Raw genomic sequence first — 249181 nt, forward strand, 5'->3', positions numbered from 1 at the left:
AGGAATGAGCTACTTGCAACACAGATTTTGTATGGGTCCTGATCACCAATGAGGCCTCTAGACACTTCTTCTTGGCAGTCACTCAGTAACAAGTAGGATGTCTTCATGTCACCCGGCTATTTATGAGTTTGCTGACGGCTGATCAGCCTGATTCTGGAGGCCCCGATCTTTTCACAGAAGGGGGCAGGTGTTGGTAGCTGTTGGAGGGACATGGGGCAGTTTTTACCACTTTTTTCTTCTTCTCTGCCTCTTCTCACCTGTGCTGCAGCAGGACCTCTCCAATTGAGCCACCATCTTGCAGCTTAGCACTCTCCACTGGAGATGGTCCTGAACAAGGTTCTCCAAAGTGTCGACACCAATGCCACACTTTTTCATGTGCGCCTTCAGCACGTCCATATAGCATTTCCTCTGGCTCCCTCTGTTCTTCCTCCAACTCCAAAAACAGAATGTGTTTTGGGAGGTGATGATCAGACATCTGAACCACGTGACCAGTCCAACGAAGTTGTTGATGAATGATAATGGCTTCATTGTTGATCATGTTCAACTCTTTCATGATGCTAGTGTTCATGCGCCTATCCTCCCAAGATATATACCACAAATAACAATAACCTGAACTTCTTTGATACTTTTAAAATTAAATTTATTTAGATAAGTAACAGTGGCTCCAGTTTCATTAATTGTAAAAGTTAAAAGACAAAACAAAGTTTTGTTTTGTTTTTTTACCGACTGTACCACAGAGAAAGTTTACGGAATCAGCAAATCATTTTTTAAAAAAATGGATCATACGCTATCAGATGTTCTGTTCTACTTCAAAAATACTAGAGATTCTGAAATATTTAGTCACTTTTCAGATTTTGCAAAGAGGAATATTGCTTTTGATTCAGAGCAAACACTGAGAATAAATGAGAACAGAGCCACAAAACTGTCTAACTTAAGAACATAAAAAAGACATTGTTAAATGGGATCAAGACAGATTTTCCTTCACAAAAGCAATAGGTAATACATATTTTTTAAACTTTTCATACAATCCTTTGAAAAAGCTTAATGGTACACAGGAGAATTATGGGCATAGTCCTTTGAAGTGTCAGGTATCAGATGGATAGGCCAAAGCCAGAACAGGCTGGAGGAGTCAATGCCAGACTGAGTTTGTATGGTATCTGCTGCCCTTCAGGGCTCTATTTGCTTTTCAAATGCAGATAATACCAATGCCTGCAAAACATGGTAAGCTTATCGTCACTGCCAGCAGATCAGAACTAGGATAAATGCTTCCTTTGGATAATGTAGATTCACAGGTTAGGACACAGGGGCACCATTTAATTCAAATTATAGTGATTAATGCCATGAATTTTTGGGTGGAAGGGCAAAATCTATATTAGTGCTAAAAATATCAGCACTAATCACTTCTTAAAACAAAGAAGTAAGATTTTTTCCTTACTAGATGGAGTTTTTCAGATCATACTTGAGAATTAGTTTCTCCTTGTGGAGACAGTTCTGGAATACAACACTAAATGGAATTTTTCTGTCCTAATAGAATCCAGAAGGGAATGAACAAAACATTCACCAAATTTTGCTATAATCAGTCACCTTTAGATTTGCACAAGATGCAGCCTATCAAGTAAATGATAAAGAAACTGAAGATCAGTTATAATTAATGCAGTATTTAAATTAAGCAAAGAAGAACAAAACTTCAGTTCCACTAATGCAGCTAAGTTGCACAGAGATTTACCACAGCGCAAAGGAGAATTAGGTGAAAGCCAACAGGTGACCTGTGCCCCTTTGTGCATTTGGAAATCTTTCCCTAATGCTTTTAATAGTGACGTTCTCTCCCAGTGCCTGATCCTGGAAATTGCTGAGCAACGTCAACTCCCACAGGAGCTGCAGAAGCGCAGTACCTTTGAAGATTAAGCCACAGATTTAAGTATTGACTGTGGATTTAAAAGCCTGGCTTTACACACCTAGGCTGGGCCTAGACTGCAGGAACAGTCTGCATAAGATATACAAAGTGCGCAACGCAATTTGCGTATCTTTTGCCAACAGTTCTGTCAGGAGAGGCTTTCCAGACATTTGGCCTGTCCAGACGGGGCCAAATGTTGTGAAAAGTTCCCCTACAGGACATCCCTTATGCCTCATGGCACAAGGTATACAGGGATGATGGCAGAATGCATCTGCTTTTCCAAGAGTGGTCTCTAGGTTGAAAATTCTGCCATTAAAACTAACGGTAGGTCTACGCAACAAAGTTATTTTGAAATAACAGCTCCTATTTCAAAATAACTGTCCTAGTGTCCACACAACACAACCACTATTTTGAAATAATTTCAAAATAACGGTTGGCTTATTTCAAAATTGGTAAACCTCATTCCATGAGTAATAATGCCTATTTCAAAAGAGGTATTTCGAATTAGGTGCTGTTAAGACAGGGAATACAGCCTATTTCAAAACAAGCCATAATGCCTCCAATGGCTGTATTTCAAAATAGGCTCTATTTGTGTAGATAATATACTTTGAAATAGCTGAGTGCTATTTTGAAATGCATTTTTGTGTGTAGCTGTGTTATTTCAAAATAAGCTATTCAGAACAGCTCTTTCGGAATATCTTATTTCAAATTAAGGCTGCTGTGTAGACATACCCTCACATTTCCAAGAGTAAATTCTTCATAACCCTTATCCTTGGGTTACCATTTCTACCTGGGCATACTCTGCTACTACTGTTAGCATTTTGCACTGACTTTGCAGAGGTGCAAGTGATCACACAATTGTGCAAGGCAGATGTGAGAGCTGTATGAAATAATCTCTGTAAAAGGAGAGCTCACCCTATCCTATAAATACAACTTTTGGGTTTTTTTCTGTAATGTCCAGTTAATTTGTCATAATGTCTTTGTAATGCTACAGTGTACTGCACATTCAGTCTCCTACACGAAAACTAGCATCAGAGAACTGACAAAACATTGTTGCAACAGGATAGTCCCCTGGCCAGAGACAGTCACATAAATGAGAACAATGTAAACCGAGAAGAGGTACAGTGTTTAGGGAAATGTTTGTTTTCTTTCAGTCATCAGCACCAACAATACTCCAAAATATATATCGTACACTTCTCTGAAAGAAATACAGTGTAACCAAAGTTTCTTACTCCACAGGTATCACACTACATTTACTAGAGTCCGATCATGTATAGACATGAGAATCTTTCACTTGTCCTGCAGTCAAATGGGAGTGGAGGGTATGCAGACCTCACAGCATCAGGTCCTTGGTAGGGAACAGAAGGAGAAAAATGAGCTACGCAGCTTGCACATGGGGTAACATATGAGGTACATATCTCTTGCGAATGCTGCTCTCTCTTTCCCGGTCCAGTGAATGACTTCTTTAAAATTAAAGTAACCTTTAATGCCGGACCCACACTTTTAACAGACAAAAGTAAACCTATATTTTAGAACTCATGAACAATGAATAGATATTAGAAATCAAGTTTTTGCTAGGAAAATACTAGCAATGTGCGTGTGACTTCCAAAAATAAAGCTAGATTTTATTATTCTATATTTATAGTCATATAACTACGGGTCTTGCGCTATGATTTAAAGGTGTAACACAACATTGGTATAGAAATGATTCTGTCGCTCGCTTGATGTGTCCCCAGATTCCATAATGATGTCACAGCTTTGTGATATATTGGGAGAGGCCCGTCATGTCATTTGTACTACAACAATGAGCTATGCATGGTAAAACTCCTATTTCCCTAAAATCAAACAAACAAGCAGTTATGTAGCACTTTAAAGACTAACAACATAATTTATTAGGCCATGAGCTTTCATGGGACAGATCCACTTCCTCAGATCTGGAGATATGCTTGTTTGCTTTGTAAGAATACAGACTAACTTGGCTATCTCTCTGATATTATTCCCTAAAATAGGTGCAGGTTTTCTATGACACAGCTTCTTGTGACCGAAGGGCTTGATACACGTCCTATTTCAGTCAAAAGGGGTCTTGAATTGGCAAGATTTTACAAAAGTGACAAGTGATTTTGAATGCCCAGCGTGAGCTATTGTAAAGGGACGTGACTTTCAGACAATGCTGAGCAACTGTCCCTCTGAAATCAGGTCCCTTTAGGATGTCTCAAAAGTAGGACACCCAAAATCACTAGTTGGCATTTTTTTAAAATTTGGAGTTAACTTTGATAAATGAACGTCTTAAAAAGCTGCCCTCTGAGGATGCTGTAACCATGTTCATTATTTGGTAAATCCAGGAATCACCTCTAGGCATTTCTACAGATCCAGTGTAAATTTCTGTATGTTGGGAAAAATATCTACATTCATGGCATACTGCCCAGATGTGAGAAAAAAAAAATCTAAGAACGGCTCACAAGAAAGTAACCTTTGTATGCTACACATGAAAGAAAACATAGGCACTTCTGCTTCAAGAGTTACCAGTCTTTGATAATAGCTCTCTTAATCCTACTTGGAGAAAAATCCACAATAGCACAGGTGTATGAAATATAATTCTCAAAAGCTTGTTTGTAAATGAATCTGGCTTCATAAAATTGCCCCAGTGGACAATGGAGAGCAGGTGGCAACCACTGCAGAGAGCTGTCAAATGCAGGGTCTTCCCTGAAGTCATGCTGCTCGCTTTTCAGAACTGGGTTATATCCATCAACCAAACAAAAAAAAATTCCCTGGGAAATATTTAATGTATCTGCCTCTCTCTCTTTGCACTTTTTTTAGACTATAATTTAATAGCAACTTACTTTCTTCACAAGGTACTAAAGCTACTAACCTACTGGGGATTTTATTTCTGGCCCAGTTTAATGTGGTACTTGTTGAAAAAAACCTGTGCTAAAAGGCACTGTAATTAACAGATTTCCTCACTCTTGTAGCATTCTGGTAGATGCCGCAGTATATTGTCTCCATAATAGAATATCTACGAACACTTTTGGGAAAAGAGCTCAAATTTTCTCAGTAGCAGCTGCTCCAATTAGGATCAAAATGAGTCATCAGCAGGCCATCATCTTTCTGATTGTCTATAAAGGTCTGGCTACTGAAATAAGCTCCTTTAGTTCAATGCCCCCTTTTTGTACCATGGACTGACCATGCGGAGGTCATTAGAACATGGATGTCAGACTTACTGATAGGAGTTAAGAGACCCAAACTTTCTGGAAGCCTGAGTAAATGAAACAAAAGTGAAGTTTTCACAGTGGTCAAGTTTGACTTTTTTAGCCAGTTTTGGGACAACTCCTCTCAGGGAGCGCAGCCCCATCCTTTGCTCCTCGTACCACACGTTCCCCAGGCCACTAATCTCCTTCCGTGCAGTCAGATAGAAAGGAGACTTTGCTTCCATCTGGGTTGGGGGCCGATGGATATACATGTACTTGTAGAGGAGGCAGTAGGGACACAGCTTGTGTCCTTTGGAGTGCTCGTGGTATATCTGGCCATAACACACCTTGTTTGAGCTCACCCTGTGTTCTCGTTTTACACTGTCTGTTCGAGCAAAAAAGGGCCTGTTTTGTGAATCTTTGAGTAATTCAATGTCCCCGTACATTAAGTCTGCATGCTCCTGCAAAGTCCTCATGTTGAGGTACTGGCTGTTATATTTCACCACAGTGGACAGTAGGGCTACTGGACTCTCATCCCCCAAGCACCCCGTTCTCCACATCTCTTCTTCATCGGACAGGGAAAAGTAGACAATGTTGCGAGAACGAGCACCGGACATCCCAGCCTTGCTGAGCACCCGGAGTTTCTCCTTCAGCTTCTTGGTGGAGGAAGTGAAGGTGCTGCTGGTGATGGAAAATCCCACCCCGGCATTCTTCAGAATCCGGTCCAGGCCTCGGCGGATGGCATGCAGGGATGTGGCTAAGAAGTCTGAGCCATCTGTTTTCTTCACTGTAATGTAAAAGTCCTCAAGGAGTTCATTCAGCTTCGCAGCTGGAATCTGGAACAAGAAAAATACAAATGTCAGTTACAGCCACCACAGGCCCTGGGACAAAGTGGGAGAAGGGACCTAGCTCCATGCCCTGGAAGGGGCATGACCAGGCCGGAAGGGGCAGGGCCTATACCAGTCAGCCCTTAGCACTCCTTGGATTTTTCCTCCTGCCCATTCACGGGCCTGGCAAGTGTTATTATATACATGGGATAAAATCCTTTACTAGTAACAGGCCTGAACTGATAAGCTTGGATCTAGATCCAAATTCTCCCAAACAGCAACAATAGTCCCATCTAGAGTTTAGCTTTTTCCCACTGACCAGCAGTGAACTTCAATTCTGGAGCTAGATCTGGATTCAAACTTCTCCAAAGCATGATGGTCTTCAGATCCAGGATTGTGGTTCAGACCCCGTTCTATTCTATAGCTGGCAAAACACCCCGACTAGGTCAGTAAAATGTGCTACTAAGCGGGAAGACCCAAGTTCAAGATCTTTTTCGCCCTCTGCACAGAGGAAAGGCGCAAGATGCAACACGCTCTTGGCATCCCAAGAAGAATGTAGTGACCTGGCAGTTTTTGAAGAGCAAGGGTGCGTATTTGTGTAACTACAAAGAGAATGCAAGGCTAAAGCAGCTGATAGGAAAGGGAAATGAAGTTGTAGGGAGGAAAAAAAGGCAGCCTGGAATATCAAAGCTGAGTTCTTCAGCACTCTCCTTTGCAGAGATGAGGACCCCATTGGTATTAGGGCACCAGGATTAATGTAGAGCAAGAGAGCTGACAGGTTCTGATGTTTAGGGCCTAGGGTGACGAGACAGCAAGTGTGCAAATAGGAACAGGCCTGGGAGGTAATAGGTGCCCATGTAAGACAAAGTCCCAAATATTGGGACTGTCCGTGTAAAATCAGGACAACTGGTCAGCCTACTGGGGCCCCATCCACTACAGCACCAGAACACCAACTCCCACCTTCTAAGAAACAGAGATCAAATCTTGGCCCTGCTGAAGTCAGTGGATCAGGATTTCACCTGGTATGAATACATTGTGTTGCTTGAAGTACAATGCTTGCCTTATACTCTGTACTTTCACCTTTTAAGCTCCAGCTACAGAAATTTTCCATTCCTTCTTTCCACTGAGATACCCTTACAGCCTCTATAAATCTCATAATTAAAGGAAAGCATTAAGCTGGTTATAATGAGATGCTTGCAATAACAGGAGGGATGGATGTATAATATTGCCTTTGATTCCTAGAGTCAAAGAATTAAGCAGCATTCAGGGACTCTGTCCGTGCTCACCAGCACTTACCTGGACCATTGTCTGCCATGCGTGGAATCAGACTTTGTTAACCCGCCTGCACAGGGCTTTTTCAGTGCTCCCATTTCTACTTCTGGATTACAAACACATTTGTACATTGTGCAAACAGATGCACATCCAAAGGGCGACTGCCTCCTTAAAGCAGACCCCTTCGGAAGTGAAAACAAAAGTACTTCCTGACGTTACAGGTGGACGAGGAACAAACTGTCCTTGGCGTTCTAAGGTTCTACCACATCCTTGGGACTCAACTGACATGCCTCAAGTGCCCAGCGCGCACGCTCACGCATCTCAGCCACACAAGAAACCCTTCCCTTAAGCAGCAGGCTGCCTGACACACACATCTTCTAAGAGCTCCTCTGTATCAGAGGAAGGATCATAGAATCATAGAAGAGTAGGACTGGAAGGGACCTCGAGAGGCCATCGAGTCCAGCCCCCTGCCCTCATGGCAGGACCCAGTACTGTTTAAACCATCCCTGAAAGCCATCTATCTAACCTCTTCTTAAATATCTCCAGTGATGGAGAGTCTACCACCTCCCTTGGCAATTCGTTCCAGTGTTTGATCACCCTGACAGTTAGGAACTTTTTCCTAATGTCCAACCTGAACCTCCCCTGCTGCAATTTAAGTCCATTGCCTCTTGTTCTATCCTCAGAGGCAAGGAAGAACAAGCTCCCTCCCTCTGCCTTATGACACCCTTTTAGATACCTGAAAACTGCTATCATGTCCCCCCTCAATCTTCTCTTTTCCAAACTAAAGAAGCCCAATTCTTTCAGCCTTTCTTCATAGGTCATGTTCTCTAGACCTTTGATCATTCTCGTTGCTCTCCTCTGGACCCTCTCCAATTTCTCCACATCCTTCCTGAACTGCGGTGCCCAGAACTGGACACAATACTCCAGCTGAGGCCTAACCAGCGCAGAGTAGAGCGGAAGAATGACTTCTCGTGTTTTGTTCACAACACACCTGTTAATGCATCCCAGAATCACGTTTGCTTTTTTTGCAACAGCATCACACTGTTGACTCATATTTAGCTTGTGGTCCACCATAACCCCTAGATCCCTTTCTGCTGTACTCATTCCTAGGCAGTCCTTTCCCATTCTGTATGTGTGACACTGATTGTTCCTTCCTAAGTGGAGCACTTTGCATTTGTCCTTATTAAACTTCATCCTGTTTACCTCAGCCCATTTCTCCAGTTTATCCAGATCCTTTTGAATTATGACCCTATCCTCCAAAGAAGTTGCAACCCCTCCCAGCTTGGTATCATCTGCAAACTTAATAAGTGTACTTTCTACGTCAATATCTAAATCGTTAATGAAGATATTGAACAGAACTGGTCCTAAAACAGACCCCTGCGGAACCCCACTAGTTATATTTTTCCAGCAGGATTGAAAACCATTAATAACTACTCTCTGGGTACGGTTATCCAGCCAGTTGTTCACCGACCTTATAGTAGCCCCATCTAAGTTGTATTTGTGTAGTTTATTGATAAGTATATTATGTGAGACCGTGTCAAATGCTTTACTGAAGTCTAGGTATACCACCTCCACCGCTTCTCCCTTATCCACAAGGCTCGTTATTCTATCAAAGAAAGCTATTAGATTGGTTTGACATGATCTGTTTTTAACAAAACCATGCTGGCTGTTCCCTATCACCTTACCACCTTCCAAATGCTTGCAGATGATTTCTTTAATTACCTGCTCCATTATCTTTCCTGGCACAGAAGTTAAGCTGACTGGCCTGTAGTTTCCCGGGTTATTCTTGTTCCCCTTTTTATAAATGGGCACTATATTTGCCCTTTTCCAGTCTTCTGGAATTTCTCCCGTCTCCCACGATTTTCCAAAAATGATTGCTAAAGGCTCAGATACCTCTTCTATCAGCTCCTTGAGGATTCTAGGATGCATTTCATCAGGCCCTGGTGACTTGCAGACATCTAATTTTTCTAAGTACATTTTAATTTGTTCTTTTCTTATTTCAACGTCTAAATCTACCCCTTTTTCACTAGCATTCTCTATGTCAGGCACTCCTTCAGATTTCTCAGTGAAGACCGAAACAAAGAAATCATTAAACCTCTCTGCCATTTCCAAATTCCCTGTTACTGTTTCTCCCTCCTCACTGACCAATGGCCCTACCCTCTCCTTGGTCTTCCTCTTGTTACCAATGTATTTGTAAAAAGCCTTCTTGTTCCCCTTTATGCTTGTAGCTAGTTTGAACTCATTTTGTGCCATAGCCTTTCTAATCTTGCTGCTGCACGCTCGTGTTGTTTGCCTATATTCGTCCTTTGTAATTTGTCCTAGTTTCCATTTCTTATACAATTCCTTTTTTATTTTGAGATCATGCAAGATCTCCTGGTTAAGCCAAGGCGGTCTTTTTCCATATTTTCTATCTTTCCTACGCAGCGGGATAGCTTGCTTTTGGGCCCTTAATAATGTCCCTTTGAAAAACTGCCAACTCTCCTCAGCTGTTTTTCCCCTCAGTTTAGCTTCCCATGGGACCTTACCTACCAGCTGTCTGAGTTTACCAAAATCTGCCTTCCTGAAATCCATTATCTCTATTGTACTGTTTTCCTTTCTACCCTTCCTTAGAATTGTGAACTCTATGATTTCATGATCACTTTCACCCAAGCATCCTTCCACTTTCATATTCTCAATAATTTCCTCCCTATTTGTTAAAATTAAATCTGGAACAGCTTCCCCCCGGTAGCTTTTTCAACCTTTTGGAATAAAAAAGTTGTCTGCAATGCAATCCAAGAATTTATTGGACAGTCTGTCTCAGCTCTGCACCCTTGTGTGCTGAGTAGTGGTGTTCAATGTCCCTGGTTACTGCTTTGGCCTCAAAGTGGATTTTTAACACTGTTTCGGTGTTATTTTAATTTTATTTTATTTTATTTTTATTGTTTTCTGCATCACTTCAGACAAGTCAACTTCTTAGGCCTTATTTTAACAGAGCACATGCTTAACTTGAAACACTGAACTATGGGCTTAAAGCTAAGACCATGCTTAAATCAAGTACTTGCAGGACGGGAACGTTAATGCTTGACCCACAGAGAAAAATAAGGCCCCTAAGATAATAAACGTGGTTTTTGGCCAAGAACATGCATATACTGCTTCTCCTGCCAGAGCTCCCCTGTACCCAGCTTGTCGCAGGCTGCTTGAACTGCACCAAGGGGCAACAAGGTACAAATTAAATACGACCATAGGCTTATTCTGGTGACTGTGTTGGCCCCGGCTAATACTGGGAGCATAAAGAAGCTTTAAATCCTCATTTTACTTAGCCCTGTTTCTCCCGTTGATCTGCCACTCTGACCTGACCAGAGGAGCTCTCTCTAACAGTGCTTACCTTAGTGATGTCCATGTGGTCCTTAAGTCCTTTTGTCATACACCAGTATCTCCACACGTTCAGAGCATACAGAGTGGCCTTCGTAGTGTTTGGGCTCACTGCACTGATGCACAGATACTTCAGGTCGTCGTCAAAATTGAAGACAGGAAATTTGTTGAGTTTAGTTGAGTATGCTGGAAAGCAAAAAAAAAAAAAAAAAATAGGGGGAAAAAACAATTTAATCTTCTTGAACTCTTGAGTTAATCAGGTTTTCAGCAACTGGGAACTGTTTACATAAGTAGAAACAATGAGAAATGAAGTCACAGAAACAGCAACCTGGCATGAAGCTATTTGTGCACTTTGATTGGAACACTAGAATGTGGAATGGTTATTTCTTATACAGGTCATCAATATGGGGGTGCCCCAGCACATGGTGCTAAACAAAGTAAATGACACAGACAGAGCAATTCAAGACCTTTTACTTGGGGTAGAGGGATGGGAAGAGGACCGGTGTGATGAGGGAGAAAAGGGGGTGCCTTAATGAACTCTCTCAGCAATTGAAGCAAAATGCTCCATCACATATGGATCCTGATTCTCCACGGCCCAGAACTGTAGGTAATGAGGCGTAAGTGGGCATTTAACATCACTCAGCTGGAATGCTCCACCCTGTCCCATTGCAGGGCTTTCTACCCTCTTTGCACTCAGTGCCAAGCAGTGCAGAGAAGCAGGGCAGCCAACAGAGACGGTCTGAGACAGTGCGAGGCCAGGATTAAAGTGCAGATACTCAGTGCTCATTTCTCAAATTCTCCTCAGCCTCACAGGAGGGATCCAAATGGAGTCGATTGATGACTGACCCTACTCTGGTTCTTCAGGCCCTTACTATCTCTTATGACAAAGTAATATGTTTTTACGACACCACTATAATTTTATTCCATCCACTACATTTAAGAGTAATCTATATGGGCCTGAAGCCTGTTTATGTGGCAGCCCAGGCCATGTGAAGTCCTAACAGGTGCTTAAGTTGTCTATACAGTGTGCGCCCAGTTGGCTGCTCAGTGGGACTGCCAGCCAGCGTGACAAATGAAATCTCAGCAACAAGCAGTAAGAGATGGAGAACTCATGGAAAGGAGCTCCCCTCCAAAGCAGCTCTATATCCTTCCCCAAGAGATCTACCTCCATCAACCCTGCAGCCACAGAGGGTGCAGCGGTTACTACAGCCCAAGGGGTCTGCTAATCACCAGCTGTGTCGGAGGAGAGAGGAAGGTCCCAGCCTCTTTAAGTGACAATGAGATTGTTTCATGATGAGAAGGAAGGGGCTTTCCCCCTCCAGTTCTCATGGGACAACCCAAGGGGCCTCATCTCTGCTTCCACAATGCCCCCTGCATTTTCTCCCCCATCATTCAGCCAGCCAGGAAAAAGTCTGGCCCTATAGGATGCTGGATACTCATTGCCTCCCCACCATCATCATTTCCCAGAGCTGACACCTGTAAATGGCATCTGCACTGTGACACCACTCCTGGGAACAGCGTGTCGATCCCAGGGAGTCCACCTATGTTTTAAGTGGGTAGATAAAAGTGCCGCGTTAGCCTAGAGATCCAGTCACTCGAACGTTCTCTCCCAGTGCAGGGGGATCCTTGAGTAGCATCTGTAACCACAGTAGCCGCTCCTACGCCGCCCCAGCTTGTAGTGCAGAGAGCATGACTGGGGCACCTCTTGTGGCCACTGTGCAGTCACTGCAAATTAGAACGGCTGCCAGAGCAGCTTCAGCCCCACTTGCGGCCCCTCTTCTCAGCTGCATTGGTCACATTCCAGCTTAAGTACAGAAGGGAAACGTAGGCGCAACCCCAGAGGCACTGAGACCACTGACAAGGGAGAGTGAAGTCTCTGCTACGCATCCTTGGCTGGAAGCCAAATGGCCTTTAGGTCATGTGGTAGAGCACAGGGCTTTTGCCCCAAAGGTTGCAGGTTCACACCCTCCTGTTAATGACCTGGATGCACTGGCCTTTCACAGGCATCTCAGAGCCACTCTTCTGGTGGGTCCTGTTAGATGAATCCCTGTGGCTTTAGTTCACCTTTCAGTGACTACAGCAGGTGAAGAAGTTCCCCCGGGACCTTGTTGCCCCAGCTTCTGGCAACCCTCCAGAAACTCACCAGGAAGCCTGTAACCTGTATTTGGTGCCTTCTACATGCCACAGGTAATTGCTGAGCACCTAATCAATGGAATTGACTTCAGGCCAAATTTCTGCAGAAGGCCCCTGCCCCTTCGCTTTCCCACACTGGCTTCTGTGAAGCCATCCTGTGGCTGGACTTGATAACCGCTGGGAGGTGCCTTGCAGCCCTACATTTCTATGATTCTGCCTCACCGCCAGCTGGCCTGAGAGCTACCAGCGCGAGTAGCAACAGCTCAGCCCTTTCGAAAACCGGGCATCTTCTGGCTGTGAGCCTAAGTAGGGGATTTAGGGGGAAGAGGTTCAAAAGTGCCCAAGGGATTTAGGAGCATCAGTTTCACTTAAAAAATCTGTTGGATTTGTGATCTTAGTGACCTTTGGTGCTTTTAAAAAAATTATGCTTCACTTTAGGCATGCAGACTTGAAAATTGCAGACTAAATTTTTAGGCATAGCATCACAGGTGCAGCTTCCTGGAGTCCCAGGGACTGGACTGTGAGACCGGATGTACTCTGCCAGGTGCTTATGTACAGGACCCAAAATTGCACAGACTTCAAGATACGGAGTTTTTGTTCCAGCTTGTATCTTATATGTTATTAGCTTTAATTATTTATGTTGTGGTTGCAACTAAGAGCCCCAGTCAGCCCTAGAATTGCCAGGTGTGGAACAAACTCAGAACGGAAAGACAGTGGTTTTGCAATATGAGTATACTGAGTGTTTCATCTGAAGTAGGATGTTATTAATATCAAATACATCCTCAGAACTCTTCATTTTTTCTGTACACCACTCCCCTGCCTCCCCCGGCTTTTTCTTTTGATTGAAAATACCCTATAACTCCGCTTTAAGTTGTTGCTAAAGCTTGAGGACCAAACTAGCTGATTCAGAGATAGTTACCCTGGTCATCATGGGAACCACAGACAGACCTAGAGGAAAAAAATAGAGGAGTAATAAGAAGGCAATCTGCCAGTCTTGTTGCCATCCAGGTGCACGTGTCAGATAAGAGGGGTAACAGGAGCCACAAAACAGCTGATTCACTGGGAAACGGATATTTTTCATTATCAATAGATTTGCATTCTAATCTCTTTTGCTCTAGGAGAAAGCAGTTTAATCCACTACTTAGTAATCAGTATTAAATAACACAGTAAGGCAGCACTGGACAGGACTGGAACCGATTCAACAACACATGAAAACCCACACTTCATTTTAAGCACATGAGTATTCCTACTCGTTTTCATCAAGAGCCTATCCAGAGCCAATCCAAAGATTTCCATGGTTTTGGCTCAAGCCCCAAGACACTTGAGCATGTTTTTTAACTTTAGACACATTCTTAACTCCCATTGATGAAATTACCAGTAAGCACGTGCTTAAGTGCCTTTTAGAATTGGACCTAAATCAGAAGATGTTCCAGGGCGACATTAAGTCATTTGCTTTTTTTTTCCTCTGTGAAGCATGTGCCAAATCCTCCTCACTTTAATCATTCCCAAATCCCATCAGCTTCATGGTATTTATGCACTTGCAAGACTACATCAGGCCGATTTATCAATCAGCAGCTGAGTCAAGCTCCAAGTGTTTAAAGTTATACAAGAACACACTGTCATGCACAGACAGGAGTCACTGACAGTAACCACGCATGACTCATTGGGTAGATGTCAGCTCTAATTTAGACTTTTGGGGTTAAATTTTCAACTTGCTTAGATGTTTGCCTAAGTTCTATTTTCAAAAGCACCATGGAGTGCGAGCTGCAATGGAACAGGCTACAAACCAAGGCTCCTTTGAAAGCATCCCCTTTTGTGTTTTTCTTTGATCCTCTCTAAGGTTCTCTTGCAGCGTCAATATCTTTTACAGCATGGTTGCAACATCCTATCAGAAATTTACCGAGTGGAAAAATCTGCTCACCAGCCTTCCTCAATTACGATGATAAGTCATTGTTGTCATTTCTTCCCTTTCACAAAGATGTGCACGCTCCAAATCTGTCCAACAAGCACTGTAGTATGTAGGGACCATATCCCAGAACTTTACATTTCCATACGGGTCCCATAGCACTATGCTCTTAGTACCATTTTTCAGGCTGGAGTTGTATCTTCTGTGTTTAAGGTGAGGATGTACATAGACATTTTCAAGGTGGGTTAGTGAGACACCACTGGAGTCCAGAGACTCAAAATGTGATTAATTTTAAAATCTCTGCATCATTTCTACCACCTAAAACTGTAGTTTTCCTCCAAAAAAGAGGCCTGCAGAGGCACTCACTGATCAGCAGGCACACTGCTCTCTGATGCAAAATGCCATTCCATGCACAGAACAAGAGAAGCAGTTGATCCTTGTGATCAGAAATTACTTTCCAGGCCAACCCTACCCGCAGAAAGTAAGGACGCACTTTCCGATATCCTCTCCTGGGGTAAGTCTACACAGCACAGTTATTTCAAAGTAACTGTCCTACTGTCTACATGACACAACTGCTATTTCAAAATAAATGTGAAAGAGCAGTTGAGTTACTTTGAAATAGATAAACCTCATGGATACGTCTACACTAGCCCCTTCCTTTTGGAAGGGGCATGGTAGTGAGCGAGTTCAGAAGATGCTAATGAGGCACTTCCATGAACATGCAGCACCTCATTAGCATAATGACTGCTGCACATAATTCAAAAGTGCCGCTTTCAAATTGCACACTGCCCGTGTAGAGGGGGGCCCTTCGAAAGGACACCCCAGACTTCGAAAGCCCCTTCTTCCTTTCAGATGGGGTAAGAAATGCCGTGGATCAAAAATGCTAATGAGGCACTGATATGAATATTCAGCATCTCATTTGCATAATGACAGCCACCCATAGCTTCGAAATTGCTGCTTTCTAACTGAAAACTAGTCATGTAGATGAGGTTCCTTTGAAAGGAAACCCCAGTTTTGAAAGCATCCTTCTTCCCAATAACTATTCCTGAATACCTTATTTCAGAATAAGGGTGCTGTGTAGACATATCCTTGGGCTACAGCTACACTGTAGCCGTAACGTAAATTAGTTCAAGTTGACTTTGGAAGTTTCTGCTACCCTTTACCGAAAAAGGAGGTAACTTCATAGCTCTGTCTCATTCTTTTTTCAAAGTATTCTTACAAACTGCTGCAAGAGGACTTACATGGCCAAAACCTACTGTTATAATGCATATAAATTTTGGTTTATTCTAAAGAGACCTCTCACACGTCTTTCCAGGGACAGCTGCCAAGTTCCACTTGTTTTGGAATAAATTATAAACTAATTTCAAGCCCTAGATTACTAATGTGTAAGCTCTTGTCTCAGATACATCTGAGTAGGCATTGTGCCATAACAGCCCTGAGCTATTTCTACATCGATTAAAATGTCATTGGTAAACAACGTCTGGATTATGAAATTGCAATAAAAGCATGACAGAAATATTTGTTAGTTGCACAGCTGAGAGATACCGCAAAGTTTATAAGATTGGTTGAAGGAAGAAATATTGGCCTAAGCTTATCATTGTTTACACAGCTGCATGGCATGTCGATGTTTCAGAAAGCCACTTATAATGGCAGCAGATCACGCTGAGCCATCCCAGGGATGGATAGCCAAGCGTGTAATGGGGGAGAAGTGAACCTGCCCACTCCATTGTTAGCAGAAGCAGAGGTGTTCTGAGTATGGAGATCTGACGTAAATGGCCCCGACCCCTCTTTCTGCCTGCTGTTGGAATCACCACACAGATGAAGTTTTAAAACTATCTTCAGAAGAAGTGGGCCTGTCCCATGAGAGCTCATCACTGAATAAATTATTTTGTTAGTCTTTAAAGTGCCACAGAACTGATTTTTTGTTTTGTGAAGCTACAGCCTAACGTGGCTACCTCTCTGTAACTTCAAATCAGTTTTTCAAAGCATCCCAAGATGACCAGTCATTCAGAAAAGATTTCATGGCCCTGGACAAAGGAGCATCACCATGACCCCACAAACTGCCACTGCTCAGCAACAAAGGCCCCACTTAAAAGTGTTTGCAGTTTATGAGGCTACAAAGCTGAGACAAATGGAAAAAACAATCCCCTCTCCTGTCTATCCCTCCCCCGCCCGCCCTATTTAGTCATCTCACACGCATTTGCTTGCCCCATTTTCCCCAAGCAAACATGAAATGTGCCACGGTTGGTTAGTTCACAGCTATCGTTTGTTACTTTATTTCAATCTTTTTGCCATGCCTCTTGCAAGCACTTGAGATTATTTGATGATCTCGTCCTTCAACACTGTCATCATACCAGCAGCTGCTTTGGAGGCTTCTCTTGCAGCTTTCAGATTTTTAATTTGGGATACTGTGCTTTATTGGTAGTGTTAAAATAATGGAGTTTGTGACTCAGATTTGTACATTTTAATACCGTATTCTAGAACACTGCAAGTTCTGACTTGGGAAAGGACTGTCATGCCAAATTTACAGTCTTGGATCTGGGTCTCTGTCTGGGGTAGTTTTAAATCAAAACCCTCCCTTAAGTAAGTTCTTTTGCCAACCCTAAAAACTTTTTCAATAGCGCACACGCACGCACGCACACATGCACAAATTAACCATTAGCCACGCTGGGTCGTTGGACAAAACACAGGGATTGGCTTGGGCTTGGAAAACCCCGTTTCAGTTGAAAATGTTGCTGTCTTGTGAGAGGGGCAGTCCTAGCTCTGGAAAGTCTAAAAGCAAAATGGAACACTCGGAGTCAAAATATACCCTGAGCTTCACTAAATCCAATCTCAGGCTCAGATTCAAGGAAGCATCCTTATTCAGGAAGGGCACTAGAAGCATGGGTTTCAATCCCATTGAAATCACTGTGACTAAAGAACGTGTTTAAAGGCGAACACATTCTTAAGGGCTTTGCTGAATAAGGATGGACATAAGCATGTTCCTGAAATTCTGCCTGAATCAGGGCCTCAGTGAACTCAACGAATAGCTGACAGAAGAAGGAGCAACACTTTCAAGTGGTAGTTGGGGGAGAGATATAGGTTGGATATTAGGAAAAACTATTTCACTAGGAGGGTGGTGAAGCTCTGGAGTAAGTTACGTAGGGAGGTGGTAGAATCTTCTTCCCTAGAGGTCTTTAAATTGTGGCTTGACAAAGCCCTGGCTGGAATAATTTAGTGGGGACTAGTCCTGCTTTGAGCAGGGGGTTGGATTTAATGACCTCTTGAGGTCTCTTCTAACCCCATGATTCTATAATTCTAAGTGATGCAGGAAAGGACAAGCTTTGGTGAGCTTGTTTGCAAGCCACTTCTCAGAATGTTTTACCAGCTCACAAGAATTTCACAGCAGTGTGGATTCCTAAGGCTTGTAAGTGCTTTGGATTCTTTTCTACCACGGGCTTCCAATTTCTACGTGTTTTGTTTTTACAGGATTAAAGAGAGTAGCCACCTTTGCAGAAACAGTTTATTACATAAATGAGAATTGGTCACCATACCCAATTACAGACAAAATACTGTGAATAAAGCATGCACGTATCACAGACATCAATGACGTTACCAGTTGCTTACTTTTGAAATGATCTTCTTAGTTCTGTAAGTTTAAGGCTGTACCAAAACCAAATATTTCAAAACAAGAAAGTCACACTACAATAGTAGCTAACATTGTAAATATCGTGACATCCATCTGTTGTTGAGCAAAACTAAACATTTGAAACGTACTTATGGGGAGAACTAAACAAAATGAGCTGAGATGCTAAAGCATCAGACTCACCTAGCAATCTGAAGCTCAGGCAATGATAAGATAAGTTAGTGGCCTGCTCCAATTAATAAGCAACTAAAGTTATTCTTTTGAAATACTTAAAATGAACTGAGAGGTGAGAAAATGCAGGAACACAGCCACCCTATCATTCTTCCTTCAATTTCTTCTCCTTGCCTAGTCGGTGTTTCCTGGTCTCTTTTGTGTAACAGCAGCACTTTTGTGGGACCGCTCTGAAACAAATGTCTCGGGAGCAGATATATGACCTAAAGTGTTTATTCCATTCTAGTTAAAGTCTGAGGACCACTTATTTGTGGAATGGTAAATAGACCCTATAGAAAAGCAGGCTTTTAATTTCACTTCATGTGCATAAGAGCCAAGCCCTCAGCTGGTACAAATGGCAGTAATTTCACTGATTCCTGTAGTTGGCACCAGCCAAAGATTTGGTACTTCATGCAAAGCTACTTTGTAAAAGTGACGTTGTGGGGTGCCACAATTCTTGCTCCTTGCAAATCAAATATGCCAATCTTAGTGGCAGTCTTAGCCTAGGATCTGAGTCTCAGGACAGTTCTTTATGGCTCACCTACCACAAAAAAATCAAGTGACATGATAACACCCTCAGTGACAACTGCTCAGCCTCATTTTTGTCATATCCCCCACTCTGTTACACTGTTGCAATCCTAGTGTACATATGTACTTCCAGGAAGATCAACCAAGTCAGGGTCGATCTTCCAGAGTTCAATTTTGCATGTCTGATAGAGACATGCAAAATCAATCTGTCTGGAATCAGCAGTCAAGCTCTGTACTCCTTGCTATTGTGAGGAGTAAGGGAGATGAATGGGAGAAATGCTCCCAGCAACCTCCCTCAGTGAGGACAGTCAGGAAAGTCTATTTCAGATACGTCAGTTCTAGCTATGCAATTGCCCTATCTACAGTTGTGTATCTGAAATTGACTTACCTGCCTAGTATAGACCAAACCTTATTTCCTCCACAGAGAGTACTGCTTGAAGGCAATGGGGATGAATGGATGACTGCAAATGGATCTTAGTTAACTATTTTGGTGAGGATGCACAAACAAGAAAGCATTCAAATACACTTCCCAGAGACGCACCGGTTCTGAAAGGTTAGAATACATCAAAACTGTACATTTTCCCCACTAAAACAAGCAACTATGACTCAAAATGCCCAGAGGGAGCAGATATGCTGAGGAATAGGGTCCCATTTTCACACAGAGACGTATTTTAATACTAAATTCATGTTTTAAAATAATTGGCTGCATTTAGGAATGAGATTTTCAAAGGCACCTAAGTGAATTAAATATAACTCCCTTAGGGTCTATCAGAATTCCAGCCGAGAACATTAAAATATTTTTCTAAAAATACCTTGTCCTGTAATATAATTAAACTGATACAAGATTTCCCCAGGTACCTCAGTGACTGAAAAAGATGCAAGCCAGAAAGTGAAAAGCACACAGGCTGAGCCTATCTAGTCCAGCACCCTCAGGATCTGACCAGAGGAGAAAATTTACCACACCACAGAAGGTCAATATTGTCTAGCACATTACCAACATTTCCACTGCTTACTGGGCTCTTAGAAGATATTTAAGGGTAAATTAGAGCTAAATAACAGCACAGAACACTGAAAACCAGGACTGGTGACTGTAAACAAACTTTATGGGATCACGGGAAACTTGGCCATACCCACGGTAAGTGGTCATCTGGCTAACTTGAATCATGCTGGATTACAGATGTTGCTGGATGAGAGAGGGTCAGACTAGAGAAGTTCAACCTGTATTCTGTTCACAAAAGCATTAGACCCACCAATTTAATAGCATTTCCAGAGCTGGGGACTCCATAAGCAGTGGTAGGAGATGTACCAGCAGAGCTGTTTATGCTCAGAAGGGAGCAGTCCATTTCCCATTACCAACATATACACCCATGGAAGTACAATCATATTTTCAGATTATTGTGCACTAAATGAATCATATCATTTACTATGGTGATGTATTTTGGCAAAACCATATCCTGCTTCTGCAACGAGCTACAAAGGCCTGGAAGCCATGGGGGGGAATGTTTTTGCAGCATGGGAGGCCAAGCCAGGTGTCATTTTTGGCAAACTGGGCCATGGGAAAGTAGAATGTAGACTAGCTATTCTGCTGAAGCAGTGACTAACAAGAGCAGGACACACCAGTGACAAGCACAGGTGTGCAAGAAGCAGCACAGATTCAGGATCTGGTTCTCTACAGCTTCACACCTCAGAAGAGCAACTGTAACTCCCTGTCCCAAATACGGGCCAAGGAGATTGGCGGGGTGGGGCAGCTTGTCCCAGCTCCACCAACCCCCAGAAAACCAGGAAGGAAGCAGCAGCTGCTGGGCCTCCCTGGGAGCCCTAGGGAAGTGGCAGGGACACAGAAGCTGCCCACGCTCCCCGCTTTTCCTCAAGGTTCGGGGAAGTGACCTACCTGCTCTCTGGCCAGCAGCTGTACCTGTGCAGCTGCTGGCGGAAAAGGTCAGCAGGGGAGGACTCAGATATGGGACAATTAGTCCCTTTTAAAAAATAAGTAGGGACACCTTTTTGGCATATGGGACCGTCCCACCTAATACAGGACGTATGGTTACCCTCCACCTCAGGTGAACATTTAACATGTGTACCAAGTGGAGTAAACTCTCCCAAATCAGAATTCTGCACTCACACCAGCAGAGGCATTTTACCTGAGTTTTTGTTCAGGTCACAGTGGCCACCAAGTACAGAAACAACAAGCTGACTTTAAAATAGCAAATATTAAATGGAGCCATATTGGCAACAAAGGGCTAAACTGAAGCCAATACAGCTCTAATGATCTATACCACATGAGAATTGGGCCCAAGATCTCTGAAGATGAAATTAGACTAGGGCATAGGAGAGACAAATGCTATTCCCTACTCTGCCAAAGACTCCATCTATGACCTCGGGAAGGTCTCTTAGCTGGTCTGACCCTCAGTTTCCAATCTGTAAAATGGGGATAATAGTACTGCCTACTCTCAGGAGTGTTGTAAGGAGTAATATTTTAAAAAGCTCGTAAAGTGCTTTAAGGTCTACTGCTGAACACTATACAGGAGGTTCAGACACACCCAAGAGTTTTAAGTAGGAGTTATACATTTAAATGGGGATAAAATTTTCAAAAGGGACTTGTGATTTTGCTTGCCTTGATTTTTGGGACACATAGCGGCATGATTTTCAGAACATGCTGAGCACCCACTTTCAGAAACAGGGTCTTTTAAGGGATCACAGGTTGGACAGCCAAAAAGTGATGCTCCCAAAACCACTAGTCATGTTTGAAAATCTTGGCTTACAATTCTTTTTGGATGAAGGCAGAAATTGCAAGTGCTTTTAAGATATTTTTAGGCCAAACTTTTCTGGCAAGGTTTGAAAAGTCATCTCAAGTTTTTCAGTAGCGCATCCCTTTCCACCCTAAAGCTGTCCAGCAAACTCACTTCAAAAAGGAATCGACCCTTTTCAGCCTGTGAAAACTCCCATCAAAATCGAGATCAATTTATCTGCTTTGTTCTTTTACATTCACATTTTCAGCATCTACAGTGAGATTAGAAAAGTAACTTTTTGAAAATGAAATGGCAGAGCTGAGACAAAGGGTCTGGCATGAAGAGACCCTGAAAAGAGTGAGTCCCAAAACATTGGGCTCTACTCTGCTGTCACACTAGCTTTGCAGCAGCTTAAGTTCATTGATTTCAATCGAGCTGAAAAACGGAAGGGAACTCTGTTGACTTTGGTGGAGTTATTATTCCTTATTTACTTTGAAATTAGAATCAGGACCACTATGAAAGTTAATATAGAAGAGTATCACTACTGTGCCACTTCAGCTTAAGGGCAATGAACACTTTCAGACTGTTCCGCTACTAATTTAAAATGCTTTCCTCATTATTTGATTTGACGCTAAAATGAACATTTCAGATGTCAAACTCTTCTCCCATTATTCTGCAACAAATGCAAACCAAACATCGAAACAATGCTCTTCAGCAACACATCCTATCTTAGCAATTGCTCTGTTTTCACATGTATCTGATTTAGTAAATAACTTTCATTAACTTTATCAAGGTTTTTTCCAAAGTAAATTGAAAAATAAGAATAACCCATGTCATTTTTCAGTCACTTTTAGAATACTTTTTAAAAGCAAGAGATGGGTTTCTTAACCGGGTATATGGTAACTCGTGTGGTACAGGATATTGTAAATTTGGCACCTCCTGTCTACCACAACATATTGTTTCCTTCTACAGAAGGCACGAAATACTGGCTTACAACATTAAACAAACAGCGGAGTACACACTTTATAATGTCATACATAAAACTGTTAACTGGCACAGCCTCTTAGTATAGATTTTTCAGTTAACTACAGTAAGTGGTTATAGCAGCAATATGTAAGAACATAGGAACAGCCATACTGGGTCAGTGGTCCATCTAGCCCAGTATCCTATCTTCTGGCAGTGGCCAATGCCAACTTGAGAGCATGGGGTTTTGCATCCCTGCCCTCCCTGACTAATCGCCACTGATTAACATGGCTAACATTTCTACAAATATCACAAATGTATGTACATAAGAGCACCTACAAGACATGCAAAATCTCAACACCACTGAATCAAACAATGCATAGAAATCATCTTTTTTTGGCAAGACAGTAATTTTTTTAAAACAAACAGTGTTTATAAAACAAAAGAAAAAACAAAATCTACTTTTTAAAAAAAATGTTAAGAGTTGACTTTTAACTACGAGGGCACAGTTAGAAAAATCAGTGTAAGATAAAATTGGTCTCAGAGTAAAATGCATTGATGATCACTTAACAGAATTTAGGTGAAAATTGTATGTCTGTGAAACCACATATGTTCCCTTAACTTATGCCAAACAGTGTTTGATGATGTTTTGCAAAAAGGAAGAAAACACAGATCATTAACAGATTAAAGAGATTAAGCATAGTGGGCGAAATAAATTAAAAGATTTATGTTTGCTGGTATTTTCCTAGCACTGCTCACCATGAGACCAACCGTTGTTATAGCAAAATGCTTTAAAAGGTCAAAGTTAAAGTGAGCAGATAATTAAAACTAATGGAAAATATTTTTTAATTCTAGCATACAAAAAACAGGACATAAAAAGGCTGGTTCAAGACCAAGATTGTTTGCATTCTTTAGAAAGACGACAAAGACTTCTATGGTGTTTGCAAACCTCTCTCTTTCTCTGTGCCCTAAGTTATCTTCCTCAACAATATAAGTGCATTTTTCTTTACAATCCAATCTCTTTCTCTTCCACCTTGCTTGTGACCTGGTAGATTGTGACAGCTGAAGAATACTATATTGCATGCATGTGGGGCACCAAGATAAGAAATAATATAGACACAAAGATACTGATCCAGCAAGCACTTATGCATGGGTTTAGCTTTAAATGTATGAGTCATCTCAGTATCTATTCGTATGTTTAACATACATGTTTAGCAGCTTTGTTGGATTAGAAATTAAGACACTGCTTATGTTTCAGTGGTTTGCTGAACTGGGTCCGATCAAAAAAGCCAAATAGTGCTGTAGGCTACCATGGTACAATGGCACTAAAGTTGTCCCACGAGGCTTGCATTTCAGTAAGTGAGAGTAGAATTACGCCCCAATATAGAAAAACTACTTCCTGCTGTTCCAAGTATCTGAATTGCTGCCGGATATTTCAGATCATCTGTTAGTCTCTGTTGCTGTTTTTATTATTAAACTTAAGGATTCTCAGATTTCAGCAGTGCATGGGATGGAGACTGAAAATGACCTGAAATATCAAGAAGGGGAAAATGCTGTATTTAGTTAATTTTTTAACCCTATACTAAAAGGCTATATGGATTGTATTCCTAAAAGCTATATTAGCACATTTTTCCCTGCTGGTTTCACTATGAATTCTGTACCAAGACTCAGCAGACAAAGACTCAGGAAACAAATTGTCATTATCTTTGGAAACAGAGGGCTCATATCATACATGTGGAGCCCAAGTGAGGGAAGCTACTTCCACACCTAAGATGTCAAATTAGCACATCAGAAACCCAGAGATTATATGCATGTGCCTGCCCATTGGAGAACCAAAATGAGTGCTGGTTGCCAAGGTGGAAAATTGTGTACTTTATATTTCAGCTGAGTGTACACCCACAGGCATGAGTGGTGGTGAAAAGGATGACCCCATGGCACTGGTAGTTAAGTAACAAATTGAAAGGAAAAGCGTATGCTGCAGGTCTTTGTCTCTGCCTGATGCGTGGTTCTGAAATGGTTTGCTCTACGTGGACGGAAGAAAAGAAGAAACAGGTAGTAGAAAGCAGCATCCTGAGGAGAATGGCTGGCAAGAAAAAAGCAGAATGCACATGGAAGAGATTGGAGGGGAAGAGGAGCTTGGAGATCTCAATAACAGATAGGCAAGAGACCGCACATTTGAGGTGGGTTGGAGAAGAAATGGAGAACAATGGGTAAAGAAAGTAAACAAGGAAGAGGACAGTAAGACAGGCAGTGCAAGAGCCTGGTTAGGACAGGAAGTCTCTGGTCAAGCAAATTTTGAAGAGAAAAGGACTGGAACTCCAGGAGCTATGAACACGTGTCACAGCCTGGAAGGAGTTGAAGAACTATGGGCACCTCCATCCCAATGTTTTGCCAAAAGGAGTTCAGAAGTGAAATGTGTGTGTCTATACAGCACAGTTTTTTTTTCTGTAGTAGTTTACATCATCTGGAAGTTACAAGTCCCCTACCTATTGAAATACTGACTTTCTATTCTGCAGAGAACAGCTGGGGTTTGGCTAAATTCTACCCATTTAGGACCAAGCTCTGCCCTCACTTAAACCCCATACAACCCTTAGAAAGTCTAGTAAATCAAGCCTCTAAAACTCCTCCTCTGGCATGCAGAAGTTGTGAGTATGAATCAAAGGGTGGGAAGCATGTGTATTTAGAAAGCATTTTCTTTTTTTCCTTCATTTACGGCTACAAAATTAGCAAGGAGCATTATGGTATGATTTTCTGATCTGTTAAGATGTTATTTTTCAGATAAAACGTTCCATAAAATTAGCCTGGTTCTTCCTGTGCAAAGGTGGCAGAACAAGGCCCAAGAATATTTTATGTAACTCACAGGCAGAGCAGATATTCAGAAAAAAATTCTGAAATACAACTAATGAACAAATGAGTATGATTTTTTCTGTCTATGCTCTAATACTTTCTGTATATCTACATAAATGCACTATATATACTACGTATAGAGATGTTTTATTAGTCACACACAAACATATCTGAGTTATGTGTAGAATCCAGTCTTACAAGTCTTCATGCATAGCATTCCCTTTTAAGTCAGAGCTTGCAAGATTTGGACCTATGACCAGAACTCAGGGGAAAAAATTAACTCAAAAGAAAATTACTATCACAATCATCACTGCTTGCTTTGCTTCCTCTTTGCTACCGGCCTATTTGTCTTCCTGAATAAAGCTGTTCAAAATCATATAGAAGCCCAGTATATATCCTTTTTTAATTTTCCCTTCTAAACTTTGCTTTTACTTCTCACGCCTTAAATCCTGGGAAATGATTTCTTTAACTGATCTGTTCTCAAGCCCAGTGTTCCTTAGGTGGCGACTAAAACCATTAAATATTTTTAACCACGGACGGGGAATCCATGCACCAGCGATGCAGAGCAGACTGGGAATTAGCCAAGTGAAAGTTGCATAGTCATTTCACAGTCTAATTTGCCCAGTAAAATTCTAGAAGCCATATACACTACAGCCTCCTGTTACCAAACACTAAGATGAGGGAAACTAATAGATCCTATGTTAACATATTAAATAAAAACAACTCAACCCCTTCTAGCTCCTGTAAAAGCTTTCTGTTGTCACACAAGGCTGGATGGCTGCCATGAGAGTGGAATGCACAGTATGTTGGAATTAAAGCGCCTGAGTTCTACGCCTGCTGCAGAACATGAAAGGAAGCTGTGGAATCTCCATCATTGGGACTAGATTAGATGACCTGTCCAGGTCCCTTCCAGTCCTACACGTCTATGATTTTGCGTAGTCTGCAGCAGTTGCAATGCAAGTTTCCCCATACAGCCCTCTAAAACTTCTTGCCTCTGACCAGGAGGGATCACCTACAGGAAAAAGATTCTACTGCTCAGTCTCCACAGCCCATTCAACACTTGGTGTGTACTGGCATGTACTGAGACTACACCAACTATTCTGGCTGCTGTAAACAACATTGATGTTTATAGTGATATGGACACAATCAATCATCTCTACCTGGCATCATCTCAAGACCACCAAGTCATCTCACATATGGTAACCAGCCAAATACCGAATAGACGGAATGAACTGTAGCCACTGTTAGAATGGACCTGTTTTAAACCAGTGACTTGCAAGGGAAAGTTTTCCTCTCTGATGACCCTTCAAACCTTCTAGTCTCCTGTGAAGAATTTCTGCTAGTTAAAATAACATTCAATATCACTTTTTTGGGCAAGTACATCTCAGAGGCTATAAATGAACCTCTAAAATTAATTAAGATTTTAGAAGTTGTGGGGTTTTTTGTGCTCTCTCTGATGTAGCTCCATAAGCTAAGCACAAAACTTTTAAAAGAATTCTAGGCCTTATGAAAGCCATGCTTAGTGCCGAGGCATTTTAAATTCTTGACAGAGAGGTGGATTTCAAGAAAAATAACTGCATCCAATAAATACGCTGGGTTGGATGGATTCTCCACTGGTCTAACTACATGAAAGGCAATGGTACTACATGCCAATTTTCACAGGCTGAGATAACTGCCCGGGGCATCTGAAGGACATTTTCCACACAATTATGGCTATTCTACAGCCAGGTCAAATTCCAGGCATAGGAAGTGTCAGACCATCTTTTTTATAGCAAGCAGACTATTGCAAAATAGGAATGGTAATATTGCTAAAATTGAATTAAAAAGTCTATTTTCTTTCAGCATCAAATAATCAGAATTATTGTGCCAAATAAGGATTTCTGTTTTGTTAATTTTTCACCTCAATAACATACATGACATTTATAGACAGACAAAAATAATGGCCATGTCTACACTAGCCCCACACTTCGAAATGGCCATTTGCATTTGCATCCTATGAACAGATGGGAATAAGGGGACTTCAAAGTAGGCAGGGTCCTTTGGAAAAGGAGCCCCGTCTGAACGAGCTACTCGGCAGCGAGCCACGTCAATTTCGAAGTGCCGCGGCCACCCACATGCTAATGAGGCGCTGAATATGTATTTCAGCGCTTCATTAGTAAACTTCGAAATTTTGAAGTTTGGGGCTAGTGTAGACATAGCCAATGTTGGAAAAACACCATAAACCATTAATGCACTGGATACAAACTGGGATTTTTCAAAGGCACGTATCGACTTTGGGCACCCAAATCCCATTGCATTTCATTGAGACTGAGCACCTAACTCCCTTAGGCTACTGAAAATCCCAACCATAATGGATTCAGTGTCCATTGAATGGTGACAATCCAAATTAAATCTGCAAAACAGATGGTTATTAAAGATACATCACACTGCCCTGTAAAAAATTAACCTGCTAACCTCTTTGCAACAGTGGGTCGATTACTGATACCCAGAGGGCTCATTTAGAGGCAAATACGTCATTTGTACAATCAAACCAATAGAATTTTGTACCTATGACCTACTAATACTAACCGATTCAGCGAAAAACCAGAAGATGGGGGGAAATTCCTCATACCAGCAGGGGAACTATACAGATAATTGTGCAAAAAATTGTTACTTCCAGGGGAGCCAACAGCTTCTGTGGGCCCCTGGGCAAGGTGGTGGGGGGCAGCTCTGCAGTAGCAGGAGGGGTCGTGGCCTCCGGAAGAAGGGGTGGGGCTGGGGAAGCCAGCCTTCAGCCCCTCCCAGAGCACAGAGCCCTCCCTCCAGCCCTCAGAACCGCAAGGAGTTTATGGCATGGCACTTTGGTGGCAATTTAAAGGGCCCATGGCTCTGCCTGCTGCTGCTGCTGCTGCTGCTGTCTCCCGCCTTCCCCCACCGGTTGGTGGGACTGGTTACTTCCATGCTGCACAATTTTCTGCTAAACTGACGTTTCCTCATCAGGAGGAAGTAGGACTCCACCTGCCACTATTTATTTCTCCAACATGAAGGTTTATCATCAAGCATCGCTAGCTACCTCCTTCCTGAGATTGCAAAGCTACAAATGCATAACTATTGGCCTGGGTTTATGCCAGCTGTTTGCTTTAAATCTCCCAGGGTTGCATGAACACGGGTCCAGCTTTGCTGGTATCTGGAATGGCTGGCGCGTGGGTGTAATACTTTTGCCAGTGCTTCACCTAACCCCGCTTCGATTGCATCTTGGTAAAGGGTGACAGAAGGCCTGACACGGCAGACGGTCTATGCTAGCATGCTATCACTGCTAGCATGAGCAGAGGAGTGCTAGAGATACGGCACTGCTGAGAGATTTAAAAAAAAAAAATAGTGCAGAGACAACTACAGTTCTCACAAGATTGAACTTCTGACACCCTTCTCCGTACACTCAGTAGAAAAGCCACTCCCTACAGACAAACACCCAGGGCACACTAGGACTAAGCTGAGTTTATAGGGGCTGGCATATTGGCCTTGCAGTCCCTTTCATCTCCACTCAGTTCCTGGTATAACTCTATTGGCTACAGTGGAGGTACAAGAGGTAAAGGAAAGATTTTCCTGGTGCAGGGAAAGTGAGCTGACCTCTCACAAACCCTGGGACAAGGGTCATGTCATGATCAGCATACAAGGAGGGGGACTGATGATGGCAGGTGGGCAGGAGCCCCTCACAAACTCCTACAAATCTTCCATGGGTAGGGGATGAGAGAAGGAAAGAACCACATGAAAGATGATCGTCAAGTCATCTAAGGCAAGCATGGAAGGTGCTCAGGTAGAATCATAGAACACTAGGACTAGAAGGGACCTCGAGAGGCCATCGAGTCCAGCCCACTGCCCCAATAGATACACATCTCTTAGAACTGGAAGGGACCTTGGGAGGTCATCTAGTCCAGTCCCCTGCCCTCTTGTCAGGGCCAAGCACCATCCCTGACCTCTATTTGCCCCAGTCCCTAAATGGGCCCCTCAAGGATTGAAGTCACAACCCTGGGTTTAGCAGGCCAATGCTCAAACCACCAAGCTATCCCTCCCCCAATCTACATACTATGGCAGTCAGGGCCATGGAAGAATCAGAATAGAACAGAAATAGTACATGGCGCTAGGGGAGTTTCAATGTATATTGTAACCATTTTGGCCCCTTGTCCGGTCCAGAGTCCAGGCAATATGAATGTACAAAGCCACATCCTATTAGGCTATACAGGTTTGTGCTGCACCTCAGCTCTACTAGCAGAGTCATAAAATGTGATTTTCCTTCTAATCAAACACTTCAGCAAAATGCATCACCTGTACACATACATCATATGCAGAAACAAAGGGGTAAGTACCTTAGAGGTGAAATATCAATGCTCTGCAGCTTCTGAAAAATACATATTACTATGAAACAGTTTCACAATGCTGGTATCCTTCAAGAAACAGACCTATGTGAACACAACAAGATGTCCTGTGGCACCTTATAGACTAAACAGATTTTTTTGGATTTTCATGGGGAAAGACCCGCTTCGTCAGATGCCTCTGTTAGTTTACAAGGTGCCACAGGACACCTCGTTGTTTTTTGCAGATCCAGATTAGCACGGCTACCCCCTGACACTTGAGACCTATGTGACACGTACAGCCGTTCTGAAACTGTCCAAAATTACACTGCTTTTACACTTTTATTGTAGAAATATTACACAGTGTAACTTAAGAAGGTTTTAAATACACATTGCAACGTAATGACAGTTAACCTCTAGGCTTTTTATGCTAACTGTATGTATTAAAAAGTATAGCCCAGTTGAAGTTTGTGCAACCCAAGTAAGGTTCACACACACGAGCTAGTTGTGAAAGCCTTTTCAGACACAAATAATAGTGAGGTTCACAAAACTCCAGAATTCACTCGTCCCTGTTCAGGATTACCACATAGTAAAATGTGTGTGTCATGCAAACACGGAATAATCCCAGGGGGACACTCCGATTAGTAAAACAAGGCAGAAGCATTCAGTTCTAGTATCCATAGGTGCATATATCTCTTTGTCCACTCATTCAAACAGACTCATATGCATGTATTTGAAGGATTATTTTCAGATGAACTCACCCACTTCTGTTTTAACGGGTGATCATATCATGCTTCCATGTTTGTTGGCTTTTTAAACACAGCATTCACCATTTGTTACATTGTTTGTGCTGTGCTGTGCTTTTCACCGTGAGATATTTTTCAGGAACAATGTGCGCATGCAGCAACCTCAGTGAAACCTAGTTTACACAACACACTGGTAAAAATGGTGGGTCTGAAATATCTTTTACCTGCTGATATAAGTGTTCAAAAAATTAGAGGGCCAAATTTTGCACTAAGTTACTCTGAGGCTACCCCATCCAAGCCAGTGGGCTGGCCCAGGCACAAATGAAGGCCATCACTTTGATGTGAACCATGTTAAACACATGTAAAGTGTGCTATTTTTCTAAACTTAAAGTTCAGAGAGCCCATGCCAGCATTAATATCAGGACAGAAGCCAGCCAGTAGCACAGACAAAAGCTCTCTGTTCACTTTTACAAGTTGCCCAGATCCTTTATCATTTTACATGGCCCTAGCTGCTGCCTATAAGTAGTATCTTCTTTCATGAGGTGTCTTCTAAGATCCCAGTAAACAGTGGAAGTGTTGGTAATGCTGTTAAACCATTTAAGCTACAAGACTTAAGCTACGTGACTAACACAGCTGAAGTCAATATACTGAGAAATGCTTATTGCGGTGTCTTCACTGTGGTAGCCAAAAATTGATGCTCTCCCATCAACTCTGCTTTGCATTCTGGTGGAGTACTGCTGTCAACGGGAGAGCTCTTGGTGGTCAACATATTACATCTTAACTAGACACGATAAATGTAGATTGATCACTGCCCATTGTTTTGGCAGGTAGCGAAGATGTGATTTTGAGTAGCATCAACTCCACCAGAAGACCCATTGACTTCAAAGGGGACTTGAAGAAAAATTCTATTCAGTCTGAATAATGGTCCAGTTTGAAACTGTCTAATCTGACACTCTTGTTTGGCAACATCTGTGGTCTGGCATGATTTTAGTTACTCAGATGTCTACTTATCATGGGTGTGACCAAAGTTCCAGAGGTCCCATAAAGTTTATTTATGGCCACCAGTCCTGGCTCTCAGTGTTCTGTGCTGTTGCTTAGCTGCAATTTACCCCTAAATGTCCTGTGAGATCCCAGTAAGCAGTGGAAATGTTGGTAATTCTGTTAAATAATTTTGACCTCTGTGGTTCAGCAATTTCTCTGGTTCAGCACTGGTCAGGTCCAGAGGGTGACGGACTAGAGAGGTTCAACCTGTATTGGAACAAGGCTGACAGAATCTGTCCCCTGGCTTCTGTAGAAGGATTGGGGCAATCTGCTGAACTATGTCCTGGCTACACCAGGGTGCTTTATTAACAGGCAAGTTTCACCCCAAAGAATCACAGAATCATAGACTACTAGGACTGGAAGGGACCTCGAGCGGCCATCAAGGCCAGCCCCCTGCCCCAATAGCAGGACCAAGTACTCTCTAAACCATCCCTGATAGACATCTATCTAACCTGTTCTTAAATATCACCAGTGATGGAGATTCCACAACCTCCCTTGGCAATTTATTCCACTGACTGACCACCCTGACAGCTAGGAACTTTTTCCTAATGTCCAACCTAAACCTCCCTTGTTGCAGTTTAAGTCCATTGCCTCTTGTTCTGTCTTCAGAGGCCAAAAAGAACAAGTTTTCTCCCATCTTCTTATGAGCAATAACATTCTCACTTCCAGTTAATTCAACAAGCAAATATAGCAGCGGAAGCATCATTACACTCCTTTTCTCAAAGTTAAAGGACATCAGCACTTGGACTCTCTTTTGACAGGTTAAATTGAAACACACAGCAGACATATTCATAAAGAAGTACAAAGCAATTCCTTCAGAACCAGATTCCAATACAGGTGGAACCTCTCTAGTCCAGCACCCTCGGAACCTGACGAGCACCAAACCAGAGAATTTACTGAACCACAGGAGGTCAAAATTGTTTAACAGCATTACCAACATTTCCACTGCTTACTGGGATCTCAGAAAACATTTTGGGGTAAATTAGAGCTAATAGCTGCACAGAACATTTGAGAGCCAGGACTGGTGGCCATAAACAAACTTTATGGGACCTCTGGAAATGTGGCCACACCCATGATAAGTAGGCATCTGAATAACTAAAATCATGCCAGACCACGGGTGTCGCCAGACAAGAGTTTTGGATTAGAAAGGTTCAAACTTGACCATTATTCAGAATGAACAGTACTTTTCTCCAAGTCCCCTTTGAAGTCAGTGGATCTACTGGTGGCATTGATGCTACTCAAAGCACGTCTTTGCTACCTGCCAAGTCAACAGGCAGTGATCAATCCAGCAGTGATTGATCATGTCTAGATTTATCGTGGCTCGGTTAGATGTAATAAATACACCACCGAGAGCTCTCCCATCAACAGTAGTACTCCTCCAGAATCAGAAGCAGAGTTAATGGGACAGCATCATTTTTGGCTTACCACAGTGAAGACACCATGATAAGTATTTCTCAGTATATTGACTTCAGCTGTGTTATTTACATAGCTTAAATCGTGTAATTTAAATCAACAGCTCAGGGTAGTGTAGATGAGGCCTCAGTCAAATTTTGAGTGGCCTGGCCGCCTTTTCTGCTGCCCTGCGCTCCTGATCAGAAGATTCAGCGCACCAGTGTTTTTTGCTGCTGAGAATGTGGATTTCAGCAGTCTTACGTCCTGTTCTGTGCACATGCGACATCCCAGCAGGTTCTGGGGTTGGGATGGGCGTGGGGGCTTGTGGGCAGGATCAGGCTGGCAATGGGGGCACAGCCAGCGGCCAATTTTTCTGTATTGCACTGACCAGCCCCACCAAAGCTTGCCGGAGTTCTGCCACTTGCATGGCAAGTTCAATCTATTGTACACCTGCATTACACATGTAGGGCTCTCAAAGTAAGAAAGAAAAGGCTAAACATTTCTAGATCAATAAAATAAATATAATCAACATGCCCCTTCCTCCCAAGCCCCAAAATACACCAGGATTCCAAAGCATGGGGATGAGCAGAGGTGCTATCATTCACGGTCACATCAAGATAAACCCCTGCCTAGCACGTGAAACCAAATTCAGACTAGCGCCTGCCAAACAGGCAAACACTGTGGGAGGGGAGCTGGCATGCAGCCAAAGGATCCCTTGTGCAGACCATTAAGGCAGTAGTTGACTCTGAAAGAGCCCTTATACCATAGATCACAACAGCAGCAGCAACAAAAAATCCCTCATTGGTCAACAACAGTTTTGTGGAGCTACGGGAGAGGTTGTGGGGGCGCAAAAGGCCCCAGAGTTCTGGCTCCTGCCACTACTACTTTGGCAGCACTGGTGACTGTAGTGCCAGGCCCCTTTGAAGTGCCACAGCAATGCTGCTCTGCCACTCGGCACACCCTTGAGGCAGAGGGAACCAGTGTCACGGTTCGGGCAGCTGTAACGGCTGACTGCCTCAGGCCCCGCCCTGTCTCCCTTTGATCCCGCCCCTTCCAGCAGTACAGAGCCAGGCCCCTCCCCGACCTTGCCGCAGGGTCCATGGCAGCTTTCGGTCCCATTCTGAAGCTGTTAGGGCAACACGATGGGAGCAGTTGCACTGAAAGACCAGATGACATTAATACCAGAAGACATCATTGGCACATTAATTTGCAGGCAGCATCTAGAAACCCTGATGCAGTATTTCTCATCTCCATCACTAAGGCAAGGTCTATACTGCAGCCAGAAGACTGACAGCAAACCCAAGTTATCTCAGCATAAGCTGTCCTAGCACATCAGCCACCCTGGTATGTACTCGCATTGCTAGCTCTTATCACCACCAGTTTTAGGTGTGCCAGGTAGGTTAGAGCTAGTCAATCTGTGCTCCAATCTTGCCTCCCACTGCATTGTAGACACACCCCCAAACCACCAAATACCCTGATCCACTGAACTCATGCTAATATTCATGGGAGTAAGTTTTGGCCTCAAATGCAATGTTCAAATTGAAATCAATGCCTCCTGTACAGCCAGTAATAACTTACAGTGTGAACTATCAGCTACCTTCACCTGATTCCAGCCAAACCGACATCTATCCCACAGTCCTCAAAAACAGGGAGGAAAGAGTACTGTGTCTGTAAGTAATGCGGGGGCCGGAAAGATGGACAGAGAAGTAGGTGTAGGTGATTTTCCCCTCTTGTGCAAAACTCTGGCTTAGCAAGCACACAAGAAATCAAAACCCTGCAGTGCCACAGGTGCACTGAGATGTAGGTATCACTTGGAGTGGAAAAGCAGATCGTGCCATATGCAAGTTGCATTACAGCTGATATGTCTTACAAGGTCAGTTAGAGAGAGACTGGGTGGGGTGAAATTCATGCTTGTGAAGAGGGCCACCACAAGGCCAATGTGCTACTCCAGTTCCACTGAAGACCTCAAAATAGGGCAGAAGTGATGCACCTAACTGTGCTAACCCTCTGCAGAGGAGACAATTTAATCTTAGTATCAATTAAAATATACTTGAATGCAGTGCTGGGCTACTCAGTTTCTACTTCTTTTTGCTGTCTTTATTCTCACCCTCCCTTTATTCTCCGCTCTTAAATTTAACTCCCTACAGAGTTGCAGATCTAAAGAATGTAAACAAAGAGCCAGCTTGCTCACCTGTGGCATGACCCGGCACTTGCTGAAGTCAATGGATAGACTGCCATTAACTTCAGTGGCCCTCACATCCAGGTGCAAAAGCCAGTTTATCTTAAGTCTCATCTTTGCAGTGCTAGAGTACCTCCACAATGCATTTTCATCTGTAATGCAGCTTAAACTCAGTTCAGTTACCACAGAAATGAAGCTACTTAATTTTAAAGGTTAGAGATTATATTGTACTGGTTCCAACTGAAATGCTTAACTCGTTAGTGTCTCTCCTGCACTTAATGAATGATTATATTGCAGAGCAAATCAGTTGGAAAGATAACAGTCATTATTTAGTCTTTAAGAGCCAAATTCTGCTTTCATATTCACACATGCTGCCTTCAAAGTGACAGCTGTGTGTGTGTGAGCTGAATTAGGCACAGTGTTTTCTAGTATTTTAAGGGTTTTGTTTTTCCTCCCTCACATATTAAATATAAAAGGTTAAAATAGTCTATTGTATCTGGATTTTGAATGACAATTTATGACCCACTTGATTATCTGTATTCCACTCTTCTGTCTTGGGAAAAGATTTCTGAATTTTTAGCACTTGTACATTCCCTGGAAAATTCAAAGAGTAGCTGAAATTCTAATTTAGTATAAGATCAAATTACACTTCCATGGATGACAAAAAACAAAGTACTAATGACCAATGCTTAGTTTGAAACAGTAACAAGTATTTGTATAACAGTCTTTTTGCCATTACACCTTTGCATATTGTTCAAAACAATATTTCATAGTATAAAGACCAGCAACATTTTTATCACAGAAAATCAACAACAAAAATAGTTTAAAATAGTCTTCGGTGGACTTTGTTTAGGAATATTATATATATTTGCCAGCTGGCATAAATGTTCCTCAGGAACCAAAACAATAAGGAAACAGAAATTGCTCAGTGATTTCACAAGCTTATGTTGATACCTCTCTTATTTCCTGGTCTGTCTGAAGAACAAGAAGTCTGCAGGTAAGAAGCAGCAGCCAGGCATAAGTTTATCTCCCTCTACCATGGAGATTATGTTAAAATAAGAGGCGTTACAAAATGATTTAACACAGAATTGAGAGGTAAGCCTCCATGGGGATGTACACCCAGTGACTGTACATATGTTAAAAACTGTATCTCCACTCTCTCTCACGTTGCCTGAGAACCACTTTGCCCTTGTAAAATCTGCAATTATATTATAACCCATAGTAGCTTTCATTTTTGTATTAAACACTATAAATACTATGTTAGTCATACTAAACTATTTCTATTGACTTATTTGTAAAAAGAAAAATATATTATATATTTATATTTTTTATAAAGTGAATTAACACTGGGAAGGTGTAAGGAAGTAGTAGACAATCACAGCTGATGTGTACCGGGGAGCAGGGGGCATAAATTCAAAGCTTAACTAAAAAACGTTCCTTTGAAATCCACCTTTCAAGCTGTGTCAGAGGAAGAGTCATAGGACGCTGACACTATGAAGTTGCCAGAACTGGAGTGGCTTGCCATGGACTGGGCTGCTTGTTGGCTTAAATTGTTACAAATAAGCACCAGCTGGTTACTCTGGGCTTCGGACAGGGTGCTGCAGCTCTGGTAGACGCTGAAGTTGGTCTTCCTGCCAGGAATGTTGCCCTTCTCACACATTGTCTTTACCATCTTAGCGAGCTTGTTTTTTCCCAGGGCTTGACAGTTGTACCAGTGAAGTGCAGCCAGGTTGACAACCGGCTTGATGGACAGGTAGAAAGGCGCATCTTCGTACCGCATGGCAGGAGGCCGTCTTTGAGCGTACTCCTTGTAGTCTTGTACTGGGCAGGTCTGAGGAGCATGCTGTGTGGCATAGACTCTGGAGTCAGTCCCTCCTCTCTTGGTTTTGGCATTCATATCCCCTGTCTCTTGCCCCATCCACTCCAAGTATTCCAACCCCGTCTCTGTCACCCGGAGCCTGATATCCCCCCATTTGAGGGTGGACCCATGGAAACCTGTGCAATGTCCAAACGCCTTAGTATTATTTAGCCAGACAAGGTTCAGCAACCCCTCTGGATTATACCGACTCAACAAGCCTCTTTTGCGCAGGATAAGCTCATCAGCAAATGTCAGCTTCATGGATTTGTGTGGCTTGTTTCCTTTCCCTTTACACCTCAGCTCGATCTGCTTTTGCTTCAAAGCCTCTTGAGATCTCTTGAACTCCTTATCCCTTGTAATACTGTAGCCATACCTGTGTTCTTTGAGATAGCGCTCCAGCCCACATTGATAATTGGCCAAGCTGTTTGGCTCATATTCAGAGCCGTCCTTCTGTCTGGCATCCACAAAGAAGGAAGCCAGGTATGCATCAAGTTCTGTGCAAGGAATGACGTAGATTTCCCGGGTTTCGGAAGGATATTTGGAGATGAGAAACTCTCGGAAATTACGTAGAGCCGTCTGAGTGCTGCGAATGGTCTTCTCATTCTGCTCCCTGCTGAGTTCTGCTGCTCTCTCATCCTGGTCTGAAAAAGGCAAAAGAACAGACAAGGGAACAATGAATTTGTGCAACATTTTCCCCCCAGAATAATTTCCTTAAGAAAGGAAAAAAAAAATCAATTTCACAAAGATCGTTGGAAAACATTATTACATACCTGTCTCATGTTTGCAAAGCCAACTTCAGTTTCACAAATGATGTTACTAGAGTATGGCAAAAACAAACAAACAAACAAAAAAAAACAAATCGAAATGAGCTCCTCCTGTCACGGGCGCACACATTGGCGCCTGTAGATTTGTGGAAAAGTCTGGGACTAGAGGCAAGTCTGCTTTTAAGAACAAATGTGAGATAGAAAAGTTGTAGCAGGCCCCTTGCACACAGCAATGGAGTCAAATTCGAGTAGTTAAACCCATTCTGAATTGCTTCATTTGTGAAACCAGAGGTTGTACTGGTTCCAATTTGTTTTTTAAATAACTAAAAGCATCATATTTATTCCATTCAAACGTATCTTTAATGCGTGGCATTTTCATGTACTAAATATCAAGAGAAATATACAGAACATAGTAGCACAACACACGCAAAACACAAAAAAGTTTGCAAATACAGTGCAATGCATAGTTTACAAGCCTTAGACAAAACGGTGCCCAGGCAAGGACCATCTTTGGTGCCCCCCCATTCATTAAATTTTTGAATACCTCATATTTTCTTGTATTTGTATCCCATTTTACGACTTGGATGCACAATTTGCATGCATGATTTATCTCTGTCATATAAGATGATAAATCTGCATGCTAGGACCTATAAATCTGTATTTTTCATGCATAGCATCCTCCCAAACCCGGCACCCCAGACAGTCTCCTGGTCACCTGCCCCTAACTCAAGGCCTATTTACAAGCGTACAAATATGAAAGATACAGAATACTTCATCATTAGGAAACAGAGAAGAAAAACATCAGTAGCTACCAAGAGAGCACTCCACAAATTCACTGAGACTTAAGATCACCTACACAGTCAGGTTTCTTCTTGAGAGTGGAACCAAGTCTCTTGGAGGAACTGACCTTTCTTTCACGCAGGAAACCTTGAAGGAAGATCAAAATCTGGAAAAAATTTTATGCTGGTCTACAATGATATTTTAGAGATCTTATTGTGCTCAGTGACATATCAAACCACAGTTGTTAATCAGAGTTCAAGCATCACTAAGATAGCTTTTGTTGGGCTTCTATTTTCTTGCTGATAGTGGCATGAAAAGCATAAAAAAGAAAGTGATCCTTACATTTAAATTACACACGATATTGAAAGACTATTTTCTTTACATGTGCAAATGATCCAGCTATAGGAGGATGCAATTTAGAAGCACAAAAGTGGAATGGTCTTTTCAGGTATGTGACAATGCTTAATGGTGTTAGAAAATGATAACCAACAAACACAAAAAGGCAAAATTTCAGTGACAATCACAAAGAATTCACTATGTTCTGTTGTAGTTAAAGGGACTTGGTTCTGACATTCTTCCAATCAACAAGCAGAAAAGATTTGAGCCATTTTTGTGTATCATTTTAGAACTATATATTTTGTTTTGTTTTGACATTTGCAAGCCACTTTGAAGAGTCTCTTTACATACATGTTGAACCTCCCTTGTCCAGTGCCCTTGGGACCTGACCAGTGCTGAACGAGAGAATTTGTTGGACCATGGGAGATCAATATTGTCTGGCAGCATTACCAACGCTTCCCCTCTTTACTTGGTTCTCAGAAACATTTACGAGTAATCTAGAGCTAAACAACAGCACAGAACCCTGAAAGCCAGGACTAGTAACTGCAAACAAACTTTATGGGACCACAGGAAACCTGGCCACACCTACATAAGAAGTCATCTGCCTGAAACCATGCTGGATTCGTGATGTTGCCGGACAAGAGAGTGCTGAGGTAGAGAGGTTCAACCAGTATAATTGCAAATAGGTACTGGCATTTGCATTTCAGTGAAAACACAGTGACACCCTGGTGACCAGCTGGATTTATCCGACTTAATATCACTGACAGATGTTGTACAAGGTAATGTGTATCACACACTCTTCCTGTTGAAACCAGCCAAAATAACATCAGGCCAGTTAATTCGACAGTGTTTGCTGCCTTCTAAAGCACTGTGGAGAACAGGTGGGATTTTTCAGATCACCTGAAGGTAAACATCCCCTGGACCTCAATTCTGGACACTCAGAGGAGAGGGAATTGGTCGCTTTCACATTTGGGGAGATTAGAAGAGCCTGTTCTCTCACAAATACTCCAGGCATCTCTAGCCCCTATTCCGTTAGACAGGGGAATGGTTTTCACTCTTGTCCCTGCCTACAGAAGGGAAAGCAGCACTGTATGGAGCCCAGGTGCTGCAGAGCTTTCACTTCCCTTCTGGCGCCGTGCTATCCCAGAACAATGGTATTGAGGGTTGCGCTCCAGTCACTCCCATTACCCTGCTCAGTGCAGTGAATGGCAGGAAAAGGAGGAAATTTGTGAAATGGAAAGAGGAGCCAGGACCATAGGCAGGACAATGTACAAATGACTGTTCTCCTTGATTGCTATTTATCATTTTCGTTTTCTTCCCAAACTGCTGACAGGTATGCAATTTGGATGTTGGATCTTTACGTTTGACATGGTATCAAACTCGCATTTTTCCTTTGATCATTGTGACAAAGACGAAATGTTTTCTACTGTACACCTAATTCAAGAGAACTAGAGAGTCTGCAGGGACTCAGTATGGAAGCATCTGGAGATAGCTTTTCAATTTCAGTATTTCATCTATTGTTCAGATAAACATAGCAGTTATATTGTCCTATATTCACTTATCAAGACAAAAAAGCATAATACAGACACCATACTGTATATGATACGATTCCTGTTTCTGAGAGTATAATTAGGATCAAAACAAAGTGCTGTAAAAATGTTGCTCCATATTTATTTTCCATTAATTACTTCCATATTGCTTAGTTCATAACTAACTGGTTTTTTTTTTTCTACTAGCCAGCAAAACATAATGACTTTGGCATCTGAAAATCCCAGTCTCCTTTACACCTCATCATTGCCAACAGTAAGGATCTGGAATGAGAAACCAGCTGGCACTTCTGCTGATGATGAATAAAAATGAACAGGAGTACGGCTTGTTTTTGAAGAGCTGCATTAGGTCTGCACTGCCGGCATTAGCGAAACTTTTTTGGAGGGACGGAAGAGGGAGGTGAGGGAACTAAACAAACCTGGTTTAGAAGCGACAAATCTAACTCTTGCCCCTGCTGTCACAGAAAGGGGTTGGGCGATCATATCCTTCTGTTTCTGTGTATGTACCGTATGGCTTTAGGACAACAAAGCCTTGATCCAACAGGTGCACACAGGCACTTGAAGCACGTGAGTAATCTGACTGACTCCTGTGCTTTCCTGAATCAGGGCCTAAGAGCAGAATGGTCCTTTCTCCATGTGTAACTGCCATAGGTAATCTGTACAGCCTGGGTGACAACTGACAAAATGTTTAGAACCTCAGCACATGACTAAACCAGCTTCTGGCTATGTCTGAAGATCATCTCCCTTGAGCATCTCCTGTGAGTCACAGTGAATGTTCTCAACTTCAGGGGGAGAGAGCTCAGCACCACATCTGAAGTTCAGTCCCTAATCCGTTTGAGCGCTGCTGCTTACCTCTGTCCTGGAATAAGAGCCTCACTCCTGCTCTGGGCCAATGCAGTTTAAAGGGGCCCTAAAAGCTGTGGGAAGATGTCCCAGGCCAGACACAGCAGAACACAGACATAAGGCTACCCTCCAGGGAACTCTCATCAAAATCTGGGGAGTCGGGGTCATGCCAGGATGCATCTGGGAACAAAAGGGCATGTCAAGGATAGATGGGGCTGCAGAGATTTCAGGCAGGGTCGGCTAAGATACTTTGACAAACTTCCCAGCCCCAGAACAAACCAATACTGGGAATGCGCACTCCACTGGGGCAGACAACTATTGTTAGCAACCCCATTTTGTGGATAATGAAACTGAGGCACAGAGAGATTAAGTGATTTGCCCAAAGTCATGCAAGAGGGTTAGGAACCCAGAATGGATTACGTGGTCCCAGTCTGACTTCTTAACTATAGGCCATTCATTCCGTGGAACCCTCCATAGGACGGATTGATCCCCCTGCGGAATAAGTGGAATTTTAATATTCTAGAACTGTACACGTCCCCTTTCAAGTACATGCCAGCTGGCAAAAGAACACTGCTAAATCCATTTCCTGCCACAAAACCCTAGTAACAAGTACAGCTCTGTTTAGAAGACTAATCACGATACTGATACAAAAGAACCCCAAGTGTGCCACAATGGAGGCAGTTCACTTGGTCATAGCGTAGTTAGGGGACAGTGCTGAAGTAAAGAGCTGGTGCCGTTCAAAGCGTGCGAACAAACGCTGACTTCCTAGAGTCAACTACCGTCGATTTTAGTACTTTGTAAGTCATCAGTATTTTGACTGGCAGCCCACATTCCCCTCCCCATGCTGGCGTTTTAAATGCTGCTTCTGTACACACAGCACACACAAAGCCTTTGTGTTAAATATGCCATAAATCATCACATGTTAGAGGATGGCTTGTCGCAACGCAGGAGCAACACACAGTCACTCATCTTTTCCCAGCGCGTGAAGATAAATTTCATACCCGCCAGTCAGCTGTTCTAAATCCGCTGGGCATTAAAGACGCAGCACCTGTGGCAACCACCTCCGATACAAGCTCTCCACAGGCACCATCTTCTGAGGCGTTATTTCAGTGGTCTGGCACTTCACTTGGAAACACAACAGGGCAGGCGCTCCACTGGTGCGAGTCAGCAGAGCTTCACGGTGGAGCCAGGATTGGGCAGGTGGATGGGCCCTGACTTTGGGAGCACAGGCAATGACCAGGCCTAACGGCGGGGTGGTGAGGGGACGGGAAAGGGAGCAATTGCCCCAGGGCCTGGCATTTCAAAGGGGCCCAGAGCTCTGGCCACCAGAGCTGCCACTGCAGCAGCAGCAACAGCCAGAGCTGGCCCCTTAGAAATCCCACAACAGCTCTGCTCGGCCACTCCATACAGATGAAGGACAAGCAGCGTCAGAGTCTGAGTAGCACTAAGGGCTGTCTGCTCTTGGCCCAACCCCTTCCTCCCTTGGCCCTGCCCCTTTCAGGGGTACAGGGATGTACTCCCCGCCACCACCAACTTCCTCTGAGCCAGCAGTGGCTGTCAGCGCCACTGGCAGTGACAGTGACGTGGCAGCTAGGGGTGTTACTGGTTAACCAGTAAGCCTCATTCTCAATGGCTTACTGGTTATGGTCACCAGTAGGGGCTGAAGCAGCTCCCCGTGCCACGGAAAGGGGCTGCTCTGGCCGGGCTGGAGCACCCTACCTAACACACGCCGGCGTCTGGCCATGCTGAAGTGACTGTTCCTCACCCACAGCAGCACCGCAGGAAGGGAAGCTCCAACCCTCCCAGAGCAGCCCTGGTCCCCCAGTTGGAGCAGCCCCCCGCTTTAATTGATTAGCCCATTAAACCTACCGTTTAACAGGTTAACCCATTAAATGGGATTTTCATCTCTAGTAGCAGTGACAGGGGCCATCTCTCCCCACCTCCAGCCAGCCTTGGGGAGGAAGGGTCGTAGATGCTCTTGCCAGAGGCCCCCCAAAAATTAGGGACTCTGTTAAGCTGTACATCCCGCAGCCCCAACTGCTCCGCCCCCCCCAAGCCCCACCCAGCACTCAGGGCTACCTCACTCCATCCAGGGCTCCAGGGTTTGCCCTGTCTGCCTGCCCTGTACCCCTGCCAAGGAGTGAGGTTAGGGGCTTACAAGCCTCTGCTCCCAGCTCCAGCTCCCTGGCAGGAGGCCGGAAGGGGGCAAGCCCCCAACCCCACTCTGTGGCTGGAGGATGTCAAGCCGCTCTGTGTCAACTGAGCTCCCCAGGTGGAGCACCGCGTGGGCAGCATGAGGTACCCATTGGGGTGGGAGCAGAGCTGGTGTGGGCCTGGATGCTAGGTGGATGAGCTGAAGTCCATCCAGGCCCACCAATAGCTACACCCCAAGGTAGTCAGCAGGTAGTCAGCCACTGACACTAGCTGAGATTCTGGCCCAATGGGTCTGATTTGCAACTCTGTTAATCTGCTCTCCTTTGACTCATTAAAATCTTAACTCCCCCCCGTCTTACCTATAGCAAATGAGGAGGAAGAAAAGATTTTTTTGAAAAAGCTAACACAGTCTCAAAGAAGCACGCCGACTCTATAGGCAGATCTTGGCAGGAATACAAAATTAGTTGTGATGTTTTCTTTTAAGCCACAGGTGTGATCAGTCAAAGGGTACACCTGCCCTCCAAGGGGAGGTGTGCTTGCAGCGAGGTGATCAGATGCCCCGATTTTATAGGGACAGTCTCAATATTCGTGGCTTTGTCTTATGTAAATAACTATTAACACCCACACGCCCCAGATTTTCATTCTTGATATCTGGGCACCCTAGATTGCAGCACAAGCAGGCATCCCTGTGACAGCTTTAATTTACAGTAGCAAAGGTGTGATTGGACAGACTTCAACACAGACTAGCAAACAAACTACAAGCCCACCAGGCAGCCTGGGTACACGCTCAAGTTGTTACCCAGTGCCACTGCATCTACACTATGGGCATGTCTACACCACCAGGTTTTGCTGACAAAACTGTCGACCCCCAAAAGTCAACAAAACTTTTGGACATTGACACTTGCTCTTTGTGTTGACAGATCATGGACACACTGGGGGCACTATCATCGACAGTGTGAGCAGTGGGTATGTATCCCACGGTGCAGCGTTATGGGAAGGCAGAGCTGATCTCTGTACACGTAGGGACTCCCTCCAAGTTCCCCCATAGCTTCCTCACCTGCTGGGAGCAACATCATGAGTGGCTCTGTGATATTTCCATACTTAGGACCATCAAAGCAATCTGTTTCCTCTTCCTGCAGGAGCAGCCTGCTTGGGCAGAGGAGCATTCCAATGATTTGTTGTTTGTTCCCCAAACGAAGCAGAGCTAACAAAGCAGAAGCAGCTCGCTAGCCATCAGATAATTCCCAGAGCTTTGAAAGGGGAGGGGCACACGTTTGCAAGGCAGCAGACATCAAACACTGAGAGAGTCATGAGGGCAGGCATTGTGGGATACCGGCAGGACCCAGTTCTGCGCACAAAATAAACAGCAGAGTCTGTGCTAGCTCAGTAAAGGGAGGAGGAAGAAAAAAGTCTCTCTCAAGCATGGAAGTTTTTTGTCACCAAAAATGGGTGTTTCTCCTGACAAAGCTTCATTGAACTGTGAACTCTCTCACTGTTTGGTCACCAACAGGCAGTGCCTGGCAACAGAACTTGGTAGCGCAAACATAATGTACTAGTGTTACTTTGGCTAGCTAGGTAAAAACTAGCACGGGTATTTACCCACACGTTTACCTTGCAGCATACATATAGCCATAGTTTGTCCCTTGCCCAACTGTCTCACTGCATTCAGAACATTTTAATACAAGGGTACAGAAACATGCCCTGGTGTCAAAAACATGCCAGGTGCCTCTTACCCAGCATGCTAAGTGCTCTCAACTCTGTCCTGAAAATACAACTTGCAGCGTTTTGCAGGCTTAGCACCTAACACCACAACACCGTTATTCCTAAAGACTTGCTCACGTTAAATGCTAATTTCACGTTTACAGGCAAAGCCACCCCCAGAACTCAAGCAACCTTTATGCTCCTGGATGCCAGAAGCAATCTGACTCTTCTTTCTGTCATCGAAACACGATTGGAAAGTCACTCTCTCTCCTCAGTGTGGTAAAGATGGGAAACAACCTCTGCCCAGACTACAAGTTCTCATTATAAAGTGTGGCAGAGCCTATGCAGAACCACTCCAAGATAAAGATCGCCTTTAACAGACAGTACAGCACTTGTAGAATATTATAGGCATTATTATTCCCTCGCTCTCTGTTGAGAATTGACTTTGCTTGGCAATTCCTCCTCCTCCCACCGACACACGCACACACAGAGTGCAGAAGGGCTTTGGTCACAAAATATATCCTTTTAAAATCTATTTATTTTATATCTCTCTCTCAGAATTTGTTTGGAAATCTTTAATAAGTAAAGTTCTCTGTTTTGAGATGTAACAGCTGCTGCACTCTGCAGGAGAGGGAATCATGCAGTGGCTAAGAATTGCTTTCAAGGAAAAGAATCCACCCTCGACATTTTGCTTGAATTTGTAGTGTAGTCATTTACACTGCCACCAAGTTCTGCTTGTCAGTTAATGCACCTTCCTCTGAACACCACAATGCATAGGCCAGAGGCTCTATATTTTAATGTTTTCCTCAAATGCAGTCAATTGGTTTACAGCTGACCCTATTTATCATCTTATGAAATGGGCTACAAATGCAAAAAAAGTATTCAAAAGTTTGCTAAGATTGCTAAGATTTCTCAATTAAAACCCATTTACACATGCGCTTAAGGCTTGTGAGTCAACACGTATTATATTTATGACAAATTAACACCCCCAAAATTACAAATTAAATATTTTATGAGTCTCAATTTATTCAGATTTCCTTTTAAGAAAAGTGAATGTGGACACCAAATGAAGGAGCGCAGGAATATTTCTAATGTGATGTCCCTATAAAGTAAGAGTTGCTAATATAAGTAAAACTTGCCCATCTTTTTTTTTTTTTTTAGCATGTACCTCTGAACAGATGTTAACGTTCGATCTACTCTTAGCTCTGTTTTTCAGCATGTATTCTTTCCTCCTACCTTTAGCACAATCAGGGCCAGCTCTAAAACAAATGGTGCTCAAGACAAGGAGTATCTTCAGAGCACCTCCATCCACTCTAGTAACCTTTCAGTATCATATTTGTATTTTTCACAACTCTGATGCACAATTTGTATTTATATAAGATGATCAATGTGCCTGCTAGTGTAACCCACAACCTACATGTGGTTCATTGACCCATGTAGTGTTATCCACAGCCCTTCACTTAGAAAGAATAAGTGTCCTCTACAGCCTAAACTGAGACGCTGCTGGCTTTCAGCTCCAGCTGTAGTGGTACCCACACTAAGCTCCAGAATCCCAGGTTTGAGTCTGCCCGTGGGCAGTTATATTAGGACCTGTACATCTATATTTATTCATGCACAGTATACCCTAGCCTGGCACCTCCCATGCCTAGCATCCCCAGCAGTTGCCTGGACAACCTGCTCCTAAGTAAGGACCTGAGCACAATAGCCTTTAAAGAGAGGGATAAAATATTGTCTTCACTGAAATTCCAACCCAACAGGTTTTAATGGGGCCAGGATTTCACCCATAATGTTACAAAATTTGAAGCCCAATTCTGTAAGTTTTCTGAAGACCCTTAGAACCTGACAGAATCAGGCCCATAGCCAGTAGGTGTAACCAATATGGAATTAGTCACAAAACTTTATCAGCAATCTCAGAATGACAGGCCTGAAATTTACTTAAACTTTTTGCTTGTTTTCATTTTATTTTAAGTGTAACCTTAACATTCACTCTTCTCGCTGTCTGACTTGGAGTCTCTTTGTGTTTGGGTTTTTTGTTTTGTTTAACTATAACATTATTTTATCTTGGGTACAGTTACACGACAGAGATCTGTTGACGAAAATCACTGTCAGAAGAGATTTCCCCCCAAAACACTTCTGTCACCAGAGTGCAAGCACACACAAAAGCCAATCAGAAGAGTGCTCGGCTCTGTCGACAGAGCAGCTGGACTGCCCAGCCACTTTCCCCACGCAACAGGCACCTGGAAGCATGGCAGATAGGGCTACCCACTGTCCTGGAAGCCCCCAACCCCGAGCGTCCACACAGTCTTTCAGTCAACAGAACCTGTTGACAAAAGGCACTCTTCCTCACCTACGAGAGGCAGGAGGTTGTCGGTGGAAGTCCCAACTTTTGTCGACATGCTGTTGACAAAAACACATTTTGTGTGGACTTTCCATCAGTTTTGTCAACAAAACCAGGGGTTTGCTGGCAAAACCCGCTAGTGTAGCCGTATCTATAGTTTCCCACCTAAGCTACCAAAACCTATTTACACTCTTAGTTCTGTGTCATGAAGCTTTCATCTGGAAACACCCAATTTTTTTCACTAAACATCAGCTGCTGTTTGACGTATGAGTGTGCACGGTGGGCTGGGAAGAGGCATGAGTGCCAAGAGAGTCTCAGCACGTTAGCGATAACTCCTGCAGCATTCTTGGTTGTAACTCACAGAAATACATGGATCCCTTTATGATCTTTGAGAATCTTTGCACCATTTAAGATCTGTGGACATGAATCTGTGTTTCACAGCAAACAGAGATTTAAATACAACACATAAAATGTCTGGAAGGTTGCAATGCAGCACTACAGGTTGCACCTCCCTTATCCAGCATGTTCAGGACCCGACAGGTTCCAAACAAGACAATTTGCTAGACCAGGGGAGGTCCAGGGTTTTTGCACCCTGACAGCCCTGCACTCGGGGCTGCTGCAGCCCCAACCTCCAGCCCCCCCGGCCCATGACACTGGCTCCAGCCCAAGCTCCTGGGGCTGCCAAAAGGCAGGGGAGGCTCTGGCCTCAGCCCTCATGTTGCCATGGGGCAGAGGGGCCTCCGGTTCCTGGCCCCTACACTGTCACAGGGGAGGCAGGGGCTCTGCTCCCAGCTCCACTGAGCTCCCTGCACTGGCCTGGTACTCCCTCGTTCTGGAGCATCCATAGTTCTGCCAGACCTCGACTGTTGCTGGACAAGAGAGAACTGGATTTGAGATGTGCAACTTGTACTTTTATTCTTAGCAACCAGCTTGATAACATACAGTAGCCAAAATCAGAATGAGACAAAGCACTTTGGTCCTTAAGGTAGATAAGGACAACATACCTCCTCCCTGTTCCAGGCTGTCTATTTCCATACTGCCCTCTTTCTCTGAGACCCAGATCCCTTCCCTCACTACAGAGCCACTTTAGCCTATGATGAGGATCAGGAATCCCCTACCTCACCCTCTCACACACTCAACGTAACAGTTTGCAATTCTAACTCTGTCATCAGTACTGTACATCATAAGGACCCAATCCTGCAAAAACTATGAACATGTTTAATTTTAAGCACATGAAGTTAAGGTCAAAGTATGTACATGTGTCTTTGCAGGATCAGGGCCTTAGTTACATATATTTGGCCAGATTCAAAAAACAAGATTATAATGCCTGCAGCCTGTGACAAAGGAGATTTAAAACCTCATTTTTCTGGCTCAGCAAAATTTCCTTCTCATTGGTTTGGATCTAAAAACTTTCCTACTTAACTCATCAAACTACAGTACAATCCTTCCATAATTTCTGAAAACAAATAGTTAAATTAAGATAATATAAGGTAGACAATTTTAGCAAATTAAATTTTGCAGGTATTAATATTAAGCTTACAAAACACAGTCCCTTTTTACCCACAACTTTGTATTAATTTGTATTAATTAATTTCTGACTTTGTGTTGATTTTGTATAGGCGACCTTTCAAGTTATCCACTAGATAGTAATGTATTCGTGTTGTATATTTGGTTGAAGAAAATCAGAACAATGTCAGTAACCATGGAATTTATCCTCAGAATCAGAGGTCACTGATACGTCATACATCTATTCATTTTCAAAGAAAACATGGCTAGTTGGTACCAACCCAGGAAAGGTATTATACACATCCCCTCCCCTCACTCTAGAATTTCCATCTCTCTCTCTCCAGCAAAGCACAGCACCTGATTCAGGAAACACTTAAGCACATGCTTAAAATGCATTGAAATCAATGGCACTTAAGTGTGGCCTCATGTTTCACTTAACATAGCTTGAATTGCTGAGTCAGGACCACAGTCAATATCATCCATGTACGGTATTGACTGCATTCCGGGCTAGGAGATAAAGATGATCATGGAAAATAAGTTTTAAATAAATTGCAACATTACAATCTATTTTTAAATTAACTATCTTCCTGCAATGTCACTAACTGCTGTCTGAAAATCTATGTTGTGGTTTACTTTTTCATTTAACGATGTGTACCTAGGGGCTAAAAATGGCTTTGATGGGGATCTGCGAAAGGTTTGGTGGGGTGATTGGGGTTCTGCACTAGTGAAAAGGTCAGGAACCACTAACTGTTTCATGCGTGCACAAAATAAAACCCCAAAAGACTGACCCTGAGCAGGTCCATCTTACGCACAGGTACAAAACTAGTCTTAGGCTGAAGAGCACACTCATTCTGTCTCTGTGAATGGTCTAAGTGCCACTACATGGGACAGTGAACCGCATCCGTAGGTGTGTGGGTTACACTTGCAACCCCTCCCAGGTCAGGGTCTCCTGCAAATGTTATAAGCAGATTCTCCACCCCATTATCCAAGTCATTAATGAAAATATTGAATAGTATTGGACCGAAAACAAGAGAGTCGGGACCCGACCAGATATGTGCTGCCACTTCGACAGCAAAACCATGGACAGCCATTGATAAGTATGGTCTTTCCACCAGTTGTACACTCACCCTGCAGCAACACCATCTAGCCCCAGTGTGGGCAAAATACAGCCTGCTCACATTTCTATGCAGCATGCCCCCTGCAGGGAGATTCACGTGCCACCCAGCTAACCAACCCAGCACACAGAGCCAATGTTCAGCTGCACCTCCTGCCAGCTTGCTGCATCCTGCAGACGCTCTGAGGACCCTCCTGCTGGCCGTGCAAAGCGAGGGGGAAGGGGAGGACTGATGTCAGGGTGTCCTGTCCCTCTGCAGAGCAGGGGTCAGGGAGAGGGGATACAGCCCAGCTCAGGAGGGTTCTGAGCTGCTTTGAGCCGAAGTCGATTCTGAGGCGCGTGCCTTTCTTAAAGGGGCACTGCACTGTTTCTGAGCTTTCTCCTGCAGTCAGCTCACACAGTCTCTCCTGCTCTCGTTTTCTCTCACCCATGTAACTGACCTCTGTGCATGGTAGAGGGGAGACAAGAGGGCTCAGGAACAGAGCAGGAGAGCTTTCAGTTGAGTGTCTTAAAGAAATAGTGCATGGCATGTTGGAAACCAAGCAGACACACACTCTGTCAAGCACCCAAAGACAGTGTCGCACACTCCGTTCTCCGTGTGACATACCCATACAACCTGTCTGTGTCACACAGTGTGCCACATGCAGTGTCTGGCCACACACAGTCACACAAACACAATCTGTGTCAGAGATCTGAAGAAGTTGGTCTGTCCCACGAAAGCTCATCACCTAATGAATCATTTCGTTAGTCTTTAAATGCCACAGAACTGCTGTTTCGTTGTGTCACAGTCACACACACACACAAAGATCCGTGTCTCAAAATCTCTGTGTCTCACCCACACATACAGTCTCTACCTCTCACACACACTTGCCCTAGCCCCACCTCTTCCAGGGGCCCAGGGTCACACCATGACAAATTTGACAAAATTCATGGTGTTCCCCCCACCCAGCATAAATTATTGCTGCCCTCCCAATCTAGACCACATTTTCCTACTCTGCTAACGAGACTGTCACGCTGGACTGTATCCAAATCCTTACTAAACTAAGCATATCACATCTTCCGCTGCCCCACCTCATCTACTCGGCCAGTAACCCTTTCAAAGAAAGTAGGTTGGTTGGGCAAGGTTTATCTTAGGCAAATTCAGGTTAACTATTACTTATCACACTATTACTCTTGATTGTTTAATAATTTGTTCCAGTAGTTTTCCAGGACTCAAAAGTTAGGCTCACTGGTCTGTAGTTCCCACTCAGTACTCCTGGATGATTAACACAGTCCCACACATGCTCCCCACTGTTATTTTTGAGCACAGCTGCCCCACAGAAAGCATAGTTAGATGCCTTTGTTTTACTGAGCACATTGTTGATAACAAAGCACTTCGTCTCCAAGGGAAGGATGCATTCACAGAGCATAGTTTGCCTGAACTTGATTTAAATGCACTCCAGACAGCAGATAAGAAACAGAGTTAGCAAATGAAGGGAGAAAATGAACAAAAACCGAGGGAAACAATGAAGAGGTGGATGAAAAACAGATGAGGATCCTTGTAATTTGAAATCTAATTATATGTCACAGCTTTGGAATGAGGCAATGTAGCTAGGGCAGCAAGCAGAGAAACAAAAAAGAAAAAAGTATGTAATAAATATTTTATTACATTAATAATAATATGCTGCACTTTAGTCTTGGCCAAAACATATTCTTAAATCAGCTTTAGAATATGATTGCAATTTCAGGCTTAGGAGCATGAAGCCCCACATGACTGTAATTAATTCAATAAATCATGCTGGGAACTTGCTACAAAAACCTGACAGTGCTTAGTTGATATATTGCTTATTGGAGACCCGCAGAGATTCCCCCCGCCCCAGCCCCACATGCACACCCTCCATTTTATTATACTGCCAATGGTAGTGAATCAACAGTAGGTACCCTTTTCTGATCTGTCTGAACGATCATCTGCAGGTGTAGCACATAACATTCGTAGTGAGCTATTGCCATCACCTTCTGAAAACACAAAATTTGGTGCCACTTTTTTTTCCAAAGAATCTTTTTTAAACTCTCTGTCCCCCTTTAGTTTAGTGTATTAACAGAACCTACACAGCCTTGTTAAAGTATCTATGTGTTTGTGTAGAAGATTCTAGCTGGGAAGCATGAGTGGCTTAACCAATTTGCCTTGCCTTTCCTGACTGTTTATTATTTCATATGAACAGAGCAAATTATGCAGAACAAGAATGCAATATCCCAAGGCTTCACAATGCAGTAGAACTATTTTTAATGGACACTTATCAGCTGAATTTCCTTTGTGTCTATCAGGTTACATACCAATGTGCCTTTTAATTACATCCAGTATCCAGCTGTTTACAAGATTCTTTGTAATGTAGAAAATCTTTACGGGTAAAATATTGCACTTGACTCACCAAATCATTTTCAAAGATTCATTTTTTCTTTCCATCTTTAGATTCATATTTAAACCCATTTTATTGCAGTGGCATTGGTTTACATTAAGCTGAAGTTCCCAGTTTGCCACAGAGTCTGTTTAAATATGTTTGGGATTTTCACATTTTTTTCTCTCTAGTAATATGTGCACCCTTGCACACGCATGCATGTACACACACAAAACACACACACACACACACCCCTTGGAGCTCAGGATATTGTTCTCTCTTTGCCACAACTATATAGTGGAATTTTTGCTGTTTGTTTTGCTTTGTTATTTCCATATAAGGAATTTGTTATTCCCTAATAGCATATAAGTAATCTGCACCATGGCTACTAAATGAACTGAGAGCAGACACAACACTGAGTAATTCCTGCAAGGGCTAAGATGGGCTACAGTTTTATGTACATGATTATGGATGCATAGCTTACGTAGATATTCATAGTTCTCCTCATGCTAACTTAAGTTACTCAGATTTATTTAAGAACCACATTAATGGGAGGCGTGTTGAGCATGTTATTTGTCAACATGTGGCATCCCTTCCCCTGACAGTTAGCAGAAGCCAAGGGACAGGAAGAGGAAGGCAGTAAAAAGCGATTGAGAGAAAAATCAGGGACAGACAAAACAGACGACATCATGCGGCTCAGCAACTAGAATCGGGACACCAAGAATAATTCTTCCGTCCCAGAATTTGTTTCCTGAGGTCTAGTCAGAAACACAGGATGAGTTCCAATGAATGGGCAGGATGAGAGCTGAGTGAGAAAGGAAAAGACACATAGAGAGGCACATATATGATTGAAGGCATAAGCATACTACACTTTGGGAAAGAATGCCCAGACAAGTGGCCAGGAGAGAAAACTACACCAATTCATACAAGAAAATGACCCCATGTGTGTACTTCCTCCCTCTATCTGGTCTTACCAGCTATAATACAAAGGCAGTACATAGCTCATAGAATCAAGGAAGGCTGGGATGAGATGAAAAGAATAAAACAATCTAGGACAAAGATCATCGGGACATGAGCATATCCAGATTTTTTAAAGGTTAGATCTGTTGTCAAACCCTGAGCGGAACATTCAGCACAAAACCCAATGAAAATTTGTATTACAGTTGGGTGATCTAATTCAGAACAGATGCTCATTGGCCTCCTCGAGGACCTGGGTTTTCCCTTGAGTGCTTCTGTCCAAAGAATCTTTCCAGGGACCAGTGTTCCCGGTAAGCTGAGATGCCACCCAGCTGATTAGCACAGCACTCACAGCCACACACAGCAAGCAGCGTGTGTTTCTATTGGCGGTGCACAGTAGCACAGACCTTGGGGCGCATAAAATTTATTCCACCTACGGATGTCAAAAATGAGAAGGAACGCTGCCAAGGACCTTGGTTTCACCCGAGGTCTCTTATAGATTACAGATTACAAATCAGCTGTAGAAAATACAGAAGTGTTCACGGTTTCATTACCTCGGATCCAAACAATGCTAACTTTGTAAAATGCGCAACTACCTAAACACAGAACACTGGGGTGAGACTCACAAAAGTTCCCAGCATTCGTCTAATTCTACAGCCAACAGCAAAGCTCCCACTGGAGAAGAATTAGGCCGTCACTGAGCACTTCTGAAAGTCTCACCCTCGCTTCCTCAGTGGCTGCATAATCCCATCGTCTTGCTTCCTCCCTCTTTTCTACCCCCAATTCTATGCTGTCAAGAGTCTTAATCAGTGGCAGATTAAGAACAGGTGGGGCCCTGGGACCACACAGTCACAAGCCCCACAGAGGAGCTTCCCTGCAACAAGAGCTGCCTCATCAAGGCACGGGGTGCCAGGGAACAAGGCAGCCATGCCATAGAGGGGCTCCCTGGCAGTGGGAGCTGCCTCCCTTACATGTGGGGTGTCAGGGAATGGGGCAGCTGTCTCGTGGCAGAGCTTGCTGACAGCAGGGGCTGGCACCATAGGGTGCTAGAGAACCTACGCCAGGGAGGAGTTCCCCTGCAGCAGGATCTGCTGCTCGGAGGCACTGAACACCAGGAACTAGGGCGGCCTCCCAACAGAGGAGCTCCCAGACAGTGGGGATGCTGCCCCAAGGCAGAGGGTGCCAGGGAACTGAGCAACTGTGCTGCAGCAGAGACCCTGGGTGCCAGGGAACACAGCCCCACAAATTTGCCCATTTTCTTAAAGAAGTCAGGATGCCAGTGGGACAGCTTAAATAAGGGACTGTCCCAGGAAAAACAGGATGGATGGTCTCCCCACTCCAGCAGCGCCAACAGCCATTGCAAGCTCAGAGCTCCAGGTGCTGCTGCCAAAGTAGCAGCGGGAGTGGCCAAAGTTCAGAGCCCCTTTGATACACCAGACCTGGGACAACTAGCCCCTTTGCTGCCCTACTACCACCACAGACAGGCCTGGGTGATTCTTATGTATCATGGACCGCTTCCAAACCAGGACATACAGGGCAAAAATGGTGTACATTACAGTGAAAAGGAGACATGTGCAATAAATTAGGCCCTACTTGCCAAGCTTAACATTCATTACCATCTATCGAGAAAGTAATACCCATAAGGGGCATGGAGATGCTAATTTCCGTAAGTAGGCCAAAAGACATGATAGCATCATACCTTGGAAAATTGCTACTAATTAATGTAAAGTACCAGAGTAATTTTACATATGGCACTTGAGACTCCAAGAACCATGCGAAGGAAATGCGAAAATAGTGTCTGTTCTTTTCAAGAATAGGAAAGAGATTTGAACGTGATGTTTTGGTAATAGTCGTTAGAGAAGACAGCAAATATTTCAAGATAAATATTAAAAGCAAATGAGCTGTGTCATTTAAATCCCATTTAATGTTATGAGCTATAGGCACAATCCTAGTGATTGCGCTCCTGCTATGCACAATGCAATTAGTGCTAAGTTTTGCAGGTACAACTGCATACCTGACTTCTTTAAAAAAAATCAGGTCCCGTGTGTCAGTTGTGCAGGGAAGACTCTTTTCTCCAGAACGGGACGTAGTGACTATGATCAGTGTGTCCCCCGAAATCATTTTTTAAACTATTTTTATGAACACATGGCCAATTTCATCCTAGAAAGGGAGCAGTGTTAGCTGTCCCTGAATGCCAGTTTAGCCACACTGCAGCCACGAGCCTGGGAGAAAAACTAGATAAATTCATGTAGGATAGGTCCATTAGTGGCTATTAGCCAGGATAGGCAGGGATACAGTCCCCTAGCCTGTTCGTCAGAGGCTGGGAATAAGCAACAGGGGAGGGATCACTTCACCATTACCAGTTGTGGTCCCTCCTTCTGGGGAACCTGGCATTGGCCACTGTCAGAACACAAGACAGTGGGCTGGATGGACCTTTGTTCTGACACAGTGTGGCCGTTCTTACATCTTTAACCTTTCCCCCTTGAAATAAAAGGGAGCAGCCTCTGTAACTAACAGCGTTTTCATGAGTCACCAGCTCCAAAGGTTGTTTTCTGAACAGAACACTACCAGGCCCTCCCTAGAGGGCTGGTGGTGGGGCAGAGACAATCCCCACATCCTCGCCAGGCCCCACCCTGCTTCTTCCTGGTTCTCCACACCCTGGTTCCATCCCCACACGGTCCCCGCTCCATCCCTCAAGGTCCCTCCTCTGCTCTGCCATGTCCCACCCTCCCTGCACCTGTCCCACTCCCACTCCACCCCTTCCCCGAAGTCTCACCCCTGCTCTGCCCTCACCCCTTCCTGGTCCACCACTGACTGCAATACAGAGAGGATTTTACACACTATTATCAGAAAGGTAGCCGTGTTAGTCTGTATCTTCAAAAAGAAGAAGTCCTGGGGCACCTTATAGACGAACAGATATTTTAAAGCATAAGCTTTCCTGGGCGAAGACCCGCTTCAGCATCTGGGTCTTTGCCCATGAAAACTCATGCTCCAAAATATCTGTTAGTTTATAAGGTGCCACAGGACTTCTTGACACTTAATATTAGTATTTCAAGACACCAGATCACAACACAAGAGGGTATCAATGTTTAATTGCAAGGCTTTTGCAGCTACCTATATCTCTCAACCTAATGATGAAGTGCAAACCAATAACAAAAAGAAACTGGCCTTGCCCTTTACTGCCCATGGTGATGTTTGTAACAATCTTCAGATCTATTTTCTAGGGCCAGGGCTACACTAGCCCCCCACCCCTTTCAAAAGGGGGATGCTAATGAGCCACTTCAGCACATGCTAATGAGGTGCTGTCATGCATGTGCAGTGCCTTTAAGCATAATGGCAGCTGCACAAGTTTCGAAAGCGCCACTTCCGAAACGTGCGCTGCCCAGGTAGACAGGAGCCTTTTGAAAGGACCCCCCGGATTTTGAAAGCCCCTTCTTCCCAAGGCCAAATGGGAGGAAGGGGCTTTTGAAGTCAGGGGGGCCTTTCAAAAGGTCCCCTCTATATGAGTGGTGCACATTTCAAAAGTGGCACATTCTAAATGCACACGGATGCCATTCTGCTAATGAGGTGCCGAATATTCATGGCAGCACCTCATTAGCATACCCCTTTCAAAAGGTGGGGTCTAATGTAACCCACAGCCTGAGCGTGTTCATGTTGCAGATAATAACCTCATTACTGTTCAGCAGCACAATTGATCAAGATTAACTTTTTAATCTCTTGACAGCACTACTATTCTGCATGGTTTTGTTCATTCGAGTGGCCAGGTTCTCATTCTATCATATCATAGAACTGGAAGGGATCTTCCAAGGTCACCAAGTCCAATCCCCTGCACTTACGGCAGCAACCTATCACCTGCCCTGACAGTTTTGTTTTTTTTCAATCCTCCCTGCCCCAGACCGTTGAAAGCCCCTCCCATCAAGGTTTGGGCTCAAAACCCTCAATTAAAAGGCCAATGCTTTAACTACTGAGCTATCCCTGCCCATCTCTTGGTTAGAGGGTCTCGGCCTGATCTGTTGAGGACCTGGGATGGCATAAAGCCTGAGCTGCAGCTCTCTCTTCTCACAAGGACAAAAGAGGCAGCATCTTGCAGAACAAGCAAGACAAAAGAAAACATTGGGGGTGTGGCTACATTGCCCTTTCGGAACGGACATGCAAATACCGCTAATCCGACATGCAAATGAGATATGGATTTAAATATCGTGTGCCTCATTTACATACCTATGTGGGATCTCGATTCCAGAAGAGCTGATTTCGAAAGACAAAACCCCACTTTCGAAAGCACCCTTTTTCCTGAAAAAATTAGGAGGAAGGGCGCTATTGAAAGCAGGGATTCCTTTCGATTGAACCCTGTCTACATGGCTGTTTTGTCTTTTAAAATGAGCTCTTCCAGAATTGAGATCCCGCACAAGTATGCAAATTAGGTGTGAGATATTTAAATCCACACCTCATTTGAATTTCTGACCAGCCATATCAGCATGCCCCTTCTGAAAGGGAGGGGCAGTGTAGCCACAGCCTTGGTGAAAATCGTTCACCAGGTTGATTTTATAAGGATCAATTAATGAAACAAACAGTTCAATTTGTTTCTGCCTTGCAGTTCACACGCAATGCACAGTACAAGAGTTCAGCTCTATTTAGAAATTCTCTTAAGAGTGTGTTTTACACAAAGCATGCTTTGTGGAACAGGGATGCTTCATGTCCTTCAGCTCATGCTTAAATGCTTAATCACCACCACACTGGATAGTACCAGGGTGATAAAAAAAAAATCTCCTATCAGGTTTCAAGCAAGTGATAGCTTAATGGCTTCTGCACTGGCCTGCTCAACCCAGGGTTGTGAACTCAGTCCTTGAGGGCACCATTTAGGGGGCTGGGGCAAATACGTTTAAAAAAAAAAAAAATCTGTCAGGGATAGTGATAGGTCCTGCTATGAGAGCATGGGCTGGACTCAATAACCTCTGAAGGTCCCTTCCAGCTCTATGAGACAGTTGTTATCTCCCTATTACAAAACTCCCAAACAAATTTTCAAAATGTATATTTTCTCTCTTCAGCAAATCTTTTTCTTGCTAGCCCATATTCTGGGCAACACTGAGAACTCCATTTTATTTTGTAAGTGGGTTTCAGCATCACTGCGAAGGCACGAACAGGGAGCTGAGTTACTGCAAGCTCCCTAACAAGGAAAGTAAATTAATATTAAAAGGGACAACGCAGAATGAAAGGTCACTGTGCCCCTGCATTGTACAAGAGCCCTTATAAAAGTGGCATTCTCTTGCCCCTGAGAATGGCAAAAGCTTAGTCCCCTGGCACTCCATTGCTGTTGGCAATGTTAGGATTCCACGAGACCACCTCTTGAATGCAAACATTTACCAAAGTCTGGGCCTAATCCAAAACCCACAGACTTTAGTGCAAGTCCTTCCATTGATGGCAAGGGGCTTTGGGTCCAAACCTATGTGCAGTTCCTATTAGACTGACCCAGCCTTAGTAGAGAAGACAAGCAAGTAACTGCTAAAGAGCCCACATCAGCTTGGTGCCTCTTGCCTGCCCCTCTACTTCACTGGTGGTGAACCTCACGGCTCAGTCCCTCTCATCCTGCCTACAGCTTTGGCATCACCTCTAGGAGAAGAGTAGCTCCAATATTAAGGGGAACAATAGCAAGCACCTCACAGAATCCACAAACAAATGTCCACCCTGGAAACGTTTGCTCTTGACAGTGTTTTTTCTCGTGGTTTACAATGGAGCTGGAATTCATATGAGCTTTGTTGTCTTTCTGCATGTATTAGTATCACAAGAGACTTGACCTGTTACTAGCAATAACATTCATTAGCTAACCCTTTTGCAGAACTGAACGAGAGAAAGAGAACAAATTAGTTTACGTAGGTCCTGCAAAACTGGTTGCTGTCTACTACTCCTCTGCTCCGTTCTTTATCCCTCCCCCGTTCCTCTTCATTTTGGGCAGGAGAGAGGGTATTTTTGAGTTTATATTATGTGGCACTGCTACAAAAGTTATTGAAACGGCCTATTTTTCGACGCCATGTCATTATGTGCTGTAGCTTTCATCTGAAAAACCTTTATTTAAAAATTAATTTAGAAGATTCTCGGCTGGTTTTAAAACAATTCTTCTTACAACCCAGAGAACAACCCCCAGCAGAGAGTCACCATTTTGAATTGGAACTGAAAATTTAAGAAAATGCAGAAACTGTAGAAGACAATATATAATGCAGGGAACTTTATGACGTCACAGAGAGGTAGCTGTGTTAGTCTGTCTCTTCTCAAAAGATAGAAAAAAGAAAGAAAATCTTTCAGTAAAATTCTCATGATGTCAGTTTACTTTTATCAGAATTTTCTAGATCTAAAGAACTGGGTCTGTCTCACAAAAGCTCATCACCTAATAAATTACTTTGTTGGTCTTTAAAGTGCTCCAGGACTGCTTTTTTGTTTTATGAGGGTTTTCAATTCCCTTACAGGAAGGGAACCCTCATAAGTGACCATAGTAGCTGCTGTTACTGCACTTTCTACATCAGAGTTCTTGGCCACTGGATCTGTGTAATTACATATTCCATGGTCCCAATAAATCTCTAAGTTGCTCTTTTCCTTTGCTCAGACCCCAAGTAGGCTGGCATGTAGGCAGAATGGAAAGAAACCACTATATGTTTGTCTATTGCCATCTATTATACAGCCACTAGATGTCTCTGCTCTACATAGTTCCAGACAGGGTGTGGTCCATGGTAAACAAAGACGACAAAGGCAGAACTCAAGCAGCATAGAATATGGGGGATGTATCTGTAATTTGCAATTGCTTTCTTTCACAAATGCTTCCTTTTTGAAAGGTATGCTATGACTGTATGTATCATTCATGGCAACCTTTGCATGGGAACCCCACTGCTGGTCATCAGCATTGCAGAGGATTCTCTATGAACCATCCATACCTGGGGTGAATTTTGACCAAAGAGAATACACACGGAACTTTAACATTGAAATACATACCTTTGTAGAGTAAACTAACAAATTTTATGCTTGCGAAGGGATGAGCTCCAGGTTCTCTTGCAAACATTGATTACACCATAAATACCTATAACAGGAAGCATTTAATAATAATACATAATTATGTACTATTTGATTACAGGTTGAACCTTTCCAGTCCAGCACTCTCTTGTCCAGCAACATCTATAATCCAGCATGATTTTAGTTAGCCAGATGTCCACCTACCATGGGTGTGGCCAAGTTTCTTGTGGTTCCATAAGTTTGCTTATAGCCAAGAGTCATGGCTCTCAAGTATTCTCTGCTGTTATTTAACTGTAATTTACCCCTTAATGTCTTCTAAGAACCACATAAGCAGTGTAAGTGTTGGAAATACGGCTAGACCATATTGACCTCCTGTGGTCAAGTAAATTCTCTTGTTCAGCACTGGTCAGGTCCCGAGGGTGCTGGACTAGAGGGGTTCAACCTGTACTATTACTATTAAATTTCCCTGTTATGTTGTAGATGCTGAAGACCTAAACAACATATTAATACGACTATTCAAAAGTAAATGACATCTTCTTTAATATGATCCCATTTTCTCTTCAATTGTTCCTCCCTTCACAATATCTTACAAATTCAAATAATGTCTGCCTAAGAAGCAGAGCTTCGCAAATTGCAAATGGAAAAATAAATATAAATTTATATTGTTTGTTGTAGCGAAAATTCACGTATCAAAATTTGTAAATCGAGGTATAGGTGTAAGATAGGTGATTTTCAAAGATATATCCTTGCTATGGGTAGGACTCAAGCAGTGAAACAAGTCAGCAGATCAGTTGGCAATAATGTCTGCCTAAGAAGCAGACACTCAAATAATGTCTGCCTGTGAAGCACAGCTTCCAAATTTAAAGCCCCAGAACATTAATTTATCATTTGACTGCTTTGGGACATACAGCTAAACAGAGGTGCTTATAAGGATATACAGCCTGATATTCTGCTAAGGAATACACCTGTCCCTCAATTTATAAACATAATTTGTTCCATGAAAACTGTTCGTAAGGTAATAATTCATAAATCAAAATTGAAATTCCCATTAATTTCAATGTAATGTCAATGTTCCCAACTCCCAAAATAATCATCCAATATTCTTCCCACATGCTACAATACTATACAATCATAAAAATAAGAACAGAGCTTTATTGCTTTTTTGACAACATTTATGACCACTAGTCAGTTCTTAGATGGGGTGGAAAAGGTCGTGTCAACTTGAGTTCCATAGGATCATCTGTGTTGCCATTGGAAACAGCTCTGTAGTGACTTCAGCATCCTTAATTGAGTTTATCTCTTCAGCTTTTGAGATCAAGGATCAGCTGATGGTGATGAGAGTTTAGGAGAAGCTGATGAGGTTGAGAGTTGAAAAAATGATAGAATTGAAGTTTGGACTGCAGCCCTCTTCTTCCTGTTAGACAACTTCTCGTAGTATCAAATGGCTTCACGAATTTGTCACTTGCATGCTGAACTCCATTCTAAATTGGGGTTGTTGTCATCACGAATTTGTGTAATTGCCTCCAAAGCACTGAAGAATTTTGAGTGTTTTAGAATCCAGTGGTTTTTTTGTAGTTCATCCAATTCTTTCTCCACCTTTTCTGATAACTCTTCTGCATCCAGCTGAATTAATTCTTCATTAGTCAATTTTTCATTGTTTGACAACAACAGGTCTGGAACACCACTGTGTCTACCTCACTGAACCCTGCTCGAGTTGCTAGTTGCACGACAGAATTTGAATGTCTTTCAATTCACCCTCAAAACCACAGAAATCATGAACACATTTTGGCAATAGCTTTTTCCAAATACCATTCAGGATACTTTGACTAATTTTATTCCATGCAGTTGTGATACTTTCTATAGCCATCTTGATGTTGTAATTCTTCCACAACTGCTTAATTGTGGGTTTGTCTTCTCCATCTGATGCAGATACAAAATACCTCATCACCAGCTTCAGACAGTAAGCTTTAAATGTAGCAAAGATGCCTTGATCCATTGACTGAAGGATGGAAGGGGTATTTGGGGGGCATAAAAAACACTCAGCTGTCATTGCCATAGTCTTTGACATTGATAGGCTGACCGGGAGCATTATCGAGGATCAGCAGACATTTATTATCCAGATTATTTTCAGCACAGTATTTAGATATGAGTGATGAAAGGTAGTTTGTTATGTAATCAGCAAAAACCCGCTTTGTCACCCCGCCTTTCAATTAGAATACCAGACCACAGGTAATGATGCCCTGTTAAAGCCTTTAGCGCGCTCAGATTTTCCAAATGGTAAACAAGGAGAGGCTTCAATTTCACATCTCTTTCCAAATTTCTACCAAGAATAATGTCAGTCAATCCTTGGAGGCCTTGAAACCTGTTGCTTTTGTTTTATCCTTTGAAATAAATGCACTCTTTTCCAGAAAAGCACTGTTTCGTCAACATTAAAGATTTGTTTTGGAGAATATGCACCTTCATCAATTATTTGTTGCAATGTGTCTGGGAAAATGTTAGCTGCCTGAATATCAGCATATGCTTCTTTGCCTGTAACATGCAGACTATGATAATGTGAACGCACTTGAAAGCGCTCAAACCAACCGTGATTTGCTTTGAACATTACTTTGGCAGCCCCAACTTGCTTCTCCTCCTCAGCTTTCTTCTTTAGGTCCTCAAACAAAGACAGGGCTTTCACCTTATGATGAGGAAGTTCAAAGGCATTATGGTTATCAATCCAACATATCAAAAGTCTCCAATTCTTTTAATAACTTCAAGTTTGGTAGCCACGGATGTTGCTCTTCATGGTTTCTTGGTCTTCGTGACAGCTCCTGAAGAAACTTTTTCATGTCTAGGACCCATGACAATCACAAATAACAAAGATATTTGAAGGTTAATATCACTCACAGTCAAGATGATACAAACACAATGAAGCGTATGAACCAACTGGGAAGAGCTGGGCTGCTGAGCAAAATGAGTTAGCCTCACACTGCATTCTGCTGTATTCCTCTATGTTTGTTATTAAAAAGCAGATGCTCGGATGAAGGTTGGTTCTTCTTTATAGCGAAAATATGTTTGCAAATTGAAAAATACATATACATTTATATTGTTTGTTGTAGCGAAAATTCATAAATCAAAAGTTTGTAAATTGAGGGATAGGAGATTTTCAAAGGCATATCCTTGCTATGGGTAGGACTCAAGTCATGAAACAAGTCAGCACGTTAGTTGGCAATGGTAATGAAAAAGGAACGTAATTTAACTTACTGGATTTTCTAATGATTCAAGGATAATTATTTCATATTATTCTTCCATGAAAGCAAGGTCTTTGCATCTTTTAGAAAAATAGGGGTAAATTTTTAAATGGCTTATGTCCACTCACGTTATTTCTAGTTCAGCTATGGAGCTAGAATCAAAATAAATTATGATGTATAAAGAGTTGCCAGTGGCCTCTGATCTCTTTACTCTAAGGCCAAGAGAAAAATTGTCTCACTCATCTACAACAGTGGTTTCATTATTCATTTGACCACTTTCAGCAATATATGACCCCAGAGGCAGCCTTCAGCTACTGATTCAGCCAAAAGTCATCAGTTCTGCGATGTAAAATTGTAATTACAGAGATCTATTAACTAGGGCAAGAGGGGAGGTTGCATTCAAGGAAGATTTTAAATCAGGCTTTGCAACTTTCACATGATTGATAACTCTGTAGTACATCTACTGCTGGCATTAAATTCCACTGACTTCAACTGAGTTACATATGGATGAATTTGACCCTCTGTCTCCCAAAAGGGCTATCCATATGCATGTGTGCTTACCCAAGCCTGGAGGAAGCTTCTCTGCCTATTAGGAGCATTCGTATATGGATAATATCCTGATAAAATAGTATTTTCAGTGAAAAGGGAACCTGTGAGTAATTTAATGTCAGTCTGTGGCTGAATCCTGCTCTAGCATTGCCAGCTCCTGCAATTTTATCCCAAGTCTTGTGCTTTTTGGTGTCTCTCTGAAAGTCCCAGATCCCAAAGTCATGGGATTCTGCACTTTCCTTTAGTATAAAAAGGATGTTTGTGGGCCTTCTGGTTGCAGATAAAAGATTGAAAAGCTCAAAAAAAAAAACCCACCCAACAGAAGGCAAATACAAAGAATCAAAAATATATTATATTTTTATAAACCTCATGATATTGCGGGGAGGGGGAAGAGAAGAGACTTGGCAGCATAAGGTATGTAAGGCAAAAGAATGAAATAAAAAGCCTTTACCGCAGCTAGTTATGCCGCCAGCACCCTCTGGGATGTGAAGAAAGCAGCACCCCCGCTCCCCGGGATGCCAGGATTAGCTGAATGCACAACAAAAAGCTGTACAGGATGGCACAACAGGACACCTTCCCTGGAACCCCCAGGGCTGAGGCAGGATGTGTCTAACTTCCTAAGGGTCAGTGCAATTGCGCACAGGTCCAGCACAGGCTGTCACACTATCTGACCTCCTGTTTAATGTGTAAACCATTTCCAATAGCACATGAGAAGGAAGAATGGTTGAGACTGCTGGCAGAGGGAGGGACCGTGGCTGAAGGGCTCCTATTACTTGTCCTGATTCTACCTTCTTGGAAGAGCAGCACTTAGCTCCACTATGGCCAGCTATGGCTCTATAGTCACTACCACGCTGGTGAGGGATGGATAAGATTTCCCATGGGACTGACAAGTCTTACTGTCATGCTTAACATTCAGAGGTTTTTCTCTATTGCACACATTCCATCTCCCAAAGACTGCAAGGCCAGGTGGGACCTTTGTGATCAGCTGCTAGTCTGATGTCCTGCAAGACACAGGCCAGAGAGCCTCACCCAGGAATTCTTGGTGTCCTTCACCATCAGTGGGTGTGAATGTGTAAGACGCTCGATGGAACCCTCTGCTGCTGTAGGCATGTAGCTGCCAAAGAGATACATTAGGACTCCGCACTCTTGGCTCCTAGGACACGCTCCTCCCACACATTCAGCAGCACAGTATTGAAAACTAGTGCACTCATTTTAAGTGCCTTAGCAATGCTTCCTCCTTCCAAAGCCAGCTTCACCTTCCTGTGAGCTACAGCCCTCTCAGTGCCCTCCGACAAGTAAATAAAACTCACACCTATGCCCTCCCACATGGTACCCTGCCTTTCCATGCCTTGCCAGCTGAAAGCCTGATGCTCCCTAGTCACATTTGGTGCTGTGTCTACATTACTGCACTAAGTCAAACTGAAGTACGCCACTCCAGCTATGTGAATAATGCTGCTGGAGTCAACATACCTTAGGCTGTGTCCACACCATGCTGGGTTGATGGGAGACACTCTTCTTACTGTTCTCCTCCAGGGCAGAGTACCCAGGGTGACTGGAGCGTGATCGGCAGTTGATTTGGTGGGTCTTCATGAGATCCACAAAAGTAAGACCCAGTGCATCGATCCCAGCCATAGTGGAGAGACAGCCACAATTTTAGAAGGGCAATGGACTTTTTCCCTGCTGGGTCCTGGCTTGAAGGACATGCCAGGAGCTGGCACAGAAAAGGTGACAAAGATCATTCTGGGAGGATAAACTTCTCTCACATAGCCCCCTTAGTGGTGTGGAAGTATAACATTGTATAAGTATAACGTTGTATAAGGGGACATGCTGGATACATTGTATATGAGAGGGCATGCCAAAACATGTTACGAAGTATCTGAGGGAGCACACGTAGGGACAGTTAGCTTTTGAACGGAGAAGCAATTAAGATGGAGCCAGCACGTCTAAGAAGCAGGCATCAGAATGGAAGGTGTGAACGGCAATTAGTTAAGTTAACTGGAAGCTGTTAAAGGAGATTGTTAAGGGTGGCAGGTAACTGAAGATACGTGACTGGTCTCAGGGATCTCAAAGGGTGGTGACTAAAATCTTTTTCTTCTTTTGTCTGTAACTTGTTCTCCAAAAAACTGTATAAATTAAGAGACACAAGCCCCACTGGGCGGGGGGGGGGCTCACTTCTAAATGTATTAGCAGAGCGGCTTTGCTAATAAAACAGAGTGGTCTGATAAATTGTGAGTCTGAGTCAAACTTTGACAGTGGCTCCCTAACAAAAAGCCTAGATATTATCCAATTCTTGCAAGGCTTATGATGGGGAATTCAGCAGAGTAACTTGAAAATACATAGGGGCATTCCTATGTATTATGCTCAAAAAATGAGCTACAAATGTTAAGAAATTAATTTAGCTTAAGTCACTAGGCTCACCCTGAACCCTGACCTCATCCCAAATGATCACCTAGCACTTTTAAACACCCCAGTTAAGTGTCCACCTGTGTTTTCTTGGGCGCCTAAATACCTTTGCAAGTCGCACCTCTATCTGCATACAATGATGTACCTAGATCCCCCCTACCAACACCTAGAATTCTATGTGGACTCCCACTGACGGGCATGACGACAGTCTAGATTTCTATATACTACGCTTCCACAACTATGCGCAGACTCAAATTATACGCAAACACCACCATATGAAATACAATCTCACCTGTGCCGAATGCTATGCTGTCCAGTCTCAAAAATAACTCAGACATTATAATCAAGCCAGCTGACAAAGGGGGTGCTATTGTCATCATAAATAAGTCAGACTATGAACAGGAGGCAGCTAGACAACTATCCCACACCATATTTTACAGACCTCTTTCCTCAGATCCCACCTTAGAATTCCAAAAGAAACTGCACCATCTACTTAAAGAATTGCCTGCTTCTTCTCGAGACCAAATTCACTCAGACACAGTGTAAGCCCCGACCTGGATTATTCTATTTACTGCATAAAATCCACAAGCCTGGAAACCCAGGATGCCCTATCATTTCAGGTACCCGCACCCTTACTACTGGATTGTCCAGCTACATAGACTCCCTCCTCAAACCCTTTGCCACCAGCACTCCTAACTATCACCGAGATACCACTGACTTCCACGGGAAATTACAAAACATTGGAAACATTACTGACAATTCCATCCTTGCCACCATATTCCACATGGAGATGAATGACAGGATATCAGGAACACCATCCCTGATGTTACCACAGCAAATCTGGTGGCTGACCTATGTAACTTTGTTCTCACTCACAATTATTTCCAGTTTGGGGACAATTTATACCTCCAGATTAGCAGCACTGCTATGGGCACTCGCATGGCCCCACAGTATGCTAACATTTTTATGACTGACTTAGAACAACAATCCCTTAGCTCTTGTCCCCATTTCCCCTCCTTTACTTGGGCTACATCAATGACATCATCTTTATCATTTGGACCCACAGTAAAGAGAGACTCGGGAAGAATTCCACAGAGATTTTAACAACCTGCATCCTACCATCAATCTCAGCCTTGACTATTCCTCACAAGAAACACATTTCCTGGATACCACAGGAAATACTGGATATACTGGATACCATGGACTGCTACACTTACATACATGCCTCTAGCTTCCATCCAGCACACACCACACGATCCATCGTTTATAGTCAAGCCCTTAGATACAATCACATCTGCTCTGATCCTACTGATAGAAACCGAAAACTACCAGACCTCTACCAAGCATTCGTAAAATTTAGTTACCCACTGGGAGAAGAAAAAAAAACAAATTGACAGTGCCAGACAAATACCCAGAAACCAACTACTTCAAGATAGGCCCCAGAAGATCAATAACAGAACACCACTTATCATCTACAGCCCCCAACTCAAACCCCTGCAACGCATCATCTAAAACCTATAGCCTATTCTGGATCAGGATGCTACACTCCAGAAGGCCCAAGGTGACAGGCCTGTCCTTTCCTATAAACAACCTCTTAACCCGAGAAAGATTCTCGCCAGCAATCACACGCTACACCACAGTAATACTAATCCTGGAACTCTTTCTTGCAACCAACCCCACTGCCAACTTTGTCCACATATTTACTCTGGGGATACCATCACTGGACCTAACCATGTTAGTTACAAGACCAAAGGAACATTCTCCTGCACTTTCAGCAACATTATATATGCCATTATGTGCCAACAGTGCCCTGCCACTATGTACATTGGACAGACTGAGCAAAACCTCTGCCAAAGAATAAAGGGACACAGAGCAGACCTCTAGAAACTCTATACACATAAGCTGGTCAGTGAACACTTCAATGGAGTGGGCCATTTTGTTAAAGACTTGAGAACTTGTGTCCTGGCGCAAAAAGAATTTAAAAACAGATTAAAGTGAGAAATTTGAGTTGGAGTTCATAATCAATTTTAACACATTAACACATGGTATGAACAGAGACATCAATTACCTCACGCATTACAAGGACTGCTTCTCTTTCCTCTGATGCTCATAATTATCTCAGGCAGGACAATCAACATCCCAGCACCCCTCATCCCCTCCTCCAGTTCTGTGTATTTAATTTGTCAGTTTTTATTGCCATTTTTTTTTGGTCCTCTGTACTTATAAATGTCAGTCTGTATTGGAAATGAGATTGATCTGATAAAGTGGGTCTGTCCCACGAAAGCTCATCACCGAATAAACCATTTTGTTAGTCTTTAAAGTGCTACATTTCTGCTGCTTTATTTCATTTTAACTAAAAATCACTTTAGAATTAGGATTAAGTTAAACCAGTGCAAAACCCAGTGGACCAGTAGACACTCATCTTGATTTCAACCTGGCATATATCATTGCAACTTAAACCAATTCCTCAGCAACTTAAGGTAAATTGATTTAAGCTATTTTAAAACTGATTTAAGAGTTTCCAGGCTGGGGAGTGGAGGAGGGGGACAGTGTGAACTGATTTAACTAAGTATCACAGAGGTAGCCATGTTAGTCTGTATCTTCAAGAACAACAAGAAGTTCTGTGGCACCTTTGAGACTAATAGATATTTTGGAGCACCAGCTTTCATGGGCAGAGACCCTCTTCTTCACCCATGAAAGCTTATGCTCCAAAACATCTGTTAGTGTATAAGATGCCACAGGACTTCTGATCTAACGAAATCTGTTGAACAACACAGCTGTTGTTAAAGCAGAGACAAGTCTGAAGGCCTTCAAGGCATAAGAGTTGAATCCCACTTACAAGATACAAGCTCAAATACAAAGTCTTTCACTTTTCAACTCACCCCAGTCCGTCAATGGGAGGTTCAGCAGGAGGACGATACATTGCTCCAATTCTTGGCTGGCCTCCTGCTCCGTCTAGCTAGCTATTTTATGAGCAAGCAGAGAAGAGCAGGGGACAAGAATCTCATGCCCTGCCCTCTCAAGGTGGGAAGCAGGTAGGCGGGTGTGACAGATAATGTAGATAGGTAGAACAGTATGACCCATACCTGTCAGGGCCAGGGGAGGGGTGCCTCAGCTGTTCCCACTCCCACCAGCTGCTGCTGTCCTCACTCCTCCCACCCCCAACCAGCTGCTGCAGCTCTGCCAGGCCAGGAGCACCCCACTGCCAGCTGCATTTGCTCCAAGCTGGGGCTGGAGAAAGGGGGTACCCACCATGGTACCCAACCCAAAGCTGCTGCCAGGGGACAGGCATTCCTTCCCTGTCTCCCCTGACCCCAACCTAGCTTGGAGCTGCCCTGGCTGGGGGACAGGCGCCTCTCCCTCGGCTGTGCGGTGCCTCTCACCTGGCCTGCCCCATGCTGCTGCAGTGAGAGAGGCCTGGGGGCAACTGAGTCTCCCCGGGTTAGGCTTCATACTGAACCCCTCACCCCCAGCCCTATCCTAAAGCCCACACCTCCAGAGTTCTCACCCTGCACCCAATGCTCCGCCCAGCCCCGAGTCCCATCCCACACCCACACCCTCACCACATACTGTCTGTGTGGAACAACTTTGGTGCATGATATAGGTCCATACTGGTGCACATAATGAAACTCATCCTGCATACGGACATGAAAAATTAAAGGGCATACTGATCCTTCTTTGTAACGAGCTCAAGACAGAAAAATGTCCTGTATGATGGACAAAACTCTCATTTAGAGGAATTCAAATTCCACATGAAATCATTAGCAATTTTAGCAAATCTTTGTTAAGAAACCCAGCATGGGGACCTCCTAAAAAGTTTACAATAGATGCAGAATCTCTCTCTCTTTTCAGTTCCCCCCAGTCTGTTTTAAAGTTATTTTGGCAACTCAGTCATCTTTTCAGAATTATGTACTTGCAGTACAAACACTTATTAATAAAAATGTGTTGATCAAAACAAACATTTATTAGTCCAGCTACTCCTTTCCCACATGAGAAATCCCCATTGAAATCAGTGTGTTTATTGGCATGACTCAGGACTGCAGGATCAAGCCTTATATACACAGCAACACCTTTACCCCTTGCTGAAATGCAGCCACTTCTGGCATGGAACCCGGCAGTTGTTTAACAGCACACAGCAATATTACAGAAGAATTAAAGCAAGAAATACACTGTATCTTAGTTAAAGTGACCAGAGTTCTAAGATAACATTTGTAATAAATGCTGAGATCTTTAGCAAAAGCCTCGATTTTGGATCTTATCCCAGAGAAGACCTCTATATCTTTGGGACAGTAATTCAGAATTCATTCACCTGGAAGAACTCAACCTGAAGAAGCCTCCACCACCACTCCAGTGGCAGCATCCAGATTTTCATTAGCAGTCTCCCATCCAAGTAATAACCACGCCTAAGGGTGCTTAGTTTCTAAGAGCAGATGAGAACATTGCCCAAGGCAATACTGCAGTACCTCCGCTAACTGCTAGCTACAGCCTGAAATTATTTTTACTACCCTGTAGAAAACAAAGGAATCTCAGAGAAAACACACATATCAGAGTCAAATTCTGCTCTGGGTTATACCAATGCACTCACTGAAGTTTGTGACTCAGCAAGTAAAATGAAATGCCATTGATATCACTGGCAGCAGAACCTAGCTTGTTAACATATGTGAAGCTGACAGCTAGGTGGTGTACTGAAGAACTATGTGACACGAATTTACCAGGAACCTCTGAATACTGCATCTGGTCTCTGCTCCCGAATTCATCTCCCCAGGAATTAACCTCGCAGAATCGGGTCTTCCTTTAGCTGGGATTTTACAGAAGGATCTCCATCAAATACTTCACATATGAGAGGAGGAAAGTAAGGGAAGGAATGTCTAATGGACAGATCAACACAGACATGAGATTCCAGCTGAGCAGTCTGCACGCTGAACCCTTTCATTGGCTGCAAAATGGAAAACACTAACTTCTGCATTTTCTCTCCTATGGGGTGCTTTGCTGGGTTTTAATGAACAACATTGGACCTTTACATACAGCTAACGTTTCATTTGACAACAGTAGCAATCACAGTGTAACAGGTAATATCTAATTGTTCAATAACCTGGTGCCGAGAACTAGAATTCCCCCAATGCAAAGCATTTGATTCTCCCCCAGAATTGCTGGCATGAAAAGATTAATTGACAGAAATACATTGCTTTGAGAGATGTACGTTTCTGGATTTTTTTTTTTAAATCAGACTTAGTAAGCTGCCCTTATCTTTGCATTGAGGGCAGAGGGAGGCCCAAAGAAACACCAGGATAGGTTAAAAAGAAATTTGTCACTAGAAATGGAAAAGGATCTCTTTTGCTTCATTTAAAGAATGAGCACTATTCCTTTAAGATTTACAGGTATACGTGTCTTTGTTCTCTCCAGGCTGCTGTGATTTACGCGTTGTAGAAAACATGTAATAAAGATTTCTAATAAGACAAACTTCCTCTAGCCATTCCTGATACACCACTCCCCTGCTTCTGCATTTCAAATGTCAGTTCTCTTGATAGCAATAAGGAAAGGAGAGGAAAACACAGGCTACCACTACAGGCGGTTTTTACCAGGATTTTATCTTTCTGAATTAGCAAATGAAACAAACCAGCCACCATTTCTGTCTCAAAACTCCTTATATGTACCTAGATAATTGCATACTGTCCCATACAGATATTATTTCCCAGAACTATGGACTGTCCAATCTAATCTCTTTTGAGATCTCTCTCTTTTCGAGGAAAAAAAAAAGTCTACTGGTTCCTTTATGAAGCATCCCTAGATTAACATTATCCTACCTCAAGTGCTTCTGGGCTCTATTAAATGAAAGCTTTCAAAACAGCCTTCCAACGTAGAGTGCTTAGCTACTGATTTATCTAGTAATACCTTCCTGTAGCCGATGGTGACAATGATCAATACTTCACTTTCTCAGCTGCAATTCTTGGCTTAAAAATGTGACCTTTGGAATAACACTGAATTTCCTATGTGACAGTAGGAACTTTCCAAGGTTTCATACCTGGTATTGACTGTGCTGTGGCTTCAGCAGTGAGGGCAGGAGCGCTGTTAGGTTGCTGCTGACTGGAGCTGACTTCCGGCTCTGCACTAATTGAGGGAGATAATGCTACGTCGCAGGCTGGGACCTGATTTGGCACAGGTTGGAGGAGGTCTTCTGAGGCAGCTTGTGCCTCTTGTCCAGGGAGCTGCAAGGCTGATAAAGGAATGCTGATCTGTTTGCTGGTACTGGAAGTACTGACTGGCATCTGGAGTGCTACTTGTTGGTTGGTTGTAGGGGTGCTAGCTGGTCCCCTATTTGGGGAAGCCAGAGTTACTCTGGCTGGTTTCTGAGCTGCAGGCCTCGACAGGACAGGGGGAGAAGTAGACACGTTCCGTAAGTCTAGCTCAGCACTGACAGAAGGTGCTACAGGAGGAGTGGCCTTAGAGGGGCCAACATAGGAAGGTCCAGCATGGGTTTGTGGCTTAGGTTTTGACATCTGCGTCAGCGATAGTGTGGGTCCATCAATGCCCCCGGTAAGTTCTGCGTTAGCTACTATGTAATAATCTTCCGGGATTTCTTGCTTAATTTTTTTGACTATCACATTGTTACTGCTCTCATCGATGACCTGAGACTGCGAGCCTGAAAGAGACGAGGAGGACTGACCCGCTCCTGGCCTTTTGCGGGAAATGGTTTGAGATCTTTGGGTATGAGGTTCAAAGTCACTATCCTCGTCCGTCACTGAGGACTCGCAGACCATGTCAAAGAGCGTAGCCTCATCTTCATATTCTTCCACAGCTTCATCGAGCTCGGAAGGCTCACTGCAGTAAGAGAAATCACAAGAGTCCCTGGTTCGATTACAATCCAATTTTGCTTTTACTGGTCTCCCAGGGTACCGTTCTACTGGGCTGGTTTGTGTCTCTGAGGGCACACCGATGATGCTGGGACTGTCTGAGTTGAAGCTTCTGTTGTCCTGGAAACACACTCTTTCCTGGGACCCAGCCCTGCAGGTAGCAGTCAGTGGCCAATGATACGCATGACCAGCGCTACAGCCCCACATAGCTGTCAGGTTGCCATGGGAACCCTCAGAAAGCAAGTGCTTTAGATTTGGAATGAGGCTGCAGATGGTCCCATGGCTGTGGGCCCAGCTGACCAGTTTGGAAAGGTTTTCAGAAGACGTATGAAGGCAATCCTCCATGTTACAGGATCAACAACTCTTTTCCTAAAGAAAAGGAAATTAAAGGTAATCATGAGGTTACACGCTTTCAACAGCTGTAACTGTGTACTCGTCAATAAGATCATAGCACATATTTTCTACAAATAAAGGAGCTGAGATCTACATCTATATATTCCTTGTACAGAAAACGTAAAAGGCAAATAACCATACATAAATTAGAGGTAAACCATCTTGCTATCACATAACAGGCTTTAAAAGACATTTCTCACATAGCATTAATCTCTAAGCACCTATCAATCTACCTCTAAAATGCTGTCTTCAAACCAGCGGGGCGGGGGGGGGGAGGGAAATACCTTTCTACCCACCTCAAATCTACAGTGAGACAAAACAGTATTTTAAACAGGCAAGTTTGATATTATTGACAATCTAAGTTGAAACTCTGAAGCTGAAATGTAGAACAAGTGAATATATAAAATTTTGTATCGGCAAGGTTGAACGCAATAAACCTCTCACTGTAATTTTTAGCCTGAATTTGAAACTGGTATTACAGGCACTTGGCCTAATCTTCCACACACATTGACCAGCTGCAAGTCTTGCACTATTTTTCACATGCATCTTCGTGCCAAGTATCTGGTAGCTAACAGAAATTTGTTTTCTACTAGAAGAGCGATTCTAACGAATACTGAAAATTAAAACTTCTGTTGCTTTAAGTGCACCTTCCAAATTCATAGAGCCAAATCTTAATTCCATTGGCATCAAGAGCAAAACACAGCGTTTGTCCCTCTCACAAAAGTGTCTCTCTAGAAACCCATAACAAGAGGCATTGAAATCTGGGGCCAAGTTCATACATACTCAGTGTCCTTTCTGGCACTCCACACAGAGGACTAGAAATCGTTGAGTTTTCAGCCTTTTTCTTGCACCGGACTGCACGCCCTTAGCCTACAGACAAAGCTTCATCCTGCTAGTGAGAACTTTCAACTCCCATTGACTTCAGTGGGGATTGAGCCTGCTGAGCACCTTTCAGGATTAAGCCCAACAATGACTAAGGAACGGCAGCAGAGTTCACATCTGGCTAAGCAAGCATTAAACTGTCTAATAGGTTTTATAATGGTTTCTCAGCTGCTTGCAGCCATAAAAGAGACAATTGGAGTTGGGAGAGATGCTTCATTCACTTAAGCAAACAGAAAGATTCAATGAAGTGGTGAATTCAAAACCATGCAATGTTGACACAGATATGTTAAAGACAAGCCAGGAAGTGAAGCAGGGACCAGTCTCACACACCTTGTCTCTTTAATATGCCAGGACTGCTCTGGTTACAACCTCACTGTTTTACTCATGGCAGTTACATAGCAAATCTAGCCAAACTACGGGAATGCTAAGAACATAGTCTGAAGCAAAAACTCCGAAAAGTAGGTAAAACTAAAAAATTTAAATCCTTAAAATTTAAATCCTTAAAAAAACTAACTCCACCATATATTTATTTATTTATTTTACAATGCAGTTTTAAACAAAAGATTATTTCAATCCCAAGAAAGCTTTACCAAGAGGGAAAAAAATAACTTGAAATTTCACCTTCATATGATGCAATATTGAATTTAAATGTCCTGAGTCTTAGTTGTTCTTCGATAACAGGTAGTTCATGTTTATGTTCTCTGGAGTATCTCATGATATTCTCTATCTGCTACCTCCCCACAGATCACTTAAATCAGAATATACTAGTGAAATTATTACTCTGCAGAAGAAGAGACATATAGGGCCTGATTCGCTTCTCACTTATTCCATTGACTTCCCAACCTTCCAGTGGACTCAATCTTTACAGACTCGCAGGAAGGCATTCCCTTACTTTTTTCTTCCGGTGCTTTCTGAATCTTCGCAGACTGGTTTCTATGCTGAGCACCTGCAGATCCCATCGACGTTAGCTGGAGTCAAGGCTGTTTTGCACGTTTGAAAATCAGGCCATTTTAGTTTCATAAAACCAGTTTAAACGTGGAGCTCACTGTCACTTTATGTCCCATAACTCTATCCGTCCCCACACAAATATTTTAGAGGCAAAAATAATAATATTTGTTCCAAGTCAAGAGTATTGCTACTGATCTTTTGATAACACATCAAACTGACATTTATCCTAGTATCACAAACAGGTTAATACTTGGCTACTTCGCCCGTCTCAAAGCTAAAAAAATTGCTAAAAATGATATAAACGTCAAGTACATTTGGAAAAGGCTGGCTCCAATTTAACAGCTCTAACCATACCATACAAGAGTGTTTCTCAACTTTTTTTTTTTTTAAATATAAAGTACCCCTTTAAAATATAACTATTTAAAAGAGGTATTTTATATAAGTACCCACAATTTTCAGATATATAAACAGCTATAGATATCTAATATTTAATTTATAAATTCATTTTGATATAGCTATACAATCTCTCTTTCTTACTTGCACACACACACACACACACACACACACACACACACACAAAAAATACCACATTTTGCGGATTATTGGACCTCACCACCCCCACGCTCCTCCCACTTCATAGGGTGACAAACTGTTCTGGGCGCAATGGTCCTGTATTTGGGACACCACAAAGCTGTCCCTCATTTTTTTTTAAAAGGGATGAATTGTCCCATTTTCAGTTGCTGGGGGTGGGAGTGGGAGTGGGGCCAGGAGTGCCCGTGGCTCCCACCACTTCCCTGGGGCTCTGGCGCTGGGAGTGCCCATGGCTGTCGTTTCCCCAGGGCTCGGAGCCAGATTGCCCATGGCTGCCACTTTCCCAGGGCTCAGAGCAGGAGCACCCATGGCTGTCACCCTCTGCCCCCTGCAGCCCCAGCCCACCTCAGGTTTAAGCCCTCTGCTCCCCTCCCATGGTCCCAACCCACCACCCAAGCCCCCAACTTACATGAATTTCAAGGCACATATATCTCAGGGAACTTCTGTATGCTGGACCATCAAGTTTTTCTGGATTCTCTCTTTAAATGGGACTATTTTTGCAAGATGCCAGACCATAAGGATTTCCAGATAATCAGAGGCCAGATTAAAGGAATTTTACTGTATATATAATATGTGGCTCAATGCACTCCTCCTCCAGAACCTGGCATCCCCAGACCCACTTCCCCCCACCACACTCTAACCCAATGCCTGAGGACACATCGGAGCCACCACCATGCACTTCTCCCTCCAAGCGCTGGGGTGGAGCACATGCACAGAGCAGCAATAAGCACTCCCTGCATGCGGCTCTGAGCAGGAGCCATATTTCACTGCTTCAAAGAGCCAAATGCAGCTTGAGAGCCACGTACCGCCCAGACTTCTCTCGCGTACCCCTAATGGTACGCATACCACGCATTGAGAAACACTGCAATACAGAATACCGCTTTTGCAATATAGCATCTTTTATTTTGAACAAGCTTTGCAAACTGAGGCCCTGATGCCATAACCAACTCTGTGCACATAAAGAACATAAGAACGGCCACACTAGGTCAGACCAAAGGTCCATCTAGCCCAGTATCCTGTCTTCCAACTGTGGCCAATGCCAGCTGCCCAGAGGGAGTGAACAGAACAGGTAATCGTGGAGTGATCCATCCCGTCACCCATTCCCAGATTCTGACAGAGGCGAGGGACACCATCCCCGCCCATCCTGGCTCATACCCACTGATGTCCTCAGTGAATTAATCTAGATTTTTTTTGAGCCTTGTTATTATAGTCCTAGCCTTCACAACTTCATCTGCCAAAAAGTTCCACATTGACTATGTGTTGTGTGCAGAAAAACTTCCTTTTGTATGTTTGAAGCTTGTTGCCCAGCACGTCCCCAGAGGTCACTGCAGGACTGGGACCTACAGCAGAATAATAAATACAGTTACGGTCTTGATAATGACAAACCTGCTGGGCATATTCAGTTGAACAACCTCGTTGTTTTCAATGGCATTATTCATGCCAGTAACTCCCGTGCCTGGGACTAAGTATTTGTATCACATATTCCATTTTTTTTTAAAAGGTGAAGTTATTGGTATTTCCACTGGAGCGTGGATGCATGTTCTTGACATTTCAGGCCACATAAGTTTCACTGGCACAGTAGCAGAAAATTGTCTTCTGGAGAAAGCTGATTTAAAATAAATCTAAAAAAAAAAAAAAAGGGGCAAGGACAGCCTACTAAAAGTACAGCTCTCAGGCACTCTCTCTCCTCCTTGTTTCACACTGACAACCGGGACTTGTGCACTCCTTCCTGGTTCCTGAGGTCCCCAGGTGAAGTGGAACCAGTGCTTTACCATGTAGCCAAAGAGACATAACCACACACCTGTGACTCTGCACACTGGGTAGGCCAGTTCCACAAAGGCTCCAAGCTTTTCCCTGTGCAGGAAGTCTTGAAAGTCATTTTGCCGTGCAAAGCAATTACGTAAAAGCGGCACCTCCTTACTCCAGCATTCGCAGGATTCTGTCTGCTCACTTTATTGATAGAAATAAGCAGCTGCTACCTTTGGCTCCTGTCAACACTGCAGTCACACAAGGCGGAATGAGCTGTCAATTCTACTTCCACATCATCAGAAGAACTGGTCCTTGAGGTCCAATCAGCTGTTTGTGCAAATCCTCTGATGAGCCCAGGCTTCCAGAATTATTGCAATGGGCATAACTGGAGGGCAGTGCAGTTGCACAAATGCAGTTGAAACCCCCATATGACTGGCATGGCCTTTATTGCTACTGAAAAGGCATAAGATGGAAAGAACCCAGTTTGGCCATGAGAGCTCAAGTTGAGTGTGCTGGGCTGGAAGTTTGAAGAAAACAATACCTTTTTAGGCCTAAACTGAAAGCATTTGATACCAAAGTTCTTATGGGGATAAAACATGGGACCCCCAAATGCCACTTCTGCAGAGTAGAGCCTTGCTGGAAAAGATTATGCATGAATCTGCTGAAATCACCATAGAATCACAGAACACTAGAACTGGAAGGGACCTTGAGAGGTCATTGAGTTCAGCCCCCTGCCCTCACAACAGGACCAAGCACCAACTAGATCATCCCTGATAGATGCTATCTAACGTGCCCATGTTGCCAGCCGACGTGCCACAGCCTCCTGCAAACTGAAGGCACAGAAACAAGGAGGACTAGTTGCAATTCTGAAACTGCAGTAGTGTGCAGAGAAATCGCTTTGCCTACCACCCTGTGCCGAACCTCTCTCTTCTGTCGCCGAAAAGAGAAACAATTCAACCTTATAATCTTATTCTGGAAGCTTCACAAGATGAGGGGAAAGATTATATTCAGTTGCCACAAAAATGGTAAAAGGAATTGACTTCCCAAAGGGGCAGATTTTCTCTTTGTTCTGACTGCGCTTTGCTGGCTGACAGTCCAGTCTTACTTGCTAAATCGCATTGTGAGGGTTGTTTGAGTCTTTCTATCTAACTGGCCAGATTCAATAAGATGACTCATCTGTACAGCCTACTCACATGGGTACTCGGAAATCATATAGAAGCTGGCACAAATGAGCTAAGCCTCCCCTGTGAATAACGCTGGTATTTTAACTGCGTTACAAATGGCAAGCCCTCACTACTCCAGAGGGATTTTCCACTGGTTAGAGCCCAGGAATGTCTAATCCCATGTGAATCATCTCTAGGTGCTGAAAATTCAGTACAGTAATCTGGGCCCTAAATGAAGGCTCAGACTTGATCCCAGCATAGCTTGGCACATTTATCTTTTTTAACCTCATTTACGACTGGTGGCTATGGTGATTATTGGAGATTTTCATTTTACTACACACCACAAGCCTCTGCTAGCCTGTATTAAGGTCGCAGCCCCTTTCCCTCAAGGCAAAGGAGGACATTCAATAAGTTAACGTTTGACTGTACAACTCTAGAAAGTGCAGCCAAGAATGTCTCTTTTCACAGGACACAGTTAAGGACCCAACTATTTTAAATAATAGCACAGGGATCTCTTACAATCCCTCCTTCCCATTCTCACACGGGTCAGGCGGTGCCATGCAGGAAGGATGCCTGTTGAGTTCTGGCAGTCCAAAGATGGAAGAGTGCAGCCCCAAAGTGCTGTCTCCCAGAAGGTACACCAGTGCACCCTGTCCAATGGCTTGCCTCAATATCAGTAAGCAGCCTGACTTGAGTCCCTCCTTCGCTATCCCCAGAATGCGGCGGGTAAAGGTGACAGCCGTGTATAAAGTCCCTGGGGCTGCCCGCACACAGGCAATGCCTGTCTCGGAAAGCAAGTGCTGACCCGAGGGGAAAAGAAGAGAGAGTGCTGCCTGCATTACATCATTTCCCCTTCCTCTCAGCTCTCTGTGAGCTCTTCCAAAGGTGGTTTGCCGACTTAGGAATGACGAGTGAGTCAGACAGAGGCTAGAGAGGCCCAGGATGGGGAACAGCCAAGCCTGCCCTATTTTCTGCATCTATTCATGCTGACAACGTCAGTGTTATCTTAGCCCCAGCTCCCCTTCCTTGCATTGAAATCACCCCACGAATGGGTTCTGCAGACAGCAGTGAAACCAATGGGACCCCCCTCTCCATTGGACACACACTGGCAAGGAACTGGAGACAAGGCAGAGGCCCAGAAACTAGCTATGGATATTGGAGATGAAATGAAGCTCTCATGCCCTACAGTACCACCAGCACCCTCCACACCATCTACATGCCTGAAGCATGACCTAGGGAAATGGTGCGACTCAAAGAGATAGGAAATGGCAGCTGCATGCAACACTTTGCCCTCAAAAAACCGCCTAAGATAAGAATGGATTTCCTCCGAGGGCTAACTCTGTCCAAATCAGCCTCCACTCACACTGAGCTGCCCCATGTCACAGGAGCATCCGTTTAGCACTTCTGTCATATCTTTTTTGCCCTTTTCTGCATGGATTTGTGCCAAACACAATAGTGTGTCCCATGGCTCTATCAACGCAGATCCCAAACGTTTATGATGAGACTTTCAATACTTAGGGTTTTGCTTAAGGCCCAAGTTCCTGGAGCCATGTTATTACTCAAAAGCCAAGCTTTCATTAAAATGAACAAAGTTGTTAACCTTTCTGGTTGCAGAGAATAGTGTGGAAAACATGAACCCAGAAAGCAAATGTGAAAACGCCGTCACATTTTTAAGCCAATCTCTTTATATTTATGGCCAGAATCACGATTCCACCCCCCACCCCCCCAGATTTGAGACCGGTGATTCTGTATTAACTTCTAGATCAGTGGGTCTCAAATCACTGCTAAACGCTTGCTGGTTGGTCACACGGTGCTGTCATGTCTCATCTCTGGGCACCACATTTCAGGAAGGATGTGGAGAAATAGGAGAGGGTCCAGAGAAAAGCAACAAAAATGATTAAAGGTCTAGAAAATATGACCTATGAGGGAATACTGAAAGAAGTGGGTTCTTTTAGCTTGGAAAAGAGAAGGCAGAGAGGGGACATGACTGCATTTTTCGGGTACCTAAAAGGGCGTTACAAGAAGAAGGGAGAAAAATTATTGTCCTTCACTTCTGAGGACAGGACAAGAAGCAACTGGCTTACACGGCAGCAAGGGAGGTTTAGGCTGGACATTAGGAAAAAATTCCTAACTGTCAGGGTGGTTAAACATCAGAAAAAAAATTGCCAAGGGAGGTTGTGGAATCTCCATTACTAGAGATTTTTAAGAGCAGGCAGTGTCCAATACGCTCCCCATTTGCCACATGTGGCTCCAGTAGTGAGGCTCCAGCAAGTCACTGGGGGTCGAGGGGGTAGGGTGCCCGTTTGGGGGGGTGGGGGAGGGCACCTGGCTGGGGTGGGCAGTGCCTGGCTGAGGTGGAGGGACACGTGGCAATTGAATGTCTTCCTTTTGGACACCACTGATCTAGATTGTGCTTGTGCTGCCATGAGTGCAGGGGACAGGACTCAATGACCTCTCAAGGTCCCTTCGAGTTCTAGTATTCTAGGAGTGTATGATTTCCAGCTTCTAAATGACACTAAGAAGCAGCTTGAAATACTGAAATATTTAATTTACATAAAACTCTTCTGTGTGACTAAACACTGTGGCTGTCACTAGGATGTTATTCCATTGCCAGCAAGAAAGGAAGTAGCAGTTTTTATTTGCAAGTATATTTATTTTTATACTTATAGAGAAAGAAGGCAGCTCCCAACTTTTAAACCAGTAGTTCTACTGGTGTTATACAAACTTCTTGATGATTAAAAGTTTTGACCATTGGCCAATGATGCCAGCTTGTTTACTTTCTTAAGTGAAATTTGCAAAGCCTGTAGCACTGCTGAAATTTACAAGCCCTCTTCCCTTTATCTGCAAAGAGGGCAGCAGCTGTGCAAACTTCCCCCCTAGTGTCCTGCTGCTGCTGTCTCAGCCCACATCCTGAAGCAACCACCAAGGAGTCATGAGAGATCAGTATCCAGGCCACCCCCCCGCCCCCCCTGCAACATTTGACCTCTTTGTTAAAGTTGCCACAAAGATGTCAATTGTGATATGGACCCTGACCATCGGGACCTGGTCTAACAATGATTCAGTCATTTCCCACAGGCCACCAGTCAGTCATAAGATAGTAATAGCTAGGGCTGGGGAGATTTAATTTTCTCTAATTTCAAACCTGTTCAGATATTAGGGGGTTAAAAGTTGAACTCAGACTCAAGGGTTATTTACATTCTGCTTGAGACAGACTGTGGAGAGAGTCAGAGAGAGAGAAAAACATACTTAAAAGAGTTGCACCATGTGTAAGACACCCAAATGATGCAATTTTCATCCCTAATCAATCCAAAAAACTCACTTTTTATAGGTAAACTCTCTCTTTGGGAAATAAGAGGTATGACGTACAGGAGAAAGGGATGCAGAGTCAGGCTAGTTTTGCAAATCTCCAAAATAGCTTGGCAAGTTTCTGAGCCCTTGTACTACACAGAGAGTCCTCCACCCTAGTAATAAGTCACTAATTCCTATCAGCCTGGTACGGCTTCCAACTGGTAGCCTAGAAATAGCACTTCTCCATAAACAATCCATGTTAACAGCAACACATTTTGGGATCCTGTATCATTTGTTAATGTGGTGCCTTGCATGTTCTGCTGTTTCCTTTGTTCATGTGTTTAACAGTGCCCCAAGAAGTTATTTAGAAGCAAACAGTGACTAAGGTAGGGAAAAAAAAAACCCACCCACTTATCTCCACTTCAGCATTTCCAGGTGGGCCCAATTGTTTGGGTCTATCGAATCTTTCTGGGGACCAAGCAGAGTCTAAACACACAGGATGGACAAAACAAAAAGGCAACAAAAGTGACTAGTGGTTTATAATAGGTGCCATATGTACAAAGATTAAAAAGACCAGGACTTTTCAGCTGAGAAAAAAGGAGAGTAAGGGGGTATATGATAGATGTCTCCAAAATCAAGACTGGTGTGGAAAAAGTGAATAAAGAAAAGTTATTTATTTGTTTCCATAACAAAAGAACTAGCGGTCACCATGTGAAATTAAAAAGTAGCAGGTTTAAAATTAACAAAAGGAAGTTGCCAGAGGACGATGTGAAGACCAAGACTTTAAGCGGGTTCAAAGAAGAACTAGTTAAATGCATGGAGGTTGGGTCCATCAATGGCTGTTAGCCAGAACGGGCAAGGATGGTGTCCCTACCCCGTTTGTCACAGGCTGGAAATGGATGACGGGAAAGGGATCACTTGATGGTTACCTGTTCCGTTCACTCCCTCTGGAGCATCAGGCATTGGCCACTGTTGGAAAACAGGACACTGGGCTAGGGGAACCTTCGGTCTGACCCAGTGTGGCTGTTATGTTCTAAATCCTCACCCTGCTGAAGTCAATGGGCGCTGACTCCAACGGGACCAGAATTTCACCCATCATGAGTAACAACAACAATACTAGCAAACGATGCAATAAATGATACTAACAATTCCTCTTTTCCGGAGTGCGATATAAAAGTGGTGCATTTTAATGCACAATATAGTTTCCCATTCATTAACACACCCTGGCATTCTGCCACTCCCTTTTGATTGGCCTACAGTTATTCTTCAACTGACAGAACATCTTCAGGGAAGATTCTTCCCTGCCAAGTATGGTGTGGTTTCAACAACAGCTGCCAGCACAACAAGTGCCTAACAGGCAGCACACAGTTCTGCTGAGAAGATTATTTTAGCCTGCTGAGGAATAAGATGATTTATTGTGATGTACAAAATATCATCGGGTTATTAGCTCAAAAACATTTGGTATCTCTCACAAAATGAAACACTCTATAACCCACTAACTGAGCTTCCTGGAGATTTTTTTTCCCCCACCCTAATTTAAGATGTTATGCAACAATGTTGTTGCTGCTTGTATTTATTTCTAAATGGCTATCATCACTTCTCTCTGTTTATATCAAAACACTGACTGATAATTTAGGCCTGGAACCGGTGCAGCTGCAGGACTGTAGTAGTGTGGTGTGAGTGGAAGGCAAAAACAGGGTGAGCAGTTCATGAAGTGCAACGGAACAAATCCTGCATTAATGAGAGCAATGCTGCCGAGATGATACCAGTTATATCAAAGGGTACGTCTACACTACAGAGTTATTCCTGAATGGCTTATTCTGGAGTTATTATTCCCCAATAAACTATTCCAAAAACAACACATCCACACTACAGGGAAACTCCAAACCAAGAAAACTTATCAAACAGCGTGTCCACACACAATGGACCCCGTGTTGGGTTAGAACCCCCAGAAGCACTCTTTCCAAAGAGCTCGCAGGGTGTCCACACACAAAATGCCTGCAGTGCTTACAGGGGCTCTAATCCAAAGTATATGGTCACGTCTACACTACAGTGATCTTTTAAAAGATGATCTTCCAGAAGACATTCTTTCAAAAGAGTGCGTCTGCACACAAAAAAGCAGCTCAAAAGAGCAATTTCCTCTTTTGAAAGAAAGCATCCGCACAGCCCCCCCGGCTCTTTCAAACGAATGGGCCACAGATCGAAAAATCCGGCACCATGAGGACTGCTCTTTCGAAAAAAGGCTCCACAGAGCATCTACAGGTGCTTTTTTCTGAAAGAGTCTGTTGGAAAAGGGCACTCTTGCTCATCTCAGCGAGGAAGAGGGCCTCTGAAAGAAGTGCCGTGTTTTTTCATATTTCTTTCAAAAGAACGCATTGTGTGTGTGAATGCTCTGTGGGATCTTTCCAAAAAGCCCCGGCTAGTCTGAAAGATCTTGCTAGTGCAAACGCAGACTGTGTCTTCACAGCAGTGTTATTTTGGAATAAACTGTTCTGGAATAGCTAATTTTGAAATAGCCCCTACTCCAAAATATCCATTGAGGCGCTATTCCTCATAGAATGAGGTTTACAGAATTCGAAACGACCCATCCACTACTTTGAAATAATGGTTTTGCTGCGTAGATACTTGCAAACTTATTTTGGAAAAGCTGCCGTTATTCCAAAATAACTTTGCTGTGTAGGTGTACCCTAGGAGTGCAATGAAGGCCAAAGGAGAGCATAAGCCAAACTCCTTGGTGGGTGCTGTACACTGTGTTCTCAAAAGGCTCAGTGCAAGGTGAAGGAGGACTCACGTAGCTTCAGGTCATGTTTTGCAAGGGGTCCTGGTTAGGGCAGCAAACAGCTGTCCCTCACAATGGGTGCCAGCTGAACTCTAGGGCGTGAGACTCCCTTCTTGCATGTCAAGGTTCCACCGAAGGCCATGACTCCTCAGGCATGCCCATTCTCCACCTTTGACCCACCTTCCTTTGCTTTGGTGTTCCCATCCCAAGAGTATAGGTCTGCTGCTTTCAATGTGATCCCAAAAGCAAAGATCAGATTCTGCCACCCTCGATGATACCAAGTACAGGTTGAACCTCTCTAGTCCAGCGTTGTCAGGACCTGACCGGTGCTGAACAAGAGAATTTGCCAGACCATGGGAAGACAGTATTGTCTAGCAGCACTGCCACTGCTTACAGCACTCTTACAAGATGTTTAGCAGTAAATTAGAGCTAAATAACAGCACAAAACACATAGTCAGGTCCAGTGGCTGTAAACCAACTTTATGGGACCACACAAAACTTTTAGCCAGGTGTCCAGTTATCATGGATGTGACCAACTAAACTCACGCAGGACTGACAGCCATACTAGTGAGATTCAACGTGCAGTACCTATCTCCTCAAGCAGTCCTATCAAAACAAGTAGAATTGCTCAGTTACTACTCACTGTAGGGTGGCAAAATCTAACCCGAAGGGAATGGGCATGATAGGGTCTTTCGACATTCTACTGCTCTGTTTGGGTGACTGTGATTATGGACTAATTTGCAGAGCAGCTGCACCCAGAGCTGTTATTGACTTTCATGACTGTTGACACACTGGAGGAAAGAAAAAAAAAAACAAAACAAACCCACAGTGCTTAGCTTTACTTCACCCACAAGAACCCTCACAAGAAGGCACAAAACTTTTGTGCGCCTTGCTCTGCACTAAGCAAAGACTTGCAGGATCCTGGCAGTACTATAAAAGCTAACATTACTTTCTGAATGATAGGAAGAGTTAGAGTGAAAAGGCAAGATTTGAAGATTCATTTTTTAGAACACTGAGCTCTCAAATCATTAACAAAACATAAGTATAGACTGGAAAATGGAACCACATGAGTATTAAAGCAAACCCCAAATTGCTCATTATTTAATGTTATATTGATTGAATATGCTCAGACACACTCTAGGTGCATTTATATAATGTACCGGGCTTCCTCAAGATAGGTGACCCCACTGAAGTCCTCAAAAGCAAGACAGACTCTGTACCAGGCTCTGATGGCTACTAGCTGTTTCCAGAGAGATGGGCTCTGTATTCGAGATGTTCTAACTAAGGGACTATTACCAGAAGTGCCCAGGTGACCCCCTGTGCAACTATGATGCATAGACAATGAGGAGAGGAAGAAGGAGGACCTGATATGGAAATCATTTCTTCCTCTTTTTACAATCCGCTGTCTGCAGAGTTTTGTGTTTCCACCAGAGTCGAAAACATCACTAAAATGTAAATCAACCAGGATTTGCATCTACTTATCTTACCTAGGAAATTCAGCTTCTTTTTCTAGATCCCTGTATCACACCTCCTTGTATACCGCACAGTGCTTATTACAATGCTACTGTACCCATGTGAAACCTGGGCAACATACAAGCATCATCCTGAACAATATCATCAACGCTGCCTCAGGAAAATCCTAAATATCTCTTGGGAGGATGGGCGCACAAACACTAGCATCCTGGAAGAGTCAAACACGACCAGCATAGAAGCTGTTACCATTCACCAACAACTTTGTTGGACTGGTCACGTGGTTTGGACGTCTAATCTGTGTCTCCCAAAACAGATTGTTTTCTGAGGTGCAGGAAGGACAGAGTAGCATTGGGTGCCAGAGGAAGCAATATAGAAACATGCTGAAGGGACACATGAAAGAGTACAGCCTTGGTGTTGACACTTGGGAGAACCTTGCCCAGAACCGTCCCCAGTGGAGAGTGGCAATCTGTGAGCGGGTGGCACAATTTGAGAGGTCCCACCACAGTGCAGATGAGGAGAGGCGGAGAAGAAAAGAGCGGCATAAACTGTCCCACGCCCCTCCACCAGCTACCAACACCTGCCCTTTCTGCGATAAGACCTGCAGCTCTAGAATCGGGCTGATCAGCCATCAACGGACTCACGAATAAGAAGCTGACATGAAGACGTCCTACTCATTATCAAGTGACCGCTGAGATAGATACTGCTCCTAGCATTCTAGTGCCAACCATGCTTACAGAGAAACGTATGCCTGAAGCCCATTTACAGAACAGGTATTGTTCTTATGCACCCTTGTATCATCAGTGAATGTAATTCTGGCTTAAGTGCATGTGCTCAGACCTGCCACTGGGATAGGGTAGGGAGGGCAAGGGTGGCAGTTGCACTGAGATTCAAGAGAGGGCTGGAGCCAGGGAAGCACTTCTCCATGCAGCTCTAATGGCTGGGGGTGGGGCAGAGCCAGAGCTGCACTCCAGGCAGAGTTGAGGGCTCGCTACTCCTGCCATTTCTGCCCAAGGCTTTGCCCCTGGTGCCATCCCCTCCATCTTGCCCAGAGCCTGCTGCAGCTGTCAGCCCTGCTGCATGTTTGTTTATTTCTGAGCACGAGTTAGACGGGGAGTATAGAAAATGGGGCCTTTTAAGTCTTACCAATGTCATTAACCACTTGTGTTCTTATATATGGAGAAACACATCACATCTCTCAGAACTGGGAGGGACCTTGGGAGGTCATCAAGTCCAGCCCCCTGCCCTCTTGTGATAGCTTTTCAGTTCGGCCACAGCTACACGAGCGGCTTTTCCTGGCAAAACTGGGCTTTTGTCGGAAAAACTTGAAGAGCCTCTACATGCAAAATGTGCTTTGCCGACAGTTTGTGGACAAATACCGGCACATCCGCCAGCAGCATTATACCACACTCCACTTAGGTATAACGCCTTTGTCAACAACATTCGGTAGACAGAAGAGACAGGTCGAGGCTTTGGGGCCCTTTTTTCAAACAGACAGGGCTTCCAATTCACCAGGCAGCCCTGTTTCCAGAGCTTCCAGTCAGTCATTCTGTTGAGAGAGGGCCAGGCACTCTGGCTGCTCTCTGTCAACAGAACAGATTGCTCTTTCAATCTGCTTTTATGTGGAGACGCGACCTGTCGACAGAGGCCCTACAGAGAAATCTCTTCCAACAGCGACATCGATTGACAGAGGCTTCCCGTGTGGATGTGGCATTCATGTTTAAACAAAGAATGAATTTTGGGGTGGGGAGGAAATAGTGGTAATCTTGAGCTCCACCCACACACCAGGCTGCAAAGCAGAGCTCGGTGTACTTGATATGCCAAAGCAAGAAACCACTTCCAGTAGACCCAATTGAAATGGCTATGAACACTTCATACCTCTGTAAGGTATTCCAAACCTCTATTTACACATTTCAAAGAGCTTTGCTGCCACAAAGGCTGAAGATCACTCTTGAAAGAAAGAGGAAAAAAAAACAAATTCTGCAGAAGAAGATCGTTTCCAGGAGAAAAAGTATCCACCACCAACCAACTAAATTGAACTCCTGCATTTAACAATCAAAATGATGAACACTGCATAGTTCTGAAAGGGATATTAATTCACCAGCGATTTACTTTATATTATTTTTCTCCTTCCAGCACTCCTATACAATAGAAAACCAAGCCAGAAGAAGGCCAGCCTATATGACTGGATAGTCCCCTCGAAATGGCACCACTCTCCCTGTATATTCACTAACAAATGCTGTTGTTCATCAGGCTCATACTAGTGTCTCTGGAGAAAAAAAAAAAATCCATCCCTGGTGTAAGTCCCTGGAAACTAATTTCATTACAACACAGGCTAATTTGGTCCTTTGTAACCAAGACAGAATTCCACTAAAATCATTGGAGTTTCCTGGTACCACGAGATCAGAATGAGTCCATGTGTCCCCAGCTACTTCAGTCTAATCTGTTAAAGAAGAATTTTCAGTCTGCTCTAGAAAGAGAAGCTGCCGACCTCTCTTTCATATTCAAATTTGACACATTAACACGTGGTTTGAACAGGGATGCAAATCTTCTGGGACGTTATAGTGGCTCTTTGGCATACTTGGCTTAATCTAATTCTCGACTTACCCTCGCCCCCACCCCTCTGCTCTCTGATTTGCTCACCTTGATAATTTTTTTCTGATTTGTCAACTTTGATTCCTTTCTTTGGTTCTCTGTGCCTTAAATATTGAGTCTGTTCTGGTCTGGCTATGGTCTGAAGGAGTGGGTCTGTCCCACAAAAGCTCACCTAATAAATTATTTTGTTAGTCTTTAAAAGTGCTACTTGACTGCTTTTTTGTTTTGATAGCGTATAGACTAGCACAGCTCCCTCTCTGTTATCAGTGTGGGACTGAACGCCTCCTTCAGTGTCTCAGTCTTTGTAGATAATAGTAGAGCACTTTGTATTAAACATTCACTCCACCAACTGAAAGAGTGGTAATCAGTTACAAACACCAGTTGTGACATGACCAAATTACCAGGAGTAAAGTTCATTGTCCTAATCTCTGCCCACAAACGCTTATGCTCCAAAATATCTGTTAGTCTATAAGGTGCCACAGAACTTCTTGTTGTCTTAATCTCTAAAGTCCTGGGCCCAGATGGCCAAAAAGTAGGCCCCTAATTTTTCATCTGTGCCCTGATTCCAAGCCCACTGAAGCCCACAGGAGTCTTTCCATTAACTTTTCTGGTCTTGGGGTAGGGTTTCAAATGGTTTATTCACAAATCCCAGCCTGTGGACTAGCCAGGCTTATTACTGCTCCTGTCACTTGTCTAGTGCAATAAAAAAACCCTTCAAATACCCACCCAGGCACAGTTTCCATGGAAACACAAATGACCTGTTGTGAAAAAGCCCACCACAATACAGAATATTTCTAAAGGAATTCATTCATCTCCTGTAGGTGCTGACTCCTTTCCCCACCAAGTTCTGATAAGAATGGGAGAAATACACTGAGGGTTTATCAAGATCTTTTTCTTAGAATACTTCCCTGGAGAACTTGGCACATGCAGGTAACACCACTGTGTAATATGGTGTCTGATTGCTAGAAAAGGCTGTCACCTTCTCTTCACATTTCAAACCTCTTTCAGAAATTTCTAAATGACCTGTGAAAATGCAGACTAGGCTCCATCTTAGCTTTAGGAGTGTGTCATGGTGCAAGAAAAAATGACTCTTCTGGACTGGAAATAAACCCCCTCTAAAACTAGAAGAAATACCCTGGAAAGAAACACCACTGCTCCAGGCTCTTTTCAAGATTATCTAGGTCCCACAGGGGGATTCAGAATATTGGGTTTTGTTGGCAGGAGTCCCTCATAATGTTGACAATTTGCCAGGAAATAATGACTTTCCTTAGCAAGAGGGCCTGTGAGCTCACAGCCCAGCCACCAAGCTCCTTGCAAAGATCCTAGCTCTGATAGTTGTGAGGAGTGACAATTCTATGCTTTGGATTTTCCACATTTTTGGAGGTGGTGTCTGAAAACTGCTCCTTGTAAAGAGTACAACAAAGGCATCCAACCTGGGAGAGGAGAAAGACAGCCCAGGCTTCTGTGTGTGTTAGGATTTGGGATTGATTTGTTTGTTTACTTGCTTTCTTGGTTCACATTTTGTTGTGTAGGACTCTAAAATAAATACAGAACTCCAGAAAGTGGGGTAAATTTTGTTAAAGCAGGTGGTGTCTCATTTGCAAAGGGAAACACAAAAGGGGGAGAATGGGCCCCAGCCACTTTTAAAGACAGAGCAAAACCTTGTGCAACAGAAAACAAACCAGCTGTCCCGTAGCACTTTGAAGACTAACAAAATAATTTATTAGGTGATGAGCTTTCGTGGGGCAGCCCCACTTCCTCATATGGGTTTTGCAAATACAATGGAGAAACCAACATATAGTAAATCACAAGTGACAGTCACAAGCAAGGGAGCAACAGGCCTGAAACAGCCAGGGCATCGTATGTCAAAATGGAAGCATGTTGCTAAGATGGGTAAAGAACTCCATGGTAACCTCCATTCTGACCTACTAATGTTTCATTTTCATTAACACCAAGTTCACCTATGGACATTTTGATTAAGAGAACGTCCACAGTATTGATTTATAAGATCAATATGTTGAAAATAAAATTTAATATTTTAAGCATTCTAAAAAAAGTAGCTATCAAAAAGGGGTTTTGTGGACCAACTTTAAAAAAAAAAAAAAAAGCGCTCCTGAACGTCCTCTTTTTCACACAGTTTTTCAGCTTGAGCTGAACATAAAGTTGCACATTATGTGTTTGCTGGATCAAAGTTGTCAAGTTTGCCACAGCGTGTGCTTAAGGGTCATCCATAAATGATGAAAACATGAGACACGCTTGAAAGATTTTAAAATTTTATAATTTTCTGAGTCCTCAGTTGTCAGTGTAGGTTATCTCTAGCTTCATGTGAATGTGATAAGAGGGATCAAATTCAGAGCCTGAAATTGAGATATTTTGCTTCTCTTTCTTTTTTTCCTCCCAGACAATTTGCCTCCTAAGAGAAAGTCCATATGTAGTTTGTGAAAATGGAAAAAGAATGCTATTGTCAATATACACACAAAATTCCAAACGGCAAATTCTACCTTCAGTTCCACTTACTGATATTACGAGTTTTTACTAGACTATATAAACAATACACCACCAATGCAGTTTGCTCTTATGTAAGTGAGTATCATTTCTCGCAGAGAGATTTAATTTTTCATTGTTGTTTCGTCTCTTTGACTTGCAGGATTTCTCTGACTATAATACAATTGTCTACAAACTGGAAATCTGTTCAATGGTAACCAGGATGAATTTTGTTAAAATAGACAAATTCTCAGCGGAAAGGTCATCAGTATGTTCACAGGTTTGTGTTGCCATTCAGCAGCTATTCCATTAAATATAGAGTTAAGCTTTTACAGAAAGTTAAATATAGCAGAAATGTACCACTTTTCTGCATGAGGAAACTGCTCTACACTATTACTGTATTTAACATTTTTAAATCCATAATGTTATGTTTTTATTCACAGATATTTCAAAGCTGAGCAAGTGAATTTTTAAAACAGATCTCCATCAGCGTGAAATTCTAACTAAACAGTCTTTTAAGCCTTGTAACCTTCCAGTTTCTGAATAATGGCCAGTAATATTAGACTACTACTAGCAGAAACCATGTAGGCCATACACTACAGTTTACATACGTGTCTCTCTCTTTCAAATGTCAGCCTGGAAAAAGATTTTTTTTAAATTGCAGAAGAGTACAGAATTGCAAAAAGTACTGGACATAGACGATTAATTTGTGAGCAGGCTGGTATCCAGCAGTGCATAATAGATCATATGCAGTAAGTCCCTAAAATAGTTCCCAGACAAGACTCTGAAGTTACGTGAAAAAATTAACATAAAAGCTGTCCTAGAGATGAGCCAGGATGTGAAAAGATTTACCTCCAAATTTAAAGCCAGTTAGAAAGATTGTGTAATATACCATAATCAAGGCCTAATGGATAAAAAACACTTTTAAAATATCTTTTAAATTCCATGAACAACTCTTTACTTATTTCCCTCATTGAGAAAGTACTAACCTCATCATCAGCTGTGAAAGTCCTAAGCTTTAAATTATGGGACAAATAGGAGTATGATTAAAATTATTAAATTTGGTTCTGTGGAAGTGTACAAGGGCCACAGACAAGATTGAGACATTACTGTGATCCCTGCAGTCTAATCTACAGCCAATCTTGCTTTTGGCAGAATTCATTAAGGGAGAAACTCAGAACCCTGCACCACCATGAGCAGCACACACAAGTACCAGAAGTTTTTGGAAGGGTGGAGAATGCGTTGGCCTTTGTAGAAGGATCAGCAGAACCCAACACGGGCCTGTGTTAGTAAGTACAAATTTCAGTCTGTCGCAGATTATTTTACATTGGATCAAAAAGCTGTGGGTGCTCAGTAGCTGTGAAAGATCACACCACTTCAATGAGAACCTGATCCAGTGCCCACTGAAGTCAATGGAAATGCTCCCATTGATTTTAATGGGTGTTTGGTCTGGCACCAAAGGCCAAGGTTTTTTGAAGTATTTAGGCCCAGATTCTCAAAGGGATTTAAGCGACTAACTCCCATGAAACCAAAGTCCTTCTTGAGAATCTGGGGCTTAGACATCAAAAGATGCAATTAGGCTCTTAGTAGGCTTTTCAGAAGTGCACGTTGGGCCCACAATTCCCTGTAACGCCTGGTGCTAAAAATGACTAACTACAGATTTCAATCCAGAAAACCCTGTTTGAAAGATCTGGCCCAGGGAGCCAACAGGCCTGCCAACCCACTGGGCAAGGTGGGGGAGGTGCCTCCATACTCCCAGAAAGGGTGTGGCCTCACATGGAAGGGGCTGGTCTAGAGCAGGAAGCCCTCGGAGAGGCCGCAAGTAAACCATAGCAGTCCTCTGGCAGTGATTTAAAAGACCCAGCGCTCTGTCACCGCTAGGTCCCCGGGCAATTGTCACCTTCCTCCCTGCCCCCATCCCCCCATTGGGGAGCTTGGATCTGGCCAAAGGACGGCACCTTCAAATATTTATGCCCACAGAATTCCCATTTGAGTCACTGGGACATGTGGATGCACTAGGAATGCAGGGTTGGAACACATCCAAGATCAACCAATCCAGAGCCTCACCCAACGGACCCGACAACCACTCCAGACCCCTGGGCAAGTGGGAGGGAAGCCCTGGATACACACTCCGGGAAGGGGCAGGGCTGAGAGCAGTTGTTCCTCAGCACAGCCTGCCCCACGGTACTCCTCCCCACTCCCAGCACTGCCTGGAGCATACCACATAGTGCCCTAAAAGCAGTGCAGGGCACCACAGTATCAGTCTGCAGGCAATCTGAAGGGCTTGGGGCTCTGGGTGCTGCCACTGCCACTGGCCCCAGGTCCTCTGTAAATCACTGAGCCCCCTTCCACCCCCACAAGGCCCTAGCAGTGGGCCTGGCCTCACCCTATGTGCCTTTAACACCTGCATTTAACTGTGGTTAGCCATTTTATGATGGCCTGCAGAGCATGTCTACAATAGAGACTCAGGAATAGGAACACTAGTGAATAAAGCTCTAGTGACTCTTTGAAGATTTATTCTTCTCATAGGTGAGACAAATAGGACTCAGAATAACCCACAGCTTGTGCTGTTAAACTTACCATTTATCTTTCAGCAGCTCAGGTGAGGTAATTGTGCCCGACTGGCTAATCAGGTGCATTTGCACATATATTTACCCAATTTGTGCACACAGCTGGTGTAATTCTTCATGTAAATTAAATGGACAATTGAACATGCTTTTTGTGCAGCTAACCTGTCTGAATAGCTAATTAGGAATTAAATTTGAATCTGAGTCTTAAGTATTTTCCATGGATACACTAAAGAAAAAAAAAGAATCAGCGTCGTGTAAGTATCCACAGTGGTAGCAGTGCATAAGTGGAACACAAAATAGGTCCTGGCACTCTTCTCTACATTTTCTCAAACTTCTCCCTTTTTGTTTATTGGTTTTTCACAAGAATGTATATCTCCCCTCAGATTCCAGAGGGAAGCAGAGAAATCAGCACCCATAGTTACTGTTATAAAGGGGCATCAGCTATTATATATTTTAAAAGTTTTTACTGACACAAGGATGCACTGTCTTTCAATACACTATTTACTAGACCTCTAGTAAACCACATCAGTGGGCTCCGTTTGTGGGTGGGTGGAAAATCAGGTCAGTTTTCTTACAAATGCAGTTTCTCTGCACTGGAAGCCACTAGAAAACAGCAGATGGCAAAATTTCAATAGCGGTCCTTAAATGATGTTTGCAAAATGCATGTGTGTGTAGGTAAACAACAGGCACCGCACTGGGCATGCTGGCGTTCATGATGTGTCAGAAAATGTTTATTTGGTAATTACAACTCTCCATTGTGTGCCTGATCCTGCACATTTTAAAGTACAGGTTCAACCTCTCTACTCCCGCACCCTCGGGACCTGACTGGTGCTGAATGGCGAGAATTTGCCAAACCCCAGGAGGTCAGTATCACCTAGCACACTACGAAACACTTCCACTGCTTACCAGGCTCTTCAGATAGCTATCCTAGTCTATAGCTTCACAAAACAAAGCAAGCCGTCCTGTGGCACCTTAATGACTAATTTTATTTATTAGGTAATGAGCTTTCATGGATAAGACCCAATTCTGAGGAAGTGGGTCTTACTCATGAAAGTTCATTACCTAATAAATATAATTATTAGTCTTTGAGATGCTACAGGATGGCTTGCTTTGTTTTGTGGGCTCTTAGAAGACAGCTGGGGTACATTACAGCTAAACAACAGCACAGACCACAGAGAGCCAGGACTGGTGGTTGTCGACAAAATTTATGGGACCATGGGAAGGTGGTTGTCCAGCTAACTAAATTCAAGCTGGATTACAGATGTTGCTGGATGAGAGTGCGCCAGACTAGAGAGGTTCAACCTATGCTGCTGTATGTTCATTTTCCAGACAATTCAGCAGCTTACTTTTGAGCAACTTAAGTCTAATCACTCCCAGTGCCTCGCAAAATTATGGTTAGGGAGAATCATATTGCTCAAAAAGCAATAGAGATGAGGCCACTAAAATATACAGAGCCCATTTGTAGACATATAAATTTGAATATCTGGCAGCTGACCAGAATTCTGACTGGAGTCATCTCTGACCACTGAGCTCCCCCACTGGCATAGCAGCATCTTCACTGATGCACTGCAGCTGCGTCACTGGAACTTTAAGTACAGTCCTGCCCTTAAATTGTAAGCTCTTAGGGACAGGGTCTGTCTTCTTGTCCTATCTGTACAGCACCTAGGACAACAGAACCCTTGTCCATGACCGAGGCTCCCAAGTGCTGCAGCAGTATGAATAAATAATAAACACAATTGCAATGTATTGTTTTGTCTTAGAGTGTAGGCAGAGGCTTTGAAAAGTTCTTTAGCCACGTGAGCCCTGAGCATAAAAACTGTAAGAAATACCAAGTAGGATTCCTCACTGCCTTGTTCCTGCTACAGTCACTGACACCAGTGCAAAGGGGGGACAAAATGCTACAGAATTAGAATGGCATCATTTTACATCTACTTTCCATGAGTGTCAAGAGCCACGCAAGGGGCAATGTCTGGGAGAGACAGACCCACTCCATTTGACACCTGGCCTCCTCTCACCCCCACAAATTGCGATGAAAGTATTTATGCTGGTATTAAAGAGGAACCCGATTGGGATGGGCTATTACAATTCATACACCATGGCAGATGCCTCTAGCAAGGCTTTGTTTAGTTTCAGGGCAACACTGCCTTGTCAACATGTGCTAACATTCTGACAGCACGTGTGTGTTTTCAGTAGCATGTCACAGGACTGGGGAACCATTGCATCTTCAGTGGTGATCCTGTATGTCTAGGCAGTAAATGGCAAAATATGGTGCAGAGCTCAAAGCAGTGGTTTTGTTTTAAAAAAAAGGAACCAGTGCAGCTCCTTGCCTCCCTTCACTTCCCATGGCTGGGGCTGCCAGTGGAGCGGCGGGAGGCTCCCACCCCATTTTGCCGTGGGGTGTGGGGACTCTTTTGCCCAGCCCCATGGCAGCATCCCGGCCCCCATGCTGCTGCAGGACTGGGGAGGAGGGGGCTCTAGCTCCCAGCTCCCCTCTGCCATGGAGCTCAGACTCCAGCCCCCACGCTGCTGTAGGACTGGTGGAGGGTTTCCAGCTCCCAGCTCCCGCCTGCCATGGGGCTCAGAATCCCAGCCCCCACACTGCTGTGGGACTGGCGGAGGCTCCAGCTCCCAGCCCTGCTCTGAACAGTCCACTGAATCAGTGCATACCATCACAAAAAAGAGAACTGGTTTGAAGACATCACAGTTCCACAAAGTCTCTTCTCTCACAGTGGCTTTGCTGGAGTGCAGAATTTAAGAACTAATATCATTTCACAGCTAGATGAAAGAGCAATATGCCTCCCTCCAAAAGTTATATTGGAATTAATGACAATCTTTGTCATAGCATTAAAACAAAAAAGTAGTCAAGTATCACTCTAAAGACTAACAAAATAATTTATTAGGTGAGCTTTCGTGAGACAGACCCACTTCTTCAGACAATAGCCATACGAGAACAGAGAAGGGGGTCTGTCCCACGAAAGCTCGCCTACTAAATTATTTTGTTAGTCTTTAGAGTGATATTTGACTGCTTTTTTGTTTTGATAGTATATAGACTAGCACGGCTTTCTCTCTGTTACTAGTCATAGCATAAAGAGGGCCTAAGAAATTATGCTATAGAAACAGAGTTAGTACAAAACACAGCGAGAACACGTTTTGGTTTCCAGCCTTTTTAAAGCAAATTTTATTTTAAACTGGTGCGATCGGCAACTTCCACAAATCACCCTTTCAGATTAAACCACTTTGCTATGCCCCCCCCCACCACCACACACACACTCGTGTGCTCTGAGGCATTACTTCTGACAAAGTGCAAATGCTATTGTAATTACATCAGTTTGTCACTAAACTACTGATAATTATCAATGAAAACAACCCCGTTGAAACACTGCTCTGAAATGCTTTTTAAAATGCAATCCCAGTTGCCAAGTTCTGGCATCCTGAATACTGTTTGCAAACAACTAGAGCTGGCACAGGACATACGTGGCACATTTCCATGTGCCAGTCTAGCCTACTGCATTCCAAGGAGTCCTACTAAAGGCAACATCTTAGGACCCCACTGCCTCTTTCAGGACTGCCAAAGAGGCAGAGGAGGGAGGGGACAAATTTAAGCCCTGTTGGGGGTTCCTGTGGAGCCTTACCCAAGCAGGCCAAAAGAAAATATGAGCTGTCTTGTCCCTTTCCCAGCTGATACAGCTCACATTTTGGTCAATTAACTCCAACATGTCTCTGGTATGGAGGAATAATTCCACACACCCCATTGTTTTCTCTCTCTAGAGCCCTCTGCTGGCACACACCCTCAGGTGACTCTGTCCCACAAGGGCAGTTCCTCCAAACAAAGACTCACTGTAACTTCCTGTTTCTCATGCTCTGGATTGTCCCCTTGTCATGGTGAGCCGGTTTGCCTGTTCGTATGCACAGCACAGCAGATGAAAAGGAAGAGAAAGAACTGATCAATTGCCTGCTGCGTTCAAACTATGTTCATTCCCGCGCACCCCACCCTCGAGACAATCTGGATCCTGGTTTTTGGCCCCAAAGTGGAATCCGATCTCAGAGGGGTTTCTATGGCTTCTTCTTACACTCCCAAAGAACCCATTCTTGGTCATGCTTGCTAAAATGACACATTTAGAGAGCGGCCTTTACCAACCACCAGAGAGAGCCATTTAAAAAACTGGGCCCTTTCCACAAACGGAGACCTGCTAACTCAGCCACGCAGCGTGCTGCTTTCCCAACATGCAGAAAGTGGATCTCTCTTTACTGTCACTCCCATTGGTTTTCCTGCAGTAAGACTCCATGAAGCTTCTCCTGATTTAGCTGTCTGTAAGGGAGACTGGAATCAGCTCAACAGTTTCATTGACCATGTGAACCTTTCCTCACATTTCAGAGTCCAAATGTTCTCTAAATATCCTGCAACTGACTAGACCCCTCTCTGTTGGAGGGCACCTTCACTTCACACACTCCAACAATTAATTAGCCTGTACTGACCCTTGCATAGTTGCTTAGGCGCTGGATATACTTTAAGGCTTGCTGGTCTTACATTCTACTGTTCTCTATTTTATGACCTACTTTACTTTGACCTTTTGTAAATAGAGCAAACCATGTTAAACTCAGATCTAAAGTCACACCCTCATCCATCTGAGATTGGAACCCAATCCTAAAGTTTAAAGCAAGCACGCTTCTTGTTGAATTCAAGGGAAATTCAGCCTGCTTAATATGGCAGATAGGGACACAGGCCACAGGAGAAATGGTTCTAAAATGAACACGTGCAAAAATAAAGCCATGTAGAGCATTTTGAAAGGCTCTGGGTTTAGAATAACTGTTGAGCTGAAGATTAATTCACCAAAACCAAAAAGGCAACAAATTAAAAACTCTTGCCTGTTGACTTTTAGAAGACAATAGATAGGAAGGGTCTTTCTAACTGTCGTTATCCCTATCTACAACACAGCTGTGTGAGGTAAACACTTCACAGCTGAGAACAGCATGCTCAATAAACAAAAATACAGGAAAGGCTTCTCAATGTTGGCTTTCAGTATATAAACTAAATAAATGGGGTGAAGTAAGTGGGCTGCTTAGAGCAAACATTTTCTCAAACCAGCATATTCCAAAGGCAAGGATGTGGCCGGAGCGCACGGTTTCAAATGGTGCTGCATAGACCACTCTGGCCTGCCCTCCCCTGGAATGCTTGGACTCCACTGAAGTCAATGGAGCAGCCTTCATTTGCAGCTGGAGAAAGTGTGGCACATTGTTTTGAGTCCAGACTCACTGATAGGAGTAGCAATAGGAACAGTTGCCCCCATGTGTGGCCTTTCAAGGGGGCTGCCAAAATTACAGCGGCAGCAGCTGGAGCTTTCAGCCTCTTGGAATTGCCACAGCAACCAGCCCTGTGCTGCATGCCGTGGGAGGGAATGGGGTGGGGGACCTGGCACTGCCATGCTGAGGGCCAAAAGCCATGGACCCTGCCCCTTCTACCATTGGTCCCACCCCTTCCAGGGTGTGCATCCAGGCCCCTTCCTACTTTGCCTGTGGCTCTTGCTGGGAGTCGGAGCATAATCTACTGCTGGACAAAATGTGCAGTTGTAATTGAGAACCCAAAAGTAGAAGATGAGGTGATGGGGCATACCTTTATGAACAGGACACAAATGGACTATGCTTCATGAAAGATACTTTGTGAGACAGATCATGGGAAAAAAAGACTGTAATCCACTGAATATGATTATCCCACTTGTTAGCATGTATCATCCCTGGGTTTGAAGTTAGAAATATGAAATATACTAGTGTAGTCATGCTAAGTGAGGGCCACTAGTCATACTTGGGGAACGACAGCTTTGCTGGATCTGAGGGCAAGGTATTGGGGGGTGGAAGGGAGAGACACCACTCTGCACTTCCAGACAGCCCTTAGCACCTCCCCCTCCCCGTCAGCAGGCCTGGTAGCAGTCAAGGACCTTAATGGCTCAATACTCAGGACAACGATCTGTGAATAGACTTGTTTTCTCTGTAAGCTTGGAAGGAGGGGCTATGGTGGCTCTACCAAGACATGATGATATCACCTTATGCTGGGATACATCTTGGATACTGCATTTTTTCCACGAAAGAGCAGAAGGAAGGTATAGGTTGAACACAAAGGATTCCCACCTCTTACAAAACCCATTCAGGGATGGCAGGGGGTGAGATAATCCAGCTCCCACAGGAGACCTGATGATGCCAACCAAGTTGGCTGCTGGAAACATCTAAGACTGAAGTGGGGTAAGGGCTAGGCCCAAGCTGGAAGGCTTTCCAGTCTGTAAAAGAAGCTTATTAAGACAACTTTGAAGGTGAGCTATTACATGAAACCAGTTTCTCCATGTATTAATCTTTGCTTGCATGTTCCATTTTATTTTGTTTAGTAACCTACATTGTTTGGTCTGCTATCATTTATGACCACATAAATCTTACCTTTTATAGTAAACAAAACTGATGTTATCGAGCAATGCATCCAGGATGAGTAACTGTTACTGGGCACAGGGGAGTTAAGGAGTCTATGCACATCTTGCTCTACGTTGAGAAAGAGGACAAATTTAATGAGCTTATACTGTACAGATCTCAGACAGATTGATCTAGGGTTCCACTCCCACAGGGGTTGTGTACTTGAATGCTAGGAAAAGGTCTTGCGCTGTGCTGCTTTCAATGCGTTTGCAGACTGGAGAGGCAGGGGTCCTCTCCCTCAGTTTGTTTTGCAGAATGCTAGTTTGTCAGACTCTATAAGCAAGGTATGGCTGGGAGGGGGGCAAGCTGTCAGCATAAAGAGGCTCAGTGGGGTCTCTGGCAGAACAAGAAGCTTTCACAGCATATATCCACCCCACCACACTCTGATTCTCAAGCCTTCCACCCACATCTATTCCCATGTGGACTTTTAAAATGGATTTTCTTATTTGACGCGTGCAGTGCTGTTTTAGCCCTAACAATCCCAGGATATTAGTGAGAGAAGATGAGTGGAGTGATATCTTTTATTGGACCACTGCAGAATGACCCACCTTGTCTTCCTTATGCGCATAATTCAAAACAAATACAGAACCGCATTCCTGCCAAAGGAAAACTGTGCTACCACAAATCACAGTCATATCGCAGCTGTGCGCTCTATATGCTGAGCTAAACAAGGTTGTCTGTTTTTTTTATTACTCTGTATTTACATGTTTGTTTACCAACCCGATTGCTTCCTCTGACCAAGGATTTAATCAATGCTGAAGTCACAAGTTAAGGTTGTACCATATACTGAAGGAAAGTCAGGAAAATGAAACGTAAGGAAGGAATGTCAGCAGAAAGCCCCAAAACTGAACTTATTAAAATTACATCAAGCAAGAAAACAATGCTTATAGCATAGTGCTAAGTGCCTGCCAATGAAAACAGAGGACAGGATGATGTGTCTTGGTATAGTTTGTGTGACTACATACATATATGAATCCTATGGAAAAGCTGAACTTTTCTCTAACAATGAGCATATTGAAAAAAGTTCAAGAATCCACCTGAACATTCGTTAATCAGATTTCAGTGATGCTAATCCAAACTGACAATTCCTAAGTATCTTTATCATACCCTTCATCAGAGTGTTTGAGGGCATCAAATCACTATTGAGTTGATCATTCTACCTCTGAATGGGGAACTGAGGCATGGAGAGATTACATGAGCTGCCCAAAATGGCATTAAACACCTCTGCCAAAGGCAGGATGAAACTAGATCTCTTCTGTCCCAGCCCAATGCTTTAATAAAACACATCCTTCTTTTTGTAAAACCATCGCAGAATACTTTACTCCAGCCCCTGAGTGTCAGGGGCACAAGATGTGAGGAACTATCTGCCCCAGAACGTAGTGGGACTGAAACCTCTATGCTGAGGCTGCTCTGGTCCTACCAATCCCCCAGGGATGAATGGAGGATGAAAGTTAATGGAAACTTTGGCTGCCCTCTCCACTGCTCCCAATGCCAGGTCCCCCAAAAAGTCCTGGAGATGGGAGTGCTATGGCACACAGCAAGGGCACAAGTCAAGCCCCACGCAATCACAGCAGAATCACATTTGTTTCACTGCACACCTATGGAAGGAGAAAGGAATTATCTTTAGAGAGTAACAGGCGGTCCACAGAGATCTGCAGCTCGGTTGCCTTGTTGCATCCCAAGCATGCATGGCATGACCGAGCCTCAACTCGCAGAAAGCTCTCTTGTGAGCAAATAGATGTAACATACTTGAGCAGTGTGTAATATATTTGCTGCTTGAGTCACACTTGCTTCCCGAAGAACAAGAGCCCTGGCAAAACCTAATAAACACTGGGCCAAACCTGGTGCTAGTTCATACCCTATCGTATTCAGCTCTGTCATTTGATTGATGGCAGAGGTGCAAGTGAGGATAGAATTTGGCTAAAGACACATGAACAGGATTTGTCAATACCCCTCGCTTCACCCTGCAGAAGGTTAGTGTTTCTCTCAGAGCAGTATGTGCACAGCCATACTTAGGAATACCTTGGTATTACTTGCAGAATTTATCCAAGAAATTGCGTGTATGAAGACTTAATGATTGCCCTTGATGATTGTTTCCAGCTGAGCTTCTCCATTAATTCTGGCGAATAATCTGGCACCATGACTATTTTCACTCCTAGCAGCCAGGTCCACGGCCTCAAAACCTGTTCAACGGCAACCGTCGGCAAGAGTCTCTCAGCCTACTTCATCCTCTGCTTGTTCAACAGAGTCCCTTATGCACGTGTTAGACAAGTACTGAGGGGAAAATAGGACATGTGTTCTAACTTAACCATACTCCTTCCTTAGCACAGAGCCATTAGCTAGATAAGTTAGGATATGGTCTACTTTAACATTATGCATGAGTGTGCCCCATGCATTTAAAATTAATCCCCTCCTTCTCCTTCCCTGGCAGCAAACAGAAGCCTTTTCCTTTTCTCCAGCTGTCTCAGGTGTCTTACTGACTCACATACACTTGGCTGCTGGAGGATAAATGGCCAGGCATGACCCTCAGCTCAAAGGTGCCCGAGTTTAGCTGCACTCAATAAAGCATGTTATATAGTGGCGTTTTTGCTCACCTACCTGATGTGCCATTGTTTTTTCTGGGTTTGCCCCAAATCCACTTCACATACCCCTACTTCTTAATGATGTAGTTTCCTAGGCTACGTCTACACTAGAAGATAAATTCAAATTTATTAAAAATCGATTTTATCATGCCTTTTTTAAATTCGATTTTGAGTATCCTCACTTTCCACAGGCTCCCAACAAATTTGACATATTGCTTCCACACTGTAATCACCAAACATTGACTGTTGCAGCAGTGCATTGTGGGAACCCATCCCTCAGTCCCGCATTCTGCGCAGGGAGCCAAGTGGAGTAGCACTGTCAGTTTTCCGGGTCCCCGCAGCATGCAGGACCTGGGAAACTGACAGTGCAGCAGCCCTGGTCAGTTTCCTGGCTCCCACTAGTAGCGGGGAGCTGGGAGACAGGTGCAGCATGTAGCTTTGTGGGATACATACAGGACACTTGTGGAGGCTAATAAATTCGAATCAAAGACATGGCACTTCCACACTAGCCTTTATTCAACATTTTAAACTGAAGATTGATGCTATACCCATCCATTAATATTGACAATTTGTTATTGATATTAGGGCAGACTAAAATCGACCTAATGACATTTACAGTGAAAACGATGACATTTTAATTTCGAGCTAACTCCTTTAAATTCGATTTTATCTTGTAGTGTAGACACAGCCTTACGCACCTCTTCTCCAAAGAGAGAGCTGCACTTGGCCCCCAGGAGCCTGTGAATGTTACTTCATACTCTCACCAGAACAAGCCATCACGCCCAGCCTCAGGGCAAGGCAGTTTCATTGGACAGGCCGCCTTCAGGGCCCCACACACCAATCAATTTTAGTATCTGCCACCCACTAGTGGTGTCAGCTTGCAGCCTTGGGCCCTGCACCCTGGCCCAGTCCTGCTCAACTGGCTCTATGAGTTGCTAATGAGGTATTTAAGGTTACAATCTTCTCTGTTGTATGTTCTCTGCTTCCACAATGTTCCTAGCTTCCCTAAGCACTAGGGAAGGAGTGTGGATTTACGTGTGGCAAGTTATCACGAGACAGCTGGGGCACCACCCAGTAGCTGTTCACACACAACATGTATTACATTTTTGTACCACTTGTTCCTTCGCAGATGGTTTAAGGTTTTTCCACGTTTTTCATTGTTGTTGTTGATGTTACTGGAACCGCCCTCGTGATGGAGACAGACAGACTTGACCCACAAATCTGCCTGGCCGCATCTACACAAGCAAGTTCTTTTGGAAAATCAGGCCCTTTTTTGAAAAGGTATGCGGAGCATCCACACACAAAACGCGCTCTTTCAAGTTTTTTTTCTAACTTGTTTTGCTCTGTATGGAGCTGCACAAGTTTTACCAAGGCTTCCATAAATCACGCATTTTGAATTTGAGCCTGCCTGATGGCAGTGGCTCATATGGGAGAAGTCACACATATTTTTCCTGTGTCCGTCATTGGCTCAACCTACCCCTTGTGATTAGAAGTGTCAGCCTAGCTCTGCAGAAGTCATTTTCTGGTAATTATGGAGATCAGATGCAATTTAGTCGTGCTCTCTGATTCAGGTAGAAGAGCTAAAGGAAACTCGTTTTCTCTCGCCTTCATGTTTGTCTGGCTGGCCTAGTACATTGTCCCTTCTGCAATTCCCCATTTATAGGGAACTGTCTCGTTATTAATTTATATTTTAGTTCATGTAAGAATTCTAGCCCAGTTTTACAGGGGGAAATTGGTTTCCTTAAATCAGAGTTCCGTTCCATCAGTAAATCAGAAAACCAGTGTGTCAAAGCCAGGCTTCAACAGAGAGGCTCAGTCACAGGAAAAATGTTTATTAAAATGCAAACATTTTCACCGTTCTGAAGTGTGAACTTGGACAGGTTTGCACAGCGTAAAGAAAACGCATCACAGAACCACCTCGATTCCTGCCGTTACCTGATAGTACCTATTTTCTGACAGGTAGAAAGGAAAGGTAGCTTTGTGGTTACATGGTCTTGCAAGGCAAGTACTGATCGAATCCCCTACTCTGCCACATTTGACCTTGGGCAAGTCACTTTGTCTCTCTGAGCCTCTGGTCCCCATCTATAAAATAAGGGACATAGTTCTGTGTTACAAAGGGTACTGTGAGGATAAACACATTAATATAGATGATGTATGCCCATACTCTAATGAGAGAAGACATACAAAAACCTAGCTAGATAATTACGCATTAAATAATTTAGTAGAAAATGCTAGTATTTTGGTTATGAGAATCTGATTCAATATTTTTCTTTTGCACAAGGAAGATCTAAACCCCGGTACAATAAGTCTCTCTTCAAATGTCCTCTTCTGTTTGTGCTTTTGAGGTACAATCCCTGGAATTTTAAGCCCACACCTCCACTGGATACAGCCCAGAAGCATGTGCCTATGAAGAGGTCTTTACTCACACAACCTCTAACTTCCCTGCTGTTTCATGACTTATGTCTTCTGTTTTTGTTCATCATCCCCCAATGAATATTGACATTTATCAAGTCAAAATACACAAAGTATATTTCATAACTGTTAAAATCTCCCCCTTCCCTCTTTGACAGTTGATTGCACCTTCAGAACAGCTTGAAACTGAAATCTCTTATTGCAGATAATGTCCCTGCTTTTATCATACATGATTTCTGGTTTGTTATTGCAGGGCTGATCATAATTTCTAATTTTTTAAATACCATTAACCCCTACAGGATTAAAAAACACTAATTATAGTCTTTCCCTGAGAAACAATAGCTGACCCAAATATGCGCTAATGCAGCAGTAGAAGCGATTTTAAGGCAATTTCGCCTGCATCGGCTATCATGCTGAAAGTTAAAATAGCCCCCACTCCACCATGCCACACAGACAGGGAGTATCTGATATCATGCAGATGGTGGTAGTATCAAGTATCTGCTGTACACTTATATCAGATACAATAAATAATACACAACTGATGCAAAATATCAATTTCATTCTGTTCCTAGTTACTTGAGACCGCACCACAAGCATTACCTTATCTCTAACTCAGTGGAACACATCTGCCCAGACCCATCACTGAAGACTAAATTAAATTTCCTTGGCAGCAGCATTATTATATATGCAGCACATTTATCTATGGCTGTCTTTTCTATTTTCTGTCTTAAGTGTCTTGAAAATGTCAAAGCAATTCCATTTGTGCCTACTCAAATACTTGCCACTAAACATCCGAATGGGTCAAACCCAGGTAAAAAATGGTAACATTTTCTTTTGTCAATCCCCAGAACCTTCCCAAAACAAGACATTGTCGCTCTAATAAGATGTCGTATCAGCAAAAATCTTATGCTGACATCCTTTGAAGGTCCATACAGTGTAATTATAAACACAGGGAAAACGATATGCACATATTAGCTTTCAGAATCTGCAGTATATTACTCCACTGACTGAGAGGGTAATTAAGGTCAAAATAGTGCAACACTTGAAGAAACAGAACTGTTACGGTCAAACCTGCATGTCTTGTGAAAGGAAAAGTTCTTAGCGCTGCTGGCTTTAAGAGTTCTTAGAAACAGTTAATAAAGTAGTTAAAAAGTGGCTAAAATGGAGGAAGGTGAGTCACTTGGTCTTCTAGCTTTTAATGTTACCTTATGAAGAGACTAAGAAAAAAAAACAACCAACCACAGAAAAAAATTCAACTTTTTTTTTGGACTTAATTTGTTTTAAGTAATGGGACTATGCTATAGGAAGGACCACACTCGCAAGTAATCATCTGCGCTGGTTAAGGGTGTGTGGGTTCTAACTCTTCGTTTATGTCCAGTCTGCATGTAGAAAACATGTTGAGTCATGTATTACAGAACCAGGCTTAATATAGGTTCAAATGCAGTTCCACAATCATGTTTTGCTATCATTAACAGTAGTAGATGAAAGATCAACGTACAAATGTGGGAGCCCTTAGTGCATGTTGTTAGGCCATGGTTATCAGACAGACCCAAAGGGAAAAGGTGAAGAACAGCTCCTCAGCATGAGGAGACCTGCACACGTTACCAGTGGAAGGTACATGGAGGGTACTGGGTATTTATCCCCAAGGGCTCATCTTATCAGGGAGAGTTTACTCCTCCCCCACACCTAGCACCACAAGGCTGAGCCATAATTTCCTCAAACTCTGGAGGAACAGCCTGTTTCATCCACAGGGAAGGCCTCACTTTCTGTACTGCCAGGACGTCCCCACATAGCTAGAGGCAGGGCTGCTGACAGAACTGCTAGGCCCCTAAGCAAGGTATGGGAGGGCCCAGCTTCAGGCCCTAAGAAAGGGCAAGGCGAGGGCCTAGTGCTCCCCCGGCAGCCCTTCAGGTGCTGTCCAGACTGCACCACCTGGGGCTCTGGCCGTGATTTAACAAGCTCAGACCACCACTCTTGCTGCAGGAGCAGTGGTGAGGAGCTCCAGGCTCTTCTAAATCACCAGGCCCTGGGGCAGCTGCTCTTTTCCTGCCCTCTTTCCTTCTCCCCCACCCCCACCAACCTGGTCAGCAGCCACGTCTAGAGGCCACCCCAGGCACTCTCCTCAGAGGCCATTCCCCCTCTGGGGGTAGGGAAGGGCACAGGAAGTTCATACAGCCCAGAGCTGTTCTCACTGGCTGGGGGAATCTCTACAGCACTGGAGATAGGATAATGCATATGCCACAAGCCCACTCCCCCTTCAATAGTCCCAGACGGTTTGCTGATTTCCAAACCCACACAGTGCCTTCCGTGAGCTCTGTGCAGCAGAGACCAGTGACACCCCTTTCCACACTGGAGGCAGGTGACACACTAGTAGATGAAGAAAAAGTCTGAAGGGTTAACTTGGATAGGCTCAATGAAGCCATCCACACAGCTAAACACTTTTAAATACACTATCAGCTTTAAAAAGGGCATTAAAAGATGTAGGAAATACAATATTAAATTATACCAAGGCACACCTCAGATCATGCCAATGGCAAGATTTACTTCAAAAACAGGAAACACACCCACAATATTTGCCTTAAAAAAAAAAATAGAGAGAGACTGAGGAAGCTAGACTCAATGAGCAGGAACAAAAAAAAAAAAAAAAAAAAAATGGTTAGATGAATGGCAAAACCCTATAGCTATCTAGCGAGGACATGAACTAAAGTAGCTCATCTGCTTCGCCACTCACTCTGCCCAACAATACAAGAACAAGAGACCACCACATTCAAAACAAATTAAAAAAAACCCTGCTGTAAGCCGTATACAGTGCAGTTAACCTAGAGAACTGACAAATTTTACAGGCTACTCAGAGACATAGTGCAGCTAGATTTTTCCTGTATAAGTGTTTTATTAATCTTTGCAACTTTTTTAATGCACAGATGGGCATAGCAATAACAATACTAATATAATAAAATCCATAGCCCATTCTCCATAAATGTAAATAATTAGCGTGCTTCCTGTGGGTATCTAACCAATGCCCAGTTCAGACGCATAGGGAAGGAACTAGCATCTTGATTTTCCATATGGCTGAATCCTTAGACTGAAGGGCAAAGCTTCCACTGAAGCACTGAGTGTTGGCTTCTGCTTCAGGTTGGGCATCTGAGCAGATGAATAAACAAGTTCCATTTTATACTTTTTCCAAACAACAGAAAGCAAAGAGTTCTGGTAGAATATGTAACAATCCATCAGCAGTCATACTTTTTTTATTTCTCTCATTTTAATCTGCATAGTACTACCCTATTTAAATACTTTTTCATGATTTTTACAGGCCATTTAACTCTAGAGCTAATCTAAAAAAGCAGCACAATTTAATTAGTAGTTAGGCGGACAGTAGATATGAAAAAAGGAAACTAGGTCAGTTAGCTTTATGGGGTTAACTGGCCAGCAGGAAAGTAATGGATGTTAAAACACAAAAACAAATTTCCAGCCGTTAATAATGCATATCTTTGCTATATGGCCCTAAGCTGCTATTTCTGCCCAGTTTGCAGATGCACTGAAACAATTTTTAGTTCTCATTAGGAGGCTGTACATATGCATACAGTAAGAGCAGTCTATTAAAGCAGACCAAGTGTATCTAAAAGTGTTCAATTAACATTTGGAATGTTTCTTGTAAATTAATGCCCCATTGAATAACCAGCTTCCATACAGAACTGTCTGTTTCTGTGTTCCAACAGTGCTCTATTTTCATGCATAGCAGATTCAAAATACAGATTGTACCTCCCTAAATCAGGACTCTCTCATCTGGCAACATCCATGGACAAGCAGGACCAACAATGTTTTGGACCCAAGGGCCCCAGCACTGGGAGCCCAATGGCAAGAGGACTGGCATCTGCCAACTCAGCCTGGGCCAGAGCTGGCACCAGGAAGGTCAGGGCCAGAGTCTGGCAACCCGGCTGGGGCTGGAGCCAGCAGCAGTGGGGCTGGAGCTGGCAGTAAGGAGGCTGGCATCTGGTACCCTGGCTGGGGCCAGAACCAGCAGCGGAGGGGCAGCAGGCTGGTGGGGGCTAGTGGCCAGGAACCTCCCCTGGCCCAGCAATTTCCCTCGTTCGGAACCAGTCAAGTGTTGAGGGTCCCAAACCTGGGAGGTCCAACCTGCCTCAAACTCAACTGCAAGGCTCCGTATAATGAATATTCTCTCATTCCAACAGAGCAGGGAAGTGAATTCTATTTTTTGTGTGCGAGATTGCTTTTTGTGAGTGCTCTACTACCCAGACCTGCCTTACTCCCCCAGAGCATGATCAGGGCGCTCTGCCTTTCAGAGCTGACGAAACACAGAAGTTAACAGAATAATGAAAAAAATCACTCGGCAATTGACAGGAAAAATCATTCCCCGAGGACGTCGTTCACTAATATTGTTTGAACAGTTCTACTACATACACACACTGACAACTTCACTAGAACTACTCTCATACTTAGAGTTAAGCATGTCCTTAAGTGCTTTGCTGGATGGGGGCCAGCGTACTCAGCACATTGTAGGATCGAGCCATTTACAGATAGCCAAGTGAGTGAAACTGATTTATGGGGCAGGGGTGAGAGGGAAAACAGAGAAGCTAGGAAGTACTTTTACACTGGAAATCCAGAACGTCAATATTCATACAGCTAAGGTATCCAGCCAATTCCCTACAGCCACATAATCTTTAGTCTGCCGTTATCATCCAATTAGATTTACACAACCCATTCAACAAAGTTTTAACCACCCTGTTTGGTTGTTAGAGCGATACATGGTGTGGGATATATTTTGGGGATGTGTATGTAGTTTATTAATACAAAAATAAATGTCAAAGGTAGGAAAATCAGGAAACATATCATTAGTAAAATTCTTAGGGAGTGTTACTGCATGAAGGAAGTTGTGTAGACGGGGACAGTCTGGTACAATAAAAAAAAAATCAGTAGTATTTCTACACAATTAAATAAGGTATCTGAATGAAGGAGTTTGAATCTGTGTGTGTAAACCAGAGCTGAATGTCACCAGAGCAGCAGCAGCAGCAGCTGCTATCTCAGGCCCTGAGGCCAGGTGGGATGGGGGCCCAGTTCCGCACCCTGGATGGAGCCAAGAGCAGAAGGGGAGGAGCCAAGGACAGTCAGCTCGCAGCATGGCCCAGACAGCAGTACTGCCCCCCACCCCCGACTACTTCACAGCTGTGCACAGCTGGAGCAGCACTGCCATAGCATTTCAGTGGGGTCTGGAGCTCCAGCCACTGCCAAAGGAGCAGTGGTGGCAACCAAAGCTCTGGACCCCTTTGAAATGGAAGGCCTAGGGGAAATTATCCCCTTTACCACTTCCTCCGCCCCCCGCCCCCCCCCCCCCCCCCATCAGCAGGCACGCACCAGGGCCTGTCTTAACTGAAACGGAAGACTTCACTACGCTACACACGAACTGACTGCAATCTAGGTGAATCTACATGCACTAGCTTGCTGCGCTCTGTGAGCTGCCGCGCACGGTAACGCTGTCTCCATGAAGAGTGAGGGTCTGTCTACCCTACAACCACAACAGTAGCATCGAGGAGCCATTGCAGCTATGCTGCTGTAAGGCTCTAGTACAGACACGTGGTACTGTGACAAATTGCATTTTCCATCACAGAAGTAAATTCACTCCCTTGAGAGGAAGTAGTTCAGCTGACAGAAGAATTCATCTGGCAACCCAGAGCACCGCCACTCTTAACACCTTACACACAGGGCTCTGGCAGTGCTACAGCTTGAGTAAACACTGGCTATCCCAAAAGGGAGGCACTCGCCTGTTGATGGAGGGAATTCACCTCCCAAAGAGGAGGTTGCCAAGTCAACGAAAGGATTCTTCTGGCAACAAAATGACATCTACACTGGGGTTAAGTTGGCTGAACAACCTCTCACAGATGTGGATGTGTCACACTCCTGAGCCGTAGCTATGCTCAGGTCACTTCCCAGCTTAGATCAGCCCTTAATGTTATAGCCTGTTGAGTGCAGACAGTGACCCCAGTTTATATTCTAAGTTGGTTCCTTAGTGGTTCCTGTAGTGTTGAGTTCTGGAACTACAATTCCCAGGACGCACTGAGTAGGCTAGAGGGGATGGAAAGGAAGAATTTGAGCTCTGTGAAAGGGTGAGAAGAAAATAAACTTTATCTTTGCTATTTGGGCCCCTTTTGAGGGAGACTCAGGAAGCAAGGTACAGAACAAGTTGTCCACAAGCACAAAGAAACAGAAATTTAACTTAGGAACAGGAATCACGAGGCTCCGAGTTATCTCCTCCTGTTGCTACTCCCAGGAAAACTCCACAAGCCTAAAGCTGCTGCTATCTGCAAATACTGCTTGCTGAGAAGAGAAATTTAAAGGGGCCCGTGTCTGTGTTTTCAAATTGCTCCCTTTTCCCCAGCCAGCACATTCCTCTGCAATGCGGAGTACCCCAACTTCACTTCCACACTTAGAACCACGGCCTAAGTTTGGCCTCCGCTGTTCTCCATGAGATCTTCCACTCCCACAGGAATAACAGAAGTTTTATGTCAGCAACTGCACACTTGATACAGAATCTTCAACTTTCGCTCTAGAAAAGTGAAATGCCTTACTGTTGCATTGCCTTGGTTCTGAAGGGCAGTGAGTCGTCAAACGTCTGCCACAAGATTATCTGAGAGTCAATGGTTGAGTCAAGAGAATGAACAGACAAGCGAAACCATAGAAAGCTTTATGCAAAACACTGTTTGCTGACAGGACTACTTTACTTTCAACAAGAGTATGAATGTATTAAAAAAACAAACAAGAAATACTAAACAGGATGCACATCATGTGTCGGGGCTAAACCTTATACCGTTCAAATGGAAAGTTTTGTTTGTGTGAAGCTGCCATGAGTTAAAAGATGTTCAAGACATGCGTGTCCTATGCAGATAAAAATCTGAGGAAAGTCTGCTGTATTAATAGATGGAAAGAAATGAAACACTTCAGGATTGTCCATAGTTGATGAAAATCAGCAACTATGGAAGAGAAGAGAATGCTGATTCCCACCTTGGACCAGAAAGCATTAAGGACACTGACAGTAATGATGGATAATTTAGAGTAGCAGGAATTGCCTACTGCCTAATCTTGTTTCTAATATTTACATATTAGGAGAAGGATGAGGATAAAGGAGGATACTTAAAAGACTGGAAGACTGTTACCAGACTCAAGTGAAGATCTGGAAGTGACTGTATAAAGTATTATGATAATTCAAAAGGGCAAAGGTATTTTGTATCTAGCTTGGTGCAAATCAAAACACAAACTGGAATAGCTGTTTGTTTCTACAGCTTGGAGTCCAGGAACTACTGTTCCCAGCATGCAGCAGGAAAGGAAAAGGGAAGTGAGAATAGGAAATTAAGAATATGAGCTCTGTGGAAAAGTTGAATAAAACTTTTCTTTGCTGTTATCAAACTTCTTGAGTCTTCCTCAAAGGAGCTCAGGTACAAAATAGCACAATCTATATCAAGGTACAGGTCAATTTAACTAGATCCTGGCATGATTTTTCACAGCCAATCAATATAGCTAGGGAAACCTATCTACCTTTCAGGTGTAGATCAGGCCTTCGTGTGCGGTAAGATGAGGTGTTTCACAGCTGATTCGCAGCTTGGCTTGCTGCATAACTCACCATGCAGACAAGCCCAGAATAATTGTGGATTGCATGCCATTGTTGGTAGATGATAAACACTCAAACATTTGAAAAACAAACATTCTTTAATAGTTCATTGATTCCTTAATTGGTCAGTTTTTGCTCTTTTTTTTTGTAGATCTGAGACGACAAAGTTAATGTTGGGAGACTGAAGGCTAAAAGCAAGACCTCCACGACTTCGACCATGGTGTTCCAGTATGCAGACAACAACATGGGAGAAGGAGTGGCAATCACAGTCCTTCAGGCCATCTAAGAGCCTTTGCTGAAGCATATGAGAATCTCAGTCTCACACTGAACATCAAAAAGACCAAAGTGCTCCACCAATCCTTGCCAGTGGGAAAATCCCATGTATCTTCTATTGAAATCAATGGAGGACTGCTGGAAAATGTGGGTACTTCCCATACCTTGGCGGTCATCTTTCTGCTAAAGTCAACATTGATGCGGAAATCCAGCATCATCAGAGCCGTGAAAGCTCTGCTTTCGCCCACCTGAGACAAAGGGTCTTTGAGAACCAGGACATCTATCCCAAGACAACTCTCCTTACATACTGTGCAGTGGTGGTTCCAACACTACTATATGCTTGTGAAACCTGGACAACATACAAGCATCATTTGAAGGCACTTGAACAATATCAGCACTGTCTCAACTGAATCTTAAATATCTCTTGGGTGGATAGGTGCATGACCGCTAGTGTCTTTGAAGAGTCAAACATGACCAGCATTGAAGCCATTATCATTCATCAATAACTTCGCTGGACTGGTCACATGGTTCAGATGTCTGATCAGCACTTCCCAAAACAGATTCTGCTTCACAAATTGGAGGAAGGACTGAGAAGTGTTGGAGGCCAGCAGAATTAACGTAAGGATGTGTTTAAAGTACACATGAAAGTGCAGCCTTGGTGTCAGCACTTGGGAGAACCTTGCCCAGGATCGTCCCCACTGGCGAATGATAATCCAGGATAGGGTGACGCAATTTGAGAGGTCCCACCACAGTGGAGATAAGATGAGGCAGAGAAGAAAAAAGCATAAAACACTGCCCCATGCTTCTCCACCAGCTACCACCATCTGCCCCTTCTGTGATAAGATCTGAAGCTCCAGAATTGGGTGGATCAGCCATCAACAGACTCACAAATAGGAGGGTGACATGAAGACATCCTACTCATTATCAAGTGACCACCAAGAAGAAGAATGCAGGAGTTCATGGCAGCAGGAGTTTGGCTGGAAACCACGATATTGCATGATGGAGGCTAAATCTCTGCAAACCTGGTGCTGCAGGGTTGTTTGGGGGAGGGGTGTGGTCCAGTGGCAGATTAGGCCCAGGCACCCTAGATAATATGGGGCCCCCAGAAAAATCCCAGAGGGGGATGGCATGAAGGTGGGGCCACAGGAGAAGGGGCAGAATGAGTTGGAGCCACAGGCAAGGCTGTGGTCAGGAGGGGCAGAATAGGGAAGAGGCTCTAGCCTGGGTCCAGCAGGAGGAAGGGAGATCTGAGAGCAGCAAGTTGGGGGCATAGCCTTAGCCAGAAGAGGAAGGGCCTTGGTCAGCCAGACAAGAGCAGAGGCTTGCCTTCCCAAGGGGAGTCATCACCCACCACCCAGGCCTGACATGTCCACTGATAATTTCTATATTTTATTTTGCTTGGAGTTTGAAAATATTTTCAAAATTGTGGTGTGTTTTGGAAATAGAGCTTAATTTGCCATTAGCTCAACTAGGTCAGTTCACATCTTTGACCTTAATTCTTTTATAATTAATGTTTTTCTGTATGCAGCCTCTCTCTCCCACTCCCGCCTCTTGCCCCCATCTCAGGGTGGGAATGTCCACATGATAAGTTACACTACCAGACACACCTCCCTAAATACGTCTGAACCTCTAGGCCAGACTCTGGGCCACAGTGACTCGCAAAGCAGACAAATTAAGAAACATTACTGATGGCATAGACCAAGTCTGACTCTTCTTCCGACAGGCCTGAATTCAGGAAACCAGAGACATGTAGGCTGGAAGTGGTCTTCAGAGGTAATCTAGTCCGGCCCCCACCTTTGCTGAGGCAAAACAAAGTAAAACTAGTCCATCCCCGACAGGGATTTTACTAACCTGTTTATAAAAACATGCAGGGACAGGAATTCCACAACGTCCCTTGGAAGTGCTCTGTGGATATTCACCTTCAGTGTAGAAGGATAGCAACTAGGCCCATGCCAGCTGGCTCAAGCTAAGGGGTTGTTTAATTGTGATGCAGAGAATCACGCATGGTTAAAGACTAGGCTCTAGGACCCTGCAATGTGGGAAAGCCCCAGAGCCCAGGCTGTAGTCTGAGCAGCTACTCTGCAGATCAACAGCTCATTAGCCTCAGTCCCATGAGCCCAAGTCAGCTGACACCGGCCAACTGCAGGTGCCTAATTGCAGTGTAAATATACTCATAGTAGGGAAAGCTTTCCCTCATGTCTAACCTAACTCTCCTTTGCTGCTGCTTCTCATCCAACTCTGTGGGCACAGAAAACTGATAGCTACCCCCTCCATAACTAGAGCCCCAGAAATCTGCAGATATCTGCTTAATACTCACAGGTAGCCACACCCATGGATGTGGATGCAGAGATCCATGGCTCACGTTTGCAGCCACAGCTGCAGGCACAAATTTTATATCTAGAACCCTGAAAATGTGTGGCTCCTTTATAGCCACAGGTATCTGCATCTGCAGATGTCACTGGCGATATATGTAGCTCATTTTTGTGGATATTGACACAGATTTTGAATCTCTGGAGAGCTCTGTCTGTATCTGCTACTGGCATATTTGAAAACTGTTAACCAGTCCCCCCCATCATGCTTCTTTCCTTGAGCATAAGCACACTCAGGTTTGTAATATTTCCTCAGAAATCAGGTCGCTAAACCTTCTCTCATTTTTGTTGTTCTCCTCTGGACTCTCTCAAGTTTGTGCACATCCTTCTTGACTTGTGATGCCCCAGAGTGGAACATCCTGAAGCCTGAACAGAATACCCAGCTGAGGTCCGAAAAGAGCAGGAAGATTACCTCCCATATCGTACATATGATATACCTGTTAATAAACGTATGAATAATATTCACAATTGCATTTATACTGCACTCTCCAGATCCTTTTCTGCCATACAACTACCTGGCCAGTTATTCCTCATTTTGTAGTCATACTTCATAAGTGTAGTACTTTGCATTTGGCTTTATTGAACTTAATATTGTTGATTTCATACCAAATTCTCTAATTTATGAAGGTCATTTTATATTCTAATCCTGACCTCCACAGTGCTAGCAAGCCCTTCCATCCTGATGTCGCCTGCAAATTTTAGAAGTTTACTCTCTACTCCAGTATCCATGTCATTAATAAAAATATAGATTAGTATCAGAAGCAGGAGAGAATGTTGGGAAGACCCAACTAGACACATCCTTCCAATTTAAATGGCAAAACTACTGGTAACTACTCTCTAAAGTATGGTCTTTCAACCAGTTATGCACCTACCTTATAAACATTTCAACAAAAGCTCCCTGTTCCACAGAGGTGCTTAAGCACATGCACAATAGACATCACTAGAGCCTGTTTATGTTACACACGTACTTGGTTTTAAACAACAACGTGGTGCTTTCTGATAACTTTTACAGCCACTTTTGGCTTTGCAACCCAGTACCTCTGTTTCCATTTATTATTTGATTAATAGTAGTTACATTATAAAAATTAATTTCCTCTGCACTTCTACAGCAACACTCTTCCACAGAGCTCCAAATACCTTAGAGGCATTAATGAATTACTCCTCACAACATCCTTGGAAAAAGATAAGAACTATTTCTGTTTTATAGCCAGGAAAAATAATGAGGGTCAGATACTTGGGGCTTGTAACCCCTGCAAAGTTAATTAATTAGTGTCCTGGCCTATGCAAAAGGTCTTGACTCAAGTGCACTGGTGCTTTTAATTCGAGTTGGCTGACCTGTCAAAACATATAGCAGGGCAGTTAATAGATGAACTGTGGCCTAATCTGGACCACCACTGTCTTTTGAACAGACTGTGAAATTGACTTCTTATCCTTGCTGTTGTTGTTGGTTTTAGTTAAGGTTCAGCTTTCTCGATCAAGGTAGAGTCTAAGTCCAGATGCCAGAGGAAATCAATACAAAAAATAACTGATTACCACAATACAGGCTAAAACTGGAGTTAACACATCTTCTAAGCTCTTAGCAGCTCTGCAGTGTGGACTTGGGGCCACCAGCACATGCGTGGAGCTGGCCTCCAGTGCTTTCCCCCAATTCCCTCCACATGCCCAGGAAGAGGAAAAATTCATAGAGCAGTTTATTGCAATGCAACCCCAGGGCTGTGTCTACACTATCCCAAAACTTCAAAATGGCCACGCAAATGGCCATTTTGAAGTTTACTAACGAAGCGCTGAAATACACATTCAGCGCCTCATTAGAATGCCGGTAGCCGCAGCACTTCAAAGTTGATGTGGCTTGCAGCCGCGCGGCTTATCCAGACGGGGCTCCTTTTCAAAAGGACCCCACCAACTTCCAAATCCCCTTATTCCTATCAGCAGATTTCGAAGTTGCTGTATTTTAGTGCTTCATTAGTAAACTTCGAAATGGCCACTTCGAAGTTTTGAGCTCGTGTAGACACAGCCCAGAAGTCTTAGAGCACACCTACACTTTGAGCTGGAGACAGAATTTCCAGCTTGGGGAGACACGTGCTAAATTTGATGGAGATAACGCAATAAAAATAGAGGTGTGGCAACAAAGGCATGAGCACGAGGAGGTGTTAAGTCCCCCAAGGAGGTTTCCTTCCTAGACAGTGGGTGCATAGTTGGACAGCTAGCCCCTTCTACCATCCGCTCCACCATGGGCACTCCTCTCTTTTTAGAGTGCTCGCGTGATCTCAGTCACCTGGGTATATCTCCTCCATCTGGCAGGCACACCTGAACTCAAAATGTAGAGGTTACCAGTGCCACCACTGCATATAATACAAGTGTAGACACAGCAACTTGAATGTTATTTTGCTGCGTAGCCATGCTCATGTGATAGGCTAACGAACAGCTTGAGTGTAAAGCGGAGAGCAACGAAAAATGATAAAGGGGCTGGAGCACATGACCTATGCAGGAGAGGCTGAGGGATTTGGGCTTATTTAGTTCGCAGAAGAGAAGACTGACAGGTGATTTAATAGCAGCCTTCAACTTCCTGAAAGGGATGGGGAAAAACTGTTCTCAGTGGTGACAGACAGCACAACTAGGGGTAATGGTCTAAAGTTACAGGAGAGGAGAAGGTTGGATATTATGAAAAACTACTTCACCAGGAGGGTGGCGAAGCACTGGAATGCACTGCCTAGGGAGGTGGTGGAATCTCCATCACTAGAGGTTTTTAAGTCCCAGCTTGACATAGTTGTGGCTGGGATAACTTAGTTCCGGTTGATCCTGCTTGGGGCAGGGGGCTGGACTCAATGACCTCTTGAGGTCCCTTCCAGCTCTGTGATTCTATAATTCTATGAGTGTTAAGTTTACTCTACACAGCGGATATACACTAAGCATCTTGTCCAATGTTATATGCAAATCAGGGCAGAATCACCAGTTCGCTTTGGACAAAACAGACTAATCAGTTTGTTTTTTCCCCATGGCGTACCTAGTCAGTTTCAGTGGCTGTTTCTCATGTTCAGGTTGAGCTTCTCTTGTCCCATCCCCTTAGGGCATGACCTGTGCTGAACAAGAGAATTTGTTGGACCACAGGAAATCAGTATTGTGTAGCAGCATTACCAACACTGCTTATTGGGCTCTCAGAAGACATTTAGTGGGTAAATTAGAGATCAGCAACAGGACAGAACACTGAGACCCTGGAGTGGTGGCTGTAAACAAACTTGCTGGGACCACAGGAAACATGGCCACACCCATGGTATGTGGTCACCCGGCTAACTTAAATCATGCCAGATTACAGCTATTGCTGGATGAGAGTGCGCCAGATTAGAGCGGTTGAACCTGTACTAGCAACAGAACAAGATACAGTAAACTCTTTCATATCCAGCATTCTATCACCTGGAACTGTCAAAAAGCCCAGCATTTTATATCCAATATCAGAAAGTCAGTCACATCAGCTATAATTCAAAACTGCTTCTGGAAGTGGTGCTATACAGCACCAGAGAAAGATTTCAGTTTAATTGACTAAAATACTTTCTGGATCTACTTCTCCTTGGTATTACAATAGAATAACAGTCAAGTAAAATAAAAATCAACAAAAATTGCTGCAAAAATTCTATAGGTTTCGAATCAAGCCACCATAAGTCAGATTTTTGCAGTTTTTTTTTTTTTTTTTTGGGACCAAACTTTTGTTAAAAAGTCACTGGTTAAAGTTTGACCTGGAAAGTGGGAAACTAGAAAATAATTAAGGCTTTTGACATATGGTCTTGATCACAAGGACTATCTCATCAGCTTGAAATCCTGTCAATTTTAAAACAGTTTTAAAACGGTTACTACTCTTGCCCGTTTGTGGCTTCACATTTGATCTTATTTTTAAAAGAGGTTTTTCTCTCACCTAGTGCTGTATGAAAATCTCTCACAGACCTCCAGCGAAACTTCCTGATTTACTAATTCTATAGGAAAAATGATGGAATTGAACACAAAGACCTGCTGTCAAACGCAGAAAGTAAACAAACTTGTGGGAGAACAGCGCGCGCGCGCACACACACACACAGTTCTTTCAGTTACTGTAGGTGTTATGAATAAACAGGAGATTTTTTAAAAAAATCAGACTAATTTTAAAAATATCATCCTCTCTTCAGATCATATCAAAGCCCTGGCTGGGATGATTTAGTTAGGGTTGATCCTGCTTTAGGCAGGGGGTTGGACTAGATGACCTCCTGAGGTCCCTTCCAGCCCAAGGATTCTATGATCATAGGAAAGAAAAAGCAAAAAAAAGCAAGTATTTGCTATTGGGAACGATCACAGAATTAAACCTAAAATATTGTTTGGTCCAATCCTGTCAATTCCTGAAAGGTGCCAGATAACAGACAGAGAAAAGTAAGAGGACAGGGGACTGGATGAAGGAAGGAACTGTTCATCAGTGCCAACATGGAATTTTGATAATAAACGGACAGAAATGAGAGACCATACACTATTGAAAATGAGAACAACGTAGCAAGGATACAAAATAACTTATGCTTGCAAATGTAATGTCAGATGTGAGAGAGGCACCCAAGCTTGAGCAAGACAGTGAATTTTTAGGTTTATTCTTTTTACTAAAGACATTTTATATAGGACCAGCGTATAACTGTGTAACATTATTTATATAGAAACTCTCCTTTAGAGCTACATGTTACTTTAGATAGAACACAATCACTTCCCACAATGCAGAAGGTTTCCATTTTTCATTTCCATTTTGCTTTTGACAGTTTGTGTTTGGAGCAATCATATAAACATGACTTTATTTCAGGACTCGGATTTACTAAACAAGAAAATGTACACAGTAACTAGCCAACCAAGGGCCTCATTATGGAATCTGTGCAGTATACTTGTTACCTAGGAAACGAACTAGAGCACTGGTACACTGTAATTTCTGTCTTGCGACAGAATTCTTCAGTCCTGCGGGTAAATAAAGTTCATAAATCGACAAATCAGCATCAAGGTCAAATAATTTAATATGAAGCAGTCATTCTCCACAGGTCTTTTAAAAAAATTTTGCAAGTTGCTTTGGAGTATTTGACAGAAACATTAAGATAAAACACAACAAGTTAAAATTCTGGCTTAAATATTTTTCATTACAAATGTGAACTGTAAAAAACTGTTTAGAATTCACGCTCATTTAAAATAAATATACCTCTCTTTTTTCCCCCCCACATTCACCTCCCTCTACTTTACTTTGCAAAAAACATAAGTGATAGTGTTTGAAAGCAAAGCTTTGGCTCAACTAGTTACACTTGAATTATCGGACACATAACCCTATAGAGGATTCATTTCCACATGTTTCTTTGAAATATAACAAACACTAGTTAATCCTGACAATGCCCTTGTGAATTGGGTTATTAACCCCATTTCACAGATGTGGAGAAAAGAGTGACTCACTCAAAGGGTAAAAGTAAATCAGTGCCAAAACTGTGCTAGAATCTCCCTGGTTCCCCATGACATGTTCCAAGCATCAGACCAAGGTCCATCATCTATAGTAAAGTTAAAAGGCTTGCTTCAAGGTGAAGAATATTAAAAATGCTCTCTGGTTTTCCATTAGTGAAGATTACTCACAACACTACTCGCTTAAAATGTTCAATGACAGGAACATCAAGATGGGATTTAAGAAACTTTAATAAAAGGTGCATTCCTTGACTGTGAAATGTGAATGTCCAGCAACGTAAACTGATTTTGGTACTCCTCAAAGGCAGTCACAATGAGTCATTACTTAGTAACTGTACAAAGAGGTACCCAGCATATACATACTCATCCCTTGTTAAATATGTACTTCACTTACGAGAACTCACTTAAACGAGGGACAGGTTTACTTACCTTTGCTCACTCTATGAATGAGCAGCGCCCTGCTAATATGAGCCTTACCCCCGCTCAGTGGCTCCAACCCACCGCAGCCTGACCGCCCCACTCCACCAGTCCCACAGCCCAACCTGCCACAGCCTGATTCCCACCCCACCCCACAACCCCCACCCATAGCAGCCTGCCCTCTGCCAGTCTGGCAGCAGCCTGACACCCCACTTCCCCTCCCTGCCAGCCTGGTAGACCTAACCTGCCGGAGCCTGACCAACCCTCTCCACCCCCGCCCCACCACACACCCACCTTCAGCAGCCTGAATGCCCCACGCACCCCAGGGACCCAACTGGCCACCAGGTTTTAACCCTCCCTCCCACTCATGGCCCCAAACTGCCCCCAGCCTTTAACCTTTTCCAACCCCTCAACCCACGGTTTACTTCCCTTTCAAAAGCAGTGCCGCCTGCTGCCCCTCCTACCCCGAGCTCTAGGAACCCATCAGAAACTTTTCCGTATACTTTAATGAAAATGTAGTGTCCCTCTTACGAGTTTCCACCTACGAGCACAAAGTTGGGAACCAACTGTGCTCGAAGGAGTGAGGGATGAGTCTACAATCTATCCTCCTGAGAACTTCTTAGTGTACACACATCGGAAGATAAAATACTAATCTACATAATGCATTAATTGTAAAAGCATACAAGAGAAAATTGAAAAAAAGAGAGAAAATTAAGTACATACCTGCTCAATAAAGTAAAACAAGGTGACCAAATGAAAAAGTGTTAAAGATGTTACAAAAGTTGTTTACTGGTTTTCAACAACGTTTTGTTTACTCTGCAGAAATGCAGCTATTCTAAACAGAAAACAAAGAAGTCTGTTAATGCTGTTTAGCTGAGAACTTGGGTAAATGTCACTGTTACAAGGAATAACTAAACTACATATCTCACACGGACATTAAAAAGCACAAACACAATCCATTATCCACCCAACACTTTCTGTTAATATTAAGAGTATACAATACCTCAGTGTTAAATTTTAGCTCCACTACTGACAGAGTGTAAAATATGTAAACCACCAATTTGTTAGTTTACCTTTTACTGAAGGGCTGATAAACATTAGCACAATATTGAAAGACACATTTTGCTTAAAGCCCCAAAGAGAAAGGAGGCACTCCTGCATTTTACTCCAGGATGAGTGACAGAGTCATTGTAGAGGCCTGAGTAAATTATAAGTCTAGTTGTATTTTTTTGGCTGAAGAGTAGCTGTAAAATTAGGAAAAAGAGTAGCATCTACATGATTTCTAAAAAAAGAATAGAAGGGATCTAACACTCTAATTAACACTTTCAGGATATTTTGTTTCAAATCTCAAAAAAATAAAAAAAACTATAAGAAGAAACACAAGGAATGTGAAAGGGTTGTACAGTAGTTGTTTTTGCACATTGTTGTATAGATTAGCATGTACACTCAGAGCTTGCTCCTGCTCCCATTCAAATCAATAAAAAAACCTCCAATTAAGTTTAATGAGGCAAGATCTAATCCTGATTCTCTACAGTTCTAATTTGCCAGCACAACTAAGGATGATAATAAAGCTAAGAATAGAGAACAGGAGGAAAGAAGCAAGCATCCTGTGATAAAAGAATTCTATTATTGAAGGCAAACCTATACTGAGGTTTTTATTTTTATTTTTACCTATTGAACTTCCTATTGTCACTCATAACTCAGCTTGATTTTTGAGAAAATAATATGAATTTTCATGCAGTATTATTTAATATCCAGCCAAGTACAATTGATATTTATAGCCATTAACACCACATGTGAGGAAGGTGAGTTTTAACATATCCTACTAATTCCTTTCTGATGGAAAGAGGTTCTGGTTTTAACTGTTGAAGTTAAACCACAGAAGGCTCACTACAGCTTTCCACTACAACATGGTTCATTATTTTCCTTTGCTTCCCTCCTTGTTTTCCAGCACTTTGATTCCCTCTATCTCCTGATTTGGCTTGCTAACAAGCCAGGTTCAAGCAGGGTAATGGTTTTAAATGCTTCTACTGTTTGCTCATTACCAACCATTGGGTCTTCTGCATTTCCTGCAATAAGGCTATTGCACTCATCACAGGAGATGCTTCCAGCTTTTGATGTACAAGACTTACTACAAAAAAAAAAAAACAAAAAAAAAAAAAAAACACCAACCCCCTAATATGTTACAGAAGATTTCTGCTCCTCCATAAATCAGTGGAAACAATCGAGCTATGTAAAAGTTGCACCTTCCACACAATCAGAGCCCAAAACCTATACTAAAAAGGTGCGGGGTGGGAGGAAGAAATATCACAGTCTGAATTCAAACAAATAAGTCCAGTCCAGCTTCTACTCCTTTCTGCATATGTTCCAGGTACCATGATTAGCATCCAGCTGTTTACCAAACTGCACTAGCTCTCTAGGGAGAAAAGAGGCTTGCCCTAATAAAACCACCTCCAGACTTTCCGTCTCTCTCTAAAGATGGCCAGATAACACTTCACTGAACTTTTGATGCTTACAGGAACCAAGTTTGTTAAGATGTGCCAGGGTGGAGGCAGGATGCAGGGGTGGGTGTGTTATGTTACACCCCAAATCCTAAAAGAAACTGAGGGGCAGGACTTTTGTTTGAGAAGGGAGTGTGTCAGAAAGAAGGGACTGAAAAAGATCCCAGCCTGTCCAAAGCAAAGCCACCTCCCTCTGGCATCTGAAATAACCCCGGCACAGCACAGCACGTCGCCCCGCATCCTGCCAGCCAAACCCACCCCAGGGGGTGGGATCTCCTCCTGGCTGGCTTTGGTCCCAAACACCCGGCCCTGCATGCAGCCTCCAGGCCAGAGGCAATCAAAATCGCGCTGAGTCCAGGACCAGATGGGAAAACCCCATGCAAGCTGCATGCTGCCCCAGTGCCTGCCCTCCAGCGCTGTCCTGCACCATGCACTTCCTGGAGAAGCAGAGAGCTGGCGGTAACACCCCCCCACCCCCATAGGGCTCCTCAGATTTTAGGGTCAGAGAGCCAAGGAGAGATGGGTTTTCACATGAAGAAGTAGAAATAACAAAGGAATCAGCTCAGCTCCCCCCCCCCCCCTCGGTGTGAATTCATGGCTGTCTGCCCTACACACATGCCTCTCCACACAACCAGTCCACCTGCCATGCCTCTCCACACAACCAGTCCTGCCCCCCCCAGCCCTTTCCCACACAACCCACCCTCAAACATCCCTCACCACTGCAGACAACCATTGATCCCCAACACACTCACCCTTCTCCACACAACTATCCCCTCACACACAGCCTCTTCTCACAGCCCAGGCCACCCTCAATACAATCCCCTCCACGCAACCATCTGCGCCTAACACAATCCACTCATGTCACGCTCACCAGACCCCTCTCCACACAATCAATCACCCCCCCCACACACACACACACACAATCCCTTCACCCCTCGACCCCGGCCACCCTTACCATGCACCCTCACTCCTTGCAGGCATTCCACCCCAATACACACACCCTGTGTTTCACCAACCCCCTCCCAGTACACACCTTGCCACACAAGACTACACACACACACACACACACACTACCAGCCAGATACGGCGCAGGAACCAGCAGATGGGACGAAAGGTGGGTTTAGCTAATCCTTTGTGCACCGAAAACTTTGTTTTAAAAAAAAGAAGCCACTGATCTATGAGGAACCATCTAGTAGTGACTTATCTGAACCCCTAGCTGATACTTTCCTGATCTTCCTCCACTGACCTGGCAACACACAGCCACACTCACACACTAGGGACCCCATTCCCCTACACCTCTCCACTCATCCACAGCTGCCCTATCTCCTCATCACCCTCCAGTACAAAGGGGATGTTCTGGGCATAGGCACACCCACAGATCTCCATGCCCCCCCCACAGACCTCCATCCCCCCATCCACTCCCCACCCCCAGCCCCACAGATCTCCATCCCACCCCAAAACACTCCACCCCCCACAGACCTCCATCCCCCCATCCACTCCCCACCCCCAGCCCCACAGATCTCCATCCCACCCCAAAACACTCCACCCCCCACAGACCTCCATCCCCCCATCCACTCCCCACCCACACACAGATCTCCATCTCCCCCACAAACACTCCAGCCCCTACCCCCATGCTCCCCCATCCCCTAACTGCCCCACACAAAGAGAGAGGCGCTGGGCAGAGAGCCCCGCGGGTTTCGTGAGCCCCCTCCCTCCCCTGCACACACAAAGAGAGAGACACCGCCGTGCCCCCCGGCAGCCCCTACCTGCAGGTGTCTGTCCATAGGAATGCGGGGCGGGGGCGGCGGGAGGCTGTGCGCAGGGGGTGGCTGTGGGGAGGAGAAGGTGTCTCCCATCCCCGGCCACTGGCTTCTCCGTCCGTCTGTCCGTCCGTCCCCCCGCCACTCGGTGTGCGCGCCGCCCCCGCCCGCTGAGATTAAGCGCTCCGGGAGCGAGCGCCCCAGCCGGAGCGCCTATCAGCTACCGGAAATCGCAGCGCTGGTCATAAATACACCACAGGAAGTGTGCAATCACACACACACACACACCGGCCCGGCCCTGCCCGCCCCCCGCTGCGGCCGGCCCGACTCTGCCCTCCCTGGGCGGCGGCGGCCCCCAGGAGGCGAATGGCGCGCGCACCCCCGGCGCCCAGCCCCTGCCCGCGCTGCACGCAGGCCATTGCCTAACTCTGGCCGCGGCGCCGTGCCTTGCACCCCCGGCCGGAGAGACGCGTGCTCGAGGCGGGGGGGCGTGCGCAGGCACGTGCCCGGTGCGTTTACAGGCACCCGGGTGCAGCGCGGTGTAAGGCGACGGGCGGACTCCCGCCCTCAGCGCCGAGGCGGCACGTGTGTGGGTCCTGGCAGCCGGCGTTGCAGAGGAGCTATGGGCACAGCTTTGTAGTGCCCGGGGTAGGTGGGGAGCTACACGGCTGCAGGAGCGCGCGCGTGTGTGTGTGTGTGTGTGTGTGTCGAGGGCCTGATGGAGCTTTTAAGCCACTAGCTCCGAACCTGTGAATTTCACGGAGATATAAAATTGCCCCTCCCCCGGCTCATCAGGAGACAAGCAGCGGTCCCTGGGGCCGGGTCTGACCTCCCAACCTCGCCGCCCCCCCGCACGCTGCTGTCTTCAGGCTCTTGTATATTTCTGTTACACACACACACTCGTGAGATGTGTGTCACTAATCTGGGGCTTTGAAGGGCTCCTCGAAGTGGGCCAGGGCTCTTACCCCCTCCCCCAGCCCCATAGGACGTGTTGTTCCAGAGGAGCGGGGACAAAGCTTGCATTTGACCCCGGCTGCTATTGCTTTGGGCAGAAGCTCCCGCCCCTCTGCCAGCCAAAGGTGGGGGAGATCTCCTCCAGCCGGAGAAAGATGGAGGAGCCGGCGAGCTCTTGTTCAATGGCGAGGCAACAAACAGCTCTTTTAAACACTGTCAACAGCTAGGGAAGCTGCTCCGGCTCCAAGCGGCAGAACTGCACACCCGGGGGTGGGGGCGGGGGCGGGGCACGGCTGTGCCTCCCTCTTATTCAGTTCAAGCCGTTCTGGCCCTCGTCCTGGCGGTTTTTACTGGGGAGGGAGGGAGGGAGGGAGGTAAACGGATTAATTAAAGTGCTGGGCGAGTTCTCTCTTCCCGGTTGCGTTTTACGAGGCAGTGCTGCTGCTCTGTGGAGCTGTTGGAAATTGCACAGAATCCCTTCCTAGCTTCTTTAGCCGAGGGAGACGAAGCATCGCTGTAAACTCACGGGAAGACGGGAGAAAAGGGGAAATCTCGGAGAGGAGTGTAATTGGGGGGGGGGGGGGGTGTGGAAACCAGGATTATTTGTGGCACATTGCTGCCTTGAAGTTTACCGGGACCAAATAGCATGTCAAAACCACAGCGGCTTCGGCTACTCAAGCCTGTTAAAACACACCTTTTTCCTAGTGAAGCCAAGGCTTCTGCCTCGGAGTACGCAGCTTCTACATCTACTATAGCAAGCAAAGCTGCAAACATGCATTTAAACAAAATTTTTTCAGACTTCTTTAAAATCCTCTGCTAGGTTGCTGTCCGCTAACCCCGGACACAGCATGCCTGGTGCTGAATTGTGTGTGTGCCTGCTTGACTTCAGGCAAGCAAGTAGAATCATTGAAATAGTTGGGACTGAGTAGTGCTTAAAGTTAAGCATGTGCATAAATGCTGTGCTGAATCAGAACCGGCATGAGGAAGGAAACTGTAAATGACTTTGAAAGCCTGCGCTGGAAAAGCAACACTGGCCCCTGTACAGTTCTGTATTTGAAAATCATGTACAGCTACATGAAGTGTCATTCCAACTTTGGGATTTTCTCCAACCAGTAAGTGTAGCGTTTTTTTACAGGAAATTTTAAAAGGCAGGTTTATTGCTGACATGTTGAACGTACACAAGTCAATGGCATAAATTGTTATCGTGCCAATGGAATTATGCTGATCTACAGCAGCTGAGGTCTTGGCCAGTAGTTCCCACAGCTGCTGCTACTCAGCCATTGTAGATGTATATAAATATATATTTAACATGCATTTATAGTACAAAGATGTGTGTGAGTACATGATATGTGTATGCACACATACACATATATAGAACACTATATATAGAGTAGCAAACTGGTGGGAAGTGGAATGATGGGGCTGGGGGAGCAGAGCAACCTGGAGCCACTTTGCTCCACTTTCCCCACCGTGGCCAGTGAGTGCAGGGGAAGGGGCAGAACCCTGGCCCCACTAGTCCCCCAGGCTGTATTACTCAAGGGAGGGGAGCGGAGTGGGAGAACAGGCAGGTCAGGGGCAGAGCAAGTGTAAGAAAGAGGAGAGGGTAGAGCAGAGGTGGGGAGGGGTCAAGGCCTGGGGGGTTGGTCATCTGCCCCTTGAGCATGCAGGTCTCACTTCTGCCCACAAGAAATTCACAGCAGTGTTTAGATCAGAAACCAGAACAAAGGTTCCAAGTCAGGTTACACTCAAGTTATTTAGCCAAAAGTCCCTTTCTTGGTTGCTTATCTCTGGACCAAAATATAAAAGCCACCCCAGGAAATTGGTATCCCTCGGGACATCTTAAAACCTGGGTGATTAGCTCTGGTAACCCTCCTCACATGCAGCACATAAAACCCATGGCCCACACTGATACATAAACCATTTATATACTTAATGCAGTATGGTCTCCCAAAGACAGTGCAGGAAGTCGCTTTTATTGTCACAGGGTGTAATGAAAAATATCATGGAAACATTACACTGCTAGGGTTTTTTTGCGTGTAGTTATACATAGCTGAACAGGCCCTTTGCATTGCCATCTCTCTGTGTTTGGCTTCTCTTGCAATGAACAGCACTCTTTCCAAATTGTTGACTGGTCCATTTTTGAGTTGGGATTTTCTCCAGTCTTCATTCCTCACTCCAGAGAGAGAAAGGGAGAGGTGCTGCTGGGAAAAGAACTGTCTGCTCTGTACTCAGTGGTGTGGTCTTGTCTTCCTTGTGCCAGCTTTCAGGAAATTTGAATAGGCTAACACATTGCTAGCTTTAGGGGCAATATTGCTAAAACAAAAGTGTAATAGATGCAATCTGGTAACAGATTAATGCCAAAATGTTCATTCCAGGCTTGCCTTTGATGCAGTCATGTTATTTGATTATAAACTTAATCTTATTAATATTTATTATATACAGTAACGGGTTCTTTTCCTGTTACCGCAATTCTACTGAAGTCTTTAACATTTTAAAAGTCAAAGGCACAATCCTGCAACCTTAACACATGAAAGAAGTCCTTATTCAAAGGAATAAGACTGAATAATAATGAGCAATCATGTAACAGATCAAGAAATGGGACCCAAAAAAAAAATCTTTCTTCTTCCAGAGACTCCTATTTTTCATTAATTGACCTGCCATGTCCCCTCAATATCAGAATTATCCAAGTCTTGTAGTCTGTGGACGAAATCCAAGCCTCACTGAAGTCAACAGAAGTGTTGCCATTTACTTTAAAGGAGTCATGATTTCACCTGTGCAACAGAACTTTTTAAATTACACACTTCATATATTTAATTACACACTTAGCAGGGAAATGAAAGAGAAATTCCCAAAGCTATGAGCAGCAACCTTATAGCAGCCCTGAGTTCCATTCCCTCTAACATGCAGAGCTGTGAGACATCTAAATAATTATCTTCTGGAGCAATACAATGTAGGAAGCAATATATGCCAATATTAGACTGAAAGCAAAGTTTCTCATCCCATGCTTCCAGCAGCATTACTGACCAAACTGTAGATCAGGCTCTCTCCCAGCTGTTTTCCTTTGTCTTCTTAGATGCAATTTTGATGGAGAGAGGAGCTGTCTTGGAGCATTTGCCTCTCCTTTTATATTTTTAAATTTGCTCTTTGAAAAATATTTTAGGTAAGAATGAGGAGGCAGAAGGATGGAGACCTCATGCAGTTTTTTTCTAAAATTCAGATCTCTTTGTCCCCTTTTCTTGTCAAAGAATGGCCATTTGGAAGGTAACAGACCATCAGTTTTGTTGGTACCTAGCTGGGATGCTGGCTTGCACTTTTTCTTTGACAAACTGATACAGCCACTCCCCAGACTTATCTGGGAAACACACCGCACCCATGATTTCAGCTTAGGTTTGTAATTTTACATGCAAGTTTGCTATGTGCATGTTAGGCTCAATGTTCCATTTTTTCCATCCTTGAGCAAAATAAATTTTATGTGCACTGAGGCATATCACATGCACATCACCAGGGTGCACCAAGTCATGTGCAGATGTACACCATCAACAGAAACATGCTGGTGGCTGTGAGCGCTCTGCTAATCAGCTGGGTGACACCTGAGTTTCTTCTGGACAGCTGCCCAAGCATGCAGTTTCCAGAGAACACTGGCACCTAGCCCCACCACTTATCGGGGGCCCGGAGCTAAGCCACTCCCCACATTGCCCAGGGCCCTGCAAAGTCTGTTGCCAGACCTGTGGACCAATGTAACAACTGTGCTCTGTGCCTCTCAGAGCTTTGAAGCAATGTGAAAAGTAAGGGAAAGCTACTCACCTTGTGCAGTAACAGCTGTTCTCTGAGACGTGTCCCCCTGTGGGTGCCACTAGCCTCCCTCTATTCCAGTGCTTATTGCATGGTGTCTGCAGAAATTGTGCAAGATGGGGCCTCTGTGTGTGCGATCCAACCATGCACTGCCACAACAGATTTGGGTGATGAGCACAGGGGCGCACAGACACCTCAAGCGGAACAGCATGTGAAATGTATTTTGGAATTCCCACCACTCTGTTGGTAGAAGGAAAGCAGGAGAGCGGCTGTGCTGGCCGAATGGGAGAAAAGGAGACACTTGGGAAGAATAACAGAAATGGCTTGGACCCTACTTCCCTGGACATATGGGAAGGAGCAATCACAGGAGCAGTTGGGCTGAGACCAAAAAGAGCTGAGCAGCAAAAAATTAGTCTCCCAACTATAATTAGATTTTAATCAGGATGACTGCTCTTGGCTATTTTTAGAGCAAGCAGGACCTAATTTAGCCGCACAAAATTCAGCTCTGCTGAAATTAACAGAGCTTACACACAGCCTTAATAGGGATGCTTCAATGACTTAATTGGAACTAATCTCCAAATGCCATAAAGCATCTGTGCCAGAGAGGTCATCATGAAATCAATGGAGACAGCACTGATTCAGGACCCAATTCTGATCTTAACTATAAAAGGATTACACCAGCATATCTCCTTCCTCCAACCTCAGGGGTGGATTCCTATCTGACACAGGTACAACATATTACAACCAGGCCCCCAGATTTGATATAAATATTCCATCTTTTTCTTTGGAGCATTGCTCAGGTTCTTGATCCTTGCAAAAGTGATCTAATCACCCACCACCCAGAGCTACACAGATATGAACACAAAACTGGCTCAAGTTCCTAAGCACAAAGCATTGACATACTAGGATGTCATTTGATTTGGGAAACTGGCTTTGCACAAGCTGCAATCTCTTGCAGGATACAGGCCCTGTGAATGTGAGCTGAGCCAAAAGCATTTACAAGAATCCTTCTGTGCCACATCTCGTTTTCATTGTCACACTCGGACGTGGTTACATTATCATCAGCTGGTTTCTCTCTGGTAGGAGGGATATCCTGGCATCAAAGCTATCAAACAAATGTTAGTCACAGGTAGACAAACTCGCTTGAGTCTTCATCCTGGAACCTCAGAAAATGTTGCACTCTGTCTCATGCATCATGGTGGGTACTGTTCCATTCTCAAGCACCCAAATATACCTCCATCAGACTTTTGTCTCAGGATGGGCTGGCTCTTTAAGAGGGCTGGAGCTCAGCTGCACCTGTGCCAGACTTCATGCACCTTCCCAGGTAGGGGAAGTGAGTGACAAATAGTCAGGTAAGAACAGGTCTGTGGGTCAACCTACACAGATGAACCAAGAGGAGAGGAAACAAGAGCAGACCTGGAAGTCAGAGCTCACTAAAGCATGGAACAGGGTGATCAGGGAAAGTGCTGATATTTGGGGCTTTTTCTTACATAGGGGCCTGTTATCTCCTGCCCTGTCCCAATTTTTCACATGTTCTATCTGGTCAATCCAGCATGGGAGGACAGCCAGGAGGGATGGGAGCACAGGAAGGCACCTTGAGAAGAAAACAGAGCAGCTTTCAGCTACAAAAGAAGAACAAATATTCTGGTGGTTTGGAGTTCTCAAAGCTGGGAACCCACAGTAGAAGGTGAGTGCATGTTCCCCCTATGTTGCCATCTGTTCAAGGGGTGCAGCCAACCCTACTAACAAATGGAAAATGAATAGTGTGACTGAAGCCCAGGAGAACAGTAATTCATTTTAACTCTGTGGTTCACCAAGATGGAAGAGACCCTTTGGATTTAGCTGGAGATCATCACAGAATCTGACATTGCTGGGAGCCAATGGAGGGAGCAGGTATAGGCTGGGAAGTCCATGGCACCATGAGTGGGGATATCACCCAGGGGGCCCAGAGACAATACAGAAGCACACGATGCCAGTCTCTTGTTTGGGTTCCATGGGGCACTGGGATGGATACAAACCTCATCAGCTAGTAGAAGCAGCAGAGGAAACTCCAAGGGAAACCTCCCAGAGCTCTACCATACAGAAATCTGATCCAGCCCTGTAAGAGGGACTTGAAAGATTCTGTGGCATAATTTCAGTTAATATATTTTTCTTTATTAGTAACTTATAAAGACACTTCAGACTTTAATGCTCAGGTTCTCAGAGGCATCAAGGCTCCTAATTTCCATGGAAATTTTCACTAGAAGTTAAGCACCTATGGGCTTTTCCCACCCCCATGACATATGTCAGCAACTTGAGGTGCCCACAGGCCTCTAAAACATAGGCTTTTGACCCTCAGGAATCAAGACTGCACACCCATTCTCTATGCATGGTGAGGATTGACTTCAGTGAAAGACGGGGGTGTGGTGCAGCTACAGAACATCCCAAAGGTAAAGGTTAGGTGAAGGGCCTACATGGTTCTCCAGGTTTACAATGTCATCCAAGTGTCTCAGATCAAATGCAGTATTTGATTCATTTCTGCAGCTTCGCTTATGGTATTTAAGACCTCATGAAAGTAGCTGGAAACTCACCCATGAACATACAAAAGGAATTATTATAATGGCCAAATAAACCATGCAACATGGATTAAAAGACTTCCCATACCTTTGAAGGTTTACTTTCAAGACAAAGCCCTTCTGAACTCTCCTCCCTCCAAAAAAAAAAAATTTACAAATAAATTCATTCTATTTTAAATAAAATTTCCATATGCTAGGGAAATACCGCTTGCAAGCTGGGAAACAGTGATGGAGTCCAGCAGAAGAGACCCAGGAACAGGGGATAAATGTGTCACATAATGCACGGAGTCCTTGCAATTAAAGAGCCTATCCACCACAATTGCATTGAAACTGACCGGGAGAAGGCAGGAGTACAGCTCTGTTCTAAAGCCTATAGAAGGCAATGGAGAGTCTTTCCATGGACTTCAAAATTCAGTGAGTTCTGGATCAGGCCTCCCACTGGTTTCTGTAAGTCAGCTGTGGGTTCTTCTCTCCTCTCTTAGTCACTGGCGGGGCAGGGGTTCTTACTCTTTGCCTATGGATGTCCAGTTTGCCCTTTCTCAAGCTGCGCTGTGTGAGAGAAGTCTTCATCCAGTGACAGAAGGTCTACTGTCTCCTTTCCCCTATTCCCCATGCAGCTGCCTATAGGAAGACAACATTGCCAGTGGGTAATGAGGGGTACAGAGATAATATAGGGAAGAAAGCATCAAACAGCCACAATGATGCTAAAGCAGCCATCCTCTCCCTTCAGAGCTCTGTGCCATAAATCACAGGGAGAGCATCCCTCTCTGGGACAAGCCTTCTGCTTGCTGCTGCATGAAGAAGTTCAAATCTGCCTCCAAAGTTTTCGATAGCTGATTTCCATCTTGTAGCCACAGATTTGTTTAGATGAGATTACTCACAACCCAGCTATGCCCAGGGGAGCCGCATCCACCTGCATTCCAAAATACTATTATATTTACTTAGCAATATCCCTGGATGTGAATTGCTCTTTGTAAGAGCTCTAACTTCAATCTCATGAGCATAGTTTAATAGCTTTTCTAAATACTGGAGTCTTGTAGGAGACTAACAGGGGTGCTCACAGGATACATTTATTTTTCTGTGAGCTTCCACTTTTATTGCACGCAAAACTCTCACTCACTTTGAGGTATATTTTATATAACCCAATTAAAAAGCCTCTGGTCTGGGTACTTTTTCAATGATAAATCAGAATTGCATATAAAACTTACAATCAAAACCAATAAAACCCGCTTACTTTGCTTTATGCACCACCTGCCAGCTAAAACTAAACAAACTGTCTATCCTGCCATCCCCTGCCCAGATGCCTTATAGAACAGATGGGGTTTACTCCATGCCCACATTACCCAGTCTGGGCATTTCACAGAGTTTAATGAGCACATCACAGGAGTTACACTGGCTTATGGCACAGCAAGAGGAATCCCTAAAAAGAACAGTTTGTTGTCCCAGCTGTTTAAGGGGCAGAGACAATGAATGGAAGGGAGACAGACTAAGTCTGCCCTTCTCAATTCCCTTTGGACTAAGCCACCAGGACCTCCTGCAAACATACACACAGCTACCTAGGGCAGGAGCAGCAGAGTCACAATGGCCTTGGAGGCCAGAGACAGTAAAATGCCAGTTTGGCCCACAGGGAGAGCAGCCCTTTTAATTTAAAACATAGCTGCACAGTAAAACCCCAGCTGGTCCAACAGACTGTGATGGGCACTGCACTGTTGAGTGTATTCATGAGCTGAGCTCTATGTCAACTCTACATGTACTTTCCTGCTCTGTACTCAGACATAAGACCACCACACTGGATCACACCAGAGGTCCATCGAGCCCAGTATCCTGTCTTCCAACAGTAGCCAATGGATACAGAAAGTGAACAGAACAGGTAATCACTGAATGATCCCTTCCCTGCCACCCATTTCCAGCTTCTAACAGAGGCGAAGGACACCAGCCCTGCCCATCTTGACTCAGAGACATTGACGGACCTATCCTCCACATCATACTTCCTTTTGTTGGCTTTAAACCTGCTACCAAAGGTGAGAAAAGTACCCACAAAGTTACCTGAGTAAAAGTGCAGCTGCTTTCACTTCTGAGTATTTGAATTCAATCTCGATGCAACGCGTTTTTGTGCGCACACGCATGCATGTTTTTACTCAAGTTTTTTTTTATATTGGGAGGGGGCCACCAATAATTTGTACTTAATACACACACCCCAGCACCTGCACTTTTACTCAAGTAACTTTTTGGGTACTTTTTCCCCCTATTAGTCTCAGTTGGTGGCCCCTAGTTCATTACAGGAACGAGGAAAGAACTTCTCCTTGTTCATTTTCTCTACACCAGTCATGATTTTATATTCATATCCAGATTTTACATCCTTATCCCATCCAGAGCTGTAACTAGGTATTTTTGCACTTGGGGCAAATATTATTTGGGTGCCCCTTCTCTTCCAAATTAAAACATATCTCTGGTGAATATTATTTATGCACCTCCTGATTCCTGCGAGTTCCACCAGCCTCCCTCCAGCACTCCACTGCCCCGTGGCCATCTCCCATCCCCGCTCCTGCCCCCTTCCACATACCTGTGCCCCTTCTAACTCATGGGCTGGGGAGTTGCCAGTGTCTCTCTCACCATCCCCCCTTTCCTATGCCCTCTGGCTCTCCGCTCCCCAGCCAGGCTGTGCCCCCTCTCATAGTCTCCCTCCAGCCTCTCACAGCCCCTCTTTGCTTCCTTTTATCCCCTCCCTCAGCATTTCCCCCATCCCAGAATTCTCTGCCCCCACTCCCTGATGCCTAAGTTACCCCAGCCTCCCTCCAGTACCTCAGAGCCCTCCCACCTCCCTGTCCCCAACCCCACTGCACTCCCGCTCTCCAAGACCCCTGCTGCCTTTCTGCCTCACACCTCAGCAGATGGTGCCACTGCCCAGCCCAGCCCAGCCCTCTGCCAAGGGCCTCCCCATCTCACTTGCAGGCTGTGACTCCAGAGCTGGGGCAAGAACCCAGAGCCTCCTCCAGCCCTGGCTGGGCACAATGGGGTGCTGGGGAAGGGTTCTCCTTGCCAGCACTATCTGCACACACCCTGTATGTGGCTCAGCCTGAGCTCCCAATACACTATGCACACACTGGGAAGCCTAGCCTTGGATGTGTGGAGCAGCCCAGCCCTACCCCGGAACAGGGAACAGAGCCCTGCAGCAAGGGAGAGGGGGTAATCCTTCGCTCCCAGAAGCCTCCCACCCAGGCGAGGGTAAGGGGCAGCAAAGACAAACCAGAGACAGACGGGAAGGGGCCTTGCAATTTACTAGAGCCATGCTCTGATTATGCTTCCCCTGGAACAAGTGCCCCACTTGCCCTGCACTTGTTACACTGCTGCTCAGATTCCCTCCTTAGTCTTCTCTTTCCTGAGATGAAAAGTCCCAGTTTTTTTAATTTCTACTCATGTAGCAGCCATTCCAAACCCCCCATCATTTTTGTTGCCCTGGTCTCTTCCTCTGCTCTAGTTTAGTGAGTAGAGTTGAACCTCTCTAGTCTGGCACCCTCATGACTTGACAGGTGCCAAAACAAGAGAATTTGCCAAACCACGGGAAATCCTCTTTGAAGATGTTTAGGGGCAAATTCCAGCTAAATAACAGTGCAGAACACTGAAAGCCAGGACTGATGGCTGTAAACAAACTTTATGGGACCCAAGAAAACTAGGACTCATCCATGATAAGTGGATATCCATCTAACTAAAATCCTCCTGGACCACAGATGCTGCCAGATGAGAGTGTCAGACTAGAGAGGTTCAACCTTTGCTGCACTTTGCACAGCTCCTGTAACAAGTTTACCAATAATGCTACACATTTCTAAGCCTGACAATCCACATCTACCAAGCTGTGTAAGTACTTTCATTCTAGCCAGTAATGTTGCCCAGTCATCCTTGGTACATGTTAACCTTGTCAATCAGTAACTTTAAAAGCATGGAAGGTTTGGTAGAAAAGTACGTTCTCCTCATATGTTGTAACCACCGTACAAAATGCTCCCCGGCAGTGCCATAAAACCAAGCATAAATAAGCCACTCAGGCAGTGGTAGTAATCAGCTAGCAGTGACACCTGCTGTTAATGAGCAGCAAAAGTGAGCCACTGCATGATCAAAGTACTTCAAGAATAATTATATGTAGATTTTTACAAGAAACATCACCATTCTGGGAGCACCTGCTAGAAATATAGATCAAGGTGACGTTAATGGTATTAGTTTCCACATTCCATTCTAGATTCTTATTCAGTTAAATCGTTTATTTTTGTGATGCTTGCCCTGAAAGGAAGTTATGCTGAAGAGATGAGAGATATCTGATAAGTGTCAGAGGTAGCCATGTTAGTCTGTATCCACAAAAGCAATGAGAAGTCCCATGGCATCTTACAGGCTAACAGATTTTTTGGAGCATAATTTCATGGGCAAAGATCCACTTCATCAGATGCATCTACTTTGTAATATCCCTGGAAGTGAAATGTTCATTGTAAGGGCTCTAACTTCGATCTCCTGGAGCACAGTTTAATAGTTTTTCTAAATGCATCTGATGAAGCAGGCCTTTTGCCCATTGTTTTTGAGAGATATCTGAGTGGAAAATAGCAGAGGGCAGAGTCAAAAACTGTTTAAAATTTAGCAGATTTTTAAAAATGCAATCATAAAAGATAAAGATGTTGTTGAAAATATTGACTAGATTTAATTTGGGAGGATATGCCAGGCCCCATAGAAGAGACCTACATAACCACAATTTATATATGATCTTCAATCGTTTCTGGGAAGCAGAGCTTCTTAGTTTATGCACCATACCATGCTGAAAGCCTGAATGCTTGTGACTCATGAAGAAGTGCCCATTGCCATGTGCTTTTACATGTAATAAAGAGTTAATGAGGCTTTTATCTTTCAGGAAAAGAAAACAAAGAACACAAGATGTATTTAATCCTGCATTGAGGATATCATGACATTGTCTGGACTATCTGAAATGCACATCACATTGTGAATCTGTACATGTAGTCGAGCCAGTTGTAGTACGTCTCCAAAGGTCAAAGCTATTCTGTTGGAAACAAACGTAAAAGGTTAGAACACACAAACACCACATGCATAAGAAAGTTACAAAGGCTTTCGTGAAAATCTACCACTGCTCAGAGCACAGACAGTCCCTCTGAAGAGGTTTATTTCACAGCTTATTTGAAAATAAATGTATTCGCTTTTTTTTAAAGAAAAAGGTTTACAGACTGTGATGGATCAGGACCCCCTGGGACTATTATCTGATGTGCTGATACCCCACTGAGCCTGTTTTCCCTGACAGCCTGGGCAATCTGCAACCTTGCCTGGTTGAGCCTGAAGTGTTACCCTGCTGCAACCCAGGGACAGAAACAGGGCAACACAACCCCTACCTGCTAAGCCGTGGAGATACACTGTAAGCAGCGCTTTCTGTGAGACCTTTTCCAGCACTCAAGAACAAAGTCCCTCTAAGAACTGGACCCAAGATAAATCTGTCTTAGAGGTCTGTACAGTATAAGCTCATGAAATTCACCCTCTTCTGCAGGGTAAAGAGAGATATGCACAAACACCTTGGCTCCCACCTATTAACAATTATTTACACTGGGTTTATTAAGAAACAAAAGTGATTTTACAAAAGGTTTGGTTCAAACCAGTAAAATACAGCACACAGACCAAAGTAAGCAAATAAAAACAGAATATGGAAGCTCAGATTAATACAGTAAAAACAATTACATGTAATACCTCACCTTAAAACTTGTTCTAATAATCTTCACAAAGTAGACATCCTTCCAGCTTGGATGCAGTTCCTTTCCCCAGTTCAGTCTTGGTTATTTCCATCAGTCTTCTTGGGTGGGGTAGCCAGGGAGAACTGATGACCTAGATTGCCTCACTCACAACCCATAAATAGAATCACAGAATACTAGAACTGGGAGAGAAGTTCAGTTCCCTGCACTCATGACAGTACCAAGCACCAAGATCATCCCTGACATATGTTTATCTAAACTGCTCTAAAGTAACTCCAATGATGGAGATTCCACAACCTCCCTAGGCAATTTATTCATAGAATCATAAAGCTGGAAGGGTACATCTACACTACAGAGTTATTTCAAAATAAGCTACAGTCTTCCTCCACCTTACGAGGGTAATTCATTCCTGAAAAACTTCTCTTAGGGCGAATTCTTGCAAGTCAAAAACGTAATTACCATTAATTTCAACGAGAAAAAGTTTCCTGTGTTCCTGAGCCCCAAAATTTACACCCATTTACGCTAAAACACCACCAAATCCCATTAAAATGAACACAATTACTGCAATAGTTAACGTTAGTTATCATAACACAACCTAACAAGGCATTTTCCCTTCATTAATTACTCTACAATACGTCTGTTCACCTGCAGAGACAGGGGAACGGAAATCGAAGAGCACCTGGGAGGGGGGCGCAAAGCCAGGTAGCTGCCCATGGCTGCAGAAGCGGGGACGGTGCAAGGGGGAGGGCAGGGCAAAGCAAGGCACGGGGAGGTATGGGGAGGCAGCCCGGACTGAGAGCAGCTTAAGTTAATTGGGGAGGGGGCAGTGTCGGGGACTAGCCGCGTGGGGAGCTAGGCAGGCACAGGAGGCCCCCAGTTGGCATGGGGCGATGCCTCGCTCATGCAGGGCTGCACGGCGGAGAGGCCCCGAGAGCAGCAGCCGAGGCGCTACATGCAAGGGGACGCCACAGGCGGCAAGCAGTGCCCAAGGCACAGCTGCACAGGGCAGGCAGCAGCGGCCCCCTAGCCGCCCAAGGAGCGAGTAGCAGGGGCGGGGCAGGGCTGGGATGGGCTGTGCGCCCAGCAGCCACATATCGCGGGAGCACCTGGGAGCCCGCGGCTGCCAGCTGGGCTGGGGCACGCCGCTGCTGCAGAGCTGAGGTGGAGACCCAGAGCAGCCACAGGTAAAGGCTGAGCCAGGGGCCCTGGGAAACTGCCACCAGGCGCTGCGAAGAGACGTGCCGGGCGGGATGCAGCTGCGGGCAGCCGTTGCCTGGAGCCACAGCCTTTCTCCCGCTGCAGGGCATCTGTGTCCCACTGAGGCGCGCGAAATTGAAATCGGTCCTTAGGCACATTCCAGTCCAACACTCCAAGAGAAGTCTGGCAAATAAAAGAGCTTCTGCATGCACAATTATGGCCCAGTAAGGAAGAGATGTATGTAAAGGACATGGGATGGATCACGGAAAATAAATATGATTAAATATTCTTGATCTCGTAACTTAGACTCATTAATCTGTTCAACTCTCTGAAGGGTTCTACGAAAGGGTTTAGAAACATGCTCCAGTTACATGTGCACTCATCTGAAATCTTTTGAATTATTATTTTCTGATAATAGGAAATTTCAGAGTACACTTTTACATTTTTATTTTAACTGTGTTCTTTGTTAAGAAACAAGGCAAATTCACTAAGACAAATTTTCCATTAAGATCAGAATTTATTTCTTTTAATTATAACAAGATACTCAAAATAAACAAAAAATTGTTCTTTATTCAGCTCTTACAGACATGTTTGCTCAAGTAGTCTTATAAAAATACTTCTGTTTATTTCAACTAATTTGAGTACAGCTAGGCAGGATAGCGTTTGTATCAGCAATTCAATTATTGCTAAAGTGTTCTCTGTAAAACACTGCTATTTGAATTATTTAGGCACTTACCACAGAGGCTCGTAGTCTGTTTTTTTTAATTAATATAATTTTACTAAGAGTTCCTAAGTTTATCTTAGAAGTTTTAGTACTCCTTCACAGAAATCAGGTTCCACAATAAAAGGTTTAGCACGGAAAATTTCTTAAAAATGTCAGAGACACAAACCCCAAAACATCAATTAATATTTTTACAACTGGGAGCACAAGAAAAAAAGGATATATAATTTTGAATTGTCAGCTTACTAATCAAATAACACTGCAAGAGTATTACGTCAAACTGATTCCAATCCCTCAACAGCTCTAAATTTTTCTAGCACAAGAGTCAGACAGCTTATAGCTCCTGAAGAAAAGAGAACATTTCATGGTCACTCGGTGTGACCTTCACTTTATTTTATTGCTCCTGAGTGCACCTAACAAATCTGAAGAAAATCCACTATAAGCCTTTTGCAGAAAAAGAATTATTGGGATATGGAAGCGTCAAACCCAGGAAGGGGCCAAAAGAGTAAGAAATGGAAATACTTTTCAATACGAGATGAAGTTGCAGGACCCAGTAGAGAGGGTCCTGTGATGTCATATGACGGATCTGTTCTCTAGTTAGACTATCAAGTTATTATTCCTCTAACAATTCCCTACTCGATCAGGTCAAAAACACATTTTTCATAATACATCCAAAAATATCAAAGATTAGTGCTTTAAACATTGTTACACTTTTATTAAAGGCCAATGTTCCACACAGTAAGCCTTCCCATCACAGTTTGGGGCTGAACTGAACCATCACTTTTTCCAGCTTGATTGCTAAAGACATGTTACCTTTAATTTTCAGTTTTCCTGACATGAAGGCCATGGTTGGCTTTAGTTTACCTAAAAAAAGGGAATAAAATATTATTAGGAAAAAGAAAACTAGTATAGATATGCACTGGGGACAATACATCACTAAAAGATTTCTGATTCTCAGGTGCTGTAAAGATTTCTCTTCAATATAATTTTTGATATTTTTTAATTCATGCTAAGAACGTCAAATTGCTCTGTGATTGAATACCCCACCTCCCCCACTGAAGGCTCTTGTTTAGATAAGCCCTTCAGCACACTGCTTAACTTCAGGTATATGCTGAAGTGTTCTGCTGAACACAAGTTGATTGATTGATGAATGAAGACTTAGAATAGTTGACTCAAAAGAGTGAATTATCTCTATGGTGACTTTTTGTGGAGACTTTATCACAAAGCTGTCCATCAGTCATTATGTGTGTTGAATTTATGATTTTTGTGGTTTCTCTTTTGAATATCTACAGGTGTTAATGGCTATTTCAACAAGTAATAAAACCAGAGAAAGTACTACGTAATACAGAATCCCAATACAGTAAACCCTCAAGTTACGCGGAAGGGTTGTGTTCCTGCAAACACCCCCACCCCCACGTAACTCAAATTTTTGTGCAAGTTGGAGGGGAGATGGGAACCAGGCTGCCACTTGGTTCTCCGCTCCCCTCTGCTTGTGGACCTGGGAAACTGAGCAGTCCACCAGGGCTGGTCAGTTTCCTGGCTGCTTCTCCCTGCCTTCCCCTATCAGTGCAGCTGTCAAGCTGACAGCCGCAGCACTGGGGGCAGGCAGGGGGAGGGCTTTTAGCTCACCTAGCTGCCTGCAGCTGCCGGCAGCTAGGTGAGCTAAAAGCTCCTTCCCCCGCCTTCTCCGAGCCGTGTGGCTGCCAACCTGACAGCCACACTGCTAGGGGATGGCAGGGGGGAGGCTTTCAGCTTGCCTAGAAGCCCCTTCCCCCTGCCTTCTCCAAGCCGCGTATGTTGAGGCTTTACAGCATAATTTTAAAAGACTGAAGATGTGTTTTCCTTTTCAAAAACGCCTCCAATTCCTTCTCATCAATGCACTTCCTGTTAGCACCATTCTAGACCTGCTAACAATGCCAGACTGCACCTGAATATTGTGGCTTTGACTTCGCAAGGACTAGATTGAGAATAGCAGTCTGACTTTAGAGTATTTTGAACTCATGTCTCGTAGGGTGAGAGGAATGCTTATTTTGCTACCCAGCTCTATAGTTAAAATTGTTCTCAATTATTCAGTGTTAGCAAAAGTTTAGTTTTAAATTACAAAACTTAAAAGAAACTACTTTTTAATCACTGAACCAAGCTTATAAACAAGTGCTGGAGTATGTAGTTTGTTATCAGTGCATGTGAACAAATCTAATAGTTTGTGCAATCTGCAGATGCATTATATCCTTTTTCAAACATCTTAAAAATTGGGAAGAAAAGTGAATGTCTCAACTAACTGAAGATTTCAATGATATGACAATGATACAAAAACAACTGAAGAGATGAAGAGAGATCAAGGAAATAATATTCTTTCACTAGAGTCACCAAAAGCCCAAGATTACTCTGGTTATAAGAATATATAACAGAAGAAATATCTAATTATCAATTAGTTATCTGAATAATCCTAAACATGGATAATCAGATTCAGGTTTGGTAAAAATGTTTGCTGTTCACCTGAAAACATTTTCACAAAATCACTGCTAGACATGCTCATAACCACATCTGCTTTCACAGGGGGCTCTCCAAATCCTGCACTTCCACTTTTGTTCTTAAGATCAATGTACCAAGTTCCTCCTCCATCACCTACAAACAAGAACAATGGATAGTTTATCGCACATCAAATAAGAGGTTTGTACCTAAGTCCTAACTATCTATGAGGTAACTTTTCCTGATGTCAACTGTGCAATGAGACAGTAATTATGATTAGGGCTTCTTTTCTGCTGGAATGCAGCGGAACCACGTTCCAGCATCATTTTTTCCCTGGGTTGGGGATCCCACAGCTGGTGCTGCTGGCGAAGGCTCCAAGCCCCAGCCAGGTCCTCCCTTGCTGGAGTTCCCGTGGCTGAGGCTACCAGCCAGGGCCCCACACCCCAGCTGGCCTCCAGTTGCAGGGCTGTGGGGTCCCCCTATTCCTCAGACAGTGTTGCCACAGCTAAGGCTGCTGGCCAGAGCTCTGTGCCCAGCTGTGGGGTTCCCAAGGCTGAGACTGCCAGCCAGGGCTCCGTGCCACAGCTGGTTCCCGGCTGTGGGATCCTACCCACCCCCAGACGGGGATCCCATGTCTGGTACTGCTGGAAGGGCTCCACACCCCTTCCAGCTCCCAGCCATGGGGCTGCAGGGTCCCTCAACTTCCGGGGATTCCACGGCTGAGGCTGCCGGTGGGACTTGAGTTCTGGCACCCTTTTTTCCCAGGAAAAAAAGTACAGATTATGAATAGAGTTATGTTAATTTATATGATTGAGTGTTTCATGCAAACACAGGTAAGCTGTTTTGTGTCCACATTCTTCAAGAAGGTGTCAAACAAAAATCGTCATTGTACCTTTGAATAAACTAAGAATGACGTATTTTTTTTTGGCACAAATACTGACTGTATTCACTGTTAATTTGGATCTGACGATTTAATAGAAGAAAGTTTTCCTTACCCAACAGTTCAAACATATAAACAGCTTGGGTAGTCTTCACAATATCTTCATTGATTAGTCCTTGAATTATTTTAAATGTTTCTGCAACAGGTCCCAAAGGCTTGACAGTAGCAGACTCGGCTCCATCAGGGCCTTCAGGCTTGGCTCCATCTAATTTCTTCCCCTCTTTGAATGCTGGAGTAGCACCTAGAGATGGGGTTTGTTTCACTGAATGAAGTACGTACCTTTGGACAATGGAGTGCTATAAAATTCATTTAAAAGTACACATAGTGCATTTTAAAACATCAACAGTGTTCTAGATCTTAAGGCTGAGGAAATACATCATCAAGGGCCAAACAAAAGAAAAGCCTTTATAATTTAGGGGAAGAAATAGTATTTCAGTCAATGTGAATACTAAAAAGAAAGGGAATAAAGAACTAATGACCCTTACTCCACTGAAAGACAGTGTAGTTATATTGGTCCTGCTTCAGAATAGGATGTGCATAAAGAGGAGATGGACTACATCCGGGTTTCTCAACCCATAGGATAGGACCCAAAATTGGGCTGTCAAAATGTTTCAAAGGGTGGTGGCTTCAATCCCACTGAGCTTGCTGGGCTCACTGCACTGCACTCTCTGGGTCCCTGCAGCTCTCAGGTTTGGCCCATCTATCAGGATGACGGGAGTCTGGGTTGGCCAAATGTCAGTGATTGGTATTGAAACCCCATTAAGCCAGGTCACAACTCCACTCACACAAATTTAGACCAATCCAGGGACAGGGACTAATGTGAACAATGCTGCAACCCTGGAGGTTGCAATGCCTGGAGGACAGAGCAAATCCCTGCCAGTCCCACACAGCACAGGAGCTGCCCACCAGAGCCTCTTCCTCCAGATTATTTACACAATCACAGCACTTACAAATAGATTCTGATCTCAAAAGGTTGAGAACTGCTGACCTAGATGACCTCTTAAGGACTCTGTCAGCCCTACGTTACTATGATGCTATGGTTCATATTTTGCCTCCTATACCGGCATACAGAAAATCCCACAGTAACAAATTTAATCAAATCTTAATTCTGAGTTTTTGTACAATTGATTTACACTGAACATTTTACATGGTATACAACATTATATTAAAATTATTTTTATTCTTCCTTTAAAATGGTTATGTATGTGTTAAATAAGGTCAATTATTGCAACACAGCAAAACAGTAATGTATTGTAAAAAGAATGTGGGCACGTCTTCACTGTGGGCCAAACAAGGCAACAATAGAGCCAGAAGGGATCGATTTATCATGTCTAGTATAGACACAATAAATTGACTGCTAATTGCTCTCCCGTCAACATATCACAGCAAAGACACTGCAGTAACCAGATCTGAGTATGCTGCATTCAGCTACATTATTCATGTAGCTGACACTGCGTAACTTGATCTCGTCCGGTAGCGTAGGCTAGCCCTGTGTGGGAATAGTCAGTTTCAGCTGTTAGTTATCCAAAAGGCTTGTAAGATGTAAATTGATCTACTCTCCTACCATATTTATAGTCAGAGTTTTAATTAACTGATACGTACACATTAAGCACAGTGTGTTTAAAAATGAAGATTTTATTTGTAATTTAAAATGAAGATTAGGTTGTATGTTTTTAAAATATTTTTAAAAATTTATTCCAAGTTAGGTTAACAGAGTGTTAAAATAGTTTTGAATATTCTAAATTGATTTGTTCTTGCCCATCGTTTTCTTATGTAAAGTTTGCTTTTCTTAAAAGCACATATACAACATTTTAATCATTTTTAGGTTATTCAGATAACAAAACCAACTAAAATCTAACAATAATACTGCTTCTGAAAACTGTGGCTTAAATGACTATCTGAGAGGTGTCTGTGGTAGAGTCAGGGAAAAGTAAAACAAAAAAAACAAATCACACAATTATCCTGCATTCCACTCCAGTGTCTTAACCATAAGATCATTCTGCAGAAACATCAGGTAATCATAATTTTATAGACTGAATTAGTCACCTGCATGTCTTGCATTGCTTTACACAGCTCAGACTCAAATTTTATAAACCGTATAAGCAAGCAAATAGATTTGGCCTAATTTTTCTGAGAGGCAATATAACATAAGCGGATGACACTTCATTCCACTAGAATATGGACTTGGATTCTACTCCCAGCTCTGCCCGAAGTGATCATTTTAAAGCAACTTCTCAGATATTCAATTATCTCATCTGTTAATGATGAGCAGGGAAATGATACCTGAGGTCTGAGTCCATGAAAAGGGCTGTGAAAGCCACAGAATTATGACATGTAGGAGAGAGGTTGAATGAATCATCTTCTGAGCACCTGCCCCAAACCCAAACAGTATTTCTGAGGGAAAGGAAGATCACTTCTCTCACCTTTTCCTCTTTGCACTGTTCCCCTGACCCTTTCTTGACACTGCTGCAGAAATGACATCTCCACTTTGGTGATTTTATTTTGTTTAAGCAAGTAAAATGTCAGTTTTTAAAAACGGTGAAATACTTCCCAAAAAGAGGGTTGCAGGTCCAACCCAGGTGACGTTTACATCAGTGTGAATGTGAAAGTTACATGTAATTATTGTACAGAATGTTATACAGTTAGGCAAGTAATATATCAATGACTCCCAACATTCAGACTTATGAAGAGTGTTTCCCACTTTAAAGTTTTAAAGCAAGGTACTATTTCTGACCTAAAAAATTTTCAAAATCCTGTCAAAGGCAAAACTTTTTTGACCCAACCTTACCTCAGGAGCCATTGGCAGTGCTTCCATACACACACAATGTTTTTCATCCTAATATCTTCCATTAAACCAAGTTATTGGGAGAAAATATATTTAACAACCTTTATATTTCACCTTCTTGATTGGAAATTAGGTTCAATGAATTAATTTGATGTAAGTACTTAATTTCTTACCATGTGCTTCCATTTGCATAGCTAGGGTATTAGGATCTACATCTAGAAAGAAATCTGGAAGTAAAGGGTGACCTAAAAAATAAACAACCAGAAATAAAACATGAGTAGAGTGAAGGTAAATGGCAAAAATTATAATCTATTCTGTAACAGTAGTAAACAAAGCCTAGGCTTCTAAACAGATATTGCAGTTTCTTCAAAGCAAAGGTCAGTACTGGAGAAAGCCAGTTATCTAATATTTCATTTTAGAAACAGATTTTAATTAGAGATGTAAAATAGAATCAAAAACCTTGTGAAGTCACAATGGAAAAATTTTCACTGAAAAACAGCAGTAAACAGGGTTTAACCAAGGAAGGGGGGAAGAGAAATCACAGGCCGAGAAGTAACAGTGTGTATAAGTCAGTGAGACAAAGGAAAAAACATTTTCCTTTCGTTAACGGATATTTAGTTGGTAGAAGTTTCACAAGGGGAGGCTCTGGAAGACAGGGCCAAATCTTTCTGGGAATGCAGAAGGGTACTATGGGACAGAGCATCCCAAGGTCTTTAGCAGAAGAACAGATTATAAACTTAATTGTTGCTTATTTCCTAACATCTGTTTTACCTGGTGCAACTGCATATACATCAAAATTCTTAATTCCTTCTTCTCTCAGCAGATTTTCATCAATAACAAAGTTTCCTGTGAAACTTTTTGGTTTTGTTAAAATGCAATATGCAGCATCTGCAAGAATATCAGTTCTTCTGCATTGCTTTTCCACACCAGCTCCTCCCAGCATATCCATAGCAGCCGTATGTATAGCTAAAGTTTAGGGAAAAAAATAAAATCTGGTGGTCAGCCCTGAGTTTTAATGTTCTTCTCAGTTCTTTTACTGCATACAGACACAATGTACTACTGTGACTTTACACACAAGCATATGTTTCCAACACAACTCCAGGGGCCTGATCCTATGAAATTCCATCCAATACAACAGAGTTCAATTGCTTTAACTGTTCAGGCACAGTAGTGAAAAGTGACCCTGATTTCCAACTACAGTACCGAGAAAAAAATCTGGGCTATTACAGCTACAAATGACACGTCTTTTCCAGTAAGTATATAAACCCATTCATCCCTCTTGGTGGGGAAGTCTTATCCATATGTCTGGTGAAAGTCTGATCAGTATCCCCAATTTGTTTTTAAATAGTTGAACCCCTCCAAATATACCCTAAAGAATAAACAGCAAGCAGAGGTACTGTACATAAAGTGTTAATAAGTTACTTGTTCTGTTTTTAGTGCTATAAAGTCAGGACTGGTGGCTACAACAGAGTGGGAAAAGGCAGCCCAAGCACAATAAAAAGCCCACTCCCCTATTAACTATTTACTGCAGGTCAATCATGATCAGTAAAAAAGGGGTTGTCTCAGGAAGATGAGGATCTGCTGAGATAGGACACCTTTGAACCAACTAGGATCAGCTGATTCCAAATCAGGGCTACTTGAGACCTTTCAAAAACACTCCTCTTCTGGTAAGAGAGAGACATGCATACATTCAAGCAGCTGCTAAGCTAGACAGAGCAGGGGAGTTAGCTCCATGAAGAGAGGCTGGGGTCCTCCCCACCATAAAAGAAGACGGCCAGCCTAAACCTCTACTAAGGGGAAGGCTGAATGCCCCCCGGCTTTATCTGAGGCACCTTTCACCAGGGGGGTAAGTTCAGAGGCCGGCAAGAGAAAGGAGGGTCACTGCTACCTTAGGTAACAGCGACCTGAATGTGCGTATCTATCCACTTTGAAATGCTAAACTTTTTGCAAACCTATTTACAAGCAAATTCCTTATGTGAAAGCTACCTAAATATGCCAATAATTGTGGCTTATCTAAACACCATTTGTATTATTTATATGCACTCATGGCACTGTAAAAATATTAAACATTTTGCATGCATCATTTACTTCTATGTGGTACAAAGACAAGTTGTGTTTCTCAAGTTCTAGCCATGTTGCTAGCATTAAAATGTTTTGAAATATTATTATCATTTTTCAGTCTGAGGCTGTGTCTACACTAGCCCCAAACTTCGAAATGGCCACGCAAATGGCCATTTCGAAGTTTACTAATGAAGTGCTAAAATACATATTCAGCGCCTCATTAGCATGCGGACGGCCGCAGCACTTCGAAATTGACGCGCCTCGCCGCCATGCAGCTCGTCCCGATGGGACTCCTTTTTGAAAGGCCCCGCCTACTTCGAAGTCCCCTTATTCCCATCTGCTCATGGGAATAAGGGGACTTCGAAGTAGGCAGGGTCCTTCCGAAAAGGAGCCCCATCGGGATGAGCTGCGCGGTGGCGAGGCGCGTCAATTTCAAAGTGCTGCGGCCGCCCACATGCTAATGAGCAAAGATGGAGTGAGATGAAAATGAAGGAGTGTAACCTCTCTGTCGGAAGCTGATCTTTCATTCAGCACCAGAGAAGGCAATACAGACCGCAGAATCGGGAATGAAGATTTTAACTTAGTACTCCAAGAACTGAAAGTTCCTCTATTGGAAATGGACAATTTCCCTAGTGAATTCACCAAACATAGATCTCTTGCACCCAGAACTGGAACTCAAGAGGCAGGAAAGGCTCCATCCAGAACAGACTTAAAAACATTTTTAAAAATCATTTTTTCAAATTGTCAAAAAATTTAAAAACTGGTTTGACAAACATTTTTCTTTAAAAATAAAAATACTTAAATTTGAAATTCTGGCAACACGTTAAATCCTAGACTTGCTATTTTACTTATTATATAAAAATAATTCAGATTGAAAAATATTCAAACAGTACATATTGGTTGACAAGGTTTTTATAAAAAGTCAGAGTACTTGGTTGGTAGAAGTCACTGACTAAGCACCTGGACTCAGAGTTTGCTGAAGTGCAGAGAGAATATCTTCATTTCATCTTACTCAACTAAATTTAATTCACTGACTAGTTTGTTAACTTTTAAATACTCAACCATAACATCAATTCACTTTACATTTCTAAAATTATTTCTTGTTAGCAGAGCTGGAATGGACCTCATGAAGTAATCTAACACATCCCTCCACCAATGAAGAATTATATATAATGTATAATATGTTTAAAATCTCTTCAAAATGCAAGACATACTTAGATTAAAAACTACTTTCTCTCATGTATCCTACTCATTTGAGGCAGTTTTACTTAGTCCAATAAAAGAACCTAAAAAGATCCATTTACTACAATTTCACTTTCCATCCAAGTAGAGCTTCACACAAAACAAAGACAAAAAAGAGATTAATTCTCTAATAAATAAGAAATGTCAATTTCCATTTGGTAGAAAAAGGTAAAGTTAGGCCTCTGAGCAAATAGATGTTAAACTATACAATTATTTAAATGAATATCTCAGAGGAGCAGCCGTGTTAGTCTGTACAGTAATCCCTCAATTTACACAGAGGGCAACGTCTGCGAAAATCAAATTTTGCGTAAATTGGGGGGGGGGGGAATCCCTGAAATTCCCCTGGCTGGGGGGAGTGGGCAGCTGGGGGAAGTGGATGGGGGCAACCACACAGCCCCTGGCTTCTGCCAACTGGCGGGGAATACAGCTGCTTGAGCTGCAGTTTCTCCCAGATGAGGAGCCTAGTGCGCAGACATCGGCTTGTGGCAGTTTCTCCCAGCTGGGAGAAACCACACCACAAGCAGCTGTGTGCCCACTGGGCTCTCCCAGCTGGGGGAGGTAGGAGTGGGGGCAGGAGGCAGTTTCAATTTGGAATCATGCTTCTTGAGGGTTTACCGTAACTTCAAAAACAACAAGCAGTCTTGTGGCACCTTAGAGACTAACATTCATTTGCTTTAAATCACTGACATGTAGACATCTGTTTTTACAGGGATAATTTAATTTATTGTGCAGGTGGAACAGAAAGAAAATATCCTTCAAAAGAAAAGACTAGAATAAAGCATATTGTAGCACACACCACTGATTCTCAAGATAATGTTACTTGATTTAATTACAGTGTTTTTCAGAGTGAGAGAGTAAGACCTAGTCTACATATAGTTTTTGTACCAGCGTAATTATTTCAATTGGGTGTGGGACTTCTTCAAAATCAAAACTGCAGAGCCAGTACAATCTCATCTAATCTGTAACTCCATGCTGAGGCAGGACCAAGTATAGACCATCACTGAAAGTTTTCCTAATCTTCTTTTTAAAAACTTCCAGTGAGGAGGATTCCAGAAATTCCTTGGGTTTCCTATGTTCCAGTTCCAAACATCCAACCTAAATCTTTCGTGCTGCAAAATAAGCTGATCATTTCTTGTCCTAACTTCAGTGGGCATACACACTCCTGAAATTAATCCTCCTTATAAACAACCTATTGTTTGGAGGATAAGATTAGAGTTCAGAACAACCCCGACAAATTGGAGAAGTGCTCTGAAATCAACAAGATGAAATTCTACAACAAGCACAGTACTTTGCTTAGAAAGGAAGGAAAAAAAATCAAGAGCTCACCTACATAAAGGGAAATAAATGATGAGAAGACGTTACTACTGAAAAGGATATGGGAATTACAGTGGATCATAAATTGACTATCAGTGATCAACATGATGCAGCTGCACAAAAGGCTAATATGTGGGGTGTAGTAAAATGAGCGCTGCATGCAAAACATTGGGAGGTAAATGCCCCACTCTACTTGGTTCTTAATCAGTAGTACTGCGTCCAGTTTTGGAAACTACACTAAGATGTGAACAAATTAAAGTGCAGACGAAAGCAACAAAAATCAGAGGTTTAGAAAACATGACCAATGGGAAAAGCTGAAATGACTAGGCACATTTATTCCAAAGAAGAAAAGGCTGAGAGGGATCTGGTAAGAATTTAAATTCAAGTTCAACCTCTGTAATCCAGAATTGTCTCATCCAGCAACATCTGCAATCCAGCATGATTTTAGCCACCCAGATGACCACTTGTCATAGGTGTTGCCAAGTTTCCTGTGGTCCCATAAAGCTTATAAACAGCCACCAGTCCTGGCTATCCATGTCCTGTGCTGTTACTTAGCTCTAATTTACTTCTAAATGTCTTCTCAGAGCCCAGTAAGCAGTGAAAGTGTTGGTAATGCTGCTAGACAATACTGACACCTCATAGTCTGGCAAATTCGCTCACTTGCGACCAGTCAGTTCCTGAGGGTGCTGGACCAGAGAGATTCAACCTGTATAATGGAATCATGAAAATGTAGGGCTGAAAGGGATCACAAGAAGTCCTCATGTCCAATCCCCACTGCTAAGGCAGAACAAAGTAGTCAAAAATTCCAAATACAATCAGGAATTGCTTCTTGTCAAGTATTTTCTCAGAGGCACAGATGAACAGCACATAGTAAAGATAACATAACAAATGATAATCTCTTTGTGATGTTCACATCAGAGTCCTGCGGGCACATTAAAAAGGGAACAGAGTAAATTAATTTCAGAAAAGCAATTGGCAAATGAAATCTTTAAAATATTTTTAAATAAAATGGGTCAGGGAGTCAAACAGTCAATAGGTTACTTCAGTCAAATGAATAGCATAAATAAGCTGCTAATTACATGAAACGGCTAGCAAGCAGCCACTGTTTTCAGTCCATGCAATCAGCCATTTGATTAAAGTCACAGTGGCCTATAAACTTATAACTATGAAACAACAGGGGATCTGCCAGACACCAGTTTTTGTAGGAGAAACACTGAATATGAGCAACAAAGAACAAAAAACAACCTTCATTAAACTCATTTTCAAATACCTGCTTAGAACAATGTTAAGAAAGCCTTTTCTAAGTGACATACATGAGGTTTGCAGGATGGAAGGCTGAGCAGAGGAAAAAAAAAACTACTAACATCAAAGAGAACATTACAGTAATTTAAACAAAAGTCACCTGTTTGAGGCCATAATGCATTCACTGCAACTTCTCCTCTAAATTCTTCTGCCATCCCCAGCACACACATGGACATGCCATATTTAGAAATGGTATAAGCTAAGACAAAGTAAAAATTTTATTAAGATAAAAATGTATCTGTGATTAAATTTTAAAATCCACTGATTTAATTCATTACTCCGTGATGTACTGTAATTATTTATTAAAAAGAAGAGGTTCCTTAGGGTAGAACAATCTGCATAAAAAAGAACTGGGAAGAGAACGAGTCTACACTGAAATTTTATTAACTAAATGTTTTCAACAGATTAATTTCTTTATGATGCCATTTATTACTATTTCACCTTCATTAAAATGGCAACCATTAAAACTTCTGAAAGGCAAAGAATATGATCTAATTTTATTGTAGATTTGAAAAATTAAGTTTTCACCATCCTTTGACACAAATTATTTTGAAGAGCACAGAGGCAGCAAAATTGTCATCAAGCTATTCTGCACCTATAGGGTCTCTGACTTGCCTCTGGCCCATATGACTAGAAATATTTTTTTTCATTATTCCTATAAAATAATGCCAAATCAGGGGGTGGTTTTGTCTGCATTTCATTAAAGAAATGATGTTCCACGGATTTACCTCAATAGTATTCCTTATATGGGAAAGGACTGACAAGGCCACAGAGACTGAATTACTCTGACCATTGAAATAATCATAAGGCATATTACTGGGGAACCCTAGAATTCCTCAGCCTGTACCTTATCTGTGGTCAATTAAGGGCTTCAATATTCAGGCCTGTCACTCTTGTACTGTTCATAATTAATTATTCATTTTAAAAACATTATTAAAATAAGTAAATATAATACCACCTACCACAATGATTTTTGAACCACATGGGATTCAGATTAATTGGTGGGCTAATGTTAAGGATATGAGCAATGTTACTCTTCTTTAAGTAAGGAAGGCATATTTTAGATCTGAAAACAAAACAAAAATTAGACACATTAGTAGTTGTCAAGAGCATCTCTTTTATTCAAAAAAAGTATAATTTTGGCAAAGCCACTATGTTTTAAAGATACAAGTGGGAACACGGATTCTTTTAAAAGAAAAAAAATTCAAGGTAATCTACTACAATCTCATTTCTCTGGACCTCCCACAGCTCAGTATTCTGTTCAACCTAAACAGAAAACCAACTTCATGTCATCTTATCTAACATAAAGGTCCTTCCTAATATTTATTCATGCACATTCAGCCAAATTTTCCAAAACAACTTAAAATCCTCAAATGGACACAGATTTTCAGAAGTGCTCAGCATCCAGCAGCTCCATTTGTAACACTTCTAGCTAGATTTTTTTCAGACTGTTAAATCATTTCTCCAACATAGTAAGCAGAGAGATTTTTCTTCCGCCTTAGTCATACACATCACCTTTCAAGTATTTTTTCTTTCAGAAAAGCTCACTATAGGGAAAATTCCATTCTCCATTAAAAAGAAATATGCACCCATTTTATTCAGTTCAAAAATCCAAAGACTTTTCACACTGTGTAAGGCACCTGTCACCATAAATAAGATGCAAACAATATTTTATATAACACTGGTCAACACAATTGTCATTTCTAAACCTTGTGCTGCAAATGGATATCTGCTGGTACATGATGTAATTTATGGTACTCAGTACAGAGTACCTCGCATAAGCTTTTAGAACACAATTGGCTACATGCAGTTATGTGGAGTCAATTGCAAGGGCGTGGTTTGAGATATTTACTTCTTTGAGAGAAGAGATTTTCATTTATTTTATTTCTGAAGAGTAACCACCACAATAGGACCTGAACCTGGTTAAAGATCTCTACGGTATGCTACAATAAAGTATTAAAATATTAAGTAGCATTAAACTAATTTCCAGTCTACTTTAATAAATGCTTCGTAGTCAACCAGAGTTCAAATATAAAACCAAAATGTTTAATTTTTATATTATCAGTCATTAAATTACTTCTTATCTGAAGAAAAACAGCATTTGCTTTCAATTCCATACGCTAGAGCCATGATTCTGATATTTGCTGCTTCTTCTGATCCAACAAGTACAAGTACTGTCAACTTCTGGGCACTTCAGTAAGGTACAGATGTGCAATCCATTATATTTCTCAGTTGAAGGCTAGGCAAGAATGGTTTTGCTCAGGATGGAGAGTGCCTTTCAATGCAATTTTTGACTCTGTATAACTCAAATTAACGTATGCTTTAATTTTCTCCAAGTTTATGAACCAAGAATATGTTGATAAGAGTGTGAAGAAAACAGAACATTTAAGAATCACACACAAGAATGCTACTAATCTTAAATTCAGTCTTCTGCAGAAAAGAAGAAGAAAAATGGGAGGAAATGTGTGGATAAGTTATGTCTTAGGTCTTCTGAACTGACAGTTATAGTGGTAATAACAAAGAACATTCCCCTGTTGCAGGAGGCAGAGAGAGAGAGAGAGGCCGCGTCTACACGTGCCGGCTACTTCGAAGTAGTGGCGCCAACTTCGAAATAGCGCCCGTCACGGCCACACGTGTTGGGCGCTATTTCGAAGTTGACATCGACGTTAGGCGGCAAGACGTCGAAATCGCTAACCTCATGAGGGGATGGGAATAGCGCCCTACTTCGACGTTCAACGTCGAAGTAGGGAACGTGTAGTCGTTGCGCATCCCGCAACATCGAAAAACCGGGGTCCTCCATGGCGGCCATCAGCTGAGGGGTTAAGAGACGCTCTGCCCAGCCCCTGAGCTCGATGGTCACCGCGTGCAGCAGCCCCTTAAAGCTCCCCACCCCCTGCCTTCCTGTACAGGAAGCTGAGAGAGCGTGCAGGCAGCAGCACAGCCACGCGGCCAGCCTGCACGCTTCTCTGCGCCCACACACCCCCACCCGCCGCGATGGCCGCCCCCCAGCCCTCCAAGCGCCCCCAGGGGACCCCCCCAAAGGGGAGCCAGGGCTCCCAGCCCAGCAGCCAGGCGGGGAAGCGGCAGCGGGGCCCCTCCTGGACAGAGGCCGAGCTTCAGGACCTGCTGGGGCTCTGGAATGAGGAAGAGGTGCTCCAGGTAATGGGGAGCAAGAGGCAGAACGCGGATGCGTTCGCTTGGCTGGCCGAGGGCCTGGCCGCCCGGGGTCACCCTAACCGCACTCCGGATCATGTCCGGAGTAAAGTGAAGGAGCTGCAGCAGGGTTACACCCGGCCGATCTGGGGCCGCCCCCGTCACTTGCCCCTTTTACAGGGAGCTCAGGACATCCTGCACCCCCGGCACACCTCCTCCCCTCCAGCCACGCTTGATACCTCGGCCGATGAGCCCCAGCAGGCCCCGGAGGCGGAGTCCGCCCTGGAGGCAAGCCCCGCACCCCGGGGCACCAGAGGAGGAGGAGGAGGAGGGGGAGTCCTCCTCCAGCAACACCGGCCTGCGGATCGCCATTCCCTCCCGGAGCTCCAGTAGAGCGTCCGCCAGCCGGGTGTCCCCCGACCGTGGGAGTGGACCATCAGGTATGTACCCCCCCGGTGCACACCCCCGGGGTTGAGGGGCAGGGGAAATAGATATGACCAGGGCCCTCCACATGCCCAGATGACCATGGCCCCAAGGACAGCAGTGGCATGTCTCTCAGAAGAGTGCATCAGCCCCTGCCCCCCAGCATGACAGTGCCATGCCCCATTCCCGGGGCTGGGGGGCGTGGAACCTCCAGGGTCCCCAGGGGGTAGGAGGTGGGAAACCCATCAGCAGCAGCAGCAGCATCTCCCGGGGACAGGGATGGGGAACCAGCAGCAGTGGGGTGGTGGGACAAGGGCCACGGCTCGGGGCCCACACTAACGGCCGTCTCCACTCTTCTTCCCCCCCTCCTGTGTTCCGCAGCTGCACCATCAGAAGGACCAGAGAGCGCCGGCGAGGTGTCAGTGGTCCCAGACAACCCACCGGGGCCATCACTCCAGGCCAGCCCCTCAGCGGAGGACCGACCAGCCCCACGGCAGGGACGATGGCGGACCCAGCACCACCACCCGACGGCGACGGACCCCCAGCTGCTGGCCATCCATCGTCGGCAGCTGGAGGTCGCTGAGCAGCGGCTGCAGGTGGAGGAGCGCCGCCTCCAGCTGCAGGAGCAGGCGCTGGCCTGGCACCAGGAGGCATGGGGGGCCTTCACGTGGACATTCAACCGTATCGCCAACTACCTGGCCCCCCATGCCGCGCCGGTCGCCGCTGCGCCCGCCCTGCCTGCTCCACCCACTGCACCACCCGCCGTCGCACCGCCACCCGCCACTGAGGGCCCTTCCACCAAGGGGGACCTGGGGCCAGCTGACACCCGCCAGCCATATCTACCGGTCCGCCCAGCCCCCAGCCAGCCCCGGCCAGGGCTGAGGCCGAGGCGTGGGTCACGGCCACCCACCCCCAGCGCTGGACATTAGGGGATGTGGGGCCCAGGACATGCTCCCTCCCTTTGTCTATATTCCCCCCAGTTTAATGTTCTTTTGTAAATAGTTTTTATATTAGACCCCTGTTGTTATGCTGATCCTTGCCCCCCCATATATATAGTTCTCCCCTTCCTTGTCTTCCCCTTTCATCTTATTTATAATACATATATGTAATTTTGATTTTGCCTGTAAATAGTTAGTCTTGATAATAATAATAAGAGTTCTACAGATATTTGATTTGACGAACAAATGTCTGCTTTTATTTACAAGAAAAGTGAGGGGGTGTGCTCTTGGGTGCTCTGTGGTGTGGGCGTAGGGGCAGGGAGTGTTGTGGAGGATGGGGGGGGTGCAGTGGGGGGTCTGCCAGCGTTCACCTGGCGGCCTCATCGAACTGGGCCTGCACGGCCTCCCGGACCCGGGTCCCTTCGGGGTCCACCCGGCGACTGGGGGCAGCAGGTGGCTGCACAATCGGCCCTGCCAGCCTCCACAGCCCAGCCCTGAAAGAAGGCCTCCCCCTTGCTCTCCACCAGGTTGTGGAGGGCGCTGCACGCGCCCACAATCTGGGGGATGTTGGTGGGGCCCACATCAAGGCGGGTGAGGAGACATCTCCAGCGCCCTTTGAGGCGCCCAAATGTGCGCTCTACCACCTGGCGCGTGTGGTTCAGGCGCTGGTTGAAGCGCTCCTGGCTGGCTGACAGATGGCCCGTGTAAGGGTGCATGAGCCAGGGCCGGAGTGGGTATGCCGTATCTGCGATGACACAGAGGGGCATGGTGGTGTCCCCCAAAGGGATCTCCCGCTGGGGGATGTAGGTCCCCGCCTCCAGCCAGAGGCACAGGCCCAAGTTCCGGAATACCCGGGCATCGTGGGTGCTGCCAGGCCAGCCCACATGAATGTCCAAGAAACGGCCCCAGCTGTCCACCAAGGCGTGGAGGACCACAGAATGGTAGCCCTTCCTGTTTAAGTAGCATCCTCCACTGTGCTCCAGGGCGCGGATGGGGATGTGGGTCCCATCCAGAGCCCCGAAGCAATTGGGGAAGCCCAGGGTGGCAAAGCCCACAATGGCGGCTTCCAGGTCCCCAAGCCTCACGAGCCTGTGGAGGAGCAGGGCATTGATAGCGCGGACGACCTGCAGGGGAAGCACATGGTAGAGCACCAATGAGGGGTGTGCAGGGTGTATGTGGCCCTCCCCTGCCAGGGCCCCCCTCCCCTCCCCTTCCCTCCCCTGCCAGGGCCCCCCTCCCCTGCCAGGGTCCCCCTCCCCTGCCAGGGCTGCCTCCCCCTCCCCCCGTGGATCCTCTTACCTCCATGAGGACAGCCCCGACGGTTGCCTTGCCGATGCCAAACTGCTGGCCCACGGATCGGTAGCTGTCTGGAGTGGCCAGCTTCCAGACAGCAATGCTGACCCGTTTCTCGACACTGAAGGCATGCCGCATGGCGGTGTCCTGGTGCCTGAGTGCGGGGGTGAGCCACTGGCATAGCTCCAGAAATGTCTGCCGGCTCATGCGAAAGTTCTGGAGCCAGCGGTCGTCGTCCCACTCTCCGAGCACCAGCCGCTCCCACCAGTCGGTGCTGGTGGGGTAGCCCCACAGCCGGCGGCGTATGAGGCGGTGGGGGTGGGGGGTGCTGCAGGGTTGGGGGTTGCGTCCTCCTCCCCTGCGGGCAGCTCCTCCTCAGTGGCAAGGATGTGCTCAGCTGCCTCCTGCATGGCATGGAGCAGGGCGAGCACTGCTCCTACAGGGGCGGCTGGGTGGACCTCTGGCTGCTGCTGCTGCTGCTGCTGCTGCTGCTGGGGGTCCATGACTGCGTCGCTCGAGGTGTGCGTCCCTATGGCTCTGCAGACCGCGTGGTGTGCAGGCTGCGTGTGTCTGGGAGGGGCCCTTTAACGGAGCGGCTAGCTGTTGCCCCGGAAGCACTAGTCCGCCCTGTGACCCTGTCTGCAGCTGTTCCTGGCACCCTTATTTCGATGTGTGCTACTTTGGCACGTAGACGTTCCCTCGCAGCGCCTATTTCGATGTGGTGCTGCCCAACGTCAACACTGAACGTCGACGTTGCCAGCCCTGGAGGACGTGTAGACGTTATTCATCGAAATAGCCTATTTCGATGTCGCTATATCGAAATAAGCTATTTCGATGTAGTGTGCACGTGTAGACGTAGCCAGAGAGAGATATCCCGGAGCACTAGACATGGTGTAAGATCTAAGGCATGAATCCGACATCAAAGTTAGGCCATGTATTAAAGCAGATGTTACAAGTTTACAGTCTGACACATAACTTTGGAAAGTAACAAAGAGGAAGCCGTGCTAGCCTATACACTATCAAAACAAAAAGCAGTCAAGTAGCACTTTAAAGACTAGCAAAATGGTTTATTAGGTGAGCTTTCGTGGGACAGACCCACTTCTTCAGACCATAGCCAGACCAGAACAGACTCAATATTTAAGGCACAGAGAACCAAAAACAGTAAGCAAGGAGGACAAATCAGAAAACGATAATCAAGGTGATTTGTCCTCCTTACTTACTGTTTTTGGTTCTCTGTGCCTTAAATATTGAGTCTGTTCTGGTCTGGCTATGGTCTGAAGAAGTGGGTCTGTCCCACGAAAGCTCACCTAACAAACCATTTTGCTAGTCTTTAAAGTGCTACTTGACTGCTTTTTGTTTTGATAACTTTGGAAAGTTATTGCTAGTGTTGCTAGAACACAGGCACTCTTCAGAAGCAACAGGTACTGGGTATGCATGTGGACACTCTCCAAAAGATTAGTCCAGGTGCACCCTAACATAACACCAGATAATAGGACTGACAGCATAAATGCCTGGAGCAAGATACAAAGGGAGATCATGAATCACGTAAGGTTCTGTACAGGTAGTTTTTCTGAGTCTATAAATGTTGGGGATACATCACCGTAACCATTTGTGACGCCAAGGAGACAGCAGAAATTCCTCCTGCTTATTGAGCTGTTCCTTGACGCTGGGCATTCATGTGTTAATGTACCGGTAACCACAGAGGGCTCCCATACTGTGTCTTGAGAGCAATAAACCTGGCTGAGTGCCTCTGTCACTAAACTATGCCTGTGATCTTTCTTTATGGGTAGTAGTATGATGGGGTTTGGCTGAAGTAATTATCTGTGCAGGGCTAGGTCAACATATATAAAAATAAATATATAATATGTGGCTCAATGCCCTCTCCCTCCTCCAGAGTCAGGCACTCCCAGCCTCCCTGCTCTAACCCAGTACCCTGCCCCTCCCCTGAGAGCCAGGAACCCCAGCCTCCCTGTTCTAACTCAATGATCTTCCCCTCCCACACAGTCAGGCACTCCCAGCTCTACTCCTCACTCTAACCCAATACCATTGCTACCACAGCCACCTGCCACTCACGCCTCTCTCCAGGCAGTGGGGTGCATGCACAGAGCAGCACTAAGCACCCCAAGCATGCGTCTCTGAGCAGGAGCTGCATTTCATTCATCAAATGAGAGCCATAGGTTGGCCACCCCTGTTCTACAGGATGTTTTTCCCTAAAGAACTGTGGAACTTTACCCAAAGTTAACTAATATCTAGAACTACATTAGCAAGAAACAAAAAACACCTTCTTAAGTATAGCTTCTTTAGTACAACATATGGTATGCATATCTGTCTAGCTCAGAAAAGCATTCTTGTTTACCATTTTTAAACTATTTTTGTATCAAACCCTGTCCTCCCTCTCCACCTCCACAATTTTATGCTATTAAAAAAAAATAGAATCTTTTCAAACATATATGCAACTCCTTTTCACTAGGCCAGGCTCATTACTCAAACAATATGACTTAAAAAATCATCTTCATAATGCAGCACAACAGATGTTGCTCTAGGAATAGAATTCAAAAGATCAAAAAGCACCTTGATCATTGCAAGTATTACCGAATGAAAGCCTCAAAATTAAGGTTTTAAGTCTGTTTAGTATTTTTAAAAACGATACACTAAGGGCTAATCTACACGAGCCCCCTCCTTCGAAGGGGGCATGTAAACAAGCCTGCTCAGTTTTGGGAGTAAGGGCACTTCAAAGTTGCACGGCCACTTTGAAGTGCCGGGGGCTAGCCTGCTTGCCGGCGCTTCCAAGTTAGCAACATCAAAGTTCACGTGGCAAGAATTATGCTAATGAGGTGCTGCATATACAGCTATTCTCCAAGGCTACGTCTACACGTGCCCCAAACTTCAAAATGGCCATTTGCATTTCGAAGTTTACTAATGAAGAGCTGAAATGCATATTCAACGCTTCATTAGCATGTGGGCCGCCGCGGCACTTCGAAATTGACACTCCTTGCTCCTTCCGAAATTGAGCTCATGGGAATAAGGGGACTTCGAAGTAGGCGGCGTCCTTTCGAAAAGGAGCCCCGTCTGGACGCACAGCACGGCAGCAAGGCACATCAATTTCGAAGCGCCGCGGCAGCCCGCATGCTAATGAAGCGCTGAATATGCATTTCAGCGCTACATTAGTAAACTTCGAAATGGCCATTTGCATGGCCATTTCGAAGTTTGGGGCACGTGTAGACATGGCCCAAGTGGGCTCATTTATATGCCCCCTTCAAAGGAGGGGGCTAGTACAGACGAGCCCTAAGTGTCTAAAAAATATAAGATTTCATTTTAGTGTAACATTAATTTGGAAAAATGAATAAAATATAGTAAGGGCCATAAAACTACGGAGTCAACTCTCAGAGATATTTCAGGAAGAAATGAAACCAATATTTTTATGATGGAATTGTAAACCTCATTTTCGTTCACTAACAATGGACCTTCTTCTTAATGCTTCTGATTTATTTACTGTAAATCGTGTGGCAGGCAATTTTCCTACACAGTGCTGAAAAGAAACGCTGGTAAGAAGGCAATTTCTAATTAAGATACAAAGTGTTTATGTTGTGGGGGTATGAGTTAACTTTCTACTTACCACAAAAGAACAGGAAAGTTTTAGCAAAACTTCGGTCTTATGATCTTAAACTGCATTAACTTAGCTGTTTGTTATGTGTATGGGAAACCTGAATATTTTTGTGTCACAAAGTCACCAATCACCAGCATTCAAGATCAGACACTGAAGACTAGAACCACAAATGTACATATGCGCCTTACTTTCATTGCTTTCAGAGGAAGTAGGCATCTAAACGTCTTTGCAGATATGAGAGCTAGAGCTGACTGCAAAATTAGAAGAAAACCTTTCCAAAGACACATGGCATATCCTCTAGTCTTCCAATCTACAATTTAAATCATTTATTCAGAACATCCCAATTATCCATTCATCATGTATGTATGCATGTGTTTACACAAACACATGCATGCAACTTGCACCTTGAACTTTACCCTTAAATTAAAAAGTTATCATAATAACTACAAAAGATACAGGGTGAAGTGATATTAACTAAGTTGAAAATTCTGTAATTAAATCTACAGAAGTATTTAAATAATTCAGTGTTCCTGGTACAGTACTTACGCAAGGTATGTTCCTCTTGTGTTAGCGCTCATCATAAGATCCACTTTCTTTGTAGGAGTTTCCAAGGTGCCAGCCAACGAGATAGCACTTGCGTTGTTCACCAAAATGTCTATTCCTGTTTTTTAAATAATTCATTTTGCATTAATATTTTAAACTCTACCATTTAAAACAAAAAGCGGAGTGGGGGGTGACAAATATACTACTCAAGTTTATTCAATTTCTTCAGCTAATGTTTTGATGACTCTGATTGTAAATTTAGATAGTTTTTCATTAACATAGAGAACTCCCTTTATCATCACTCTACTATACCTCCAAATTTCTGGACAGCTTTCGTCACTGCTTCAACAATTTGCTCTTCTTCTCTCACATTAACAATGCATGGCAAAGCCTTTCCTCCAGCAGCTTCAACTGCACAGTTGGGGGAAAAAGAAAAAAAAAAGACACTTCATTTTAAACTTGCACTTACATTGAGCAGCTGATATGAAGTAAAATATTTTTGGTGAGTTAATGATTACCATCAAACAGATTTCAAAGACATGATGCAATCTTTACAGGTAATGAGCACCCTCAACTGGTACTGTCTTCGATGGGAGTCGAAGCAGCTCAGCACCTCAAAGTAATAAATTAATGACTGCTACAACCAGAAAATTTACGGGCTGCAAAGGATCACAGGTCTCCGCAGTGGTATGAGGGGCCAACACATTTAGACGCATTCATTCTTAAGAAAAGACTATCTTTCCTATAAAGCAACATCTTCTATTATTTGACCATGAAAGGTCAAGGGGAATCTGCAACCATAAATTCCTTAGTGAAACTTCCTTGGAAAAAGATGATAAAAAAGCTAAAAATTGAAAAACAGTCTGTTCTTCAACCATTATATGTTTATAGTGCTCCAAATGCATCTTAAAATGAAATATTTGTTTTAAAATAACAAAAACTACTGCTTAAACTGACTGGGAAGAGGCCAGTCAGTCCAGAAGTAAATATTGCTCATCCCGAGCTTCATGCCAGACTAATCTGTGGGACTAGAGAGAGGAATTCTACACTTTGGAGCAGGAAGAATGAAAAGAAAGTGTTTCCTGAGCATTACTATCTAATTTATTTATTTAAAGACCAGGGTAAGTGCTAGTGTGCAGAGGTCTCTCTGTTCTCAGCCCTATGCAACATTCCCTATTTTTATATGCGAAAGAAATGGGAACATGGGCAGAAAATCTATTTTGTCTGTGTTCTATCCAGATACTTTTTGAGAGAATCAGGATGGGGCATCACATGTACAAAGTCTGTGGCAACATGGGGGTATGAGTGGGCAACACATTGGTAACAAATCAATAGCAAGATGTGGTGAATAAAACAGATGAGAAGTGGCTCATAAGTCTACCAAACCTACATGGATTGACACGGCTCCTGACCTCCAAACTATTCCCCTGGCAAACTGTGAAGACCTTCTGCAAAATACATTAAGTATCGCACACTTGAAAAATGGTTTGAAGAATTTTTATCATGAAAAATTCTGGCAACCTAACTACAAGGATTGCTACTGCACACTCCATCACATTGCTGTCCCAAACATATTATGGAGACTACAGCATACCACTATTTAAAACATACAGGAGTAATTCAACTCACACCTTCCTTTTTTGAAAATGCTTTAAAGCACTAACCAAACTAAATACTGTTTTAAAGGTAAAGCCTACAAATGACATGTGGAGGCAGGGGTGCACTTGGTTTGTCTGTTCTAACGCTGAAAATTAGCACACATTATCTTGACAACTAATAGCTTGGTGTGAAGAAAGCAAACACTTGAAGAGGAGATACTTCTTTAAAATAAATTGTGCATGTTTGTTATAAGGTGAGGCACATGTCAAAGTAATGGTTCAATGAAGATTTTTAATTCTAGAAAACTAGAACTTAAACTCAAAGTTATATCAAATTGACTATTGTTACATTACTACAGCAACATTATTCTAATAAGACTTTTTCAGGACAGGAATATCACACAACATTCTTTAAACACCACTTAATACACACTGAAAAGAAACTTTTAAATACTGAACAGGATGTGCCAACACTGTAATCTCTTTACCCACATCTCTCTCTATATACACATGCACACACAACACAAATCCAGTCTCCATCACCACAGTATCTTCACACCTCATACACATTAATACATTTACCTTGACAACACTCCTGTAACACAGAGCACGTATTATCCCTAGTTTACATGTGAGTGACTGGGGCTGTGACAGAAGCTACATGATGTGCCCCGGTCACAAAGGGTACATCTATCGACACTAGCAAGTACATTCAAAACTAGGATTGGAAGACCAAGTTCTTTTGAAAGAAGCCCCGGAGCTGACACAGCGCTCTTTTGAAATTAATTTCGAAAGAACTCTCCCCCGTTCTTTTGAAGTCACTCCTGCATTCCCAGGATGGGAAAAGCGCCCTCTCTTGAAAGACAATTTCGAAAAAGAGCAAGTACAGATGCTCCATGGCCTGTTCTTTCGAAAGAGCGGGTCCTCCATCGCCGTGATCAGCTGACAGGCAGCGGCGCCGCTCACAGCACAAGCGGAGCTCTATGGCGCCAGCGTCCAGCTGCGTTTCAGCACACAGGCTCAGAAGCCCTCAGGCAGGAAGCTGAGAGCGTGCAGGCAGCAGGGAGCCCACATGGCCACTCCAACCACTCCTAGATGCGACGCCCTGGGGGAAGCTGCAGCACCTCTGGCATCATGGCCAACAGCTGGGACTCCCGCCCACCCCAGGAGCCATTCAGGGACTCGGGGGAGTCCTCCAAGGAGGGGAGCCAGCCCCCCAAGTGCCGAGCCCCCTCCTGGACACAGGCCAAGCTGCAGGACCTCCTTGCCCTGTGGGAAGGCGAGGAGGTCCTGCAGCAGACGGGGATCCGGTGCCGTTCAAGAGCCTGGCCAAGGGCCCCACTGGCTGGGGTCACCCCGCCCAGATCCCGGACCTGGTGAGGTCCAAGGTCAAGGAGCTCCAGAAGGCGTACTGCTGGGCTTGGGACACGGCCGAGTGGTCAGGGGCAGCGTCCACCAGCTGCCCCTACTTTCAAGAACTCGACTGCCTCCTTGGGCCTGCCTTCGGCCATGCACTTGGACACTGCTGACCCCCGCCCCCGACCGAGCCGGAGGAGACGGCGACAGGGACCAAGGGGGAGGACTGCCCCAGACCACCAGCCACCCGGAGGCGCCCCCCACGGATCCAGGACACCAGCCATGAGGAGGGCTCGAGCGAGGGGGCCCTCGTCATCAACGTCCCCTCAGGCCCAACCAGCCTGGCCTCCTCCGACCGCACCTCACCCGAGTTCCTGGAAGGACCCACAGGTAGGTACTCTGCATGCCAGTGGCCGCAGGGCTGGGGGAGGGGGCATGCAGTCCTGCCCAGGGTGCCTGCAGCCCACCCACAGGGACATCAGCCCCAGGGCACAGGCAGGCCAGACAGCCCCACCACCCCGACCCCACAGGGCTGACATGTGGCACCCAGCACCATGCGGCCTGGACAGCACCATGGGCCGCCAGGCTGCAGAGGGACCAAGGGAGGCAGAGGAGAGCCAGTGCTCCCATAGCCCAGGTGGGGAACCCTGGATGTGATCCCTGCAGGGCCCCTGGGATGGGAGAGGGATCACAGGGTCCCTCACAGGAACTAGTGGCCCATTCCTCTTCCTTTTTGCCTCCACAGCTCCAGCTGTTGGACCAGCCCCACGATGAGCCCGGGGAACCCAACTACCGAGGGCGATGGGGAGCAGCCCAGGCCTCAGTCCGGGACAGTGCGGGGCCGCTGCTGGTCCCTCCACCGGTGCCACCAGGCTGGAAAGGATGAGGCAGAGGACACGGCCCACATGGCTGCCCTCAGGGAGCTGACAGGCGTCATGTGTGAGTGGCTTGCCATGGAGCGTTCAACCTGGATGCCCTCACCCAGGCTGCAGTCGGCCACCTGGCCCCTGCCGCCGCTCCATCGTGGGCCACTCCTGCACCCAAACCCCCCCACCATCCCCCACGCCCCCCGCATCCCCTCCCCGCCCTCCCAGCTGTTTCCCCCCCCACAATCCCCCATCCCCCTGCCTCCCCCACAACGCCCCCCCACAAGAGGCCGACCTTGAGACCCTGCTCCTTCCCCACCTCCCCCTGGCCAGCCTCATCGGCCTGGCCCACACCATGCTGGCCAGATGGAGGCTGAGCCCCCGCCCCCCGACCCCCGTGCCGAGCCTGGCACAGGCATGGGGAGCACGCCTGAGCCACACGCCTTCCTCCCTGTGCCACCAGCCTCGGTTTGGCCCCAGCGGGGCCCCTGGACACACGGAGAAAGGGGTGGGCGCAGGCCACGGGGCTCCTGGCCACGAAGCCCTGTGGCGGGGTGAGGGCCCTCCACCCCGGCTGCCCATTCACCCTCCCCGCACACATGTAAATAGTTCTCCCGCTCAACCTCACCACACGTAAATATTTCCCCCTAGAAAATGAGGGGCACAGTTTTGTCTAGTGAATAGTTTATTTTTATGGTTTAACCTGTGTCCCCCGTGCATGTGTGCTGGTGGGTGTGCATGTGTGTGCAGGGTGCAGGGATTACCATGGCCCCTGCTGAAAGGCCTGGCGCAGGGGAGCTCCCTTACAGGCACTCCGTCCTGCTGGGGCTGATGGCACTGGGCAGCAGGGCGCTGTTCATACCCGTGCCCCGCCTCAGCGGCTCACCCCGCATATAGGGCTCGTGTTTCACCTCCACCAGGTCATGAAGGGTGCAGCAGGCCCCGACCACCGCGCGGACGTTGGGGAGGCCCACCTCCAGCCTGGTGCAGAGGCATCTAAAACGACCCTTGAGGTAGCTAAACTCCCGCTCCACAATGTTCCAGGTGCAGTTCAGCTGCTCATTAAAAAGGTCCTGGCTCGGCTGGGTGAACCTGATGTATGGCCGCATCAGCCAGGCCTGCAGGGGTAGGCCGCATCGGCCACGATGCAGGGCGGCATCGTCGCATCCCTGATGGGGAGCTCCCGCCACGGGATGAAGGTCCCCTCAGCCATATGACGTCCCAGCCCTGAGTTCCAGAAGACCCTCGCATCGTGTGCGCGGCCAGACCAGCCCACGTAGATGTCCTGGAACCGGCCATTGGCGTCGACCAGGGCCTACATGACCACTGAGTGGTAGCCCTTGTGATTAACGTAGGCCCCGCGGCTGTGCTCCAGGGCCCGGATAGCGATGTGGTTGCCATCCAGGGCCCCGAAGCAGTTGGGGAAGCCCAGCTCCTGGAATCCCTGGATGGCATCATTCAGGTCCCCGACGCGAACCAGCTGCCTCAGGAGCACCTTGTTGATTGCCCAGATGACCTGCAGGGCATAGAGGGGCGCACTCATGGGCGTGGGGTTGGGTGCGCCTTGCCCACACATGCCCGTCCCCATCCCCACTCCTGTCCCCAGGGTGCCTGCCCGTGCCCGTCCCCATCTCTGCCCCTGTCCCCGGGGTGCCTGCCCGTGCCCGTCCCCATCCCTGCCCCCATCCCCAGGGTGCCCACTCTTCTCCCGACAGTGGCTGTCACCAGGCTGGCCCCCGCCCCTCGCATGCAGTCTAGGTGTGAGCTGGGCACGGCTTACCTTGATGAGGACAGCCCTGACAGTGGCTTTGCTCACCCCAAACTGGTGGCCGATGGATCAGTAACTGTCCGAGGTGGCCAGCTTCCATAGGATGATGGCCACCCTTTTGTGCAGGGGGAGCACCAGCCTCAAGTGTGTGTCCCAGTGCTGGAGGACTAGGGTGAGCCAGTAGCACAGCTCCAGGAATGTCCCCTTGGTCATCCTGAAGTTCTGTAGCCACTGGTCGTCACCCCAGTCCTCCAGCACCAGCCGATCCAAACCAGTCGCTGCTTGTGGGGAAGCTCCACAGGCAGTGCATTACCCAGGGGACAGGCTGGGGATGTTGCACCCTGAGGATGGCATCCAGGAGGGTGGCTATTGTGCTGGCCACCTGGAGCCACTGCAGCACAGTGGCCAGCAGTGCAGCCAGGACGCTGGCCACGGCTGTGATGGGGGTGGGGGCTGCTGCTCGGGGTCCATGGGAGCTCGGGATGCCACCGCCGATGTCTCTCTCACTCTCTCCCTGCCTGGGGACAGGGTTGCTGGCCCCCGGCATGTGCATGCTGAGGCACTGGGAGAGCCCTTTAAGGGGATGGCAGGCAGCGGCCCCGGAAGGGCTCATCCACCACGCAACCCTGCCTGTGGTGCTTCCTGCCCCTGCTCTTTCAAAAGAGCTCCCTGGCATGTGTGGACGCTCTCTTTCGAAATTGTGCTGGAGGCCTTCCAAAAGAACGGACTGGACCTTTGGTCCCCGCTGGTGTGTGTGGACACTCCGTTTTGAAAGACCATCTTTCGATGTTCTCTTTCGAAAGACGTTCTTTCAAAACAGAACTGTAGTGTAGATGCAGCCAGACTGTAGCAGAGCCAGGACTCAAACTCAGGGCTCCAGAGTCCCAGATAAGCATCTTTACAAGACCATCCTGTCTCTTTAAAACTTACTCTCTTCTGCAGCAGTGTAGATTGTTCCCGGGAGAGTACGATGAGGCTCTGCTGTTTTAGCAGCTATCACAATGTTTGCACCGTCCTTTGCAGCCTTCAAAGCAATTGCTTTGCCAATGCCTCGGCTGGCACCCGTGATGAAGAGAGTACATCCTGCTAATTTCCTAAAATCCGGGAACAAAAAAAAGATCTAAATTTTCCCATGTGCACAAATCCATGTGAGGTGCAACACCAATTTGCATGCGTACACATACATTCTGAAGCACATGTACTTCAGAATACATACTGTTGAAAATACGGGCTGGTCTTTACTCATAATTCTTCTCTGTGTCTCAGACAGCCCTCTGCAAACTCTGAGCATGCTATTTCAAATGCAGTCTAAAAGACAAAATCCTCAAGCCTTGAAAAGGCAAAACCGCAGCTCAGTAGTTGTTCCAGCAACTGAATCTATGAACACTGATCTGTATGCCCCTGCAGAGGTTCCACTGAAGTCAGCAGAGTGGGTCAACCAAATCCCACTATAGGCTGAGGTCAATGTGTGAACAGCCAGCTACAGGATCAAGAGAACCCAAATAAAGCTCAAAACTTACTTGACTAAATTCGAATCTCAGTCACCTGTAAAAACTCACTGTTCACAGATCATCTGAATTGATTAGTTATTTTACCCTCAGAGGAGTAGCCATGTTAGTCTGTGTCTGCGAAAACAACAAGCCCTGTTCCACCATAAATACTAACAAATTTATTTGAGCATAACCTTTTGTGGGTAAAACCCACTTCATCAGATGCATCTAATGAATTCGTTCCTCGTTGTTCTTACAGTCACTTCAACGTAGCAAGTGTTTCAAGACAGAATATTTGTAGAGGGCCACTCAGGATATTTCCCCCCCCAAAAAAAAAAAGAACATTTACAACTAAAGAACCACAGCCAGAGAATGTGTGTATTTAATTCATGTAAGTTCTACATTGTGAGGTGTGTGCCTCACCTCTTAAAAATCTCTCCTCACATCACAGACACAGAAGCTTCTCATCTACGCGGGGTCCTTGTTATAAGTCACTTTGCATATATGTCATTCAGTAATTCCGGACAGCAGATTCATTATAAGTCGCACTGATCCACTCATACGTTGTTTAGGGGCCAAAGGACCAAAAACCAGGAACATTCAGGAGCTTTGTGGTGGCTGGGCAGGAGGCACTGTAGTGCAGGGGCCCTGGAAGTGAGCCCTGAAGTTATGGGGGACCGGCAGGCAGCTCACTTCCAGAGCCCCTGCACTACACTGCCTCGTGCCCAGCCACCACAAAGCTCCTGAATTATATGTACCACACGTGTATGAATTGTATGTGTTAGAAATGCATCTCAAGCTAATTATATTATTCCTTATGGATATTAAATTCCCCTTTATAAGTCGTTTCACTGTAAGTTGCATTAATTAGGAACACAACCTGGACTTATAACAAGGACCTCTCCTCCTACCTATACCGCCAATTGCTTTCTTTGGCATCTGGCTTGGAAGATCTTCCTCATCACTCCTCCAGTTTTCTACGGTTGCCCCACAGGACCACATCTATGGGTCCCCTACTCTTCTCCTTCTATAGGTCTCTGGATAATCTCATTCATAAACACAAATTCAATGATCACCTCTATGCTGACCAATCACAGATTGCTCCACTCTGGATTTCCAACCATGAGTTTAAATCAGGTTGGCCAATCATTTTTTATGGGGAGAGAGGAAGGAGGGGGTAATCCAGGAATTTGGAAAGTGGTCAAGGGTCGCATTCTTCCATGGTATTAATGGAGGAGTTGTGGGGTCTGTGATAGAGGTTGGATGCAGAAGGGAGCTTGGAGTAATGGACTGGAGTGCAAGAGGGGTTATGAGGTGCAGGAGGGAGCCTGGGTGGAAGAGGCTGTGACCTGGGGCAGGAGACTGGGATGCAGGATCTGGGAGGGGAATGGGTGCAGGAGATGATTCTGACCAGGAGAAGAGGTGTAGGAAGGGATGCAGGGTCCGGGAGGAAATAGTGACCTGGAGGCAGGGTGGAGGAGAGGATGCAGAGATTTGGGTTGTGACCTGGGGCAGGAGATTGGGGGGCAGGATCTGGGAGATGATTGTAACCTGAGGGAGGGGTGCAAGGTCTTGGAGGTGTGGAAGAGGGGGACAGAGGGTTGGGGGAGACAGGGGCTGTGGTGCCAGAGGCAGATTCTGGCCAGGAGGCACTTATCTGGGCAGCCTTCAAGCCAGCAGCCTCACAGCTTCCTCAGCCAGGCTCCCTACCTTCCATGCCCCACCCTACAACAGGCCACGCAGAGCAGCTTGAAGGGCCACGTCCTGCTCTGAATGCTGTGAGCCCAGAGGGATGGGGATACTTTGTGTTCTGCCTATCCTGCAAACAGAAACCGGACAATGGGAGCTGCAAGATTATGCTGGGGGCAGAAGTAGCATGCAAACCCTCAATTTCCTCCCTTTTTCTTGGGTTTGCCGCATTCAGAGAGATGCTCTGAGCAGTGTGCAGGGCAGCCAAGGAGCCTTGCTGAGGCTCCCATTAGGCTGCAAGCCAGATTCTGTGGCTTGGCAGGCTGGATCCAGCCCACACTGTACTTTGCCAATTCCTAGTTTAAGATCACATTACCTAAACAGAGTTCTTAATCTTTCCGCATTCCCAATCACTACCCTTCCTCTGCTTTCTTAATCACTGTAGACACCATCATCCTACCTGGCACTTGGTCTCAGCTTAAACTCTGATCTCTCTTTAGGTCCTTATATACAGGCCATGTCTAAATTTAGCCCATTTTTTCTGCACATCACTAATACACAGCACAGTAAACCCTCAAGTTATGTGGGAGGGGGCGGGGGTTGTGTTCCTGCAACCCCTGCATAACTCAAATTTTTGCACAAGTCGCAGGGGAGATGGGAACCAGGCTGCCACTTGGTTCCCAGCTCCGCTCTGCTTGCGGACCTGGGAAACTGGCTGCTTCTCCTTGACTGTCAGCCTGACAGCCACACCACTGGGGGAAGGCAAGGAGAAGGCTTTTAGCTGCAGAGCAGCATCAAGTTGTGCTTAACTTGTGTTAAAGTGCATTATGCACAAACTGAAGTTACGTATGTAGAGGGTTTGCTGTACAGACTCTCTCTTCCAGACCTTCATCATTTGTCAAGTACTGCAACATTATCTTCTTGGCTTCGACAAATGCAATCTTGCCACATTTGTAACTGTTGCTGCAAAGACGATTTTCCTTAACATTTGGGCAGCTAATGTGCTGAGACCAAAGCCATACAAATAAACTCTTCACCTAATTTTAGATAGACCAGAACCCACAATAGTTCTATCTGCTCAATGAAACAAAACAAATGAAAATTATTTCACTCCAAAAGAAACATTTATTTCAATCAAAAAATAAAATTGTTTTTTATTTGGACCACCCATTGGTTAGAGAAGCAACACAGCATGTGGGAGAACCAGGCTCAAATCCACACTCCAAACAGGGACCTGAATATGCCCCTCTCCCCTACTTTAGAGGGCTCAGCAATAGGTCTGGGTCTCTACTTTTACAAGTGTCATCCTTTATGTTCTGAAAAGACTGTTTCATGGCACTGTGCGATTCCATTTTTGGTTTTCAATCATTTCCATACAAGATATGTTTCCAAGTAAAACAACTTTGACTAGCTGCCTGCTCTTCCAACTCAACTTGAGAGGTAGAAATAAAACTGAGGTTTTTTAACTTTTCTAGCACCACCAGACCAAATCAGTGGCCTCTTTACTATTTACTTAATATTTACCAACCCTGCTGATGATAGGGAGCAACCAAAAGATTCTAAATTCACTGCCATTTGACCCTGCACAGTCTCCAAAACCAATAAAAGGAAAAAACAGTAGTTTTCCCTAAATTCAAAAGATATACATAGATAAAGCTAACCCACTTTTTAGAGCAGAATTACACTAAATAATCGGATTATTTTCATTGCAAAAGCTTCTGTCATACGAAACTCCCCATAGCACTCTCGTTGCTGACAATTCTGTATTCACCAATGCTCTCGTGCCCTTTGCCCTACTGAAACTCCTCTCCTGGCCACTTCCTTTTGATTCCACTGACAGTGCTGTTACAATTTCAGGATGGAAGTGACAACACAGATGTGTTAGTCAGGATCAAAGTTACAACACAGATGTAACAGCATAATTTTGTAATGTGTTTTGGTCTACACAAACAAAATCAACGATAAAGGGAAAACAGTATCATGATGATCCTTTTAGGTCTATAATATAGCAAATATTGAATACATTTTAATTATGCAGTATAAAGGTTATGCATAGGACTGGTAGCACTAACTGCTATTAAATGGTACCTGACACATCCTATTATAAAATGTTGTTTTCAGTTGCTTACATCTTTGCCAAACTTTAAGTGTGTCGGGACAAAAATTCTATATTAGGTGTCTGCCTCAGGCTGTTTTTTGGAAAGCTTCCAAGTGGTTTAGCAATTTCTGAAAACAAGACTATAGAAAAGTGCAATTTTTGCTCACGTTAAAACAATTCTTCTCCTTCTTCCTCTCCTCTTCAAGATCTAGCTTTCCCAGGCTTTAGACTCTTGAGCATGGATTGAAAACTCACCAGGCACAAGGGCAAATGCTAACCACCGACTTCACACCCCACAACACAAACACTAACTCTGGAACCAGTCCCTGCAACAAACCCAGTTACCAGCTTTGTCCACGTATCTACCCTAATTAAATCATCAAAGGACCTAACCACATCAACCATACCATTTGAGGTTTGTTCACTCATACATCAACTGTGATATACGCCATTAGCTGTGTCTACACGTGCACGCTACTTCGAAGTAGCGGCACTAACTTCGAAATAGCACCCGTCGCGGCTACACGCGTCGGGCGCTATTTCGAAGTTAACTTCGACGTTAGGCAGCGAGACGTCGAAGTCGCTAACCTCATGAGGGGATCGGAATAGCGCCCTACTTCGACGTTCAACGTCGAAGTAGGGACCGTGTAGACGATCCGCGTCCCGCAACGTCAAAATTGTGGGGTCCTCCATGGCAGCCATCAGCTGGGGGGTTGAGAGACGCTGTCTCTCCAGCCCGTGCGGTGCTCTATGGTCACCGTGTGCAGCAGCCCTTAGCCCAGGGCTTCTGGCTGCTGCTGCTGCAGCGAGGGATTCATGCTGCATGCACAGGGTCTGCAACTCGTTGTCGGCTCTGTGTATCTTGTGCTGTTTAGTGCAAGTGTGTCTGGGAGGGGCCCTTTAAGGGAGCGGCTGGCTGTTGAGTCCGCCCTGTGACCCTGTCTGCAGCTGTGCCTGGCACCCTTATTTCGATGTGTGCTACTGTGGCGTGTAGACGTTCCCTCGCTGCGCCTATTTCGATGTGGTGCTGCACAACGTCGATGTTCAACATCGACGTTGCCAGCCCTGGAGGACGTGTAGACGTTATTCATCGAAATAGCCTATTTCGATGTCGCCACATCAAAATAGGCTACTTCGATGTAGGCTTCACGTGTAGACGTAGCCATTATGTGCCAGTAATGCCCCTCTGACATGTACTGGACAAACCTAATAAACCAAAAGAATAAATGAACACGTATCAGACATCAAGAATGGTAACATACAAAACCCAGTAGGCAGGCACTCTAACCTCCTTGGACACACAGTTACTGACTTCCAAGTTGTCATTCTTCAGGAAAAAACTTCAAAAACAGACTGCAACGTGAAGCTACTGAGCTGGACTGTATATACAGGCGGTCCCTGACTCACGAACATTGACTTGGAACCATTCATACTTATGACCAACCTCCAGCTCACCCCGTCACGTGCCCCAGCAGGGTGCTCCAGCTGCATGCCTGGGGCTCGCCTTCAATCCCTGGGGACCCAGCTCCACTCCTCACAGACCCAACCCCCACCAACTGTGTGTGGCCCCAGATCACCCCCCACACACAGCTGGTTCAGCTAGCATGGGACTCCAACCTGCCCCCCCCAAACACCCCGCCCCAGTGCATCCCCATTCAACCCCTCCCTCCACCAACTGGCTCAATCCACACTCCCCTGTGCTTGGGGCTCTGGCCGTCAGCCACCACCAGTGTGCGGCAGGGCTCCATCCCCTCTGCCAGCTCAACCCACCCCTGTCCTGGTTTACCCCCATTCAGTCCCCCCTCCGTCTCTAGCTGACCCAACCGCCAGCACATGCAGGGCTCCAGCTGTCAACTGCTACAGGTGCATGAGGCTCTACCCCCGCAGCTAATCCCCCAAACCCCAACAGCTCCAGCTCACACTCCCCAGCACACAGGGCTCCAGCTTCAAACTGCTCGTGGGGCACCAGCTCCAACCTCTTGGCCAGGACCAACCTCTGCCCCAACCTTGCAGCCTGGGACCAACCCCTGTAAGCCCCAGCTCAACTGCAACCTCCCACCACTCCTGCCATGCTAACCCACCCCAGCCTTAACCTCCGTCCCCCCTCCCAGGCCCCCAACCCAAACCCTCACCCACTATGCAAAATTCAAGTACCTTGAGGGATTACCATATGAGGGTATTTCCAACTTATGACCAAATCGAGTTACGACCAGGTGTTTGGAATGTAACCCATTCATACGTCAGGGACTATCTGTATACAATATTGACCCTGTCAGAAGAGGCTTAAATAGATAGATGGACTCTCTCTTTCATTACAATAAGTAATGTTGGCTTCAGTAACTCCCACCTTCGCACTTCTCTTGCAGGTAAGCCACCTCCACTCTAATTAGAACTGATGTCACACTCCCACCTCTGTACCTCTTCCTTTTGTCCTCTTCAAGTATCTGAAGGATCAAGTTGTATCTCACAAAAGCCTATGTCCTAATAAATGAGTTAGTTTAAGGTACCACCAGACTCCTTGTTATTGTCACTATAGGTTCCATCTCCCTGGTCCAGCATAGTCAGGACCTGACTGGTCGCAGACAACAGAATTTGTCAGACCAGGGAAAGTTCCTTCCCACAGCCCCACAAGCCATGACACCCCACACTACCCTCCTCCCACCAGAAGGCTGCTCTTCTACCTTCTGACCTGGGGCTGCCTGAAGAAGCTGGCTCAGGCCCACACTGGGGATGCATCTCCAGCCCTGTATACTTACAATACCTCTCTTTGTTTTTTAATACCTCTCTTCCTTTCCATCAAGACTTTTTGGGGGTTATCTAGTCACTAAGGCACTTACCTGTATGTTATATCCCTTTCTCCTTCCCTCCATCTTTCACATCTTATTTAGATTGTAAACTCTTCAAAGCAGGGACTGTCAACTATTCTATATTTGTACAGTCCCTATCATAATAAGATTCCTTTCTTGGTTGGTCCTTAGGCACTACAGTAATAAATATGAATAAAACTGAATCACTTAAACCCAACTCGCACACTCTGCACTACAGATGGTAGTAGTTAACAAGTAAGTAAGCCTCTCGCTAAATGGATGAGGCTTACTACTTAACTGGTTGGGGCTGATGCAGCCCCTCACTCACCATGGGCACAGAGATGCTCCAGCCCCACAGGGCCCGCCCTGGGCAGAGGGCGCTCCAGCCCAGACAGCAGCCCTTGTCCATAGCAGGCCCATCCAAGAGCACAGCAGAAAAGAGTGCTCCAGACCATCCAGAGCAGGCCCCAGCTCCCTCCCTGTTTAATCAGTTAACTAAACAGGATTTTAAATCTCTACTCTGCACTTTACTATTAAGTCCAATTGTGCAAAAAGGAGCCTATGTATTTCAAAAAACAAGCAGATAATAAGAATCCAGGTTACATAAATCTGTTAGTCTGTAAGGTGCTACAGGCCTGCTTGTTTTTTGTGAAGCTACAGACTAACACAGCTACCCCTTGGAGATTATATATTTCAAGTCCTTTGGACAGTGACTCACACTGTACGGTTGCAGTGAATAATGATCCAGTAAATTACTGTGAGAAACAAGAAATATTCATGTTAACGCTATCCAAAAAGTGAAACCATCAAGAATAATTTTAGGTGACTGCTTTGTCCAGAGGGAACCAGGGTTGATTAGAGCAGGGGTAAGCAAACTTTTTACTGCCAGCTCCACTTTTCGACCCTGCAATTAGCAGGGACCTCCCAACTGGCTAATATGATCCAAATTGATGGAAATTTTGGCTATGTTCATATGGAAAAAAAACAAAAAGCTTTTTACACATGTAACAAAATAAGTATGTTGAATATTAAAACCTTATTAAGCGGTATGCAAATATGAATAAACATGCATAAAACAGTAACATATATCAACATTTGTAATGAGATGGGTGAGCCTGAGGCCCAACAGCCAATCGTGCTGTGCCCTCCTTACAAAATTTCATGCTTCCCCGAGGCCCCCCTTTGGGCTCCCCTGGAACAGAGCACCCACAAAGCGGAGTCCGGAAAGCACAAAGTACGCCACGAAAAAACAGATCTCACTTCCCAGCTGCGCCCGCACCCCCGGCTCACAGCTCGAGAAAACTGGGTGCATTTGGGGGGGGAGCATAAACTGGCGTGCGGGAAGGGGGTCCCCAAAGGGAGAAATCCAAAAAGGTCACAAAGGGGGCAAAAAAAAATACAAGGGGCGAGTGTCTTTACTTTCTCTCCTCACCAAAGCTGCTACCCCCGATTGTAATGCACCCCCGCTTCAGACCCGTTTAAGCACCCTGGAGAGAGGGCGGGAGAGCTGCAGTCACACTGGCGGGGGCGGGGGGCGCATATACACAAGGAAACACGGCCGGGCAAAGGCCAGAGAGGGGGACTGGCGCAGACAGACCGACGGACATTGGCGGGTTGGGCAGCGCAGACAGGCCGGGCGGACACGCTGAGGCGCGGAGGTCCCGCTTACCCGGTGTTGGGCAGCATGGTCGACAGCCGCGTGCTCCGGCAGGTGACCGAGCCCGCGGGCGTTGAGAGTGGCTGCGCGGGGGCGATGGAAGGGGGAGCCCCGAGGCCGACGCGCGGCGCTTGTTTCGCAGGCTCGGGCAGAGCGCGCCGGATTCCAACGGTCTAGCGCCACTAGGTGAAAGGGCATAACAATGGAGGCGCTCGTCACCGCTAGCCCCGCCCCCTGCCCCTCACTAAACCCGCCCCCCTTCTAGTTACTTAGTCCCGCCCCACAGCAACCTGGACTCGAGCTGTAGCCTCGTCAGATTCCGGCCACGTGATGGGCGGAGCCGAGATCGTGAGGGGGCGGGGCCAAGCCTGGGCTGTTCCTCTGAAGCCAAGCTGGTGGGGGGGTTTGCCATTCGTCCCGGTTTAGCACGTGACGTGGGGGCTGCCTGGCCAAAGTTGGTGCCGCGGCCGCCCGCCCGCCCTGGTCCGAGCCCAGACCCCTTCCCCAGCAGACTGGGAGGCGCTGGGGGACAACTCTGTGCCCCTGGCACGACGGGGTCGAGGGCTGTCAGCCCTTAGCACTGACTGATGCATGGCGCTGCTTTGCCTGGACTCCTTAGAAGCCCCTCAGAGTGACGCTCCGGAAGCATTTGAAACACTGAGCCCTTATGCACTTGTCCTTGGGGCCCCCCCCCATCTGCAGCCCTGCCCTTTCCAGAGCCTGCACCCATATGCTCTCCTGCACTGTGAGTCTCTCTGCAAGAGACTTCACCCCAGAAACTCACCTTTGCCTGTACCAGAGCCCCCTCTCAGAGCCAGTACTCTGGACACTCACCCCCTCCTGCAACAGACACCCCTGCTCCAAGCCTGAGCCACCTCCGAGAGTCCAGGCTGCAACCCCTAATCCCCCCTCCACACTAGGCCCTAGCCACTCACCCCTTCCTACACACAAACTCTGTCCCACAGTCTACACCCCACATGCCCTCCTGTACCCTAACTGTCTCAGATTTCAGCAGTTAAATTTCTGAAATTTCTTTCCACAGTAAGTATGCTCCCAACTTGGGGCTGAGCAGGACTTTCAGTGCAGTTGCAGGTAGTAAACAGGAGACTTTTGAGACAATCTAGAGGAGAAGTTTGAAGGGGGCTAGATACACTTAAAAGTCCTTTAAACTAAACTAAAACCAATCCACCCCCCAAAAAAACAGAAGAAAAAAAAACCCTTTTATCAAGAAGGGACTAAGCTCCAGAAGTAAAAAGAGAATGCAGGCAGAAGCCGAGCAACAGAGTGCGGGCTATCCAGTTTATTGTGCCAACGTTCTTGCCCTGTAGAAAGGTGGCATGTTTGTACATTTGGCACAAGGAGCGCCTGACCCTCAGAAACTGCATACAGGTTTTAGAGATCAGGGTGGCTGAACTGGAGGAGCTAAGGAAGACAAAGAGGTACCTAGATGAGACTTTCTGGGACATGGTAGAATGGTCTCATGCCTGGTCAGACAGCCTCTGTGCTGTTGAGGAGGGTGAAAGTCTCAAGTAAAGAGAACATACAACTAGGTCAAAGGGGAATGATCTCATAATCGAGACAGGTATTAGTAATGGAGCACTGGAAACATAGCTCGGTTTGTGATGGCTTGGAGACTCCTATATTGATTTGCCTGCCTGGTGCAAAGGTTGTGGCTCTCTCAAGACATCTAAATAGACTTGTGGGAAGTGCTGGATTGGAGCTTGTGGTTATGGTACATGTATGTACATATAGAAGAGAAGCCCTGGAGACAAAATTTAGACTGTTAGGTAAAATATTGGAATCAAAGACCTCAATGTAATCATTCTCTGAAATGCTTCCTGTTCCACATAACGGGCCATGTAAACAGATAGAACTGTAGGGTCTCAATGTGTGGAAGAGGTGATGGGGTGGGGGTTAAATTTATTAGGAACCAAGGAAACTTGGAAAAGGGATGGGCTCTACCTGAACAACAACAAAATTGCATGCCCTTAAAATTAAGAAGGTCATAGAACAGTTTTTAAACTAAGAGCTAGGAGAAAGCAGACAGGTGCGAAGGAGCACATGGATCAGACAGAGACATCCCTTAAGGGAGGGTCTATTAATAGAGATTCTCTGTTTCCTAATAGAAGAGAGGGTGGAAGAAGATAAAATATGGGTAGGATCTAATGAGAAACAGTCAAGTGAAAAGAGAATCCCATTTGGTTGCATCATGTTATGGCAGACGGTTAAATAGTGATGTGTTCAAAGGGTTTATATACACACACTAAAAATCTAATTAATAAGATGGGTGAACTAGAATAGCTTGTACTGAATGAGGACATTGAGAAAGAAGCATCACAGAATCTTGGTGGAATGTGGATAATCAATGGGACACAGGAATATGAAAACAGGCCCTTCCAGAGAGGCCTGGGCCACTTCCAACTTTTGAGGCCCCTAGCCATAATAAAAATTAAAAAATAAAGAGACATGAAAACAAAAGAATGCACAAAAAAGTGAGACATAATTTGATTTTTAACAAATGTTTTTCTAGTTTTTTCTGTGCAAATATACTGATTATTGAGGAATGCCCATAAAAACGTGCTAAATTTATCAGGTGCCAAAAAGTTAGCAAGCGTCTAAAATTTGAGGCCCCCTTTGATCTTGCTGCCTCCTGCCCTGCTCTCCCCCCAGCTCTGAACAAAATATATCAGACGGACAGAATAGGTGGTGCTGTTTGGTGAGTGGGACTACATGTGAAAGAAAATACAGAATCAAATGAAGTAAAAATCTTAAATGAACCAAACTGTTCCATAGAATCTCTGTGGACAGTAATTCCATGCTCTAATAATATGAATATAACAGTAGAGATGTGTTACTGACCAACTGACCATGATGGTTATAGTGACTGTGAAATGCTAAGGGAGATAAGAGACTATAAAAATAAAAATCCCAATAATAATAGGGGATTTCAACAATCCCCATATTAAATGGATACACATCATCTTAGGACTGGATGTAGAGAGAAAGATTCTGGATACCTTAAATGACTACTTTTTGGAGCAGCTGGTTCTGGAACCTATAAGAGATGCAGTTCCTGATTTAGTCCTAAGTGGAGCATAACATCTCATACAGGAGGTGAATATAGCTGGACTGCTTGGAAATAGTGACCATATAAAATATAACACCCCTGCGGTGGAAACACATGTCAGCCTGGCATTATTACATTTAATTTCATACAGGGGAACTACATAAAAATTAGAATAAACAGAAATGAAATGATATACTATCAAAAGTGATATCCCTGCAACTTGCATGGAAACTTTTCAAAGACACCATATTAGAGACTCAACATAAATATATACCTCAAATTAAAAAACACAGTAAGGCTGCATCTACACTAGCCCCCTCCTTTTGGAAGGGGCATGTTAATGAGGGATTTCAGCAGATGCTAATGAGGCACTACCATGAATACGCAGCACCTCATAGGCATCATGGAGGCCACGTGATTTGAAAGTGTCGCTTTCTAAATGAATGCCACTCATGTACACAGGAGCCTTTCAAAAGGACCCCCTGATTTTAAAAGTTCTTCCTTCCCAAAACCAAATGATTCTGACTAACCCTGGAAACATTCTGACCTATATGGGCTAGTTCACCGCAGGAGCCATTCACGTTCTGAATGCCTAGCTTTTACCTTTGTCTGTGATCAAAGTATCAAAGAGAACTAGCTTTCTCAGCCACAGTATGACAGCCATGATAGGCATAGTGAAAAAGTTTGAAGAATTTGTGGAGCATTTGATGATTTTGGCCTCTGGAAAAAAATATCCTGTACAAATGCTCTTAACCAGAGACACCTTGGAAAAAATTAACTGCAAATGTGTGATTCAAAGGACACTCTTACTTGGTCATAGTGTGCTGTTTTTCCGGGTATATGGAAATAATGTATTTGAAAGACACATAAAAAGTTGTGGCATTATCAATACACTGAAGTGCACCTTGACTCTTTTTGATATTCCAGAACACCTAGTGATGTGCAATGAACTACAATTCAGTGCAACAAAATTTATGTAATTCCAAATGAAATACGATTATTTTCATATTAGTAGTAGCCCACATTACCCACATGTGAATGGAGAACCTGAGAGGGTTGTACAGACAGCTAAGAAATCAAGCATCGGGAAGATTCATTCCTTGTTCTTTTGAGTTACAGGTCAATACCAATAGCAGCTACTGGATATAATCCAGCTCAATTCCTGACGGGCAGACCACTGAGAGCTGTTCCACCTTTGGAAAAGAATCTATCTCCAAAGTGGCTAGCCATGAAGTGTAGCTAAATTGATTTAAAAGAAAAAAAAGAGCTTAGAAACACTATTAAAACAGACATCACTCAGTTAAAAGAACACTGGGTCTATAACCTGGTGACCATGTTCATGTCAAAATGGCTTGAGGAAATAAAGATGGACAATCCCAGTTGTAAAGAAGAAATTCAGCACCATGGCCATGTGTGATCAACACCGGCAGCAGAGAGTTTAGCAAAAACCATTGACAGCTACCATTTGTTCCTTCGGAAGAACTATAAGCAGAGCACAGATACAGAACAAGACCACTCCAAACAGACCAAACTAAGTCTTTGCAACTAACAGGCAACCAGAGGACCAAGCTGGTAAGCATTCAGGTCACGCTATTGTAAAAACAATACAATTCAGAGATTCTTAACAGACTGATATGTACTAAACAGCAAAGACAGCATAAGCATGTAAATGGCAAGAATGTAGAACTTAAAATGGGAGATGTAATGGAGCCACTTGGTGATAATGTGTGTAAAATACCTTATTTATATGAGGCTATTTATGACAGAGCAGTAAACGATCCTATGATGAACATATCTGATATGTTTTAAACAAGCTCTGTAATCAGTCCATGTTTGTTTACCATAGAGGATTCAAACCCATGGTCTGGAGGCCATCTATGGCCTGAGCAGTTCCACAGTCTGGTCTGTGTGCAGCTGCCAGCACGAGTGTCCCTGCAGCCCTGGAAGGAGGGGTGTCCCTGCCCTGTCCCTTCCCCCTTCTAAATGCAACTCGTCTGCCCACCCCTGCCCCCATTGCATCTTTACTCCCTTTTGGACAGTGTCTGTGATGGAGAAGACTGTCCAGTGTGCATTAGCAGTGAGGCTTCACCTCTAACAGCTGAAATCACTGAAACTTGTGTTAAGTGGTAAGAACTGAAGACATCCTCTGGAGAGGAGCCACAAGGAGGGACCTGGATAACAGAGCAAGCAAAGTACTTTCTTGCCCCTATCCCCAGCTAGGGTAGGAGATGTTCTTGGTCAGTGAGGACCACAGAGGTGCATGTGCAGAGTTCAAAAACTGTGCCTGGAGTGTGGAGAAGGAAGAGTCATGTTAAAAGAACTTTTGGGTGCTGGATTTCAGAACCTTTGGTAAGATACGTTGCTATACAAATTTTGGGATGGGTCTTTTGCTCAAGATGGTTTCATGTTTATGAATCCTGCTTGTGGTGATTTCCCAAATCAATGCCAGATTACTTACCTCCTTTTATCAAAAGCTTCTTTTCTACACTCAGACTCTGTAATTGTGAAAGAGGAAGTACTGCCTCTCAGAGGCATCTGGGGGAGGTATGTAACTGTTCCAGGTTACTGGATTGGAGCTTGAGTCGGTTTTGTGTTGTATCGTTGAAAAGGAGGCCCCAGATATTGAACGTGGTCCTGGTACAAACTCCACCTAGCAGAGGGGGTTACATGAGTGGTTTGATATTTTATGGGTGAGGAAATTAAGTTTGGATATGGAAGGTGGACACTCAGTTGTCAGGCTGTATAAGAGAAGTAACTTTTAGTCAAGTTTTACATTAGTCTCTGTAGTCTTTCTATAGCTTTCTAGTTTTTCTTAAATTCTTCATTTTCCACTCCCAAATTAAGGAATTTGGACTATTAGATACTTTTGACATCCATTTGCTTAAAACACTTGGGCTACGTCTACACGTGAACGCTACATCAAAATAGCTTATTTCGATGTAGTGACATCGAAATAGGCTATTTCGATGAATAACGTCTACACGTCCTCCAGGGCTGGCAACGTTGACGTTCAACATCGACGTTGCACAGCACCACATCGAAATAGGCGCTGCGAGGGAACATCTGCACGCCACAGTAGCACACATTGAAATAAGGGTGCCAGGCACAGCTGCAGACAGGGTCACAGGGCCGACTCAACAGCAAGCCGCTCCCTTAAAGGGCCCCTCCCAGACACAGTTGCACTAAACAACACAAGATCCACAGAGCCGACAACTGGTTGCAGACCCTGTGCCTGCAGCATGGATCCCCAGCTGCAGCAGCAGCAGCCAGAAGCCCTGGGCTAAGAGCTGCTGCACACGGTGACCATGGAGCCCTGCAGGGGCTGGAGAGAGAGCGTCTCTCAACCCCTCAGCTGATGGCCGCCATGGAGGACCCCGCAATTTTGATGTTGCGGGACGCGCAACGACTACACGGTCCCTACTTCAACGTTGAACGTCGAAGTAGGGCGCTATTCCTATCCCCTCATGGGGTTAGCGGCTTCGACGTCTCGCCGCTTAATGTCGATGTTAACATCGAAATAGCGCCCAACACGTGTAGCCGTGACGGGCGCTATTTCGAAGTTAGTGCCGCTACTTCGAAGTAGCGTGCACGTGTAGACACGGCTTTGGAGTGGGAGAGACATATACCCCATGCTCATTTTAATAATCTTTCCATCTCTCTTCTAACCTTTCCTCAAGGCTTCCACAGCAGTCCATTGCAGCTTGCAAACTGGTTATTCTTCCCAGCTAGGTGGATCTGTAAATTTAAAAGCGCAAAGCCTTCAGCTTGCCAGACCTACTAGTATAAAACTAAACTTGTGCAAGAGCCATTAAGTGGTAACAAAACTGTTTAACAGGCATGTGCCAACCCCATTTACTGACAAAAACAGTTTTGCATTACTGTGTCTTCAGTAGCTTAGTTTAAAATTTGCTTTAAGTATTTCATTATTTTGCTGCTGAAGTTGATAAAGTCACATTTCTAAAAAAAACACGTATAGATATTTAGATAATCTGAGTATTCAGCTTTAGTTTTAAATACTTGGATTTTCAGATGTATAGTTTTTTAAATAAATTCTTCAAAAAAAACAAACCACCCTTATGTAAAATGCACAATTTTAATTAGTACAATACAAAAACCTGCTTCTAAAGTCTTCCTGTCCTTTCTTTCCATCCCTACTCTCCTTTCATTCCCCCATTGAAGAGAGACCTTATAGGGATAATATGCCTTTTTCTTCCAAATAGCTGGGCAAACGAGTTTCCCTTTTACTTCTGACTATTTGATGAAGTAGTTTTAAGAGACCTCTCCATCAAATTTAGCAGCTTACTAAGACGTTAAATCCTTTGAGATGCTTAAAATCTTTGGAAACATTTTTTAATATAAACACAGTGGACTTTCGTAAACATACCTAGTTATGAAAATCACACAATAAATTAGTGTTCCCTTTTTCTAAAAGCAATAAAAAGCAATAACACACTAAATTTTTCTGATTAATTTGAAGTAATGTCTTTGTTTCAGTGAGTTTAAGTGAGTAGCAATCAAATGATTCTGAAGGCCTAAGAGGACATTTAAAATATAAAATTAGCTTAGAACTACTGATGAAGAAAATGTAAAGCAGAAGAGCCGCATTATATATTCCATAACATTTAATGTCATATTCAGCAGGACAGATGACTTGCCCTTACTAAATTTTTGCAAACTCATCTCTGACAAATGTCAGGGTATATAAAAAATGAACCTGCGGCTGACATTTTTTATTCCCAAATTTAGTGCTTTTAATTAAGCACCTTCTGCACATCCACTGCACGATCTGGAATGCTCCATTAGAAAGAAAGATGAGTGTTATTTTTTTCCAAGTGTCATTTGCTACATTTGGATCCAGAAATTTGGTCGCTGAGCAGAGAGAAAAGGGAAACAGTGTGGGGAGGGTGAGCCGGGGCAGAGTATGGGTGGGGCCACAGGTTGCGGAGTTTGCTTCCCCAAGCAGCAGTTTCACCCAGTGTCCATGAACAATAGTATTGATCTCATAATAATCAAACAATAACCCCAATATACAGCAATCGCCACTTCCTGTCCAGGTCACACATAGGAGTCATCAAATTGTTACCTTTCAATATTCTTAACATTATTACAGAGCATTATGTAACCGATCTACTTCTGTTCTAGATGGGACAAAGTCTCTTTTCAAGAGCTGTCCACTTACATTCATTGTTGCTGTAGTCCTGTGAGCCTGCGATTAGACAATTATGTTAAAGCTCAAATGAGTAGAGCAGCTACCTTTTGTCAGCTGCAAGGTTGTTTTGTTTATAGTTAGGTATGCTCTAGTCCAGCAGTTCCCAACCTTTTCCAGACGGCAAACCATTTTGACAATTCAGGAAGACTTGGTGACCCAAGGCAATTTGAAAGCCGGAGGCAGGCAGTGCCGTAACTAGCTAATTTTGCACCTCAGGCAAGAATAGAAAATTGTGCCCATTCATGTTTATATATTCATAATAGTTATTTCATAGAAAAGGGAAAATATATTGATAAAATCACACTAAATTTACTATAATCAGAGTTGTGGTAGTAGAAAGACACTCATCCCCAAACTGCTCCCCCGAGCTTAAACCCCCCAATCAAGGGCTTGGGGAGTCATGCTCAGGGCCTAGAGGCGATTAGGCGAGTCACACTGAGGGGCTAGGAGAGTCACACTCAGAGTCTGGAGTGGGCTGGGGGGAGTCACATTCAGGGGCTAGGAGTCACTCAGGGTCTTCAGGTGGCTAGAAGAGTCACACTCGGGCTGGGGAGTCACACTCAGGCTAGGAGTGACTTGGGCTGCAGGGGGCTAGGGGAGTCACACTCAGTAGCTAGGAGTCACTCAGGGGCTGGAGAGTGCTAGGGAAGTCACACTCAGGGGCTAGGAGTCACCCAGGATCTGAAGAGTGCTAAGGGTGTCTCACTCACGGGCTAGGGGGAGTCACACTCGGGCTGCAGGGGGCTAGGGCAGTCACACTCAGGGGTTAGAGGAGTCACACTCGGGCTGGAGCAGGCTAGAGGAGTCACACTCAGGGGCTGGAGGGGGCTAAGGGAGGTGCAGGGACCCCCGTGGCTAGAAGCCAGCTTAGGCTTGGAACTCCAGCCAACAGCACCAGCCTCCTGGATGCAGGGGGAACCCCGACCCCAACCAGCAGCATCAACCATGGGAACCCTGCTGGGAATTGAGGGGACTCCACCTCCTACAGAGGCTGGAAGCCAGGGAGCTGATCAGCTCTGCCCTCCCTCCCAGACTCAGCCCTAGGCCCCTACCTTACCTAAGCTGGGTGCTGCTTCTCAGGTATGCAGTTCTCTGCCCTGCAGCTGAAATGGTTCTCAATTTAATTGATTGCCTTAACTGTCTGATGGCAGTAAATACAATTAAGAGTTGAGAACCACTTCAGGCATGTGAATGGCTTCTTAAGAGCCACCTGTGGAACTGCCCAGCCCAGCCAGTGACCTTTTGAAATGTAATCGCAACCCATGTTTTGGTCCTGATCCATAGGTTGGGAAACCCTGTTCTAGTCTCAGTATGAAGCATTACTAAGAGGGGATTCCACTTCAGTCCCTCTATTCTATAATAGAATCAAATCTGTGCATCTTTAGGATATCTCTTACCTTAATTGCCCATGTTTGGTGTTTTCTAGGGATGTAAAAGTCCATTTAATTGGTTAACCCAGCATTTCCCAAAGTGTGGTCCATGGCCCTGTACCAGTCCTTGGAAAAAAATACAGGTCCTTAGAAAATACACAAATTATCGTCCACAAGCCTATTAATTTAAATATTTTATATCAAGAATTATTCGTTTACCTCGGGTCCACCATCACTGACACCCTGTTGTTGGACACTGAGCTAAATAGGAGGATCGGAAAAGCGGCCACAACTCTGTCCAGACTCAGCAAGAGAGTGTGGAATAACAACAAGCTGTACACTCACACCAAAATGCAAGTCTACAGAGCCTGCATCCTCAGCACCCTCCTTTATGGCAGCGACACTTGGACCCTGTATGCCCGCCAGGAAAAGAGGCTGAACGTCTTCCACTTGCGCTGCCTCAGGCGCATCCTTGGAATATCATGGAAGGACAGAGTGACCAACACCGCCATCCTCGAGCAAGCTGGAATCCCAACCATGCACACCGTCCTCAGGCAGCATCAGCTCCGCTGGCTTGGCCACATCCACAGGATGAATGATGGAAGGATTCCAAAAGACATCCTGTATGGTGAGCTAGCCTCTGGCAAAAGACCTCCCGGACACCCCCAGTTGCGCTACAAAGATGTCTGCAAGAGAGACCTCAGAGAGGTAGACATCAAGCTGGACAACTGGGAAGAACTAGCAGACGACCGCAGCAGATGGAGGCAGGGGTTACACAAGGGCCTTCAGAAGGGCGAGTTGAAGATCAGACAGCTAGCAGAGGAGAAGCGAGCGCACAGAAAGCACACTAAGGACTTGCCAGACACCCACCACATCTGCAAGAGATGCAGCAAGGACTGTCACTCTCGTGTGGGTCTTCATAGTCACAGTAGACACTGTAAATGAAGTCCTCAGTTGAAACTATACAGGGCGCGATCCATAGTCTATGCAGACTGAAGGATGCCTACTACTACTACTGTTATATCAAGAATTATATTATTATTATGTACTACTATTACTGTGAATAAATAATAAACAGTGAAAATTTATTAATTTTTCATTCCTTTTTTTTAATATGCATTTATATTTCTGGGCCGCAAAAACAGGTACTGAAAAAAACTGGGTCCCAATTATATAAAGTTTGGGAAACCCTGGTTAACCGGTTAAATGTAGGTTTAACCAGTTAACCAATTAACAGGGGGCAGCTGAAGAAATATCAATCCTGAGTGTGCCATGGGCAGCGATGTTCCAGCTGAGCAGTACAGCCCTGCTCCCTGGAGGGCCCACCCTGTCCAGCCGCCACTTTCTTGCCCCAACCAACCACTGTGATCAGGTGCTGCTCTGGTTGGGCTGAAACACCCCCACCTACCGCCGCACCACAGTGCTGGAGCAACCCTCTACCTGCGGTGGGCTGCTCCGGCCCCAGCTAGTTAGCAATAACTGGCAAGCATCATCCCTGGATGAGGTTTACTGGTTAACCATTAACTACCCTTATGTTTTCATCTACAAAAGCCATCTTAGAAGTGGCTGGTGCACCACACCACAATAAAACAGCCAAAAGCCTCTCTGTTTGGATCTGGAGATGGTTTTGTGGTTTTTGGTAACAATGTACTCTCAATTCTATTTAGGCTCTCCCTCGAGCTACTTATTCTCCCAGAGTGAACATTGATCTCTTCAGAGAAGGAAAACCTTTTTCTCTGAAGAAAGGAATCTCACTGAACTACTTATCCCTCCAGTTAAAGGTCACATTCTTGAGCTGCATTACTCACCTGTCTTTCTTGCATTCCTCAGGGAATTAAGAAAGAAAGTGATGAAAAGACATAGGACAGCTGATAGAAAAGTGCTTGTTATCTGAAGCTCTGGACTCACATGGCTCTCCCTCCGAGAAAAGTGCTAGTTCATCTGGGCTCATAGTATCTTGTGGCTGGGGTGTTTTTTTCTTCTCACTCTTGAGAAGAACTGACTGGAGTACTCCAAAGCCCCTGACGGATGTATGTTCTTGAATGGTCAGTATGCAGAGACCTCCAGAAGGCCTACAGTTGGCTTGGATCTTCAAAGTTAAGGGAGTTCTTGCCCTGACAGATGAAAGTACGTTTCTCTTGGGTTGCATGATCCATCCCTATTTCTTAGTGTTTGTGGCATGAATGTGCCTTACAGTTTCTTCTTTAGTGTTTCCACCAGTCGACCGTTAAAAGTACCAGGTAATAGATCTCCTACCTATTCTGCAGGGGAGGTGATTCCAAAGCCTGAAAATTGACTTCTTACCCTCTGACCCCCTTGGGAATTGTTATTCTGCTCTTTTTTGCTTTGTTTCTCTGTTTGTCTTTCTCTTCCAGCCTCCCCTCTGTTGCAATAAAGTCTGGATACTGTATGTGAAGCAACAAAGGTTTATTACAACCAGCTGGAGGAGTGATTCTGAACTTGGATGAGTTTCAGAATGCACTGACAGGCACCAAGTTGTGATTGGTTATATAGAGAGCTGATAGAGGAAAGAATAGAAGCAGACAATAAGGAAATGAGTGTAATCAATGAGCAGTCCAGATGAATGAACAAACAATCTGGGAGTTACAAAGAGTATCCATGTGCAGTTTACGGAACATTTTATCTATAAACAACAAGTCCTTTGAAGAGTGCAGTCCTCAGCACCTGTTACCAATCTATAAAGTGGTGATATCTCGCCTGTAATACACTGATGTGTAAAGCAGTGATGTCCTGTCTGGCATCCTGATGTAATCTTTGCAGGGACATGATCATTCTTGTTATCTCTACAGAATCAAGGCAAGTGGGGAATGCAGAATCAAAGCAGAAGTTAGTGAAAGAATCACGTCAGTCACCCTTAACTATAGTCCAATTCCCCTCCCCGCAGGGTCCCTTCCTGGAACGCGGCTGCCTAGGGACTCATTTACATCGGCTTGGATGCCCTCCCCAGATGGCTGGCATGGGGAGGCTTTCAGACTCCATTTTGGAACAGTGGTTCTTAGCACATATCATGGCCTACTTCAGAATTTTATCCTATACCTCCAATCTCCTCCACACAATTCTTCAGTCCTTTGAGGCTCATGCTCCTAGATGTGTCAGACTACAATAAAAGTGTAGTTAACTACCTGTCTCTGGAACCTCCCTTAAATAATTGAAGGGAGTGAGCTCCTCATGAGTGGATGCTGGCGCCTTTCTAATGTTCCACTGACTTCAAGAATGCAAGGCCTCGATCCTGCGATGAGATGCCATTTGAAGAAGGGATTTTTAGATGTTAACAGCGTAAGCCTTCCACCCAGCAGCGGGTGGATATGCTAAAGTTCCGTGTAGGATATTAATCTATGGGATGGGGCCCATAGCTGCTTTTTTTGGCCGGGGGAAGGGCTGAGGGGGGCAAGTGCTTATATGCCACTTAATATGGGTAAGAAGCAGTCCTTTCATGTGGAGACAAAAAAGGTATACAAATTAATTATGTGCATGTGGTGCACTGTAAGGACCCAGTATACAATTTGAGCTGATCGCTGTACCATGTTCTCTAATGCTTCCCTTGAAAAATGGCAGCGTAGAACAGAAACAATACAGTAATGAGCTGCTTCTGCTAGTTATGGTTTTTTATGCCAGCTTTTCACAAAAAGATCAAAACACCTCTCTTTTTAAAGCTGCTTATTTCTCTTTGCAGTTGTCAAATCCTCTTGCAGAGGAGATCTCTAATATACAGACTGGATGCCTCTATTTACACAAGATGTTTCCAGAGAAAATTTTCTTTGTTTGTGATTAAACTTTCTGTCCCAAGGGTGCATATGTTTGTAGAGAAGGGATCTAACTGAAATCACTGCATTTCTTTTCCATGTAAGAAAAAATGCTTTCTCACATCCAAGGAGAGAAGCAACACTGCTTAGCAAATAGCACTAAGTACCTTTTAATTAAATATTTTAGTCTGATTCTGAGAATTCTACTGACTATATTCTTGGTATTGTTCAGATTGTGTACTATTTAGAGAGGAGTGAATGTGGGTGAAGTTCTTACCTACAATTTTTAAGAGTAATTTGATGCAGTCTGCTCCATTTGGAAGACAACAGCAGTGCTCTTCAGAGACTTTTGCAAGTCCTTAAAATAGGTCAGTGCTGACAGAAGTGATTCAACAGTTCATGCTGGGACAGAAGGGAGGGGACATGACTGCCGCAGAGGCAGGGAACTCACTTACAACTTTCTCATTAGCTTCATGGCATGATTTTTAATACGCTGGGCTAAAGCACTGCAGATTTTTAAAACGAGCATGGGGGATATGTTTTTCCCACTCCAAAGCTACATCTACATTAGAAGCATCTGTTGACAGTAACATCTGTCAACAGGTTTGTGTCAACGGAAACAACAAGAAGTCTTGTGGCACCTTACAGACCAACAGATATTTTGGAGCATAAGCTTTCATGGGCAAAGACCCGCTTCATCAGATGCACGAGCGCGGGGGGGTTTCAGAGGAGGACTTAAAGAGGCAGTGTCAGTAAAGGGGAGGGCCAGAGCTGACAAGGTCTATTCAGTCAGGGTGGATGTGGCCCATTATTGGCAGTTAACGTGGAGGTATGAACATCAAGAGAGGAGAAATCAAGTCAGTTCAGTCTGTCAACAGAATGCATCCATTCACAAAAGTTATTTAGTTATAGGAATAAGGGGGTTTCAAAGTGTGCAGGGTCCTTTCAAAAAGGACCCCATGTAGATGAGCCATGCGCAATCAAAAGTGGCACTTTCAAAGTGCCGCTGCCGTTATGCTAATGAGGGACTGCATATTCATTGAAGTGCCTCATTAGCATATTCCGAAGTGTCTCATGAGCATCCCCCTTTTGAAAGGGTGGTGATAGTGTAGACATAGCCCCAATTTTCCAGGGATAACACTGTTAAGACACATGTAGAGTTCTGTTGAGACTTGGTTGACAGAATGCTTTATGTGTGTAGATGCTCTCTGAGTTCTGGTAACAGAAGGCCCCTTCTGTCGACAAAACACTCTAGCATAGACACAGCCCAAGTGTTTTAAGCTAACAGATGTGAAGTTGTTTTGAATGCATCCTGTGTCTGCTATTTTATTTTGTAGTGTGACTCCGCTATTACCGTGTGTTTCATATTACAGCGTACAGGAGATCTTCAAACTATCTTTTATCAATTGTCAACTCATCATAGATGAAGTGTTATCAAAGATTGGGCTGTGTAAAGATTTCTGTGGTGTTTACTGTCACTTAAATTAAAACATTAGCTTTCCTGTTCCTGGGTAAATTGTACTTGGATTGTAAGCTCTTTGGGGTACAGACTGTCTTTTTTTACTCGCTCTGTACAGCACCTAGCACAATGGAGTCCTGGTCCATCATTCGGGCTCCTATGTCTATAATACAAATATTATATTGCCTAGCAAGAAAATGTGTTACCGAAGAACTGATCAGTACTTACCTGTCAAGATTTATTTAGGCAAAGATATGTAGATGTGAGCATGAGATTAAAGACTGTTGTGACTGATATGGCTAACACAGGCATATCTTTGAGACTACTGTATGAACTTAAAAAATGTTATCTTCATCTTTTTGAGCCATTAATGTAGAGATTGTATTCTAACTCCAGTGGCTGAGTTTACCAAGCTTTCTCTCAGTAACTACAATCAGTGGAAAGTGATTGCTGCAAATCACTGGACAGGAACTCCAGTTGACTAGTAATCAGTGCAGCAGAAAAATTACTTCTCGTGTCTTGCTTACAACACTTCTGTTAATACAACTCAGATTGTCATGGTTGCAAAAAAAGCAAACCCACTGTTGACTCATGTTTAGGTTGTGGTTCTTTATGACCCATAGATCCATTTCTGCCGTACTCCTTCCTAGATAGCCATTTCCCATTTTGTATGCATGCAACTGATTGGTCTTTGCTAAGTGCAGTACTTTGCATTTGTTGAATTTCATCCCACTTACTTCAGATAGTTTCTCCTGTTTGTCCAAATCACTCTTAATCATCTCCTCCAAAGCACTTTCAACCCTTCCAACACTGATATCATCCACAAACTTAAGAAGGGTACTCTCTATGCAAAATCAGTGACTGGGATGATGTGTGGGAAGGACAAAGGAGGCACGTGACACCCCAAAAGCCATAGACAGGAGGGGCAAGGGACCAGGGACTCTGGGCAGCCTGAAGGACTCGTGGGGGAACCTGAGACCTGCAGCAGGGGTCAGCACCTCCCCACATACACACACACTCACAAGCAGCAGCAGGAGGGAAACGGAGCAATGTGGCTCTGCTCCCTGACTCCTGGCCACATCACTTGGCTGAGAGGCAGGACGCCCCTCCCAGCACTCACCCAGGGGGGAAGCATGGTGAGGCAGTGGGAGCTGGAGGAGCAGAGTGAGGTAGGGCTGCATTACTCCCATTTCCTGCCATCAGTGAGTGCATGGGGCCTGACCCACCTCCAGCCGCCTGAGAGTCTCCAGGGCCATGTCACTTGAGAGTGAGGAGAGAGCAGGAAGTGGGGAAGAGGTGAGATGGAGCAGGGATGGAGTCTGGGATGGAAGGGCTCAGTCCTAGCCCTTCTCTGGGCAAGGGGGGTGGGGGAGGAGTCAGATTGGGGGGGGTAGTCATGTGACTGGCATCCCTCCCCCCCGTCCTTCTTCACCAGCTGCCCTTGTCAGTGACGAAGACACTGAAGAGAAATGGAACCAGAACTGGTCCCTTGGGGCCCCATTTGTTGTGCCCTGTCCATCTGGACTGTGAACCATTGATAGCTACTCTCTGGGACTGATACAGGGAGCTGCTGGTCAAGAAAGATAGAAATAAAATCAAAGGGGGCAGAGTAGAGTTATATGGTAATATGAGAGTTTGAACAGGTAAGGCAGTCTGTTGGGCCCAAAGTCACTTTGGGAAAGACAGTTGCTAGAGATTCACCAGATATAACCCTTGCCATGTGCTACAGACCACAAGGATCTGATTTCAATATGAATAGATACCTCTCTACTGTTTTTAATTAAATAAATAGGATAGCGTGATTAATGGAGACTTTCCAGACACAGATTAGAGGACAAGTGCTCCTAATAAGGCCCACATTTTTCTGGAGGTGGTACCTGACAGATTTCTTCATCAACTAGTTGCTGAACCAAAAAAAGGTGATGACATTTTAAAGCTGGTATTTGTAAGTAGTGAGATCCTCCTGGAATAACTGGTTTTAGAGGATAACCTTGGCTTGAGTCATCATGAGCTAATTCAATGTAAGCTAGACGAAAGGAGGAACAAAAACAGATCTGTAACAAAATTCCTCAGTTTCAAAAGAGCTAATTTTAAAAAATTAAGGGTATTAGGGAAGTGGACTGTACTGAAGAACTCAAGAAGCTGAGTGTAGAAGAGGCTTGGAATTACTTTAAGAGAAAGTTGCAGAATTTGTCTGAAGCCTGCACCTCTAGCAATGGGGTAAATATAAGGAAGGGTCGCAGACCAAGCTGGATGAGTAAGCATCTCGAAAAGATGATTAAGAGAAAGCAGAAGCCCTGCAAGGAATGGAAGATAGGAACAGATCAGCAAAGAAAACTATTTTTTGGAGGTCAGAAGATGTAGGGTTTGAAGAAAGAACTGCCAAAATCCAAGTAGAGCTGGACCCTGCAAAGGGAATTAAACCAATAGTGTAAGGTTCTACAGCCATACGAATAAGAAGTAACTGTCAGCAACAGTTCTAATTAAGGTTAATTCCGTTTCCATCCTGAAGCCATGGTTTTTTGTCACTCATAATTCTCTGATACTTACATAAATGAGAATGAAACTTAACAGGACTTTTTCTGCCTTATGGTGAGTATTTTTTGAAAGGGTAGTATGCTTTTAGTGTAGAAAAATCCTCTTCTGAGGTGATTTATATGTCCCTGTCCATGAGCTGTGGTGTCTGTATGGTTGCCCTGCATCCTGACCAAATAGCTCTTAAGCTAAGCATTTTAAACTTATAACCTGCTTTACCAGCAGTGGTGACATATTTCCCTCACAAACCACATCAAAATTAGATAAATTAAAAAACCATATTCACTGTTAAAATGGAGTTTTAGAAATCCAAAATGGCCACCAGAGAATGACAGTTAGAAAATGACAGTTGTAATTAATATTCGGCGAGCTATGAATATGTATGAAGTTATGGTTTGAAAAGTTTCAAACTGATTGGTTACTTTAGGATCCTCATACATATGTAATAGTCAAATGCCCCTTTGATACATTGTGGCACTGAGGAGGACCTAGCAGGCAGAGGTTGTCAAACAGGTCCACCCAGGCTGCATATATTCAGGAGAGCAGCCCTGCTTGGGGCATTCCGGACCAGACCTCGGAGGAGAGCAAAAGAAGAAAGAAGACTACAGAAGGACTGAGCTAAGAGCTGGACTGAGCCTGTAGCTGAACATCGCTGGCAGAAGAGCCGAAGCTGACCTGCGTGTCAGTCATCGCTCTCTAGCCGCCGTGGGCCGTCAAAGAACAGAAGAGCTCCAGCCTGAAGACCAGAAGAGCTCCAGTCTCCATAGAGCTAAATCACTAGTAAGGCTCCGGTTCTTTTATCCGGAGGGTTTGCCCGGCAGACCGCACCGCCCAAACAACGGTGCCCTGCATGGGAAAACCGCAGCAGCGACCCTGCCCTTCCAGTCACCGACCTTAGCTCGGGCCGGTGTCTGAAATATCACAGTCGTTCCTAAAAACACAGGAGGTTTTTGTTAACCAAGCTGGTTCTTCCTCCTGGCTCTCTTTTTCTCCCTCCTTTACTATCTGACCTGACGCGGCTGCCGTACAAGCGCGCCGTGAGGGTCATAACTTCCTAGCTCGAAGAGAACTACAGGCCCAGCGCCTGAATCACAGAGCAGGAATAAGGAGGTATTTATGGTCTGGGTTTAGAGTTAAATAATTAGGTGAGCAGTTAATGTTTTTATATAGCTTTGTAATAGAGGGTGGATTGGGACTTCCCCAAGTCCATGATCTGCGCCTTATATTTTGTATTCCTTGTCCTTCTGTAAAGGCACAGGAGGCCAATGCTATTGGTCTAGCTTAAAACTATTGCATGCACACAGGAGGGTAGTTAGGTAAACTGCTTGGTTATTATAATCCAGAGCTATAAGCTCCCCCCTATTTAGGAGGGTAGAGCGGTCAGGAATAACCCAATAAAGGGAAAACCCTGGTATTCTTAGTAACCCTTTAAGGGTAATGAAGGTCTGCAATAAAGGGCTACCATAACAAGGTGGTCGAAATAGGCAGTACCATTTTTTGAGGGGATAACCTTTAACTAGGAAAACCCCTCCACTTAACTAAGGGGAAAACCTCTCAGTAGGAAACCCCGCATATACTGGGCTCTCCCCTGCTTGGCCAGCAGGGCAACCCATTTAACTAGATAATTGACCTAGCTTAGTGCAGGCAAATTCTTATAAGATCTGCTCCCCGCGGTAGTCGGCCAAGGGTTGAGCGACCTGGTGAACCTCAGGAAGATCCAGGAATAAATAAATAAATATAACTCAGCTCTGAAGTTAATCTTTCCATTTTACAGCACGCATCAAAGGCTGCACGGTCCGTCCCGGAAGCACAGTAAGTAGCTGAGGAATTAGATAGTAGTGCTGTTACAGCAGTTACCTATTGTTTAAGGCTACAAGCCATAGTATTCAAATCCTGTGCCTATTCCACAAAAACAAGGGCTTACATATTTTGTGCAACTTAGCTTACCAAAATTCATACTTTTGAGTTATAAAATAAACCCTGTCTCCCTGTTTGAACCTGACATCTTGTTTGTATCTTCTTCCTTGGGTAAACACACCGCAGCAGCGCAGTTCACACACCCTGAAACCCCGTTGTAATTAGACCCACCGTAGACGGCGAGCAGGGTCGCGGGGTAAAATCCTGGGAGCATTGGTAAGGACTCAGTTTTAGTCCAGTCCATTGCTCTGGTGTAATTGACTTGACCTAATCAATATTCAAATTTATTCATACGTCACCGCATCCTCAATATGGCGTCACGGACAGGATGTGTGATGTTAGACGCTGCGTGTTGCCCCTGGAAGAACGGTCAGGTTCAGGGCAGAGAGCTGAGCCACTTAGTATTTCATGCCCAAGAAAAGGGAGAAAAAAATGAATATACTTTTGCTTTCGAGGGTAGTGAGACCATAAGGAACACCATAGAGAAGGTCACGTGGTCTGGGTTGGCTTGCCTGATTAGCTGCCACCAGAACCTAACGTTCTACCCAGTAGATAAAGACCCACAAAAAGTGGAATATGATAAAAAGCCCCAAGCAGGGACTCCTGAAGAGACCCTGCAACAAATCAAAGAAATGATAAAGAAAAGTGGGATAGATTATTCTATCCTAAAAACTCCAACTTTACTTAGGCCTGGAGCTAGGGGGACCACGATTTTAAATGAATGGAAGGGGACCTTAGCAGGTGCAGGAACAAGGGGTCTGTTTGGCCGGATTAATTATGACACAAAAGTCATGGCCGGGACCCTCCTTAATTGTCTAGTGGAGACTCTCAACAAGTTTACTAGGTTGGAGTCCACACTAGACAAAACTCTGTGTATGGCTGGGAGTGAAACATCCTCCCTCAGCACAGTGAAACCAGCCCAAGATATCCAGGATGTTAGTGAACAAGCTGAAGCTTGCCCTGCTGACGCTTGCCCTGTCACTGTGACAAAACGTGTCACAGACGTGGCAGGCAATGTTCACAGCACTGTAACAGACAGGAGTAAAACACAAGCGGAGATGAAGTCCTTAATGGACGACACCCGCAAAAAAGACAAAGAGCCAATTATGGTATGGTTAGGGAGGCTAATACTAGAATATGGTCAGGAATGGGTGGATCAGAGAGAAGCCTATTTTCTGGCCAGAAACGCTAGCTGGCGTGGTGGCGCGGGATCCACCACGGAGTTGGATCGCAACACGCATTGGCCCATCCTGGTTCCAAGCCTTGCCTTATTGATAGTTAGATCCACTTGGCAGGCATATTCGCTCCCTCAGGGAGCGATTACTACTACCAAGGATCTAATTAGAGCCATAGCTGGTGTAGCAGTGGCCAGCTGGAGGGCAGAGCAGGGAGGACCGGTAGGGCTCACTACAGACCAGGCAAGGCGACCTAACTTTTTCTGTTATATATATGATTACTCTGCCATCCCAGTTTCCAACCTAGCCATAGAGGCAGGAGCATCAGGGCTTCCTTATAAATCCCCAACCATAAAAATCTGGCTACGGTCAGTAGAAGGGAGGCCGGTAGGAGCCCTCTACGATGTAGAGGGAGAACTGCCAGCGACCTTCCAGCAAGGAGACCAATATGACGGGTTTGACCACGACAAACCCAGTAAGAACCCCAACCATAAAAATGCCAAAAAACAGGCATACCCGGTGGACACTAAGCCCAGGTACCAAAAACAAGAGAAAAATAGACAACAAAAGCCTTGGTTTAGGTTTAAGCCCAAATTTCCCCAACAGGAAAGGGAGAAGGAGAAAAGGTCTGGGAATGATGAAGAGGCATCAGTTGTAACAAAATACAGGCAGGCTATTACTAGATACCTGTTCAATAAGGGGACGGATCTTACCGACATGCAGGGCAAATCTGATGCCCAACTTGAAAAGCAGGCAATAAAGTTAGGGTGGCGTCCGAAATGGTGGTCGTATAGCTCCAATGGACCTAGGCGACCAGCCCCCCCCTCGCCAAAAAACGCCTAACTGTCCCCGGGTGGTGCCGCTCCCGGGGGCGTAAGAAAAAGCGGCAAGACGCAACCAATGCCCTGGTCGAGCAAAACAATATTCAAGAGACAGATACCAGACCTTATATTACTCTGTTAGATGAAACAAATCAGTCCCACCAATTTCTAATAGACACGGGAGCCCAAATAAATGTTATCTCCCCTAACGTTGCCCATAAAACAACAAACGCAAAGTTGTGGGTACAAGGGGTAAATAAATTAAAAGAAGCCCCGGTAGTAAAAGTCACTTTAAAGCTACCAGACGGGGAAAGAAAAAAAACAAGGGCTATATTGGGCGCCCGGAACTTGATTGGAGTGGACTCCATCCGGGAATTTCAGTTGCAGCACATCTTGTCAACACTCCCGGTGGAGATTACTGCTCCAAAAATATTAAATGTACACACACCTCAATTAACAAATCCCCAAAATTGGAAATCTAATGTAATCCCAACCAAAGGGAAAGATGGCATAGAAGCTATAAATACCCTCCTAAAAGACCTAACAAAGGAGGATAAAATAGCTAGAATTCATAAAACCAAATACATCAGTAGCGCCTGGGGGATTCTAAAACCCGGTTCAGACCCTAGTAATAAGAAATATAGAATGGTCATAGATTACCGTAAGGCCAATAACCATATTGCTGAAACACCCTACGTTGTAAAGTGGAACAGACCACATATAGAGGAAGTTATCAGCAATAAAAACTATCTTTGGGGGTGCACGTTGGACCTCAAAGATATGTTTTATCAGGTACCCATGCATGACCCGCAGGGTGTCCTGAATTTTCAATTCAATGGGCAAATGTTCCGGTGGAAGGTTCTTCCCCAGGGATATAAAAACTCACCAGCAGTCGCTACACAACACCTAGCTAAAATGCTACAAAAGGTGGTTGTCCCTCAAACTTGTGAGGTGATGTATTATGTGGATGACGTTGCCATAGTGGGGAAAGAGGAACACGCTGTCAAAAAGCTTACCCAAGAGGTAATTACCCAGCTAAAAACAGACGGCTGGAAAATAAATGAGGAAAAGTCTCAGTTAGCCCCCAAAACTGAGTTTAGTTTCCTAGGGATTAAAACAAATCCTACCAACTGGTGTACAGAAATTGAAAAAGAAAAATTAAATAAATGGATTGCACGTCCTCCAGAAACCAAAAAACAGTTACAGAAGGTGCTAGGGTATTTAAATTACCACCGTTTTTTAATACCCATAAAAATGGCTCCAAACTTAGCCGTTCTACAAAGAAAATTAAAGAAAGGGGACAAAATAAAATGGACTCCAGGTCAAAAAATAGCATATGAAATGCTCCTGGAGGCTCTAAAAAATCCCCAGCCATTGGCGCGGATAGATCCGCAAAAACCTATAACTATTACTATAAATTATACACCTGACCAGATAACAATAGAAGCTGCCCAACAAAATCAGCCTGTTGGCTGTATAGTTAAAAAACTGCAGCCTAGTCAGCTAAACTATGGGCCATATGGGAAGGTACTTCTTGCACTAAAAGAAGCCAGGATTTGGAACCATTACCATGGGACGGTAAAGGGACCAGCAGTTAAGTCATTGCAGTGGTTAAAATCAGAGTATCCCTTGAAGTTTGGGGGAGAAAGCACCACTTGGGCACAGTTGCTTTACGAGGCACATTCCTCGTGGATGTCTTGGACCCTGGTTAACACTCCTATACCTGCTAAGAACAAGCCAAGGTCATTGGTTATACAAACAGATAGCCAAGAGCCTTGGTTGTTCTGCGATGGGTCTACCAAGCATTACCCTAAAGCAGGAATTTATTGCTCCAAGTGTCACTATTTGAAGATTGTGACGGAGCCATCAAAAATATCTGCTCAAGAGGCAGAAGTAAAGGGAGTGCTCTATGCAATCCAGCATGCTAACGACAAGCATAAGCTGGAGGCTCCAGTCTTAGGAATAGACTCGGAGTATGTGATTAAAGTCTTGTCCAAAGAGGCAAAACCCACTGCTTATTCTCACCACTGGGACCAAATCTTTCAAAGAATCAAACAAAAGCCAAGACCCTGGTATTTGGTCCATTGTCCTTCCCATAAACCAGACTCCAATCCTTTGCATGAATTCTTAAATCACCATCTTCAAAAAGAGAATGGTTTGGCTCCAGAAGTTGGTCTGGCAGACAACTCTGGAAATTCCCTAAATGTGGCGCAGTGGTTCCACCAAAAATGGGGTCACTGGGGCCCAAAAACATGCGAGAAGATCTGGAAAAGAGAGATGGGAAGCCCATATGTGTCTCATAAAACTTGGCAACAGATTGCCAAAGGCTGCTTAACCTGTAATGTCAACAAAAGAATGAATCGACCAAGGTCACAGGTTAGCGTGTTAAATCCGGCTTATTTCAAACCAGGTTCTACCTGGCAGGTGGACCTAATGGGCCCGCTGCCGGGGGCAAAGCTATTCCCAAAAGCTTTAGTGGTTGTTGATTTGGGATCTCGTCAAGTCTGGGCGGTTCCCACAAAAAAGTCTACAGCCAAAAATGTAATTCGGCTTTTGTCTAAGTGTGCAGCCAGCTGGTCTGTACCTACCAAGATCCAGTCTAACAATGGACCTCCCTTCAATTCAAAAGAAGTTAAACAACAAATGAAGGCATGAAATACTCGGTGGCATTTCCACACTCCTTACCATCCACAAAGTAATGGGGTAGTGGAAAGAAAAATTGGGGTATTAAAAACTCAACTAAAAATTTTAAACCCCAATGCAAACTATAAGGGCTGGCATGCATATTTAGACACAGCCTTGTTAAACATAAATCGGGCGGTGTCTAGATGGCCGGACATACAGCCCAAACAAAAAGAACCTTGGCGGCCGGTCTATGCCAAAGGCCAAAAAGTATGGGTAACGCTTCCCGGCAAAGGAGCGAAAAAACCTTTCGCTGACACTATTCAAAGGGTCGGTAAACACCCTAATACCTATTATTTGGGTCCACCAAAAAACATGCTGGTACACCACAACTGGCTAAATAAAAGGGAATAGGCTACAACTCACACTTGCATAATTTTATAAAATAATAATGTTAATTTTTCTCGTTTTAGGTTTGCATTATGCTGTTGTTACTACTGGCCATGACCTGTGTTGTAAATGGTAAACTACAAAATTGGGAAAACAATGCATTTATTAGAACCGCAACCTTGGTGGCAAAAGCTCTAAACAAAACCAACTGCTGGATATGCAGTGTCTTCCCTGCCACCAGCAGAGTTGGAATTCCCATAATACCTATTCCTCTGACCACTCAAAACATGACAAAATGTATTGGTCAGAGGAAAAACGCTTGGGAAGGAGCACAAGCCAAACGTCCTAACTATTTGATAGTGGAAAGAAAACAGGGACTTTGGTGTTTTGTATGTAATGGTTCTAATTTGTATAAGCAAAAGGTAGTTAAGGTACCCGGCACATCTAAATCACGTGCAAAATGGCGGTTTAAAAAACACAAAAATGTTTTTGTTGGCAAAAGCAAATGCGGAACCTATATTTTAAGTAAGGGTATGGCACTCCCACAATCTTGGGGAACCATGTATTTCCCACGTGTTAAGTCATACTGGTCTGAAAACAACGACCAGGGAGAAAATTGTGCACGAACAAATGCTTCTATGCTCTGGAAGTGTACACCTTCAGGGGGAGCCCTATGGCCTTTCTCTGGCTACTATCAAGAAGCTGCGGCTTCATTACAATCCAACCTTCGACAGGGTAAGGGAAGCTGCAACCAGCCGCTCTATGCTATTACCGGCCATTACTGGGTGTGCGGTGACAAAGCATATAAGGTACTCCCAGCATATTGGCATGGCTCCTGCTATTTAGCCTACCTGTTGCCTTCCCTGCACATCCGTAAAACCTTACCGCAGGGGGGTATAGGTAACGCTTTTCCCTACGCTTTAGGGATAAATTTTGATTTTGAGGTTAAAACCAATGGAGTCCCTGGTACAAGTGACCAGGAGGACAACAAAGTAGTGCCTGACGAATCCTGTTCTCAGGATATCATCCCCAAGCCTAAACCTAACCAAAAAACATTTTGGGGTCGGGGCCCCTTGGCTAGGCAAAAGAAAGATTTGGAGCAAGCACAACAAGATATAAAAAACAGAAAGCCTCTAACTATGCAGGAAACAATAGGCTGGGCCCTATTACCACCAGTTGGCATTGCAAAAGTTGGTGGAGCAGTCCTCAGACTACAATCAGTCTTAGAGGTTGTGGCCAATAAAACAGGGCAATCCCTCAAAAAGTTAGCTAATAAACAACATCAGATCCGTCAGGCTGTGATCCAAAATCAAATAGCATTAAATATAATCCTCGCCAACAAGGGAGGTGTCTGTGCAATTTTTGGAAAACAGTGCTGTGTATATATTCCAGATAATGCAACTAAGGTTTTTAACAAAGCAAACCATATAATGCGTGTGGCCTATGTTCCGCCGGCACCACCTGTGTGGGATCTGTGGTCATGGGTCACCGACAAACTGGGATATGTGGGTACCCAAATATTTAAGGAAATTGCTTTATTTTTTATAATTATAATAGCAGTCTTGATCATATACCTTGTAGTAAGACTTGTGTTAGCATGTGTAGCCTATATCAAATCAGGGTAATAAAATAAGCCTAAAGAATAAATGTAAATGTGCTTTGTGCGGGAACTATAGTTGTCTAATTTGGCGCATAGTTGTTTAACTATTAAGTCTTAGCTTATAGGCTGGATGATTGGGTAAGGAGTAAACCGCTCCGCCTCTATCAAGGTCACGGGGGCATGGCGCAATATCCCTAACATGGGGTGAGTGTTGTGTCCGCGTGTCCTGTTATGTGGTCCCGGTTGTGTCCATATCCTCTAACATCAAACCATCGTTTGGGCTTAGAATGGACCGTAGGTGGCCCAGGATGGGTGGCACTGGCTTGCTGGGGTCACTGTACCTGTCTCCCACTACGGGTTCCAGGACGGGTGGCGCCATCTGCTGTTGGCGGCCGTTCCTAAGTTCTTGTAAGGGAAGTACAGAATAAGTGGGTCCACTGGTCAGTGTGATCGTACCTGGGGCACCATGGGTCGTACCTAAGTGGATGCAGTCATCATGCAGCTCCTGGCCATGGCCACGGGGGCATGTAGAAAAATCCTCTTCTGAGGTGATTTATATGTCCCTGTCCATGAGCTGTGGTGTCTGTATGGTTGCCCTGCATCCTGACCAAATAGCTCTTAAGCTAAGCATTTTAAACTTATAACCTGCTTTACCAGCAGTGGTGACATATTTCCCTCACAAACCACATCAAAATTAGATAAATTAAAAAACCATATTCACTGTTAAAATGGAGTTTTAGAAATCCAAAATGGCCGCCGGAGAATGACAGTTAGAAAATGACAGTTGTAATTAATATTCGGCGAGCTATGAATATGTATGAAGTTATGGTTTGAAAAGTTTCAAACTGATTGGTTACTTTAGGATCCTCATACATATGTAATAGTCAAATGCCCCTTTAATACATTGTGGCACTGAGGAGGACCTAGCAGGCAAAGGTTGTCAAACAGGTCCACCCAGGCTGCATATATTCAGGAGAGCAGCCCTGCTTGGGGCATTCCGGACCAGACCTTGGAGAAGAGCAAAAGAAGAAAGAAGACTACAGAAGGACTGAGCTAAAAGCTGGACTGAGCCTGTAGCTGAACATCGCTGGCAGAAGAGCCGAAGCTGACCTGCGTGTCAGTCATCGCTCTCTAGCCGCCGTGGGCCGTCAAAGAACAGAAGAGCTCCAGCCTGAAGACCAGAAGAGCTCCAGTCTCCATAGAGCTAAATCACTAGTAAGGCTCCGATTCTTTTATCCGGAGGGTTTGCCCGGCAGACTGCACCGCCCAAACAACGGTGCCCTGCATGGGAAAACCGCAGCAGCGACCCTGCCCTTCCAGTCACCGACCTTAGCTCGGGCCGGTGTCTGAAATATCATGGTCGTTCCTAAAAACACAGGAGGTTTTTGTTAACCAAGCTGGTTTTTCCTCCTGGCTCTCTTTTTCTCCCTCCTTTACTATCTGACCTGACGCGGCTGCCGTACAAGCGCGCCGTGAGGGTCATAACTTCCTAGCTCAAAGAGAACTACAGGCCCAGCGCCTGAATCACAGAGCAGGAATAAGAAGGTATTTATGGTCTGGGTTTAGAGTTAAATAATTAGGTGAGCAGTTAATGTTTTTATATAGCTTTGTAATAGAGGGTGAATTGGGACTTCCCCAAGTCCATGATCTGCGCCTTATATTTTGTATTCCTTGTCCTTCTGTAAAGGCACAGGAGGCCAATGCTATTGGTCTAGCTTAAAACTATTGCATGCACACAGGAGAGTAGTTAGGTAAACTGCTTGGTTATTATAATCCAGAGCTATAAGCTCCCCCCTATTTAGGAGGGTAGAGCGGTCAGGAATAACCCAATAAAGGAAAAACCCTGGTATTCTTAGTAACCCTTTAAGGGTAATGAAGGTCTGCAATAAAGGGCTACCATAACAAGGTGGTCAAAATAGGCAGTACCATTTTTTAAGGGAATAACCTTTAACTAGGAAAACCCCTCCACTTAACTAAGGGGAAAACCTCTCAGTAGGAAACCCCGCATATACTGGGCTCTCCCCTGCTTGGCCAGCAGGGCAACCCATTTAACTAGAGAATTGACCTAGCTTAGTGCAGGCAAATTCTTATAAGATCTGCTCCCCGCGGTAGTCGGCCAAGGGTTAAGCGACCTGGTAAACCTCAGGAAGATCCAGGAATAAATAAATAAATATAACTCAGCTCTGAAGTTAATCTTTCCATTTTACAGCACGCATCAAAGGCTGCACGGTCCGTCCCGGAAGCACAGTAAGTAGCTAAGGAATTAGATAGTAGTGCTGTTACAGCAGTTACCTATTGTTTAAGGCTACAAGCCATAGTATTCAAATCCTGTGCCTATTCCACAAAAACAAGGGCTTACATATTTTGTGCAACTTAGCTTACCAAAATTCATACTTTTAAGTTATAAAATAAACCCTGTCTCCCTGTTTGAACCTGACATCTTGTTTGTATCTTCTTCCTTGGGTAAACACACCGCAGCAGCGCAGTTCACACACCCTGAAACCCCGTTGTAATTAGACCCACCGTAGACGGCGAGCAGGGTCGCGGGGTAAAATCTTGGGAGCATTGGTAAGGACTCAGTTTTAGTCCAGTCCATTGCTCTGGTGTAATTGACTTGACCTAATCAATATTCAAATTTATTCATACGTCACTCGCATCCTCGATATTTAGGTGTGGTAAAAGGAAACAGGTAGTTTCTGTCATGCCAATTGTTTCAATTTGTTTTGATCAACTTTAGTATGAGGCTAGAATGTTTAAAAATGGCAGGGAAATAGCAAAGTGCTTTTCAGCAATGAAAAATATTCTCTGACTTGAGAAAGAACTTTATAACTTAGAGCTCTGCTTGTTCCTTTGAAGCCTCTTGGGATACTTGCTGTTCCACATTTTACTTATACAATAATAATCACAGCTGTCACCTGAGATGGAGCCAACTGTTGTTGAGACAGAGAAAACAACCTGTCTTGGCAACAGTTACTCCAGAGTGAAAGAAGATATTAATCCATCTCACACTGCTGAGCAGGACTGGGGCAAGGTGGTCAACACTGTGAGTTTTGGTTTGAAGGGGTCTGTGAAGAAATCACAATTCCAGCTGTAAAGATGGGGCAGTAGGCAGTCTGGACCCCTTTCAGAATAATGCAACCAATTCCAGAGAGCATAAAACACATGTTAAATGGTCTTGTTTGGCTCATGTCTTGCTTGTAAGACAAAATTACTGATTAGTGTGCCTCTCAGGGTTTGTCTTGACTTGACTTAAACTCTTATACTCCAGGTGGAGCATAGACTATCTACAAGTCTCCTCCACTTCGCTCTGTCTCAGGACAAAACTTCTAGCTGACTCCAGGAGTACCCCAGTTGTTGTCCTTCAATCTCAGTAGATCTTCCCCGCAATGTCCAACATCTTCCTCTTTTGCATTTTTCCTTAACAGTTCTTCAAAATGTTCCTTCCATCTGGCTTAGCTGCTCATCCACTAGGGTAAGGAGCTGACCATCTTTGTTTTTGACTTGTCTGTTTGGTTTTCTTTTCCTTCCACTCAAGACTTGCATTTATTATATAGGGTTTTCAAGTCTCCTTGTTTAGATGCTACCTCTGCTTTTTTCTGCAATCTCATTTATGAAATTTCTCTTAACCCTGCGAAGTCTTTTCTTTACTTCCCCAGCAATTTCATGGTATTTGGATGATGCACTTCCTGGCCTCTTGTTTTTGCTTGGTTGGCTTGTTGTTTGAGTGCCTTCCGTTCTTCGATCATTCCCCTTGTCTGATCCATGATCCTTTCCTTCTGGTTAGTGGGAAGTTGCCCTAACACCACAGTGCATGTTTCCACTAGAGCTTCCTTCATTGAGTTCCAGACTTCCTCAGCAGTTTGTTCTCCTCCTTCCTCGATTTGCAGTGCCTCAAAGCAGTTGTTCAAGGTAATGTGGATGGCTTCTTTCATTTCTTGTATCCGCAGTTTCCCCACATTGAAGTTGGTTCTTGTGCTGGGCTGTCATTTTCTTGTCACAAGTTTCATTTTGAGTTTAGCAACTACTAAGTGTTGGTCTGATCTGATGTCTGCTCCATGCCTAGCACACACATCTTCCAGGGATTTTCACCATCTCCTTTAAACTGGAAGTGGTCATTTTGGTTTTGTGTATGATTGTCAGGTGATACACAAGTTGCTTTATGGCAGTTTTTGTGTGGAAAAAGTGTGCCTCCAATTACAAGTTCATTAAAGGCACACATGTCTGCAAAGAGTTCGCCATTTTCATTCATCTGGCCCAGATTGCGTGTTGCCATTTCTTTTTCCCTGACGATGTTGTCACTGCCTACCTTGGCATTCGTGTCTCCCATCAGGATCAGCATATTGTGCCTGGGTGACTTGTTGAGCACTGATTGCAGTTGTGTATAAAACTGTTCTCTTTTTCTTCTGCTGTATTAGCTGGGGCATAGCATATTATGATGGTGACCTACTGGCATTGGAATTCAAACCAAATGTATCTCTCGCATTGAGTAACTGAAGCATATGTTGATGGTGGGGTGCAGATTGTTAAAGACTCAGTGGAATTCTTCTAGAGTCTCTATACCATGGGCCCAAATCACAAATCCACAGAGACTTTAACAATCTGCACCCCACCACCAACTTATGCCTCGATTACTCCACACGAGAGATACATTTCCGGGACACTACAGTACAAATCAAGGATGGCCTGATCGGTACCACATACTACCAGAAACCCACTGATCATTATACTTACCTACATGCTTCTAGCTTCCATCCTGTACACATAACTAGATCCATTGTTTACAGTCAAGCCCTTAGGTACAATTGCATTTGCTCTGATCCTACTGACAGAGACCAAAAACTACAAGATCTTTACCAAATATTCATAAACCTGAATTACCTACCAGGAGCAATAAAAAAACAAATCAACAGGGCCAGACGAATACCCGAAGACCAGCTACTCCAAGATAGGCCCAAAAAAGCCAAGAACAGAACACCACTGGTCATTACTTACAGCCCCCAACTCAAACCACTGCGATGCATTATTAAAGACCTACAACCTATCCTTTATCAGGATGCCACACTCCAGAAGGCCCTAGGTGACAGGCCTGTTCTCTCCTACAGACAACCTTCCAACCTTATGAGTATTCTCACTAACAGCCACAGTCTATACCACAGGAACACCAGTCCTGGAACTTTTCCTTGCAACAAAGCCTGCTGCCAGCTTTGTCCACATATCTATTCTGGGTATACCATCACTGGACCTAACCAGGTTAGTCACAGAATCATGGGCACATTCTCATATTCCTCAAGTAACATCATATATGCCATCATGTGCCAACAATGCCCAGAAGCTTTGCATATTGGACAGACTTCAAACTCTCTTAGACAAAGAGTTAATGGGCACAAAACAGAAGTAAAACCACTCCTAATCCACAAACCGGTCAGCCAACGTTTTAATGGAGTGGGCCATTCTGTTAATGACTTAAGAGTTTGCGTCTTACTGAAGAGAAATTTTCACACTACTTTGGAAAGAGAGGCTGCTGAACTCTCTTTTATATTCAAATTTGACACATTAACATGTGGTTTGAACCAGGATGGGAATTTTCTGGGACATTATAGGGGCTCTTTTGCATACTTGGCTTAATCTAATTCTTGACTTCCCCTCCCCCAGCCCTTCTAGTCTCTGATTTGCTCACCTTGATCATATTTTTTCTGATTTGTCAACCCTGATTACTGTTTTTGGTTCTCTCTGCCTTAAATATTGAATCTGTTCTGGTATGGGTATGGTCTGAAGAAGTAGGTCTGTCCCACCAAAGCTCACCTAATAAATTATTTTGTTCGTCTTTAAAGTGCAACTTTACTGCTTTTTTGTTTTGCTAGGATGGAGAGTTTGTACACTTGCATTTCTTTTGCTGCTTATGTGCATCTCCCTTGTTCTCTCGGCATTCCTACATTCCATGTGCCAATCCTCATGCATTTCTTACATGAAAGCAGCTTGCTCTCTAGGGGCGTCTGGGATTGACTATGGGTCATAGGTATGACAGCGTCCTTTCGGGTTTGACTGTTGCATGTCATAAGTCCCCGCTGAGGAGCTCTTGGTCTTCCCTGGACTGAGGTGATTTCAATTTTGAACAATGTAGAGATTTCCCTAACATTATTTTTTACAGGGATGTGTTGATAGCTCATCGCCCAACCTGGAGGACCCGGGACTCGCTTTTTGTCTGCCTTCGGCAGCCCTACCAGGAGTGCTAGGTTCCTTCCGGCATAGCTCTGAGGGTCCCTGAGACATGCAACCCCCCCACCACATTAAGGTAGCGATCCGATTGAGCACGATAGAAGTGGTCAAAAGATAGTGCCCTCCCCCCCGCCCATGAAACACTGGTCTCCCCCAAGAAATTTGTATAGCATAGGAGGAAAGCACACAAAAGACCAGATTTCATGGTCTGCAATGTGTTTTCCATGGCTGTGAATTTGGGTAGAGCCATACTTCTGAAAAATGCCCAAAGAGCTTAGAATCTAAAAGAATAGCAGCTGCAGAAGCCCTCAGCCATGTAACATGCTTTGTGTTAACAATAGGTACAACTAGAAGAGCACAGTTTAGTGGGAACACTACACAAAAGTTAACCCACAGCTGACATTCACCCTGCCCTCTTAAAACAGTTAACAATATATGTTGCGACTTATAAAAACTGGGCAAATGGATACCTGGCAGTGAAAAGCAGACTGAAAAACAAAACCCAAACAGGGAATTAGAGCTGCTCTGGCACCAGAGGATGATAAGAAAATACTCGTTGGCACTAATCTAATCACTGAAAGATGTTTGGACCAGCTTGAAAATTAGGTAAGGTCAAGGAGCTTTAAAACTGTGGAAGCACTTGTTTTGCTAGAGCCTACTGAGTTGGAGTGCGCTGCTCAAATTGCAAAACAAAAACTAACTGTTCTGTTAGGGCCATGATACAAAGTCCTGTCAAGCTGTCTAACAAGAGTGTGATTCTGGTGCACTAATGTCTTCAGTTGTCCTTCAGGATAAGAAAAGAATCTGAAGGAAAACGAGCAACAACAGAGAATTGTTTCTCAAAGATGGGAAAAATTTAATTCTCCCTGAACTGAGCTTTCACAATCAGGTCAAGAGACATGAGATAAATGTTAAAACAATTCCAAGAATAGGGCATCAAAGCTTTCTCTGTTCCCAGCAAATATTCAAGGGCATCACCAAAAAAAAACCCCCATTATTTCTGGGCTTGCTTTTTTTTTCTTTTTTCAAATTTAACCATGAGGAATGTACTACCTTCAAAAGAAACAGAACAAAACTCTAACAAGTGAACTAGGACTTAGAATGTGAGCCACAGGCTTTTTATCATCTGGATATGTATTTGGTAAAACCATTTAACAATTACTCAGAGTGACTCATGAGACAGAAGGAAGTTTAATTACGCAAATAATCTTGCTGGACTCCTGTATTCCATGCCTTTTTGAAACTCATTTTAATACACTAAAAAATAATCCTTATGGTTCCTACGCACCAGCAAATGCCCCAATGCTTGGACACAGGGTTTGTTTCCTCCTTTAACAGTTATGTCCCTGGTCTGACATACGAAAGCCAAGCTCTCAGATAAGCTACTGACAAAGGAATCAGTGTAATACTCAAGGCTTTTTTTCACTACTAAAAAAAAGCTGCAACTTTTATGGTGGGGTACCTACCACACATGAGCTATCCTCCAGCAAAATAATAGTGAAGACAAGGCACTTTAGTTTTACTGTTAACTCACCAAGGTCAGTCCCAGGAGGGGATACAGGGATGACCTCCACAAGTTTACCTTCTGATAACCCTGAAGTTCCTTGTCCTCACTGCGTATTTACCTTGGGATAGCACAAGCCATAATTACCCAGGTGAAAAATGTACCAGTTTGTAGCATGGAAACCAAGGCCTTTGATGGGAACAAAGGACAAAGCTGAGGGAATGTGAGAGATGAGATGATGAGGTGAATGAGGAAGACTCAGTTCATTGTAGACATGAAAAGCTGCTTTTGTTCAGAATATTGCAAAACCACATTAAAATAAAGTATCTTTTAGCCCCCACCCCAGGAATTTTTACTTTCTGTATATAGTCTTGATATTAACTTGCAGTGTAACAACACCAGTGCCATTGCATGTCTGCCCCTTGTGCAGGCAGGCAGGCAGGCAGGGAAGAGGACACAAAAAGCCTTCCCCTTACCTCCTACTCCACACCAGGGTTAGAACTATGCGTGGGAGAAAAATCAAAGGAACTGTGTCTCTCTAATCACTAATCTCAAGCATCTGACAAAGTGGGTCTTTTCCCACGAAAGCTTATGCTTCTAAACACCTGTTAGTCTATAAGGTGCCCCAGGACTTCTTGTTGTTCTCGAAGATACAGAGTAACACGGCTACCTCTCTGATAATTTCAAGTCAGTATTTAACTTGCCATCATCAACAACCGTGGGCTCAGTAGCCACTGGTGTCCAATGCCTCCCTCGCTATAAATATTTAACTGGCAATCAACAAATCGTCTGCTTTTCTCTTTTCTTAATAAAGGTGAACATGAGAATTAGAAAGATGAAAGAAAAATGTGGATATTATATTATTAACAATTGAGGTCAATACATTTTTAACACGTGAGGCAAAATCATGTATTACCCTTAGAGGATGTTAATATTTTCAATAGCAGCAGATTGTAATCCAGTTACCTAGAAAAACAAGGGTAAGAGAACCCTTAAATACCCAGGAATATCTAATGGTTGTTAACATCCCCCCACCTCTCACCCCCTTCCATCTATCCTATTTGATTTGTCAGTTTTTCTTGCAATTTTTTTTCTTTTTGGTCCTCTGTACTGATATATGTCAGTCTGTATTGGAAATGAAATTGATCTGAAGAAGTGGGTCTGTCCAACGAAAAGCTCATCACCAAATAAATCATTTTGTTAGTCTTTAAAGTGCCACATTTCTACTGCGTTGTTTTGTTCTTAGGAGGATATAAGAGGGAAATGTAGTATTATACACACCAGTCTATGGATAGAATGTCTGTCAACAGTAATGCTGAGGTAAGTTACAAGCTGTCAGACGTGGGACAAGAAATCCCATCAATGTTATGTTTCCAGTAAAAAAAAAAAAAAAAAAGCAGAGACAACAAATTGCTGCCCTCAAGCATATTTCACTTCCTTGAAAACCTTAATGTTGGTTTGGCCTATGGCCAGAGCTGGAGGGTCAGTGCCCAAAACACCACAGCTGCAGCCAGGTGTTAGTGCCCAAAGCCCTATGGCTATGAAAGAAATTTGAAGCAAATGATCCCACCTGAATATCAGTCCAGAAGGGAATGAGGCAGAGACTGTAGGGTTTCCAAATTTTCAGGGGAACAAGTGGTATGGACACATTGAAGAGAGTAAAATCCTCCACACTGTGACAATGTCATATAACTGCTCTGAATAGCTAACGACCAGCTCAGTATCCAGCTCAAATCAAGGCTGTAAGAAAAAGGCCTTGCCATTGAAGCAGTGGGTATTTGCAGGACTTTTGAGAACTGTGCTTTGCAGGGGATGTGGGAGTCTAAACAAAGTAGTAAAACTGAAGTTCACTAAATGGAAATTCAGAAAAAACAATACAAGGGAAAACAAGTGGAAGAGATCATATTTGTTTGCAATAAGTATAAGGGCAATCAGAAAACAACGAAAGAATAGTCAAGAGAAGAAGGCCAGGATCACACATGCAACAAAAGCAAATACAAGTTGAACCTCCCTGGTCTGGCACCCTCAGGACCTGATTGACTCTGGGCTCGCCTGGACCTATCAGCAGACAGGGCTGGGCTCCCCTCCGAGATCCGCACCCCTAATCTATCTCTGCTGTGGGACATGGGTGCCTGTCTGGCTCCCTTCATGGCTGCTGCAAAGCTGGCCCCAGTCGCTGGGTTTTGCATCCCTGGCTGGGTTGTGATGGCGTCCCCAGCCACTGGGCTTTGTGCCCCCAGCTGGGCTCTGGTTCCAGTCCCAGCTCTAACTCACAGGGGATCCTGCCTCCTCTGATGCCACCTCAACCCATGGGCTCTTTGTCCCCAGCCACCAGCCCCTCTCCAAGCAGCTGGTACCCAGCATTTTCTGATCAAGGAGCTCAATGGTCCAGCAATGACCAGGGATGTTGCTGAACCAGAGTCCCAGATAAGAGAGGTTTACCCTGTACTCTGCAAAAGTGTATTGCACTCAGTAAAATTTGCAAAGAAATTAAAATGCAAAAGACATCATGAATGTCTAGTTAGATGCTAAGCTCTGATAATACAGAAGCAGTTGTGTGAGTCAATCAATACATTTTCCAAAGAAAGGTTTTACAAACTTTGGTTCACGTGACTTTGGAAATAAGAATTTCAAAATAGACACTGGTGTGTGATGTAGAATAATCTCAACAAAACTAAACTGAAACATCTAGCAGTTACATCACTCATATTTTTGAAAGAGCAGAACCCAAGCCAGGTGTGTGCTTGACTTGAGCAGCAGTATTCAAACACAGAGGATGAAATGGGTTTGATGAACTTGTTTACCAAAAAGACTGTGCTGTTAAGAGTTTCTTTGCTTCCTGTCCTTTAACATACAATGGCTACATCTACACTAGCCCCAAACTTCAAAATGGCCATGTAAATGGCCATTTCAAAGTTTACTCATGAAGCACTGAAATACATATTGAGCGCCTCATTAGCATGTGGGTGGCCGCGGCACTTCGAAATTGACGCGGCTCACTGCCATGCAGCTCATCCCGACGGGGCTCCTTTTCGAAAGGACCCCGCCTACTTCAAAGTCCCCTTATTTCTATGAGCAGATGGGAATAAGGGGACTTTGAAGTAGGCGGGGTCCTTTCGAAAAGGAGCCCCGTTGGGACGAGCCGCGCGGCGGTGAACCGCGTCAATTTCGAAGTGCCGCGGCCGCCCGCATGCTAATGAGGCGCTGAATATGTATTTCAGTGCTTCATTAGTAAACTATGAAATGGCCATTTACATGGCCATTTTGAAGTTTGGGGCTAGTGTAGACGTAGCCATTGTATGTTAAAGGGCAGGAAGCAAAGAAACTCTTAACAGCACAGTCTTTTTGGTAAACAAGTTCTTTTTGGTAAACAATGTAAATGGCCATTTCAAAGTTTGGGGCTCGTGTAGACACGGCCCATATGTTTCAAGATTATAGAATACTCCTCACACAGCAGAGGCCAACATCCACTGACTACAGTAGCTATTGAATAGTGACAGAGAGATAGCCATGTTAGTCTGTATTCTATCAAAACCAAAAAGCAGTCAAGTAGCACTTTAAAGACTAACAAATAATTGATTAGGTGATCAGCTTTCATATTTTGTTAGGGAAGAAATGTGTCTGTCCCATGAAAGCTCATCACCTTATAAATTATTTTGTTAGTCTTTGAAGTGTGACGACTGTTTTTTTGTTGTGATACAATAGCTATTGTTACTATCCCATAAGAGACTTCAAGCTATGCAGTGACTTTAATGGCGCTCCAAGAGGAGAGAGAGTCTGCCAGGCAGATCTGATTGTTTGTTTAATTTCAGATTTTTCTTCTGTGGGAAGTCAGTAATGAAGAAGGTGTCCTTACCTGCAGACAGCAAACAATCAAAGAACAGAATGCTGCATTCCTAAATGCATTTTGTTAATCCTTTTTGACAATGACAGTTGAATGTCAGCTGATGGAGCACTGTGTAGTACTATGAAGTGTTCTGTTGATTTGTAAAAGTAATGCAGTCTTAGTAAACAACAAGAAGCCCTGTCACACCTTATACATTAACATATATGTTGGAGCATAAGCTTTTGTAGGCAAAGACCCGCTTCATCAGATGCGCGTGCATCTTGCATCTGATGAAGCGAGTCTTTGCCCAACAAAGCTTATGCTCCAAAATATCTGTTCGTCTATAAGGTGCCCCAGGACTTTTTTTTGTTTTTAAAGATACAGACCGACTCACCTACCTCTCTGATACTTGAGTCTAAGTAGAAGCAGGGTGGTGCCATTACAGTGTTGTTCTCCTCTGAATGTAGCGTGCAGATTAGGAAATCTATATTGTAAATAAGAGACTAAGCAAAGAAATATCTAACACATAACCTTCAGTATCAGAATCTAGATAGTAGAGATAGATAAGAGACTGTGTCCTCTTATGACATACAAACACCTAATGCCTCACTTTCAGAAGTTTTTAGTTTTTATTTTAAAAGAGACCTCTTGGTAGCCATTATCGTAATCTTCAAGATTAGTTTCTTAATAACATTGCAATAAATCATCAGTCAATGCAACCACCATAAAAGCAAAGCTAACAAGAAAAGCACAGCCTCAGTAAATCACACATTAACCAAGGTGGCAGCCCCCTACCCTTCCCACACATGAACAAAGAGCCAGACACCAATGTAAACATGCAGACTAATTAAAAAGACTCCCCCTGCTGCATTCTTTACTCGCTGGATGAGATAAAGCTAACTACAGATATTCAAACCATTCCTCCAAAGATAGCAAAACTCTAAGTCTTTCCCTCTCACTTTACTGTCCAAGAAGGGATACCCCTTTAAACCCAATTTTTTTAAACCCAAATTTGCTCTTCAGCGCATTGGGCTTCTCACACTCCTATTACAAGTTATTTAAATTAGATATGTGAATGGGGACAATGAAATGACTGTGAGCTTTATTTATGTAAATTAAACATACATTATCTAAAGCATTGTATGTTGCTCCTTCATTAGGGTCTTCATATCACTATGTCCTTCAGAAGGCTGACACAAAAGGGATATATACAATGCACATTTTACATTGGGAATGTTGTACCAGTGAGATGTATAGAACCAGATTTTAAAATTTCATAGACTTGCTGTACTATTAAACATGGATATTTGACATACACTGAATGAGGAATTAGCCATAGACAGAATTTTCAAAAGAGTGAAAATTTTCGTAGGCAATACTGAGCAATAGTATTTGTTAAGCCTTTCAGTACAGGTGGTGTGGCCAAGTTTCCCATGGGCCCATAAAGTTTGTTTCCAGCCATCAGTCCTGGCTCTCATTGTTTGGTGCTGTTATTTAGCTGTAATTTACCCCAAATGTCTTCTAAGAGCCCAGTGAGCAGTGGAAGTGTTAGTAATGTGCTAGAAAATATTGACCTCCTATCATCTGGCAAATTCTCTCATCCCGCACCAGTCAGGTCTTGAGGATGATGGACAAAAGAGGTTCAACCTATATTGAATAGAACAGAGGTCGGGGTCAGCAACCCCCGACATATGTGTCAAGAGTTACATGAGAGACAATTTTGATGAAGCTCAGGCCCACACACCCTCCCCCATGTAGCCAGGAGCACGCTCAAAGCCAGGCTGCCTGTGGATTAACTAAAAACCAGCTAATGCTACCAACCACCACCTAAACGGTAATGCTCTGCATGTTAATTTATGCATTACTGAAGCTGTTGTAAGTAGGACTGCTAGTGACTTTAAAAAGGATCCCCAGTGCTCAGACCATACATAGAGGTCAAAAGGTCAAATTTCCCCACTCCGCCTTGGAAAGGTCGCTGACCCTGGATTAAAAGAGGGACAAAAACATCATGTACAGTACAATTTTGATTAACAACATGTCACTGGGGATGCACAATTAGGGCTGACAAGAGTCTTTACCAGGCTCTGTGGGAAGCTGGATCCAGGACCTCCGGAAGGGATGGGGCCTCAGGCAGAAGTGGCAGGGTAAGGGGCTAGCTTCTCCCAGCCAGCCCTTCATTGCCATCAGGGCTGCAGAGCACTTGCCGTCGTGGGCCCCGACAGTGATTTAAAGGGTTTGACACTGCTGCCACTGAGATCGGAGTGGTGGTGGCTGGGAGCCCCACACCCTTTTAAAGCACTAGGCCCTGGAACAGCTGCCCTTTTGCCCTTCCCCCGGCTCCCTCCTTGGCAACCCTGTGCACAATCCTGCAAACATTTCAGCACGTTTACAACTTTACTGACATTCAATGGGACTTCCTCATGGGGGTAGAGTTGAGGCAGTATATCCAGTAAAAGGGCATTAGATTGGGACTCAGAAGGTCCCAAGCTCCACCTCGATGACCCTGGACAACTCACTTTGCCTCTGGGCTAATTTTCCCTTTTTCCCTTTGTCTGCCTTGCCTACTAAGATTGTTGTTAGGACAGAGACTTTCTCCAGATATGATTGTAAACAGTGACTATTGCAATGGGGCCCCGGTCTCGGTTGGGGTCTATTGTGTTATAATAAAATATAATAATGTACATACAATACAATATATAAATACGATACAAATAATAGCACACGCCTGTTTAGGTTTTTACAGAATCAGGGCAAAGTTTGGAGAAGAGAATGTGAATATTCAGTGTACTATGTCAAGGGCAGTTTGATGCTCTTTTGAGTAACAGGAAATGTACAAAAACTCGCACTCAAGAGAGTCAGTAATGTGCTTTAAAAGTACGTGTGTAGCTTCAAACTCAAATGCATAACTGAGAAAAAATACTTAAGAAACACCAGCAGGGTTGCCATTACTCTCTTAGTCCTGCTGCTCCGTACAATTGATTGCAGCAGTCTGCCTCAACAGGGTATGCATTAGATGGCCACAGGCACACACCTCAGTGCATTGTTAGGAAATAGGCTGAAGACTAAATAGGTCTTCAACACTGTGAGAAGCGCTCTGGCAGTCTAACAATACATCCCCTGCTGGGACGTACTGTTACCAGACTAAGGCACCTTCTATTTATCTTTCAATAACCTTTTTATAATTCAGAGATTTATGAGTGGGAAAAAGAGTTTTTATTGCATATCCTTCCGCTATGAAGTACCGTGCCAAGTGGTAAGTGCATGCCCCTTTCTCCTCTATGAAAAGAATTTTATGGTTAAACAGTAACAAACTGTTGTTAAGATTGCTTGATCTATTCACACCCTCTCTCCTTCCCTAAGCTCCTCTGCACTTTCAGCAACACAACAGCTTTTATTCCAACATTCACTCTTAATTCTTCTGTTGTATCTAAAAAAATATCAGTTAGGAATTTAGGTCTTGATCCTGCAAAGAGATCCACCCATCTATGTAGGCAGGCCATTATGCTCCCACTGTATCATCCATTGGTAGTAAAAGGAACCTTCATATTGGTGTCTGGGGTCTTCATTGCCTGTTAGAATGTGTGTAGGACATGTGTGCGGGGTTCGTGGTGGTGTCACGCAATTATTCAATGGCAGTAGATGTTGCGATTCAAAAATTACATCTTTATGATTATTAAAACACGAACTGCCAACATCATATATCACATATGCAAAGTAAATATCCTTACATCCAACTAGCACTCTAGCATCAATTTTCTTACTCTGTCTATCTGTAAATTTGCATTACTGTCAATGGAAATATTTTTCTGCTTTAGTGAAATTGGCTTTTAGGCTTGATGAGATCAGATTTTTACTTGTAATTATAATAGGAGGCTATGTAAAGGGGCAAGAACAACCAAAGACCAAATCCTACTCAACTAACTCCCATGAATGGTCCCAGTGTGATTTAAAAAAAAAAAAAAAGAACATGATTTGGTCCTAAGAATATATTGGGAAAAGAACAAGAATCCTGGGTATCCAGATTCTGTAAGGGAGAGATGTGCATGTGAGGTCTGGAGGGATAGCAGGAAATTTGTGACTCAGGCTATGACTATAGTAGAGGGCTTACAGCTTACATAGCTGCTCTAAGCTGGTGGGAAAGAGCTGTCCCATCCACTTCATTACTCCTGCCGCTGCGAGTGGCAGTAGCTATGTCAGCTCCTAAACATTCGTGTCCACACTGCAGGTCTTTCCCTAGGCACACCTGGCTGTGTACAGCACCACTACATTTGGGGCATCACTTTGTCCCCAAATTAAATAGTGCCCTATGCTGCGCCTGTGTATGCCCAGCACAGCCAAATGCCAGTGCTGCCTCAAGCAGCCCCAGTCTCCTGTCATCTGCTCTGCCTCCTGAATGCGGCCACCCAATTCCCTGGCCCCTGGGCCTCTTCTCCATCTCCTGGCCCTGCAGCCCAATCCCCCGACCCCTCAGCCCTCTGCTCTGCCTCCCAACTCAATCCCCCAGCCCCTTGCTCTGCCTCTCAGCCCCAGCAGCTGAATCCCTCAGCCCCCCACACCCTGCTTTGATGGCCCCCCAGCTCTGACATCCCACCCCTGGCCCCCTGCTCTGCGTCCTTAACCACAACGCTGATGGGCTGCACCGCTCTCCCTTCCACCTGCTCCCCCACCAGCCTCCTGGTCCTGCTCCTACCCTGACAGCCCTGAGCACAGCCCCTGACCTGCAGAGCTGCTGTTCAGCTCCCCAGCAGGGAGGGAGGGTGCAGGCGCTCAGGCTGTGTAGGCACTTAAATCAGTATAAATTAGGTTGCTTTGGGGTGGAGAGTGGCTAATTCACATACCCCTGAGTGACAAAACTGAGGTTGACTTAGGCTGCATGTAGCATCAGAGACTGTGGCTAATGAGAAGACCTGCCGTAGACCTGTACGATTTGCTCTGGTTGTAAATTCTGATTACGCTTTTCTCTTACATTCTCCTATTTCTCAGTATGTGATTTACAGAATTGTAACATCGCAGACCAACCCTAGGAAGACAGCAGAGTGTGGGAGGTGCCAGGAGGGATGCTTTCAAAGCCATTCACGTATAGTGAATGGAAATACTGGTTTTGAAGTGGAATATGAAGACAAGTTGTTATTGTTCCACCCAAGTACTTGGGGTTGGAATGCTTCAAAAGCCTTTTCTTCACATTATCCTTTCGAAAACTGGCATTTTTATGTCAGTTTCGAATGATTAAAACAGATACAAGTTAGCCTTCATCATTCCAGATGGAGTTAGTCTAATAACTATAGTCCTATGTCACAGTTTTAGGGTGAAAATGGTATAAGGTTTGTTTTCCATGCAATCTAGATGTATTAGCAGAGCCTATTCTGGCAAAACTGGCACAGTCAATAGGGAGGACAAAACACTTATAAAAATGATTATTGGTAGGGTCTGAGGCTCAGAAAACCATCATCCAGCATAGTCCATCAAGTTCTCACGTGCTACCCGCAAGGAAAACACAAAAGAGGAAGACCTCAGAGAGCGCGGAGAACATCTACTGAGACTGAAGTACAACAACTGGGGTACTTCTGAAGTCAGCTAGAAGTTTTGTCTGAAGACGGAATGAAGTGGAGCAGTCTTGTAGATGACCTACACTCCATTTGGAGTACAAAGGTTTAAGTTAAGTCTGGAGCTTTCTTCTTCATTCATAAGTTACAGCATTAGGTATATATCTGACAAATCACAGAAGTACTCATCATATTGGCAGCAAAAGACTACATACATGGGTAACCAGATGAATTAGTGCCTGCTGTACGTTCCCACACTGGCACAGGAAAATTAGCGTAACTTCCTGTCATACCTATCTCTCCCCTACATGAATACAATTGCAGGGCTCCTTGTTGGCAAATGTTTTCAAAATATGCCAAACATTTGCTGAGTGCATAGTCTCAGAGGGGTAGCCCTGTTAGTCTGTAGCTTTACAAATAACAAGCAGTCCGTTGGCACCTTAAAACAAAGAAATCTATTAAGTCATGTGTTTTCATAGGTAAAACCCACTTCATCAGATGAAAGCTCAGGACCTAATAAATTTCTTTGGCCTGATCTACACTAGGGATCAAAGTCAATCCCAGATACACTATTCTAGCCATGCTATTAGCGCAGCTAGAATCGACGTATCAGGATTGACTTTGTACCCTGGTGTAGATTGGGATCAACGGCCAAGCCCAGAGAGATTGATTTTGCCACATCTTACTGACATGATAAAATTGAATTCCAGCAGATCGCTTGTGGCACATCAAATCCACAGTAAGTAGAGACATAACCTGAGTCTCTGAGGTGCCACAGGATTGCTTGTTATTTCCTGGGCACGTTTACAATATTCATAATACAGGGTGATGCCCTTACAGTGAAGTTGGTTATAATGAAACTCCACTTAAGTCCTGTCTACATTAGCGAAATGCTGCAAAAAATGTTCACTGCTGCAATTTTGGGAACCCTAATGCAGAATGATCATGAAGTGTCCATTTGACCTGCTCTGAGAAGGGCTCCAGATGATATAACCCCCAAGTTGGCAATGTAGTTAGATTCCCGCATGGATATCAAGGGGGCTTCCCAAAGAGTTTAAGAGGTGGGGGCTGTAGTGCATAAAACTCCAGTGGATAGTATGCTAGGGTTCACCCACAGCTTCAAGCAGTGGTGGACTGAACTAGTCTCCTAGCAACCGTGGGAAATCTCTGCAAATTTTCCGATGGGTAGAGAAGGTTTAAGTGGGTCGCACTTTGCTAATCCCTTTGGCATGCAGCAATTATCACCTTCCAGAGAGGTTAACTGCTGCATTCCAAGGCAATTATCTCCCCCTCCTCTGCTCTGGTGGTGCAAAGGAGGTGGGAGTAAAGAAAATAGAAGCTGCGATTGCCACACAATTAAGGAAAAATCCTTGGCTCCCAGTCTGGCCAGAACAGCTCCAGGCTTGGAGTGAGTATGTGGCTTTTCACTCTGTACCTCCCCCACTCCCATTGTCTGAAAACAAACAAAAAGTTTGCCAGCTGCAGGGCATGAGGAGCAGACTGTTTTCCAGGTAGGCCACTTCTTCTTGCAGTGAAGTCCTGCTATAGTAATCTCTTCCTCTGTGAAATAAAACATTCTGTCTCCAGGCAAAACCAGGCTGCTTACAAACACTGGCTCTGCAGAGGTTTTCCATGCATGAGAAGGCTTGGTGCCCGGGAGGGCACAGAGGGCAGTTGCCCTGAGACGCAGTGATACAAAATGACCTAGAGTTCCTGGCCACCACCTGGTCACTTTGCATGTGTGACATATGATGTTGGCAGTTTGTGTTGTAATAATCATAAAGATGTAATTTTTGAATCACGACACCTACAGCCATTGAACAATTGCCTGACACCACCAAGAACCCAGCTGCTCTTCAGTGTGTAGTCCTACACACATTCCAACAGGCAATGAAGACCCCAGACACCCACATGGAGATTCCTACTGTGGCAGGACTGGCAGATGGAGCCCTGGGACCTTTAATTCACTGCCAGAGGTCCAGGCAGCACCAACGGCTGGAGGCAGAGGTGCAGGAGGTTGCTGTGGTCTGGATGGCACTGAGGACTGGCTGCCCCAGCCACATCCCTTCTGAGGCCCTGCCCCTTCCTGGGACAAGAGCAGGGTCTCCTTCCCTGTCTTGCTCAGCGGCCTGGTGAGGCTGACAACCCTGCTGTGCCTGAGTATGTAAGGGGTGGATTCAGAGGGTCTATTCTTGCAGGAATCTGTATTCTCTTTTGCTGGTGCACTGCCAGTATAGATGAGAAAACAATGAGGAGTGTAATAGCTCCTTAGATACGAATGGATTTATTAGGGCATAAGCTCCTGTGGGTAAAGCTTCATCAGATGAAGTGGAATGGAACTGCAAAAGAAAGAAGTTACTCTCCATTATACGTTAAAATAATCAACCAGGGTGCTTGTGGCCATTCAGTGTAGCCTAAGGGGAAATGTTGAATGTTCATTGAGGGGAAGTTGCCTCTGCAGAGGCAGCCAATTTAGATCCTTACTGAGGCCTAGGTTTATAGTTTGGAATTTGAAAATGAGCTCCAATTCAGCTATGTCCCTTTGTAATCAAGTTCTGAGGTTTCATTTTCTGTTTTTTTCTTTTAGAAGGATGGCACCTTTTAAAGCCTTTACTGAATGTCCAGGGAAGCTGAAGTGTTCCCCGATAGATTTATGTGTGTTACCATCCCTGATGTCTGATTTGTGCCTCTGTCCTTTGGAGCAGAGATTGTCTGGTTTGTCCAATGTACATGGCAGAGGGGCACTGCTGGCATATATCACATTAGTGGATGTGCAGGTGTCTGAGCCCCTGATGGTGTGGTTTATGTGGTTAGGTCCTGTGATGGGTGTCACTTGTATAGATACGTAGACAGAGCTGGCAAGGGGGTTTGTTTTGGGGACAGATCTTACATCAGCCTTTGTTTGTTTACAGCAGAGGTGTTTTGAAGAGCACAACCTTCAAACAGACACCAAGCTGTTATTCTCCAGTATTAGTGTATGGGTCTTGAACAGGGACAACCTACAGGCATCACTTGAAAGTCCTTGCGTGGCATCACCCACACTGCCTCCACAGTACCTCGAATATCAGATGGGAAGACCGACACACCAACATTAGTGTTCTGGAAGAGGCAAAGACCACCAGTATTGAGGCAACAATCATCCATCAGCAACACCATCAGACTGGTCACACTGTCCAGATGCCAGACCATCGCCTCCCAAAACACGTACTGTTCTTTCAGCTGTAAGAAGTGTACCATAACATAGGAGGACAATGGAAGAGTTATAAGGACTTGCTGAAGGATAGTTTATAGAAGTAGAATTGACACTTGGGAGACACTCACCTGGAAACATTTACCTTCACTGAAGTAGAACTTGTGGTTCAAGGATAGGCCTTATCAGCCACCTGAGGATACACAGCTCCCATGGAAGATGCTCATACTCAGCAACAAGTGATTGTCATCAAGTTCCTGGGTACGTGTTTCTTTCTGTGTAGTGTGGCTGTAGGTGAGTTCATGCTTCAGGTTGGGGGTCTGTCTGTAGGCAAGGACTGGACTGTTTCCCAAGGTCTGTGAAAGTGAGGAATTGTTTTCCAGGGTAGGGTGGAGATTGTCAATGTTGCACTGGAGGTGTTTTAGCTGGGGGCTGTTGGTGATAACCAGTGGTGTTCTGTTATTTTCCCTGTCGAGCTTGTCCTGAGAGGTGAGTTCTGGGTACTCGTCTGGCTCTGTCAAGGTGTTCATTCACTTCCCCAGGTCGATGGTTAAGTTCTAAGAATGCTTGCTAAAGACCTTGCAGGGCTGCATTTGCACTAGCAAGTTCTTTTGAAAGATTTTTCAAAAGAAGGGCCCGCCGAGCATCTACACACATTTTCTTTCAAAAAAAGCTTTCGAAAGGAGGCGTTCTTCCTGAGACGGGAAAGGAAGAGCGCTTTCGAAAGGACGGATGTGTTCTTTCGATTTACTTTAGAAAGAACACTTTTTGTGTGTAAAAACAAAAAAGCAGTCAAGTAGCACTTTAAAGACTAATAAAATAATTTATGAGGTGAGCTTTCGTGGGACAGACCCACTTCTTCAGACCATAGCCAGACCAGAACAGACTCGATATTTAAGGCACAGAGAACCAAAACACTAACCCGGGGGACAAATCATTCTGCAGAATCTTCTGTGAAAGAGCCCCCTTCTTTTGAAAGATTTTTGCTCGAAGCACCCTTCTGTGACCAGCTTTGAAAAGCATTCCTCAGCTCTCCCCAGCCCCGGGGCACCAGCAAAGGAAGGGCACAAGCATCAGACATAAACTACAGTTTGGTTCATATTTATAAAGCAGGCAGCTACTTTCCTTATGTATTCCCAGGAGGGTTCTCATTCAAAAAACCAAAACCATACCAAGCCCTTTTAGTCAGCAGCCGTCAGTCACATGCACACACACCAGACTCAGCTCGGCTGGTCACAGTAGCAACTCCGACAAAACACTCATGAGGCCTTGACAAAGAGAAAGGGACATTGGTTAAAAGCTACAGATCTTCCCACTGATAGGCTTGTACCCTGCCCCCATCACCCACCCGTTCCCCTCCAGGAGTGATGCATGAAACCCCAGAGGAGCTCCACTGCAGTAAGTAGGGGAGGGGAGGACAGATGAGGTGGGGCTGGGGAAGCCCTGAGGAGTGGCCATTCTTGGGTCAGCAGCTCCTGCATCTATGGCTGGTCTCTGCTGGTGGCAGTCTGGCACAGCATCTCTAACGGGCCAGTGAGGGAGCAGCACCACAAAGCCCATTGCTGCTAGCCTCCGGAGATCAGACATTCTACAAAACATTTTTTAGAAGGATGAATACATCTTAGATTGGTGGTCTCCAGCCTTTCTATGCCCAAGATCTACCCCACCCCTTCGCCGAGGCCCTGCCCCTTCCCAAAGCCCGGACTTTCTCACTCCACCCCAACGTCTCCTCTGATTTCTCTACAATGGGTGGAACACATCTTGCTGTAGGCGATGAGGCATGTGTGGATGTGCACCACCAGTAGAAGTACATGCTGCTGGCTGTGGGAGCTCTGCCAATCATCTGGGCAGCATCTGAGTCTCTCCCCAGGGGGCTGCCCAAGCGCTCAGCTTACCAGGAATACTGCTCCATCCCTCCTCTCTCACTCACTTTACCAGTCTGAGGCAGGGTGCTTGGGTACAGTAGGGGTTACAGGTACTGGCTTTGGGTGGGAGCTATGGGCTGGGGCTGCAAGGGGTTTATGGTTCTGGAGGGGGTGTGGTGCTGCTTCTAGGAGAGGGGTCAGACCAGGAACAATGGGGTTCTGGCTCTAAGTGGGGGACAGGGGACTGAAGTGCAGGAGAGGTTCAGTTTGGAGGCGGGGTTGGGGTGCTGGCTCTGAGAGTGGTCAGGGCTAAGGCTTGGGGGGCAGAAGGGGGTTTGGGGTGCTGCTGGCTTTGGGAAGGGGCTTAGGGCTGGGGGGCATGCAGGGGGGAGTATGGAGTACTGGCTAAAAGAAGGTGCTGGGGGTTGGTATGTGGCCTCCAGCTTGGTGGCACTTACCATTGGCAGCTCCCAGTCTGTGGCACAGTGAGGCTGAGGCAGGCTCCCTGCCTGCCCCAGGACCACACCACTCCTGGAATGTGGCTCTGCATGCTGCCATTCTCAGCTGGCACCACCCCCTGAGTTCCCATTGGCCTGAGTTCTCCACTCACAGCCAGCACAAGCTGTGTGGGGCAATGCTTGGAGGCAGACGCAGTGTGCCAAGACTTCTGCCCCACCCGCAGGGCTGCACTGGCTGCTTTCAAGAGTAGGCCAGTGGTGTGGGACCAGGCAGACTCCCCAGAACTGGCTGGTCAATTTCAATTAACCGGCTGGTGATCACTGTTTCAGATACTTGAGCTTTGCTTTCTGAACCCCAGGATGCACTCGTGTCAAAATTTCCTCTGCAGCGTTGGGAATTAGAAGGTTCCTTTCCTCACAAATAAAAGCTGCAATTCTTCCCTGACCACATGCCTTCAGAAGCAGGGCCTTTGCAAACCCACCAAACATCAGGAGTAGGCCTCTACCAAATTCACAGCCATGAAAAACATGTCCCGGACGATGAAATCTGCTCTTTTCTGTCCTTTTAACCTGTATTATGCAGATTTCACAGGGCAGACCAGCATTTCTCAAACTGAAGGTCCTGACCCAAAAGGGGGTTGCAGGAGGTCTCAAGATTATTTTAGGGCAGTTGCAGTATTGCCACCCTCCCTTCTGTGCTGCCTCCAAAACTGGGTGGCCAGAGAGGTTGTTCTCAAAGCTACAGACTAACACGGCTACCTCTCTGATACTTGTCACCAGAGAGGGATGGTTGTTGGACGGGTGCCCAGCTATGAAGACAGCATCCTGCTCAGTTTAAGTTATTTTAACTGGCTATAAAAGCAGAGCTCCAGACAGAGACATGAATTTGGGCACTAAACTACTGTGTGTGGGTTCTGCGCTAAAGCCATTGAAGGACTAGCCTGTTTACAGTCATGTAATTTCTGCATGCTAGATAAGGGAACTACGGCCTCCTGCCTCTGAAGAAACTGTCAAGGTAGTGGTAGCAAAGTTCACAGCAGTGATATGTATTTTGGCTCAGATCCGTTCAATATTGTCAACGGGGCTGATGTGCAGCAGGGAAACAACTGTGTGGGGCCCAAAGCTCAGGGCCTCCTCAAATATCTATAATGTGTGTGTAAATAAAATGAAATGGGAGAGGCGGGTCCCCAATGAATATGATGTACGGGCCCCACAAATTTATGTAACGAGTCTGATTGCCAATAAGTAGGGCCCTACCAAATTCATAGTCCATTTTAGTCAGTTTCAGGATTTTAAAATTATATGATTTTATCTATTTAGAGCTGAAATTTCATAATCTTGTCATTGTAGGGATCCTGACTCAAAAAGGAGTTATTGCGGGGTGGGAGGGAGATTGTAGGGGGTTTGCTGTACTGCTTGCTTATTCTGTACTTACTTTTGTACTGCCTTCAGAGCTGGGCAGCTGGAGAGTGCATGCTGCTGGCTGGGAACCAGCTCTGAAGGCAGAGCCTCCACCTGCGGCAGTGGAGAAGGATTGCGTGGTATGGTATTGCTTCCCTTACATCTGTGCTGCCACTGGCAGGGTGTTCACTTCAGAGCTGGGTGCCCAGCCAACAGCCACCACTGTCCAGCCGCCCAGCTCTAAAAGCAGCACAATATCATGACTCTTCTAAAATAACCTTGTGACTCCCCTGCAATTCCCTTTTGGGTCAGGAGGCCCTTCAATTTGAGAAATGTTGTTCTCACTCATGAAATCTCTATCGTATGAGGTAAAAGCACCCAAAAGACCTGGTCCATGGCTGTGAATTTGGTAGGGCCCTACCACTACAAGTACACTATTACACACTCCTAGGGTATGGGAAGGTATGTCGAAGACCACTACATCCAGCAACATCTGTTATTACTATAGAGTTGTGCTCCTAAAAACGTTGATGGTGTCCAGCACACTCCACTTAATAATGCACATTAAGTAAAATAAGCTATGTTGCTAGCACCCTGGATATTAACTACAGGCAAAGAGTCAATGGAAGTTGTGTCTGGTGTCAAAGTTAAACTCGAGACTCACAATTTGTCAGATCGCTCTGTTTATTAGCAAAGCTGCTCTGCTAATACATTCAGAAAAAGGTGAGCCGCCCACCTAGGGCTCAGGTCTCTCAATTCATACAGACAAAAGAAGGCAAGTTAATAAACAAAGAAAAACCAAACACACACACACCCCACATAGCCCCTGAGACCAGTCAGGTATCTTCATTTCCATATCACCTTCAGCAGTCTCCTGTTTGACTCTCTGGTTACCTTAATTAATTACCGTCTAGCACCTACTGCTCCGGGTCCTGCTTTCCCAGGCACACCTGGCTCCATCCAAACCCACCCTACATTCCTACACCCAGAATAACTTCCCCCTCTTGAACTCAGAAGCAACCTTGTATCATAGTGTGATTTTCACAATGTAACTCTTATACTTCCACATTACAATGTAACTCTTATACTTCCAATGGACTTTGGCTCTATGTGGTGATTTAAAAAAATAAATTGCAATTCCCATGTATTATAGCTGAAGTACTAGCAAGAGCTTAGTTACACCTAAATAAGCTAAACATTTTCATTAGAACCCCTTGTTTTCAGTCACACACAGTTTTCTAAAATTTTTTACCTATTAGTGTTAAATTTTCCAGCCCTGGTGTCTGCATAACAGCTTATATATTTAGAGAGCATAAAATGACTCAGTCATTTCAGAGACTGAAGAAAGTGTGGGGTCGGGAACACTTTTATTATTATACATAATGGTTTTGAGCAATGTTTCCTCTGATTTTTTCTGTCCATGGGTGGAATAAATTTTACATGCATTGAAGCACGTGGAGAGGTGCTCCACCAATAGAAGAAACGCATGCTGCTGGTTGTGGGCGGCTGTGGGCACTCTCCCAGTCAGCTGGGCCACACCTGAACCTCTCCGGAGCAGCTGCTCAAGTGCACAGCTTTCAGAAAACACTGGTTTTGAGCGTGACTGTGTTTAGAAAGTTGCATGCAGTGTTGTTGAAGCTGTGTTGGTCTCAGTCTAGTAGTGAGACAATATCTTTTATTGGACCCAACTTCTTTCGGGGAGAAAGACAAGCTTTGGAGTGACAGAGGCAGCTTGTCTCCCTCACCAGCAGAAGCTGGTCCACTACAAACATTACCTCACCCACCTTCTCTGTATTGAAATTTGAAGAGGAAAATTTGACAGGGAAATAGCCTTCCCTAAGGGAGGATGGGAGGGGGTTAAATATTTCAGTGGGAATTTAATTCCTTTTTCATGGAGTTATTAGGGGTTGGAAAAACATACAGGTTACCGATTCATAGCACTTTGAGTATTGATTCATTTAGGCACTGATCCAGCACTGTAACATGCACCGAATTGTTCTCATGTGATTAGTCCCAGTGCTCACCTACCTGAAGACAAAGGGACTATTGTAGGCTTAACTTTAAGCATGTGCTTAAGTGCTTCACCCTGCTAAGGCCTTATTTACTTTACCAAGACTCTAAATGAAAGAAGGCTCCATTGGACCCGCATGAATTTTTTATTTAAATGCACAGTGAAGGCATGTATCTTCTATTGTGCACATGCAAGGAGGCAATGTACTGCAGGATCCTGATTTGATTAAACTACTGTAATGCAATTTAAAACTACGGGGTTATGCAACCACTAAAGATTATATATCCTCTTGATCTCTCCAGAAAAGTGTGGTTAACAGTAGACAGCAATGTTTTCAGCATGGGGTTTAATGGCAGTCCTACCAAAAAAAACTGACTGGGCCTGGTGCTGATGGAACAAGATGAACATAATCAAAGTATAGTGAAAATGAAAAAAAGTTGTCTAGACTAGGTCTTTCAACATCCTGGTCTAAGTTAATCGATTAAGAACTCTGCAATAGTCACTAAACTCTCCACAAATTGCATTCAGATATCTATAGATTACGGTAGCAAGTCTCAGCAAACAACATGCACAGAACAAAAAAGCAGTCCAATAGCACTTTAAAGACTAACAAAATAATTTATTAGGTGATGAGCTTTCGTGGGACAGACCTGCTTCTTCAGACTATAGCCATACCAGAACAGACTCAATATTTAAGGCATAGAGAACCAAAAACAGTAATCAAGGTTGACAAATCAGAAAAAAATTATCAAGGTGAGAAAATCAGAGAGCAGAGGGGCGGGGGGCGGGAGTCAAGAATTAGATTAAGCCAAGTATGCAAAAGAGCCCCTATAATGACCTAAAAAATTCCCATCCCAGTTCAAACCATGTGTTAATGTGTTGAATTTGAATATAAATATTCAATATATTCAATTTGAACATATTCAGCAGCCTCTCTTTCCAAAGTGTTGTGAAAAGTTGTCTTCAGTAAGATGCAAACTTTCAGGTCATTAACAGAATGGCCCAATCCATTAAAGTGGCGCTTGACCGGTTAGTGGATCAGGAGTGTCTTTATGTCTGTTTTATGTCCATTAACTCTTTGTCTGAGAGAGTTTGAAGTCTGTCCAATATACAAAGCTTCTGGGCATTGTTGGCACATGATGGCATATATGATGTTACTTGAGGAATATGAGAATGTGCCCGTGATTCTGTGACTGACCTGGTTAGGTCCAGTGTTGGTATCCCCAGAGAAGATATGTGGACAAAGCTGGCAGTGGGCTTTGTTGCAAGGAAAAGTTGCAGGACTGGTGTTCCTGTGGTATAGACTGTGGTTGTAGGTGAGAATCCTCATAAGGTTGGGAGGTTGGTTGTAGGAGAGAACAGACCTGTCACCTAGGGCCTTCTGGAGTGTGGCATCCTGATTAAGGATAGGTTGTAGGTCTTTAATAATGCGTCACAGTGGTTTGAGTTGAGGGCTGTAGGTGATAACCAGTGGTGTTCTGTCTTGGCTTTTTTGGGCCTATTTTGGAGTAGCTGGTCTCTGGGTATTTGTCTGGCCCTGTTGATTTGTTTTTTTATTTCTCCTGGTAGGTAATTCAGGTTTATGAATATTTGGTAAAGATCTTGTAGTTTTTGGCCTCTGTCAGTAGGATCAGAGCAAATGCAATTGTACCTAAGGGCTTGCCTGTAAACAACGGATCTAGCTGAAGATCAAACATCAACATGTAACACAGGGCCAATCAGATATCTCTGGGTATAAAAGAATTGTATAATGGGAATGGTGACATGGAAAATAAGTCAAATTATGTATGTGTATATATATATATATATATATATATATACACCATTAAAAGAAAAAGTTATGTCACAACAAAAGCAAAATTAATGGTACCTAAATTGCTCAGATAAGAAAGAATAGTTTAAATGTAATTAGAAGGAAAGGAAAATACTAGAAGAAAAGTTGTCCCACTGCAAAATGATGGAAGGGGTGCGCTATGTATTCAATACTGGAGGTATGCTTAGAGCACACTAATCAAATTTATGGACTGTAAGAGGCCTTTAAGTCTTATTGAGAATAGAACTAAACGCACCATGAGTTTGATAAATGACAAAGATGGTCTGAAATTCAATTCAGCTCAATTAAGAAAAATATGAAGTACTTTAAAAAGAAACAAATGATGAAATATAGAAATACAGAGTAAGTGAATTCTGGGTAAGCAGAAGTTCTACGGAGTAACAACATTGTAGGCTGGCAGAGCAAGAAATGGACAGGAATTTGGAAATGAGTTCAGAGGCATATTTCAGTACAAAAAATTGTTGCCTAACTAAGTGGCCATCTTGAAAATTGTGCTCCTCTCAAACTCCCATCCATATAAAAACCCAGAAATGACCATAATATGGTACTATAATTTCAAACTGTAAGGCTGTGGCCACACTAGCAGCTCATTTTGAAAATAATTTTGAAATGAGGGGCAATTTCGAAATGAGCAGAGAGCGACTACACAGCAATTGCTCGTTTTGAAATTAATTTCGAAATTAAAAGGCGTTCATTTTGAAATCGTTATTCTACTCCCATGTTGGGAGTAACGCCTCCTTTCCATGTTAATTTCAAAATTAAATGTGTGTAGCCACTCCCTGGCTGCCACTTCAAAAACGAAAAGTCCTCCACAGAGCTGGCCCCTCCCACCAGCAGCCAGAGCTCTATGGCTGTCAGCTGTGGGTGCCTTAAAGCTGCAGGGACACAGAAACCCCATGCAGGAAGCTGAGAGTGTGCTGGCAGCCATAGGAGCACGAGGTGGCCAGACGACACTCCCTAGCACCCCCAGAAAGTGACACCCCTCCATGGCTGGATGGATGGCCAGCAGCCAAGACCCCCAGGATCCCCGTGGAGCCAAGGGGTCCGGGTGGCAGGGCTCCCAGGGCTCTGGGCAGCCCCCAAAGAGGAGGGGGCCCTCTGGCTGGAAGCTGAAGTCCGGGGCCTGCTGGCTATCCATGGGGAGGAAGACATCCTGCTCAGGACAGAGGGGTGGAAAAGAAACGCAGACATCTTTGCCCGCCTCACCAGCAACCTTGCTGCAAGGGGCTGCCTCCTCCAGGCCCCAGACCAGGTCCACTCCAAAGTGAAGGAGCTGTGGCAGGGCTATGTCCGAGCAAGGGACTCAGCCCAGCAGTCAGGGGCAGTGCTGGCCACCTGCCCCTACTTCAGGGAACTCCACCAGCTGCTGGGACCCAGGGAGCTGAACCACTCGAGGAGACCCTGGACATGAGGGAGCCAGAGGGGCAGGGCAAGAAGCCCCAGCCAGGACCCTCGATGCGCCCCCCTACTGCAGACCCCGAAGTACCTGGTGGCACCGGGGACAGCAACAGTGGGAGCGAGGGACTGCTGTGCATTGTCGAGCTCTCTGGGCTAGCCGGGCTACCTCCACCCAGGCCTCCCCTGAACCACCCGAGGAACCCTCAGGTAGGACTGGGCATGGGGTGCCCTGGTCATGTGCGGGGGGGAGCGGGGAGCAGTCCCTGACGCAGCCGGTACAGGTCTGGGCACACGGCCACGAGCCGGGACCTAGGGATGGCCATCATCACTGCCGGGGGGGGGCCCACATGGGGCCATGGGCTGCCATGAGGGTCAGAAACCCAGGAGGGCTGGGCAGCCATTCTAACAGCCCCACGTTGACGGACCCCACAGAAGACAGGCCACCCCAGAGCCTCTCATCACAAGCAGGGTGGGATGGCAGTGGGGACAAGCCCACTGGCCCATGGTACCCAGGCTCATGACTGACAGGGCACCACCCTCTCCCCTTATGTCTTCACAGCCTTGGCATCTGCCAGCCATCCCCACCCCCCTGGACATGCCCAGGAGCCCCACAGCAGCAGAGAATGCCTTCCTGGACCAGGCACTGTGGCGGGAGGAGCCGCTGCTGCAGCTGGGCAGACGATCTGGCGGCAGCCCACACAGCTGCATGGTGGGAGCAGAACCGCTTGCTGTGGGAATGGCTCTCCATGGAGCAGGTGGCCTGGGACTGGGTATCTCGACACCCTGACCCAGGCTGTCGCCAACCGCCCGGCACAGCCACCCGCCCCATGGATGGCCTTTGCCACAGCACCCCCCTCTTCCCCAGCCCCCCACCCCCCTTCCAAACCCGTCCCCCCACCCTTGCAGCTCTGCGCACTGGCTGTGGCTGGGTGAACCCTGCCCATCCATGGCTCCCCCCTCCTCCCTGCAAATCCGAGCCCCTAGACACCCCGGTCCAGACCTACCTCCCCGTTCCACCTGTCCCATCCCAGCCCTGGTGTGGTCCCCAGACCCGGGGTGGTCGCAGCTCCAGGGGCCGTCGTGGCTCCCAACCAGCCACTCCGACAGAGGATTGAGGCCCCCCGCCTCCCCATGTATATAGTTCACCCCCGCCCCCTGCATAAATAGTCACACGTTCTTTGTGTTCCAAAAATAGCAGTTGAATTTATTTAATGGTGCTATCTGTCCTGCCTCAGGTGGGGATGGCAACGGGGGTGCTCATGGGGCAGGGGTGACAACGGAGGGGGGGTTGTGTGGAGTGAGCCAGGCCAGGTCATGGGGGCCCCCAGTCAAATGTCTCCCAGAGGGTCTCCCGCACGCGCACCCCTGGTGACATGGGACTGCACCTGGGTGCTGATAGTGCGGCACGGCCTCGGCTGCCCTGCTTGCTCTGCACGAGGTTGTGGAATGCACAGCAGGTGCCCACGACCGCAGGCACGCTGGGCAGGCCTACCTCCAGGTGCATCAGGAGGCACCTGAAACGCGCCTTCAGACAGCCGAATGCCTGCTGTACGGTGTTCCTGGCCTGGTTGAGGTGGGCGTTGAAGAGGTCCTGGCTCTCATTGGTGTGTCCCACGTAGAGGTGCATGAGCCAGGCCTGGAATGGGTAGGCAGCATCGGCAATGATGCACGGGGGCATGGTCACGTCCCCCACCGGCAGCTCCTGTCTGGGGATGTTGGTGCCCTCTGCCATCCTGCGGCTGAGCCACGAGTTCCACAGGATGCAGGAATCATGGGCCCTGCCCAGCCAACCCACACAGATGTCCCGTGAAACGTCCGCAGGCATCCACGAGCGCCTGGAGGACGACAGAGTGGTAGCCCTTTCAATTGATGTACCATCCCCGGCTGTGTGGTGGGGCCCAGATGGCAATGTGGGTGCTGTCCAATGCACCGATGCCGTTGGGGAATCCCAGCTGTTGGAAGCCAGCCATGGCAGCATCCACGTCCCCAAGGTGGATCAGGCGGCATAGGAAGATCCTGTTGATGGTGGCGACAGCCTGTAGGGGTAGAGGGCACAGGCGACCGTGAGTGCGTGGTAGCATATGGAGGACCCCATCCCCAGGGCCCTGCTCCCTGGTACCTCTCTCCTAGGGACCCCACTCCCCAGGGCCCTACTCCCTGGGACCCCACCTCCCCAAGACCCCGCCATGGATGTGTGGCCCCAGGTGCCTTACCTCAAGGAGGACGACCCTGATGGTGGCCTTCCCCACCTGAATTGGTGGCTGACTGAGCAATGCTGTCCAGGGTGGCCACCTTCCACAGGGCAATGGCTACTCATTTCTCCAGGGGGAGCGTGAGCCGCATGTAGGTGTCCTGGTGGCGAAGTGCTGGTGCCAGCCAATGGCACAGCTCCATGTAGGTGGCCCGAGTCATCCGAGTCACGCAGAGCCATTGGTCATCGTCCTACTCTCCGAGGATGATGTCGTCCCACCATTCCCCACCGGTGGGGTACTGCCAGAGGCGACGGCGTGGCTGGAACAGGGGGTGCTCTGGATGCACTGTGCGGGGAGCCTGCAGGAGGCTGGCCATGTGTCGGGCAGCACGTACCCTCATATGGCATGCTGTGAGGATGGCCATCAGGCTGGCCATGATGTCCAGGGTGTCTCTGTCAGTGAAGTGCTGCGAGTCCATGGCAGGCTGCGGTGTGGTGGCTAACCAAGGCTCTGCCAACTGCTATGCTGGAGGTTGTGTGCTGCAAGCAGCCAGGGTCCTCAGCATGTGCATGGGGGATGTGTTTGGGAGGGACCCTTTAAGGGGTTGACTTGCCCGTGCTCCAGGAAGGGCTTGTCGGCCATCCGACACTGCCCTCGCCATTTCCTGCCCCGTTATTTCGAAAGGAAGCTGGGGCTGTGTAGCCGCTCCATTTCAAAACGACTGGGAGTCCTTTCGTTGTGATCCGCGTCTCATGTGAAGTTGCTTCCATAGCACTTATTTAGAAATAGCTCATTTCGAAATGACGGATAGGGATAAGCCATTTCGATGTCACTCCCTAGCGTGGCCACAGCCTAACAGTAATAAATATAAGATACATCAGCAGGGTTATGGAGGATAACAAACTGAACACAAAAAAAATGCAAGTACTACATAGAAGTATAAGGGCAGTTGACGATGTGCTGACCTACTCCGGGTCCCGTGGGCATGCGTGGGGTTTGATACAGCGGGGGGAGTCGGGTGGCCTGGGACCGGCCACCCCACCTTTATAGCAGCCTTATATGGTGTAGCAGCAATATGTGATTCAGTGTATCTACTTTAAAACCTGGGTTTCCACAGTATTATGAGTACCAGGAACAATAACACTCCAATTGTGAACACCACAATGCCCTGTGGCAGCTGTTCTAAGTCCCAATAATTCTCTCTACAGCCCCAGCTAGTCCAGCTAGTGGTATTTACCAATAGTGATTGATTCATTTATTCGTTACTACAATTACTTAACACTTGTCTTATATATATATATATATATATATTTGGCATAGGCTAAACACTTGGCATATAGCTGTACATAATTAGATGTGACTTACCAATAACATCCAGTGCTCCCACATCTCACCAACAACTACGTTACAGCGGCCCTTGAAGTCAGAGATACGGCTTGGTTGGGACCTTTAGTGGTGGTGACGTCCGGGTGATCAGGCCGGGGTCTGCTGTCTGGACTGGAAGTTGCTGGCCTCCGCCTAGTGTCCAGGAGCCCACACCCTTGTCCCTGCTAAATCACCTTTTATACTGTTTCTTACTTGGGGGTTCAATACCCGGCCAATTAAAGCGTTTGTTACCTAATTTGGGCTTTCTATCCTCCCGGCCTGTCAGAACATGTTACAAGATTTCCTCTGTCCTTGGTCATTTTCTGAACCTCCCCCCGGGACCCTCTGATGTTGCACAACCAAGATGTTCTCTTTGGGTGGGCTTCCAGCTACTTGCCCCAGCTGTTCTCTTTGGGGACTTACTATCTGCTTGTCAGGATGTTCTCTTTGGGGACTCTCCCACTACTTGTCAACTTTCTGATTTCTTTCTCCTGGCCTGGCTTCAGACCTTCCTGCCATTGTATGATAGCATTCCAAGATGGAGTGTATGGTCATTCTGCCTTGCGAGTGAGGCCCGGCCACCAGGTGCTCGTGCTCCCACAGCAGTCATGCGAAACAAAGGAGATCGTTATTCCTTGTTACTCAGCACTGGCTAAGTCTGCTGGAGAAGTCCTTAATTTCTAAGGGTTCCATTTCCTGGACCCAGGATATCTAAAAGACTATCTAAAGCTCCAGGGTGATGACCAGGGTCAACAACTATGCTCCTCTGGCACAATGAAACTCTCAACAGTAGGAGTACAGCACATTTGTGCAGGAGGAAGAACTTTTTCTGGAGGTAGCTGGAAACTGTGATGTGAACTCCTCCACAAAGAACCACCACAAACCTCACCACCTTCTGCTCCAAGTGCAAGGGCCATTTCTTTGATCTTGCCCTCTAGAATATAAAGACGTAGTAACATATATATTTATTTAATAATAAAAATAACAGTAATAAAAACCCAGCTTAGCAAAACAAGACATTTGACTGCACATGGGCCTGCTGGGGCAATAATGAGGAAGCAGTCACCACATGCCAGCTGTGTAGTCATATTACTCAGTGTGCTACTGGAAGATATTCAAATACTGTGATGAGGAGTGTAGAATAGAAGCCTCTATTGAACAGGCTAGACTAAAAAGTTAAGTTCTTTGCTCAACATTTTAAAGGAAAGGGGAAAAAATCAAGAACGGGCATAAAACTGCAAGATAAAACACCTGCCAAATTAGACATATGAGGAACGGTTGAAATAACTGTGGATGTTCCTTCCAAATAAAAGACTCAGGGAAAAATGCCAATGGTCTTCAAGTTGGCAAATGAACACGAGGAAGAGGTAGTTTTATGCCTTGCATTACTCTAATATGGACAGGCCCTAATGGAGCTCAAGAACCCATTGTGTTACATATAGTAAGAGTCAGTCTCTGTCCTTTAATGAAAAATCCTACCTTTGTCTGTCTTATCTATTTATACTCTAAGCTCTAAAGGCAGGATTTTTCATTAGTCAGTCAGGATAAAAGCTGAAGGTATGGAGTTAAGTTATATTAGGAAAAATTTGGATAAAATATTGTTGCCCCTTTTGGACCCAAGGTTGGCCACTACAGATGGCTCCCTGTGTTGTTTCAGAGAGGTATCCAGGCTAGTCTGCACTCAGACAAAACAAAGCAGCAGAAATCATTTTGTTTGTCTTTAACTGCTACAATTCTGCTGTTTTGTTGTGTTGTTTCTAATAGGAGAAATTAAGGACACCAGTCACGTATTTCTTTGATACAATGACAGTTATTTACAAGGAATATATACAAAGTGCTCTTTCCATAAACACCATCAAAACAAACACTAGAAGGGAGTTTCCTTGTTCAGAAATCCAAGTTTGCCTTTCCAGTAAGTACCCTCTGTCCAAAAGGAACTTTGGCTTTCAGCTTCCTCTCACAACCATGCTTGCAACTTCAGCTCTCGCTGTCTGCTCCATTTCCCCCTCTGACACACACAGACCCACACGCAGCTGCAATCAATCAGTCAATCAATCCCAGAAAAACCCATTAGCCCGAGTCTGCAGGTCCACTTCTGATTGGCCTTGTACATGTCCTACTGCCTTGGGTATTGGCTTCCATTGTTGCCAGCCATCTTATGCCCTAAAGCAGTTTAATTGCTTCTTCTATTTATCGTGAATGAATGGTGGTTATCATGTCCGTCAGCTTTGTCTAGGTCTGTGACTGATTTACAGATCACTTACTTGATAGTGGTCCTTAATACCTTTCAGCATAACAGTATTATGGAAAACTTGATATGATGAGAACGAGCTAATATAAATGAGACTGATACCAAGCAGTAATTTCAAAGAGATCGCCCAACAGCCATCAAATAACGATTTTCATTCCTGACCTGCCAGATTCAAATTACCTGATTCAGAGGTAGAAATAATCATGGGCCAAATCTTGTTTGCTTGCTCAGGGGACTAATCAAAATAAAGTCATATTTTACCTTTACAGAGTGCCTTCCATTCGGTGATTTCAGAGTAGATAATCAGGCAGCAGCAGAGATCTGCAGCGAACAAACAAAACCTAAACAAACAAACCAAAAAGCAGATACAACGTGTTACTGCATAAAATGTAAACTATTTTCAACATAAGTTCATTAAGCAAGTTCCGCCCTGCGGCAACTCCGAAGTACCGGCACACATCGAGCTGCGGCTCACCTGCTGGTACTTCGAAGTGCTGGGGCAACTTTGAAGTCCCCTTACTCTGATTTTCTCTTGATGGGGCCTCTTTCTCTTTCTTGGGTGGGTTCTTTTGCAGGGCTCAGCTCCTATTATTCTCTGGCCAAAAAGGTGCTGCTGGCAGCTGGTCATCCCCAATCTCCCATATTTTTGAACCACTCCTCAATGTTTGGGCTTTTTTTCTTTTTTCCAATGTGGCACCGCTGAGGATTTCTTGACTTCCTCTGTAGCACAGGATGTGGGTTACTTGCCAGGATTAACTGGGTATCAGTCACTCAGGGGTGACTGGTGAGGCCACTGGACATTTAACACCCTCAGGCTAGGGAAGAGACAGGATAAGCCCCCTCTGCTTCAGGCCGCCCTCTTCCTTGGCCTTACTCTGCCCCGCTCTACCTCTTCTCCCTAACCAAAGCAGCCCAGGGACCAGCAGGGCTATGGGGGGCCCAGTACCAGCAAGAGGGGTTCAGTCCCCCTGCACACACCATCAGCAGAGGGGGAAGTGGAGCAATGCAGCCCTAGCTTGCTCTGCTTCCCTGGCCAGATTGCTCCACTTTCTGTTGCTGAGTGCAGGGACCGTCCTGTACCGTCCCATGAGTGGTGTACTGGGAATGCAAAGTGAGCTGGGATGTGTTGCTCTGCTTCCCCTGCCAGTGAATGGGGAGGTGGGCAAATCCCTGCTGTGGCCAACTGGCCCCTCTGCTAACCAGCTGTTCCTTTATATAAATATTTAGTCATTGGAGCAGGTGGATTGTACCGTACGTCTACCCCTCAACACTCACAAGGCGACACAGTAATTCTTTTGTTCTCGCTAGCTCTACAACTCTTCTAAGTATTTATACACAGCGGGACAGCTTCACTAGGAGCAACTGAGGGAACCCTACATCAGACAGTCCTGTAGTTCAATGGTGACTCTCCTTGGCGATCCCTGTTCAGATCCTTTCTTCCCTTCTGCCTGATGGGTGGTTCAGCCTGGGTCTCTCAGAACCCAGCAGAGAGCTTTAACCAGAAGGGTAAAAGTAATACAATTAGATCATCCTCCAGACATTTTATGCAGTGTGCCAGGAGCCTAATTAATTCTCGTAAGAAACAACATAGGTGCCCAAGCCCCCAGAAGAGAGGAGCTGTCCCAACAGAGGGCAGGGCCCAGGCAACGCCCCCACTCCATGCAGCAGACCCTGTCCCTTCCCCACCAAGACCCTGTCCCCCTCCCCAACTAGCCTGGGGCTAGGAGCAGGTGGACCCCAGCAGCTGGCAGGGATTACCTCCCCCTGGCCTCCCTTCCCACCATATTCACCATGTGGTGTGAGTGTCAGCTTGCTCCACCATGTCTTCCTGGCCCACTGAGCCCTGCTGCTCCATGGGTCAGGGACTGGGGAGAGGAGGCCACTTCCCTCTGCCATGGAGAAGCAGGGATCAGCAGGCCAGGAGGCTGTGGTGGAGCAAGCAGCTGCTTGCACTCTGTTGTGAGTGTGGGGTTCAGAGGCAAGAAAATGGGAGATAATCCCTACTGCTGCCTCTGCCTGAACCCACTACCCATGACCTGCCCCAGGTGTTCTCCCCACTCCCATCCATAGGACGGATGGGGAAGCCACCAGAGGAGCCGCAAAAGCACAGACTTCGGGTGACCACCCCACCTCGTTGCATGGACGGGACAGTTCTGCTCAAGCTGCATTATGTCTGTGATTCTGGTGGAGCCTAAAAGTTAGGTATTGCAACATTAAGCACTGCAACAGCCCAGAGAGATTAGTCATTTGTTGAAGGCCACTTTGAGTCAATTCAAACAGCCAGACTAGAAATTTGAGGAGTCCCAAGTCCCAGCTCTGGACTCTAAATGGACATAGAATGTTATTTTAGCGGGAAATATTGATGATTACAACTTAACCTGAAAATAACTTAATAATTGTTTGTCAATCAAACACAAAACTGATCTCCTAAATGTACATCTTGACATTGTTGGAGAACAGATTATACAAATCACAAACGTTATGGCTGATCCATAAACCTTTAATCTGAACAATGCTAGATTATTCTTTTTAAAAAAATTAACATCCAATCTACAACATAACCTGCCAAGTGTTTGCTTAGGAAAAAAGAACTCCTTTATGGTGACAAGAACTTTGTGATAACAGGACTGCTAGGTTCTTTAATGACCTTATATCTAAGTGTGGCAGGTTAATATGGTAGATCAGAAGCAAAATGAGAAAATGGGACAGATACATATAGAGGAATGGAGCATGTTAGTTTATAGACTATTAGCATATGTATTATATGTATGATCAGAATATATGAGTGTTAGTTCATTTAAACTTAATATAAGTATGCTCAACAAAAGTCCTCCACTGTAAACTTCTTTTGCCTAACTAAATTACAAAGAAAACATTGGGCTTCTGAAACAAGGGAACAATAGTTTGACTATAAGAGAGTGTCTTGACTAACCATTGTTTGTTTGTTGAATAGGTTAATTATTATACAAATAGACCCGGATCATGAAATTAGATCTGTGCCCAAAGACCTTTGTGCTTGCTTAAAGCCCCATTTAAGTATCCCACATACATGCTGAACCTCTCTCATTTGGGACTCACTAGTCTCACAACATTCATGGTCTGGTAGGATGACTGGTAGGTAGGCTGGAAGATGGGCTGGGAGCACTGCCAAGCTAGCAGCAGAGGTGCCAGCAGCCAGGCCAAGGCTGGCAACAGAGCTGGGCTGGTTCCCAGGAGCCTGGTGGCAGGGAGCCGGGCCAGAGCAAGGAGCAGAGTCAGTGGCCAGGAGGGGAGCCTACTGACCTATTGTGAGAACCCAGAGGCTAGCCACCTCCCAGGAGAGCCTGGAGGCTGGAAGCAAAGGGCCAGCATTGGCCTTGCCTGGTCCAGCAGACTCCCTAGTTTGAGACTGGTCAGGTCTCCAAGCTGCCAGACCAGGGAGGTCCAACCTGTATCGCATTTCAGCATATTATATACCACTTTTAAGCAACCATATCATCTTCCAATTCATCTACCTTTATAAAAGAGTTGAGTGGAATGCAATCAGCTTGCATCTCTATAATATAACCAATGGCTAATTTTGACCTCAATGAACACCACACTTCTACAGAAATGGTCCATTGTTGGATTTGAAAGAAAAACAGAAGCTAGGTGGCCACTGAAAGCCAATGGAAACATGGCACAGAGGTTGGGAATTCTACTTTCAAAGCACAAGCTTGTTTTCTACCAAACTTACAGAAAGATGAAAAATAATTTCTTCTCTCTTTCAATTTTTTTAACAGCGAGGGGGTTCTCCTAAACTGCCTTTGCTTTCTTCTCTTCCCTATTAATATAATAGGCAGGGTTACCTGTCCTTTCCTTTTCTCCTCTTGTGCAGCAATAAAACGAGGTAATTAATATTTGTTCCACATCTCTATTGGCCTTGGATACCAACTGGGAATAGAAATGAATTTACATTTTTGCATGGCAGTTCAGACTAGAATATTGTTGATGAGGCTGACCTACTTCTATTTTTATACCAATTGTAAGAATAAACTCCATAGTATTTTAGAATCAGACTTCAAATTTAGCTTGTAATAAGCAACATCTGTATTCTGCCATAAAACTGTTTTTTTTTAACATAACCTCTAAGGAAAAGACTTTTTAAGGACTTGGAAATGCGTTATTAATACTTCCTTCTCCCTAGTGATGGTGTTTTATCATAAACTTTGAGGAAGAGGCCTTGGTTAAAGTTCAGGAGGAGGAGGCACACTTTCAAATTCATTTTCTACCAAGAATCCGTGGATCCTACTTCAATGGCCTGTAATGTGGCTTTTTGTTTGTTTTGGTTTTTTGCTTCTGTATTTTGGGAGAATAATATAAAACAAATCTTACAAACTCTCCTTTATTATTAACAAAATCTTGTCTCTTTTCAAGAGTTTATTTTTGGGAATGCCATTTAGATTCCAATTAAGCCCTCAACCATCCTCTTCGTGTTGAAGGGTAATCCTTATTTTATAAACCCATATTTCTCTCTGATCTGCACAAACCTGCTGTCATTTTACTTTCTCTTCTCCACAATGCTTACATGAAATTTTAAAAAACCCTTAAACTTACAGGAAATATTGTAATGCTGACATTAGCTCATTTTAATCTTCCTGCAGTAAAAATGCTATCATATCTCCCATTGAGTAGACTCAGTCAGATCAGAATACTGGGAAGCTTGTTAGTGTTAGTTTGTATGGTGGTTCCAACAAATGCCTTGTCTTTTTCTTCCATTTTATTTACTTTACACACCCTCAATTTTGCCTTCATTTGGAAGCAACTAACCATAACCTGGTTATGGTGGAAACCATCTGAAATCACAGACTTTTGCATGTTTTCCATGAGACACCATAACTCTGCACTAGTCTGTGAATGCAGACGGAGTTTAAAAGGCTTGCTCAGCATCAGAAGACTTGAGAAAGTCACATAACACTTTGAGTCAGCATGTGATATACAGTGAATCCAAGTGGCCCCAGCAACAGCCACCATTGTTATTTGTACTGTACTGTGGTAGTTCCCAGATGACGCTGGCAGGGTTAAGCTGCTATTACACTGCATTATGAACAAATATAGATAGGGACATTATCAGTTATATAAATGACATTTTGAGGACCTCCCCGCCCACAATCTACACCTGAATCCACACAGAGTAGTAACCAATAGGACTCTCAAAGGTGTGAGGGACTGGTTTCCATCATGTGTAAGAGGAATGTATATGAGAAAGGGAACATTGAAACACCTTTATATAGCTATGATACAAATATACAATACAATGTATTTTGTTACTTTTCCTACTTATTTATAAACTTTTCACATGAGCCAACACTCAATGCTAACTGTGACAGTGATGGGACAAGTAACACACACAGCCATCCCCAATGAGGCCATGAATTCCCCTTGCTCATAAGAGTCCTTTGCAGCCTGTGCACACATGCGTGCAGCACAGAAAAGGTAGTAGGTTCACTGTAGAACACACTGCATGCAACAAAGGCAGAGCCTGGACTTCAGCAGAGTGAAGAACACCTCCCCTGCCACCCATCAGACTCACTGCTTCTGAAGCACAGGGGAGTCACTGTGCCTGGCCTAGGGCTGAGCTGGGTTCCTGATGCCCTCGAGCAGGGGAGAGCAAACTTTTTATACCGTCTCCCTTTTTATCCCTGCAATTAGCAGGGCCCCCAGCCTGGAAGCGAGCACCAGTCTCCTGAAGAGCCACACTGTGCTCCCTTGGCAGTGGAGGCCACTGGAGGTGTGTGTGGGAGAAATGGAAAAGATCAGGACAGGAGCAGTTCCTCTGGGGCACCATGGGTGCAGCCAGGTGGCACAGGGGGTCAGAGGAGGCAGCCACACTGCCCAGCAAATGGCAGTGCAGAGACAGCTGGAGGACTCGCAGGGGCAAGCTGCATGTCAGGCTTTGTCCTTGCATGGAGCAGGAACTGGGTCCACTGCCAGGCTGAAGGGAGGCAGCAGTGGTATACGTGCTCACGTGGCGCACAGGGGGAGTGTCTTATTGCGAGTGAGAACAGCTAGGGCATGTGCATTTCCTGCACTCTCTCCTGCAGAGCCCGTTTTTTCCCCGTTAATGATATTGCAGCTGCAGGAAGTGGGATTTTGCAGCACACCCCAGAAAAATTTTTGTTACTCCCCCAGGGCACAGACGAGCAAATTTTTTACATTGGGCCCACTTTTCGTCCCTGCAAGTAGTAGCCCTGACAACCTGCCTAATGTAATCCAACTGGACAGCAATTTCAGTTATGTTCATAGGGGGGAAAAAAAAATCCTTTCAGCATGTGAAAGAAAATAAGTACACAGAATATGAAAACTTTATTAATTGGTATATAAATGTGAATACACAAACATAAAAATGGAACTACATTTCAATATTTTTAATTAGATGGATGAAACTAAGACCCAGCAGCCAATCATGCTGCGCCCCCTCCCTAACAAAATTTCACACACTCCCTGATTTCGTGCAACCCTGCCTTAGGGTTGATAAGACTGAAGATGAGGAGACAAATGTACCAGACCTAGAGCTAGGGTGACCATATTTCCCTATGTGAAATAAGGAATACCTGGTAAAATTTCTTAGAGTTAAGCAAGTTCAATGATAACAAGAAGTCCTGTGGCACCTTATAGACTAACAGATATTTTGGAGCATAAGCATTCGTGGGCAAAGACCCGCTCCATCAGATGGCAATCCATCAGATCTATGCAGCACAAACATTCAAAATAGCATAAAGTTGATTGATCACCCATTTAAAAGATATACTGCATTAGTATAACAGATACAAATTTATAATATATACCTATAATTAAGTGGTTATTGCTCTACAGAAATTCGTGCCTTGTCCTCATCTTGCTGTCCTCCAGAGTGTGGGCTTCTCATGAGAGAGAGAGATGCAGGAGCCAGGGCAGGGGGCTGGGATGTTTGTGGAGGAGGGCTAGGGTATGTGAATAAGCTGCTGGAAATCATGTCTGTCTGTCTGTCTCTCTCTCTCTCTCTCTCTGTGTGCACGCGCGCTGTAGGTCAAGAGTCAGGGATACGGGTCAGGAGTCAAGACAGGAGGCTGAGAGTGGGGAGGAGCCCTGGGGCTGGGTTCTGGAACAGTGTAAATCATGTATCAGAGATGTAGCCAAGTTAGTCTGTATCTTCAGAAGCACCAAGAAGTCCTGTGGCACCCTACTAACAGATATGTTGGAGCATAAGCTTTCACGGGCAAAGACCCGCTTCATCAGACACATCACAAAAGCTTATGCTCCAAAATATCTGTAGTCTATAAGGTGCCACAGGATTTCTTGTTGCAGTGTAAGTCATGAGTTATTTCTGCAGCAGTATAAAACGAGAATGAAACCTACTAGGCCAGTTTCCCCCTCAACCCTATTTAATTTAACTGGAGTAAGTGGACTTACAGATAAATTATAAACCTAGGTTCCAAGCCTTCTGATCGAAGCACAGCCCATGGACGGTGTGAGGCCAGTAGCGGCCCCCGGCACACTGGGACTGGATCTTCTTGGAGTCGGGTTGCTTGGGAATGCGGCCCAAAGCGGGTGGTAAACTCCATCTAAGGCTAAATATTGGCATGAGACCGATAGTCAACAAGTACCATAAGGGAAGGCTGAAAAGAACTTTGAAGAGAGAGTTCCTAGCTTTCAAAGTGAAACAATATATTATTTCATACGATACCTTGCAATATCTCACTGTACTCAATACAGCACGGCATACCTTCTAATAGCCATACACACTGTGCCAAGCCCATTGCCAACCTTCCAACCTGTCTGTATACAATAAACCTACATTCTAATATCCCACTCTGTAAACAGGATTTTCAGTGCTTGTAACTTGTAAGTCTCCTTGAGAGGTACAGCATGGATAGGCTTGGAAATCCTCACCCCTTGCCCTAATGCTACCTCCTGCAGTCTCCCACTGAACTCTCCCATCACAGGTTTCTCCCTCCCAAATAGTGACTTGATCTCCCATCTAACCACTGGGCCCAGCTGCCCCTCTCCACCCCAGACATGCCTAGGCCACATGGTGCCTGTTTGTTTCCTAGTTGCTGCCTGTGGCCACCCTTTTCTTCTCCCAACCCCCGCTTCACTGCCGGTGTAGCTGGTTCTCCCATTCCCCAGGGCAGGGCCAATTAAGATAAGGGCTGCACCCTCATGATTCAAATACCCCTTCCCAAACAAACACTAAAACTTGATGGAAATCACTTATCTGGCTATCCAATTCTAATTGAAAAGTCATGTAAACAGGATCTACGGTAAAGTTCTTCCAGTTTTTAATTTACCATACAGTTAGTAAAGCAACGCAGGATATATTTTTTTTAAAAATATTGATCAGTTTCAGCTAGCCATAAAATTCCTAAAGAATTTTGTTGTAAAAAGAGTTATTTCCCTTCTAAACCATTAACACCTATAAAAAGTGGAGCAGCCAACCTACCCACCCCCCATTTTTCCCATCACCTCACCTTTTTTCACCACCTCTAGCAGGGTGGCTGGCTGTGGCTCTAGCCTTTGAGGCGAAAACAAAAAGAATGAAGCAGGGGGTTAACCTGCTGTTATTTCCACCCCCCCCCACAACACTTACTGAGAAATTTAAATGGGTCTGGGGCTCCTAGGCCCTTTAAAATTGCCTGTCCTGGGCACTTGCCCCCTTTGCCTCCCCACCCATCAGTGGGCCAGGCTAAGCCCCTCCCCCACACTCCAATCCCCTGGTCCCAGCCTTGAGTCCCCTCCTGCTGCACCCCAAACCCTTCATCCCAGGCTCTACCTCAGACCAGGCACTCCTAGCTGGAGCAACACTCCATATTCTGAGCCCATTATTTTTGTGCTTACCCCAGCTCTTAAGGGGCCCCACAAAATCTAATAGCCCTGGCTTCTGGAAGAGTTAATCCAGCTCAACCCTCCTCCATGATTTACCTTCCTTGTTCCCTCCATCCTGTCTCTGCTCTTCCCTGTCCACCATCCTTAATGGGACTCCTACAAAACCACAATCCCCCATCTAACCCCTAGTCTGGGTCTAACTGCCCTTCACTCCAGAAACTTGCCTGTTTGTGCTGCCTGTGCACTACCAAGCTAAGTGTAACCCCCATGGGTGCCCCCCATTTCCTGCCATAGGGTCCTACCCTCCCTATCCCAATCCTATTACCTGCCAGCAATGTTTGTGGTTGGGGGGTGTGGGTGGGGGAATAAATATCTTGGACACAACAGCCTAGGTCTTTCCCAAGCAGAGTGCACAGCAGCCCTGTAGCCTGATCCTTATCCCTGCTCCATCCCCCTCTCCCCTGGCCAGGGGTGTACGTGTGTTTAAATATGCTGTTGCCAGCAAGCTGTTTAAAGAGCCCACACCGCTCCTCCAGCCAGCTCCTGAAAGAGACAGCCCCTGCTGTATAAGGAGCTGTGTCTTTACCATTCAGGTCCCCATAAGCCTGTTTTTTAAAAAAAGTCGGATGCTCTCCAGGGAGCTAAAAGGAGCAGTCCCGGCTAACACGGGACCATGGTCCCCCTAATCTGCAGCTCAAAGAGTGGCACCAACATGTGGCGTAATTAAGTGAAATGGGGGTAGGAAACCACACTTACATTTCTCCACTCGAGCCCAGCTTTCCACTTGCACAAAACCCCGAGCACCCTCCGCCTGCCCCTTCTGAATCCCCCCCTCAC

General features: G+C 44.8%; 3 protein-coding genes and 1 long non-coding RNA gene across 8 annotated transcripts; 1 reads left to right on the forward strand and 3 right to left on the reverse strand.

The window, feature by feature from the left end:
• Positions 1-629: 629 nt before the first annotated feature.
• Positions 630-126388, reverse strand: LOC142013372 (uncharacterized protein KIAA1958-like). Of its 4 annotated transcripts, none has more exons than XM_074994669.1 (5): positions 126198-126388; positions 122654-122765; positions 72630-73827; positions 10543-10715; positions 630-5915 (listed from the first exon to the last, which is right to left on the reverse strand). In XM_074994669.1, exons 3-5 carry the CDS (start codon positions 73801-73803, stop codon positions 5109-5111), a joined length of 2154 nt encoding a protein of 717 aa, XP_074850770.1. In that variant the 5' UTR covers positions 73804-73827; positions 122654-122765; positions 126198-126388; the 3' UTR covers positions 630-5108. The 4 variants fall into 4 exon arrangements, with proteins under 4 accessions (XP_074850770.1, XP_074850771.1, XP_074850772.1 ...); XM_074994670.1 differs by having other exon boundaries at positions 122654-122760; positions 126198-126214; XM_074994671.1 differs by lacking the exons at positions 122654-122765; positions 126198-126388 and adding exons at positions 98209-98266; positions 100794-100881.
• LOC142012994 (uncharacterized protein KIAA1958-like) lies at positions 35702-65836 on the reverse strand. Its single transcript, XM_074994029.1, has 4 exons — positions 65675-65836; positions 62989-63102; positions 62280-62424; positions 35702-37655 (listed from the first exon to the last, which is right to left on the reverse strand). Exons 1-4 carry the CDS (start codon positions 65834-65836, stop codon positions 36610-36612), a joined length of 1467 nt encoding a protein of 488 aa, XP_074850130.1. The 3' UTR covers positions 35702-36609.
• Positions 126389-132644: 6256 nt separating the features above from the next.
• Positions 132645-138896, forward strand: LOC142012999 (uncharacterized). Its single transcript, XR_012645521.1, has 3 exons — positions 132645-133906; positions 135266-135362; positions 138381-138896. It is a non-coding gene; the product is annotated as an uncharacterized LOC142012999 (long non-coding RNA).
• A 2019-nt stretch (positions 138897-140915) lies between these two features.
• Positions 140916-178742, reverse strand: HSDL2 (hydroxysteroid dehydrogenase like 2). Of its 2 annotated transcripts, XM_074994672.1 has the most exons (11): positions 178551-178707; positions 169728-169891; positions 163522-163620; positions 163213-163327; positions 154215-154318; positions 153353-153451; positions 148105-148299; positions 147507-147578; positions 144604-144789; positions 143636-143764; positions 140916-142003 (listed from the first exon to the last, which is right to left on the reverse strand). In XM_074994672.1, the coding sequence occupies exons 1-11, from the start codon at positions 178565-178567 to the stop codon at positions 141891-141893; spliced, it is 1293 nt and encodes a 430-aa protein (XP_074850773.1). In that variant the 5' UTR covers positions 178568-178707; the 3' UTR covers positions 140916-141890. The 2 variants fall into 2 exon arrangements, with proteins under 2 accessions (XP_074850773.1, XP_074850774.1); XM_074994673.1 differs by lacking the exon at positions 169728-169891 and having other exon boundaries at positions 178551-178742.
• Between the last annotated feature and the right edge of the window lie 70439 nt (positions 178743-249181).

The sequence above is a fragment of the Carettochelys insculpta genome, chromosome 5, assembly GCF_033958435.1.
Source record: "Carettochelys insculpta isolate YL-2023 chromosome 5, ASM3395843v1, whole genome shotgun sequence".
Lineage (NCBI taxonomy): Eukaryota > Metazoa > Chordata > Testudines > Carettochelyidae > Carettochelys > Carettochelys insculpta.

What these genes read in the sequence shown, in the direction of transcription:
- LOC142012994 (XM_074994029.1), bottom strand. Translation starts at nt 65,836, where the DNA reads ATGGCTGGGATCGATGCACTGGGTCTTACTTTTGTGGATCTCATGAAG. An exon ending in GTTGGTTTGAGCGCTTTCAA is followed by an intron (nt 62,425 to 62,988) that starts GTGCGTTCACAT and finishes TCCATCCTTCAG; the next exon opens with TCAATGGATCAAGGCATCTT. An exon ending in CATCAAGATGGCTATAGAAA is followed by an intron (nt 37,656 to 62,279) that starts GTATCACAACTG and finishes TGCCTTTTTCAG; the next exon opens with ACCAGGATGAGAGAGCAGCA.
- LOC142013372 (XM_074994668.1), bottom strand. Translation starts at nt 73,803, where the DNA reads ATGGAGGATTGCCTTCATACGTCTTCTGAAAACCTTTCCAAACTGGTC. An exon ending in CACAGCACAGTCAATACCAG is followed by an intron (nt 10,716 to 72,629) that starts GTATGAAACCTT and finishes TTTGCTTTCCAG; the next exon opens with CATACTCAACTAAACTCAAC. An exon ending in ACCACATGGACATCACTAAG is followed by an intron (nt 5,916 to 10,542) that starts GTAAGCACTGTT and finishes TTCTTGTTCCAG; the next exon opens with ATTCCAGCTGCGAAGCTGAA.
- HSDL2 (XM_074994672.1), bottom strand. An exon ending in CTACACTGCTGCAGAAGAGA is followed by an intron (nt 163,621 to 169,727) that starts GTAAGTTTTAAA and finishes CCAACTGTGCAG; the next exon opens with TTGAAGCTGCTGGAGGAAAG. An exon ending in TGTATATGCAGTTGCACCAG is followed by an intron (nt 147,579 to 148,104) that starts GTAAAACAGATG and finishes TTTATTTTTTAG; the next exon opens with GTCACCCTTTACTTCCAGAT.